Source organism: Pyrus communis, chromosome 9 (assembly GCF_041283825.1).
Source record: "Pyrus communis isolate YQ-2024b chromosome 9, ASM4128382v1, whole genome shotgun sequence".
Classification (NCBI taxonomy): domain Eukaryota; kingdom Viridiplantae; phylum Streptophyta; class Magnoliopsida; order Rosales; family Rosaceae; genus Pyrus; species Pyrus communis.
In genome coordinates, this window is record NC_142573.1 from 9,980,292 (window position 1) to 10,263,478 (window position 283,187).

Genomic DNA, 283,187 nt, shown 5'->3' on the forward strand with positions numbered 1-283,187 from the left:
CATTGGAACTCCGAAGTTAAGCGAGTTTGCGCGAGAGCAATCCCAAGATGGGTGACCTACTGGGAAGTTCTCATGTGAGTTTTCAGAAACAAAACTGTGAGGGCATAGTCGGGGCCCAAAACGGACAATATTGTGCTACGGTGGAGTCGAGCCCAGGATGTGGTGAGGGTCTGGGCTGGGATGTGACACTAAGAGCATCTTTAAAGGAAGAGTCAAAATGTCTATATTAATAATGAGTTAAAAATGACAACATTAGTGGTTTTTCAACCGAAATGTCTATTTCTAAATAGCATGATAAGGATGTCAGTAAAGGTGGTTGCTATCAGTTTTAACAACTTCTAATCTATTTTTAATGGCTAATAAATGATTTTCTGTCACAATAATATGATTGTGTAAATTCTATTATATCTAAGATATTTTTAGTGGCTAATAATGTCTATTTTGAAGTGCTAATAATTGAAAATGTTTTAAAATCTTAGCGACCATACAATGATTAAGAATACAATAGCAAAAGAGAAAACATGACCCGCAAGTCAAACGATGTACTAAAAAAAGGAAAGAGATTCTGTTCTAATCTCTTCCATCAAGGTCACCTAATCAAGTGATGCAGACCTTTAAAATTTGATCAAACGGTTAAAATTATTATAACTTTTAAAGGGCCCCCTGTTTTTAGCCATTGGATCAAATTTCAAGAATCCGGATCACTTGTTTCGGTGGCATTAGTGGAAAAGATTAGGAGAGGATCTCTTTCCCTAAAAATGGCAGCATACCAAAGCAAACCAAAATCTCTTTCCCTAAAACTCCACCTACTTGAACCATCATCAACACATATTGATCACCTCTAGCGACATAAAATGGCAGCATACCAAAGCAAACCAAAATCTCTCGTAAATACTTCAAATAACACAACAAATTAAACTTGTGTTTTTGTGAAAGCTAAACATTTTAAAACTCACTAGTCCTTAAAACAAATAAAATAAATTAAAATCTAAACATTTAAAACTCACAAGTATTTAGATTCACATAGCACTTCAAAGCGTGTTGTTTGTCATCGTAGTGTCACCGTCAACCACATTGAACAAGACACCGTCATAAAATACTTGTCAACCATATTGAGATTTGAGACAATCACGTAGAAAAGCAGAATAATTGTGTTGGACTAAAATCAACAACTACTCAGCAAAATTCTAACAAAAAACAATTATACGTAAATGCAACGGTGACAGAGTGAAAAACAGAAGACATAAATTAATTTTCACACGTCTATATTGTTTTGTTCTAAACATCATAAAAAATTTTAATTCAAAACGAAAGTTCCATTTTTTCTTAATCTGAATGCAATAACAAAAAAGAATATAAAGTCTTTGGGTGTTCCAAATTGACCAACTCATCAATAACAAAAAAAAAAAAAAAAATAGTAAAAAAAAAAAAAAAAAAAATATAAAGAATTCACCAATAAAAAAAAGCTTTTGACGGTACGGTCGGGAATGTACCTATATAACCCTCTCGCTCCTCCCTCCCCCCACCAGTCCACCGTCTCTCTCTCACACCATCCAGCACTCTCTTTCTCGCAAACACACCTAAATTTGCTCTTGATATTTTCCTCTTATCCAAACACCCCCTCAAAATCTCCCCTCTCTCTAGCAATTCTGTCATCAATGGCAAGGTCGATTTCTCAAACCCTTACCCTAACCCGCCACCTCTCCTCCAAATCAACGCCGCCCTCCTCCTCCCGCCTAATAAACCTGCGCGCCCAATCCACCCTCCCTTTTCACCATGACCCACCAACCGACTCCTCCGCCGACTCGCCTTCCGATCCCCTTCTGCGCAAGCTCGAGGACGCCATCCACCGGATCATCGTCCGCCGATCCGCGCCCGATTGGCTCCCCTTTCTGCCCGGCGCCTCCTACTGGGTCCCTCCCCCACGGTCGAGATCGCACGGCCTGGCTCAGCTGGTCGATAAGTTGGCTAACCCTCTGAGTGAGGAGGAGACCATGTCTATGACCACTGTTAGAGGATGGCCTTCTTCTGCTTATTTTATCGAAGGTTTGCTTCCGTTTTTCGATTTTATGAATTGGGTTCTGTTCAAAATTGGGTTTTTATCCTTCAATTAATTGGGATTGGAAATTTATTATTTTGCGTTGTGGTTGATTTAATTGAATCATCTAATTCGTTTCTGCATCTGGGTTTGGTTCTGAATTATGCATTTTTCTCTCTTTAGGTGAGAATATCAAAAATCTAAAAGCGTTTACGGATTGATCATATTTTTAGGCATTGATCTTGATTTGTTAATGATAAAAAGTAGCTAGAATGATTAAGATAAAGGAATTATTCTGGCTTTTATTTTTTATTTTTTATAATGTATGTCTTTTGGGGCATTGGATGGATTAAGAGCTTTTGTGATAAAAAGTATTGAAATCTTTTGTATAATAAATGATTTTCTTACAGTGGTTGCTTATGCTATGCTTTCCTTTTCTTTGTAGGTACATCTCCACAACTGATGGAGCCTGTGATTGTGGTTCAGAGTTCTGATGATGTGCCCAATCCCCAACCGACAGAGACCGGGGATCAAAGTTCTGACAATGTGTCCAAGTCTGAGGATGAGGAGGGATGAACCATATAGTTCTCAAAAGCGGCATCTGAGGTGAGTTTTAAGAACAATTGGCTGAGTTCTGTATTGTTGACAAGAAATATGTTTACTCAATTAGTAAAACTCAATGCCATTACGTTGGGTTTCATCCCGTGGAGTATAATGGTTTTAACAACAAATAATCAAACTAATTTGGGGTTAAACTGGATTAACCTAGGATTTTTGTGGAAGTTTAAGATTACCGAAGTTAAGCTGCTTCATATTCAAAGACTAAAGAGAAATGCTTTCATCTTTCCTAAGGTAGAAAATATATTTCCGAATACTAATTAGGTTGATCAATAGTTCTGTATGGAGCATACTGAATTACAGTCTGTGCTGATAACATCTATTTTGACCTTGTTCATCCTGATTTAAAGCTGGCGTTTAGGGCCGTAGTTAGTTCACCGACCACTGTTAAATTTTTAGGAGAGGTTTGTGTGTGCTCTTATTATGGATCCTAATAATATCATTAATAGTTGAATTCATCTATCTCTATGTCATAAAAGTTGGATTTGGAGAGCTTCAAACTTGATCCTTTAGTATAACGGTGATTTTAACCTGAAATGAGTTGATGCCATGGGGGCTGATCTTAGGACAAAAGACTTAAAATCTGGTTGTGAATGATACTGCTTTTTATGTTGTATTGCTTATGCTTTCCTGATAAGCAGCTTATAGATGGACTGTTCCTTGAATTTTACTATTTGCTAAACTAAGCCATTGCTTGAAAGCTAATAATACCTTGGTTGCTGGGATACGCAGGCTCATTTAGTCTTGTAAAATGTATGTAGGACGACGAAAGATACATTGATGAAAGGCATTTTGTCAAGGTCAAGAGCTGTAGAGATGCAACCTGGTTAGCGAGGTTGAAGGACTTCTATCCGAGTTCAAGATTACAACCGAAAAGGAGTTTACTGTAATTATTCATGAAGTATGTACAGTTGATCATTGTAATGTGTTTTCAGTTGAATTGTATGTCATTTGTACCTACGCCCGCATGGTAAATTTGATGAATCCAAGTTTTACCATCAACATTTCAGTTTTTATCTGGATGTCCATGTAAATATACTAAAGAAGTACGCCAATCCTCTCTCTCTCTCTATACCTATTCCCGCATGGTTACTTGTCCCACAGAGAAGTAAACAGAAGGGTTTTATGAGATGATCGACGAGACTTTCGTCCTATAAAACAGCTGCAAGACATTGCTAGTCCAGAAATTTTTTACTCAAATCCTTTCCTTCCTTTCCCGGCCATGACCAACTACGCTGCATGCTCTCATCTTCTCATTTTATAATTTTTCTCATAAATTGTAGCGCAACTATTACTGGAGGTGGAGGAAATCATTTTATTGAGTTTAGTTTCAAATTCCTTTTTAAAGAAAATCTGATCGGGAACATGTAGACAGGAGAAAATTAATTCCACTAAAATGGAGGCACTTTCTGGTAAACCTGCAACACAAGAAAATCCAAGTTCGCATAAATAGTACTATTTGAATTTATGAGGTGGAAAACAATGTGCTTGAACTTGAAAATCATTTGAGCCTTTTGTTTTGGAACAATCGATAATATCTACACTAAGGGGGTGGGAGAGTTGCCAAGTCTTATTATGGCTTTCCATAATATGTGGTTCAACTTCGCCTTTGGCGAGCCACTTAGTATTACGGTCTAGTGTTATACCTCCCCTTGTAAGTGAGGTCTTAGGTTCGATTCTCGCCAAAATCAAATTTGTCACATCCCGGCCCGGGGTCCACCACATCTCGGGCCCGCTCCACCACGGTAGCATGATATTGTCCGCTTTGGGCCCCGACCACGCCCTCACGGTTTTGTTAATGGGAACTCAGACGAGAACTTCCCAGTGGGTCACCCATCCTGGGAATGCTCTCGCACGCTACTCGCTTAACTTCGGAGTTCCGATAGAACCCAAAGCTAATGAACTCCCAAAAGGCCTTGTGCTGGGTAGGGATGAGAATATACATATAAAGATCACTCCTCTGGGCGATGTAGGATCTTACAATCCACCCCCCCTTAGGGGCCCAACGTCCTCGTCGGCACACCACGACCAGGGTTAGACTCTAATACCAAATTGTCACATCCCAGCCCGGGCCCCCACCACATCCCGAGCTCGACTTCACCGTAGCACGATATTGTCCGCTTTGGGCCCTGATGACGCCCTCACGATTTTGTTTCTGGGAACTCACACAAGAACTTCCTAGTGGGTCACCTATCCTGGGAATGCTCTCGCGCGCTACTCGCTTAACTTCGGAGTTCCCATGGAACCCGAAGCCAGTGAGCTCCCAAAAGGCCTCGTGCTGGGTAGGAATGAGAATATACATATGAAGATCACTCCCCTGGGCGATGTGAGATCTTACAAAATTTAAACCATAATATTGCTAACCCATTGTGTAACTTAGCTCACTCTCTCACCATTTTAGCGTTAGATAATATCATTTGTTAAAAAAAAAAAAAATTGCATTTGGTGAAAATCAAATCTAAGACCTCTCACTTACAAATGAAGAGGAATACTATTAGACCATATTACTAAGTTGCAAAAATCATTCAAGTTATGGATGATGTTTCGTTGTTCATCACTGTTTGCTGTAAGTTGTGTTCCCTCTCTACCGATTTGTTGTGCGGTGATCGAATGAGTATGACAACTTTTAACTGTTTTGCTTAAGACATTGTCGCATAGTGTTACCAGTTCACTCATGTAATAATGTGTATATATCTATGTATTAATACTAAACCATATTGGTACAAATGAGACAAGCTTAAAAGCATTTACTGGTAATTTACTAGGAAAGAATGAATGACAATAAATTTCAGAACCTGTCCAACAGTTATAACGTTTTACTCTAGTACTAACGCTCGTCAAAACATAGAAAACTGCATTAAAACTGTACAAAATTTAATTCCATTTGTAACCTACTCCCCGAGCATCAAAATTTCTATATAAATCCTTACCCTGTATCTTCTCCAACATCAACACGTCCAATCTGCCAAACCCTTTTTCTGGGATAGCACAAAAGAGAAGTTCCAAGCTTCCTAATAGCCATGTCTAGACAAGCTCAAGCACTACTTTCACTACTCCTACTGGCAACATGTGCAGCAACCGGGGCGGATGTGCCACCACCGCCCTTCCCGACCATCCCAAGCCTATTCCCGCCAGGGACCCCAAGTCTGCTGCCAACCGGCATCCCAGGCCTATTCCCTCCTGGGATTCCAGGGCTTTCTCCGCCGGGAACCCCGGGTGAGGTAGCAAAGTGCTGGTCTTCACTTCAGAACATTCCAGGGTGTGCATCGGAAATTTATACCACAATCTTGACCGGTAAATTTGCACTAGGCCCTGCTTGTTGCAAGGCTTTCATCGAAGTTGATCAGAATTGCTTGCCGAAGTTGTTCCCATTGTTTCCTTCCATTCCTACATACCTCAAGAGCAGCTGTGCTACTGCTGCTGCTCCTAAAGCAGCTGGATCAAGGCAGTAGTAACCGAGTAGGCGGTTGAGATGATAATTTTTACAGGAAATAAGTAGATCTTGGTTTCAATTAGGTATAGCCGTGCATGGTTTTTCCTTTGTTTACATTGGGAGCCAGTTAAGTTGGTAGGTTTTGGAGGCTTTAGCCTTCAGGATTGTGATTTGCATGATGGATCTAATTATAATAAGATAATAACCGGCTAATGGTCTCATCAAAAAATATAGTCTCTCTCTAAAGTTTTTGGTTTTGAAAGTGATACACGCGATGGTGGGGTCAGGAGGGGTTAATGGAACTCCAAACCTTGGTTGCAAAGATGAATGCTCTTAACCAATTAAGCGAAAAGTCTCTCCCTTTCAAGTTAAAAAAAAAATTACAATTTCACGGTATAAATTCCGATTTAAAGTTTCTCGAGAAAAAAATTGGATAGTTAATTGATCATTATGTGAGATAATTTGTGGAAATGTCCTCGGCTTGGTCAGTTTTTATGTGAGAACCTTGTTGTCAAGTGGCTACCATGGTGTTATCTCACGGTCATTAGGTAAAACATATCTTCTGAATAGTGGGAACACCTAAAGAATCAGCACTTCTGGGTTCCCCTTTCATATCTCGTACCCGTTACATGTTGTTCACAGGATGAGGTGATACAGGAGAGTATTCGTGTGTTCTATATATCTATGGCATGGTAGGCGCGTCGCTCTCCAAATTACTTGATTTATCTTAAATCCTTTCTTCTTCCTTTTGCCCAAGAACAACCGTGCTGCCATCAACAGGAAAAATTTGCATATATTCCCTAGCTCCTCCTCCAAGGGAAATTAAGATTTTGTGGCTTCACATTACCAAAACTCTATGTGTCCCTCATCTTCTAAAATTTAAATTTCTAATTTTCTCATATTTTGTAGCTCACGTGATGTGGGATGAGATAATTTTATAGAGATTCTTGTATGCATATACTATTTTATGACACAAAATCTGGGGACGTAGGTTATGTGAAAGTTTTGAATACGACGTGTTTTTCACAATAATTGGTAATGCGACTAGTATGTAAGATGTTGGATGTATATGAGAAGGGCTTTATACGCGTTCATGGTATCGAATGAACTTTTCCCTTCTCTTATAACATAGTAGAAGTTGTCATTGACATCTTCCAAAACCAACTTCAAATCATTCGTGTCTTCCAGTTCTAAAATTCCTCTATTTCTCGTACCTTGAAACCCAACTCTTGTTCTGTCCTGGTATCCCTTTTGAAATTCCAAATTTTGGTTACTTGTTCTACATCATGAGCAATCCAAGGCATCAAAATATATATAATGCATACATGAATATCAAACTGATCAAGATTATTTACAAGAGTATTTGCAACTATCTACAAGAGTATTTACAGTAATTTACAATGTATGCAGCATCTCCTTTAGTAATATCAAACTGATCAGGTGAAGTAAAACATTACTTCCAACGAGTTTCAAGTTCATTGCTCTTCACGAGAGAAATGATTTGAGGAAAGTTTTCTCCTTCATTCAAACCCTCCAAAGGGTAGAACTCCACCGGGACTCTCTCAAGTTGGTGAAATAAATTTCCGGGACATGCGCAACCTTCCAATAATCGTTGCCTTGTTCATGTGGAGTCAGTGTCTTGACTAACTTTTCTGGCATATAAAATAATTCAAGCACCTTCAGCTTGTTCAGGTGTTCAATCCCGGATGGCACCTTCTCTAACTACTTACAGTGCTGGATACTAAGCTTTTCAACGGACGGCATTGCTCCCACCTGCACCTCTATACATCTAAGCTCATCAAACTCACCAATGCCTAAATGTTTGAGTTTCTTAAATCCTCCAGCTCCAAAACACAATGTGTCTCCTTCAGACACCTGAGATAATTCGAGATGTACTAGGATGGGCAGATACTGAAGGAATACAAAGGGATTGTCCTTTAACCTACTCCATTTCAGATGTAACTTGACAAGGCTGTCTATAGAAGGTATCCAGTGAGGCAATGTGTCCAATCGTCCTTGCAAGTATAAGCGCTGAAGCAGTGGAGGGGGAGAATAAATATGTTGCAGGTCAATGATCTCATCCTCTTCTACCAAAGTTATGGACAAAGCGCGAAGTGTGGTCAGCTTTTCGACGGATGAACATAGAGCCTTTCCGTCTTGTTTCCTCAAATGTACAATGCCTAACCGTCTCAACTGAATTAGTTTCCCTAGCTCCCTTAATATGGCACCTCCATCTTGGTTTACCTCAATGAAACAAAGCTTTTGAAGGCAAGTTAAAGCCCCTATGTTTGCAAGCAACTTAAAGCCACATTTTGTCTGAAAAATTTCTCTACGTAAAAATTCATAACGATATACTAAAAGATGACATAGAAGTTGAAGCTTCAGAATTTCACCTGGGAGTTCAGTGACCAGAGAATGCTTCAGATCCAAAGTCTCCAGGTTCTGAAGCGTCCCTATAAATTTCAGAATGGTTTTCACCCCGATACCTTTCAAGCTTAGATACTTCAAAAAGAAAAGGTTGACAGCTTCAACTGGAAAAACATTTAGAGGTGTGCTTTGCAAATCCAACACAGTAAGAAGGCTAAAACCTCCAGGAAAAATTGTTTGCAGTAGTGGCTTCTCAGTAACTCTTGAACATAAACAAAGAACGTAGTTGAGAACCGGACCTGCTTTTCTGTATGTATTGCAAAGAGTTATGCAATGACAGGCATCAGACTTTATCAGGCCATGGTATGTTTTGCTCTTTAGCTATTGTAGCAAAGTCCTGATCTCTTATCTTGGAGGTGATAATCTCACGGAGAAGATCATGGACACGAAAACTTTTGACTCTTCCATTGGACGTTTTCTCCGCTACTTGAATCATGCTTCTATTCACCAGTTCATTGAGGTAGTCCTCTGCAACATCTTCCTAGTGTTTTGCCTTGTTTTGCTTCGATAAAACCCTCTGCCATCCATAACCGAACAAGTCTCATATTCTCGATTAGGTGCTCAAGTACAAGAAGCAAGACTTGAGATAGTAAGGTAAGTCATTAAAGCTGAGTAAAAGTACTTTTTTCAAGTCCTTGAGTTTGTCATTGCCCTCCATTTCAGCACCAAGGTTATGGCCAACCATATCCCACTCGTCAATCCTGCGCTCATTTCAGCACCAAGGTTATGGCCAACCATATCCCACTCGTCAATCCTGCGCTTGTCTTTGGTAGCCAAAACACCGCTGACTGCCACAATAGCAAGAGGCAGCCCCTCACACTTTCTTAAGATAGATTTACTGATTTCCTTTAAATAAGGAGGGCACAAGTTCCCCTGGAATGTCTTCTTGCATAGAAGCTCCCATGACTACAACTGCAGCAAGGGCTCCAAATTAAAGACTCTACCTCCAGATTCTTTGCTAGTTGTCGAGGCTACATCAGCTTTTCGAGTAGTTAGTATGACTCGACTACCACAAGTATTGTTAGGTAAGGCATACTTCAGAGAGGCCCATCCGTCCATGTCCCACACATCGTCGAGAACAATTAGGTACCTCATTTTCTGCAGGAAGGCCTTGATTATTGTTTTCAATTGATTGTTGTTCATATTTTTTGTTCCTTGCGGAACTGGCCTTCGGATGACTTTGTGGAGTTGTTGAATCATGTCTTCGAGGAGTTCCCCGAGTTTAAAAGACTGCATAACCGTGATCCAAGCGCTTACTTTGAAATGCTTCTTCACTTCTGCTGCATCATAGACTTGCTTCGCCAAGGTTGTCTTCCTTAGTCCTCCCATTCCAGCCACAGAAATTACTTCTCGTCCGGAACCACCGATGACAAGCCACCCTACCATCTACTTTATAGGCTCATCAATGTAAACTATATCAGTTTTCTCCAATAGTAGAGCATCACCACAATGGTCCTCCCACATTTGACCTGCAGTTGAAGAGCCTGAACCTTGTTCGACCATATTAAACTTGTGACCTGGTCTCCTATAAACCTCCGAGATTTTTCTGATTCTCAAGTTGATGCCTTGTAACTCAGCAGCAATTGGGTATTGAGATTTCATGTTCTTAATGCAACACGAGAACCTATGGATGGAACTGTATAACCCCTTCCCATGATCATGTGCCTGGAGAAGTGTAAATTCGTCCAGAACATCTTCGCTGTCGTGAGCAATGTCTCTTACTTGCTTCACCCATACTTTGACTTCCTCATCACTCTCTTCAAAAGCATCAGCAACCCTCAGAAACGCAGTCATGCGCTCCAGTTCCCCTCTCAGATACACGATTTCTTCCCTAACCCCTCCCAAAAGTTGCAGATCATTTTCGAAAAATAGTGCAACCTTGTCGAGCAGAAACTTCACTGCACTCTCTGCCATTAACTCTCTCTTTACTGTTTCGATTACCCTTTTTTTCTCACCTGATTCTCTGTTCCAAATTGTATAGAGTTATATAAGTGAGGGGCAACATATAAATATTCAAAAGAATGCAGATGCCTTTTAGTGCAAGTAACAGAATTGAACAAGTAACAACGATCGGATTTTAAATTGTTTGTGACAACGCAATCGGATTGTAGTAATTTACTAGAAAGTGCTACCCGCGCGATGCTGCGGGATTATGATATGTTATAGTAAAAACATATGAAAGATCATGTATCTAATGGTCGTGGAGCTAATAATCATGCACCTAACACTGAACACCTAAATGTCATCAAACCAATGTAAACTTTTATTTAACTAAGTTCTTAGCACTTCAGTTCAATCTTAAGTTAAAAAGAGTAGTTCAATTGACTAAAATTACACAAAGGAAGGGAGAAAGACAGAACAAACAGTTGCAGAAAAGTGTATAGTGACATTGATCCTGCAAGTTAAATATGAAAAATGTTCAAAAGACTGTAAAAGCTCAAATTATCCCTAGCATGAGTAGATTAACAATGAAAAAACCAAATTTGTATTAGTTTATATTGCTTAACACTTCAGCAAGAAAAAATGGAAAGAAAAAAATATTTTTAAATATCCGGTGATTAAGTGAATGACAGTGAACATTATACTTGGTATAACATGAATATGCATGTGCATAGTAAATACTAAGCAAGAATATGCATAGGTAAGTAATACCCATCAATTAACCATTTTAATTAACACTTCAAAAAAATTGTTCACGTATAAAAAATCTAAATCCCTTGTAATAACAAATTATTGGTCAAAATACTACACTTTGAAAATATATAATAAAAGAAAAATAGGAAAACGATGCTTACCAATATGGACATATGGATTGCTTCTGAAAGGATGTTATATGCAAGGCTATTATCCGAATGACTTTGTCTGTAATAAGAAGAGTAACTGACTTAAAAAGCATCATCATTGCTACTTGCTACTCTTCCTACATAATCTAAGAATATAATTAATCAAATAGATACGGAATCACATTGACCATAAACTATTACATGTAATTAAAAAAAAATAAAGAGGAGAGAGAATCGTGAAATAACTCAAAAACCCTAGCCCAAAAAACTAATTGTTACGCAATTAGATATTTTTTAATAATTGCACATGTAAAGTTTTTTCTTAATAAGTAAGATGTCATAAACATGATATTCCACACTTATTAATTTGATTGTCTCATTTTGAAAGGAGGAAAATAAAAGCAGATGTCTTACTTTTCTCAACAGCAAATCTATTGTTTTTGAGAATCTCTGCAATTGTGACAACTGTGGTAATAGCTGCAGTGGTACAATGAGATATTAATCCTTGCATCAGCTTTAATACTAAACGAATCAAATCTAGAATGAAGAACGGTAATATGCATGATAAAAAAATTATTCTAAATGTTGGGAAAAGGGAATGAGAAGGTTACATTCGACTGGATTCATAATGCCCTAGTAAGGGGAGTTGGTATCATGAGACATCATCTGATAATTTAATTTTTTTCAAGAAATGGACAGATGTAATCATCAACTTACACTTTTAAAATGTAATAGTTTATAAAATTCAAGGCTTGAAAATAAAAAGGAATTACTCTGTTGAATAGAGAGGAATCAACATTTAGAGATAGGAAAAGGTTGATCTTTTGACCTGCTAGTCTAGTAATATCAAGCAAGACAACGTCTTCTATTCAAAGGTCAATTATTTTTCTAATAGAAAACTGTATGTTACATAAATTTATTGAATTAGAATCAAACTAATGAGATTAAAGTGAAAATTTAAAACTAATGCACAAAATGGATTTGAGAGGCTAAATTTTTTTTAAAGTAAATAGGAAAAAATAAGGTAAAATTGTCGAGACATTTTATTATACTAAAGCCCTTGGATAGTTTGAAAATCTTACCCTTATTCATTCTTCACTCTCACTCTATTTTGCTATACATTAACACAATAAAATATAATCAGATGCATAATTATTAATCTACAAAACAATAAGAAATTAATATAAATAAAAAATGACAAACCTATTACTTTGCATTCTCATTATTGCAGATACCCGATAATTCCTATCACCAGAAACTCTTACTTCATATGAGCCATATACTCAATATCAACACAAAAAACCAAAAACTCATAGGAGCTTCCTTCTGAGAATCTCAAACTCTAACCATTTCAAAAAAAGTTCTTCGCATTTCCTCAAATACGTGCTAAACTCTCTCCTACTGCTCAAAATCCAAATGAGTACTTAAGATATACAGAACCACATTTAAGTTAAAGCTATACTGCACTAAATGACATTCAAAACCACAAACACCAAAACAAAGATGAATTCAACACCTTGAATGTGTAATACTCATATCTAAATCCAATTTGAAACATAATTTTCGCCCTTAAATTTTTTTCAACAAATGAACAATCAATTTAGGAAAGCAACTACAATGCAACTGAAGAGCTGTTCGACTTAGCTCCATTTTGTATGGCCAAAAGCTTGAAAAACAGCTTAGAAGCACAATTCCAAATATTACCAAAAGCAAGCATCTTTGGGGTAAAGAGCCCACTTTCCCAAACAGAGCTTTAAGTTCATGCCACATGATTCGAATTAATTTATCACTAATATAAGTTCTAAAATGGTAAAAAATGAGGAAATACACCTATCACCCTGTTCACTGTGATCTTTGAAATCCAAGTTCCACTACGTAACCCTCTGCATAGCTGCGTAACTTCCAGTGACAAACACGGTTTCAGAATATATAAACTTCAGAACTTAATTCATTCTATAAAATAGAATAAAAAAGTTGATTTACACTTGTAAGGCATGCTCCAATGTTGATATAAAGTTGAGTCAGTTGATTTGTGACCACCAACTGTAAAAGAAAAATGTAAATGCTAAGTTAGTTTACATGTTTAAATCTTTTGGTAAATGCTAAGTTATGTTATTATGTATGATGGCATGCCAAAGACCAAATAAAAAAAATAACAGTAAAGAGTTAAAACTCAAAGTTGAAATACCATCTTCAATGTACCATCATATGCTAGCATTTAAAGTTGAATCGTTAAAATTTAAATCCTATGATCAACTCACCTTTCTTAATCTTTTCTGGAGGAATAAACAGAACGTTTCTTCTACTCTTCTTTAACCACTGCACTAAAAAAAACATTAATGTTTAAATATTAAAATTGAAGATCTTAAATTCATAAGTTAAAAACTTAAAAGCTAGTTAAAATAAACATCCATCACAATAATAGCACGGAAATTAAGTTGTTTTATTTCTGAGCATTTTTTTGGTAATCGAACAGAGGAAATCTGTGTTAAACTAAACAGGCAATGGTTGTTAAATTTAGTTCTTTAAATTTATAATTTTTTTAACATGTGAGTTGATCCGTACTTTTTAATTTGGTTTGGAAATGGGGTAAGATCATGTTGGTTTAAAACAATTGTTAACATGTTATGGTGGAATATATTATACCAAGGATTAAACAAATAGTTGTCATTTATTTCTTGCAATGCATTCACTGTTAATGAATAGTGACATCAAATTGATAAGTTTGTAGCTACATAGGAAAAAAGACTAATAGGTATTATGCACATAAGTAATCAACCAAAAACTCTTTCCACATCAACTAATCAACAGATTTAACTGTAAAAAAAAAACAAAAAAATTGATTCCAAAAACCTCTGTAACTATTGTAATTTTCAGTTTCTAACTCATTCTTTTGATCAATATCATCTGAATCAGTGTAATTTCGTCAAATTCTAATCCATATGATCACTTGTGTGCCTAAAAAGTAATCGACTCTTAACAGCAGCACAAAAAAAAAAAAACTTGGAAAAACGAAGTTGTGTGCCTAAAGGCTTCGTTTTAAAAGACAGAGAAGGGCATAAGAACTTTACCTTAGGAATTTTCCCAACTCCGCTCAACCTTTTTACCCACCCTAAAAAATACTTCAAATCCGATCCACCTACTAAAACACACCCAAAAAAAAAAAAAAAAAATTAGCAAACTAATAAACTTAATTATATATGATCATTTCACCACATATTTCAAATTAATTGGTCAAAATATTAATTAATTAAAATGAGTTTAAAATAAATATAAAAACCAATAATAATAGTGATTGTCCATTTTCTGCTCCCTGGGCTTTCCACTTGGAGTTCAAGATAGCACGAAACCACTAAAAAAAAAAAACTATTCAATTTATGAGACCAGAGAACAAAACCAAGCAAACACCACCAATGCAACAGAAACAACACAGTAAAACAGAGTTTTAGAGAGAGAGAGAGAGAGAGAAAAAAAAAAAAAAAAAAAACAGTGGACTTTAATTTTACATCGATCGAGCAATCGATCTAGACGAAAACCCTAAATCTCGAAGACCAAGATTTCCTAAAACGAAAATTCGAATTAGATGGAACAACCACACACAAATCATCGAAAAAAAAAGAAGAAAAGTTTTGGAGAAAAAACTCAGAGACCTTAATCAGAAGGGGTTTGCAAGGTTGTACACAAAAATCCTAAAATTCGCACACCAATTTTCCTGAAACAAAAAAACCCAATCAGATCAAACCACCACACTGAAAACATCAAACAAAAAAAAAAAAAAAAAAAAAAAAAAAAAAGAAAGGAAACAATCAGTGCAAAACGCAAAGACTTTAATTTTACAGCGATCGATCTGCAAATTTCTTCCCAATCAAAAAAAAGACAAAAAAAATATAAGCAGAGAAACCACCTGAAACAGTGCAATCACCCGGAAAAGAAACTCTTTATACGACACACGATCGACGCAGAGAGAGAAGCAGGGAAACACGAAGGATTGACGCAGGGAGAAAAGCACGGAAACAGAGAGGAAGAGAAAGGGAAAAGCGACGGAAGAAAATGGAAGAGAGTTAAGCAAGGAAACACGAAGATCGAACAGGGAGAAAAGCAGAGAGAAACAGAGAGCAGGCGAAAGGGAAAAGCAACGGAAGAAAATGAGAGAGGGTTCGAGCACCTTCCCGTATGTAGACTCACTCTACCAAGTGGTAAAATCGCCAATTCATGTAGCATCTCTTAAAGGGCTGAAAACCATGCGTTAGATCAGGGGCAAAACCGGATTGGCACTGTTAATGAACAGTGCCAATCCACCGGCTTTTAGTATATATAGAATTTGTCCATGAGAGTCCCTAGAAAATGCCTCAAATTTTGAAAAATCCAATTATTGACTAGCGAGAAATGTAAGGAAACTCTCAGAGTGGGACTCTTCATGGAATTTCTGTTACCTCATAGTTTAACGTCAATTTCTGTGCTAACATTATAAAACGTTGTGCCTAAAACATGAGGCGACAAAGAATACATAGAGAGTCCCACTTTTGATAGAATCTTCTTAGCATTCCTCTCGACTTGTTATCCACACGAACCAAGATCATTTTTCCAACAAAAGGGTTAGGAGGTTACTATTCACATCCATTTTTACCTCCCACACACCCTTATTAATTTTTTTCCTACTATCTTCTTCACTTCATCCAATCCGACAATTGAAAGTTGAAAGAGGTGTATGAGAAGTAAAAATTGAAGTGTGGCTAGCACTATCCAATACTTAACAAGTTGCGTGCAATTGCATTGCAAGTAAACGATAGCATGACTACAGTTTTTCCAGCACCAGATAAAACTGAACCGAATCTTCTAAACAAAGAAAAATAATATGTTTGGTTAATCTAATTTACATAGATGAAAATATGTGTGTGAAAGTGACACACAATAAACAAAGGAGCGAAACGAGCTAGTGGACTGAATATCCATTCGAACAAGTAATTAGCTACTGTTGTGGTTGCTTCTGCAGGCAGCCAATCTCAGTAACTACCGGATAATTTCATTTGATTGTGAATATACTTTGAGATTCGAAAGTCAAAGCAAAAGCTGCTTTCCCGGAAAGCCTCAGAAAGCAAAAGCTGCCTTCATTTGAAATTGCTCGGTAAAAGTGTTAAGTAACTTCCTAACTCTTTTAAGTCTATGACAAAATTTAAAATATTCTCAAGCTTTGGTAACAGAATTGAACACAGCGACTGGATTTTAAATTGTTTGTGACAAAGCAATCAGATTGTAGTAATTTATTTGTCCATGAAATTCCCTAGAAAATGACTCAAATTTCAAAAATTCAATTATTGACTAGCGAGAAATGCTAAGGAAACTCTTAGAGTGGGACTCTCCATCGAGTTTCTGTCACCTCACAGTTTAACGTCAATTTCTGTGCCAACGTTATAAAACATTGTGCCTAAAACATGCGGCGACAAAGAATATATAGAGAGTCCCACTTTTGATAGAATCTTTTCAGCATTCCTCTCGACTTGTTATCCACACGAACCAAGATCATTTTTCCGACAAAATGGTTAGGAAGTTACTATTTACACCCATTTTTACCTCCCACACACCCTTGTTAATTTTTTTTCCCACTATCTTCTTCAATTCATCTAATTCGACAGTTGAAAATTGAGAAAGGTGTATGAGAAGTAAAAATTGATATGTGGCTAGCACTATCCAATACTTAACAAGTTGCGTGCAATTGCATTGCAAGTAAACGATAGCATGATTACAGTTTTTCCGGCACCAAATGAAACTGAACCGAACCTTCTAAACAAAGAAAATAAATATGTTTGGTCAATCTAATTTACATAGATGAAATAATGTGTGAAAGTGACTCACACAATAAACAAAGGAGCGAAACGAGCTAGTGGAGTCAATATCCATCCGAACAAGTAATTGGCTGCTGCTGTGGTTGCTTCTGCAAGCAGCCAATCTCAGCAACTACCGGATAATTTCATTTGATTGTGAATATACTTTGAGATTCGAAAGTCAAAGCAAAAGCTGCTTTCCCAGAAAGCCTCAGAAAGCAAAAGCTGCCTTCATTTGAAATTGCTTAGTAAAAGTGTTAAGTAGCTTTCTAACTCTTTTAAGTCTATGACAAAATTTAAAATATTCTCAAGCTTTGGTAGATTTTTATACAATACATATTGACTGTGTAACTTTTATTCTACCGGCAGTAAGTAATTTTCAACGGCCAGTGCCAAGTTACCAAGATTAAAAGGAAAACGAAGAACAGATTTACGATCTCAATGAAGAACAGATTTTCTGTAACCTAGTTGCTGCTATAATTAAAAGTTATAACGTTTAACTGCTCTAGTAATGCTCTTAAAAATGAAAAACTGTTGTTAGACTAAATAAAAAATTTAATTCCATTGTAACTTACTCACCTGAGGACTGTATAAATCCTTGGATCTCTTCTTCAACATCGACACAGCTAATCTAGTTAACCTTTTTTCTGATACTGATATAGCACATATGTAAGTGCCAAGTTTTTTCCGGCAACGATGTCTAGAGAAGTTCAAACAAAGTATTAATAATAATTTACATTATTATTAATACTTTGTTTGAACATTCCATCTCAAGAATACCCCTTCCCAACAAACATTCCATTTTTCGATATTATTAACTTGTTGGACTCTAGAACGGCCTTTATACCGTTCTTACATAATAAATTTGCAGACACAAGATTCTTTCTAATTTCTAGAACATGTAGCACATCGAGCAATGTCAATTTCTTCCTAGAAGTAAACTGAAGTTCAACGGTTCATTTTCCTAGAACTTTGGCGGAATTATGATTCCCCATTAAAACCTCTTGATTGGTCGTTGATGTTTCATATGTCTTGAATTGTGCCTTATCATTGCACACAAGTATAGTAGCCCTTGAGTCGAGCCACCAATCGGAAGATTTTATTGCCGCTGCCATATTCAGTTAGGTAATCATGCCAATATGTATCATTGATACCATTGCAACTATGTTATCAATTCCAGAATTTTCCACCATATTTGCGCTATTGGTCTTATTGGCATATTCCTCACTTGCTTTTATGTGTCTACAATCATGAATGTAATGGCATTTCTTTCCACAATGGTAGCAAACACCATCTTTTGATTGTTGTTGGAATTGTTCTTCTTAAACTTCCATTTGTCAATTTTGACTTTGAAGTTCTTTTTGTATTTGTTTCCTTCGACAATATGAACTTTGGAGGAATCTTGATTTGCAAAATTCTTATCACGATTTCGAGTTTCCTCTTCAATTTAAATACCTTTTTGCAAATCTTTCAAACTAATATCTTCCACCATGTGTAGAAGTTTCCTTCTATAGTTATTCCATGTTTGGGGTAATTTTGCCATAATAACCCCAACTATCATAGGATCCGGAATAATTATTTTAAGTTCGCAAAGCTTTGAGACCAAGACCCATAATTCATGAACTTGGTCTAGGATGAGTTTGTTATCAGACATAGTGAATTCATAATATTTAAACATTAAAAATTTATAGGTACCTCTTTTCTCGGTTGTGTACTTGTGCTCAAGTGCTTCCCAAATTTCCTTTGGAGATTGAATGTGTGATTGCATATCATATAAGCGATCAGAGGATGCGCCTGGTATGCGATGCCTTCATCAAAGCCATGTTATCAGACTTGTTCTCCATGATGAAAATAACACTTTAAGATTGTTAGAGAAAATATAGAAATATAGAGAATAATCTGAATGATGACTTTGAGGTACGACTTGAATCGTTTCCTTAAAGTGTTATTTGTCCCCACTTGAATAAGTTTGCTAAAGGGTTCTTGGCAAATCACTTTCGAGATATAACAAAGTATAGAATATTTGATTAGTAAAACCGAATTATATTTCCTTAGAAAGAATTAGAAAGAAATTGTATGAATGTGATCGAGAGAGAAGAGAGCAAGGAATGTAGAAACAACTTTATGAAATTGTGTGTGAAACATTATGTCATAATAAGTATTTATAGACATTAAAATACCCATTCATCGAGGCCTTTCATTTTAGTTGAAGATGCATAATTCTTCTTAATAGTGTTGACCCAAAAGACATGTCTTCTATTTAGAATTTTCAAAAAATAAATATTGAGTAATTATATCTTTTAATTCTACTCATACAATTTAAGTAAGCACCATATCTTTTAACCAAAAGTTGCAGTTCAACAAAAAATACAAGGTTGAATTAAATCCAACCTTTTGGTACTATCACTTTCGCGCACACATGCTGCACAATGCAGCCCCAATATATATTCTATATATTATACTCATAAATATACATATATAACATATATATAATATATAGTATGTCATATATTCTTGAAACTAACTAATTGCTGCAATGCTTCACTCGAAGAGAAGCAACAGTTCGGCAACTACCCAACTTTTTAGCCAACAAATATATGAATATATAAGATTTCTGTCACCCCACAATTTAACGTCAATTTCTGTATGATGTTATAAAATATTGTGCCTAAAACATGAAGCAACAGAGAATACATGAAGAGTCTCTTTTTTGAGAGTTTTTTTAGCATTTCTCGACTTTTTATCCACAAGAACTAAGATCATTTTTCCGACAAACACTTGTTACCTCCTACACACACTTGTTGATTTTTTGCCATCAATCTTTTTACCTCCCACACACACTTGTTTATTTTTTGCCATTAATCTTCTTCAATTCATCGAAAATTGAGAGAGGTGTGTGAAAAATAAAAATAGGTGTGTGGATTGTATTATCCCATACTTAACAAGTTGCGTGCAATTGCAAGTAAACGATAGCACAACTTCAGTTTTTCCGGCACCACATAAAACTGCACGGGACCATCTAAACAAAGAAAAATAATTCGTTTGGTCGATCTAATTTACATAGATGAAAATATGTGTGTGAAAGTGACTCACACAATAAACAAAGAAGCGAAACGAGCAAGTGGAGTGAATATTCATTCGAACCAGTAATTAGCTACTGCTGTTGTTGCTTCTGCAGGCTGCCAATCTCAGCAATTGCTGGATGATTTCATTTGATTGTGAATATATTTTGAGATTCGAAAGTAAAGAAAAGCTGCTTTCCCAGAAAGCCTCAGAAAGCAAAAGCCGCTTTCATTTGAAATTGCTTAGTCATAGTGTAAGTAACTTCCTGACTCTTTTAAGTCTATGACAAAAGTTAAAATATTCTCAAGCTTTGATAGATTTTCATACAATACATATCGACTTTGTAACTTGTATTCTACTGGCAGTAAGTAATTTTCAACTGCCAGTGCCAAGTTACCAAGATTAAAAGGAAAAACGAAGAACATATTTATGATCTTGATTAACAGATTTTCTTGTAATTTTGCTATTTTAATTAAGGAAAACTAATGAAAATGACTTGAAAACTTTGAGTTTTAACGATAAAGACAAAATAAAGGGTAAAGTGAATAGTACCATGATTGACTTTTTAGTGTAAAAATGTGGTTTTTCGTTAAAGTGAACATTCTTGAGAGCTTTTTGTTAAAATTCCCTTATAATTAACTTTAGTAATGCTCTTAAAAATAAAAAAACTGTTGTCAGACTAAATAAAATTTAATTCCATTGTAACTTACTTACCTGAGCACTGTATAAATCCTTGGATCTCTTCTCCAACATCGACACAGCTATAGCACATGTCCACATCCATGGTTTCAGGTGCTTTGCCCTTATTCTTGAAGTTTGGGGTCTTGGGAGCGAGGTTTGGGCGCTTCTGGGCTCGGTTTCCTCCCTTAAGTGGGCCTTGGCTCTGTTGGCCTTGACGGGGTGGCTTCTGGCTGCCCCCACCACGCCTATGTTGTCATTTTGGGTGTTGGTTCGTGCTATAGTGTGCTTCAGGCACAATAGTCGCCCCAGTAGGTTGAGCTTGATGATTTTTCATCAACAACTAATTCTACTTTTCAGCAAGAAGTGAAACATAGATCAAATTCGAAAACTTAGTGAACTTCTGAGCCCTATATTGTTGCTACAGGACAATATTAGTAGTAGAGAAGGTCGTATAGGTCTTCTCTAGGAGATCCTCTTCAATCAAGTTCTTGTTACAAAACTTAAGAAGTGATCGGATTCGACAAACTTCAAAATTTTATTCCTTCATAGACTTAAAGTCTTGGAAGCGTAGATGTTGCCAGTCATGTCTTGCTTCAGGTAAGAAGATGTCCTTTTGGTGATTAAAACGATTAGCCAAAATAACCCAAATGCTCGTGGATCTTCCTCAGCAAGGTACTTGGTTTGTAGCACATCATGAATGTGTCTTTGGATGAAGATCATGACAATGGCTTTCTCAACTTCGCTAACTAGGATGTCTGTCTCATCTTCAATGGCGGGATGCAAATTATTTATGGTGAGGTGGAGCTTCACATCTTGGACCCACTTAAGGTAGTTCCTTCCAGAGACCTCTAAAGCAGTGAAGTCGATTTTGTTGAAATTCAACATATTCCTTTCACAAAATAAAGGGATAAGATGTGGTTAGTGTAATGGAGAAAAAATCAATCCATATGTATTGGTTTAAATTTTCATGAAAAAAACTTCGGCTTTTCATGGGTGATGTTTTTAAAGAAAACTTCAGGTTTCGAAATAATTATGAACTTCAGGTTCATATGTTCCTACAAACAAACATAGATATATACAAAAATATGCAAATAGAACTTCAGTTCATTATAATAATTGAATTAATTATTTGGACTTCGGGCCAAAATTAAAGTGCGGATGAAAAATTATAAAACCCAAATTGTCTAAAAAAAACAATTAAAATCGGGGGCCCAAAATAATGGGCCAAAGCCCACTACTGGGCTTATCAAATTTAGTGTCGTGGTCCAAGCCCAAAAATTGGGCAAGGTTGGGCTCGGGCCTAGCATGTAGGCAAGCCCAACATCACAAATAAGTGGATTGCATGCGCAAGCCCAAAATAAGGCCCCATGAAGGGCATTGATCTAGTGTGATGCATACATGGATGCACCAACGTGTAGGCTGGGATCTGGTGGGGCATAGACACATATACAACAACAGAAGTTGTGTTTGTGTGTGACATGGTGCATGGAAGAAACAGTAGGAGCCCAGAAGGGCTTAACTAGTTCTCGGGCTGGGTTATCACCAAAGCCCAAAAGGCTGGTGATGTGGGTCAAGGCTCTAAGCACAAGTAGGCCCAATAAAAAGGGTGTTGTGCAATATGGATCAAAATGAATCCGAGGCCCATTAGGGCTCGGGTTGGATCTTCAAGCCACCCCAATGATGCTGGGTGTGGGAATCTGCTGAAGATGGTCAATGGCACCGCTTCAGGCGATGTTCCATGGTCGGTGCAAGCCTTGGTTCATCGGAGAACCAAGATTGGACGACAAAGGTTGAACCTCAACGTCAAGGGTGTGAGAACTAAAGGGATTCGAGTGAATCCTATGAAAAAATCATGAAATTCTTCTAGACTTTCGAAGATTGTTGGTGAAAGCGATGAGTTTCGTCCAAATCACACGACTGTTGGTCGTGTTTTCGTCGGAAAAGTCCACGGGGAGGACCTTGGCTTCAAGCCGAGGGTTTGGGATGGGGACGATGGTGCCTAAAACACACCGTTTGGTTATGGGCTTGCAACCTTGTAATTTGTGGCTGAGCTGGGTTCACCAAGCCGACGAAAGCTGCTGGCCTGGTGTTGGGGTCGCAGCATAGAGCCGGTGATGTGAAGGTTTTACAAAACCCTTTTTTTTAATTTTTTTTCAGATTAATTCAACATATAATTTAATGCATAAGCAGATATCTGATGCAATTCCTAGAAATATCAATTCACATAATTCAACAATCATGGATATAATGCATACACAATTTATGTAAAATCTAAAATTCGAAAAACGTAAAGTTGGGTCATGCATTATGATGAATGTTCATACTATTAGGACTACAAAAATATCAAGATAAAAACCGTTGTTTTGAAAGAACATGATTACGTGATGATATTGATGAACTAGTTTGATGCAGAAAAACTTCCACGTCAAATTCCTAAACGCAGTGGTATAAGCGTGCTGATAACGTGTTGTGGCCTATACTTAACTGACAGGGAGAAGGGGTCGATGTCATAGAGAAAATATAGAGACAGATGTGTGTTGTAGGATTGTATAGAGGATTTTTTATTCCCCTTACGCAGTTCTGTATTTATAGTAATAAGGGAGGGAAGAAATCCTTCTCCTCCAAGGAATACAAGTCCTAATAGGGAAGAATAACCAGAATCAAATCTAATCGAGGATTTACACAATCACACTTAAATAAGAAGTTTATAACAAATTGATCATTATATGAGATAAATAATTTGTTGAAATGGCCTCTGCTTGATCAGTTTTATTTATGTTAGAACCTTGTTGTCAAGTGGCTACCGAGTGTGATCTCAGAGCCATTAGTTAGAACATATATTATGAATAGTGGTAACACCTAAAGAATCAGAACTTTTGGGTTCTTGATGCAGTAGGAGTCAAGGAAGCCTTGAGGAGATGAGGGATAGTAACTTGGGAATCACTCAACCTGGTGCAACGGAATCGCTTGACGTATTCATCTAAATTGATTTCCTTTTGAGTACATAAGGATCCCTTTAAATAGGGAAGTTACTATAATTGATATGATACACATTTAATACTAAAGATTATAGTTTCTAGACATCTAATTAAAACATGGTTTTGAAAAGATGGAAAGCCCCCAACAACATGTTTAATACATAGACCATATTAATTGGCATGTGCTGCATCATACTCCTCTTCTCAGAAAGAACTCGTCCTCAAGTTCAGATCCTCTTTTTTTTGTCTTTGTTTGATTTAGGTTTTCGACCTGTCAAAAATTTGAACCCTTTGAGCTCTCCTAAGAATTGAGTATCGACAACTTGAATCAATAATATATCTTTGGTAGGAATCATCTGTTGGATTTGGTATAAAATTGGAATTGTTTTCCTAACTAAAGTAGGAATCCTAGTTGCAATGAGTATAGGAAACTTGGACGCAAGTTTCCAGGTGATGTTTGGATTCTAACTTAGTTTAGGATTAGGTTTGTGGCTAGGTTGTCTAGTATAAATATGTGTAAACCTTAACGTTAGGGTATGTGAATTTGAGAGACTTAAGAGGCAAGAGAACTACTATGAAGATTAGGAGTGGGCATAAAAACCGCCAAACCGCAAAACCGCATCGAACCGTAAGAAAAAAAATCGAAAAAAACCGTGTTGACCGGAAAAGTCAACTTTGAGTGAAAAACCGAAGCAAATTGTTCAAACCGGTTCCGGTTTCGAATGACCAAGAACCGGCCGAACCAAACCGAACCGTTTTATTAATAATAAATAAATAAATTATATATACACACACATGTCATGGTATAATAGATTGAAAAATTGGTTTCACTAAATTGCAAAGCAGAGGATCCTATCCCAATTAGGGTTCATTTTCACTCACACACACGGCTTCACCTTCACGAATCACACCGCACACACCTCATTCCTGAATCCTGATTCCCCCATTTCAGATTTCACACAGACATAGTCGACCCCGGCGACCCCCACTCACGACCTCTCATCCTCAACTGCGACGACCCTCATTATCCCTCATCCACGACAGCTCACGACACTTCGTCCTCCGTCCTCCGTCCTTGGTATTTTCTCTATATATATCTAACTGTACATGCTTAAAATACTTGGTGAAATTGCAAAGATCATGTGTGTTTCTGGGTCATATGTGCATACGTTGGTTTATAGTTAATCGAGTTTGCGATTTGCAGCCCAATATAGAGATTTTTTTTCTCTTACATTACATGCCCACATGCGAATGTGTACCTGTCGTATCCTATGAGCTAATGTTTGTTGACGATGTTACATTTGCATTTGGAAGAGAGTGTTGTGATGCCATTCGTGTTACTGCTATTTGAGATGTGGTCCTGTGGATTCTTTGTCTATAGTAATGGTAGTTTCTTTTGCTAGCTTTCTATGTGACTATTTAGGCCAAGATTCTACATTTCTGGTATTCTGGTTGTGAACTGTTGATGCTCTCTGCTTGTAATGTGTAATCTTTTTTTTGTCAAATGAAATGGAATATGATGCTTTTGTAGAGTGGTAATTGCTCCTCGTTAATGCTTATCTCCTTGTATCTTCCCCTCTGTCTCAAACATGTTAGTTATTGTTCCCTTAATTGATGTCTTCTATGTTGAAAATTATTAATATCTTGACAAGCCAGAAAGGAATTTGATGCATTTGACGAACATGAACCAACTAACCAAGTGTAGAAGAAAAACTTAAGGATAATGTTAGACGTACTTCTACTTGAGCTTGCTGACAGATAATTGACTTTGTATGTGCAACTTATCAATGGCATGGGCTCTTATTTACTTTTGAATTGCTTCTTGACATCTTTACTGCTAAATGGAAGGTTTTGTGAAGAACTTTATTCACTGAATTTGTGAACATGCATTGAATTTCAGGGTAACAAATATAGGTATAGTGCACCTGGTGAAGAACTGTAAACACATAGTTGATTTGAACGTAAGTGGCTGTAAGGTACTTGTCACTTGGTCCCATCCTATTTTAGTGCTTTGTGAGTTGCAAACTATACACTTTGAAACATATATGCATAATCTGTATAGTTTCTATTCAAACTTATCTCTGCAAAAGATTGGTTTTTATTGTCCTGAAGTAGGTTGTGGTATGCTTCAGATGTATCCCTTATTTAAGTAAGTACCGTAGGTGACTGACTGATATGTTATATTGGCTACTCAACCTTTAAGTTTTAATAATTATTTATTAAGAATTTCTTTCAATTGTTTATTTTGATGTGGAAATCACAGAACCTTTCAGACAAACAAAAGTTTGCAATTAATTATTAAAGACAAGGTAATAGATTTGAAGGTCTAGCAGTAATAGAGTCTGATTGCATTGCATGAACATTCAAACTGCTTAGACATGTATTTTTTGCTTATACATACATGTATGTTTTTGTTGATGCTTAAGTTTAACAGTAGCATTTTTATTTTTGTCTATTTTAGGGATGACGAACCAATCAACATCACATGGTTTTTGTTCTTCTATTGCATCTATTTCTTCATCATCGCCTTCGTCATTACCGGGTCCAACACCATCACCACCAACTGAAACCCAATCCCAACCACCAACTCCACCACAATCACCAACTCAAGCACAATCACCAACTCAACCAAGTGGTATTCCTCCATTGCCTCCTCTTGGCTACAGTAGGCGTAGGTCAACAGTGTGGGAGCATTTTGTGGAATACGATGACATAGAAAACATTATGAAGCCGGATGGGACCAAAGAAACAATAATTAGAAGGAGAGCTAGGTGTAAGTACTGTTCTACTACCTTTGCAGCTAACCCTTCTGGAAATGGTACTTCAACCATTAGAAAACATATTGAAGGAGGAAGATGTAAGAGTTAACTGGGAAAAAATCTAGATAAAAGGCAAAAGACTTTGTCTTTTGATGATGGTGTTGGTACTCTTATGGCTAGGGGGAATACGAAAGAGGATTGCATAAAGGCGTTGGTACAAATGGTTGTCTTGGATGAGTTGCCGTTTACACATCTTGAAGGGAGAGGGTTTAGGTTTTTCTGTAGTGTTGTTTGCCCTCATTTTTATCCACCATCTCGTAGGACACTTGCGAGACACTTTGTCCTCATGTTTGATGAAATGAATACAAAATTGAAAACAGAGTTAGCCTTACATAGAGTTAGCCTCACAACCGACACCTGGACAAGTCTTCAAAAGGTAAACTACATGGTGATAAAGGCACATTTCATAGATAGTAATTGGAAGTTGCACAAAAGAATACTAAACTTTTGTGTCATAGCTAATCACAAAGGGAACTCCATTGGAAAACTTCTTGAGGTTTGTTTGCTAGAATGGGGTTTGGAGAATGTTCTAACCATCACGGTCGATAACGCTTCTTCAAACAAGGTGGTAGTAGAGTATTTGAAGACAAAGATGTGTCATTGGCAAAATTCACGAATGATACTTAAGGGAAAACACATTCATGTTAGGTGTTGTTCTCATATTGTTAACTTGATAGTTCAAGATGGTTTGAGGACGTTAGATAAATCCATCTTAGCTATTAGGAATGCGTTGGTGTATGTAACGTCTTTTCCACAAAGGGTGGAAGCTTTTAGGAGTTGTGTTAAGAAGGAAAAAATCGAATGCAAGGGTCTTGTTTTTTTAGATGTGCCAACTAGGTGGAATTCCACCTATTTGATGTTAACGAATGCTTTGAAATTTGAAAAAGCTTTTGTGAGAATGGGAGATGATGAGATTGCATACTTGTCATGGTTTGGTGAAGATTTGCCGGAAGAAGAAGAACGGGTGGGTGAACCTTCCAATGGTAAAAAGAGGTATGGGCCACCAAATATGGAAGATTGGAGTAATGCTGCTATTTTTGTCAATTTTTTGAAGGTGTTCTATCAAATGACATTGAAGATGAGTGTTACTTTGCATCCGGCTTGTCATAGTACTTTTTCTGATTTGCTTGCAATTGATGAAGTGATAGTTGATTTGTTCATTGAAGAAGATGTGTTATTGACTCAAACCTACACAAGCTTGATATTGCATGAAATGGCACGAAGCATGAAGGTAAAATTTGATAAGTATTGGGGTGATCTTGTTAAAGTGAATCATTTTCTATTTGTCGGACTTGTGCTTGATCCAAGATATAAACTGGGCTATGTGCCACATATTTTGAAGTGTCGTGGGTGTAGTATTGATGAAGCCATGGCTAAAAAGGATGAGATAAAAAGCCTAATCTTCAAACTATATGATGAATATGTTCCTTCTTCCAACCAACCAAGTGGTTCTAGTGCTAGTAGTTGTTCTAATACTACTAGTACTATAACTACTATTGGTGGGGCTAATCCAACTCAACATGGAAGGGGGAAAAACGAGCTGAAATGGATGAAAGTTGGATAAAAGAAGTTGAAACAAGTAATGCCGTGCTCTCGGACCATGAGTTTGATAGGTACTTGTTAGATCGCAATGAAAAAGTGGAAGTAGGTCAAGATTTTGATATTTTAAATTGGTGGAAATTGAATGGTGTTAAATACCCAGTGTTGGCACTAATTGCAAAGGAAGTTCTTGCAATTCCGGTCTCCACGGTAGCTTCAGAATTTGCCTTTAGCACGGGAGGAAGGATTGTGAACTCATATCGTACTTCATTGACTCCTCTAATGGTAGAGAGGTTAATTTGTACTCAAAATTGGTTGATGTCAGATAACATCTCAATTTTAGACGATGAGACAATCTTGAAAGATATAGAGTTTTATGAAGCACTTGAAACAGGTATGAATATTTATTTTTCATTACTTTGTTTTTGTTTTTTCTCTTGTTTTATTGCATGCTTACTTTCTTATTTGCTAATGAGTTCTTAATTTTTATATGTTCTAGAAAAAAAGAATGGTGGCACATCTAGCATTGCGGATTCATAAACTATTCAATCCTAACTTATCACCTTTTACTAGTGATGGTATGTATGTAACTTTAATTTTTTTAGCACCTTCCTTATCACCTTTTCTCCTTAATCTTTCACTTTTATATGTTCCCTTTTGTTACTATTGATAATTAGTGGAATTTATAATTTACTCTTTCAATCAGTGGCAGTCAAAATGCATACTTTAAACCTGTAGATGGCAGTCAAAATGCATAAGATTCTGTTTAAATTTGTGTGTGGCAGCAAGTTGGAATTTGTCAGCATATTTTGTTTAAATATGTGGCAGCAAGTTGAAATTTGGAGCATAATGGCAGTCAAAATGTGTTTAAATGCTTTAAAATTTGGGATTGAGTAAGTATAACATCTGTGGGTATGACTAGAAAGGAACACTGCAAATGCATAAGATGTGTAGGAAAGGTGGGTTATGACTCTAATTTCTGGATTTATTTGGAGCTTGTAAGAATGTACACCTTTTATATTGAAGTTTCGGCAAGAATGAGATGAGCATGAGATGATTTTTATTTTTCTTGATGCTTCTTCAAACTGGGGAAGCCCATGCTTCCTCTCTGAAATAAGTTGTTTGATTTTGCTTGCTTTCTAAAATAAGTTGTGTGATTCGATTATATGTTGTTTGATTAATTGATTGTGTACAGGAGTTGTTGATTATGTACAGGAGTTGCTGCTTCCTGCTTGCTCTCTGAAGTCTGAAAACCTGCAATTTGCTGCATCATTTTTTTGTTTGTTGACTGATTGACCAATGTATATGTATTTTAGTTGTCTCTTTTTGTTGACTTGGTGCCACTACCAAAGACATTTGCATTAAAAAAGATGTGTTGTATGCAACTTTATGTAATCAGTTTTAGAAGATGTATTTGAATGCATGATGATTTGGTGTTCAAATAATTTATTATTAGGAACCGTAAAATGGCAAGAACCGAATCGGAACCGGTGTAGACCGAACCGTAATGTTCTAGTAATAAATTTAAGTGGAACCGCACCGAACCGAACCGTTAATATATTTCGGTTCCGGTTCCAATTTAGGGGTGGAACCGCACTGAACCGCACCGTGCCCACGCCTAGTGAAGATTAATGTGAGTTCTTTTGTAATCCTTTATTAATTAATAAAGTGTGTTTCCGTTGTTCATATCTTTGTGTGATTGTTTTGGTTTAGTCATCTTGCTTGTATTACAACAAGCGATATCAAGAGCTTGGTTCAGTGATTAAGCCAAAACAATGACAAAACCTGAAGACTCTAGCAAGAGTAGAGATGATAGGGGCACTGAGGTTACCAAAACATCGGTGCAAAGTGCTAGGTTCGAGATCGAGAAGTTTGTCGGGACTAATAACTTCGCTATGTGGCAGTGTGAAGTTAAGGATGTGTTGATACAACAAGGACTACTTGTAGTACTTGAAGATATGCCTATGTCGATGAAAATTGAGGAATGGCAGCGGCTGAATGCGCATGCATGTTCCACAATTCGGTTATGTCTTGGCGAGGCACAAAAGTATGGTGTAATGAATATTTCATCGGCCAAAGAACTATGGGATACACTGGAGTCCAAATATTTGAAAAAGAGTGCAGAAAATAGACTTTATCTTAAAAGTAAGCTTTATCATTTCCAATATAAGGAAGGAACGAAGATGATTGATCATCTCGAAGAGTTTAACAAAATGATTGCTGAATTGTTGAATTTAGAAGAGACGATCAAGGATGAAGACAAAGCGTTGATCTTGATGAATTCTTTGCCTGAATCCTATGAATCATTTGTTACGACATGGATTTATGGTAGAAAAACTATTAAATTTGATGAGATCTCAAGTGCTGTGATGAATCATGAAGTTCGAAATCTTGACAGACAAGAGAGGAACAACTCTGAAGCACTAATGGTGAGAGGAAGATCAAAAGAAAGAAAGTCTGCAAATAGGAAGAAAAGCAAGTCTCGCACAAGAGGTAACTCAAGCAACAGAAAATTCTTAGATAAAGATGAGTGTGTTTTTTGCCATGAGAAGGGACATTGGAAGAGGATTGTCCTAAAATCAAGGCTAAAAACAAGGAAAGGAAATATGAGGATTCAGAGGCAAACATTGTTGAAGCTGATGATGAGGATTTTGTTTGTGCCCTAACAACATCGGAAAGCATAGACTATGTAAATTAATGGGTGCTTGACACCGGATGCACTCATCATATGACTTCCCAACGTCATTGGTTCTCATCTTTCAAAAGTATCACTGGAACTGTGTATATGGGTGACGATAATCCATGTTCAACGCAAGGGATTGGCAGTGTTATGATTAAGCATCATGATGGTGTAGTTCGAGAGTTACAAGGAGTAAGATATGTTCCAGACCTCAAGAAGAATTTAATTTCCTTAGGCACCCTTGAATCCCAAGGTTGCAAATTTTATTCTAAGAATAATATACTTAAGGTAGCTAGAGGGGCGTTAGTGATAATGAAGGCTCCAAGAAGAGGTTTGCTTTACTTGTTGGAGGGCAAAACCATGGAAAAACAGGTGGCTATGGTGGCAGAAGGTGATCAAGATGATACATCTTCTCTATGGCATATGAGGTTGGGGCATGTGGGAAAATAAGCACTGTAAGGGTTGATTAAACAAGGGATTTTAAAGGGAGCCAAAAGTGGAAAAATAGACTTTTGTGAACACTGCATTCTTGGCAAACAAACAAGGGTAAAATTTGGCACTGCAATACATCAAACTGAGGGTATTTTGGAGTATGTACACTCAGATGTCTGGGGACCTGCAAAGAATGAATCTTTAGGAGGGAAGAGATGGTTTGTGTCCTTTATTGATGATTACTCATGGAGATCATGGATTTATACGATGAAGCACAAACATGAGGTGTTGATTATTTTTTTGGAATGGAAAAACATGGTTGAAAAGAAGACTGGCAAGAAGTTGAAAGTCTTAAGAAGTGATAATGGCGGGGAATATACTTCTGATCCCTTCTTCAAGATATGCAAAAAGGAAGGTATTACTCGTCACTTTAGTGTTAGAGAAACTCCCCAACAAAATGGCATTGCAGAGAGGTTGAATCGAACATTGCTGGAAAAGGTGAGATGTATGCTTTCACAAGTAAAATTGCATAAGAGATTTTGGGCAGAAGGATTAAATTATGCATGCCATATTTTGAATTGTCTACCTTCTGCAGCTTTAAATGGTAAGACTTCAATGGAGTTATGGTCAGGAAAAATAGCTCAAGACTATGAAAGACTAAGGGTTTTTGGGTGTGATGCTTACTACCACGTGAAAGAAAACAAACTGGATCCGAGAGCATGGAAAGCTATCTTTTTAGGGTTCAATAGTGGCGTCAAGGGATTCAGGTTGTGGAGCACAGAACTCAAGAAGGTAGTAATGAGTAGAGATGTGACGTTTAATGAATCCCATATGAAACTTAGAGAGGACATGAATGTTGTCCATGAGGTGGAGTTATCAACAGATAATTCTCAAAAATCAAGCATTGAGAATGATGAACAAAATAGGGACGACCAAGAAGAAAGACAAGACGAAGAAGTTGTGGTTGACGATATTCAAGAATAATGCATTGCCAAGAGGAGAGGAAGAAGAGATGTTGTGCTTCCTGCCAGATTCAAAGATTGTGTTGCATGTATGGCATACGCGTTGCCAGTAATCGAAGTTGATATCCCTACAAGTTTTACTGAAGCAGCGAGTAATGGAGAAGCAAAGCATTGGCATGAAGCTATGGATGACGAGATGTTGTCACTCAAGAAGAATAAAACCTAGGAATTGGTGGAGTTGCCTAAAGGAAGGAAGGCCATTAGGTGCAAGTGGGTATATGCAAAGAAAGATGGAATAGATCATGCAAGTCCAGTAAGGTTCAAAGCTAGACTAGTGGCTCAAGGTTATGCTCAGAAGGAAGGAGTAGATTATAACAAAATCTTTTCTCCTGTAGTGAAACACTCATCCATCCGAATTCTACTTGCATTAGTGGCACAATTTGATCTTGAGTTAGTCCAGTTAGATGTAAAAACTACTTTTTTACATGGAAATCTGTCCGAAGAGATTTACATAAGGCAACCTGAAGGTTATGAAGAACAAGGAAAAAAGGGTCTAGTCTGCAAGCTCAACAAGTCACTATATGGTTTAAAGCAATCACCGAGGCAATGGTATTTGAGGTTTGATAAGTTTATGAAGGATCAGGACTACACTAGAAGTCATTACGATCATTGCGTGTATCACAAGAAATTAAGTGAAGGTACATATGTCTACTTATTAATTTATGTGGATGATATGCTTATTGCCTCTAGTGATATAACCGAAATTACAAAGCTCAAAGGTCAGATGCAGAAAGAGTTTGAGATGAAAGATCTTGGTGAAGCAAGGAAGATTTTGGGGATGAAGATCGCTCGAAACAGGAATGAGGGATTGGTGTATTTATCGCAGAAACAGTACTTGGAAAAACTGCTACACAAGTTTGGCATTAGTGAGGAAACCAAATCTGTGAGTACACCTCTTGCTCCTCATTTTAAGTTGAGCACTCAACTATGCCCTAAGCGTGATGAAGAAAAAGCTAGGATGAAAGATGTTCCTTATTCCAGTTTGGTTAGAGGGTTGATGTACGCTATGGTATGTACTCGGCCCGATATTGCTCATGCAGTGGGAATTGTAAGTAGGTTTATGCATAATCCTAGAAAAATGCATTGGGATGCTGCTAAATGGATACTGAGATACCTCATGGAACAAGGAATACAGGAATTTGTTTTGAACATAATGACGGAGAAATTGATAAGTTCTCCATTGGTTATGTGAACTCTGATTTTGCTAGTGATTTAGACAAAAGAAGGTCTACCACAGGGTATGTATTCACTATGGCGAAAGGTCCTATATGTTGGAGATCAATACTACAACCAACCGTTGCTTTATCAACCACAGAAGCTGAATATATGGCGATGGCTGAGGCTATTAAGGAGGCCATTTGGACACTTGGTTTGATAGAAGATTTGGGTGTAAACCAACACAAGTTGGATGTGTATTGTGATAGTCAAAGTGCCATTTACTTGGCAAAGTATCAAGTACATCATGCGAGGACCAAACATATAGATGTGCGATATCATTTTGTTCGAGAGATTATAGCTGAAGGTGAGATTCGTGTTAAGAAGATTGCTACGGCTGATAATCCTGTTGATATGTTAACAAAGGTAGTTGGTGTATCAAAGTTCAAGCATTGCTTGGATTTGGTGCATGTTAGACAAGTTTGAAACTTGACAATGGTGGAGCGATGGAAGCAAATGAAGTCTTTGATGGAATTTCTTACCAAGGTGGAGATTTTTGGATTTGGTATAAAATTGGAATTGTATTCCTAACTAAAGTAGGAATCCTAGTTGCAATGAGTATAGGAAACTTGGACGCAAGTTTCCAGGTGATGTTTGGATTCTAACTTAGTTTAGGATTAGGTTTGTGGCTAGGTTGTCTAGTATAAATATGCGTAAACCTTAACGTTAGGGTGTGTGAATTTGAGAGACTTGAGAGGCAAGAGAACTACTGTGAAGATTAATGTGAGTTATTTTGTAATCCTTTATTAATTAATAAAGTGAGTTTCCGTTGTTCATATCTTTGTGTGATTGTTTTGGTTTAGTCATCTTGCTTGTGTTACAACATCATCAAGCACCCACCATCTGTTGACCCAAAGGCAAACTTTTCCATGCCAACATGGGATACAGCTCTGATCTTTATTCCTGCATCATTGTCATCCAGATTTTCTTTCCCATTTGCTTTTGTAAGTCATGCCTCGACTTTTGGATTTTGCTTTTCAATTTCTGAAGAAGCATTGGTGTTACTCGGCTCCACAAAAACCTTTGTTGGCAGAGCCATCTTTTCCTTGGTCTTGCTTTCCTCCTCGCTACCATCCTCATCAACTTCATCTTTTACTTTCATATGTACCCGTTACGCGTTGTTCAGTGTTCACATGATGAGATGATACGGGAGAGTATTTGTGTGTTCTATAAAACTATGGCAAGGTAGGTATGTTACGCTCCAAATTACTTGATTTAAGTTCAATCCTTTCTTCTTCCTTTTTCCCAAGAACAACTGTGCTATCGTCAATGAGAAAATTTTGCATATATTTCCTAGTTCCTCTTCCAAGGGAAATTTAAGATTTTGTGGCTTCACATTATCAAAACTGTAGAGTTATGTTCTCATCTTCTAAATTTGAAATTTCGAATTTTCCCATATTTTGTAGCTCAAGTGATGTTGGATGAGATATTCTTGTATGCATACACTATTTTATGACACAAAACCTGGGGAGACCTAGGTTAGATAGATTTCGCTTATGTTTTTGTAATCCACAAAGATGTAAAAGCATTGCATACAGCGTCTTTTTCACAATAATTGGTAACGTGACTAGTATGTGAGACATTGGATATATGTGAGAAAGGCTTTATACTTGTTCATGGTGTAGAAATAACTTTTCCAGCCTCTCATAACATAGTAGAAGTTGTCATTGACATCTTCTAAACCAACTGAAACCATTTGTGTCTTTTGGTTCTAAAGGTCCTCTGTTTCTCGTACTTTGAAACCTAACTCTTGTTCTCTCTTGGAATCCCTTTCGAAATTCCAAATTCTAGTTACTTGTTCTACATCTTGAGTAATCCAAGACATAAACATATATAATATATACATGAATATCAAACTGAACAGGATTATTTACAAGAGTCTTTGCAACTATCTACAAGAGTATTTACAATAATTTGCAATGTATGCAGCATCTCCTGAATAATATCAAACTGATCAACTGAAGTGAAAACATTACTTCCAACGGCTTTCAAGTTCGTGGCTCTTGATGAGAGAAGTGATTTGAGGAAAGTTTTCTCCTTCATTAAAACCCTCCAAAGTGTAGACCTCCCACCCAGACTCCCTTAAGTAGGTTAAATAAACTTCTGGGATATGCGCAACCTTCCAATAATCATTGCCTTGTTCATGTGGACTCAGTGTCTTGATTAACTTTTCCGGCATATCAAAGAATTCAAGCACCTTCAGCTTGTTCAGGTGTTCAATCCCAGATGGCACCTTCTCTAACGATTTACAGCGCTGGATACTTAGCTTTTCAATGAACGGCATTGCTCCCTCCTGCACCTCTATACATCTAAGCTCATTAAATTTATCAATGCCTAAATGTTTGAGCTTCTTATATCCACCAGCTCCAAAACACAATATGTCTCCTTCAAACACCTGAGATAATTCGAGATGTACTAGGTTGGGCAAATGCTGAATGAATACAAGCGGATTGTCCTTTAACCTACTCCATTTCAGATATAACCTGACAAGGCTGTGCAGCGAAGGTATCCAGTGAGGCAATGTCTCCAATCGTCCTCGCAAGTATAGGCGCTGAAGCAGTAGAGGAGGAGAAGAAATGTGCTGCAGATCAATGATCTCATCCTCTTCTACCGAAGTTATGGACAACGCGCAAAGTTTGGTCAGCTTTTCAATGGATAAACAGAGAGTTTTTCCATCTTGTTTCCTCAAATGTACAATTCCTAACCGTCTTAGCTGAATTAGTTTCCCTAGCTCCCTCAATATGGCACCTCCATCTTGGTTTGCCTCGATGAAACAAAGCTTTTGAAGGCAAGTTAAAGCCCCTATTTTTGCAAGCACCTTAAAGCCATATTTGGAGTGGCCATATTTTGAGTGAAAATCTCCGTAAGGTACAAATTCATAACCATATACTAAAAGATGACGCAGATGTTGAAGCTTTAGAATTTCAACTGGGAGCTCAGTGACCAGAGAATGCTTCAGATCCAAAGTCTCCAAGTTCTGAAGCTTCCCTATAAATTTTGGAATGATTTTCACCCTGGTACCTTTCAAGCTTAGATACTTCAAGAAGAAAAGGTTGACAGCTTCAACTGGAAAAACATTGAGAGGTGCGCTTTGCAAATCCAACACACTAAGAAGCCTAAAACCTCCAGGAAAAATTGTGTGCAGTAGTGGCTTCTCAGTAACTCCGAACATAAACAGAGAACGTAGTTGAGAAGTGGACCTGTTTTTCTGTATGTATTGCAAAGAGGTATGCATTGACAGGCGTCGGACTTTATCAGGCCATGGTATGTTTTGCTCTTTAGCTATTGTGGCAAAGTTCTGATCTCTTATCTTGGAGGTGATAATCTCACGGAGAAGATCATGGACACGGAAGCTTTTAACCCTTCCATCGGTTGTTGTCTCTGCTACTTGAATCATGCTTCTATTCAACAGTTCATTCAGGTAGTCCTCTGCAACATCTTCTAGCGTTTTGCCTTGTTTTGCTTCGATAAAACCCTCTGCCATCCATAACCGAACAAGTCTCATATGCTCGATTAGATGATCCTCGGGAAAGATGCTCAGGTACAAGAAGCAAGACTTGAGATAGTAAGGTAAGTCATTAAAGCTGAGTGAAAGTACTTTTTTCAAGTCCTTGAGTTTGTCATTGCCCTCCATTTCAGCACCAAGGCTATGGCCAACCATATCCCACTCGTCAATCCTGCGCTTGTCTTTGGTAGCCAAAACACCGCTGACTGCCACAATGGCAAGGGGCAGCCCCTCACACTTTCTTAAGATGGATTTACCGATTTCCTCTAAATAAGGAGGGCATGAATTCCCTTGGAATGTCTTCTTGCATAAAAGCTCCCATGACTCCAACTGCGGCAAGGGCTCCAAATTAAAGACTTTACCTCCAGATTCTTTGCTGGTTGTCGAGGCTACATCAGATTTTCGAGTAGTTAGTATGACTCGACTGCCACAAGTATTGTTAGGCAAGGCATACTTCAGAGAGGCCCATCCGTACATGTCCCACACATCGTCGAGAACAATTAGGTACCTCCTTTTCTGCAGGAAGGCCTTGATTATTGTTTTCAATTGATTGTTGTTCATATTGTTTGTTCCTTGCGGAACTGGCCTTCGGATGGCTTTGTGGAGTTGTTGAATCATGTCTTCGAGGAGTTCCCCGAGTTTGAAAGACTGAGTAACCGTGATCCAAGCGCTTACTTTGAAATGCTTCTTCACATCTGCTGCATCATAGACTTGCTTCGCCAAGGTTGTCTTCCCCAGTCCTCCCATTCCGGCCACAGAAATTACTTCTCGTCCGGAACCACCGATGACAAGCCACCCTACCATCTGCTTTATAGGCTCGTCAATGCCAACTATATCAGTTTTCTCTAATAGTAGAGCATCACCACGAGGGTCCTCCCACATTTGACGTGCAGTTGAAGAGCCTGAACCTTGTTCAGCCATATTAAACTTGCGACGTAGTCTCCTATGAACCTCCGAGATTTTTCTGATTCTCGAGTTGATGCCTTGTAACTCAGCAGCAATTCGGTATTGAGATTTCATGTTCTTAATACAACACGAAAACTTATGGATGGAACTGTATAACCCCTTCCCATGAACATGTGCCTGGAGAAGTGTAAATTCGTCGAGAACATCTTCGCTATCATGAGCAATGTCTCTTACTTGCTTCACCCATACTTTGACTTCCTCATCACTCTCTTCAAAAGCATCAGCAACCCTCAGAAACGCAGTCATGCGCTCCAGTTCCCCTCTCAGATACACGATTTCTTTCCTAACCCCTCCCAAAAGTTGCAGATCATTTTCGAAAAATGGTGCAACCTTGTCGAGCAGAAACTTTACTGCACTCTCTGCCATTAACTCTCTCTTTACTGTTTCAATTACCCTTTTTTCCTCCCCTGATTCTCTATCCCAAATTGTATGGAGTTATATAAGCGAGGGGCAACATATACATATTCAAAAAAATTGCAGATGCCTTTTAGTGCAAGTAACAGCGACTGGATTTTGAATTGTTTGTGACAAAGCATTCGGATTTTAGTAATTTTTCTTTGTAGTAATTTATTTGTCCATGAAATTTCCTAGAAAATGACTCAAATTTAAAAAATTCAATTATTGCCTTGTGAGAAATGCTAAGGAAACTCTAGTGGAACTCTCCATGGAGTTCTTGACTTGTTATCCACAAGAACCAAGATCATTTTTCCGACAAAATGGTTAGGAAGTTGCTATTCACACCTATTTTTACCTCTCACACACCCTTTTTAATTTTTTGCCACTGATCTTCTTCAATTCATCCAATTTGACGGTCGAAAATTGAGAGACGTGTGTGACAAGTAAAAATGGGTATGTGGCTAGCACTATCCAATACTTAGCAAGTTGCGTGCAATTGCATTGCAAGAAAACGATAGCATGACTACATTTTTTCCGACACCAGATAAAACTGAACTGAACATTCTAAGCAAAGAAAAGTAAGGGGTGTGATATTCACACACCCCATTTTACTTCTCACACATCTTTTTAATTTTCGGTCGTCGGATCGGATGAATTGAAGAAGATCAATAGACATAAATTATCAAAAGGTGTGCGAGAAGTAAAATGGGATGTGTAGATAGCACACCCCAAAAATAATATATTTGGTCGATCTAATTTACATAGATGAAAATATATGTGTGAAGGTGACTCACACAATAAACGAAGGAGCGAAACGAGCTAATGGAGTGAATATCCATTCGAACAAGTAATTAGCTGCTGCTGTGGTTGCTTCTGCAGGCAGCCAAGCTCAGTAACTACCGGATAATTTCATTTGATTGTGAATATACTTTGAGATTCGAAAGTCAAACCAAAAGCTGCTTTCCCAGAAAGCCTCAGAAAGCAAAAGCTGCCTTCATTTGAAATTGCTTAGTAAAAGTGTTAAGTAACTTCTAACTCTTTTAAGTCTATGACAAATTTAAAATATTCTCAAGCTTTGGTAACAGAATTGAACACAGCGACTGGATTTTAAATTGTTTGTGACAAAGCAATCAGATTGTAGTAATTTATTTGTCCATGAAATTCCCTAGAAAATGACTCAAATTTCAAAAATCCAATTATTGACTAGCGAGAAATGCCAAGGAAACTCTCAGAGTGAGACTTTCCATGGAGTTTTTGTCACCTCACAGTTTAACGTCAATTTTTGTGCCAACATTATAAAACATTGTGCCTAAACATGAGGCGACAAAGAATACATAGAGAGTCCCACTTTTGATAGAATCTTCTTAGCATTCCTCTCGACTTGTTATCCACACGAACCAACATCATTTTTCCGACAAAATGGTTAGGAAGTTACTATTCACACCCATTTTTACCTCCCACACACCCTTGTTAATTTTTTTTCCCACTATCTTCTTCAATTCATCCAATCCGACAGTTGAAATTTGAAAGAGGTGTGTGAGAAGTAAAAATTAGTGTGTGGCTAGCACTATCCAATACTTAACAAGTTGCGTGCAATTGCATTGCAAGTAAGCGATAGCATAACTAAAGTTTTTCCCGCACTAGATAAAACTGAACCGAACCTTCGAAACAAAGAAAAATAATATGTTTGGTCGATCTAATTTACATAGATGAAAATATACGTGTGAAAGTGACTCACATAATAAACAAGGGAGCGAAACGAGCTAGTGGAGTGAATATCCATCCGAACAAGTAATTAGCTGCTGCTGTGGTTGCTTCTGCAAGCAGCCAATCTCAGCAACTACCGGATAATTTCATTTGATTGTGAATATACTTTGAGATTCGAAAGTCAAAGCAAAAGCTGCTTTCCCAGAAAGCCTCAGAAAGCAAAAGCTGCCTTCATTTGAAATTGCTTAGTAAAAGTGTTAAGTAACTTTCTAACTCTTTTAAGTCTATGACAAAATTTAAAATATTCTCAAGTTTTGGTAGATTTTTATACAATACATATTGACCGTGTAACTTTTACTCTACCGGCAGTACGTAATTTTCAACCGCCAGCGCCAAGTTACCAAATTTAAAAGGAAAAACGAAGAACACATTTACGATCTCAATGAAGAAACTTAGTTGCTGCTACAATTAAAAGTTATAACGTTTAACTGCTCTAGTAATGCTCTTAAAAATGAAAAACTGTTGTTAGACTAAATAAAAAATTTAATTCCATTGTAACTTACTCACCTGAGGACTGTATAAATCCTTGGATCTCTTCTTCAACATCGACACAGCTAATCTAGTTAACCTTTTTTCTGATACTGATATAGCACATACGTGAGTGCCAAGTTTTTTCCGACAACGATGTCTAGAGAAGTTCAGGCAATGTTTTCGCTACTGCTAATTATGGCAACATGCGCTGCAACCGGATTTGCGCATGTGCCACCCCCATCGCTACTCCCGAACTTTCCCAATATCCCAGGCCTACTGCCACCTGGGATCCCAAGCTTATTGCCGCCAGGGATCCCAGGCCTGCTGCCACCTGGAATCCCAGGCCTGTTGCCGCCAGGGATCCCAGGCCTACGACCGCCAGTGGACCCGGCTGAGATAGCAAAGTGTTGGTCTTCACTTCGGGGTATTCCAGGGTGTGCACAGGAAATTATTACCACAATCTTTACCGGTAAATTTGCGCTAGGCCCTGGTTGTTGCAAGGCCATCGTCGAAGTTGATGAGAAATGCTTGCCGAAATTGTTCCCGTTGTTTCCTTCTGTTTCCGCATTGCTTAAGAACAACTGTGTTCGACACAATGTTGCTCCTCCTAATGCAATTGGTTCAAAGCACTAGTAGGCAGTTGATCTTGTTTTCAGTTATTCACAGACATGCAGGGTTTAGGGTTTTTCTTTTTACCTTGGGTGCCATTTTTCTTAGCTTTTGGAGACTTAGATCTCACTAAAATAAGAGAATAACAGCTTATAGTCTCATTGAAACAACTCTCTCCCTCTCTATGATAAATTGTTAGATCTTCTTTTGATCTATTGATCCGACGATCCATGAGTCCGGATCCTAATGCATAAAGATACAAATCGTTCAACGGGAGCAAGAATTTACAAGAACATTTAGAACATTTTCGTTCACATTTCAAATTCCAGCTGATGATTTAACGAATCATGAATCACGATTTGTATCATAGGAAAGCTGGAAAGTGCAAAGAGAAGAATTTTATGTAACACTAGAAATTGAATTACAACACTGTCCATCCAGGATGAACAAGAGGAAGCGAAAATAAGAGACGCACAATGAATGCAGAAAAAAGTATAAACATCAGTTTTCTGCTTGAAAATCGTAAGATTTATTTGTAAATACAAGCTGATGACTAAGAATAATTCACAAGTAAATGAAGATACATGTATATTAATTTTTGGAAAAAACCACTTGTGTAATTGCTGTTCCGTTTGACAGCAAAGACAATGCTCGTTGATCAGTTCATGTACCTGGTGAGGAGAAAATGTTTTTCAGGTCCATTGCTGAGTTAGAAATCCAAATTCCGCATCTGAAAGACACAGCCAGAGCAAAGCAGGACCGTGAAGAAAGCTTGTGGGATACTGTGGGGCTTGGATTTAAGGAAGCGTAAAATGGTGCAGGCAAAACTTGCAGGAGTCGAGAAGGTGGTAATCGGCTAATTAAGAATCTGACAGGAAAATGTGGTTTCACACTCTTCCACTTGGAAAATTACAAGCCATAAGGAAACCTGAAGAGAATAAAAGTGAAAATGAGAGACTAAAAAAACACAAAAACTTGTCAAGATATATTCAGAAAATGCATCCATCAAATACTTGATGTCCCAGATTCTATGTAACAAGAACATGCGAGGGAACAACGAACCTACAAACTCAGAGCTATCAAGACCGAAATGATAAGTATAATAGTGCATAGATAGAGAAACCTGGATTTGTTAGTTTTGCATTATTTTGCGTCATTTTTAAATACTGGTTAATACAAACAAATATGCATGTGCATATAAGCGCAAAGGATCAACCCACGCAAACGGGTAAAAAAACAAAACAATCAGAATCCAAGTGGCAGGTTTCATCGAGACATGGAAAGCAGGAGAAACAAATTTTTAAAAGTTAAAAAAAATAAAAAATAAAAATAAAAACAATATGAAAAGGCAGTTGCAGAATGTAAAATTGCTTACAAGACGAGACCATTTAGAGAATGAAGACTTCCAACTAATAAAGGCCCAACATTCTTAGCTCTGTCACATGGCTCGGGTCTAGCTCAGGGGCGTTCTTATTATCTTCTCGGTCTTCTACAACATATTCCTGGCATCACAAATTGGACAAAGGTACCAGTTGACTTTCAGTTGGAATAATTACTGTAATTCTCTGTCCACATATTATGTCTATGAAACAACACGCTGTGTGTAGAGCATAATCCACGATATAACTTGGTTAGATACAACTGAACCTAAGAACTCATAACTTGGAATATAAATTTTAGTCCTCGCTACCAGTAAGATTCAGTATGTATAGTTTGAGTTCCATAGTAAGTTCAAAGTATCAAGAACTAGACCTTTGTTAATTCTTGTTTGGCAAGTACATGGTAATGCCGTTCATTGATTCTCTGTCCACATATTATGGCTATGAAGAAGCCATAAAGCAAACCCACCAAAACAATAGCTAAAACTGCAACAAAATAATACATGCAATTAGATTGCAGTTAGTGTAATCAGCATGTCTTACACGAAGAACATAGATATAATATAGGGAGTTCAGAGGGCAGTGAGAAGTTAGCATACCAGCCATAGTATAAAACCCAAACGGGTGCTCCTCATAACCAAACATCTCCCTTAGTTCGTCTCCATAAAATTTGTATACCAGCACTCCCAAGAATGCCACAATCTGATGAAAAAGAAAATATTCACAAAATTTCAGGAATGACAAACTGACAGGGAAGTCTTACCTCTTCTTCTTCCATAAGAGTTTGTCACTTGTTTGAAGTAACTGAACAACTAACAGTAATGTTTAGAGTTACCAATAGTACGAACACTTAAATTTCAAATACGATTAGGATCAGTTCTAACAGTACCCTTCTGTACGAAACATAACAGAACCTTGCAAACGTGTGCTACAGCTGACTATTGCTAACCAATCAAACAGTACTTTCTGTTTCTAGTTAATTCTTCTGTGGCCCGTGCAAAGTTGAATAAAATTTAAGGGAAAATGCCTAAGTTCTTTTATTTGGGGAGAAATACCTATTTGGTAAAATAAAATGAATCCCATTAGTTTTTGTAAACCTACCAGTTGCACGATGATGAAAATGAATGCATGATCTCTAGCAACAAGGAACTGAAATTTCAATCTCAACCACCAGCGATCGGGAGGGACATTCGCTCGTAATATGAACACTGCCCTGCATTCTGTACAATGAGCAAAAGCAAAGCCCTCCTGAAGAAATAAATATATGAATAATTAATACCAAGCCTCTACAAAAGGAACATAGTCTTTAAAGAAATAAATAAAAAATGCTTTATTTCACTACTTGTGCCAAATTAGACAAACATCACAAGAATTTCAACACAATTATGTGCATTTGCATTATTCTAAAATGAATATATAAAAAAGCATCTGCAGATCACGAGGAAAGAGCAGGGATGAAGAAAATGTTCACCTTTGTTGACCTCCAGTTATCAAGGCATGATCTATGGACATACTTCTGAGTACCTCTGCAATGGCATGGAGCAATTAAGTCTTCCCCTGAGAGACAAATAAACAATGCTAAGATATTTGAATTTCCTAGCCACCAAATAATGATCGAAAAGGTACATAACTATGATTACTTTCACCAGCAAGTTACTCGTGTATCCTCTACATCATTTGAACCTTTTCATGAAAAACTAATGGTGACAGTAAACTGAAGATACACAAAGAAATGCCAGGAACTATAGAAGAACCTTCTTCAGCATCAAGGCAAATACGGCACTGTGGTTGCTCTGCGCTCACCAACTTAGAATTTTCATTGACATCAAGAATTTGTGACTCTTCATCAGTAGCAGGAAAATCACCTAGCACATCTGTAATTTCACATGAGGATGAAGATTCTGTGGGTCTCTGTGAAATGTCAGACTGACTTAAGATGGGTTCACATTCTGTAATATCTTCCTTATGACTATCATTTGATACTAATTGCATTGCGAAGAATGTCGAGTCAGGAGTCCAAAGAAAAAGTCATTGCCAGTGCTATAGCTCCTACAGATCATTTCAAACGGAACTAAGAAAGAACCTATTAGAACAAATAGACGAAAAGTACACTGGTTAGGAACCTGCATTACATGTCAAGTTGTTGTTACTAGTGCTATGGAAATTAAAATCTTGTTCCAGTACTAAAAATAATAATTTGACATGCCAAACTGCTCTAAGAACTTTCCATAAAACATCCATATGCACAAGTATGAAATATATAGTGCTTAAAGTACCAAGATCTATGCAACAAGATCGGCAGAAATTTCGAGGATTCAAAAAAGCAAAATGCTAATCATGGATATACCATATACCAATTAAGATTCAAGAAACAATAGGAGCATAACAAACGATTATTACTGATTTCGTTGATAGGTACTACAATTCCAAGCTCTTGCAACCAGCCTAACATATAATATGGCCTAATTACTTGACTTATGAAAAAAAAAAAAAAAAAGCCCTTGAATTTTCTTAAATGAATAACCCATCAAGATAATTATATATACTTAGCATAAAATTCCAACTTAATTACTCTGTATAGCATCAACTTCAGCTCCAGCTTTCAATTTCCCTATATATAACTTGGCGTCCATACAAAAGAAGGTTTATTTCTTCCCAGAAAATTCAATAAACAAATAAAAATCAAGCATGCAATTAATAAATTTAATACATGATATATAATCATAACCCTGAAAATGTGATTAAAGAATACAAATTTCTCATCAAAAGGAACGCGGTTCAATCAACAAATTAACAAATTTCGAGCAAAGATTGAATTTTTATGAGATCAAATAAGGGGGCTGACCTGAAATTTAGCAGTACGGGAGATCGCCATCGGACTGAAACAATGCAGGCATCGATTAGATGGGGAATTTGAGAATCGAATTCTAGGGTTCTTATGAATTGAAGTGAAACGGTGGACTTTGAAGGGTGCAAGGATGATTAAAAAAATTTGGGAAATTTTTTTTTTTAATTTAATTTTAAAATTGTTTTCGTTGAAAAGTAAGCAGGCAGGGTGCGTGGTGGGTGTAATTAGAAATTGAGCAATCATGGAAATGATGAACAATCATAATAAATAAATATTTAAGACATTGGAAAAAACAAGATCATAAGCAAACAAAAAATGATTTTAGATGCATAAAATAATCAAGCCAAGAAATGAAATTGCGTTTTGGTCAAACTCTTATCATAAATTAAACTAGAAGAGAGCACACACTTCTTATTCTTACGTGAACAATTTCTCTTAATAAGTGCATATTTTTTTAATATTACATAATTACTGTTTTGGCCTTCTTATGTAAATATTGTATATCAAAAGTGAGGGTAAAATTAGAAAAATAAGTATATGATTGTCATTTTGTCAAAAGGTATAAAATTACTATTTTGCCCTCATTTTGTCAATAGTGTGCATCAAAAGTGAAGGCAAAATAGAAAAAGAAATTGACAATGAAAGTTCTCTTAATAGTATAGATGTATAGATAATTTTAATGTAAATTATCTAACGTAGATCATCCTTCATATGTAGACCGACCATTTCTAATATAGATCATTAATTCTATGTTCTTTTTTTCATGAAGTCACGTTTCGAGTTCAAAATCTTCCCACTTCATATATGGTCCGGCCTTTTGTAACATACTTTTCCCCTTTTCTTTCTTTTTCTGATATGATTTTGCAGCATAGAGTAATCAGTATAAGGTTGAAGTTGACGATCGGTGAAAGGACATATGCCTGGAAAACCAAACAACACGATGCCGGCCAGCCAAACCATATGAATCTACACAAACTATTAGCTCCAAACTAGCCATCTATTGCATTTTGTTAATTCTAAGATCCACAGTCTAGCTCATCTAACATGGATGACGAAGACGATAGATATTTATAACGCCATAGTTTCATTGTAGTATTGTGGGTTGATTGTAAATATTATATCGTTTGTCAAAAAAAAAACATTATGAAGTTTTGTTTAAAAGGTCCTTAGAAAGCATATAAGGCCATCTCCAACCGAGGGTTGGCCAGATGGCTTGTTTTAGTCATCTGGCTCTATAAGAAATTAATATTTTAATGAATAGTATAGGGTCATATTTGATTCCGTCTCCAACCGATGGCCAAAGGACCATAGAGCTTGTTTTAGCCCTGTCACAAAAAACCGTCTCCAACCGATGACCATAGGGCCAAACATAATTTATTATTTAAAAACTACAACTTAAATTCAAATCCAATGGTTAAGTGACGTTAGCTAGCCGTTGGATTTGAATTTTTCTTTTGCTATAAACAGGGTGGATATTGGACTATAATTCACACAACTTTGAATTCAATCTATTTCAATTCAATCTCTTTCAATTCAATCTTTTTCAATTCAAGTTTGCAATGAATTCCAACTTTGGATTCTCTTCAGATTCCAACTAGGGGTCCTCATCCAATTCCAAATTGGAAGCAAAATGGGTGCAAATGTTTTTAAATGTTGTTAAATGTTTTTCTTTATGTTGTATAATTTGTATGTTGGTTAATGTTATTTAATGTTGTTTCATATTGTTTAATGTTGTTTCATGTTACTTAATTTAATTTAATGTTGTATAATGGCCTAGGAAGTTATACAAAAAAAAATATAATTTTAAAAAAATATATATGAAACAAATTTTGTGAAATAGACGTTATAGGAAAAAAAAAATAGAATTTAAAATAAAATGAAACAAATTTTGTGAAATATAAGTTATAAGAAAAATTTTGTAAATAAAAAATAATAATAAAACTGTAAAAATAAATAAATAAATCAAATGCAACAGCTAGCTAACGTCAGCTAGCCGTTGCATTTGAATTTTAGCTTAAGGATTCCTATCGGTTATAACCGACAGGAATAATGATTTTTTTGGCCAGCCCCTGGGTTGGCTGGCTAGCTGTATACAGTCAGCCTCCAGCCCTTCAGCCCTTTCATATTCCTTGGGACCCTCTAAGATTCCACGAGCCCTCTAACCTAGCCCTCGGTTGTAGAGAGTTTTCGGGCTATTTTCAGCCCTCTGGACCTTTCGGTTGGAGGCCATCTCTAACCGATGGCTGGCCAGAAGACTCGTTTTAACCCTTTGGCCCTCCAAGATTCTTCAAGATATTAATATTTTAATGAACAGTACAGGGCCATATTTGCTTCCGTCTCCAACCGAAGGCCAAATGGCCAGAGGGCTCGTTTTAGCCCTATCATAAAAAACCGTCTCCAACCGAGGGTCATAGGGCCAAACATAATTTATTATTTAAAAATTACAACTTAAATGTCGTTAAATGTTTTTTAACAAATATGAAAAACTAGAAATGTTTTTAATAATTTGTTAAATGTTGTTAAAAACTACAAATTTTGTAAAATAAAAGTTATAGGAAAATAATAGAATTTAAAAAAAAATGAAAAATAGAAGTTATAGGAAAATTTTCGTAAATAAAAAATAATAATAAAACTGTAAAAAAAATAATAACCGACAGTAATGCATTTATACTAAATAATATGCATGTATTCTTATCGGTTTTAACCGACATGATTGATTTGAATTCTGGCCAGCCCCGGGCTGACTGGCAGCCAGCCCTCCAGCCCTCTTCGATTTCATGGAGCCCTCTCAGATTCCACGGCCGTCTGGCCTAGCCCTCGGTTGGAGACGATTTTTGGGCTATTTTCGACCCGTCTGGCCCTCTGGACCCTTCGGTTAGAAATGGCCTAAGGGTTTAGCAAAGTTGGCTAACCATTTGCACCTCCCACTATGCATAGTACTGATGAATTTGGTGTAATTATTTTATTATTTGTGAAAACAAAGAGTACTTAAAAAGGCAGATGTTATGAGAAAATTAATTGAATCAAATAATTAACCAAATTAACCAAACCACATGAAGTAATTCAAATTTTTAATGACAAAGCAAACATTTACAGTGACAAGAATCTCTCCGATATTCTATCAGAAAATTGGGAAAATCTGATTGTGCAAAGAATATTAATTGTTACAAAATAACAAAAATACTCATTCACTTTTGCTGCATGCAGGTCTTCAAGTAGTTGAGGGGTAAAAATAAAAACCATCCGATGAGAGATCAATCTTAACGGTCAGTTGGCAGAAAGGATGTTAGAAGTAATCACTTGCAGCTGCAAATCTCTGGTAAATCCAAATCCCTGGAGGTAATAGGAAAACCAGTACTGCAACCAAGCATATCTTTTACAAATTGACTGCTCCTGATTTTCTCTTTGTTTTTTGCATTTCTGTTTTGTATTTGTAATGAGAAAAAATCTACTGAGACTTAGCACCACAGTTGCAGCATCTTTCTATGAACCACTCTAACCTGTATTCAGAAGGAAATAGATAGCATTATTAGTCAAATTAACTGATGAATTGAAAGAAAAAGCTACGTAGTTAACTTTTCGGAATACTTGCAAGAGGCTTGTAACTCAGTGTTTAAAAGCAGTTACCCTTGCACTCACGTGAGGCTCTATGCTCGAATCCCCTTCCCTATATCGCTAGCATTGATAGCAATACAAAACTATGTGAAACAGTTGAAGGTGTTGACTTTCTTAACTACCAGTCAACTCACAGGTAGGTTAATTTCCTTCTGTGGGTCTTCGAACTTTTCTTAATTAACAATCCACAATTTTTCACTATTGACTGTGTGTTGTGGTGGATTTTTACCATGTGTGTTTCTAAGTTTGCTCAGCTTTGATTGGTTGGCTCTTCTTAATAAAATCTAGTAGAGAGGGGACGGGCGGAGGGTTTCTGGGTGCAACGGTCATTTCTCTTTCAGGAGAGGGTTGGTGTCTCGCACACGACTGTTGATGAAGAGCTAATCTCGTCTAATCCATCTCTACAATTTAATAAAAATAAATAAAAAAAAAGCTTTGACTGGTTGGTCTAGGCTTTTGGATGATTTGGATCAAAGAAAGTAAATCAGTGTGGATTTGCCATGATTCTCAAATATAAAAGGCAGGAAAAAGGTAAAAACCTACCAGTCAAAATCCCCTATCAAGATCATCTGCATACAGTTGCCTCAATTTGACATTGCCATGATTCTTAAATAAGGAAATACAAATCATTTCCCATTTAAATGTTGAAAAAATCAATATTTAAAAAATAATAATTCTTTTTTGTTTGCTGTAATTGATCATTGACTGCAAAACTACACGGATTGAAATCTCTTTTCTAATGCATAAATACATGTTTTTATTAACTAATTGATCTGTTATTTCATCCACTATGGTAAGCAAAAATTTGATTAACTAACTAATCTATTATTTCCCCTAAATGCTAATGCTGTCTAAGTTTGTAATGAGATAGAAGGGACTTACAAGTCTTTAAGGCATGAGCTCTTGGAATCCGAATCCTCTGGCGGTCTCCGATAATCCAACGAGAATACCGATGGCCCTGCAGGACTACTAGAGAGCTTCTGATCACGAGGCAGAAGAGGGAGGTTCTCAGCTGACGTGTGGCTCGAGGGAGCCGGAGAGAAAGGCGGCGAGGGGGAAGGAGACGGTGAGAATATGTACTTTTGGTTGCCAGGCCCAACACTGATTGGAAGTGGAGAGGGAGGCGTGGGAGGAGATGATGTCGGAGACGGGTAGGCTTTTTTCTCACCATCGTCCTCCATTGAAATATTTCCCCTACATGCAAATTAATGTTCTCTCTCCCTCTCTCTTCTTGGCCTTGGAAGTATGTAATTAGGACAATGTGTCCCTCCGAGACAAAGTCATGACCTTCCCGGGAGTTTTTTTGTCTGAATCTTAGGTATAACCTAACGGTCATGGGCATGCTTATCAACTGCTCATTCCTTGTTGCATGCGCATATTTACATGCCAATTTGGTAAGCTCGTTTACTTTTCCTTCTAGGTCTGTACTTTTTCTTTTGGGCCTTGACCAATTGTGTATTGCTCATGTTTACATGGTAGAAATGAGAAGCACAAAGACCAAGAAACTTAAGAGGACAAGTAAGGAAAGTGAATCGGACCAACTTGTCTCCAACAACTTATATGATCATGATTTTCAAGTATTAAATTACGAACTCATACTTTTCTTAATAATTTCATATGTGTTTATAGCTAGAAAGTTTGACATAAAAAATAAACACATGCAAATTTAGAAATTGGGGCATGTTTACTCATCATGAGAATGAAGATATAAAGGGATGAACATATTCCCGACACTCAAAATCAATTTTGATCCTTTTTTTTTTTTGGTACACATGAATTGAAAATGATACATATTCCTTGTAAGCTAATTCTTATAAGTAAACATACCTTAAAAAGTTTTTTACACTCATACTTTAGTAAACGTAGAAGCCTGACGATGATGAAAATGAATTTGTTCTTATTCTCTATAAATAAAAGTGTACCATAGTTTAGTTGGACACCAATCCTGTTTTCTATAGGTTTTGTACCAAGGTCCTAGACCCTGTGAGTAAGTACAGGTTGCTTTGCAGTGTGAGTAAGTACAGGTTGCTTTGCAGGTTGAACATAAGCTGTGACCTACCAAGTTAAGTTGACCAGAAATTTCAACTAATAGAGAATTGAGAACGAGATGGATTCAATTTTAATGTTAATGAAATTTCTGATCCCCGAGTCCTGTCACAAAATGTGATTTTATACGAAAGGTACATATATTATTAACTTTGATTTTAACCAAAAGGCAGAGAAAAATTTTTCTTAAAGTGAGACTTTCTACGAAGTTTCTATCATCTTACAGTTTAACGTCAGAATTTCTTTCTTTATCTTATTTTTAGTCATTGAGTGAATAAGTTAAACCAAAACAACCATCAAGATTAAACAAGAAGAAGTGTTGTAATTACGATTATCCTACTACATTAGAAAATAGTTTGTCACAACCTTTTGTGGTGGCCACATTTTTCTTTACACATGCATGGTTGCCAATGTTCACTTTGATTTTATAAGATAGTTGCCAAGATTGTCACACTTTTCCTTATTGATCTGAAAGACCGTTTGGGTTCATGTATAGTCACACTACTTTCATTTCTATAGCTTGATAATTGTTTCATTTCGTTAGCGTGTTTATAAATGTATATATGGTATATATTGTACAACATTGTATTTTTACATGTTCTTACAGTACTTGGATGTCTTTTTTTTTTTTGTAAAAAGGAAAAATACTTGGATGTCTTTCTTTTTCAAAATTTTAAATTGAAATGTTGGAGGAAACTAAAATCTGATTAGGAGAACTTTTGTACTCAAATAAAAGAAACAAACAAAATATTTTTTTTGTAGATTTTCTTTATGATTCATCTTTATTATTTTTTTCTTTTGAATTCTCTCTGTTTTGTTATGCTTATTTTTTCTAATTTTTAAAAAGACTTCCTACAAGTAAAATTATAAAAAGTAACATTTTTCGAGATTTGATCCAAACAAGGGCCAAAACCCCTGACAGCCAAATAAAATTCGATGACAATTGTAAAAAAGATCATAATTTTTACAAATTATATACATACTCAAGCCAAACAAAATTCAAGTAATTAGAAAGCAAAAATTGAAGAGCAATACCTCCGAAGTGGACAAGACAATGGTGAAGGCTTTAGATTTGGTGACTGTCAGCCATGGTGATGGTTTTAGTTATGGGTGGAGGCGGAGCGAACACATTTTTTGGACTGACGACAGTGTTTGGATTTAAGGTTGCAATTGGAGGTAGAGGTGGAGGCAAAGGGACCATGGTTGACTGATTGCCGACTATAGTGGTTGTTGTAGTTGGAAGTAGAAATGGAGGTGAAATGTGGTGGAAGTGGGTGAACTGAGAACCGTTGCATATGCTAGTATGGAGCTACTATAAGTTGGGTGACCATGTTATTTGATCAGTTTTTATCTTGTTCAGTGTATTCGTTTATGTACACAAGATTAAGCAGCAAATGGTTTCTTACTTAACTAACTCACATTGGACCTATTTGGCTAATTATGTTAAATTCAACAAAGTCACACTAGGTGACACATGTGCACTTCCCACCTCTTTCTTGCTTAAGGCCGACCTGGAAAATTTATGTTTGGGATGTTTGGCAATTCCGATATCCTAGCATGTTGCAATTTTGTTCAAAGCTCACTTGGTATACTACAGAGAGCTAGTAGGGATACTGACAGAAATATAGCTCGATGAGGGACAGCTCGGAACGGATCAAATTGGCTTGAGATACAGCTTGAGTTGCTAAACATTGCATTTTCGGACAAAGTAATTGAGTTTTCATTGAGAGATGATGGTTGCTAGCCTTACTTGAGCTGTATTTCTCACGGGACCGCCATAATTACAAGTATGTAAAGCCTCACAGTTGTAAAGACCATGTTGAAATTAAACTTGACAATATCTTAGTAAAATTGTCGTCACCATTACAATTGTTGTTCTCGTTTTCCGTTTACACTGCAACACGCTTTGTCCTATGTTATTATCATATATTGAATTTGTTCATAACTTGACAATTTGGGAAGATTTCACGGCTCTCTTTTATCCACAACCCAATAAACCTGAAAAAAAAAAATTCTGAATAGTTAAAGAAAATGCAACAGCTGTCAGTTGGAATTTCCCATTCTCCCCATAGTTTTGCAACTCCTGCGAAGTTCTATGCCGGCAATCTCACTAACAGTAGATGGGCATCAACCCCAACTCATAGTAGCAAACATAAAAGTTCCATATCTGGTGTTGGAGTGCCATCACAACTTTGAAAGAAAAGGCGTGCACCTGAACCTACTAGGTCCGTGAAATGTGGATGCAAATTTCGTACATGCCTGATTTGATGAAATTCCGCCTAGAAGAGAACAAACAATGTTAGCCTAATTGACGAACACTCAATAAAAAAGGGAATGTGTCCGTCAAAAGACCTCTAATGCTCAGAAAAAAGTAGAGAAAACAAAAAACTTGAGAGAGTTCTAAGTAGTAAGGGACGATTACAATTTTCTTTGAATGACTTGGCTATTTATTGGGAAGAAACCCTAGCAGGTAGTTGGGAAGGAAGCTGTAGAGCATACTAGGCAATCCTTGATGATGCAGGTCAGTCTCCACAGTCTTACCAACTAGCATTCCTAGAGGTCCCTTGGTAAGAGCGCATGTGCGTTTGAACACGCAAAGGGAGACTCTGAAGAGTCATTGCCTTGCCATAATTGAGACTGGGTATAGCCTAATGACATAATGTACTATGGACGGCAAGGAGAGTCCATAATAAGTGTCATGTGAAGTTGGGAGAGTCCATGACTCACACCATGGGCGGCCTGCAAAGGCCATGATGTGTTAGTGGCATAAAAGTCCAATTACCTTATAACATACTACTTATGACGTTAAGAGTAAAACAGTCACATTGAGCATATACTCCATGTGTCCTCCTACTAGATGTGATTAATTTATGTCTTCACATGAACTACTTCGCCCAAATCTCAGGACAACATAATGGAGTCACTAAGGACAAGGTAATAGCACGAACGTTTGCTTCCTTAGGAGAACGTCATCGAAGTAAATTGAGGAAGAAAATCAAAGCTGGGAAAATGAATCTTGTGGATGAAGTAACCAGTACTCTGTGTTGCTTTTGGGAATTTTGGGGAAAGACATCCTCTCCGGATCCCTTCCTCCTAATCCACCAAATCAGTAGATTTGTGCCATTGAAATTTGATCCAATGGCTGAAATTATTATAACTTTTAAAGTGAGCCTCTGTTTGTAGTCGTTGAATCAAATTTCAATGGCACAAATCTACTAATTTTGTGGCTTAGGAGGAAGGGATCCGGAGATGATTCCTTTCCTTTGGCTGCTTAGGCTTCTAACCATATAAAATTTGTAGTTCGATCTCTATTGATTGTTGAAAGCCTAATTGGTTCTCATTAGGATCCATTCGCTGGCCATAGTATGTGTTTATAGTTTATCAGTATATACTTACACCAATAGTCTGCCCATTAATCAGTATTAGACTATCAGTTTGGAGGTGTTGCGAGGTGGTTATAAAGCCTTATGCTATTATCTTTAGCCACAATGGCTTAGAACATTGGTTCAACAATGGTTTGATTCAGTTTGTGGTTTAACATGCACCTATCACTTAATAAAAAATTTGCATCTATATTGAAATAAATATTAGATTTTTTTTTCCAATTTATAGAAAATTCATTGCCAACTTGTTAACCTCGGAATTTTAAATTTACAATCTCATAATGCTAAGATATTCAGTAAATTACTATATTATATAATAATAAAAAAAAAAAATTTATTGTAATATTAACCCACGGTTTGTAAAAGTTAAAATCACATACTAAATCAATTGGTTTTATTTTTTAACAAACGATAATATCTATAAAAAAAAAAATGGGGGTGAGCTTACTCAGACAATTAACTATCAGTAATGTGGTTTAAATTTGCATTTGGCAAGAATCGAACTTAAGACTTCTCACTTATAAGTGAAAATAAATATCACTAGAATAAATATATATATAAAAATATCAACCTGGACCAACACAAATGATGTAGTTTGGTTGGTTTATCGGTTTTTCAGTTTGTTTGGGTTAGTTTTTCGGTTTGTTTGCCCAACCTTAATTCAAATGACATACATTACAATTGAAATTACAAAGCCAGAAACAAAACCAATCCCTCATTAAAATTGAAATTACATAATTCAACAAAGCAACCAACAAGCATGAAAAAATATCCTTCCCATTAATTCAAAGCTTTAAAATTGGCTTCATTAACCCAACTCCCAATTGTGTTAAATTAAGTGTGGCATTCCACAATGATTCAGGTGAATGTGAAACCCGTATATAAGAATCATGTTTGATTTTTGTAAGAATAATATTTGGCTACTCAAAGATGAGCGGGAACTCTTACTCAAAATTTGTCAAAATTTTTCGTTGTCAATTTATAGAACTTTGTGTTTATAATAAGAGTTGTTCATATTATAAATCACCTTATAAAGATCGTATCTACAAAAAATCAATTAAAACTAAGGTCGTTTAGTCATCAAACTGTTTAAAAACAAATGAATATTATTGGTAAAAGTATTACAAACCGTCTATGTATTTGCTACAATAGATTGACCAAACAACCTTAGTTTTAATTTATTTTTTGCAGAGATGATCTTTACATTGTGATTCAGAGTATGAGCGGTTCTGATCATAAGTACAAAGCTCTGTGATTAAAAAACTAAAAGTTCTGAGTAAGAGCTTGTACTCATCTTTGAGTAGCCAAATATTGTTCTTTTTGTAATACTAATTCAATATATTTGTATCACACTCGTAAATTTGATATAACTAATGAGTCTAATATATTGAACTCACAAATTCAATAAATTAGTATCACATTCAACTTTTCCGTCACACCATAGAAGTATGATTTATATATAAATTCAATATATTAGTGTTACATTAACTTTTTTCGGCAGACCTAAGTAACATATTTAACGAAAAAGTGTGTGTGGATATTATTTTTTTAATAAAAGTAAATTGAGGACAGAAAAAACTTTGGTTCACATGATTAGTCTCAAGATTCCATGTGGGCCCATTTCTAACCTTATTCTGTGTTTTGTCTAAGGACCAGTCTGCTAAACTCCTTGATTTTTTTTTTAATATATCAATATTTTTACATTAAAAGCAGGTGAGTTCGGCTAAGTCATACAATGTCAATCTAATTTGATATCAAATTTATCATTTACGAGATTTGAACCTAAAACTTCTCACTTTCAAATGAAAAGAAATATCAAGAGACCGTAGTACTGAATGACTGTTAAACTTCTTGTTAAATGAAGCAAAACTCAGATAACATAGACGCAAAAGGATCCTCTCCAGATCCTTCCTCCTAATCCATCAAATCAGTGGATATGTGCTATTGAAATTTGATCAAACGGCTATAAACAGTAGCCCACTTTAAAAATTATAATAATTTCAATCGTTGAATCAAATTTCAATAGCACATTCACTGATTTGATAGATTATGAGAAAGGGATCCAGGGTCCTTTCCCATATGGACTAATGGGACATTGTAAGTGGGCCCCCGCCCCACCAATGGCGGCATAATTGGAAAAGCAAAGGGTAAATTTTAGTTTATTACCCTTGAGTTTCGTGGTTTTCAATATTTAGTACATGAAATTTTTTTCGTTCTAGAGTCATACCTAAAGTGTTAATTTTGAGACGGTGTCATACATCCGTTAGTCTGAGACAGTCTCATACATCTGTTAGCCTGGCTGTTAAGTCTTCCGTTGACGGATGCCGTGACACCTAGGTGGACAATAACTAGATGCCATATATCATTAAGGAATTCACGTGAAAATTAAAAATTCAAAAAAAAAATTTCGTCCAAATTTAAAATATTAAATAATTAAATAAAAGTATTAAAAAAAAAAACTCAGAACCCCCTTTGTCTTCCCCATCCGACAGCACCCCTCCATCCCCTCACCCACCGACACCCTTCCTCTTCCTGATAACCACCCTACCACCGAGCCTTTTCTGACACCGCAGAGCTTAAAAGTCTCAACTTTCTGCCATTTTCCAGAGCTTCAAAGCTTGTGAGCAATTAACTGGGTAAAAATCGATTCAAGTTTTAAATTTTGGGTGCATTTAGTAGTTATTTTTCTTGTTTTGCAGAGGGATTTTGTTTTTATAGGATTATTCAAGAACCAGAGCAAGCGAGCGAGCTCCAATGGCGGAAAACGGCTCTCTTCTCTCTCTCAGAGAAAAACACACAAAACTCACTTCCTCTTTCTTCGCTAATCCGAGATTGTTCACCAGCTTCACCTCAAAAGCCGTCTCTAAATCCGACGCCGTAATGAGCCCAACATCCATGCTCGAATCAAAACTGTTTCTGGGCCTCTGAAACCCCTTCTGGTCCGAATCGAACACCCCCATAACCCCGGAACCCGAATCCAGACACATCCACTGGGACAAATTGGACTCCAAAGGCATCGGCCTCGCCATCGTCGACGCCCTCAACGAATCCGACCCGAAACCAAAACCCTCAACCTCGGCCCAGAGCTTAATAATCTGCAGCTTTTTGCTGGTCTTCTTCCTCCATTGGTGAGAGAGGAAGGTCGAAGTGGGAAGGGAGAGTGGGGATCTTGCGTTAGTGTGGGAGTGATTTGGTAAGGGTGGGTTGCAAAGGAGAGAAGGGAGGGGGGTCGGAAGGGGTGAGGGAGAAATGCCCAAAATTTTATTTTTAAATTGTTTTAGTTTTTATTAATTTATTTTTTTTATTTTTTAATATCTAAGGTATCGTACAGTCATTATCCACGTGTATGCCATATCGTTATTAGTTAATGGTAAATTTAACAGCAATCTTAACGGAGGTATGAAACGAATGTATAAAAATGTCCCAAAATTATAACTTTATGTACCATTATAAGATAAAAAAAACTTCATGTGCCAAATATTGAAAATCAATAGGCTTTGGTAAACTTGAGATTAACCAAAAAGAAATATTAAAACGACACTCATGATGCTATTTGCTACACAGAAGTCTTCTCATCTCAGATAGTCAATCAATCAACGATACAAACTGAGATCTCAGTCTACACTCTCAGAAACCACAGAGAGAAACAATGGGGGAGACGAAGACCGTACATTCGCCATTGGTGACGTACGCTTCCATGCTATCGCTGCTTTCTCTCTGCCCTCCCTTTGTAATTCTACTGTAAGCGCTTGTAATCTCTCGTTTTTGCGTTTTTTTTTTTTTCGGTATGGAAATTGAAATGAATTTTGTGTTTGATTGCGTTGGGATTGAATTTTTTGGAGGGATGGTGATATGGGGACTAATGGGTTTTTCGTTATTTCTTTGGTGTAGTGTGAAAAATAGGGTGATCGAATCCGAATCTCGCATCGGTTTTTCGTTTTCTTGTTTGTTTCCGTAGAAAATTTTAGTTTTCTGGGAAAATATGATGTTTTGATCTGGAAATAGTAGAGGGACATGTTTAATTTTGCTTCAAAGAAAGAGATGCTGATATTAAATCTTAAGAAGTGTAAGATTATTTGATTTTGTATTGTACAAAGTCCTGAACTTGTATTTTGAAGTTTGTATCTCGCGTAGATCCATTGATAACTGATTTCTTTTTATTCCTTTTTTTTAATAATCCCCTGTTTCGATAATGACACGATGCATGCAAAGAATCGGAAATTGAAACCTTAGAGTGTTAGATATTGGTTAGTTGGGATGATGTAAGTGACTTAACATTAGCACAGCTAAACTGATACACAGTTCAATAAAGCAAAACGAAGTTCATGTGAATAAAAACTAAAAAGTTACAGAATTTGGAGCACTGTATCAATTTATCAATGTATACGCCGTTTACTGCTACATGACATCAATGTAATGGTCATGATGATCACGAGTGATTGAACTCAGAATCTGATACTTAATGCAGATGGTATACAATGGTACATGCTGATGGCTCTATTCTGCAAACTTGGGATCACTTGAGGCAGCATGGACTGCAAGGGTTCATCGAAATCTGGCCCAGACCTACTGCCACTGCATGGAAGATTATTGCCTGTTACGGTGCTTTTGAGGCTGCACTTCAGCTTCTTTTACCTGGAAAAAGGGTTGAGGGACCAATATCTCCAGCAGGGAATCGGCCTGTATACAAGGTGCTGGATGCTCGATTTCTTTATCCAAACTGCTTTGTGAATGTGATCATACAAATATGGTTTCCAATCTGTATGCCAAACTCAAGCTATATGTCTTGAATGTTCTGGAACGTTTGGCCTTCTAGATTTAAATTTTGTATAGCTTAAAGTCTTTTCTTGTCAAATTTTCTGTATCTGGACTTGCAGAAATGTTGGATTGTTACATTGATAGCTATTAGCTATAAGTTGATCTAGTTCTCTGAAATGAAAGTAAACTTCTATTTCTTGTTCTAGATAGTTCTACATGCATAGTCTCCTTTCTCCTTTTCTAATATAGCATGTGCATTTTGCAGGCAAATGGTATGGCAGCCTATTTTGTAACGTTGACTACCTACCTTGGCCTTTGGTGGTACATACTTTCTCCGTCAATTCACAGTGTTTGCTTTTATGAATGCATCCTTTGATTCCACATTCCTAGAGAGGCGGTCATAGTCTTGTTTTAGTTTCTTGGTCGGCATTATTGAGTTATTGACAGGGTGGCCTTGTAGCACCAAAATGTTTAGAGTGCATTTGATGTTTTTCTATGTTAAATTTCAGGTTTGGGATATTCAACCCTACAGTTGTTTATGATCATCTGGGAGAAATATTTTCAGCCCTCATTTTCGGAAGCTTCATTTTTTGTATTTTCCTGTACATAAAAGTGAGGGTTTATCATTACTCCGAAATATAAGTTTATCTGCTACTTACGAATGTTTTTTTTTTTTTGATTTTTTTTGTTTGACACAAATACGTTATGTTTGCAAGGGCCATGTGGCACCATCTTCCACTGATTCTGGATCATCTGGGAATGCAATAATTGATTTCTATTGGGTAAGTTTCGTTTTGAAGTCATTTTTGCCTGTTTTCTATCTCTTGTGTTCCCTGCCACACAAATTTAAGAATTGACATATCTTTTGGTTTTAACTAAATATATACCCTTAGAAGGTTCACATTCAGTGTGTGTCAACCTTTAATTTATTAATTATGCTAATTTGTACATGTGTGACTCTGCCTTGTGACTAATATTTGCAAGATGTGTTATATCCATTCACCCATTCTAAATAAACCATGTGAAAAATGTTTCTTTCAACAAGTTGTGTTACCTATGATCTATCTGAGCAAACGAGCCGTGCTTTTCTTTTGCAATAAGCAGTTCACAATGCACACAGAGCTGTAGACATGGTTTTCAACCTGGTTCATGATGTACCATATCAGAATGAATAAGTTTGTCCCAAGATAATTTTTGCTAATGTCACAGCCTTACTCTAGTAAACATGGTTTTACTTTTTGATATACTGAATTACTGGATTACCTTGGCATTCCTTATAATACAACTAGAAGGGATTATTGTGTTGGTCAATTAATGGGATGGACTTCTTCTCCAGATTTAGTTGTACCCTCTCTTTGTTTTATAACATTCTTGCTTCCTGTATAAAAAAAAGTAAAATAAATAAAAAAATAAAAAAAAACTACTGGACTACTTCAATAGGTTGTAGTTTGTATCTGCCCACATGTAGAGTTATTGTTATGTGATGCTTCTTTTATTAAAAAAAAAAGATAATCTATAATTGTTGGATATGGCCTAAATTAATGTAAAGAAATTATGATTTCCTCTTCATTTTTGTAGGGCATGGAGTTGTATCCTCGAATTGGCAAATACTTTGATATCAAAGTATTCACAAACTGCAGATTTGGGATGATGTCTTGGGCAGTTCTTGCTGTGACTTATTGCATAAAGCAGGTAAATCTTCTACGATATTTCTCCTGTCCTTGTCATTTAGGTCCAACATTTCACTTCAGTCCATATATTTCTAATTTCAAAGTTACCCTTGTAGATTTGTTAAAATTTTCAATGTCATCCACATTTACTTTTCCGTCACTTTTTGGTTGGTGGACAATGTGAATTTTCCCCCATTCAACCAAGGCAGAAAAACCTGTGTGATCGAAGGACCAAGATGAAGAGTGTATTTGTTCACCTTTTGAAATTTTTTTGTCAACATATTTTTTTCTAACATTTAACTTGTTTCTTGTTGCACCAGTACGAAGTCAATGGGAGAGTAGCTGACTCAATGCTTGTGAATACTATATTGATGCTGGTGTATGTCACAAAGTTTTTCTGGTGGGAGGCTGGATACTGGAATACAATGGATATCGCACATGATCGAGGTACACATATGCTCTGCCTTTTACTTTTTCTCCCACTGTTTGGTTGGCACAACTGTTGGATATTGGCATGCCCAAGACTAACCATCAGATGTAATAATATTAATCAATGTTATAAGGTCAACATTTGACTATAATGAATTTGGTGGTCTTTTCGGGGGTTGATTGTATTGATATTTGATTACCACGAGCATGGTATTTACCATGTGTTTATGGTGATCTACGGGCTATTATAATACCGCATCTCTTAGCAAGTCCAAGATTTTCATGCTGACTATTGTCATATTTGTTCTTACCCTTGTAGATTGACACATAGTAATGTAACTTTTTCAATCATGGTTTCCTCATCCTTCACTTGGTTCAGTTCATGCTTCATCTCACTATGATTCATTGTACTTTGGTCTCTGGCAGCGGGATTCTATATTTGCTGGGGTTGCTTGGTCTGGGTCCCATCTATTTACACTTCTCCCGGCATGTACCTGGTCAACCATCCTGTAAATCTTGGTACTCAGGTATAGTAGCATACTGATATGTGGTTTGCCCCATTTTTTTAAGTTATGAATCATAGTAGTAAACGTATTTGGTTATGAAGGCGTGTTCTAAGTTTGTCTACTTGTGATTTCTTTATGTTTTAGGTCATGCACATTTTCTTTTTATTCAGGGGTCGTAGTGAATGATGAATAGTTATTAACTTATTATGTACACTTCTGGTTCTAAAAGTTCAATGAGCATAGGAAGAGAAGGATTAACCTTTAGATTTTGGTTATTGATTAATAGATTAACCATTGGAGTTTGGTTACTGGTTAGGTTGTTTGTATGAATATTATGAAATTTTCTTAACGTCAAAGATTTTCAATGCTTTGCATTTGGTTTCATTGCATCATGCTAGAATAAGAATTCATCCTTATGCAAGATAAGGTATTTTCAGAATTCAGGAGGACTACCTTCTGCTTAAAACGTAAAATCCAGTGAACATCGATGAGTTAAAAAGACAAAAGGGACAAAGAAATTTTGTGCAACAAAGAGAAGCATGGTTTTAAATAAAAACTTTAGGTAGGGAAAGTCTGGCTGCAGTTTTGGCAATTTGAATTCAACTGGATTTATACTGTCCGTGAAATTTCTCAGCTGAGTCATTTATCTTCTTTCTTCCTATCATTAATTGTCACATTTCTAACAATCTCCAACCTCATGTTCCAGCTAGCACTTTTTATTCTGGCGGCTGGAATCCTTTGCATATACATCAACTATGATTGTGACAGGCAAAGGCAAGAATTTCGCAGAACTAATGGAAAATGCTTGGTTTGGGGGAGAGCTCCATCAAAGGTGAAATTTTTTCCTAAAGATTATCGTGTGATTAATTATATGCACAGTTTGAGATTATTTTGGCTGACAGAAAAACATGATTTGCACATGTCAGATAGTCGCTTCATACACTACCACATCTGGGGAAACAAAGACAAGCCTTCTTCTAACCTCAGGATGGTGAATATTTCAACTGAGTATTTTTGTTAGTTCTTTTTGTCGTACATGGGGAGTGAGTTGAGCCGTGCCTTTGTTGATCTCTTCTCGTTTATGTACATTGCGTATTTTGATTCATGCCTATGCTAGAGTTCAAAAGATGAGCTGAAACTTTTTTTTTTAAGTCATTGCTAAGGAGTATTGCTATCCCTGCAGGTGGGGTTTATCTCGTCACTTCCATTATGTGCCAGAAATATCAGCTGCCTTTTTCTGGACTGTTCCAGCCCTCTTCAATCATGTAACCATTTATATTTAGTGTTTTCTTACAAAACAACCACCGATTCTAGCTTACTTCAGTTTTCGTGCAGTTTAGCTGAACTATTTCCTTGTTTTCCTGCAGTTTCTACCTTACTTCTACGTGATTTTCCTGACAATCCTTCTGCTTGACCGAGCAAAGAGGGATGATGACCGATGTCGCACCAAGTAAGCAGATACAGATTCCTCCTATTACATAATATTCATTTCTTGGGGTAATCCAAAAAAATGAATAGACGTCCAGTGGTTTCAAAATGAAGTAATCAAGTTGTAGAAACCATAAAAAATGAAAAACAGTTCCAACCATTGTATGTAATGTTGATGAGATTTTGACGAGTACCGTTTGCAGGTACGGCAAATACTGGAAGTCATATTGTCAGAAGGTTCCGTACAGGGTCATTCCCGGAATCTACTGAAGAGTCCGAATCCTGTGAGCATCGACCAATGCGCCACGTTGAACTCGCTCTTTCTACTCACAGCTCATTTGGTGATTTGTGAATGCTGTGTATGCTTGCTTTGGGGTGTAAGTTTTGGTGTATTGTGGTATTAGTCTTGTCGACTGCACAAGTAAACATTAGTTTTGTATTGCATATGAATCCGTTATGTACAATTTCAGGGTTTTTGGTTTTCATTAATCGCCGTTAATTTATATGGAAAATTACGACTATACCTGGACTTCAACCTACTCCAATTTGATCATTGATGGTGATGGATAAGCAGCTCTTCACTATGACTTCCTGTCCAAAAGTCTCATTAGTGTGGGTGGTGTTTATCATAGTCTCGTTTTCTCCCTCTAAACTTCTCCCCTTGTTGAGAGAGATGGAGAAAAGAGGAGTACGAAAAATGTAAAAAAAAGAGTGCAAAAATCACTCCGTTCTTATAGCCAAGAGTTTGAATTTTCCTTTTTCCCTTTCTTTACAGAAAAAGGAGCACATTTTGAGGGGGATTTGTCCAAAAGATAAAAGGGAACTTTAACGAGAAGTTCTTGGTACTGTTGACTTTAACGAAAAATCATATTTTTACATTAAAAAATCAATACTGGTACTATTCACTTTACCTTTTATTTTGTCCATATCGTTAAAACTCAAAGTTTTCAAGTCATTTTCATTAGTTTTTCTAAAGATAAATACTTTGAGGATGCCATTTTGAGACTATCATTTCCAAAATAAAACTTGCATGAAAAAGAAAAGAATTAACTTGGCTCCTCAATGGTTCAAGAAGACTCTCCTCAATTCATTTTGTGCTCGATTTATGAAATTTGGGACTTATGATTAGAGTCGATAATATTATATTATTTTATAAAGATCATCCTTAAATAAATTAATAAAATATGAAATCATTTAGTATCAAACTATACAAAAATAGATTGACTGATTCAATGAAAGTATCATAAACTGTCTATTTATTTTCTATGACTGATTGACTAAACAACAATAGTTTTGATTTTTTGTAGAGATAAACTTTACAAGGGAATTTATAAAATAAATAGTTACAATCTTAAACACGACGTTCTGTAAATTGAATACAAAATAAATTGAGGAGCTTAAGGATCCAATCTCCTCTAAAAAGTTTCGAAATTTGGATGCCTTAGATCCTCTGATGCATTATTGACACAGTGTTTACGGGAATTTATACCATACAACTGACATAGTTCTCTTTCTATATATTTCAGTCACGTGAACTCTTGATCACAACAATCTTATTCTTTTAATTCATACTAGTGTATGGGCACACACAAAGTGTGGGAGAAATTTTTTTATTTTTGTTTTTGAAATAGAAGGAGAGATGAAGAGAGTGATAAAGAATGTAGGAGTGGGAAGTTTTTTTTTTTTTTTTTTTTTTTTTTTTTCCCCTTTAATTTTTTAATTTTTTTAATTTGAGATATGTTACATGTAGGTAAGGTTTTGAAAAGAAAAGAAAATTTGGTTGTGTGAAATTACATTTCTGTCTCATATTTCTTATTCATGTTTTGTTTTAATTAGAGGGTTAAACTGTTTTATATGATTTTGATTGACAATGAGTGCTTTATTAAGAGAGCTACTAGACCCACCCTATTGTTCTATTTCTCCACCCACATTATAATCTCACCCGCTATAGAAAGTTAAAAAATTAAAATGCACTTTCCTCACCCACTTTTATTCCTAAAATATCCTCATTAGCACTCTCGTTCCGCTCCGAGCTTGTCTTTAAAATTATTGCACCAGTAAGAAATAATTTTAAAGAGCTTAGTGACAGACTTTCTACATTTTTATTTTTATTTTTTTCCTACTGATCAAACTCGATACCTTTTTAATAGAATACCCTTCCTCAGTTCTTCTTCCACACTTATGTAAATATCAGCATCTATACATAAGCAACAAGTTCAAAATACATATCAATTCATGCTGACATCCATTGTCGAAACATCCAACCAAAACAAAAACATTAAATTTGAACTGGAGAGTAGCCGAAGAAAGCAGAGAAGAAGCAAACTCTGGTTGCCTGGTTTTTGGGTTCGTCTTCGTCTTCAAGATTTTTATGAGAATTAATTTGCAGAAAATATAGAAAATAGTGTGGAATCAGAACGATTTCAAGTTGAGTAGCACTGGAATTTTATTAGGTGAGGGTTTAAGGATAGATAAATAGTTTGTGAACAGAGAGCTATCTTTTAAGGTTTTTATCAGTCATTTTACAAATAAGCAAATTTGTAATTAAAAATTTCATTAAAAAGTGGGTGGGAAGATAAGACACTGGGGTGAGAATAACACCACTCTTTATTAATTAGTATAGAATTTTGGTTAACAATGAATGTTTTATTAATTAGTAGAAATTAAACAGATAAAGAGAGTTTAAATCCAAGATCCAATAGATTAAATACAAAACAGTTCAGCTGGACTGTAGTTTGGGCGGAGCCCAACTTACTTTCTTGTAGCTATGCATTTTAAGCCTACAAAGAAAAAGCCCATCCGATTATCTGTTCGTCTCCTTCTCCTTCTTCCCCTTTGTTATTGCTTTTCTTCAATCCTCCCTTTGATTTCTCCAGTCGGCGCCACCTCCTTCCTCAGGTACTTCTCTATGTCCTTGTATTTATATACGCTTTTGATTTTTTGCTTTTGCTTCTGCTGCTGTTAAATGTGATGGGTTTGTTTTATTCAGTTTTTATTGTATGAGTGGTGGGTTGCAGATGTAATTGGAAGCTTGGTTTTTTGGTGGGTTGGCTCTCAAATCCCAAAGGGGAAAAGGGTTTTTCTTCTTCAGCTAATTCATACATACTGCACTAATTCAGGGGTTATGAGTGCCAAGCAGATGAAAGTAAGTACCTTTATATATATATATATATATATATTTGTGTGTGTATGTATGTGCATACGTATATGTACGTGTGTGTATCTGCTAAACCTTCGGAAACTCAAATGCCAATACTCTAGGGCTCGTTTGGTGCCTAAGATTGGATTGGATTGGATTGCATTCTGAGTGGGGATAAATAATAATTTCGTATTTCTCTGAAGCTACACGAATAGGCACATCAAGAAGAAACAGTGACAGAGGCGCAGCTGCTCCACGGCAATACGGAGTCGACCTGCTCCTACTCACTCAGATGGATAGTGTTTTTGAACTGCTGCCAAATCAAGGTCACAGATCCCACTAAGCTTTTGTCTGAATCTTCACGGAAGAAGAAGCGGTTCACCGAGGGATAACGCCTAGATAGGTGGGGGAAATGCAACCACAAAGCATGGATTATGGTCCGACTCATTGATCTCATTCACCGTACATGGGATATAGTTATGCTAAACAGTCCAATCCTAGGCACCAGAAAAAACCCTATATAATGTAGGTAAAGTAGAAAAAACCTATATTGTTGACCTGGCCCTCTCTTGGTCTTTCCTAATTTTCTTATATAGCGTTTGGTTTGCAGGAAAAGTTGAACTTTCATGGAAAAAGTATGGAGATTTAGGTATTGTTTTCTGCACAGAGGGCCAACCCAAATCATCAAAGCACTGCACTTGTTCCCAATCTGCCACTTTTCATCACCAAAGGTGTGTCCAACTAACAAAACCCAGGAAAATTTCCTGAAAATTTTTGACCGAGAAAGAAGTGAACTCATTCTCAATCATCAAGTTGTGCATTCCACTTTATTGAAATGCTCATCTGATTTGATTGCACTGAGATTCTTCTTGTGGTGTGCCGGACAACGCAATTATTTTCACAACAAGATTGTGATTGATCACATGGTTGGTGTCATCAAGCGCATGATGGAACAATACAGAACAGTTCAATTGATAATTAGGGAACTAGAGAGCATGGGGTGTGTTGTAAAATCTCAAACGTTCTTACTCTTGTTGAGGATTTATTGGCGTGGCGAAATGTATACAATGGTCTTTGAGGCTTTTGAGCTAATGGGTACTTATGGTTTTATTCCAAACACATTCGCTCGTAACATAATCATTGATGCATTGTTCAAAATTGGGCATGGGGATTTAGCTATTAAGTTTGTGAAAGAGACCCGAAGGCCAAATTTTTTGACTTATAACATTGCGCTGTGTAATTTATGTAATCTCAAGGATTTATGTCACATTCGAGATGTGTTGAGAATGATGTTGCGGCAGGGATATCACCCAAAAGTTGAGACTTTTGAGATGATTTTGAGCTGTTTTTGCAAAATGGATAATATAGTGGAGGCGCATCAAGTGTTGGGCCTACTGATTACTTTGGGCAACGTTGTGTCTGTAAATGTTTGGAGCATGTTGATGAATGGGTTTTGTCGATTGCAGAGACCTGATGTGGCTGGTCAGTTATTGGAGAAGATGGTTGAGACTGGTTCTTCTCCTAGTATTGTAACGTACACGACTTTAATCAGAGGATTTTTAAAATCTAATATGGTTAGTGAAGCATTCAATATTCTAAATATTATTGAATCTAAAGGATATGCCCCTGACCTCGTTCTTTGTAATGTGTTAATAGACTCCTTTGCCAAGGCTGGGAGGTGTGATGATGCCATCGATGTTTTTGTTAGCATGCGATCACGAAACTTGGCTCCTGATTCTTGTACTGTCTCTTCATTGTTATCCACCATATGTTTGTCTAGGAGGTTTCATCTGTTACCCAAGTTGGTTCGTGGACTTGTCATAGAAGCTGACTTATTGCTATGCAACTCACTTCTCTGTTATTTTTGTAAGGCTGGGTTTCCATCTCTTGCCGTGAAGTATTACAATGATATGCTTGATAGAGGTCTTATACCAGATAAGTATACTTTCGTTGGATTGGTAGATGGGTTGTGTAAGGCAAGAAGAGTTGACGAAGCAGTTGATGTGTACCATGGGATTCTCCGGAGTTTCCCTGGACAGGATGCTTACATTCATACTGTGGTCATGGATGGGCTTATAAAGGTTGGTAAGTTTAATGCGGCCATTAGAGTGTTTAGAAAAGCAGTTGCAGAGGGGTTCACACTTGATGTTGTAGCATACACAGTTGCCATTATTGGGCTCTTTATGGGTGGTAGAGCTGGAGAGGCTTGGTCACTCTATCGCCAGATGAAGGAGGTCAGCTTGGCTCCTACTGCACATACATACAATGTAATGGTTTCTGGTTTCGTTAAAGAAAGAGATCTTAATATGGTTAATTTAATGCTACAAGAGATGATAGAAGCAAAAGTAGAACTGGGCTCCAATACTTTCTTGAGATTATCAAAATTCCTCTGTAGACCATATCATTCTGATTCAGTTATTGAACTATGGATTGAGATGAGAAGTTTGGGTTTGATATCTTCCAAGGTAGTGCAAGAATTACTTTCCGACGAAGTAGCTGAAGGCGTGAAAGTAGATGATGGCCTTGTTGCATTTTTAGGCGTTAGTTCAGAAACTGGCTTGTCTGTGGAGACATCTGGCTCTGAAGACGTTTATGATGTGGCTGCTTCAATGGGTTGAGATTTATAATGGTTTAGATCTGCCTCTTCAATGTCTTCTCTTGGAATTGATGATTTAAATGGTATTTCATCTAGCATGCTAAAGGTAATTCCGTAACTTTAATTTCTATCCTGTGTAATTGGTTGTCTTTGAATTGCCTTTGGCCTTTGGGATTAATTCTTAAAACATTAAATTTGAATTTAAGAATTTCTTTTGGATATTCGGTTCATTGGTAGCTTTGATTATTCCAAACATGAGCTTGTTGCTCACTCCAAAAACACTTGTTTTTTTTCAATTATTACTTATTAGGAACACAAGTTAGAATTGAACAGACATATTAGTCTAACAAATAAAAGGGAAACTTGTTTGATAGTTTTTGTTTTTGTTTTTTTTTCTTTTTCCAAATGGGAAACATGTTTTTTAATAATTTGGGGAAAAGGTACCATATCTTATAATTTTACAAATTTATAACTTTTAAGAATGTTTTTTTTTCAATTATTACTTATTAGGAACACAAGTTAGAATTGAACAGACAGGAACACAAGTTAGAATTGAACAGACATATTAGTCTAACAAATAAAAGGGAAACTTGTTTGATAGTTTTTGTTTTTGTTTTTTTTTCTTTTTCCAAATGGGAAACATGTTTTTTAATAATTTGGGGAAAAGGTGCCATATCTTATAATTTTACAAATTTATAACTTTTAAGAATGATACGTCTCACTGATCTTGCACAATTTATTGGACTAAATAAGGGAAGGGGCAAAACTCAAGACTTTGTTTTCCATTCTTCACTTGTTTCAGTTCATGCTTCATCTCACTAATTGCTTTCCGCCACTGTGGTAAAGCGCCATCTGCATGCTTCATCTCACTACGATTCACTGTATGTTTGTCTCTGGCAGCTAGCTTCTATATTTATCGGAGTTGCCTGGTGTGGGTGCCATCCATTTATACTTCTCCAGATATGTACCTGGTCAACCATCCTACAAACCATCACTGGTTTGCCCAGTTTATTAAATTGTGAATTTAATCATCATATTTCTGCAGAATTTCTGAAGGTGTGTTCTAATCGTCACCTTATTTCCATATTTTGAAGTATGCTCTTCCCTAGGTGAATATTGATATGTATTTGTCAGTCATGTACATGGTAGTTATTGTGGGGTTATGGCTGCTCAATGATAATGCGAGAAAACAGGGTTATCCGTTAGACTTTGGTTACCATTTAGGTTGTTTGGATGAATTATGAAATGTTCATAGGGGAACAAAAGAAAAATAAAAACTTTACGCTGTCAAAGTGAGGTTGCAGCTTTTCGAATCTGGCAAATTTGGATTTTAGCTGAAGTTTACAAGTGTACCTAGCAGTACAAATTAAAATAAATTTATCTGTTCTTTTCTTCTCATTTCTTCCTCTTATCATTTGTCACATTTCTTAGCTAGCACTTTATGTTGTGGGGGATTGTGCATCTGCAACAAGTATGAAATGACAGGCAAAACCAAGAATTTCGCAAAGCAACATGCTTGGTGTGGAGAAAAGCTCTATTAGAGGTGCGTGTTCTTGTCTGAAACCCTTAAAGAGGGTTTTGGTTTTCTGAAACTTATAATGCGATTCTTATCTCGTACTATGTGTAGTTTGGTATATGTTGGCTGACAGAAGAGCCGCAATGCGTCCATATCTTCACAGGCAGTTGCTTCTGCACTACCATATACGGGGAATCAAAGATAAACCTTCGTTTAACCTCAGAATGGTGCAGTCAAAAAAGAAAACCTCAGAATGGTGAGTGTTCCAGTTTTATTTTGTATTTATAACTCTGCATATGAATATAGTTGAATACTATAGTCTCACTGCATATGAATAGAGTAGTGATATGTTGACTTCACGCAACATAGAATTGATTAATCATATGAGACCAAGAGTGTGTCCACAGTTGGTATCGTGTAAATGTACTAAATAATGTAGCAGGCAAATGAAATTATTGGAAGGCTAAGCTGAAAAAGCGGTCTCACTCTGCACGACGCATTCTAATTTCATGCATATATAAGAATCTGAAAAATAAGCTGGTTATTTTGATAAAATCATTGCTGACTCTGCAGATGCGGTTTATATCAAAAGATGTTCAACCTACCCGGAATCCAAGTGCCAAAATCTAAATGACGAAGAGTAGGCTCCCCACATTCATATTAGTCTTGGATGATATGGTACTTAGCGTCCGTGCCAAAGCATTAAGCCAACTCTCGGAAGCTCTGATGCGTTTGTACACTCCGCCTTCCTTAATATGCAGTCCTCACTATACCGTGTGCATGGTACTGACTTCCTTGTCCTGCTCCTACTGAGCCTCTTGACCCGAGCTCATGTAATGTAAAACTTGCAGGCACTTGCTAGAAATTTGTTGATTCTAAATCGAATGAGATTCATTCTCATTTTATCACATAAAAATATTTTCTGGTGTTGCACTTATATCTCGAGCGAGATTGTTTACATGATAGAGCAACCATTGACGTGGTCATCACTGCAGATAGTGTAAGGATCAGTTGCTGCTTTTGAATCTTATGGCATGTAATTCATCGGCGGATGCAGGTTCGCATACACTATCATTGCCATCACTCCTTGCACTTCTACTTAGCACTTGGTTAGTTTCACGTTCGTCGAAGTGTTTGCCTTCGTCCCTATCATTTGTGTGTTAGAATATGAGTATGAGAAGGTGAAGTTTTAGGGACCGGCTATAGGTATTCGATTTGATAGAAAATTCTTGTTAATAAAAGGAATGCCAGTCCTTGATGAAGAAGGATTTCGTATAGCATTGAGAACAGTTCTTATGGGATGAGGAAACGAGTATTTGTTTCCTATAGGGATTTTAATAGGGAATCCTATCTGTTACGGAAAAGACTATATGTATATATATAGTGGGCCTCTCCTCTCACAGAACACATGCTCATCTTGGGACTTACAACTATTGTAAGTCGAGTTCTTGATTTTCTGCGAGAGGGGAGAAGGTCCGCTGAAAGCTTGGTGCCATGGCATCGAGTTCTGGAACCTCTGCAGGCATGCTTCTCTTCTTAATTCTCTCATACATGAATTGGTTAGTTCTTGTTAGATTGGGATTCGTGTTTTAATCTTGGTTAGTGAGTTTACCCTTACATGGCGATCAGAATGCCATTGTTCTCATCCCTGTCTTTCGCTTCTGCTGAGCACTGGTTTAATTTCATGTTCCCCATCACGTTTGCCTTTGTTCCTATCATCTCCGATCAACCCCCTCTGTAACTTTTAATTCTGGTAAGCACTTGGTTATGTTCACGTTTCCTCGTGAGGTTTTCCCTTGTCCCTATTGTTGCCGATCACAATACCATTGTCTCTATAACCATTAACCTTCGCAAATTTTCATCAAACTCCTCCTTTTCGGGCAAAACAAACTGGACAGTTTTCTTGCTTTTGCCTCCACCCAACTTGCTACTCTTACCAGTAGCTGCCGGGTTGTACAACTTGTTATCGAGGAGTTCTTGACCATACACCGAACCCTTCAGAGCTCCCCATCCCTGCCTTCACCGTCTTTAACTTGTTAATCTCCGTCGTGAGTTCTTCTGGACTGTCGTAGTCTGCCGCTAGCACATCCAACTTATCTGTAGCTGCATCTATCTCAAAATTATCGATGCCGTCAATTTGCTCCAGCACGTCGCTTACTTTCGACTTACAAGTACTGCATGGACAGATGAAACTCAGCTTAAGAGCAATGTTATAAAGTTTCATGTTTGTGTTAGAGGGATAGGATTGCTTGAGCTACAAGTTTTGGTGATTGTAACTTAGGAGTTAATAAATACATGCCAACAAGTCGTTATATGGTAAACATGATTGCCTAATTGAGAGAGGAACCCTACTTGAGAAAGGAGAACAAAACACCCTAAAAAGAAAATAATACAAAACTTTGTATCATCGCAAAAACTTGAAAATAACTTGAATTACAAAAGAAAAGAATAAACGAAACTAGGAGGTCTTTAGCCCTTTCTCTTGTTTCCTATCCATCATGGACTTCTGTCCTATGAGACATTAACCATATTTTGTACACCGACATGATTATTGTTGATTGTATTATTATTTAGGGTAAATTTCAATTTACTACCCATAATTTTCATGGTTTTCAATATTTGATACATGAAGTTTTTTTCATCCCAGAGTCATACCGAGTGTTAATTTTGGAACAGTCTCATACATCCGTTAGTCTGGCTGTTAAGTTTCCCGTTAACTGATGACGTGTCGCCCATATGACAATGACTAAGCATCACGTGTCATTAAGGATCCGTGGAAATTCAAAATTCAAAATCTTTTTTATTTGGAACCCTTATCCCTCCATTCTCTCCTCTACACCAACCCACCAAACCCTCCTCTCCTCTCCTCTTCGACTCGTCGTACATCCACCCTTCCCCCTCCATCTTCGACTCCACCCATCCACCCAACCCTCATCTCCGTTGCCTTTGGAGTACTGAAAGACGTCGTCCTCGGCTCCGGTGGTGACGGCTGTGGCGCTTCCGCAGAAGCGGTCGGCATCGACTGCGGCACTCGACGAGGGTTTCTTCAGGATGAATTACTCGGCTGTGGCTGTGGCTGCGGCTGCGGCTGCAGCAGCTGGGGCCGAGAATGAAGACGATGAGGACGATGAGGCCGATGAGGAGGTTACCCATTACCAGTGGCAGCGAGACGAAGGGCGACGGTTACGTACGACTCGTTTCTATTCGGTGCAATTGCATTTCTTCACTAAGAACCCAGACAGACATTCAAATTTGGGTTTTCTTTTCGACCCGTTTCTACGTACGACCCTTCGTAGTCTCAATCTAATCTCGACATCCAATTTAATCCAACGGTAATCAGCAAGTGAATGAAGTGAGACAGAAAGAAACCACTCTGCAATTGCAGTTCTTCAAGACAGAACCCAGATAGACATCCGAAAGGGTTGCTGGGGATACAATTTTTTAATTTGATGGTCAACTCTTTTCTTTTTTTTTTTCTTTTTTTTTTTAATTTTATAATTTTTTAATATCCATTTGACGTCCAGTCATTGTCTACGTGACGCCATGTCATCCATTAACGGTTGCTTTAACTGTAACCTTAATGGATGTATGAAACTGTTCCAAAATTTTGACTTCAGGTATTACTCTGGATAAAAAAAAACTTGATGTACTAAGTGTTGAAAACCAAGAAACTTGAGGTAGTAAACTGATATTAATCCTATTATTTAAGTGTTGATTAACGTGTTTATTGTTTAATAGTAATACATGGTTTATAAATGTGGTAAAAAAATCGGCCTACATAACATTACTTTTATCTAAATTAAGTCAATCTATGAAGGGAGATTCAAACACACTTTTCTAACTAACTAGCCTAACTAGCATCTCCTAAAATTAAAACCATCATAATGCCTTAAGATTAGGAACCATAATTCTGGCTCAAAAAATGGACTTACACGGAACAGATTCACTATGACTTCTTTGGTCTAATAATATAGAGTGTTGAAAAGTCTAGTGGGTATTGAATGCACACATAGAAACTGAAGACATTGGGTGGATTTTCAATGCCCGTGTAGTTAATCTTGACTTGGGAGATAAAGGAAGTTATATTGTCAAAGATGTGTGCTTGGAGTTGCTCTATAAATAGAGCACTCCGTATGCTTTGAATTGAGAGCAGAAAAAGAAAGAGAGGAAGAGGAGAGGAGAGAATACATAGAGTTATCTTTGTACTCCTATTATTCCAAATTATAATAAAAGCATCACTGCTGCCCGATGACGTACTCCAGTCACACTGACTGTAGAGGAACCTCGTAAATTTTGTGTCTTGTTTTATTTATTCCACTGTACACACATCGTCGATTTTACAACACGTTATCAGCACGAAAAGCTCTCATGTCAGTGGAAAGCATAACGCCATAAATCCGGTGAAGCACTATCCACCTCTCACCTCCGTCATCTAAAATCTCACAGAATAAAAGGTATGTCCATTTTTCATCTCTCCCACTGCGCCAAAAGCGCCCCACCGAATTCCGGTGAGAATTAAAATTTACGACCTGAAGTCGTCACGAGATGAGAAAACTCGTACTTGACAACTGGTTTCCAGAGATCCAGAAGAATCTCATCAGACTTGGGAACCCAGATCACGTTGTTTTCGATGGATCTCGAGAACTCCCATGAATACTTGGTTGTTTGAGATGGTGATGGCAAGAATGAATCCACACAGGCCTCCCTCTCATGTGCCTCCATCAACCCCACTGTCATCTATGTCTCTGTAAAGAAGTTCTTGCTTAACGATGACATGTTCCCTGGGTCATGCAAGAACAACGCCAGTCTCTAGTAGCCTTTTGGATTGAATTGAATTTAAGCAACCTCCATAACTACTCAGCTGGCCTTGTGTTTCGAGACTGGCAGAGACAGAGAATGAAGAAAAATAATAGAAAAGAGGGATTGATGGAATGGCAAGGCACATGTGAAGAAGAAAAAAAAAAGGAGATGTTGATGACTGCAACCTAAGAAAAAAAAAAAATATATATATATATATATATATATAAAGGATTTGAATGGTGCATGACACCATATAGTCAAAATGATATAAATAGGTTTCTGTTGGTGCATGGCACCATGTTGCAGAAATAATAAAAGTAACAATAATGAAGTTTGAATAAGTACTGACAAAAGAAAGAAAAATAATAAATAAAAGGAGGTATGATACTTCTTGTTATTTATGTGAATTGGTGTTGGTTTAAAACCTTTTCACAAGTTCTATTTCCTTTAAAGCAATTTATTTATCATGGACGGTTTTACCGCCTACTGCTTTAAGATTTGATTTATGTGAATGGTGCTGAATTAAAGCCCTTATCACAAGCTTTATTTACTTAAATGCAATTTATTCATTATGGCTGGAATTACCGCCTATTGCTTTAATTTATTCATTGTACTTCTTTTTGTTACGATGAGTACATACTGGACCCGAAGTTCCTTGATCAGATCAGAACCTGCAGTTTCTTGATCCTCATCAAATAAAAATTATTGGACTTGAAGTTCCATCAAACAAAAGATCAGGCATGAAGTCCCTTGATCCTCAAGATCAGGACATGAAGTTCCTTGATAAGTACCTTAAGTTTGAAATTCCGCAATGCCTCAACTTAATTGCAATAAAAGCCACAAGAGTCTTAGTCTACAGACTATTAAATAAGGACCAGAAGTTTCTTATGTCCATACTCAAAAATGGTTTAGCAGAAGAATTTATTAAGCGGATGAAATAGATTACCCGCGCTCTGCTCACGAAAATAAAATTGCCAGTTTTTACATGGGTACATGTCATTTTACATGATGCATTATTGATTTAGTTGAGACCTGTTGACAACCATCAATACTTCTCAGTACAACTCGTGTTTGGGAACCAGCCAAACATTATACATTTACGAGTTTTTGGTTGTGTTATCTATGTGTCTATTGCACTGCCACAACATACTGAAATGAAGCATCATTGCAGATTAGGCATTGATGTTGAACATCATCTATCATTCAATATTTAAAACCCTTGACTGGGGATATATTTACCGCGTGGTTTGCAGACTGTCATTTTGATAAGACAATTTTCCCGCCGTTAGGGGGAGAAAATAACTTTGTTTCAGAAGAACGATGAGCAAATATCATTCCAGAAGAATGACGAGAAAAGATCGTTCCAGAAGAACGAAGAGAATTTGTCTTATTTTGATTTACAAAGCAATCAATGTGAAAATGAAGTGAGAATAATTGAATGATGCAACGATATGCAAATCAAATGCTAGATGCATTTAATGATGAAACGAAATTGATGAAATCACATATACTTGCTGCAAATGTGCCTACAAGAATTAATGTCCCTGTTGGACAAAATAATATGGCAGCAAATGATTTATCTGTTCCACGCCTGAAGCGTGGTAGACCCTCAAACTCAAAAGGTTCAGTCCTTCAAAAGAAGAAGAATATAGTACTACTAAAACTATTGCATTCCCGAAGCATAACTGTCGCATGCCAAACGCATGACAGTTGCCGCAAGGATACTTGTCCCGGAAAGGTCAATCCGCGGACATGGGAATGTTGATGTCTCATGCATGAAGCATGATAGACGTATAGGTTCCAATGACTCAACTCCCGAAGTGGAGATTAAAATCCAAACTCTATAACTCTCAAGAGGAGGTTATGATCCGCATTCTCTAAATTACGACTATCCTGGAAGAGATAGTATAATGCCCTTGAAGAGGCAATGGATATCCCAAAAGAAATGAAAAGCTTTTATGCATGCACATGTACATGAGAATATGGGATCACAGATTGATGATAACCAATGGTAATTTTGGTTTTTACAAATAGCTACTAAATTCATCAATGAGCGGTGGTGATATTGAGTCTCGTTCTTTTTCCATCAACAAAATTATGGGCTAAAAAAAAAAAAAAAAAAAAAAAAAAAAAAAAAAGGATAAAGGCAAATCCATTACAATTTTGTAAGAACGTGGAAAAATAGACCCATATACTTGGATACAATACAAATAGCCAAAGGATGTTGAACCTAAAAGGTTACATATAGGCATTTGTAATATCTTGAAATACACTCACATGATATGACACAAGGTTGTAAAGGAGTTCATATGAATGGAGAATTATATACGAAGGGTTATGAGTCGTCCATATCATATCTCCATAAGTAAATCTCTTAAATATACATGGAAGCGAATTGATCTGTATAAATTCTAAAGGAAAATGTGTCATGAAATGTAGAAAATCCCTGAAGGATTCAAATTGCTTGAAGAAAGCCCCGGAAGGGTAAAGCATGAAATATGTACTCAACACCAATGGATGGTATAAATTACCTTAGTAAGTACTTTCATTATGGTATTGTTGCAACATACTAAAATCTCTTGCAAGAGTTGATGATATTAAATTGGGACTCCTGAAGAGTCAAGAAAGATTATAAAGTGTTGAGAGAAATATTGTCTCGAACTGCAGAATCGAACAATATGCCAACACGAATCTTATCCATGATGTTTATGACATTAAAAAATCATATGGATTGAAGATTATGAGTTGAATACTCAAATGATTTAGACACTAAGAATGATCATTTATCTTCGCGAGGGGTAAAGATAAATTGATATTTGGTCTAGAAGTACCACATCTTAGTGAAATATATGCTTTATTGTATTTAACACAATACACTGAATGAAATAAAGCTTATATATCTCCGAGAAATTACAGACACATGAGTTAAAACAAACAAAAGAGAACCTTCACAAAGGTTGCTCATGTGAAGCCTCAGTACTCGGAAGTACCCCAGAAGGGGAAGACACCAGAAGTTGATTATTTGGAGTCTCAATACTTGGTGGAACTCCAGACAGCTAAGACAATGGATGTCTTTGGAATAAAGACTCGAACCTCCGATTGTCATTTTGAAGTTCGACCTTCGGATTCCAGTAGCTGGTCGAGTTTTCTTTTCATGCTCGTAGAGTAATTATTTGCAAGCATGTGTAACACTTTATTCTCATGCTTGAGCCCTCTAATCTCTTGTTTAAGACTTGCCACCTCAGCCATTAATGATTCAACTTGGTGAGTTCGAGCAAGTAAGCGCTGGCCCATATTGGATACAGAGCCCGCACATTGAACACTGAGAGCCAATGAGTCTTGAACGGCAACCTCATCAGACCGGTTTGAAAGGATTTTGTTGTCCTTTGGAGTGAGAAGATTCCTGGCTACCAATGTAGCAGTTATGTTATCTTTCATCACAGAGTCCCCAACCGTAAGAGGACCATTAGAAGATGAGAAGGACGGGCGCCATATGTTATCCTGACGTTGCTCGTCTGTATCAATCCTGAGACTCAAATCTAAGCAAATGTTAGATGGGCAAGCCATTTTCAGAAATGATGAAGGAAGTCAGATAAAATCTCAGAAGTGCAAGAAAGGAAAATTTCTGCAGGCAACAATTTTCTGAGTGTTTCTGAACAAAATTGATATCTTTATAAAAGGAGGGGCAACAAGACCACTTATTCAAAAATCGAAGAGACACCGATTTTCGAATCTCAAAAGCTGGATTTCCCTGCATGACTTCTGTCAACATTTCTCAGACGCAATCTCAGCTCCTGGATATCACGTGCAACTTTGTCAAAGATCTCTGATAAAGTTGAAAACGCGTGAATCTTACTGTTCTAATTACACCACAGTTGCTGACAAGAAGGCACAGCACTACTACCTGCTATTGGGAAATCCATATATACGTCAACCTCTGTCCTTCATAGCAAGGTAAAACTGAAAAATATCTAACTCTTCCTCATCTCTAAGAATGCATATTTCACAAAGTATCTCGAAATACTCAGTTTTCTTCCTCTCCGAGAATACCTCTACAAACAAGTCACACCAGAGTAAGAGTATTTCATATCATCAGGGACGAGAGCAAGAGTATCTCATATCATGCAATCTCCCTGTCCTTTCCTTTGTCCTTGTTCTTACCTGCCAAGATAAGGACAAAGAAAGCAATATGTCGGAACCTCCACTCAAACTTTCGCTGCCACCAAGAAGTGATGGTCCATTCAAATACAAGGTTTGCATTCCACTCCTGTATCAGAGGAAAAATACTACAAGAGAAGATGTCAAACATGCATAAGGAAAACATCACTTCTGCAAGGGGGTCAAGTAAGGCAAGTGAAAATGATACATTGAAGCATGTGGAGACAACCACAACAAACACATGTCAGTTCATCGCCGACAAAGCCTAAGATCACTTGTCACATGAAGCTCCTCATAATCCAATTTCATTCAAGATCAAGCCTAGACGGCCTTTGAAGAAATCAACAAGTCCGATTCAAGATCAAGTGTCCACCACCCTTGAATCAAATTCAGCTCCAGATAAAATAGGTAAATTCATACCTTTGGAGGAAGTCTAGCAGAAGGCCCTCCAACCCAGTTCAAGAACAAGTCTGTGGAAAGTTAACAACAAGTGAAACACCTCATTCGGCAACTATCACCGCTAAAAGACTAAAGCAGCAGGATCAATGATCTGCGTAAATAATTTGAAATCAGGGGGAGATACTCATCAAGGGGGAGCATCCAAAAATAGATCAAGATCTTAACGAGGCAACTCATGTTGATATGTGGGCATCCAAGGGGGAGTGTTGAAAAGTCTAGTGGGTATTGAATGCCCACATAGAAACTGAAGACATTGGGTGGATTTTCAATGCCCGTGCAGTTAATCTTGACTTGGGAGATAAGGGAAGTTATATTGTCAAAGATGTGTGCTTGGAGTTGCTTTATAAATAGAGCACTCCGTATGCTTTGAATTGAGAGCAGAAAAAGAAAGAGAGGAAGAGGAGAGGAGAGAATACATAGAGTTATCTTTGTACTCCTATTATTCCAAATTATAATAAAAGCATCACTGCTGCCCGAGGACGTACTCCAGTCACACTGACTGTAGAGGAACCTCGTAAATTTTGTGTCTTATTTTATTTATTCCACTGTACACACATGGTCGATTTTACAACATAAAGTCATTTATAAATTTTTCACTACAGAATATTCTATTATTAAACCGAGACAACACGTTACAGTGAATTCATTTTGTTTCATTTAAAAATAAAATAAAAAGTGCTCCCTAAAAGAGTCCGAAATTTAAAAATTGGGTCGGGCCATCTGAAAGCGGGTTTAAAATATAACAGCAAAGACCTAGGACTCTTCGGGGTCCATATCGAACACAAAATCTTTAATCTTGAGGTGTATCGTAAAACTTATGATAAAACATTCTTCTGTGAAATTCCAAAGCGATCGAGATCAAGCACTCTTTCTCTTTTGTTTCAGGTACAATCTTTAATCTGAGGGTTCTTTGCTTTCTGCTTTCTCAATTGATTCATCTGAGAATTTTTGTGGTAATTTTTCTTAATTTTTAGTCCGTTTTAGTGTGGTTATTCGTTTGATTTGATGGGTTCTTAGATGAAGGGAGGGGCAAATTTGATTCTTGCCGCTGCAACTCAGTTACTAAGAATTAGGGTTTCTGGGTTTATTGGAGCTTGGCTGAAATTGGTATCTAAATCTAATTGAGGAATAACAAATTGGGGTTTGATTGTTTCCTGGATAACCTAATATCCTGGAACAAAGGGTTCTTTTCCTCTGTATATGTTTTACTTTCCAGAGGTTTTTCTGAGTTCAATTGACTTTGATTCTGTAGGAAATTATTTGTTTTAGGTCAATAAATAGTTTCATATTTCGCCCTTGTTGTAGATGAGTTTGTTTGTTTCTTGGGAGACTGGGACAGTTTAATACTTACCTGTGATTTGATTGCCCTTTTGTTGAGAGAGCTCGTTCTTTTTCCACTTATGTTTGCTCTCTGCCATTTCGTTCATCGCTCTCGTGTTTGTGTAGCATAACTTTTGTGTATTTTGATCTTATAGACACAAACATGTCGTCGTATGAGAATGTCGTTGGTGGGAAGCTGAAGCTCAAGGGAAAGGCTCTGGATGTGAAGGCTGCTGGAATGAAGAAGAAAAAGAAGCATAAGAAACATCAAGAACAAACTTCTATTGTAACGGAAACTGAGCTCTCACCTGGTAAGTTATCCCCTTGATATCAAATTAAAACTGTTTTCTCTTTTAGGTTTGAATATTATGTCTTGTATTTTTCTCATTTTTCATGGTCGCAAATTGAAAAAGGTTTGACCGCACACGAATCTGTAAAAATAAAAAACTGTTTTTTGTAACATCAGATTAATTTTTAGTTTAGTAGTATATATTTATCAACTCTGTGTGTGAACAATGGTTCTTTCATCACCAGGACCATCCATTGCTAGACTTGATGGAATTTGAACGACAATGATTTTGTTTTGGAAAAAAAAAGAACAAGAAGACATTGGTTTCGTTGAATTAGTCATTTTTTAGTACTTTATATGCAAGGCAGTAACAATGTCCAATGCTCTTTTCTAAAAAAAAAAAATATTGTATTGACGTTTACTTTGGTTCCTCTTTACCATGCCATATCTGTTTTGAATTTCCCTTTTGTCTGAGTTTAGTCATTCAATATGGTATTAGGTGTAGATGAAAGTACAGAAGTAACCAATCCCGATGAGGAAGAAATAAACGATTCGCACAAATCAAGTGAGGAGGGGAAGGCTCCTCACTACGGTGATCTTCTCACACCTGCCGAGAGACGATATATAGAACAGAGAGAGAGAATTGATAATCACAGGCTGGCCAAGACAGCAAACAAGTCCCACCGTGACAGAATTCAAGACTTCAACCAATATCTGGCAAACATGAGCGAGCATTATGACATTCCTAAAGTCGGGCCAGGCTAACTCGGCGAAGTCTTTGAAAGTGAAAGCCAAAGGATCGAGTCTCGTTTTCCATTTCAAGTCAGTACTATATATATATATGGTCTAATTCATGCGGTCGTCAATTTATGCTTTGTATTCAATGTGGCAGTGTTTGCTTGGATATGAATCGATTCCTAATGACATTTTATTTGAACCTTGCTTTTGTAATTTGTAGTACTCATTTACGTCTTAGGGTTTTCTGAATTCCGTTTGTTCCGCTAAACCTTCGTATGGCTATGTCAATGTCATTGCTTGGCTGAAAAGTGGTAAACTTGCTTTTCTGTTAGCCTGTTTCTAAAGAGTGACTAGGCCTTTTACTTTCTTAGACCATCTTCAAAGGAAATGTCAAATTATAAGAATCATATTACAATTAATGGTTGATGTGGCAATTGGAAGTTTTATGTTAAATTTTGTACCTCTCCAACCAAATTGTCAAATGTTATTGTCTTATTTAAATATTGCTTTAAATGGTTGTAATTATTAAAAAATGTTGAAAAGTGGTTGAAATGTAGTGGAATAAGGGGCTCGTCATTTAAATTATTTAAAAATAAATTTGACATTGATATCAAATTTCACTCATAATCACAAAGTCTTCAAATCCAATTAGCAAATAATACTTCGGTTGAATAGACCTTTGATGTTAAATACGCACAGTGACATTCTGCCTAGAATTTTGACATCTCGTAAGGAGATAAAGCTTAGCAGTTACCATGGTCACTGTCTACGCTCTTTGGATTGGGATACAGGCAGTTCGTTTTACTTTCTTCTCTTCGCTTGCTTCGTCAACTCGGAGTCTTAAAAATGGGCGATCCAATGGAGAGAAACGAGAACTGTCGAGCGAACCAAAAACTCGAAATGATGCATATCTTATTGTTTAAATTATTCTGGGGGAAAAATCCCCAAGGGAATGACAGGAATACAATAATTGAAACTATAACTACACATTCCGACTAGAACAAGTGCCACATGAGCAAAGCAAGAGTGGCATCACAAGACCTAACACTGTCGTTCTTCATGCACAACAAAAATAAATCCACGGTAACTCAAACTCTGTTGCCACGCGACTTTATAACAGCCGCTCGAACAATCTAAAGCTCATTGTTTTGAGATGTTCAATCATCGGGTTTCATCCTCAAGAGCACGGAAACCACTTGTGAGGTCCTCGTGTAGCTTCTTAAACTTCACCACAAGAGCTTCTTCCCCTTCTGCCGGATCCTCAAACTTTTGGGACCTGCATGTCACCGGTAAGAGGGTTAGGACCAACAAGATTTGAAACGTTTCCTGTTGTAAAAGCATTGTGATGTTACTTACACTAGGCGGTAAAAGAGATCTCCCAAGCGGTGCTTGATTAAGCTGTAACTAATCTTTTGACCATCCATACCAGCTGCTCTCTCTACAGCCTGCATATTGAACGCCACATAACATCAGATGACCATTTCTCATTCAATTAAAGCCATTTCAAGGTGAACTCGGTTGTTCTTTATGTACGATATAAAGCTTAATTGTGGTGAAAAAAATTGTGTATGTGAAGACAATGAATGATAACAACTCTTCTTTTCCTTACACTATGAACACGAGAACAAAAAAAATTCAATCAACCTAGAGATGGATTCTTCAGACATCCAAAGATATTGCTAATGCAAACATCGTAGGTCATAATAATAAAGGAAAGAAATGGACAAACAGTTCACCTGATTGGCCAGATTAAAGTAATGGATGATATTCCGCATCATCCAGACGGACTTGTAGAATGGGCAGAACTTGTCATATCTGTCCACCCATGAAAAACATGTAAAAGATGAGTGACTGTACCGGGCCCAACCAAAATGAAAACAGAAGGAACATATGAATAATTAAAACATATATAGGTCAAAAGAGAGGACTATGGAGCTGGAACTCACGGAGTAAATGCATTCTGAGCAAGATAATCCTCCCTCAAGAGCTTTGCAGTCTCTAAGGTGATCTTATCTCCTTCAGCCAAAGCATCCTTTCCTACAAGCTGCAGTAACCCAAGACATCAGTTTATGACAGACAATGTATGTATAAGCTAAAACTTGAATATCTATCACACCAGATATCAATCTGATACGATAGAAAATCTAAAGGTCCCTGTCTTGAATTTTACAGTACCTTATAGTTCAGCTCTATACAAATAACGTACAAAAATGAAACAGTTTCTGTTTTTGGGATTGGAAAACCCTCTAATCCATACTACAAGTAAAGAAAGACGTACTTGGACAATTTCGTTGAGATCATCTTCTCGTTGCAAAACCTCACGTGCCTTTGTCCTGATGTTGATAAAATCAGGATCGAATTGATCATAGAAAGACTCTAATGCCTGCAAACAACATACAGAAACAAGTCCAACAATCAGCAAAAAGGAATGAACAATTAATCCCGCTCAGTCAATGATACCAACAAAGGGGAGCCTTTATTAAATGATGAGGGGTAACAGTCTATGAACATACCGTTGAGTACTTCGAGTAAGAAATAAGCCAGTTCACAGAGGGGAAATGCTTCCTCTGGGCAAGTTTTTTGTCCAGACCCCAGAAAACCTGGAAAAGAAAAGGTATACTTCCATTGATGAGAATCACAGAAGGTATCAAGAACAACCTCTTATTTGTAATTTCATACATAATAATGAGATTGCAAATATACCTGAACAATGCTAAGGGTTGCAGATGTCACAGGGTCTGAGAAATCTCCTCCTGGAGGAGAAACAGCACCAACAATTGTCACACTGCCATTACGCTCTGGCCCACCAAGACATTTTACTTTACCAGCCCGTTCGTAAAATGATGCTAAACGTGCTGCCAAATAAGCAGGGTATCCACTATCTGCAGGCATTTCAGCCTATATATAAAAGCAAGAGAAATGCCATTAAAGGGATGAATATTATATTTCATGTATAAAAAAGAAAAAAGAGAAAAACTTCCAAAGTAGTTTGTGAAAGAAGAATATGCCGCATGACATATTTTGTGTGTGTAAGAAGGTGAGAGAACAAATCAATAAAAATGCATCTTGCACAAAAATAAATTATAAGAGATAGAATTACCAGCCGCCCAGAAATCTCACGCAATGCCTCAGCCCATCGAGATGTTGAATCTGCCATCATGCTGACATTGTAGCCCATATCTCTGAAGTATTCAGCAATAGTGATTCCTGAAAATTTCAGAGAGAAAAGGCGAAGAATATGAAAACAACTCCTAAAATAATAGTTTGACTCAGTTCACCACCCAAAAAGAGTAGCACCAGCAAGGAAGTTGACCTATCTAAGTAAATTTTCCCCGAAAAATTCAATAGAAGAGTTCAATTCTATTTGAGCCATGGCTATGTCTATGCTTTTCCAAGCATATGTAATGGACCATCAAAGGTGGTGAAGTAGAATGAAATCGTGCAGATTTATAAAACAGCATATCATCCTCTTGCACCCAAAAGTTTTTAATAGATCAGTGGAACCTTAGTGAGACATAGCTTAAAAGGTTTACCAGTATAGATTGAAGCTTCACGAGCGGCCACAGGCATGTTAGAAGTGTTGGCCACAAGGGTTGTGCGCTTCATGACAGATTCTTCACGACCATCAGGCAAAGTCATTGTCAATTGAGGGAAATCCATAAGCACCTGGATCATTGATTAGTTTGAATTGATCACATCCAAGAGGGTCAAAATGTGTAACAAATGATCCGATTATAGAATACATACCTCTGCCATTTCATTTCCACGTTCTCCACAACCAACATAAACCACAGTGTCTGAGTTTGAGTACTGCACTCAAGAAAAACATCTACTATGAGGTCCAGTGCACAAATAACTGTAGGAAATCTCTAATAAATAATGACATATTTTTACCTTTGAAAGAGCTTGACTAATAACTGTTTTTCCACAACCAAAAGCCCCAGGAATGGCACAAGTCCCACCAAGAACAGAGGGGAAAAGGGCATCAAGAACACGCTGAGAAAAAAAATCGTCAGGAACCACTAATCCCAAAAGATAGAAGAATCTATAAAGCAAAAATATAATCACCTGCCCAGTAAGTAGAGGGGTATCAGCAGCAAGCTTTGATGCAACAGGCCTAGGTGTACGTACAGGCCAAGTCTGCAATTATGTAAACCAATTTAAATACAGTTTACAATAATGACCATATCGGTAAGCACAAATACTCTGAAACCAAAAGCCAAAGAGCAAACTATACAGACCTGAAGCATTGTAAATTTCTTTTTTTGTCCTTGAAACTCAAGCTCTAACACAGTATCCTGCAAATGGATATAGGAAGAGTCAACTCTCAAAGTTCAAGAAAATTCATTCATGACTCAAGTAGTGCTTGCTCTATAAAGACAAACGTCTGTATCATGTATATACACGCAAATGTTTACATACTCCTGACATAGTAAAGAAACCATGTTCACAGAATTGTAGTAAATATTTAGTTAAAATGATGATCAGAGAAATGGATACCAAATATTAACAAAGTCATAATCAAACCTTCAATGAATATTGACCAGGTGGTGCGACGTAAGTAACTTTTCCCATAGCATCGGGAGGAAGTGCAACTCGGTGCTCCATCAGACTATTTTCGAAGACCGTCTGCAATGCAAAAGATACACATGCCCAAACTTAAATGCAACTCGAACGAAAATGATCATACTTGAGTAGTACAATATCTTTCAAAAAGTCTTTCACAAACCAAGAGTTCAATGCTACGGAACTTACAGCATACAAGTCTCCACCAGTAAGATGATCACCTTCACCTGCCATCCGTGGTTTAAAATTTTCAAAATCAAACGAGCCATATTAAAATCAATTTTTTTTTCTGCTAAACAGCTATACATAAATTTGATTTAAATTACCAATTTTTTTAGGTTGAAACTCCCAAAGTATATCTTTGTCAAGAGCAGGGACAGATACACCACGTGGGATATAGACATCACCAGAGATCTTTGCAATAGTTTTCAAGGGCCTCTGTCATGATAAAGAAAAAGACAATAAGAAAAGAAGCGAGTAAGCATAAAAAACTGCCCTAATCAATAATTTTTTCTCAAAATTCTCGAGGTTTTGTTTTGACTAAAGATAATACGAAGTATAAACAGAATAGATAAGTTCGTAACACAGTATAGAAAAAAGGATAGCTGCGAAGTAATGTAAACAAACCTGGATTCCGTCAAAAATATTTCCCAATATTCCAGGTCCCAACTCCACTGATAAAGGCTGAAACACCAATATACGAAATATTAGCTGATGTGGTTGAAGCAACAGAAAACAAAGAGGGTAAAACAAGACGTCAAACCCACCTTGCGAGTACGTAGAACCGGATCGTTCACCATCAACCCAGCTGTTTCCTCATAAACTGAAATGGACAGAAAAACTTATGGTTATACCAAAGCCAAACATAAATTAGCTGATTATTTACTTTTCTGAAACGATGGATGCCAAACATGAATTGATATGACTGCAAACAAGATAGGATGAACAAGAAATAACAAGTAACCTTGAATTGTAGCAGAATCTCCTTCTAACCGAATAATTTCACCAATCAAATTATCATGTCCAACACGAACCAACTCGTACATAGCAGCTCCAGCCATGCCATCAGCAACCACGACTGGTCCAGAGACCTGTCAATTATGTATTTGACAAATCCAATTAGCCAGCCGCAATACACACAAAAATATAAACGTAAAACCAAACCTTTTCGTACATAAATCAAATCAACAAACCCAATAAAGAGAAGATCGATGTGATTTGCGGTTAAAGTAGTGGAAAATTACTAAACTTTTGCTGCTCGAGCAACAAAAAGTACTGAACAAATTAAACTTTTGCATTTCTTTTCTACTCCGGTTAACCAACCACTCAATTTTGGAAGCAATGCAAATCATATCAGCAAAATTCATCGATCAATTAAACTTATTGATCACAATGAACACGTCAATTCAAGTTCTTGGATCAATTACACACAACTATATCTTTTCAATCAACCTTTATATCTCAATAATTACAAAATTCACAGCAACAGAGCACTGATCCAATCACTTCAATAGCAACAGAAACTCAACAGATCGAATTGATATCGAATTCAATAAATCTGATCCGTTCAAATCGAGGGTGGAAGTGGAACGAACCTTGCGGACGTAGCCGTACTCACTCTCCTTCTCGGAGTCCTCAAAAGTGGTCAATCGGGCACCGTACACCGCCGGCATTTTGGGCGCAGATCGGGCAGAGATTTTGATATCTGAGGCTCGAAGCTCGACCAAAACTCTAGGATTCCGACCGAATTGCAGAGACAATTGAGAGAGAGAGTTAAAATTTACAGAGAGAGTGGAGAGCAGGAAGATAAAGAGGGAAAGCTTTCAAAGGACACGGACTGTTATCATGAGATCGGTATAATTGGCAGATAGAGCACCCAGTGTGATCCCATGCGGATGATTGTATTTACTTAACTGCGCGCGATCTGGTGAATGATGTTTCCGCGAAAGTGCTTTCGATTGTTTTTTTTTTTTTTTTTTTTGAATTATAATAATAGTTTATTAACTTTAATCCAATTAAAATAATGAACATTCAACTAAAAATTTATGACAATTAGCTCTTAACTTATCAAAACAAGTATTTATGACATTTCGTCAACTCCGTCAGATTTTCGGTCAAAATGAGTAATGTTGGAAAAATCATTGCTACTATTAGGTTAAATTGATAGATCATTGCTCAAATTGGGTTAAAATTGAGGAATTATTTCTTCAATTGGGTTAAGTTGAGGCATCATTCTAACAATTTTCTCACTTAATTTCTCACATTTACCCCTTGATTCAGCCTCACATGCATAACATATGATTTATTTTGATGGAAGTTCTAATGGAATTGACAAAAATGATCATAGCTGCACATCTTGATAAATTAAATGACTAATGGTAACAGATTTTTAGTTGAAAGATCATTACTTCAATTGGGTTAAAATTAAGAAACCATTGCTATAATTTCCTCTCTTGTTTTTGATTTTTTTTAGCAAATGCCATGGATACTATCTACTTAGACCACATTTATAGGTCATATGATGTGTTGTTAATAAAACATATATGTTCGTTAATTAAGCACTTAAATGATAATTCAATTCATGTGTTATGAAATATACTCCAAATAAGTAGTATATGTAGCATTATTTTTATTATCAATGTTGTCATTGAACTCTCTCCACATCTTTTGCCTTACCAGTGATTAACTTCCAAGTTCCATGAGTGTGTTTCAACTTGGGTTTACATTTACAAAATGAACACGGTCAACTTGTAATTTTAAATCGGTGTATAAGATGCATATATGCTTAAACAGTGAAATTGAAATTATATAAATTCAAACGTTTAATATACCGATGCATTTTAGAATTTTCGAGTATCAGTTTATTTATAAGGAAAACGAATAAAAATGGCTTGAAAACTTTGAGTTTTAATAATAAGGACAAAATAAAGGGTAAAATGAATAGTACCAAAATTGACTTTTTAGTATAAAAATATGGTTTTTCGTTAAAATGAACAGTACTGTGAGTTTTTCGTTAAAACTCCCTTATTTATATCCAAGTTCTACTCTTTTCAACACATTACTTGAGAAAGTGAGATTGATATTTATTTCAACATTTTTAAAATATGATTTCTAGTCCATTTCACAAATCCTTCTTGATTTTTTCAGTTAGATTTGTGACGAAGGTGAAGGTATTTTTTGGAGATCTAGGAGATTTATAGTTTTAAATTTCAAATGATCATTCCATGTACGATGAACGATCATAATCACGAAAGCCTCCAAATTACTAGAATCCGGTGTGGTAGTGTTTTAGAGTGGAAAAGGACAAAATAATGATCAAGACAAGTAGGAGGTGGTGTAACTCACATGCTACTTCCTGTCTTTATTTGTCCTTGCCATCTTTATTATCATTTATTTATCTATTATTTACATACTGCTAAAGTCAATAAAATAAAGCATTTTTCAGATTTCTGTAAAATGAGTGAGTGTGTGAGGACAATCTGTGTTTTTTTTTTCTTTTCCTTTTCGAAATCTGAAGTATCTCTCGCTTGAAGAGCAGGACTAATCCACAATGGGTTTCGAAAAGACTAATTCCCAGTGAGGATAATCTTGTTAATTGGTGCATTGGGTGAGCAAATTAAATTTAGGCCATCTCCAACTGAGGGCTGGTCAGAATGTTCGTTTTAACTCTCTGGTCTTCCAAGATCTTTGAAGATATTAATATATTAATATTTTAATAAACAATACATGGCCATATTTGCCTCCGTCTCCGGGCCAGATGGCTCGTTTTAGCCCTGTCATAAAAAACCGTCTCCAACCAAGGGTCATAGGGCCAAACATAATTTATTATTTAAATTTAAAAACTATAACAACGTAAATTTAAAAACAACAACTTAAATTTAAAAACTACAACTTATATTTAAAAATTACAACTAAAATTAAAAAATGACAAATTAAATTTAAAAATTACAAATTAAATTCAAAAATAACATTAACTTAAATTTAAAAACTAAAACAACTTAAATTTAATATCCATAATCAACATCATCTTCATCATCCGTCATCGTAGGAGTATAGTCAGAGATAAACAACTGCTGTCGGCTCATAATTTCTTTTTTTTTCCTATCAAAATAGGCCTTACTCATTGGAGTGTAATTCGAAGTGTTCATTTCCATATTCTTATCATTCATCTCTTCTTGTATTTGTTTTGCCCGTTCTTCATGCCTACGCTTCATTTCTTCGGCCTCAAGGGCATTTTGCTCCGCCAATAATCGCAATGAGGCCACCACTTCATGTTGAGCAGCATAATTATCATTTGTCTTGCCCTTTTCCTTCAACCTTCGCGCCTTGTTTCGTCCCATAGCCCTAGGTATGGAACCTTCACCCGAAGACGGATTTTCTACCCTTTTTTGTTGAATGGTTGGAGATCCATCTTCATCCATATCTGCAGTTGAGGATGCAATTTCGAACACCGGCTAGGAGCTCTTTGTGGTGGATCTTCAAATAACACCCACCCTTTACAAATTTCCCAACAACTGTAAAACTGAAAGGGTTTCGAGCTGCTCTCCATATATAATTCCTCCGCTTGGCATACCTAGAAAAAAAATTAAAAGAAATTAATTTATGAAATTAAATGTAATATAATTAAATATTTAAAATAAATTGTGAAAACACTTATTTCGTCGTAGTAATTAGCGTCGCTTTCATGTCTACTTGCGGCTGCTAACAATGCTTGATGCCTTTTGTTCAAACTTGGCTGAAGATGTTTCTTCCATCTTGAAGAACAACTCTCGTGGTTTCGAATATTCACTGGAGTGGTGCCTTCATAGAACTCTAAGTATTTTTTGGACACACAAGTCCAAACACCGTCATTTGTTTGACAATTCCCCCTCACACTATCTTTCGATGCCCATCTATAAGCCTTGCAAAAAGCTTCATCTTCTTTTCGGGTCCAAGCCCTACCTTTCATTGCAAAAGAGGCCATTTCAAAATTATTAAAAAAATTGAAGGACATATTTTTGAAAGAGGAAGGAAAATATGAGAATTGAAATGGTAGGAATGGTGAATTTTGTGAGGAATGGTTTAGGTATTTATAGGAAAAAAAATAGAATTTTTAAAATAAAAAAAAAGCCCCAAAAAAAAAAAAAAAAAAAAAAAAAAAGCATTTGAATCCAACGGTAATTGAAGCCAACTAGCCGTTGGATTCAAAATTCTTTTTAAGAATTCTTATCGGTTATAACCGACATGAATACATTTATATTAAATAATACAAACGTATTCCTGTCGGTTCAACCGCATCAGCTAATATGAGTTCCCACTGGGAAGTTCTCATGTGAGTTCCCAAAAACAAAACCGTGAGGTTGTGGTCGAGGCCCAAAGTGGACAATATCGTGCTACGGCGGAGTCGAGCCCGAGAAGTGGTCCCACCCGGGCCGTGATGTGACAGATAGCCACAACTATTATGTCATATTTTAGAAGGATTACTTGTTGCCTTTAGCAACAATTTTATTTTGTTGAAAAGAAGGAAGAAATATGTTATTTGTGACATTTGCTATGCTATTTGTTTCATAGGAAATCTAGAAAGAAAACAAATCTACCATAAATCTCTTCAATTTTTTTCGTCAGCAAAATCAATTCCAAATGAAAGATTAATGAGGCTTTCAAAAAAAAGAAAAACATGCTCAAAATCAAAGTATTCCCACCAATTTATTTTAGTCATTAAAAATTAGGTTTTCAAAATTCTAGGCACATTAAAAGTAATACAAGGGCAAAATCGGAAATCACATTAAAAGAATTAAAATAGATAAATAAAAAATACATAAGGAGCGTGGATTGAGATTTTGAGAGTGCTAATAATAGCTTCCTAAAAAATGCCAAATTTGTTTACCAAGACCCAAAAATGGAATATGCCGATGATATGCTCCACCTCTCGCAGCAGTCCTTAATTATGCCCGTTGGAGCTCAAGGCCCATTTTCCCAAAGAATAAAAAAACACCACAGGTCCAATAGGACCAGTACACATCACCAGTTAAAAGTGGACCCCACCTTATCAAGTAGTGTGCACTACGAGAAATTTTTTCATGAACAAACACCTTAGCATGACAAGTGATGCTCCTCACCAATAACCTATAGACTTAAGATTTTAACCATTAAATAAACTTTAAATTTTTTCATGAACAAACACCTTAGCATGAACAATAAGATGGGTTTCCTCTTCCCAGGATTGGATTGAAGTACAGAAAAGATAAATACAACCAGAAATCATACGCAAGTATATTTGTGATCTTCTCAACTAAAGATACTTTAGACAAAATCAGGTTACTTGATTTTGCAAGTTTAGATAATCCGATTTCTTATTGTTTATGCAATTTGTTCAGTGTACTTGTTAGAGAGCTTATTATAAGCCTCTTTGAGAACTTATAGATGGGGTTCTAAACTCTTTTTTTCGTTTTTACAAATTATCCACTAAGAGGAATTGCTGTAGCAAGATTCGAACTTAGGTCTTGGTCTGAAACGAACCTCACCAACCTCATGTATCTACAACAAGGAATATTCATAACAATATCCAACCCATCTTCCAAAAATAACCCCAACTTAAAAAGTATACTAAGTTACTAGCTTCAAATATGATGAGAGTTTTCACCATGTATTTTCCCGATTACGCTCAAGATTTATCTAATGTGAGAGCTCTAAGATAAGAGAGAATGAAAATTTAGGCGTTCATTCTCATACATTCACCAACTTTTGTAGTATTTAAGATTACCAATTTTAGGTTTACCTACTTCAACATGGTGTAATTTGAGTGTCACATAGTGTACAAGTACGACACTAGTTCCAGCGAAAAAATTCGACCGCTAACTACTAAACAACTATCATAAGCAAACAACGTTCACCAAGCATTTTGAGATTAATTCTCTCTTTTTTCGTGTTTTGATGCCTCACAGGTGAACAGGACATGATAACATATATTTTATGTGTTAGTAAATTGCTTATGTGCGGTGGGCTCTCTCTTATTTTTAAAATGATTGAAAGTTTTTAGTGAAATTGATTTTGGGTTTTAAAAATATTTTTAAATGCTTTATGAAAGAAACATCGATTATGTACTTCTTACTTTCAGGATCTACTTTGATTTTTAACAAGTATTGGTTTCAAAAAGTGTTTTCAACCATTTTAAAAACACTTCCAAACGATATTGTTTGGTTGGAGACAAACAATTTTTATCAACGCATTTGAATCTATTAAGAACACATTTCAACCAATTCCGTGAATATAAATAGTAACTAACCCCAATACTAGAGAATAGAAAATACTCAAATTAGCAAATCTCAAATATATATCTTTGATCATGAGATAAAATTTTCACCTCCCATCCGCAGTTTGAGTATCTATTTGTCAATAAATAATTTCTTTTTGACCAATGCGCGATAAGGGGTGAAATTGGAACTTTGTTACCCATTGTTCATTAGAATATTTGGGTTTAGTTATGAAAAAGTTGGGTACAAAAAGGCGCACTCAGTCACTCGCACACCTCCTTTCACTGTTTCACATACTCTGTTTTCTCTGCCTTATCTCCTCCTCCTCCTCCATCCATGACTACTCTAAGCACTCTCTTCCGGCTCCACACTCCGCCGTCAAACCCACCACTCTTCCACGCCTCTCCGCACCCCCTCCGCCTCTCCTGCTCCTTCAAACCCACAAAATCCCCCAAACCACCTTCTCTTTCCGCCTCAACACCGCCGCCGCCGCCCGCCAGAGACAGAGTCATAGACTTCGGAAAACACAAGGGCAAGATGCTGGGCACCCTCCCTTCCGCCTACCTCAAGTGGGTCTCCAAAAATCTCCGCGCTCGCGACTTCGAGGACTGGGCCAAGCTCGCCGACCAGGTCCTCGATGACGCCGTTTACCGGGACCGGATCGAGTGGGAGGTGGCGGAGAACATCCTGAACGGGAATCGGAGGAATTCTATCGCCGCCGGTGGAGTTTCGGAGCTGTTGGAGATCAGCGAGAGGTTCGGTTGGGATAATGAGGACAAAATTGGGTGGAGCAGGGTGAACTTTGAGCTTTTGGGGACGTCGAAAGGGGGGAGAATTCCGAGGAGGACTGAGAAGGAGGGAGGAGAGAGAGGGGAGGAGAGGGAAGAGGAGAAGGAGGTAGTGGAGGATTCGGGGGAGGTCGGAGAGAGGCGGAGGGAGAGGAGAGTGAGGGTGAGGCAGAGAATGAGGAGGGAGGACAAGTTGGGGATTTTTGAAAGGAGTCGGGGTAGTGTTAGAAATGGAGTTGGATTAGGGAGGGAGAAAGAGAGTGACGGTGAGGATTGGATGGTGGAGAATTCGAAACGGTTTCCTGGACGTGAAGGTCTATTGAAAATGGCATACAGCAGAAGAATTGGGAGATTTTTGTAAGAATTGTTATTAGCACATTAAAATTTTCGTGCTTAAACATTTTAAGGAGTGCCAATAATAATCTTACACTATGTTTGGATGGAGAATTTCTAAATTATCACAGAATTTTAAATGATGGGAATTACAATTGACAGTAATTAAATTCCCGTTAATTGAAATTTCATCGTTTGGATGTTGGATACATAGAAATTACAAAATGAAGGGAATTCCAAATTTCATTGTTTGGATATTCTCTAGAATTTGTATTAAATAGAGGAATACAAATTTGAATAAAAATGTTAAACTGGTTATAAATCATCAAGGTTAATGTCATCAAACAAAAATCATTGAGCTATGAGAAAATATGTTTCTTTCCCTCACTCCCTGAAAAAATCATCAAGGTTAATGTCTCGAACCCAATTAACATACTTAGCCGCACCTAATTGTGCAGAAGCCGAAATGAGACCAACCAACGTAATCCCATCAAGGCTTTTATTCTAACTAAAATCTTACTGGAAAACTAAAATGGGAAATATAATGAAAATAATCCTATGCGCCTCGTGAAGTAAACAATAATACCATATTCTTTTTCTTCTCGACTGGGAGTGTCTTCAACATGAGAAATTGCTTGTCATTTTCGATCAACCAAGCACATGCTTTGATTTGTTCTTCTTCACTGAGATCTGGTATTGCATTTACTTCATCATATACCTCTGTTGGATCAAGCTTCTTTGTGTCTGCACAAATATATTCTTGAAAGGATGAAGCCATCTTGGCAAGTGAATCTGCAATCATATCTTTAGGGGTGGTTGGTTTTTTCTTTGTATGAGGCACATCAACAAAATTTGTTGGTTTTCTCTTACTTTGAGTCTTCTGAACATTGGCTGAAGTAGGTGATATATCATTAATAATTTCAATATCTTCTAAACCTTGCGTATCACCATCCAAATCAATATGATTAGTTTCATTATGCGGAGGAGTCATAATCTCAACAGCTTCCACACCTGTTTCAGCACCCTCACCCGTGGCTCTATCTTTGCCACACAAATCCACTATATCATCCCAATTTGGAATGACCTTCCAACGAAAACTTTTAGCGCCACTATGTGACTACCAATCAAAACATAAAAATCAAAAAAGCAAACCGTAAGTATAAGAAGAGTTAAAATAATATCACACACACAAAAGAAAAATAAGAAGAGTTAAAATAATAAGTCTATCCTTACTTATTCATTTTCAAGACAAGTAAAAGAAAATAACCAGCTGTTATGCTGTGGGTAGACCTTTGGAATCAAATTGCATCGCTTCAGATTGCACCCTTTTGCGGACCAAAACAAAATAAAAAAGAATCAAACCCAAATTTTTAGAAACTAGACAGCTATGAACTGGTTATTAATCTTTTGGCTTGAAATGTGATATTCTAAATCTAAACTAGTCTAATTTACGAGGGACTGATTTGGGTGTAAGCAGGCGGACACACCTGCCTTTCGCCAAACTGACCTAACTCACATGAGTTTCCTGCGCTATGACAACGAGAAACAAAGGATTCTAAGCATCAACTTGCAATATAGCTCAGCATGACCAAAATATGCTTCGCGGGACTAAATAAGACATCTTAGGGGAAGTTTTGACAGGAATTGAATGTGTCACCTGTTAGCTTTGGCACCGGTATTGGATTTGTAAAATAGCATTCAAATGCAAAGTAGAAAACTAACAAAAATGAACGGATATTACTGCAGATTTATAAATCTCTCTCTTGCCCCCCTCTCTTTCGAAAACTACCTCTGAGAACAGAGAAAAAAACTTAAAGAGTACAGAGAAGTCTCAATCAAAAGTATATATACAAATAAGAGAAACAATATTTTTCCCTCAAAAGTATCTGGAAGAGAATGAAAGATTCTGAGGGGCTAGAACTGAAATTCCAGGTGAAATTGCACCCTCTGAAGCTAACCTATGATCAATCAATCCCAATACAACTATATGGGTCAGTCCATGTCAAAATTTCTTCATGATTTGATCACAATCCCCTGATTCTGTGTGTACCCAGATGCTAAAAATCGAGATCACATTCAAATTTATGATTTTGCAAAACAACAATAACTAAATTCCAAGTCTTTCAATTTGGGTTTTAACATATTTTCCAAGGAAACAAACAAAATCCAAAGCAAATAAGCATCGTAGATCCAAATTAGAGTGAAACAACAATCAAAGGAGAACAGAAGTGCAATATAAAGATGAGAAATCGGACCTGGTGTTACCGGCTTCAGCTAATGGCGGGAAGAGGTATCGCCGGACCGAAAAATGGCCGCCGGTGAGTGGAAGAAAGAGAGGTCAGGTGTGTGTACCCAGATGCTAAAAATCGAGATCACATTCAAATTTATGATGTTGTCAATCGGATAAAAAAAATTCATAAGCACACCAAGCATATGACTATCACCAAAATTCACAATTGCTATAAAGAGTATACCCAAAAAGCTTAAAATAATTCAAGACAGAAGAGAGAAGAGGGAAGAGGCTGACCTAGAACGAAGGAAGAAGATGAAGCACGAGCGCACGAGCGAGAATCCCTTCGAAGATTGGTGAGAGCCCTTTTTACTGTGAACTTTGGCGGTTACTCCCAGTTTGGCGCCCTAATCTGCAAACTTTGGCGCCTGTAAGATTTCCCCCCGATGGATTTGGGATTCTCTTTGTCGTTGGAATTGTGAAATTCCACCTATTTAGATGGAAATTAAACCCGGTAATCTTCATCCCCAATTTCCCCTTTTTTTTCCCGTAGAAATTGCCGTTTCTCTCGCAGGAAGGTTCCCAAACGTGGGAAAACTGCTTTCCCATCCTAATTCCCTAGTTTAAGTGAAATTCTGTTTTATTTTACTGTATCCAAACGGAGCATTACTTTTTCTTCGTTTTCTTAAGTTGATTAAAAGTGTATTTAGGATTTTGAGAATTTTGAGAGATTTGACTGGATTTATATTTTCATGCATTTTGATGAAATTAATTGAATTCTAGAGATTGGGTGTAAAATTTGACTAATATTATTCTTACGATCTAAATATATCATAAGTTTATACCATCTGATGTGGCAATTGAGATGGACATCCACGTTAGTTTAAAAAATCCCATGTCAGCCAAGGTGAATATTTATGATTTTACTCAATGATTTTTATTAATAAAATAATTAAAAAATAATAATGAAACCTACTTGCTTCCGTTTTCAAGCCTCACCGCTTGGGGCTCCTCCTTCTTCGCTCTCCAATTTCACCTTCCAATTTCTATTCTATGCTAAGGATTTTCCGAATGGAAGAAGATTTGGAAGACAACCTCTTTTCTTCTTTCTTCATGGACTTTTGGTTAGCACCAAAATCTTTTCCTAATCCTCTATAGGAATGAAAATTTCATTCCATGTTATATCCCGATGTAGTCGAAGGTTTTGGCTTGAATTTTCATTGGAATTATCATCTGTTGGACTCAAATCAGGTGGAGAGATGAAACGTATCTGACAGGGAAGTTGAACGGGTAGGGTTTAAGCAAAAATAAAATAAAAATAAAATAAACAGAAATTCCAACTAGGTTGACACCTAAGCTTCCACATCATGTGGTATACTAAATGCGGTATAATAAGATGGTAAGAGTAGCATTATTGGTAAAATTTTGAGTCAAGATTTGTGGTTGCTTAAAATACACTACAAAATTTCTTGAATTCTTTGAGCATTTTAGATTCCTCAATTTTTTAAAATTCTTTAAAATCAATTCTGAATTAGATATGTACGTAAAATATTTTTAAAATTCTAATTGAATGCATTGAGATTTTCTTTTCTTTTTAATTTTGATAGTCTTTCAAAATCATATTAAAATAATTAAAATTCTCAAAATCTTAATTGAATAGATCCAAATATTATAGATTGGATTGTGTTTCTCATCATCCATAGGTTTTTCAATTTAGATTTTGATTTCATATTTAAAATTTATGTTGAAAAATAGTGAAATACAATTTGTAAATTTTGGTCACATGATGATCATGGTACCAATGAAATATATAAATGGAAAAATAAGTGCCGCCTCACAATCTTGAGATTGATCTTCGTCATCCATGTTCGTTCTAAGACCAACATAATTGTTTACAACTGATTCTTGCATTTTCCAAATAGGAATTCAAAGATTTAACATGGTCGTTTAAGTGCATGTTCAAAGGAGATGTCAAATTTAAAACGTCAAAATGAAATTTGATAACCTATGCAACAATTTGAATAATTTTTTGTCCCAATTGATATGTTAAATAATAATGTAATTCTAAATTTTTTTTTTATCTTTTTGTGGGGTCCAATTATTGAGATAACCAATCAAATACTTGTAATACACAATAACATTTATTATATATTGCATCACATTGATTAAAAAAAATTATTAAATGAATTTGAAACCTGCTGTCATGTGACCACGTAATAAATTGAAAGCTTGGTTGGAAAGATTTTGCTACCATTTTTTATTATTTTATGTCTATGTGGCAATTTTGACATCTTCTTTGGAGATAGTCTAAGACCATCAAATACTATACATATCAATGATGTCATAGAACAATATAGTTCAATTTTTACCTAACCAAACCATCTCAGTTATAGTTAATAGTTTAAAACCACATTCTTCTCCTTTGGAGATGCTCTAAGACCATCAATTACTATACATATCAATGATGTCATAGAACAATATAGTTCAATTTTTACCTAACCAAACCATCTTAGTTATAGTTAATAGTTTAAAACCACATTCTTCTCTTTTTAGTAATCATCTTCACTTGTAAGTTAGGTCAATTCTTGTTAAAAAACGAATTTGAACCACATTATTGCCAATCCATTGTGAGGCTTAGCCCATTTCTCCACCCCTGAATGTAGATAATATAGTATGTTAAAAACAAAAAAACCACATTCTTTTCTACAATCCCAAATTTACAAATAAAAGATGATATGTAAAGATAACTAAACTAAGAAGGGGATGATTTAGTTTGTGTGAAGTGATTTAAAGGCGACCAACACCTGGACGAACCGAACCAATACACCTTGGTTCGGTTTGATTTTGAAAGCACTCGAAATTTTCGATAATCAAAACCAACCAAACTAACAATTTCGATTTGAATTTGGGCAGTTCAACCAGTTTGTTGTATGGTAGGTGAGTTCACTTGTATAACAATTATAGATGGTAGGTCACATCGTTTTCTTGTCCGAGAATCTAACGTATGGTTGGTAGAAGCCAACAAAAGGACTACATATGCCAATTGTGCAAAGCATTGTCGTCCACAAAGTCATCTTTCACAATTTTTTTATTTTTTTAGCAAATTTATCAATAGTATTTACATGTACTCGGCATATAACGTTATATTATTATTTCACTCAATGTATAAAGTATATTTATTTTAAGTTAATATATTTTTAAAAAAAGACACCTAAGTTTTGTCTTCCACTCATATTTATGTGAAAAAATAACATCATCTATAAGTGAGGCTTCAGTTCTTTTGGTTGACAAAGAAGGTTCCATTAATTAATAGAGATTATATTATTTTTTATGGAAATTCAAGTGAAAATTACAAGAGAAATCTGACGTCACTCACCTAAAACAGCCATCCAAGCAGAGGAAAGCAGGAGCCTTTGTCTTTCTTCTTCCACTGTAACATTCAGCCGAAAATTCGAGCAAATTTATAAAATAAAAAAGAAACCCTTTGAGCTGAAAAACTCACTCCTTCCTCTCAGTCTCTCAGGTAATACAATTCCTTATCACTCCTTTCCTTTTCTTCTCGAATTATTTTGGACATATTTAATCTTTGTTTTACAGTCAGTTCATAATATTTTGCACCATGAAATCTCCATTCAGTTGTATAAAATTCTCAATCATTTGACTCTCTACGTGTTATTATTATGTTGATCAAACACTAATCTTTCATTTGTTTGTTGGATTAAGTAGCCAAATTAATTTGGGTTTTCATCTTTCAGCTGAAATTTTTATAAAATATTATGTGAAATCAACAGATTATGGTATTCTGAATTATTTCAGTTCTGCTTAATTGTGTAATTTGAAGGAGTAACAAGTATTTGGTGGCTTGGTTCTGTGATTTTCCATTTTCTAGTGGCTCAAGTGTTTCCTTTTTGTGTCTTATGTTTTGGCTTATTATCTGGTATTCAGGTGAGTTTTAGCAGAATTGGATTGATTTTGATGAAGACAAATATAGGTTGCTTTGTATTTTTGTTTTAGTTTCTACAGGAGTTTCTGGGACAACGTTGTATATCGCGAGAACTAACAAAGTTAATCGTTCTGTTTATATCGTCTCATTAGAGTGTCTTGTTTCTTTAAGCTAGAACAAGTTGGGAAGAATTTGTTTTGGTATGTTGCAATTTGCAATGTTGAAGTTAGTCTGTGTCCTGGTACCTTGCAAAGACTTAGACCCGAGGACCATTTTCTATCCATTATAATCTAGTCTTTTACTATAAACATTTTATGGTTGTTTCTTTGTTCAATGTAAAAGAGTAAAGTAATTGTTATCCTTGTTTTCTTTTCAAGCAAGGTAAACTATAAATGCTCGGTTTTAAAAAACCGTAAGTTAACCTTCAAATAATGTGAATCCTTCGCCTTGTCTAATGTTCTATTCTGCCTGTCTTTGTTCCTTCCTTTCTGCTTGATTCAAGTGACTCCTTTTGTCATTACATTGTTCATTCATCTTCCTTCCATGAGTTTCTTTTTCCAATTCGCCCGTTTTGGATGATGGATTGGTTCTTTCAATAGCTTCGGGACATTCGTTGAGTCTTTGAATTTTTATGACATAACTACGTATCTGCCTCTTGTATAGACTTCAAGCTGATTTAAGGGTTTATTCTTCTTTTGGAATGTGCCTTTGAAAAACGTTGTATTTTTTCGTAAACTTAAATATGGCCTTGTTCTGAATGAAAATTAGTTCATTTTGTTGGTTTGCTTATTGAAGTAATGTGTTATGTTTTTGGTCCTTGCAGTGCAGAACCCTAATGACAGATAACAATCAAAATGACAGTTTAATGTCAGTTGGTAGTTCGTTCGGAAAGCTTCCTGATCATTTGCTAATAGAAATTTTCATCCGAGTTCCTATCTCAGAGTGGGCACAAATCTCCTGTGTTAAAAAACAGTGGGCCAATTTGTTTCACGGAGAATTCTTGTGGCAAGCTGCTATTGCTATGACATTTCCTTTGGCTAGCCAAGCTAAAAGGTGGCCGGGACCTATCCCTCGAGGATTGAACAAGAGGTATAATAGCATTTCTACTTCCAGTTTTTGTCCAATCTTGGTTCTTTCTTTCTATCCTTAACTTTTCAATCCCACTTTTTTTTCTCTCCTTTTGTAATTCCTTTCGTCGGAGTTTTTTTATTTTGTTGTTTGAAAAAAAAAAAAGCACTATAATCACTGAAGATATAATCATTGCCTTAAGGACAAATTCCTTTTCTTGTTTTAACTTCCCGCTTGAAAATAAACCAAACGACAACTTTTGGCCTAGCTTGATTTGTTGGCATCTTATTTAAAGATCATGTTATGACTTGTGTCTGGATGTTTGTGGATTCATATCTTAAACCGGTGGCTCTTACTGTCCCCTAGGTGCTGATTTGATGCGTGTGCTTTTCGTCAAATATCCATGCATTATATTCTGCTAAGGCACTGGCAATTTTCGCAGGAGATTTGAAGCTTTATATGTCAGTAAACATATCTTTCCTCTAGATGGTGAGATTGATGAGATTGTGGGCCATAGTTATTTGTTTCTAAAAGAGCAGCTTGAGCGTTCAACCATGCCACCCTCTTCCAGTATACTGCACGGAACCCTCATAGGTGCGTTTCAAATTTCACTTCTCTTTCGTGCTGTCTCTAGTCTGCCTTTATAAACTAGGAACTGAAAATTATTCTGTGAAATGAATATTTATGATTTGAGTACCGATCCTCGATCTCGAGTTTGATGAACAAAAGTTAATATAAGCTAGTTAATCTTTCTTTTGCGGCTAACTTGTTGACATGTTCAAAACATTTACTTTACATAACACGTAAGTGTAGAAGTTTACAGCCTCAAATTGTATGCCATTTAATGGAACGCATCTTGAACCTTTTATCGTTTACTGTCACGTGACATGGATAGTACATATTGCATACCAAATCCAATGGGGAATTTCATTGCTGACGCTTAGTTAAATTAATACCTGGCTGTAAATCTCATATGACCTCCTCACCTGGGATTACTGTGTGTTTTAGCAGATCAGTTTATTGCTTGTGGGAAATCGAGAGACATGGCTCATGATCTTGCTTCCCAGATCTGGCTGGCTGTTCTTGACAATTTAGAGGAAAACGAGCAAACTTTTCAATTACTGAAACGTCTTGCACAAGAAGCCGATGTAAGCTTATAAAGTTATACTAATTGCTATACTTGCTATAAGTAATGTCAAAATGCAGAGCATACAAACATGAATAAGCATATATTGTTGCTGCAACATGTTTATTTACTTTGACGCCGTGGTGCTAATAGATTCCGAATGAGCAGGTTTTTCTTCTGTACCCGTACTCAAGATCAATCACAGTCCAATGGAGGGTGTTTGAAAAACTCTTCACAGATTTTCGCGACTGCTTCAATCATGTAGATTACTATGATGTGTTGGCTTGTGCGAAGAACAAGTTTCAGCCAATACCATCGACTTGGTTAGGTTACTGATCAACCTCAAATGTACCTATTTTAGCTTAATCACGAGTACATTTGTATATATGGAAGTCACTATTGCCTGTGCCTTGCGGGCTATCTCATCTTGAAGAAAACCGCCGTGGCTATACCATGCTTGATAGGACTAGAAAGAAACTGATTATATTTGTACTGTTAATAGGTGCATGATTCAATGTGAAAAAGAATGCCCATGCAACTTTTTTCTTTTCATTGTGAAAATGCCCATATTACTAAGGATAATACTTGCATATCCCACTAGTGCATGTCCTGAATAATGATGGTTTACTTTGCCCACCTTAATTTTGTGCTCGGGATGCAAGGGGGGACACTTTGAGCTTGGCTTCAAGTGTCGGGTTTTCTACCCCCTTGTACTTCCTGTATGTTTTTTTGGTTGTTTGCCTGTTGTTTGGCTTTTGTTGTACTCTTTGGCATCTCTTGCCCTGGTTAATACATTTCCAGTATCCAAAAAAATAAAAAAATACTTGCATATCTCAGCTCTTGCGAACAACGTGTTTTTACCGTAAAGATTTTATAATTAGAATTATTCAGTTTGTTAATCTTCATTTAAAGATCAATCCTACAAAACAATTATTCAAATCAAAGATCCAAATTTTTGAGTGTATTACTATTCTTTTCCCATTTTCCAATTAAATGTATAAGATATCATCTCTATCAAATTTCAACAATTACTACTAATAATTATCTTTTGGGTTTTTATCACAAATGGTTCATGAGGTTGATCAAACTCATTATTCTGATTCCTCACTTTTAGAATCAATTAATGTCTTCCCTGACATTTACTACCCCACATCAATTTGGTCATTCCGTTAAGATTTTGTTAACTATTGTGTTAGTTTGTATGTGGGAACCACAAATCCAATAAAATGGTGACACGTGGATTTACACAAAATAAAGGTTTTTTTTTTATCACAAATGGTCCCTAACATGGATCAAACTCCTCATTTTGATCCCTGAGTTTCAAAAATCGACAAATTTGGTCCCTCACTTTCACTACACACATCAATTTAGTCCTTCTGTTAAAATTTCATCAATATTTTTTGTTTGTGTGCTGATGTGGTCCTAGTAATCCAATCATATGGCTCTACGTGGATTAACTATAATATATATATATATATATATATATATATATATATATTTTTTTAAGAGTGAATCAATGAACGAGTATTCCGTGCTGACATTTTTCTCGCATCCCACAACCCCAATTGGAAAAAAAAAAGAAAATCAATCTAAATTCGATAAAATCGAATCCAAATTCAATTCAAATTTGATAGGATTATAACCAACTAGTGGTGTGTCATGGTGTCTTCCTTTTCTTTTTTAGCATACCCTGATTAAAACGACGACTTTTGTTTTATCTTTTAGTTTTGGTTTTTAGTTTCTTATTTTACTTTTAGTTTTAAATCATAAGAAAATAGTTTATTGTAGTTAATCCACGTGGCGCCATATGATTGGAAAGATTAAATTGATGTGTGGTATTGAAAGTCATGGACCAAATTTATTGATTTTTGAAACTCAATGACCAAAATGAGGAGTTGGATCAATATCAGGGACCATGTGTGATAAAAACCCTTATTTTGTGTAATCCACGTGTCACCATTTCATTAGATTTGTAGGTCCCACATACAAAATAACATAATAGTTGACAGAATTTTAACGGAATGACCAAATTGATGTGTGGTAATGAATGTTAGAGATGACATTGATTGATTTTGAAAGTGAGGGATCAAAACGATGAGTTTGATCAATCATAGACACCATTTGTGATAAAAACCCTTATTTTTTTAGGTTCCATTTTTTGCTGAGAGGAAAGTAAAGTCACCGTGTGGTCCCTTTCTTTTACGCTTATATAATTGTTGTGCTCAGTGCTAGACAATCCGTTGTAGTCTAGTTGGTCAGGATACTCGGCTCTCACCCGAGAGACCCGGGTTCAAGTCCCGGCAACGGAACCTTTTTTTATGTTCTTATATTTTTAAAGATATTATGGGTTGGTCCATGTCGATATCATGGGTTGGGCCCATGTATTTTAGACCCACAGAATGATGAAATAGTAATACCCTTGCCTTTTTTTTTTACTTCAAAATAGTAACTCTCCGATATTTATCTACTTGTCATGTTCTAATTTATTTTGTAGTTGTAATTTTTCTTGGTTCTCAAAAGTTTTGAGTTTTCTGAAGTGTCATGTTTATCAAGGTCTTACAAGTAAACAGTTCTCAAAATTTAAGTAGTTATTATTAACACTCTAAATTACATTGCTACCATGTATAATGGTTTGGGTTAAAGCTTAAAAACTTACCCTAGAGGATTTTAAGTCATAATTCAGAAATTTTTTTTTCCATAGTGATGGCATAAAATTTAAGTCATTGATTATGAAAGAATGATTTTAACATAATTTTTTTAGTCTTTTAAAAATAAAATTTATGTAGATTATTCTAACTTATTTTATGAACATTTTAACTTAAAAATATTTAAATTTCGATACATAATGAAAAATCACACCCTAGATAGATATTTTATCCTTTTTTAGGTTAAATTTGAGTTAAATGAAAATTTTAATCGTTTTAGCCTTTAGATTTAAATTTGTGTCGTTGGATTTTTTTTACGATTAGATTTAATTTTATTTAATAGCAACTGTTGGATTATAAGTAAAAATAAATATAAACAAAATTTGAGTATTACCGTTGGATCAACCAACGATCATTTTTTTTGGACCGTTGATCAGCCAATGGCTCTATTTTAGAGTGGCCAACAGACCTGTCCACATGAGCGCTGCCATTCTTTCGTTTGGCGTGTGGAACGCATCTCACCTATTAGTTCGAGTGAATTAAAGTCTGGCTTTATTCTTGGGTGTAATCTAACCCATAAATTTTCCCTCAAGGGTTATTAAACCCAATGATTTCAAATGGCTTGGGTAGGCCAAAGCTTAAATTTTAGGGAACTTTAACGAAAAGTTTATGGTAGTGTTCACTTTAACGAAAAACCATATTTTTACACTAAAAAGTCAATCTTGGTACTATTCACTTTACCCTTTATTTTGTCCTTATCGTTAAAACTAAAAAATTTCAAGCCATTTTCATTAGTTTTCCTTAAATTTTAAGATTTAATCCAACCATTGGACAAGGTTTAAGTGCATTTTCTCATCACATTTCTACATATGTAGAACGTAGAATAATTGTTTTAAAGTGTTAATAGCAACTCTCTAAGTCTAATGTTTGCTTGATTTTTAATTGAATAAAATTTCTATTAACCTGTATAGAATGTCACCTGAATTTGCAACCATAGCATATACATGAATTTATAATAAGAAAACCCTAAATAATAACATAAATATAATCACCTGATTTTGAAATATGAGTGATTTGAGACGGTGCATAGACCTCGAACGTTTTAATTGATCGATGTAGAAATCACACAGATAATTATCTCTCATATTGTCCTTGTATTGTCAAGCTTGAATTACCAACCGAATACTCATCTTAGCATATGATCGGTTATATTTTATATATAAATATAAATATGAGAACGTTGTAGAAAAGATTTCTAATTCAAACAAAAACTTTATTTCGTCGCCTCAATTGGAGGAGTCCATTTTCTCTTTACCTTTTGTTTATTGGGAGCTACGAAAAGCTGATGCTTCTCCAAACTATGGTTATGGAAGTGGAATCTAGTTCCTCGTTGGATTCTTTTTGTAAGAATTTCGAAGATTCAAGAATTATATCCGTTCATTGTATATCTTGCGGTCTGAAACAATTTTAAGTATTTTTATTTAAAAATAAATGCAAACAATACCTGACAAAAACTAACAGCATGATATACGATGAACAAACATGATTTATGGATTCCCAGGATCCTCACCAAAAGGATACGGAGAGGATCCTGTTGGGTGGAAGTGGAGAGAGAATCCTTGCTGGATCCTCTTTGTGAGGATCCTTGCTGGATTCTCTTTGTAAGAATCCCGGAGATCCTCCAATCACATTTATTTATCGTACATCGTGCATTCAATTTTCGTCAGGTACTGTTTATATTCAATTTTAAATAAAAAAAATTTACAATGATTTATAACCGCACGATGTACGATGAACATATGTGATTTGAAGATTTTTGGGATCTTCACAAAGGGAATCTGGCGAGGACCTTCACTAAAGCGGAGAGTGGGTCTCTAACTGCATATGTTGGAAAATACAGCTTGAGAAAAGGTGATCACTTCAAAAGCTTCTACCACTGAACAAATGAGGCATAATATTAATGACGGGTTGGACGCTGCAATTCGCTACTCATAGCACATGTTTAGGCTTTCAAACTGAGTGTGGTAATGATAATTATTATCGAAGAACAATTGTTGAATTTGTCTTTAGGGCCGGCACTCAGGGTCATTGTAATAGGCGGCTGCCTAAACTCCCGATCAAGGGGGCCCTGAAAAAAGAATTTATTTATGATAAATAGAAGACAAGCCGATGCAATTGTGTTCTTTTCTTTAGTAACCAAATTTCTTTAGGTTCAAATATGTATAAAACATGTCCAAAAATATGTTTTCTTTGTTCCGAATCCATCATATTATTTTAGACGATATTAATAAAATAGAGTAACATAGGTAAGAAATAAATTCATCATCAGTGACATTTACCTATTCCACGCTTCACCCAAATAATCATGAGAATAAAAAAATAAACCAATAAAAGCATAGAAAGCAAGTATATTTCTTTCTGGGTTGATTTCCAACCTAACCTATAAACCCTAGGTGCCAGACTTTGATTCTTAAGACTTCGTCGTAATGTTGCTCTAACTCAACGGCCACTTTTAATAACTCGCCTGGGTTCACAAAAATCTTAGGGCCAACATTGTAAGTCATGGATCAATGACAATATTGAATATCAAACTCAAAAAGAAATCATGATTGTTCTTTACTATTGCTAGTTAGAACATGTTAAGGATGCAATGTAGTTATCTAGTTAGAACATCTTAAGGATGCAATGTGGTTTTTCAGTTCTTCCTCCAATATCTTAATGAAAGTTTTGTGCATATGATATGTCTTGCCATATCTTTGTTGATCCATTGTCAATTAAATTGTCAATTTGAAATATTTGTTCCTAAACAACCACATATTTCATAAGACGAGTGAATCATATGGATGTAGCCCATTACTCATAAAATTCTAATTCACCATGCTCTTAGTATGGAACTGTGATGAACGTAACCTTCTTTTCCGCAAAACTAATCAATGTTAATGGCACGAAAATCACTCTTCTTAGCATGGAACTGGAATGAACGTAACCTTCTCTTATGCAAAACCAATCAATGTCAATAGCACGAAAATCACTCTCTTGTTACTAATCCATTACGTGTGAAGCTTGTGTTGGATGGGTAATTTATATTCTGATTGCAAAAGAAAATCTCTCTAATAAATAGAAAAACACATGTTTCAATTTTTTTAATTTCATTGCCTTTTCCTTTTCATTAATGCCACATGTTTAGGCTTTCAAATAGAATTTGTTGCCATGGTGATTATTATAGAAGAATAATTGTTGAAGAAGTCATGGATCAATGACAATATTGAATATCAAACTCGAAAAGAAAACATTATTATTCTTTAACTATTGCTAGTTAGAACATGTTAATGATGCAATGTGGTTTTTAGTTCTTCCTCCAATATCTTAGTGAATTTTAGTACGCATGCTATCTGCGGTCATATCTTTGCTGATCCATTTTCAATTAAATTGTCAACTGGAGTTATTTCTTTCTTAAACAAGCACATATTTCATGAGATGAGTTGATCGCATGTATGTAGCCCATTACTCATAAAATTCTAATTCACCATGCTATTGGCATGAAATTAGAATGAACATGACCTTTTCTTCCACAAACCCAATCAATCTCAATGGAATGAAAAACACTGATACAAATTCATCACATGTGAAGCTTGTGTTATATATGTAACTCACATTTTTAACACGTAACAAACATTAGTTTAGTAAATAACACTATTGAAGCTGATTGCAAAAGCTTCAAAAGAAAATCTCTCCAGTAAATACATAAGAACACATGTTTCAAATTTTTAGCTTGCCTTTTCCTTTTATTGACTGGGAATTGACTAATTCACCGACAATCAAATTACCATATGCTTTCATTTCATGTCAAATTCACCACAATTTTTTTTTTCTCATGCCAAATGGGGCATGAAATGATGCACATTTTTGTAAAGCTAACGAGGGTAAATATGTAATTTCAAAACCACCACGCACAAATTAAACCCACTTTTGCGCGGCTTTTTTAGCAGAGAGCTTGCGTGTTTTATGACAAAATTATTATTCTCTGTACGGGAGGCTGACAGAAGTGTCTAGCAATACTGGTGTCCACCGTCCTGCGTACCCTCTTGTATTTCGAGCTCTTCCCACTTCCCGCAAAAATCCAAAACCCAACACTTCGATAAACACGGAAGCTCTCCCATTAAATTAAAAATTAAATCATCCCAAATCATTTTATCAAACAAAATCAAAGCAAAAGGCAGTTCATTTAATGAAACTTTTTTAAAAGGGAAAACATGGTAATGCATCAATTTATTGCTCACGGTTAAAGCACTTGGCATTGTTCCCAAACAGTGCTCTCACTCGCTCCTCTCTCTGCACATTTTTTGCTTTTCTGGGTTGCAGGGTTTTTAGCTGGATGCCCTTTCTCTTTCTCCACATTTGGAGATTTGGGGTTTTTGAGGGGCTTCGGTTGGAAAGAGATGCACCTGGATCTTCTGGGATTTTGATGGGTGATGATCTAGCTTTTGGGTACTAAAGGTTTAAACTTTTCAGTATTTTGGGCTTTATAGGAGTTGGAATTTTGTGGTACTTTTTATGCACTTTGTTCTTCTGGGATTTGCTTTTTACTGTAGTGCAGCTCAAACATATGGGGTTTGAGTAGTACAGTGGAGAAAATGGACAAATCTTGTTGAACTTTTTTTGGATGATTTGGGGTCCCTTTTTTGGTGGGTTTTGCGTAATGTGCTTCCAGGAACTGCAAAATGTTGGAGAAATCTGCTGATCTTTGAGCAAGTTTTGTGGGTTCTGATCTCTCTGGCTTTTTGGGGAGTCTATTTAGCAAAGGTGATTACTTGATCTGTATTTTCTTGCAAATGAAACTTGGATTGTTAGATCTTCTGCTTAGATCTAGGGTTTCTTGCTCATTGTATTCTGGCTCAGAAGGGTTTTGAGAAGTAAGAGTTAAAAAATATCTGCACTTTTTCTGCTGGTAGATCTCATTGTGCCTTCAGTGTATGAAGACCTTGGAACAAAAAGAGTTATTAGTTGGCAAAGTTTCTTCCTTTGTTGGTGTTATTTTCGAGTTTCGAATTGCTGATTACGAAAGAGAGATTTATAAGTTGGTGGGGTAGAAGAAAACCCAATTTGTTAAGGAAGTTGTGATTTATGGATTTCTTCAAAGTTAAGAAGTTTAGGAAAGCACACAAACCAGACCCGGAAAATGTGTCAGAGGACAATCCTGTGCCACAGCCGGAGGAACCCAGCAAGGAGAGTAGTGGTGATGATTTTGGTAAGTCGGCCAATGCTGATTCTGTGGCAGAAGCTGAGGACGATGATGATGATTTCATAACGGAGGAGGTCAAGCGGAGGTTAAAAGAATTGAGAAGGAATAGCTTCATGGTGTTGATTCCAGAAGAAGAGTCATTTCCCGAAGATGAAGAAGAAGAAGAAGAGCAGGCCGGTGAAACAAGCTCTAACGAGTGGAGGGATGTAGAAGCAGAAGGCCGGCAATGGTGGTGTGGCTTTGGTGCTGTATATGACAAGTACTGGGAGAGGATGTTGTTCTTCGAACGGATGAGTGCGCAGCATCTTAATGGAACTGGTAAGCGCTGAAATTTGTTCAAATTTGTTACCCCTTCAAATTAAAGCATACTTTTAGCTTTAGGGCTTTACTTCTTTTTGACTGGCTGTTTGAACTTGAAATGTTTCATCTTTATACGGATCTACCTACATGAAATACATATGAAGTTTTCCACTTCATTGGTAAAATAGAAAAAGAAAGAAACATTCTATGTGCCCAACAAGCCATGTGGGAGGTTAGAATAAGTAAAGATACGAGGAGATTTATGCAGTGTTGAAATAGATGTGAATCTGATTTGAGCTTGGTCTCTTTCAAATAATTGGCAGAGAGTTGAATTTTCAGACAAACGTGGATAGCTCAAATTTATAGAAACTTGATTCAGTTAAGCTCTAGGTATACGAGCAGTTTGAAAGTACATAAGCTGATGTTTCTGAAGCTGGTTGGTCTGCAAATGAAACAATACATTTGTCTATATGTTGTTTCTTGAGCTCCAGGGGTTAGGTTACTGCAGAGCGATAGTCTCTGTAGATTTTTTTTGGTTTTTCTTTTCAGTACAAACAGATTATTTAAATCGTCAATGCAAATAAATGTTGTCTTACAGGCATCCAAACCCCTACGACCCCATCACCGCGATCAGCATCTAAGAAGCTTACGTCCCCTTTTCGCTGTCTTTCTTTGAAGAAGATTGAAGAGCCTGATGATGAAACTGAGCACCTTCAACAGCCAGAAAATGATCCGTTCCAGGATATTGAGACATCATATGTAGGTCAACTTTGCTTGTCTTGGGAGGCACTGCACTGTCAGTACACTCAACTAAACCAGCTAATCGCTTGCCAACCTGAAAATCCCAACAGTTACAACCACAGTGCTCAACAGTTTCAACAGTTCCAGGTTTTACTACAAAGGTATATCGAAAATGAACCTTTTGAGGAGGGCCACAGGGCTGAAATTTATGCTCGCACACAAAGGCTTCTTCCTAATTTACTGCGGGTGCCTAATATACAAGGTAAGCTTCTTGTCAGTCCAAAAAGTTTAGGATCAAGAATTTGATGTCTACTATAGTTGTAAGTTCAGTTACGAGCAATGAAATTAGAAGCCTTGTTTCATGTATTACCATATTCATATGTACTAATTCCCCAGCTTTCTAATATTAATAAGACCTGTTGGTAAATTTCGTTGTTTATGATGTTAATAGCTTTGGTGTCATGAATTTGTTCAGGTCCAATTCAAAAAGGAAAGGAGGAAGAATTAGATTCGGTGGTGCATGCTCCTGACCTCATCAAGATTATTGAAACCTCAATCCTCACTTTCCAGCTTTTCCTGAAGATGGATAAGAAAAAACCAAGCTCTGTTCTTAACTTGTTTGGGAATCAAAACCAGGCTGCCACCCCACTTCAGCAGATTCAATCTTCTCTCGAGAAGGTAGTTTTTCTAGCATATCTTTTCTTTCGTCTTTCCACCGTAGCATCTTTATGCAAGTTATAACAAAGTCTTATAATAAAAGTGGTCTTGTTGATTACATTCGTGTTAATTTCAAATTTTATTACTTTTTACCTGCTGAAGAGTGGAGCCTTATTCTTACTTGTGTGAGTTTCTTCATAATTTCTTTTTCTGGGGATTTTGTGTGCATGTGTGCTTATAACATGCATAAAACATTTGATGGAGTACTAGACTCAAATAATAGAATTCTTTCTCTAATTTTCTGTATCCCATAACTGTTGTGGTTTGGGTACTGATAGATCTTCTAAACAAATGACTTCCAGTGTGTTTCGGATTCAAAATTTCTGTAGATATTTTCTAGTTTGTTCGGAACGCCTAGATAGACTAGCTAACTTGTTTAAGTTATGCTTCATTTGATAAATTTGAATAATCTGTCTTAATAATGATGTCAAGCTGGTGTTCTGAAACTCAATGTTATGCTGTTGTCGAGAATGCAATGTGAACTATTAGAAGGTGCAAGCATTTTCCGTTAGGGTCGAAGCGTAAAGGTCATGTTTTATATGTGTGCTACCCTTGGATTACTATAACTATTATTTCTTTTCAAATGATCATATTATGTCGTGAAACTTGTCTGTTTGTGCTTCAGAAATGGATGAAGTTAAAGGAACTGCAAAAAAAGAGGAAAGGTTGGAAGAAGAAATCGTGGCCGCAGTTGCAAGAAGATGTTCAGCTTTTGTTTAGCCTCATTGACGCCAAGGTTTTGTCGAGAACCCTCCGAATGGTGAGAATAAGCAAAGAGCAGCTGTTTTGGTGCGAGGAGAAGATGAAAAAACTCGACTTGGTAGATGGAAAGTTGTGGAGAGACCCGTCTCCTACCCTTTTCCCTTGTCCATAGCCCGTCGGAATGAACTAATTAAGCATGTGTATTCCTTGGATGGTTAGCAGCAGACTAAGCCCTCTGTGTCTGGCTTCTCATTCAGTTTCTCTTTTGTATGGTGCAAGGAGTTTTATCCTCTGGAGACTAAGAACACCGACTTCATGTACAATCTACTATCGATGTATGAAAGTTAAGAGGAACTTTCCTTTTGCCATTGAGACTGTCGAGGAGCCTCGGTCGGTTTTACCATATGAAGAAAAAAGTTGTTCAAACTATTTTCAGCAACTGTAGTATGTTATCATTTGGTCACTAAATTAGTGTCTTACCTTGCATTTCTTTCATTAGGCCTGTGAGTGTGAGCATTCATGGTTTGTACTAACAAAAACCAGATTTCTATAAACTACATAGTTATTGGGGCTAAAAGCACATTTCACACCGTCAAAGTGTTTCGAGCGAGTTTCAAAGTGGGCCACGAGGTTTCAATTTTCTGATATTTCATCTATACGTTTTGACTCATAAGAAGGGTATCCGCCGTTAAGAGTCTTAAGACTTTTGGGTGCATTGCCAAAGCCATTGGTCCACAAGATGTCCTCGCAACTCTACTGAAAAATCTCAAAGTGCAAGAGCGTGTCCGCACCACGGTGTCAACTGTTATAGTAGCTGAAATCTGATCTCCTTTTACAGTTCTTCCAGCACTGATGAACGAGGATGGCGTTCCAGAGCTTAATGCTGTGGCTGCTTGGGCTTATGAATGGATCTGCTGTTTATGTAAGAAGCACGTTTAGTATTTTTCGCCTTTTGGTTGCTGAAGTTTATCTGCATCAGTATAAAGACTATCATTTGGTTGCAGGATTCTGCATTGTTTTCAATTTTTTTCTGGGATTCTAGCATGTCATTTGTTTGTTACTAAACTAGTGTTGCTTGAAAATTGTGTGCTACTTGAATTTAGGCCAGTGAGCATCTGCCGATCGTCGTTTGTACTAATAAGAACCAAATGTCCCTTACGGAAAAATAATTATTCATGAAGTGCACCGAAATCTTTTGAGATAAAATCATAAGCCTTGATTGGTCCTACTCTTTTATCTTGAGCGAAGTTAAAGGACATGAGCCCTAAAAATTAGATCATCTATAACTTGAACTTGAAGCTTTGTTGTTAAAGCCAATACACATGTTGTCAGAGGGCTCATCGTTAGAAATTTGGAAAATGAAAGCTGTCACACTAGCCACTCTAATATCCGATGGGAAATGCTAAGGAGACTCTATCAAAGTAGACTCTTCATGAACTCTCCGTCACTTCATGTTTTTTTATTTTTTATATTTTTTTTGTTATACAATTCTCTTATTAACATTATAAAACATTATGCCAAAAATGTGAGGCAGCAAAAAGTCTACTCCTTAGCATTTCTCATATCCTAGTACTGGGGTCAGGGGCTTACAATTTTGTTTATGTATCCAAGGTCTCGAGTTTGATTTTTTCTCTTACAATGTGTTGGTAGAGAAAAAAAATATATTTTTTAAATATTTTTTATTTTATTTTTTGTAACAAACGATATTATATACACTAAGGGAAGGAGGTGAGTTTAGCCTCATAATGTGGTTCAAATTCGCCTTTGATGAGAATCGAACCTAAGGCATCTCACTTACAAGAGAAGAGGAATACTACTAGAGAAAAAAAAAAATCTTGTTATTGAAAAAAAAAACCACTTAAAATTAATAAACTAAACTCTACATTGCTTTAGCAGAAGCCAATATTCTCATGTGACCAATTCACTGCGTGTCAATGATCGGATACAGGAGACTTTCCAATTTCCGGATGACCTAAAAATTCGCTACTAATTGAACCGTAACATAACTAGAACTGAATCTCACTATTTGCAAATTCTCATAAGTTGCTGCCTTCCATAGTTCCATGTATTTGCTAAGGGGTATGGGTGTAATTTCGTAAAGAGCATTAGCTGTTGACTAAGATCCACGAATGGTACCATAATTACCATTAGACCATCTCAAACTTATGAGATAAAACTTAAAATATAAATTTTAAAATCTCTCAAACCATCTCCAACCATTGGTTTGACAAAACTAAAAAATAAAAAAATAAAAAAATAAAAAATCTCCAACCATTGGGCTAAAATAAACCTTGGGGAGAAAATATATGTTTGTGCTAGATTCCTAGAAATTAAGCCTAGATTAAATTATTTTAGACCTATCAAACTGTCATATTTCAGACATTTGTTTTGTTTTCTTACTTTAATTTAACGACTGTGATCAAATGAGATCAAATCTAACAGAATACCTATATATTTGTATGATTTTTAATTACTTATCAAAATTTAAATATTTTTAGATTAAAATGTTCATAAAAATATATTAGGATAATCTACATAAATTTTATTTTAAAAAGAATTACAGAAAAAAAGAGAGGCTAAAATCATTATTTAATAACCTTGGGTTAAAGTTTTAAGCCATAACCATTGGATAAGAAAAACAGTTTCTAGGTTATGACTTAAAATTTTAAACTTTATCCCCAAGGGTTGGAGATGTCTTATATGATTAATGTTTAGAGTTACAAAACTACCCACGCAAATGGCTTAGCTTAGCAAGTGCTTCATGTGGATGCAAATTTCCGCCTTCTTCTTCTTGGACAAAATTGCACCTACAAAACAATTACTATCTTAGGTCAAGGCCAAGAGCCTCATGTGCCCACGATGAATTGGAATTTGGGACCTCCAATTCCCAAGTTTAAATTCCATGTACATAGGTGTCATTTCCCAATTTCTATGATTGAGAGCTTAAAAATAAAAAATTCCGTATTCAATTCCATCGTTTTTTTAGGCTAACCAAACAAAAAAATTCACAAATTCTAGAAAATAAAATCCTGTCAATTCAATTTCCGTCATTTTAAAATTCCTTGGTAATCTTAAATTTCTTCATCCAAACATAGTGCTAGAGAATTTTGCAAGAGGATTCAACTTAGGTTTTTGGAGAAAATGAGGTGATATTTATAGGGGTGTGGCAGGCCCTTTTGGGAGAGATGAGAATCGGCCACTTTAGTGGTTTTTTGGGTGTAATTTACAATTACTTAGCTAATTAATAAATTAATTGAGTGATAAATAAATTAATTAGCTAATTAATATCATTTTGGAGAAATAATTTGGGAGTTACCTTGTGAGGGAGATTTGATGAGGATGGATGAAATGGATTTTGAATAAATACCTATTTTGATCACTTTTGACCTTGATTGTCCGCTGCTTACGCATAGCAGCTTCGGTGTGCATCGAGGGTAATTTTGTCTTTTTATACCCTAGAATCCATGTGTTGCCTCCATATTTTTCTTGATTATTTTTTGCTCCACAAATGCTCCTACACCCGTTAGGCTGATTGCAGAAAAGGGCAGCAAGTGTAGAGATCTATAACTTTGATGCAGATTTCCACTTGGACTTAGAATTACATTCTTCTAGGAAAGGGAAATAAATCGCCTCTAAAGCCTACTTAGGCCTACCTTAAGTAGGGGATTAAATCAACTTCGGAGGGCAATTATTTATCCCTACAAGAAAGAGAGAAAACTAGAGGATATTTGTTCATTTCCCCTAGCACTCTTATTTGCTTGCCTGTGCAAAGAACTGTATTCTGTTGATGTCTTCGTTTTCTCGACGCTGCACCGATGTAAGAAAAACTTAATTTTCCTTGTTTCTTCTTGGGTGGTGCTGCCACGGGGCAACCGTTGGGATGGTGCGGCACGTCGGTTGGCAAGGGCTAGGAGTCGGCTTGGCATGGGCCAAGGAAGAGGTATAGCAAGGGCCATTTACTTATGCTGCTCGGCTTGACTGAAGCCAAGGTCTAGCTCGGCATGGGCTGAGGAAGTGGCGTGGCATGGGCCACGATTTGGGCTACCACGTCTGGGCTGCTTGCCAAAAATGAGGAAACTGCTTAAGTTTGATTTCTCACCTGCCGTAGATGAAGCAGTCAATGATGGAGCTGCTGAAGATGAAGTGTCGGATGAGCGAACTGTTGGGTGCAAAGTAGCTGCTGCCCTCTAACCATTTGTTGCTGAGGTGGTCTTCAAGCATTCGATTTTCTAAGCTATGTGGCATTTTTGTACTGGAGAGCTTACCCAGATCGGTGTCAAGGAATTAATTTACCCTCTCGCACTGGAGAGCTTACCCATATGGGTGTCGGGGAATTGGTTTACCCTCTCGCACTGGAGAGCTTACCCATATGGGTGTCGGGGAATTGGTTTACCCTCTCGCACTAGAGAGCAATTAGTTTATCCTCTCACACTAGAGAGCAGACCCTTTTGGGTGTTAGGAAATTGGTTTACCCTATCGCACTAGAAAACAATTAGTTTATGCTCTCGTACTGGAGAGCAGACCCTTTTGGGTGTCGAGGAATTGGTTTACCCTCTCGCACTGGAGAGCAATTAGTTTATCCTCTCGCACTGGAGAGCAAACCCAGATAGGGGTTTGAGCAGTTGTTGTAGACAGCAGTTGAGCCAGGCTTATGAATAACTTCTTGAATCTTCATTAAGAATAAAGAAATGAATCAACTTTGCTGGAAGGTTGAAATTGCATATCAAACTGAATAACCATCGGCTTGCGAAGCCTTGTTCATCGAGTTGCTTGAGACTTCGAACTTATTTGGAAAAGCCCTAACAGGGTTCAGGGGGTGATAGAGACTTCCCTTACTTGTGCAGGCCGTATCGTTGACTTGTCAAGATACTCGTTGCACTGACCTCATTTTTCAGCTTCTCAAGGTACTACTTCTACTTTAGGCAGCCGTTGGTAGTGTGGCTCAGTCTTTGATGGAATACGCAATACTCTGTATAATCCAGCTTGGTAAGATTGCCTTTTATGGATGGCGGCAGTTCAAACCAAGTTTCAATCTTGAGCTTGCGAAGAATTTGGCTGATGGGAACTGTGAACTTGGTGAATGTTTCGGACGATGAGTCTTCTTTGGTCGGGGAACGTTCCATGCGCTTCTTTTCCGACTCGTTTTTATTAAACTGCTTGGCCTCGTCCCATAATGCATGCTTTCTCGCCAAATTGAGTGACTGAGTCGAATTGAGTGACTGATTCTCTCCATCCATCGTGCTGCTTACTCCAATGTGAGGTAAAGAATGCTTCTTGTGAGCCTAGTTGTGAATGAACACTTCGCCTGAAAGGTTGTCCATGTTGATAATCAGAGTGTGGCCTCAACTGTGAATGTATGCTCGTCTGCGGGCTTGATCGATAGTGCACGCTCATACGCTCGTTAAGACGAGAGTATACACTATCCCGATGACCCAGGCGGGAGCGTAAACTGCTAGAACGCTCAGATCGTGGCTGGTTGAGGGGTTGTTTGCAGGGACGCTGCTAGAGAAGTTCATCATCTGCCCTTGTCAAGCTTTGGGACACCTCGTTTAGGGCACGTTGCACCTCGGTGCGTTGCAAAAGTTGATTCACCAAGGTTGTCTGCTATGCGAGGGCATTTGTCAACTCTATGACTTGTCGAGACAAATGTGGTTCACCATTCGGGTTAGAAGAGCTTGGACGGTATGTGTCTCCTTGAGTAGTGGAAGTGTAATGAACTCTGGGCGCGAGATTTGAGTTGGGAAACTTCAAATTTGTGGAGAAATGGTGTGAAAATGCCCTCGGTCCAATCGTTGGTCTAGAAATATGAATCTAGGACGGTTGAACCAGTCTTGGACCAGTCGGGATTGCCTAGTGAGCCACGGGAATGGATTGGGCTGTGGAAGTGAGTCGTGCCACGTGCTGGGTGCGTAGGCGTAGTGCGGTGCTGGGAGCGCATTGGATCTGGGCCAAGGGAATGGTTAACGCAACTTGGGCTTGCGATGCATCTTGGACAGCGGTTTGGGCCTGCTCGTGCTGGGCTTGGCTCGGCTGCCTTGCGACGTGGGCTGCAGATTGGGCTACTTGTGCAGTTGCTACCAGCGCCTAGGCCTTGGCTTGGTCCTGGGTTTGGGTTACTGTAGTGGTAGCTCATAAGGCCATGGTCTGCTGCCATGGAGCTGGCCCACTCCCCACTACCATAGTGGTACCTGTGGCTGCCATGGTGGTGGTGCTCCGTGATGGCAAAATTGCTCATCTTGTCATTGCATTGAGCCTTGTGGATCGTTGTGGTGGGGCTACATCGCAATCTCCATCACTTGATCCGGATCTTTGAATGTAGGAAGTTTCATTCGTTGTGGTTTCCAAATTTCTTATCATTTTATTTTTCTTTTACGTTTATTCAAAGAATTTTATAAAAAATTCTAGGAAGTAGAACGTACGAAAAATCTACAAATGAACGAGAAATTAGAAACGTTGAATGCGAGAGTCTTCTTCGAGCGTGTGAACCAAACTCTAAATGAAAGCACCAATTTGTGGATGCAAATTTCCGCATTCTTCTTCTTGGACAAAATTGCACCTACAAAACAATTAACACTTTAGGTCAAGGCCAAGAGCCTCACTTGCCCATGATGAATGGGGGAGACTTTGGCTGAAGAACATTCGATGCCAAAGTTAGAATTTTGAGGGAAAAGTGTATAGAGAATTTAGAGAATTTTGCAAGAGGATTTAACTTAGGTTTTTGGAGAAAATGAGATGGTATTTATAGGGGTGTGGCTAGCCCCTTTGGGAGAGATGGGAACCGGCCACTTTAGTGGTTTTTTGGTGTAATTTACAATTAATTAGCTAATTAATAAATTAATTGAGTGATAAATAAATAAATTAGCTAATTAATATAATTTAGGAGAAATAATTTGAGAGTTACCTTGTGAGGGAGATTTGATGAGGATGAATGAAATATGTTTTGAATAAATACCTATTTTGATCACTTTTGACCTTGATTGTCCGCTGCTTGTACGTAGAAGCTTCGGTGTGCTTCGAGGGTAATTTTGTCTTTTTCTACCTTAGAATCCACGTGTCGCCTCCATATTTTTCGCGATTATTTTTTGCTCCACAATTTCCAATGATATAAGGGTAAAACTATCATTAAACTACATTTATTAATTATCATTTTGGTTGAGAGCAAAAATTGTTATTTAACTACAAGGATGATTGCGTAAGATTATAATAGTAGGTGAAAAAAATTAATATAATAATAACCAGTAGAAAGTGAGGATGCTAACTAAACATGAAGGTGACAGTTTTCCTCCCGAAGTAGCCAAGTGGATTGTCCTACAAATAGCCAAGTGTGGAGAGGTGAGAGCATCTTCAATCGTACCTTTTTAAATTTGACAAGGAATGTATGCCCTAGCCTTCTGCTTTGTATAGTTATAATTAAACCACGTCAACATTTTATATATTTTTTTTAATAAAAACAATAAAACAAAAATGAATAGTAATATAAAATATTGACGTGATTTAACCATGATCACACAAATAGGAAGACACCGAAAGTGGAAGGGCAGACAATCTTTGTCTTTTTTAATTCTCTAGATTTATGAGCTCTTAGAGGTTTATTTTATTTTATTTTTTTTTATCTTAGATAGAGTACGGTGATTGAAGATGAATTATTCCAAATTTTATATATTTTAGCTAGAATCTCATTAAGAGAACCCAATAGAGGTGCTTTGATGAGAAGAGTTGTGTGGAGTTTTCAAATAAAAACTTCATACAATGGGCAACCTAATTTGGTATCGAATTCACTATCTACAAAATTCAAATCTAAAACCTCTCATTTCCAAATGAAAATGAATATCATCAAATTGTTGTATTGAGTAACTACAATTAACTTTATTTATAAACAACATAAACAAAACCATTGATGCTTCAAGTCTCATAGCTAGTAACTTCTCAAGAAATATGAATCAAAATCCAAGTAAATGCCCAACAAATGCCCAACAAATTTTGGGCATATTCCTCTGACACATTCAAATGCATCCAAACACTCCCTCAATTCTTTGAAAACCCAACAAAAGTCAACAACAACTAGGTTGCCACGTGGTTGAAAACTTTTGCTTGGACAAACCTCGACTCACCACGTGTCCTCTGGACGAAATTACCCCTATGCAAAGCATCATATTAGGACATTAATCTATTTCCGGCCCAAAAACATGGGCATTTATGTCATTTTATCACATGCATAACCAGAATAAACTTTAATTTTCTTTGAACGACACTGAAAAAACAAAAACATTTAAATATTAAAAACTCCAAACCCTTGGAAATGAGAATGGTATGCAAGCAACAATTTTGTATTTTCCAAACAAAGAAAAACTCTCTCTGCTTCTTCTCAAGTCTCCAGCAATTTCTCTGCGAAGACTTTCTCTCTCCTAAGCTTTCTCTCTCTTTAAAGCAAACCCTTCTCAGTAATTCCACAGCTCTGCAAAAAGACTTGGGCTTTTGGGTTTTGTTCTTTCAAAGTTTCAGACTTTGAAGAATTGCTGCTGCCATTACCTGGTGAGACATTCCAATCCTTTTTCTGCTTAAATTTTTAGTATTAATTCTCAAATTTTTGCTTCCCCTGCTTCTTTCTCATGATCTTTATACTCAAATATGTGCAAGTTTGTATTTTTCAGATGGATTATACTATTGGGAACTGAGTTACTTTTACTTTTAATATATTTTTGTTGGGTTTGTTGGTTTTTGGAAATTTGTTCAAATTCTATGTATATAGGGTGTTAAATAAGTGTGATTAATGGGTTGAATTTCGCTTTCGAAGAGACCGTTACAAGTTTTGTGTCAATTGGCTGTGATTGTGAGGTTACTTCATGGAACAGTGTAATTGTTGTCGCATGTGAATGTCGAAATTTTTTCTTAATTTGATTTCGGAAAGAAATGCGTTTAACTGTAGAGCTGTATGATGAAGTTAGCATCCTTATAGGTTGGGAAGCTGAAACAAGAGTGGTATACTTTATTAGAGTCGAAAACATATACATAGGAGACAGAGTAAACCATATGAACGATTACTTCGGCCCTACTTAGTCGAATGTAATTGGTTATTGACCATAGTTCAGAAAAGGCAGTTGGGTGAGTCAAACAAAATTCATGAATTGTATGCAGCAGAGAGCATTTAAATGCGAAGCAGTATAATAAATCTGAATATGATGGTTTCCCTATGTTAAGTTGGTTCTTTTGATAGAAGAAATGGTTCTCTGGATGACATTATTCTTGCACGAATAGAGTGTATATTTATCCCCGTAAGACTGTGTGAGTAGAACATTAATGCTACTTGAGAACATAAATGGTTTCCATGTGTTTAGTACTGTTACTCATACACTGGTCGAGAAGTTGGTAGTGTAATATAGGTTCGAAACACAAATTGATCGTTAGATGGTTAAATTTTAGAAGGAACCGAAAATAACAAGTTTCTACAACCAGTCTTTTAGACCCAGACTAATTTTCTGGTCAAAATGTAGGCAATTAAGTGTTGTAGTGGGAGGAAGTTCATTTATTGAAATGCAATGCGAGTCTTATAATTTCTGAAGAAGAATGTGGAAGGATTTACTTATGTTTCAGTACTCTTATGCTTGTTTTCCATTTTGATAGATTGGTTACTGTTTACGTATTAGATATGTGATAGTTTTCAACTTTTCATGATGGATTTGGACACATGTTTCTGCATTTGTTTGTGGTCTTCTCAATGGGGTCTGTGCTGAAGTTAACAATGCTGAACTAATTTATGCTTTATGGAAAAGATTTCGCAACACATTTTGTATTTACAATCTCTGTGAACATGTGTACAAAAGTGACATGATGTGGATAATTCATAAACTATGTTCTGTATGCAGGGGCTTCTTGTTGCGACTGCATTATTTAGATTCTGTGTGTGCGCTGCCTTCTTGGATTGAATTATGATTTGCAATTGTGGACTGTTGGAAGAAGCATAACATGAATTTGATATGCTGAACAGTTTTTGAAGGTAATTGCTGATAAATAAAAATCATCATTATTCTGGTAGGATGGCAACTGAGGGTCTCATGAGAATGGTAGAAAGCAGCAGGGGAAAGAAGTGGCCCCCATCTAAGGATGCTGCAACATTTGGATCTCCAGTGAGAAGTATGACAGCAGAGGAGTCGGGCTTCATTTCAAAGGGGCATGGCTTTAAGAGAGAGAGAGCTGAAGTTATACCCAGTCGAAGTGGTAGTGCTCCACCAAGTATGGAAGGTTCCTTTTCCTCTATTGAAAACCTATTAAGTCAACAGAACTCCAGCATGAAAACAAGCTTGACTAATTTAAACAACACTGTGGATAATGTTGAGAATGAAGAAAAACTGCGTTCAGACCCAGCTTATATGGCATACTACTTATCAAATATGAACTTGAATGCAAAGCTGCCTCCACCACTTATTGTACGGGAGAATCATCATGTTGTCCGCCGTAGTGGTGGTCTAGGAACCAAAGGGAGACTGACTTCTTTAGATGACAGCACCAGGTCCTTGCATCTTTCTCAAGGTTCTCTCTCAACTCTTCAGGAGGACCCTAATGATGCTAGTTCATCCAGAAAGTCTAATGATAACTTGGCAGAAGATAGTGTTGCAGTAATGCCTGTCAAGGACACGGTTTCTTTGGCAAGTTATAATAAGAGTATAGTGGATCTCATACAGGTAGGAGTTAAAGTAAGTGGTTTAGTAGGTATAACTTTTATAAAAAAAATAATGTCTTACTTATGCTTAACCATGTTTAACTCCTCTTTTGTTTATTTTAATATTTGCTTTTTGCATTTAGCTTGAACATATGACTACTACATTTGGATTCCTGTATTCATGATTAACCATATAGTTCAGAATTTCATAGCTCCTTTGGCCAATTACAAAATTTTCATTTAATGTATCAGCTATAATTTTCCAGTATGTGTTGCCCTGTATTTATATGTTTTATCTTCTTGGTGGTTTGTTTCAGCAAGACTTCCCCCGGACTCCATCTCCTGTATATAATCACTCCCTCACATCAAGTCTTGGAACAACAGATGAACCAATTGATAGTGATGTACACTCACTTTCACCAAATGCTTCTTCTGTCAACAAGTCAAAATTACCTGAACCAAATTCAGACTCTATCAATGATTGTCCAGATACAAGTGCCTCGGACGCGCTTGCTCGTGGGTTCATACCAAATGATGTTCCTTTGCCTACCACCTCCCCAAGTGCTCAACATCATGATGTTACAGGGAACCTACAAAAAGATGAATCTAATATTGAGCATGATGGGTCGGGGAATAATGCATCGATTACTGGTGACCTTGGGTTGGATCTTTCCAGAGCGAGAGCAGCTAAAGTTGATACCAACAATAACAAGCAACAAGAACAATCTTATGGGAGGTATCTACCACAACGCAATTTGTCTACACAACAAGGGGTTCCATATCAACTTCAGGGGTTCCAGGCACAATTAGTTTCACAAGGAATGAATCATTTGCAAAGCAGAATGCAAAATCTTCCCCACGGCTACCCAAAATTCTCTTCTATTGAGACACAACCATCATTGCTCTCACCTGGTGTCACACCTCCCTTATATGGTACAACCACAACATATATGACTTCAGGAAGTCCATTCTACTCAAATTATCAGTCGTCTGGTGTGTTTCCTACACAATATGGAATGGGTGGATATGCTTTAGGTTCTACTTATCTTCCTTCATATATGCCTGGGTATGCTTCTCATGGGTCTTTTCAAATGCTCTTTGATGCTACTTTGGGGCCAAGTTTCAATGGTCGAACTGCTGATGTTTCAAGAGGGGAGAGGATTCCCCATGAAGGTGATATGCAACACCCTAGCAGATCTTATGGGCAACATGGGCCAGTGCTCCAGCCACCTTTTGTGGATCCCCTTTATACGCAATACTATCCTCGTCTGTTGGAGGATTCATATGGTGCTTCAATTCCTCATGGTCACTTGGCGTCAAGGGGTGTTGTCAGAGGCCAACTTGCGCAACAAGAATTAAATGTTAATGCTTATAGGGCTGACCCAAAATTCCACACTTCAACTAATGGTAATCTGGGTATTCTAAGTCCAAGGAATGTGGGAAACAATGGTAGTGGTTATTATGGACATCCTTCTGGCATGGGTGTAGTGACACAGTTTCCAGCCTCACATCTCGGTAGTCCAATATTGCCATCATCTCCAATGGGCAGAATGAATCATCTTGGTCGGAAATATGAATTGAGGTCTCCTGAAGGTTCTGTTAGTGGAGTATATTCTGGGTGGCAAGGGCAGAGAAGCTCCATCTTGGATGATCCTAGAAGACACTCTGTACTTGAAGAACTGAAATCTAGTAATACCCGTAAATTTGAACTTTCTGATATAGCTGGGCGCATTGTTGATTTCAGGTATTGCTTGCTCCACGTTTGCTTTTCCTTTGCTTGTACATAACGTTTGTGTTTGTTCTATTATTTTTTAATATTCATGTATAACTTCAGTGTCGATCAACATGGGAGTCGATTTATTCAACAGAAGCTAGAGTACTGCAGTTCTGAAGACAAGGCATCTGTTTTCAAAGAGATTCTTCCACGTGCTTCAAAATTAATGACGGATGTATTTGGGAATTATGTTATTCAAAAGGTAGGAATTCATAATTTGTCTGTTTAATTACATTTTTTTTTGCATCACATGTCATCTTTATGGACTTGTGAATTCCGTGGATGGCCTATTAAAATTGTATGATTCTTTTTTTTTTTTTTGTGTTACAGTTTTTTGAATATGGGAGTCCTGAGCAGAAAAAGGAGCTTGCAGATCAACTTGCTGGGCAAGTTTTGCCTTTAAGTTTGCAGATGTATGGTTGTCGTGTAATCCAGAAGGTATGCTAAAACTTGATGTTTTCACAGTAAATATGTTGTTTTAAGTCCGATGAACATGCTATTTTCTGCTTATGAGATTTTTACCGGGGGATGTGTTATTTATATAAAGGTTTATACTGCAAGAGTTGATGGGGTTGAAGAGGGGTTCTAAAATAGGTTTTTTGAAGTACGGAAGATAAACTTTCAGGAGTTCTTTCAAAACCCTTTGCTGGGTAAACAATGAACAATACTATATATTTGGAGGGAACATCTCTTTATTAGTCTGGGAAAAATTTTCCTTATGCTTTATATTGTCCGAATGTTTTCTTCTTAAGTCTGTGCTGGATGTTTCTTTTAGGCTCTCGAAGTTATTGAGCTTGACCAGAAAATACAACTTGTGCATGAGCTTGATGGACATGTCATGACATGTGTACGAGATCAAAATGGAAATCATGTAATACAGAAGTGTATAGAATGCATTCCCACAGAGAAAATTGGATTTATCATTTCTGCTTTTCAAGGACAAGTTGCCTCACTTTCTACTCATCCCTATGGCTGTCGTGTCATACAGGTAATAGCAACAGTATTCTGTTATGTAGTCTCCAGTTAGATTTTGTAGATCAGGTTTTGAAACATTACACTTTAACTTGCTAGAGAGTTTTGGAGCATTGTTCAGATGACCTTCAAAGTCAGTGTATAGTTGATGAGATCTTGGAATCTACTTATGATCTTGCTCAAGATCAGTATGGCAATTATGTTACCCAGGTTGGTTTCTACTTTCTACTTTTACTGTCTGTTGCTTCTTTTATTGAGAACAAAGTAACTATTTGATTCCTCGATTCTTTCTTTGCTAAGAGAGAGGTTCCACGAACACCCTAAACCCTAATTTGATTGCTTTCCAGTTACGTATCATTCTTAATTTCCTGTATGTAATCTTAGCACTTGGAAAGTGACTACACTGATCTAGAATTCTGAAAATGCTGCCAGGTGGTAAAATTCTTGAACAATATCACACAGCCGAAATGGCAATTCTTGAACAAAATCACACAGCCGAAATGGCTTTTCTGGATTGAAATAGCTCCTGAAAAATATCACAAAAATACTTTTCTTCAATTGTCGGCAATGGTTTAAGGGTGAGGGCTAATCGGTTCTTTGTTATGTCAATGGTTATTATAGTTATATTAAAATCAAACCTAATATGTCATATGTGGTGTCTATCCAATCAAGAGAGAAGAAAAGGGTGGTGCTGGAATCTTCATCGGTATAATTCAAAGTTAAAAGACTAGTTTTTGAAGAATGGACTTCCTGAAGACTAGCTTATGATGATAGAGTTTACTTATAAGTTGTGAAAAAATGAGGTTACGACAGAATAGTAACAGCGATGCATTGGAGCATAAAAATAGTTATAGGAGATGGTTCCTTTTGGTTTCTAATTTATGTTTTCTTCTTCATGTGTCCTTGCATTGCCTAAGTTTCTATCATTTCTAATTGAATGGAATATAAAGATGGATCATACTGCTTACAGCATGTTCTGGAAAGGGGAAAGCCCAACGAAAGAAGCCAAATTATCAGCAAGTTGGTTGGGAAGATTGTACGATTGAGTCAGCATAAATATGCATCAAATGTTGTTGAGAAGTGTCTGGAGTATGGTGATACTACTGAGCGCGAGCTCTTGATTGAGGAAATCATTGGACAAATGGAAGAAAATGATAGCCTGTTGGTAAGTGAAGCAAAAATGCATATGATAGGTTATCCCATGTATTCAGGTTTTTTATTCTCGATAAAGCCTATTTGCCCATCAACATTAGATATCAGTTGGATAGGACGATTTGGCTCAAAGGCAGCATAATAATTATGGTTTGAAACCTGAGCCAATTAGGAAACATCAAGTTGTGCATTTCCATACAAGTAGATTTCATTTGTTTTCAAAAAATTCATAAACACACTCTGGTATTTTAATAGCATGAGTATTGAAGATTCTGCTTAACTTTTGGGAACCGTGCGGAGTTTGAAAGTGTAGATATTGAATGCCGCATAATGCTGGTTGAAATATGATTTCTGCATACTGAGTTCCGTTGTTTTTTTATGTTCCAGCCAATGATGAAGGACCAATTTGCCAATTATGTGGTTCAGAAGGTTCTTGAAACAAGCAATGATAGACAGCGGGAAATACTGCTCAAACTTATAAGAGTTCATATTGATGCTCTGAAGAAATATACTTATGGGAAACACATAGTTGTTCGGTTTCAACAGCTATCCGGTGAAGGTGTGTCAATTTCCCATTTTACCTGCATCTTGTAGAAGACTCTCTCTCATATGGCTTCTTAATCTAGCATCGTCTGTTGGAAACATCGTATCAGGCTGTGCAATTGTTACACAAGCTTAATGGATTTATATGTTTCTTATTTTATACTGATTATCCTAGTTGGATGTTAATCTTTTACCCTTTAACACGCAGATGTCCAAACCCCAGAAGCTGAGGGGGTATAGAAAGGGGTAGACATTGCTCAATCCATTTGGCTTGAAGGTTTTGCTTGTGGAGTGCGGGCAGTTGACAGAAGGAAGAAGCATTACCTTAGAACAAGCAAAAGTTTTACCTTTTCTTTTCAAGAATGGCACCTTTTACAAGAAATTTCAAGCATAAGAAACAACAGCGGCGTTGATTGATGAAAACTCAATGCCTGCACCAAACCGATGGTAATTAAGTTGTCCTAGTTTTCGTTGAAAAGTTTATAAAATGTGCGATTCTTGAAACAGGGGTAGACATTTGCTAGTTCTGTGGAAAACTGTCTGCAAGATATATAAGACAGCTACCGCGTCTTCTTTGCAAGAAGAAGAGCCAGATGATTGAAGCTACTGTGATGTATTTTCTGATTTTACATTTACGTATATTTGGGTACACATATTTATGTAAAGCAATGTAAGGATCCAGTCGCGATTGAAGCCGGCGTAGATACTACTGTCTAGTTATAGCTTACTCGTAGTGTGTGAATTTGGGACAACAACAAAATTGTGTTGATATGTAATATGATGTAAAAAGTTATATATCAGGGTATGTTTCATTATGCAAATTATGTTTGTGTTTTTGTGTGATACTCAAAACAATGGTGCCTCCTAACCCAACTTTCTCGGCAGCTCCGCCGCCTCCCTCGCCGGCAGTGGCGGAGCATAGAAGGGACCAGAATTTAAAAAACGTTGCCCCTCCAAAAGTCAAAAGTGCTTTTAAAATGTTAGTTTTCTTTCCAAGTGTTTGGTCGTATGGAATGACAAAACTAACACCCAAATGCACAACTTTAAAAGAGCAAATATGCATTTTGTCTATGAATATATATTCTTAACTTAGATTTTTTTATTTTTTATTTTTTATTTTATTTTTTATAGATGGGACTTATGCAGTTTTCAAAAATTACTGCATGTAGTCAAATATCCTAATGGATACCGTGTTGAGATTCTAATCATGTGTTCCAGGTTTGAAATTTCTCTCTTTCTTAAATTATTGTAATAGTTTTAAACCCTCATTCCCTTAATAATATATTAAAAAAAATAATTTTTCAAAATTTACATTTCTCCTTCAACAAAATTACAGTCGTGCTCACTCTTAAATTATGTGGGTTCAGACTTTGCATTACAGCTTTTGTTTATGTAGATTAGTGGATTTGAGCTATGCATTGCTGTTTTCGCTTTATTATTGTGTAACACTGTTTTTATTTAATAAATTGAAATGGAATTTTTTGTTTGTGCTTATTGGTTTGATCTCTTGGATGCTTTTTGTTTTGATTTCTCTTTCATGTCTAATTAAGTATTATATTTTCTTTTTGCAAGAATTATGTAAGTTTGATTTGGTTCTTTTGGAGTGGTGGTGGTGGTCCCTCCCAAATCGCTTCGATCTCACAAGTGAATAGAGAGTTAGATCTACATTGGATCCAACCTGAATCGCCCCATCCATCCTCCTGAGTAGAAATTTGGTTCCAAACCCCGTTTCAGACAGGAGAAATATGCCTTGTAGTGGTTTATGGGTGGTTTGAGTTTAGGGTTTTAAAATGTTTGTTGGGGTTAGTGGTAGAGCTTATGAGTTAGAGTTCATATCTCAGCCTAAACACATGATTAAAACATTGAGTCATAAGCGATTAACCTGATGCAAACACATGTTATGATCGAAAATGAGAAAATAAAATGGGATCTACTGTCAATAATCATACTAAAGTTCTTAAAAATATTAAATGTGACTAATTGAACGACAATAAAATGAAATATGCAATGTAGAGTTTGAAGCTTTAAAATCGCTTTACGTAAATTACAATGCAAATATGAAAATCCATACTTAATGTTCATTAACCTCTTGTTAATTAGGGAATATCTAATTAGTATAGTCCTAATATTGTAAACTTATATTGAGTAAAGTTAGAAGTCCCACTCCACAGAGAGAGAGAGAGAGAGAGAGAGAGAGAGAGAGACTCTTTACATAATAAACGGTCAAGATGGGCCTGGCGGTGTAAGATGTACGGGCGAAGATATTTCAAATTTGCGAAAATCTTTTCTTTTAATTAGAGCGTGAGAACAGCGCGAAAGAAAATATGACCGTTGGAGCGATCATTCCCTCCACGCGTTTTCTTATATAAATCCAAAACCCTGAATTCCAACTCCCACTAGGAAATCTAAACGAAACTATAATTCCTCAAATCCTCCGCACACATTAGCAATAGCAACCGACCTTCAATCCACCGAAACCCCAGAATATTTGATTTCAATCGCGATTCCTTCGTCTTCGTCTTCTGGGTCGATCACTGACACCGCCGACTTCAGTCCTCCGTCGTCAACCAGTTCAGTCTCTCTGTTGCTTCTCTGATTATTTTCCTTGCCATTTGGTCGGTGCCTCTTTTGATCCTTTTTTTCCGAAACCAGAATCGCAAAACAATTGAAAAGCTTTAAGTTTTTGAATTTACAAAAAGGGGGAAACAATCAATGGGTTCGGTGAAGAGGAAGCGACCGGATGAACGAGAGAAGAGTTTTTTCCGTTCGGACTTCGAGTGGGTTCGAGGGCCGATGCTCGGGAGTGGCGGATTTGGGTCTGTTTATTTGGCGACCGTGAAAAAACCGAAGTTGGGTTGCGAGGGTTTCCCGATGGTGATGGCGGTGAAAACCTTCTCTGAATGGAGTGAGCAGACGACGGAAAGTTCGTATCTTTACCTATTTCGGGACTGCCCTTATGTTATCGGAAGCTATGGGAAAAATCTGACCATTGGGGACGAGGGTTACGTGAAGTATAATGTATTTTTGGAGTATGCTGATGGAGGAACAATTGGGGATTTGATCAAGAAATCGGGCGGTTCAGGTTTGTGTGAATCGGATGTGAGGAATTATACCAAAGCGATTTTGAGTGGGCTTGAGTACATTCATGAAAGGGGTTATGTGCATTGTGATTTGAAGCCCGAAAACATATTGCTTGTCACCTCCGGTTCTGGTTTTGTGCCAAAAATTGGGGACTTTGGGCTGGCAAAGACGGCTATGCAGAAGCTAACATGTCAAGGAACATCGATGTATTGTCTCCGGAAGCTGTTTGTTGCAGAGTCCAGGAGCAGCCTTCCGATATTTGGGCATTAGGTTGCGTTGTGCTCAGGATGTTAACAGGGAGGCAGCCATGGGCAGCGAAACATGGTGCTAAATTGGATGAACCAGAGCCCCTTGTTGCTTCAAAAGTTCCCAATATTCCGGGCTGGTTATCCGATGATGCTAAAGATTTTCTGGTAAAGTGCCTAGTGAGGGACCCTTTCGAGAGATCGACAGCTGCTGAGCTCTTGGATCACCGGTTTGTGACAAAACTGGATGTGGTTGGAAAGGTTGAACCAGTGGAGGAGGTTGCTTCAGAGTCATCTTCAGAGCAATATGGAAGCTTTATACCCCTTGGAAGCTGGAATTCCGAAGAGGCAGAAGATTTTGGGCCAATTCTTCCTGTGGCACTCTTGAACCCTAGACCTATTATTCCAAGCACGGCTTGCCCAAAGGCATCAACTTTGCGATAGAGGGCGCAGCTTAGCTCAAATTGTTTTGTTACCTGTTCATGGATTGGTGTAATACTTCATTATTCCGCATCTGCAATTGTAAGTTTTGACATGAATTATCTTCTTGGCGGCTGTATTGATTTCACTGTACATATAGAAATAACAGTTCTCAAGCTCATTCAACAGTTAGAGCTTTATGCCTTTTCTGAAAGTTGTTCAAAAATTCTCAAGCTCATCGGACTTCCCCAATCCTTGCCCTTTTTCAATTTTTCCGATTCGATGATTCAATACTGTGTTAAGTAAAAGCACAAGGTTGTAGCAAAAACCAGCATTTATTGAGCAATAGTGTCATTTAATCAACAATTTGTACAGTAGACTGCATCTACTGGAAAAAAATAATGTGCCAACCAAAATGGTCAGACACGAAGTAGCATGTACAAATGAGCAACTCGAAATACAAGCGCACGAACAGGGAAATATACAGAGATTCGTTGCACACAAAGTTAATCAGAAAACATAACTACATAGTATCACTCTCGGCAGCATCTTCCTCGGTTAGATCAGTTGTTCTCCTCAGGAATCGAGACAAACATGCACTGATTGACTCACTGTTCTCCGCAACCATATAAAGGCAAAACAAGCATAGGCCTGTTTCAGGTGCAAACAGATTCTTGTTAGTTTTACATGTGTGATGTTCAAAACAAAGATACAGACCAGGCCAAGAAAAACATAATATACTAAATCATCAATACATGTCACCATAAGCCCAAAAGACCAAACTACTTTAAATCATCTTGGCCACGGAGAGGTAGGTAACAGATTTAAGAAACCAACGTACCAACATAGGCAACTGTAAGACCTGAAATCAACCGTCCCAAAGCCGATAGCATGTAGAGACAAATCACCACCTGGAGAAAGATTTACATTATATGGTTAGCTGTGCAACCATCCCAATAAAAAGGAAAAAAATAAATAAAATCAGTTTGATGGACTAGCAGAGGCCAAAATTGTTCTTCAAGAAGACTGCTTTTATTACACAGGATGATCTGTCAGTCAAAGGACTGCCACCGCAAGCTGCCTTACTTAGGCTTAAAGTCCCACAAACAGATTGATATCCTCAAAAATATAGTGAGGGCTGTACGTACGTGGTGAAAAACATAAACTTTGTTCTCATTTACATCTACTAAAATTACATATTAGCTTCCACTTTGTTCTTGTTGTATACTTTGTAGTAAAACAAAGGTACATTATGAATTGTGCTCCAAGTGGTGTGTGATTCGTCATCAACATAAACATCAAAGTCTTCCCAATGAGAAACACACGGGCAGATAAACAACACACATCTGTAGTTATATGCCAAATGGAATCAAAATTACGACAACTTCCAAGTTCTTAATACAGGTGTTTAACACCTCTCCCTTGATACTTAAAGCAAGCGGCAGTATATGTCTCAATAAAAGCTGTTGAAATTTATCATCCATACAGCTCTGCAACACCTCATATCAAAACAAAAAATCCTCTTTAGGCATCGAGATTCTTACCTTGACAAACAACCTCTTGTCATGCCCTGTGGCCGCAACCCTCAATACAGACTCAGCTGCTCCAACAGTATTGGCTAACCACGCAACAATGCTATTAGCAGTGTCCTGCGAAATCTGCCACTCAAGTGGATCCACTGGTACCCTAATCAACAGAAAAATTAGATACTTTAATTACCATTCACCACTACAATATTAACAAGTTTGTAAACTCATCAGTTGACATAGAATCCTCTTATAAAATGGTACTATTGACACGTTTTGGATTTGAAACTGAGCAGTTCATTTCTAAGAAATCACAAATTTTCATTTCATCTATCATGGTACTAACTCTGGCACTTCTTCAATGCCCTATAACCTATGTAAATTTCCACATGCATCCACTCAATACAACCTGAGAGAGTAGAAGAGCATCAAAATCCAAACGAAACCCAAATTTCTAAAAGCATTTGTACTCAAACTGAATTGAGTAGAACAAAATCTGCATTTACATTCAACCATTACCAAATAAAACCTGGTCCCCAAATCAGCCAACAAACCAATAACAAGAACTTAGAATCCCTAATCGACCACTAGTATAGTATCAAGTTTGTAAAATTCATCATTTGACATCGAAACCCCTAATTAATTTTATCTATCATATTAATCTACTTACATTCTAATGCATTCATTCAATGCAACCCTATCAAAATCTAAACCAAACCCAAATTTCTCAAAAGCATTTGTAATCACACTAAATCAAATTAAAACAAATTTGCATTGAGTTTCAAACAAAATCAGATTAAACCCTAAATCACCAATTCAGCCAACAACCCAATAACAAGAGCATAGAATCCCTAATTCCTCAAAAAGTCAAAACCCTGAAAAACAAACCACTAAAAAAAAAAAAAAAGGCGACCACTTTCCGGTATTTTCTGAGGGAGGGAAAGGGGAAAGGGCAAAATGGGGAATTTGGGAGGACTTACGAGACGTTCATTTGGCGAAAGAGGAGGCCGAGAATGGCGAGAGAGCAGAGGAGGACGATGAGGACGTCGGAGAGGAGAGAGAGGAGGCTGGAGTTGCGGTGGGCACAGTGGTAATACACCAAGCTTCCGCATATTAGCACCACCACCGGCTTCCCTACTTCCGATCGGAAATCCACGTTCTTCATCTGGTTGTGTTTTTTGACTGGGTTCAGCTATTTCGCAATTTCTTTTATTTTATTTTATAAAAAAATAAATTACAACAATTCTTTCTGACTGACTTTTTGTATTTGTTTCCACAAACTAATGAAAAAGCATTTGACTGAGCAAAAACAATTACTCCTACTGAATGTTAGCGTTCCTCTTCAATTCAAGTAAGATGTTTTTGGTTCGAATATTATTGACCATAAGTTTAAAATTAATTTATTTCTCCATAAATTTAGTGTAAATATATCGTTGTAAGAACTTTTTACTTGATCCTTTTCATTCATATACAATCCTCCAATGTAAAATAAATTGTAATTGTCATCATTAATTGTTAGCACGTGAGGCTACTCTTGTATTTGAGCAACACGTGCTAACAATTAACGAAGAGTTGATAAAAATTTTAATTTTAAATCAAAATCCTAACAAAATTTACCACAAGGATTTAAATTCGAATTTTGTTACCACATGGATTATCTTCGACCTACCGTATCATCACAAACACTATTATTCCAATTAAGCCGGTAAATTAACAATGAGGTACAAAATCGGGGAGGAATTGGGTGAAATTTGAACTAACAAGGCAAAAATATATATTGATAAAAAGACACTATTTTGTCATGGTACAACACATTCATCGGTACATATTCCTTGTAAGGCACATAAATGCAGCTCAAGTGACAGTTTGGTCAAGCCCACCGGAAACCGAAAACAGAAGAAAAAGAAAGTAAAACTCTCAACGGATGCAAGATCAACCAAACTAGGCCTGTGTAAAACACCTCCGGCCTGGTAATTTACACCAGTATAGATCCCAATGTGAGTTTAAACTATGATCCTATGTGAAATCTTGCTTGAGCTTGTTCCAGCTTATAAGGTATGTCTCTGAACAAGCAATATGTCCTTCCAAGCTTCGTAAAACATCCAGGTGATGCCGGAAGATGGCATGACCTTCAAGCAGCTTGCACCCCACCCTCTGTATAGTCCCCGCAAACCTTCTTCCCGGATGACTTCTGAAAGTGCTGCTGCCATGTGTGGTGGGCACTTGCCTTGCAAAGCTCCAACCATCAGCCGTTTCCTGGCCACCTCCAATGGAAAGCTGATTGTGCTAGCCGTAAAACCTAGACATGTTTGAGTAAGTATTAGATAATCAAGTGGTCAGGATATGATACTATAATGTATAATCAGTGAAGAAATTTATCCATCCAATCATTCAGGCTCCAAAAACCATAAAGAGAAGAAAAAAATCACTTTGCAAAAGAGACCCGAAGTTTCAAAGTTCTGCATACAAGTTACAAAATCGACATGTGTATTACACAGTCTCCGTCTACTTCCCTAATTATGCAGTTCATTCACATTTCGTGTCCAAGAGGTGGAAGATCTGAGACTTTATCAGAATAAAGTTGGTGAAATACAACTTCATTGTCCTCCAATAGTAGATAAGTAATCCAAGCAAATCAGGATAACTATTCTATACTTCTAATTAGTAATTACACAAAAGTTACATGAATTGTTGTATCACACTGACATTAAGAAAAGTTTTTCCACAGGATGCATGTTTACTAAACTGATGAATAAAAGGTTATACGCCGTCGCTAGGCAACATACTAAAATAGAAAGCAAAAAGAAAATGCTTCAATAATCTTCATGACTTGAGACATATTATTCCTAGAAAAATGGACTATGACGTAGGAGTTAGGATCCAAAAATGTCCAAAAACTAATCAAACCCGAAACAAGATTTAAACTGGGAAAGAAAAAGACAGGTAAAGGGTGTGCACTATCTTTTCAATTTGGTTTACGTAACCAAGGCCAAGTTTCTAACCTGCAAGTGCTCCAACCAGTAGCATCTCAGGACGGTTCAGAGACTCTTTATTCTTTGCTTGGCAGTAGGATTTCTTCACTTTCTCATACATGAAATAGTAACATGTACTGTAAGGAAGCATCCCAATAAGTGTAGGTGAAAGACCAGAATAGCATGCAGCAATCCCACCCTCCTTATAAATCTTGCTGATTGCAATGCTTAAACTGGGATACGCCTCAGGAGACACAGTCAGCCGATCCTGTTGTAAGAAATTAGAAGAAAGAAACAATATATAGTTAAATACCAAGAAAGTGTCAAACATAAATAGTTCCTAACTGAAATCATTATACAGTGAAATCATAAGGAGATATAATCCAAGAGGATATAAAAATGCAGAATATATTTCCACGTGAACACACAAGAAAACCACACATATAAATGAAACACGGAAGATTAGATAGATAACATAGTCATCAGACATGATATAAAGTAGAGCAGGCTAGACTAAATATATATCCTCATAAAGTGTACCCATACCTTTAGAACTTCAAGGGGATGACATACAAGTGTGCTAACAACTCCGGCAGCAGCACCGGCCACAGCGACAGGGGAAATCCAGGAGATAGAGAAGTTCAAGGTTACAGGACCAATTTGCACCTTTGGGGATTCACCCTGCTTCCACTTTTCTTGTGTTGATGTCATTGCTCGTTTAACGCACTCAAATGTTCCAAACTCAATAGCTTGTGTGGGGATTATGCGAAGCATGTTGACCGCATTTCCAGCCCACAGTCCTTGCCATCCCTGCTTCTCAATGACCTCTAAGAAACTGCCAGAAATGTGTCTAGATCCGACACCAACTACCATTCTGGTCCTGCACATATCAAATCCAACATACTATGATCATGTATCAACACTTGCAAAATAATCCTCTAGCTTCCCTAGACTTTTTCCAAAACTGTCACATCTTGATGGAAGAAAATAAAAAAATTTGTCCAAATTTTTTTTATTACAGTTAATACTTGGTAGCTCAGCCATTCTCACATAAACTTGATTTAACACTACAACATTGAAATTCATACATGGGGAGTGGAATTAAACGTATCACGTTAGCATCACTTCATAACAAAATCTTTTCCATTTTTTGAACTAAAACAAGACTATTTCCATCCATCTCAGTAACTTGTTAGTGAAGATAGTATTTATACATTCAGAAGTATTTGTATATCCAATGCAATTAAGTAGGCTGACCAACAAATGATGGTGCAAAATCATTGCTGTGAATCAATTACCAATGTCATTTGGGCTGACATTGCTGATTATAATTAATCGACTAGAAATGGAAAACGCAGGATAAGCGCTGTATGTACGGATTCTACATACACCAAATATAAACCCACATTGTTGTCTTCAGGACTTTCATTGTTAAATGAGCTAATTTCGAGTAGCTAAACACTTCTTCGCTGACCAATTTAGTCCTTCGTGTAATCATATATGCTTATATAAACACAAAGCATCAAATACAATGACTAGTGATAACATTTTCAAGAGGGTGAAACAGCTACCACTAACCTGATGGTCTCAAGAGGAGCAAGAACAGCTTTGGTCATTGCCCCTGCTAAAGCCCCGCTTAGGAACTCTCTAACTTCCCTTGTCCTCGAGAAATCCTGAAGCACATCAAGGCACACTTTTTGTGATACCAATGGCAAAATAGTATGTTATTTTTCTTTAGGCCCCTAAAATAAAAATACCCACAGAAAAGAATGCACCCAAATAATACAAATTCTATTTAACAGCCAATCCCAAAAGTTCAATTTTTTTTCCAATATTCGAGCTTTTCAGAAATAGGTGTTTCTCATGTCGGAGACACAACAATTAAACATCAAAAAAGGTAAATGGGCCAAATTCCTCAAAAGGGTTCTTTGTTTCTGAACAAAAATTATCCATATAGCTCCATTTCCCTTGCTTTTATGCCATTTTCTCAGCAACCAAACAGACAAATAAGAATTAAAGCATACCAATTTCCCCTTAAAGTTATAATTAAGAGAAGTTAAAAAAAGAAGTTGGGGGGCTTACTCTGAGGGGTTGGGAGAGGTCAGGGAGCTGAAATCGGAGCTCGAATTTCGGGTGGGCAGCCTCCTTCTCGAGCTCAAGCTCTTTGGGAAGTATGGCCATACTGTACACATCCCCAAAAACCCCACCACCACTGTACTTCTTCTCCTTCTTCAGAGACTGTGATTGAAATGCCATGCTTTTCCTTATCAGTATCAATATAAATATATAAATATATTCAAACAAATGCAGATATCTGTATTCAAAAAGGAAAAAATTCCCAAAAGAATATGCGAAGTCTTTTTTTTTTCTTAGATTCTTATTGCATAACGCCTGTATGTATAGATTTGATATAAAAGAGAGAGAGAGAGGGAGGTGGGTTTGGAATTGACATGCCTGAGAGAGGGAGAGGGAGTGGGGTTTCGGGGACATTGATATTTTTGGAAGGGTTTTGTTCTTTTGCTGCCTTTTGAGACTACTGAGTCTCTCTCGGCTGTTTGAACTTTCTCCGAAACGTTTTTGTTGCGTTTCTTCGGAGTTTCTTAGGGTTTGGTTTTTGGTCTTCTGATTGGTCGCATGGTCGACGCATTCCCATTTTGCTCACTGCAACCGTACGCGCCCACAAACAATTGAGAAAAGATAAGGATGAAAACCATGATTTAGGGAAAAGGATCCTCAATGGATTCCTAAAATCTCTTTTCACCTAATCCATCTAGTTCAAGATTTGGACTATTGAAATTTGATCAAACGGTTACGGTTATTATCACTTTTAAAGGAATCTCTTGTTTGTAGCCGTTAAATCAAATTTGAACAGCCCAGATCCCGGACTAAGTGGATTAGGTGGAAAGAGATCTGCAGAGGATCCGTTTCCATGATTTAGTGCCCAACATTGAATAGAATTGTTGTGTTATTCTTGGTGATGTGCTTGCTCTGCGTGTATTCAATTCGGATTTTAAAACAAAAATAATAAATTAATTTTTGTTAATGTATTATACATGGTATAATTTGGGTTAGAGGTATATATTAACACATTATCAGCTCTATCATATTATTATTATTATTTTTATTATCAAAAAGATCAACGGTTGAAAATTAGTTATTTATCTATTGTTATAATTAATTATAGGGTAAATTACATTTTACCCTCTCAGGTTTGGGGTCGATTGCAACTTCATACAACATCTTTAAAATATTTCAATTTCATACATTTACTTTCATTTTATTTCAATTTCATAAATCCGTTAGAAAATCCATTAAATAAGCCGTTAAGTGATGATGTGACAAATATGCGATTCACATTTGTGCTGACGTGGCTGCCATATTTGTGACACGTGACATAAACAATTAATAAAAAAAATTAAAATCTAATTTAAACAACATATTAAAATAATTAATTAAAAAATAAAAAAAATTCAAATTCTTCATCTTCCCCACCCCTTCTCCCACCATCGCCCCTTAGCACACCTGAGCCACCCCTTCTCCCGTCACCAACCCCGTCCCACGTCCCCCATCACCACCCCCTTCCCCCATCACTTCTACACGAAGCTTCTCCCTCCAGCACCAGCACCATCCCCCATCCCACTTTTGCTCTTCTCTCTCATTTCTCCCGTATTCCTTCTCCCTTGCTCCATTTCATGTTGTGATAGCAGCAAAATGCAGCACCGCCAGTGGCACTGCTCACCATTTCCCAGAAAATCGACGGATAATAAGAAAAGGGAAATCGAAGGGCGCCCCATGTTTGAATCCGGATGATATCCTGCAACAGAACTCGTCTGAGAATCTCAACGGGAATGTGGGGCTAATCGGGATTTTAGGGTTTCAATTTTCAATTTTCAATTGATTTGATGATTTTAGGGTTTCGATTTTCAATTGATTTGGGGCCAACACTCATCTCCTGGTTGTAAACATGTATAGCACTGACGGGGGAAGACGATGTTGCAGATGAAAAGGTCGTCCATGGTGGTCTCTTCGAACAGGGCTTGGGTGTCTGCGAATCAACCTAGTGCAGATAGCAATGCGAAAGCGACGAGCTTTCCGACAATGCGTTAGTGAGAGAAGGAAATGCCTGCCTTCGTGAAGAAAGCTTCGGCGGATTTGACTTGCCCTATGGAAAAGAAATGCAGAAGTTGCAGAAGCTTGGAGATGGGTCAGATCGTTGAATCTCAGTTCGCTGAGCGAGCAGCCGTGGGATAGAGAGAGGTTGCTGAAAAGCATCGAGAACAGAGGGAGGGGGAAGATTAGGCCCTTCTGATTGTAGTGCTGAGCATGGGAAAGTCGGATAAGAGAAGGTCAGCAAGGGTGGATGTGAGGGATGACGAAGAATTGAAGGGGGTGGGGCTCACTCTTTTTTGTTTTTATTTAAATAATTAAAACTTGATTTGTTTATTATTATTTTTATTTATGTGAACAAATTTGACTGACACTTCATCAATTAACAGTATACTTAACATAATTTTTAACGGGATGTATGAAATTGAAATAAAATGAAAGTAAACGTATGAAATTGAAATGTTTTAAAGATGTTGTATGAAATTGCAATCGACCCCAAACCTGAGGGGGTAAACTGTAATTTACCCTTAATTATAAGTCAGCAATGACAATGAACTAAATGCTTGGGGTAGAGATGAGTTCGGTTTTACTTGGTTCGAGTTTTTTAACCATCAAAATTGAAACCAAACCAATAGTTTTCAATTTGATTTTTTTTTTTTTAAATTTCGATTTGATTTTCAATCGGTTTGGGTTTTTTATTTTTATTTTTATTTTTATTGGTTAGGTGTTTGGTCCCATTTTTTATGGTTTTTTGTTTTCCTAGTCCACCCCTAACTTGGGGCATGGACCTCGGCCTTAAAACTTGAACCTGAATTTGGAATTGGTTAATATTTTTAAATTTAGGCCTCAAAACCCATAGTTCAAGTTCGAAATAGGAATCCAAAGGTTTGGGTCCGAAGAACTATGTCTGGACTTGTGATCTTGGTAGTAATCTAACTTTCTGTGTGAGTTTGGTTGTGTCATATTTGTTCTCGTTACACACATGATATGAACATTGGTTTTCTTTCAATATACTAACAAAATTACAAAGAAAAACTTCGAGGGCAACTGCCGTCAAAGGTATCAAACTACCAAAAACAACTAATGTACGAGACGGACATCAAAATATAAATAGGAAGCTTTGATAAAAACATATACCTCAAAATTAGTTTTGAAAACATATTGGACAAATAACCGTTGGTTTATTTGGTACGAAATTAAAAACCAATATATTCTTTGAAACTGAATAACTAATAACATAAAAACTTGAAAAACTCCATTTCAAAGTAAAAATTGAATGTCCAAGCCAATCGAAATGTCAAAAACTTTGCCATCTTCAACAAGGGTCAAAACATAGTGCTTCACACTCTTTAGCCCTCTACTGCTAGAGATGGCACGTGTTTTTAGGAAAATATCTAAAAATTACTTTGCTCATGTAAATAGTCGTTCCTTTTGGCACACATCTTATTCCATGTGTGGAAAATTTATTCGTTTTGTGATTTTAACGAATGTGATTTGTAATTAAGAGAGACTGACTTCTCAAACAATATACTCTATGGAAAGCAAAAGAGAACAAAAATCTAGACTTTCGGGTGAGATTCAGATGTCCAAAATCTAGACTTCTCAAAGAAACCCATGTTAATTTTTTCCTTCTTTTTGCTTTGTGAGATACTTCCATGGATGATTTGGGACCATCTAAAAAGATACCAGTGGACAAAATTATGAGAGTTGAAAGCCAACGGAGCCTCCAAAGCAACAAATGTATTGCTATCATAAAAAAGTTTAATTCCCACTTGTTTGATGTGATTATTTGACTCTCTTTCCATGCCTACCATTGATTGCTTCATTTGGTTTGAAAAGGAAGCAATGTTGGTATTCTCCATCTCCATACTCGCATTACTTTACTTTAGTTTAAAGTAGGAGGGAAATTGGAACTGTTCATGTGAACAGTGATTTGGATGATATTTCAGTTTATTTACAAGATTGCCACTAGGATGAAGGCGGCTGGGTTAGTTCGTTTTGGGCTGTGTTTGTTGGACTTACTTCAATTGTTGATGAGGTCAGCCTTTTGGGTGTTCAAATGATGGGAACGCCCATCTAGGGTTAAGATCAGACGGCCCGGATTAAAAGTTTGGAGGATGCTTCTGTCATCTTAATTGTCGAAATATTTCCCTCTTTTTCTCTCCCGACTCTCTTTGTAACCATCCATCCACCATGCGTTTGAGCGCTTCGTAGGTTGGGGAGGAAGACGACGACAAATCCACTATGAGTGAACTCGGCCTCCACTGCAACCCACTCATCGTCTTCGTTTCGTTTCAAAGATTTAAGCTTTTCTACATGTTGGTAAAGTACAAATTTCTTCCATAACTCTCGATTCAATAGTCATTTGATGCATTAATTTCAATCGTCTTTTTTTCCCCTTATTTCTTCTTCCTCTGCTTCGTTTTTGCTACTGCTGCTGCTACTTCTTCTTCTTCTTCTTCCCCCTTTTGGTTCCCCTATCTCTTGCTTTATTTATTCTGTGATAGAACCCAAAGGAAATAGAACAGTGCAGAAAGGAAAGGAAAGGAAATGAAAGGAAAGAATAAACTAAAGCTTCATAATTTCATTTCATGCCTTTCCCAAAAGGTGAAAGAGAGCTTATAAACAACCCTAGATGAGTGAATGCTCATGATTGGAACAATTAGTTTATCTTCTCGCATTGGAGAGCAATTAGTTTATCTTCTCGAACTGGAAAGCAGACCCTTTGGGTGACGGGGAATTGATTTACCCTATCGCACTGGAAAGCAATTAGTTTATCTTTTCGCGCTGGAGAGCAAACCCTTTTGGGTGTCGGGGAATTGGTTTACCCTATCGCACTGAAGAGTAATTAGTTTATCCTCTCGCACTGGAGAGCTGACCCTTTTGGGCATCAGGGAATTAGTTTACCCTCTCGTACTGGAAAACAATTAGTTTATCCTCTCGCACTGGAGAGCATGAAAGTCGTTCTAGTGAGTGCAGCTGAGGAAAACTGGACTGCTGGGACAATCGAAATAATCTTTAGCTTGCGAGGTCATGTTTGGCAATTTGTTTGAGACTTCAAACTGCTTGTAGACCTCGCGTAAGGGTGTAAGCGCAATGAGCTACTCCTAGAATTATTATTCCATCGTTAGGTGTTTCGTTGTATGCCCTTTTAAGGCTTGGTTAACACGAGCCACAGGGCAAGATTGGCATTGTTGGGAGCCGTGGTGCAGGATTGACACATTTATGAGCCATGATGATAGATCAATGGCTGTCGAAAGCAGGCTGAGCCACGGGAGTAGGGCTGGGGCACGAAAGTAGGTTGGGCCACGGGAGTGGGCTGCTCGACGGGAGCAGGCTGGGCCACGAGAGTGAGCTATGCCGCGGGAGCAGGCTTGGCCATGAGAGTGGGCTGCTCGGAGGGAGCAGGCTGGCCACGGGAATGAGCTGCTCATCGTATGATGCACGAGGGTGCGAGGCTTAGCAACGCGTTGGGCGTGGAGTGACATGACTTGGGTCGTGACCTTAGTGCCGTGAGCTGCCTTGGATGACATGGCTCGGGCCGTGGTGGTGACACCATGGACCTCGCCAAGGGTGGTTACCGTGGTAGCCACTGCGGTGGTTCTCGTGGTGGAAACTCGTGGTGGTGGTGCCGCTCCACCTATTGTCACATTTAGCCTCGTGGATCGCCGTGGTCCCATCTCTTGAATGTTGAAATTTTCATTTGTTGAAATTTCTAAATTTCTAGCCATTGTATTTCTCTTTTATGTTTTATCAAAGAATTTTTCCAAATAAAAAATTCTAATAATAAGAACGTACGAAAAATTTATAAATGGACAAGAAAATAGAAAACCTTGGATGCGAGAGTCTTCTATGAGTGTGGGACTCAACTCCCAATGAAAACACCAATTTGTGGATGCAAATTTCCGTCTTCTCCTTCTTGGACAAAATTGCACCTACTAAACAAATCACACCTTGGTCAAGGCCAAAAAGCCTCACCCGCCCATGATGAATTGGGGGGAGGGCCTTTGGCCGAAGAACCTCCGATGCCTAAGTTAGAATTTTAAGGGAAGAGTGTTTGGAGAATTTTGTAGAGTTTTGCAAGAGACTTGGAAGTAGTTTTTTGAGAGAATGAAGAGCTATTTATAGGGATATGGTCGGCCCTATTAGGAGAATAGGGACCGGCCATTTATGGTATTTTTTGGGTGTAATTTGTAGTTAATTAGTCATAAGGGGGGTGGTTTTGGCCGAAGAATCTCCAATGCCTAATTTAGAATTTTGAGGGAAGAGTGTTTGGAGAATTTTGTAGAGTTTTGCAAGAGACTTGGAAGTAGTTTTTTGAGAGAATGAAGAGCTATTTATAGGGATATGGTCGGCCCTATTAGGAGAATAGAGACCGGCCATTTATGGTATTTTTTTGGGTGTAATTTGTAGTTAATTAGCCATTAATAGATTAATTAGGTAATAAATCCATTAATTGACTAATTAACATAATTTAAAAGAAATGTTTTGGGGGTTATGGAATAATTACTTGTGGATAATATAGGATGAGGGTGGATGAAATAGTTTTGAATTTGTTACCTATTTTGGGCACTTTTGACTTGGTTGAGGGATGATTGCTCACTGCTCGCGTAGGAATCCCGGTATGCCTCAAGGAATTTGTCTTCTTTTATCCAAAAATTCACTTGTCGCCTTATAATTATTTTTGGCTGCACAATTAAAGTAAATGATTTTCATTTTTTGCTTTGTGCCTTTTGTGATTAAGAAAGTTTAGTCATTTGTTATTCACTTATTAATTAATTGGTGAGAGGATGAAACATTTCACTGCTGGTTACTAAGAAACTAATAGAATCTGACAGAAGAGTTTTCGTTTGTTTTTCTTTGCTTGCATTAATTTTGTATTTTTTTTTTTTTTTGAGAATTCTTTGTGCATATTTTTGGGAATTTTTATTTGGTTAGAGAAAGGGGAAGAATATAGGGAGAGGAGAATTATATCCTTCAATAGAAATGCTGCATTCGTATTTTGGGATGAGAATTGTTATTGGTACTCCGAAAATCTCATTTTACACTCCACGCTTTTTATATTTGGAAAGAAAAATACACTTGTGAGGGGCGTAAAATGAAATTTTTGGAATGCCAATAACACTTCCTTTGGGATAACTAATTGTAATAGAGAAATAATCTGATCTTACAGTCATTGCCATAGTATTTTATGTAACAACTATGCAATAATACATGGGTAATGTTAGGGAGACAAAATTTGTAAACTAAATAATGTTATCAATAGAATTGAACACATTTATCAATTATTAAGTAATAAACTAATCATCATCTTCAGTTCCAAAATATAGTTTACAAATTTAATTTTCCTAACATTACATGTAATATATACATGCAACTAAAATATTGGGAGTTGTTGAGTTAACGAGATCTTCATTTGTAGGTGGAATTTGGAAAGTTAACAAATTCAAGAACTTCGAAGATAACTAGTCGAGTCTCAAGCGCCCTCAAACCTTTTCGCAACACTAGTAGTTCCTCTGAGACTCCTCGACTGGTTAAAATTCTGAAAGTAAAACTTGAGCTAGAAATCTTTAACGTGTCCAAAATTTAGCTTAGTTTTTTTAAAATGTTTTCTGGGTAAGGTGTCCAAGTTTAGTTACTTATCAAAACTTCCACATTTGGAGGGAGGGGATGCATATTTTACCGAAAGAAACCAATGAATTTGTGAACCTTAAGCTATGAAGAAACTGAAATGTCACTGCACCCTAAGCCAAATATAGAAAAGGAATTGAGTTCTAGAATCAAATGATTCGAATCATTGAAATTTAATCCAATGATTACAATTATTATAACTTTTAGAGGATCCCTCTGTTTGTAGTCATTTAATCAAATTTCAATGGTCCAAATTATTTGATTAGTGGACTCAATTCCTTTAGATCCAGAAGAGATCCGATTCCAATATATGGATATGTGTAACAGTAGAGTCGTACACCGCGCTTAGATTGATCTAGCTAAATTGATGATGCATGTTGAAAGAGTAATACGGTAAAGACTAAATTTGTAAATCAAATGATGTATTATTAATATAAAATGAATGCATTTATCAACGTTTAAGTGATAATCTATCGTCAATTTTCATATCATTTAATTTATAAAATTTATCTACAAATTTAATCTCTTTAATATTACTCAGGTCGAAAATATAATGCAAACGGTTAGAATAAACTCGCGTACATGGATATGATGACGCGTCATATCATCTTTAAAAGATAGATTGTTAGAAGTGGGTTTTTTTTGTGTGTGTGTGTGATGGTTTCAGAAATCGATGCATTTCATTTGCTAAATTTTTTTTTAGCTTTGTATAATCTTGTTGCTGAAGGCTGAAGCAATCTTACCCACCAGAGGGAAATCACGTGACATGCTGCATGCTCATGATTTGGAGCATGCAGTTGGGTAATTAATCAGAGTTGTCAACTATTTGGACATGTGATGTGATAAATTTCCTCTAACGGTGATGCTTGATTGTGATTAAGCAAATGGTCTCTCTCTCTCTCTCAATTATTGGCCAACATGAAATGGTTTCCACAAATTCCACATGGTGAATCGTAAGCACTCTTCATTTAGCAGAGATATTTTGTTTTTATAATTATTTTGAAGAAAGATTTCAACTGTTATGTTTTCAGACCATTTAATTATTACAAGAGATTTAATAATTACAAAAGAACATCTATATACTCTAATACATCCAATGATGATGATTTTAAATTAAAAAACTATAACGAAAAGTTACCGGTCATTTTAATGAAAAATCATATTTTTATACTAAAAAGCCAATCATAGTACTATTCACTTTATCTTTTATTTTGTCATTATCGTTAAAACTTAAAATTTTTAAGTTATTTTCATTAATTTTTCTTTTAAATTATTTATATAGACCTATATGTTCAGGGATAAATTTGACTTTTTATTTTAATAAAAGACAATTGATGATATGGTTTTACGCCCGCGAACTTGCCAAACTATTTGGGGGTAAATAAGCGATCATTGTAAAATTACGCAACGTTGTACATATACAATTTCTTGTTGGAACTCGATGCATAATAAGGCTAAGAGTTCATATTACCACATACATGTGAGAGAAATGTTATGGAAAAAATATGGATAATAATTTTTGTCAGAAACCATACCAATTACGGTGTGGCCGTAGTATTTTTATTGTGAGTTATTTGGTTCACATTAATTTTGTGAGAGTGACCCCGTTCAGCTCACTTGGTTTCTTTATTCCATGCAAACCTGCAACTGATGATGATGATATATATTATCCGCTCCCTCGATCAATTTGTAGGCAATATGATATTTCTCCTTCTGCATGCGGTATCAGTACTTGGAGAGAGATGCACCTCTTTTAGCCCATATCTCTCTGTGCTGCATTAATGCTTTGCATGCATGCATGCATTTGCATTCTCACTCATCGCAGCCCAAAGAGAAGCTAATTAGATGTATGTATATATATAGTAGCTTAGATCATTCTTCGCATGGAATAACACCAAAAGATCGTCATCATTTTTATTGATTGCTAGCAAATATTGAAGTTAATTGGTTATAAAATGTTGAGCAATGCTAGGAAGACAACTGTATCACCGTTTAAAATCATATGATGTATCAAATAATATGTAGAGAGAAAACTTTCATGTACCGGAGATATATTGTTAAGAATGACTCAGACATTGAAGAGAGGATGGATTTGTATGAGCTTATAAATAAGTTGAGGTACTTCCTATAATGCCAATTGGTTTATGATGGAAGCTCAACTTTCTGGTATCAGAGGTTGTTCCACACGTGAGGTTCAACTGCCACACGTGCTCCATGTCACCTCGTTTGTGTTGTCCACGTGTTAAGCTTAAAAATTCGCCACACATGAGGGGGTGTGTTGAGAATGAATCCCACATTGATGGGATGAGGGACCTTGCATGAGTTTATAAATAAGTTTGACTACTTCCTATATTATCAATTGGTTTTACGGTAAAACTTCAACTTTCTTCTTGTATCTCACTATCACTCTCTTTCTCATCGATCACTTGACTTATCAAGTGATCATCGAGAAAGATAGGAAAAGCGAGATATACTCCGATAGAGAGAGGTATTTTTTTTCCTACAATCTACAACCAAAAACATAAATATTCATCCATTGATATGACATGTACGCACCAGCTTTCACCTCATATGGTATTTAAAATGTTGTGCAAAAATATCATACTCCCAAAAATATTCATCAATCTTGAAGCTTATAATCTTGGAAAACTTATTACATTTTTAAAACATTGCTGCAAGCCTGCAACTGCCAATTGTAGATGAATACACTTCCCATAACCTCTTATCTTTAAGAGGCCTACTTTTTTTTTTCCCCCTTTTTGAGGATAAGAGTTCCGTAAAAAACTGTCATATTTAATATTAGAATTTTTTTTTTTTTTTTTGAAAAAAAAGCCAAAAAAATATGCATAAGAGAAATCTTTGTATCTTTTCAATATAAAAGGGTAAACATTTTCATTCGAATTTAATAACATTATTACCTTTGAAAAAAAAAAAAGGGGTAAATTGCAAAAAACTACCTCAATTATTGGTCTCATGACGCTATTATACTTCATCTTTTAAAATTGACAATGTCATACCTCATCTTTAGAATTTGGTCCAATGTTATACCTTCCGTTAGATTGGCCGTGAATTTCTCAGTTAAGTGCTGACATGGCTTGATTCGGAGCCCATTTTCTATTAAAAAAAAAATCAATAAAATATTAAAAATAATAATTTACCCTTAAAAAAAAAAAGAAAAAAAAAAGAAAAACCCAAACACCCATCTTCCCATCCCTTCTCCTTCCCCTTCCCTGCAACCCATATCCATTCCCTTTCCCCTTCCCTACAACCCCCGACCCCTACCCCACCCACGCCAACATCTCCCCCCCAAACCCACCTCTCCCCGCCCTTTGGAATCCCACCACTAAAATTGTTCCTAGATAAATCAACATATGTGATATCAGTGAGACTGCTGAATTTCAATGGAATCTCACCTGAAAACATGTTATCTTCGAGTCGAAGACGAACCAAAGATGAACAGTTTGACAGAGAAGTGGAGAGGCCGCCGATGAAGTTGTTCGAAAACATCATCAGCTTAAAGAGCTGGCCATTTGCACAGATATCCGGTGGAACGCCGTCGCTGAGATTGTTTGTGGAGACATCCACCCACCCGAGCATCGAGTTTCTCCCCAAGCTCCGGGGAAGGTTGCCGAAGAAGTAATTGTTCCACAAAAGCAGCATCTCCAGCGATGGAAGCTCTGCAATTTCGTCAGGAACTTTGCCGGCCATCTCGTTGTAAAAAAGGCTGAGGAGTTTAAGGTTTTTCAGCTCCGAAAATTTTCTGGGGTCGACCCAGAAATCAGATTGTCAGAAAAATCCAAGCTTTGGAGAGCTCTGATGTTGCTGAGCTCCACTGGAATCGACCAAGAAAGCTGGTTTCTGAAAAGGAAGAGGGATTCGAGATTGTTGAGATCCTCGAGGGATTTTGGGATGGCGTCGGAGAGATTTGCATAGGCAATGTCGAGATACTGGAGTTCCGTCATGTTCCCCAATTGCCATAGAATGTTTCCGTGGTAATAATTGTAGTCGATTTCCATGTGCGTCACTATTTTGAGCTTCCCCAGTTACGGCGAAATGCTTCCAATGATCAAATTCCCAATGAGATGAATAAACTCGAGGAGGCAGAAAACACCGTATTCTGATGGGATCGATCCCCGGAAGTAGCTTCCGGCTAAATTGAGGATTTTGAGGTTCTGAAGCTCTGAAATTTCGGTGGGGAGCAACCCAGAAAAGTTGTTGCCAAATGCGTCGAGAACAATGAGGTTTTGAAGGGCTGAGACTCCGACGGGGAAGTGACCGGAGAAGTTGTTTCTGCTGATGTCTAATGTTGTAAGGATGGTGAGGTTGAAAATTTCAGCGGGGAGGTGACCGGAGAACGAGTTATAACTGAGGTTGAGTGAGACAAGGTCAGTGAAGACGGTGATGGGAAGATGGATGTTTGGGTTTGTTTGTTTTTTTTTTTTTTTTTCTTAGTGTAAATTATTATTTTCAATATTTTATTAACTTTTTAATAAAAAGTAGGTTCCGAATCAAGCCACGTTAGCATTTAACTGCGAAATTCATGGCCAAGCTAACGAAAGGTATAACATTGGATCAAATTCTAAAGATGGGGTATGTTATTGTCAATTTGAAAAGATGAGGTATGATAGTGTCATGAGACAAATAATTGAGGTAGTTTTTTGTCATTTACCCAAAAAAAATATATATGAAAGGGCACATTTGTAGGCTTTGCCCAGGGCTTCCAAAACTTCCGGTCCAGCCCTAATTCTTACCTATTAGCTAGACTTTGTTTTCATGTCCCTCCTCTTTTACTTATATCTTAATTATTTCAAGAGTGGTTAGGTTTATACCCTCCACTCTTTGCTTCTTTTTTTTTTCTTTTCTTTTATGAGGGTAAGGTTTGCGTCTTCTCTGACTTGATGTAATTTTTTTTTTTTTATTTCACTAAAATATCAATCAGTCGAGGTTTCTTTATTAAAAAAAAATAAAAATACTTCTTTAGTTGGTATAGCACTGGAAAACAGCAAAGCTGACAAAAACATTGTTTGACATTCTAATTGGAATTTCAATCTATACAGATATAGCCTTTTCGTTTTCCTTTCTATCTTCCAAATGTACCTATTGCATCGTCTCTCAATAGACTTTCCAACAAATTTTATAGATTATTGATATAAGGATTATGATTGTGTGTGCCACTGCCAATGAAGTGTATATGGTAGCCGATTGATCATAATCTGTGGAAGCACTATATAACCAGGTACGTGTAGCCTGTTTTTACACATGCATAAAGAGCTTTTATATTTCTTTATTTGATCTCTTAATCATTTGTTTAATTAACGCCCATAACCAAGGGAGCTCATGTCATGTGATCAAGAACACAAAGAAAAGTTACATTAGATTCCAAACCTTTCGCAGAAGCCAGAATTAATAGTTAAAGAATCGATGTACGGAGACTTTGTGCTCTTAAAGCACCTCCATGCATCATGTGCTTTGCATCCATCCAATGCTTAAGGTAATGAAAGACACCTATCCCAATATCTAGATAATAACCAAAGCCATGCCCTATTAAAGAACCCGTTTACATCTAATTGTACGATTTGTTCATCTCCTTAATTTGACCTTTGACCAAAAAATTATTGTGCATTATTACTTCCTATTTTAATACATGTTGGTTGCTTAACCCATAGTTTATTTCCCAATTTGTTAATTGTTAAACTTAGTTGGGATCTATTTCATAATGCATTATATATAGTTGAAGGTGGTGGATTGTGGTAGTGATTAATGACTTTTTCTTCAGTGTATCGTGTCTAAAGTTCAAAATCTTTTTCTTATTTTTGGTGTAAATTAGTGTACAATATCGTTTGTAATAAAATACTCAGTATATTTAGTCGAGAGCAATCATCTCCAATAGACTCCTTAATTAAGAGCATCGGTCTCCAATGAAGATGTTAAAATATCTTTAATATGTATTTTTTTTAATTAATTGGAGAATTCTCCTTTAAAGAAATATAAAATATCCATCTTGACCGAAAAATATAAATAAAACTTAAATTACATATTTTTTTTTTTCTTCCCATCTTAAAATATAACAAAGTTTTCTTGTAAGAACATCAACATCAACATCAACATACCGCAACTAATCATTTGATTAATCCAGCGTTAGTCAAACCCACTATAAAAGGCCATATAATTAATGATCACAAGGTAGAATGGAAAGGACTTCCATGTTCACTCTATGTACATACGGGATTTGGATTCTCGCCGGATCTCCTCTCCAGGAATTTTAGGGATCAATGCATATGGACCATTGATAAGAAATCATGCGGTCACAATTTTTATTTTTTTTATATTTTTCATGCAAAACGAGGCTGCTTTACTTTTAAAAATATAAAAAACATTTAATTAGAATCGTACGATTTTTGATCAATGGTCTACTCGCGTTGATTCCAAGGATCCTCATGATCCAAAGGGAGGGGATCCGAGGATCCAAATAAGGTAAGCATTATTTTATTTGGTCATTTCTCTTTAATTTTCGATTAAAATAAAGGTCATATCACATGGAATAGCATTGGGTGCCATCTTCCACGATCTTCTAAGCATCTCAAAACCTAATAATCTAAAATGAAATTCAATTGGAAACATTATTATACATCCAGTGTGGATATCAAGACAGAAAAGCTTGGAGAGAATAATTTTGGCAAAGCAATCTGGATGCCTTTTGGGTTTTGACTGTTAATGGTAATGCAATATAAAATATTTCAGGTACGAAAAATACTCCAATTGCAATAAGAAAAATACTACATTCTTATTATAAATATGCAAAAGTTAGAGAGATAACATTTGCTAGGGACATGAGCAAAGCGGGTGCAAAATATCACACTGTTTAGTTTCGTAACTATAACACATAATGATTGCAGGTAAAAAGAGGAAGTGAGGGATACTAATATTATTGCTTTCAATTCTTTTCTTTTGCAGTGTGTATTGTGATCACACACGGAGTACTCTTTATATAGAGCAACATCTGTGACAAACCAAACAAATGAAATGATTGCCACTTTTGAAAACATTACACAACAACAAATACATCACTATTTTCAAGTCTTCCTCACTGTGGTCATTCATTCTCACAATTTTATAACACTCCCCATTGGATGCCCACAAATTAACATCAATTGCCTTGTTAAAACTTTGCTCGAAAAAATCTAGTAGGAAAAAACCATAGCGAAGGAAAAAGAGTACAACTTTACTTGTATTGTTGATATAGTGTTAAACATGCTTATGTTGCCTCGTTAAAACCTTGATAGGAAAATCCCAGTGGGAAAAATCTTAGTTGAAGGAAAAAAATTACAACAAGCATGCATCATAGATGCTCCCTCTGATATGTATCTCCTATTGATTCCGCATTCTTCAAATTTAATTGATTGGTAAGTCGACGTAATCCAATACCTTGCACTAACTTCTGAAACGTGCACTTTGGTAAAGATTTAGTGAACAGGTCTACCAGATTTTCATTGAAACGGATTTGTTTGACTTCAATAATTTTAGCATTTTGAAGCTTATGTGCACTGAATTTTTTTGTAGATATGTGTTTAGTCTTATCGCCCTTGATGAATCATTCCTTCATTTGGGCAACAAATGCTGCAATATCTTCATGAATGACAGTTAGAGTGTCTGTCCTTGAAGGTAGACCACATGAATTCCGGATACGATGGATCATTGATCTTAACTAAGAACATTCACGACTTGCTTCATGTAAAGCAAGTATTTCTGAGTGATTGGAAGATGTAGCAACTAATGTTTGTTTTATTGAGCGCTATGAGATTGTTGTATCTCCATTAGTGAACACATATCCAGTTTGTGAGCAGGCTTTATGCGGATCAGAGAAAAAACTAGAATCTGCATATTTAACAAGGATCTGGTCCTTTGTGGATTTCTTTGATCTGTTGTCCCACGAAGGTATTGTAAAACATCTTTGACTTTCTTCCAATGACGAATTGTTGGAGTAGAGCTATACATTGCTAACAAGTTGACTACAAAAACTATATCTGGTCTAGTCCATTGTGCTAAATACAATAAAACATCTATTACACTCAGATATGGTACTTCTGGACCAAAGACCATTTCATTATCTTCTTTTGGATGGAATGAATCTTTCTTAATGTCCAAAGAACTAACGATCATTGGCATGCTGAGTGGATAAGCATTGTCTATGCCAAATCGCTTCAGGATTTTTTCAATGTAAGCTGATTGATGGACCAAAATTCCATTAGCACAATATTCTGCAGGCCAAGACAATATTTTGTTTTTCCAAGGTCTTTCATTTCAAATTTGCTTTTCAGATACTCAACAGTTTTATTGAGTTCTTCAGGGGTTTCAACTAGGTTTATATCATCGACATATAGTCGCTATAGCAAATCCAGAATTTGATTTCTTAATGAACACACAAGGGCAAATGACATTGTTGGTATATCGTTCTTTGATCAAATACTCATTGAGACGATTATACCAAATTTGTCCAGATTGCTTCAGCCTATATAATGATCGTCTTAATTTGATTGAGAGCATACCTTGTGGTTTGTTAGTCGTTTCAGGCAACTTAAGTCCTTCTGAGACATTCATATATATATGTCAGTATCTAATTCTCTATATAGATACGCAGTGATGACATCCATAACGCATTTCAATTTTTTTTTGAAACCACTAAACTTATTAAGTAACAGAACGTAATTGCGTTCATTACAGGAGATTATATCTCCTTATAATCAATTATAGGTATTTATGAAAAACCTTGTGCAACGAATCATGTTTTGTGAATACCCATTTGTTACCTATGGGGTTTACACCAGGCGGGGTTTGGACTACCGGTCCAAAAACACTTCACCTTTCCAAGGAATTTAATTCTACCTGGATTGCATCTTTCCACTTAGGCCAATCTTATCTCTATTTGCATTCATCAATAGAGCGGGCCTCACTATCATCACTTAATATGATTTTAGTGGTTACTGCGAATGCGAACAGGTCGTCGATGATTATTTCATTTCGATCCCACAATTCGTTAGTACATGCATAATTTATGGAGATTTCTTTGCTTTCATGTACTTTTGGACATGTGTCTCATCAAGGACATTTTCCTTTCCTGAAAGTACAAAATCATGAATTGTGGATTTGTCATTCATTTTATTTTCTTGAATGATTTCATTTGGATTCAGTTGTGCCCTCATCTTTCTCTTTCAAGGGGCTGAATCTTTTGAACTTGGGGGTCTACTAAGCTTTAGGCATGCACGAGATGAATAATTTGCTGCCATTTTATTTTTTCCAACAGGGACATCAATTCTTGCAGACGTATTTGCAACTGATATATGTGATTTTGTCGCTTTTGTAGCATCATTAAATGCATCTGGCATTTGATTAGCAATACTTTGAAGGTGAACGATCATTTTCACTTCATTTTCACATTAAGTGTTTTGTAGATCAAAATGGGATAAGTTGGGTACAACCCATGTCAGCTCTTGCCATTTTTCTGGAATGGTATTTTCTCCCCTTAACTACGGGAAGACTATCTCATCAAAGTGACAATCCGTAAAACGAGCTGTAAACATATCACCTGTCAAGGGTTCCAAATATCTAATGATAGATGATGAATCAAAACCTATATAAATTCTCAGTCTGTACTAAAGTCTTATTTTAATGCGTTGTGGTGGTGCAATAGGCACATAAACAGCACAACCAAAAACTCGTAAATGTGAAATGTTTGGCTGATGCTCAAACACGAGTTATATTGAGGAGTATTGGTGGTTGACTATATGTCTCAATCAAACCAATGATGCATTATGTAAGATGGCATGTTCCCATGCAAAGACTGGCAATTTATTTTCATGAGTAGAGTGCGAGCTATTAATTGAAGCTGCTTGATAAATGCTTTTGCTAGACCATTTTAAGTATGGACATGAGGAATAAGGTGTTCAACGTCAATAACTAGTGTCATGCAGTAATCATCAAATGTTTGAGACGTAAATTCACTAGCGTTATCAAGTCGGATTGACTTAATGGGGTAATCTGGGAATTATGCTCTTAACTTAATTACCTGAGCAAGAAATCTCGCAAAAACTACATTTTGAGTAGACAAGAGGCAAACATGTGATCATCGGGTAGATGCATCAACCAAAATCATAAAATATCGAAATGGTCCACAAGATGGTTGAATAGGCCAACAAATATTCCCTTGAATTCTTTGCAAAAATGATGGGGATTTAGCATCAATCTTTAGTTCTGATGGTCTAATTACCAACTTCCCTTGAGAATAAGTCTCGCAAGGGTTTTCATTTGAGATAGCAATGTGTCTGCTCAATAATGGATGTCTATTAGAGTTAGTAATGATTCTACGCATGATAGTAGATCCTGGATGACCCAAACGGTCATGTCAAAACATGTAAATTTTTAGATCAATGAACTTCTGGTTCATGATAGTATGTGCTTCAATTGTCTTTATGTATGTATAATACAATCCACTCGATAAACCACACAACTTATCCAATGTACGCTTCCGGGTATCATTGGAGGTAATGCATAGATATTCCATATTTTCTGCACTTTTCGTTTCAATGTGGTATCCATTTAAATGTATGTCTTTAAAACCCAACAAATTTTGAGTACATCGAGTAGCGTACAATGCATTTTGTATGGACAATATTGTTCCATTTGGTAACATGATATGGGCTTTTCTTGAGCCTTCAATTACATCTGATTGGCCTGATATTTTTGTTACCTTTACTTTTGTAAGCATCAAGCTTGAGAAATATTTTTGATCTTGAAGTATTGTCTGCATGGTTGCACTGTCTGCAAGACAAATATCTCCGCCATTGCTCTTGTTTTGAGAATAACCATAGTTTTTTATACATGCTCTCTAAGTAAGGGAATCACAGCTAAAAACAATTTATTCATAATAAAAGGAAATTGAAATGCCATTTTTATTGAATTGAAATATGAGTTTTAAACTACAAGTTCAGATAATAAGAGTACATCAAACAGAAATGATTCAATCGGACCGATACACTTCATTCCCTCTTTCCACAATGAAGTTTGAGACATCTAGGTGGGCTGTGTTCAATTGCCATGTTAAATCAAACACTAGATCATGTATATCCATTGGTTTAGCCTGATCAAGGAAATTGGTTTCGACACCCTTCTCTTTGAGGAAAGCTTGATACAGGTCCACCAGATGTTTTGGGGTACGACAGGTATGCGCACAGTGCCCTTTGCCACCACATCTATGGCAGGATCCTTCAGGGTTTCTAGGAGTATTGTTCATATGAGCTTTACCTTTTTGGCGATTTACATTGTTGAAACTCGGGCCTGAATTATGCATTGGAACCCGGTTGTAAAACTGGACACCATGATTCTTGCCTTTTTCGTTCCACCGACCTTATTTGTGGCCACGTCCTTGTTTGTAATTATTTCCACGAGAGGATGTGGTGTTCACTTTGAGGGAAGCAACATTCATTTCTAGGAATAGTGCCGATCTAGTAGGTCGAGACTGATGATTTTTCATCAGAAGCTCATTGTTTTGTTCAACCACAAGGAGCACCGATATCAGCTGGTTGTACTTAGTAAAGCCTCACTCTCTATACTGTTGCTGCAGGAGCACGTTGGAGGCATGAAAGGTTCTGAAAGTCTTTTCCAGCATATCTTCCTTAGTGATGGTCTCCCCACAAAGCTTCATCTGGGAGCTAATTCTGAACATTGCAGAGTTGTACTCTGCAACCGACTTGAAATCTTGGATCCTTAAGTGTGTCCGCTCATAACGAGCCCTTGGAAGAATCATCGTTTTCTGGTGATTGTATCGATTTTTCAATATCTTCCAGATGACTAATGAATCTTCAACCGTTAGATACTCGTTTTTCAGTCCTTCATCAATATGACGACGAATAAAGATTATGGCATTTGCTCGATCTTGAGAGGATACACTGTTTTCCTTATTGATGGTTTCTCCAAGATTCCCTGCCTCTAGATGGATCTTGGTATCCACTACCCAGGTAAGATAGTTATTCCCAGTAATATCCAGGGCAACAAAATCAAGCTTTGCCAAGTTCACCATTTTCTTTTCTGAAAGAAAAATGAGATGTGTAAGAATTTGCAATAATATGTATTCTAAAGGAATGTAGTGTTAGAACTTTTGGTTCTTACAAATATTTCATTTTGATCTTCAGGCGAAAATGATAAGCACTCGAAACTTCAAGCTCGAGATTTACATGATTAATGAAGATGGTGATTATACCACCACTCTCATTGAAACAATATAGCATAGTATGAGCGATTATACCGCACCACTCAAGCAGCAAAAAAATTTAAATATACAGAGCAGGGTGGACGATTATACCACACCACTTAAAATTTCAGTAAAATTAAATCTGCAGTTCAAGATGGGAGATGATACTACACCATCTTCAATTGCAGTAAAATTAACATAAATAACTACTGGGTTAGTAATCAGGAGCTAGACCAAACAAGAAATCAAAGATATAAGTAATTGTTATATTGATAACTAGAAGCAGACATGGTGCTAGCAGTTCTTCGCGAGGGTACATCAAGTAGGTGAGGCAGAGAAGGAAGAAGAACAGGACAATCCTTGGAGGAAGAATTTTTCGGTGAAGAGAGATGAGAACTGATTAAGGTTAGAGAGTTGTGCTAATAATGTGTTATAAATAGGCAAAAGTTAGAGAGATAACCTTTGCTAGGGACATGAGCGAAGCGGGTGCCAAATATCACACTGTTTAGTTTCGTAACTATAACACAAAATGATTGCAGGTAAAAAGAAGAAGTGAAGGATACTGATATTATTGCTTTCAATTCTTTTCTTTTGCATTGTGTATTATGATCCCATACATGGTGTTCTTTATATAGAGCAACATCTGTGACAAACCAAACAAATAAAATGATTGCCACTTTTGAAAACATTACACAACAACAAATACATCACTATTTTCAAGTCTTCTTTACCATGTGCATTCATTCGCACAATCTTACAACACTTCCAAAAGTTTTCTGACATCCAAACATGCATGAGCATAGTTAGAGGTAAAAGTAACTCAACTTTAATTCAAAAATAATAACTTTTTAACTACATGTCTTTAAAAGATACTCTGATTGCTAATTGCATGCAAGAATTTCTCTAAAAGATTGAGCGAGTGTGAATCACTAGAATATTAATTAATGAACTTAGAGGAAATGATTATATATGTATCGATCGAATGGAGTGGATTGGCTAAACATATTAGTGAAAATAAAAGGTGTACGGCTAAACATATATATGTATATTGAACACATTAATATGAGTTCGTAGGGGCAATGAAAATTCCCTATGTTACTAGATTCTATATATTTGGGATATGATTATTTACAAGCTTAAATTGTGGAATATTGTAGCAAATCTTTGTAATGCTATTTAATCATTATTGTCATGATCAATATAACTAGTTTAAACTGGTAAAACATGAATTAATTTAATTTGAAATGTAGCCAAATTTTGGACATGCACGCTGAAGACTTTGTCAATTTTATCTTTGGGCTAAAAAAATTTTAACCAGTAATTCAAACACTGCTTTATGGGGCCTCAACTGGCTATGTATGTAAAATATTGAAGAAGAATAAGGGTTTAGTCTTTTAATTTCCCCTAATTCCTATTGTTTGAGTTAATATTTGAACATTGGGTGGCAAGTGTGTGGAAGCCCATAAATGCCAATTAGAAGGAAAACTTGTCTGAACCCCAAGCATCAAGCCCATAGACAAATTGGCGCCTTCCCATTAATGCATAGCCCATACACCTATGATTTAAATGTAAAGTGATGGGGACATAATGGTCTTTAGTTGCCTGAGTTTGACCCTAGCTAAACATCTCAAGCCTATTTATGTGACTGCTCATCTGGAAGGAGTACCCTTGAAGAGGGTTGTGATTGATGGAGGAGCTGCGGTCAATGTGTTGTTGTACAAGCAAATGAAAAAAATGTGTAGAAGTGAGAAGGATCTCATCCTCACAAATCTAACAGTTTCCAGCTTTTCCGAGGCCATCTGTAACATCCCACATCGCCCAGGGGAGTGATCCTTAAATGTATATTCCCATCCCTACCTAGCACGAGGCCTTTCGGGAGCTCACTGGCTTCGGGTTCCGTAGGAACTCCGAAGTTAAGCGAGAAGGGGGCTAGAGCACTCCCAGGATGGGTGACCCACTGGGAAGTTGCTCGTGAGTTCCCAAAAACAAAACCGTGAGGGAATGGTAAGCCCAAAGCGGACAATATCGTGCTACGGTGGTGGAGCGGGCCTGGGAAGTGGTCCAGCCCGGGCCGGGATGTGACAAATTTGTATCAGAGCCAATCCCTGGCCGGAAATGTGCCGACGAGGACGTCGGGCCCCTAAGGGGGGTGGATTGTAACATCCCACATCGCCCAGGGGAGTGATCCTTAAATGTATATTCCCATCCCTACCTAGCACGAGGCCTTTCGGGAGCTCACTGGCTTCGGGTTCCGTAGGAACTCCGAAGTTAAGCGAGAAGGGGGCTAGAGCACTCCCAGGATGGGTGACCCACTGGGAAGTTGCTCGTGAGTTCCCAAAAACAAAACCGTGAGGGAATGGTAAGCCCAAAGCGGACAATATCGTGCTACGGTGGTGGAGCGGGCCCGGGAAGTGGTCCAGCCCGGGCCGGGATGTGACACCATCACTAGAACTTATGAGATATTGCCCCTAGAGGTTGACCTGGGTTCCAAGCAAATCAGGTTAGCCTTCTTTGTGGTGGACAATACTTCCCACTTATGGAGCTTTGCTTGTTGAGATTAGATTCATCAGAGTCTGTTTGTGCCTTCCACCCTACACTAAAAGATAGCAGTTTACCATGAGGAATGAGCTATGAGACTAGGATTTTGGGAAATGGTAGAGGCCGAGTCACGACCATTCCTCCCTACTGCCAACGTGGCAAAAGCCAACTTTTACAATCCTAGTATTGGGATTCTCCAATGCTTAGGAGCTGATGAAAATGGTTGCCCGACTAAGGTGACGGCCTAAAAGCTTTTGGAGCAAGGATTGTTTCTCACCAAGGAAGAATGAGACAGGCCCCATATTGTCCCAACTCCCTAACACTAGTAATGCTAGAACAAAGAAGAAAAGACCAAATGGTTGCAATCAGGTCCTTAATCAAAAGATTGTTGGTGTATGGAAGAGAGAAGAAGCATGAAAGGGAGAGCTTGACCGACGAACAAGAGGAAGAAGCATCAAACAGCCAAAATAGAGGTGAATAAAAGATTTTTAGGAAGGAATTGGAAGCGGCCATACAAATGGCCGAATCTATATATGACATGGATGGGCCAGAAGACTTACCCGAGAATCCAGAGTTAGTTGAGTTTTTGTGTGTAAAACTTGACAAGCCACCACCAGAGGTGCAAGACCCCTTGGAGACTATTAATTTAAGAACACATGATGCCTATTAAGGAGGGATATAAACCTGTAAAGCAAGCACCATGGAGGATGTCAAAGGAGATCGAGGAAAAAGTCAAAGAAGAAATGACTAGTGAAGGCTGGATTTATTAGGCCTGTCAAATATGTCGAGTAGTTGGCCAACATTGTACCTGTATACAAAGTTATCACTAAAGCAGTTCGATGTTGTGTTGACTATAGAAACATTAATGGAGCCACACCTAAATATGAGTATCTCATGCCCATGGCTGACTTATCCATAGATGTAGTTGCTAAACACAAAGTCCTATCTTTCATGAATGGGAATACCGGTTATAATCAGATAAAAATGGCTAAAAAAGATGTACACAAAACAGCTTTTTAGGTGCCTAGGCCATGTGTGAGCATATGAATACTTAGTCATGTCGTTCCAGCTTAAAAATGCTGGTGTAACCTATCAAAGAGTGATGAATGCCATTTTTCATGACTTGATCGGCCATAGCATGGAAGTATACATTGATGACATCGTGATAAAGTCCAAAACTGAATAACAGCACTTGGTAGACATTAAACAAGCTTTAACAAGAATGAGAATCCATAAACTGAAAATAATTCCAAAGAAATGTGCTTTCGGGGTAAGGTCGGGCAACTTTTTAGGATTCCTTGTTCATCAAAGAGATGTAGAGGTTGACAAGAACAAAGCTCGGGCAATAGTGGAATCACCTCATCCCACCAATAAAGTACAACTGCAAAGGTTACTAGGAAATATCAACTTCTTGAGGAGATTCATTGCTAACTTGGCGGGCAAGATTTAGCCGCTAAGTCCTCTGCTGAGATTGAAAGACAAGGAAGAATTTGAGTGGGGCCCACCACACCAAGAGGCTTTCGACAAAATAAAGGCTGACTTGTCCTCCCCACTAGTGCTGATCCATCTCAGAGGAGGAAGCCTTTAAAACTTTATGTTTCTGCCTCTGAAAAGTCAATAGGAAGCTTGTTGGCCCAAAACAAAGAAGGTGGGAAGGAATGAGCAATATATTACCTCAGTAGAATCCTTACTGAGGTAGAGATGAGATATACACCAATGGAGAGGTTGTGTTTGGCTCTATACTTCACTGCCTGCAAACTAAGGCATTACATGTTGCCTTGCCATATCCACATCATCGCCAAGACAAATGTGATCAAGTACATGCTGTCAAAACCAATGTTAACTTGGAGAATTGGAAAGTGGATTCTAGCATTATCTGAGTTCAACTTTCAATATGTGCCTTAAAGAACGATAAAGGGACACGCAATTGCAGACTTCTTAGCTGAACACCAGGAGTTTCAAGAAGAGATTATCAACATCCCAGGAACTCTGGAGGTAGCTAGTGTGTGGATCTTGCCAAGCAAAGTCGTCTCGGGCAGAGAACAATGGATCCAACAAGAGATAAGAAGAATAACTAGGCTCTGGATCACTCATTGGAGACTATATTTTGATGGTTCTTGCACTCAAAATGCTGCGGGAGCTGGGATTGTCATCATTGATCCCAGGGATCAGGGGTACTCACAATTGCTATTCATTCCTTCTGGATTATCAAGAGACTACTAATAATCGGGCAGAGTATGATGCATTGATAATTGGCGTGGAAATTTTAATAGAGTTAGGGGCAGCTGAAGTTGAGGTGTTTGGTGATTCAGAATTGGTGATCAATCAGTTAAATGGAGAATACAACTGCAGACACATCATCATGGCATGTTACCATTTGGCATCCACACAACTATTGAGTTATTGGGGCACTGAAATATCAGTCAGCCATATTCCTAGAGAATCAAACACGATTGCCAATGAGATGGCATAATTAGCTTCTGGAGTGCAGATCCAAGAAAGGAGGTTTAAATGAGATATAGAAGTTCAGAAGATACATCTCCTTTCTATCTTTGAAAAGGGATTCAACCTAGATGTGATGACTGAAGAAATAGAGAGAGAGGATTGGAAGACACCTATTGTTCAGTATTTGAAAGATCCATCATTCCTCACAAGTAAGAAAAACAGACAACAAGCAACTAAGTATGTTTTGTGGGAGGAAAATCTATTAAGAAAGACTCCAGATGGACTTTTGCTGAAATGTTTAGGCCAGGAAGAATCAATGAGGGTAATGGCCGAAGTACATGAGGGAATCTGCGGGGCACATTAGGCTGGAACTAAGATGAGATGGTTTTTGAGAAGATATGGCTATTTTTGGCCCGAGATAGAGAAAGACTACAAAACTTATGCCCGAGGGTGTGAAGAATGCCAAAGAAATGAACCTCTCCAACATATACCCTTGATACCTTTGAACCATGTGGTCAAGCCTTGGCCCTTCAGAGGATGGGCAATGGACTTCATCAGGCAAATTCACCCAACCTTTAGAGGATTACTTTCACCAAGTGGGTAGAAGCTTCAGCTGTAAAGACTATCACTTCAACTGTAGTCAAGAAGTTCATTGAAACTAAGATCTTACACAGATTTGGGGTGCCCAAAACAATTGTCACAGACCGCGAGTCATCCTTTATTTCAAGGGAAGTAGAAGAATTTGCAAGTAAGTTCAAGATAAAGTTGATTCAGTCTAGTCCTTACTACCCCCAATCAAATGGTTAAGCAGAAGCCAGTAACAAGATCTTGGTGAACATTATTAAAAGAACAGTGACCGAGAGTCCAAAAAAGTGGCATGAGAAATTAGGAGAAACTTTGTGGGGTTATAGAACTTCCAAGAGGGTAGCAACTGGAACTACTACTTATGCTTTAACCTTTGGGTAAGACGCTGTACTCCCCATGGAAATTAATGTGAGTTCTGTTAATATTCAGAACCAATTCGGGCTACACAGTGAAGAATACATTCAGGCTATGTGTCAAGGAGTTGAAGATCTAGATGCAGCCCGAAATGAAGCTCTAAATAAAATTCATGAGGGGAAGAGAGATGTTGCCCGAGCATACAACAAGAAGGTAAAATTAAAGACCTTCAAGGAATGAGAGTTAGTTTGGAAAACAATTATGCCTTTGGGAGCTCAAGTTAGAGGATTTAGGAAATGAAGCCCAGCTTGGGAGGGTCATTTCATTATCAACCAAGTATTGGACAAATGAGGATATTACTTGGCAGATGTGGAATGAAGCTTACAAAAGCATCCAATCAACCCTAAGTTTTTGAAGAAATATCACTCAATCTTGAGATGTTAGGGATTGCTACATTGAAGAAGTATAAGCATTGCAAGAAATCTAAAGTCAGTTTATGTGCTCATCATATTTGTGTTTCAAGAAGGAAATACAATCCAAAGTGAATTAAAAGAAGTCATTTTCATTTCATTGAATGATGAAGTTACATAAAAATCAGTTCAAAAGTTTTACATCCTTGAATAGAGTAACTATCTTAGAATCCTGGTTGTCTAAGGTCGCTTGATAGTTGCTCTTCCAACCTCTCATTTTCAGAAGACACCGCTGTGATCCTTGCCTCCATAGTAGAGTTTTTTTCCATAAGTCTTACCAAAGTCTTTGACATTGATCCTAAAAACAACAAGGTCGTGGTAGTGGATCTCGAAACACACACCTATGATGATGAAGTGGTTAAGAAAGCAGAAGCTATGGGGAAGTCTGGGCTTGTGGATATTAGTGCAAAAGAAGATAGCTTTATATCCACAAGTAGAATCTACCGGTGCGATTAAAGCTGCTCGGTTACTCCTCAATGACATAGAAATCCTGAAATAGAAGCTGGAAGAAGTGCACCTTTCCGAGGATATTATAAAAATTGATTTCTCCTTGGGCATGTTGTTTTCAACGGCACTTGGGATCTGAGAAGTCCATGCAAGTCCTAAAGAGTGCACTCCTTCCTCATCGAAGAAGAGTTCAATATGCAGGCCTACCCGAGGGCGATGAAGGCCGTTAAGTAAGCGGCGCATGGTGGAAATCCCTTCACGGGTCTCGTATGAGGATTGGATTTAAGCAACTTTGGGTGCCATTGAGGACTTTCAGAAGAATATAGAAGGACAAGTTGGAATTAGGGGGCAAGAATTGAAGAAATGAGAAGGCAATAACGTACTGGAATTTCTGGGAATTTGAAGGCTCGAGATGGTTATGGTGCTTTGCCAAAGGGTTTAAGTGAGGATTATATAGTGAGCAGTTAAATAACGGTGGAATTCGTGGGTTAGTGCAAAGGTTTTGTTAACAAACCGTTGCATTAAATGTGCGACGACTATTTAATCATTATTAGCGCATGGGATTGCAGCCTCAACAATAATTAAAGGGGGCACTGTTTGGGTTAATATTTGAACATGGGGCTGCAAGTGTGTGGAAGCCCAGAAATGCCAATTAGAATGAAGACTTGCCCAAAGCCCAAGCATCAAGCCCAGAGACAAATTGGCGCCTTCCCATTAATGCATAGGCCATATGCCTATGATTTAAATGTCAAGTGATGGGGACTAACTCACAATCAGCCAAAAGGTACTTTTCAGTGGCAATACAAGTAAAAAGCTGATGACTCACTACCCTCCAAGTGTTTTCAGGCAAGAGCAAAGTCACTGCAGTCGGGTTAATTTGCTTATAAAAAGAGGAAGAGGCCCTAGAGATAAGGAGACTCAACCAATCAAACAAACAAACATACAAACTCTGCTCTCAAGCTAGATTTGCATCTAAAAGCTGTAATCAGCCCAGATCTCAGTCATTTTCAAGATATCTCCGTCACAAAAGCTATCTTTTGTCTTGTTTAGAAGCTCTTCTATCACCCATTATTGGCGTAGTATCGATTCCCTTGTGTAAACTGGTTTATCATCCATCATTTTTTAGCATAGAAACCTCTGTAAACTTAAAGAGAAGTGATTGCAAGAGGTTCAACCTTGCTAGACAATGTGAAATCTTGCCCAAAACTCTTTGTTTGCTTTATGAATTTGTAGATCTATTACTTAATGCATTCTCCAGTATGTATTCAAGTCATATCTGCCTGTTTTCCTACTTTAAAAGTCTTATTTGTATCTGGATCTGATTAGTTTAATGGATATGCTTTCATTTAAAACCAATTTAGAACCAAACAAATGACTTAAGGGATATGGACTCCCCTCATTTGAATATACAACACTATGAACTGAAAGTCCTTGGTCACAAGGCAAGAAAAAGAACTTAATGTGGACTTAACCCATCCACGACAATCCTTTGATAACAAGAAGTCCGAGTAACTTGGGGTGCAAGTAATCGACTAAACACAATCTTGTTCTACATCTGCTATACTGAGATAGCAGTCGCACACCTAGCACTTAGTTGGTTTTGATTGCGAGTCTCAAGGCCTACACCTAAGGCCTCACAAAGGCACAATTTAAAACTAACTTTGTCCTCCTCTTGCAGCACATTAGCAGGCAAGAGCTCGACTACACATCTAAAATGCCAATCCCTTGAGGAGCTATGCTGAATGCCGAGGAGCCCTCTTCGAAGAAATCTTCGTCCGAACACCTATATACTTGAGGGTGGAGCTATGAATCATGCTAGTGCTCGTGAAAGAGTGGTGAGTGAGGGAGAGTAAATAAAGCAGTAAAATAAAATGCAAAAATCAAGGTAGTCAGGCTTCAGAAGTCTGGAAGGTAGCAGCTGCCACCGGGCACCTCCTCGGGATTAAACAACAACTGACCTTGATGGGGTTATGATTGTTGAGGCATTTGCCCCAGCAACCGACGTACCCGAAATTTAATGATTATGCAATATAAAATATTTAGCCCTTAGAATTAAAATATTCCAATCAATTCATCACTCGAAGCCTCCCCAACTCCTTTAAATCCTGCCACCTGCTTCAGACTTCACACCAAAGACCACAAAACCCAGCTTTTTTCTGCATCTACTAGCCCCGTTTCTGCTTCATGGATTCAAAGAAGTCTAACAAGATTAGGGAGATTGTTAGGCTCCAACAGATCTTAAAGAAGTGGAAAAAGCTAGCAAACGCTCCTAAAAACACCACCACAATCAATTCCTCATCAGCTTATAGCATAATTAATAATGCCAATAGCACCACCACTAGTACTAGCAGCAGCAGAAGCATGAAGTTCTTCAAGAGAACACTCTCTTTCTCAGATGTTTCCATGGCTCAAAATGTCATCGTGCCAAAAGGGTTTCTTGCAATGTGTGTTGGGAAGGAGCTGAAGAGATTCGTCGTCCCAACTGAGTACTTGGGTCACCAAGCTTTTAGGATTCTGCTCCAGGAAGCCGAAGAGGAATTCGGGTTTCAGCAAGAAGGTGTGCTCAAGATTCCATGTGAAGTGTCAGTGTTTGAGAAGATCTTGAAGATGGTTGAAGAGAAAAGGGAGGTCTTTTCCTTGCACAATGAGTTTGGATTCATTAATGCAGAGAAAGACATGATTGGTTTTTGCTCGTCTCCATCAGATTGTGAGATTACACCTCATCACACTCAAATGTGCAGATGACGAATACTTTTGATATATTTTGATATTGTATGTTCTTCACCATCTGTTTCTTCTTCTTTCTTTTGCTTTATTTTGTGAAGATAAATGTAATGGAAGAAGGCAGAGTGTGATTAGAGGAGGATCTAGGGTTGGATACTAAGGTAGAGTTCTTGTTCTACATGGAAATTATTCGTTAATAGTTGGATTGGAGATCTTTAATTAAGATCCAAGTTATGTTGTAGCTACCACCATAATAGTGCAAATGATATGAAACTTCCATCTTAATTTGAAGAGCCAAAATTTTATTCAGTTTAAATTTAAATGTCATTGTAATTTTTGTAATTTTCATCCTATACATGAATGAGTGACAAGAGGAAAAAAATTATGTCCAAAAATTTGACTCCAAGCCAAATAGGAGAGAGTAAAATCAGTGGTAAAAGTGAGGAATCAAATAATCTTCACATGATAAGTTAATTGATGACTTTCTTTGTCTTGGAAGAAAACAATATCAAGACAGGAATGCTGAGAACTGGAATAGATGACCATTTTCCAGTAGCTAGCCAATACATTTGAAGAAATGGCTAGTTGTTATTAGCAAATAACAAATCGAATGGTTGCCCAAGCAAGAACATTGATGAGCTAAATGAAGAGGAGTGGGAAACTGAAACACCAGTTCAAGCACTTATTTATTTCCTACCCAAGAAAACCCAACAAAAGAGTGCTATTTTCATGCGACAATTTTTTTAGAGTAAGAATCTAACATTGCCTAATACTCTCTGTGTTTTATTTTCATGTTCATATTCCAATTAATATGGTAACAGAGTATGCTACTCTTGTGTCCAACCGCCCAGCAATATATTTGTTCAAGTTCTAGAGTTGAAATGTTGTCATACGTGAGGGAGCTTGTGAGAATTTTTCTACACCATTACAGGAAGCTTTGCATAGTAGTTTAAATAATCTTTAGCCCGTCACTCTTATTGGTTTGAGGGTGAATCTTAAATTTCCCTTAACAATCTCACATATCTATTTTTCAGGAACCAACTCAGATGAGTAATCAAGATAGGCTAGCTCCAAAATTTTAAGTTATGAGATGTGCTACATTTATGTCTATTTGTATCATTTTTCTAATAGAGATAGGATCCACAATATATGGTAAGAATAACATTTTTGTTAAGTTATTAATTACAGTCAGGCAGCACTGCAGTCCACTGCAAAGCAGATGGTGCCTCTTCAGATTAGGTTTATCAAATGCTAAACCAAAAAACAAATATAAATTAAGTCATTTGATCAAGGCAACATGTCAGCCGCCTAGGCATGCATATCTTGATTTCCATTTCCATAAATTATAGCTGTTTTGACTAGCTATCACCTTATTGCTTAGCCAAGTTGGGAACTGATGAGAAACTACTGGACACGCAGGTTTTGCAGAGAGACTTAAAAAATTTCCAAATAGCAGCATCTTCCAATAACCAATGTCGTGCTTTGTTTGTACTGGTAATTGGACTTGTGGAAAATGCAAGTCGCATTTGTTTTTGTTAATCAAAATGCAAGTAGCATTTGTTTTTGTTAATCAAACTGCAACTACATTTAACATAAATAGTTATAATAAGGCAGTTTAAGGATTGTAAGTTATCCTTTTGCTGCCAGCACTGATCATGACACTGAAACCTCAAGCTTCAGCTATTAAAACTCACATGCATCTCCATTACTTGTCCAGTATCAATCTTTTATAATTCAAACTAACATTTACAATAAGGGAAAAAAATGAAAATTTAATCATATAGGTGTAAAGTTCGCATATCTGCGCATCTTTCATAAAAAACAAATGGGACTCTGCTAATTTTTGTTCATTTGTTATATAGTGGGATATAGATAAGAGAGTTGTTATTCGCATTGTAAAAAATCTTGAAATGATCGTGTTTTGGGTCATAAATAAAAATAAGGTTTGTCCTAGGGCTCAAACAACCAACGCACATCACTCTACAGCCATCTAAGGACTTGAGCCAATCCATAGCAATCATAGCAATCGTGTGAAATGCCACAGGGCACAACGGAATGCCACCAACCAAGAATTGCAATAATTGTTAGTACCAAATGACCAACCTACCCCTACTCCAACTCAACGATAAGATATATCGAGGTTGATCCTTCTCTAATGCTTATAAATAAAGCCACCTTCGTAAAAATCAATCTTATACAAACCTCAAGTGATTCTTCAATCAACCCAACAACTTTTCAGCACAACCCAAATTGATTTTCAACTAAGTCTCTAGCCCTTGAGCTACAATCTCAAAGCCTTCTTTTGAAGCAAACACTGCCCATGATCCCTGAGATCTAAAACTCTTGCAGCTATAACACCTACGGTATGATTCGATTGACATGCAATTCCAACCGTCTTGATCACCTGATTGAGGCAATGTTGCCCTTTTAGTCCAGTCCGATAACAGCTTTCTTGGTGGAATCCTTTAGCATTACCTTGTCCTAACATGGTTTGAATCTTACTAGAGTTTATTACCTTCTTTATATTTTCAAGTTTATTTACTTTTCAAGTCATGCAGACTGGCTTATCAACCTGTAATCACTTTTGTAAACGTTTATAATCTTACTTCCATCATGAAATGATTACATCCAATTTCCCTTTATTTTCATTTCTACTTTCTTATTAAGTTACTACTTAAGCATACACTTACTTTGCATTGGATTTCAAGTCCTCGGTCACTCAAGGAATAAAAAAAATCTTAACTGAACCAGTGCCTCACTCGGTGCACAATCATTTGGGTTAAGTAGTCAGGTTTACGCACAAACATAGCACAATCTTACACACATTACTGTCTGTTGGCATCCTCCAACAGTGGCATGCGTATTCTCTCTTTCTCTCGAGCCATCCGGCGACATTGAGGCCGAAAGCAACACTTGGGGCAAATATATGTTGAACTGAGTTAGGCTCCGTCCGAGTTTTGACACCAACAGGTTGAACATTTTTAGTATTAAAAAATTAGGGTTGTTTAATGACTATTTTTTGTTAGTGTTTAGTTTGTATTTTTGTATTAGAGAGAGAGTGGGAAGGAAAGTACATGAGAAAAATGAGGGATCTAGAAGAGTTAAGGATGCTCGTGGGAGAGATATAGAAGAACGTATAATGTAAGGTACACAAAATGAAGACTAAAAACTAATTACTAAAATCAAAATAAGTTGTTTTAACTTTCAAAATTTTGTTTTAATTCTTCCCCTCGCACCCCACATTGTCTTGATCACTCATTTCCAGCCATATACTTTTCCCCCATATCTCAAACTCAAAAAGTAAAACCTAAAAACTTAAAAAATAAAAAAGAGGTTATCAAACAAACTCATAAACTAATGTTTTTGGGTTCCAAAAGTATTTGAAGAGCTTTTTCAGGATTAACTTGTTTTACTAAGAATATTGATTAAAAAAACATTTTATCTAAAAGCACTTCTCAAACGATCCAATTGCTAATGTTTCCTAGAAGCAAGATAAGCACTTCTACAAAAACCACTAATAAGAAGTGTTTTGTTTAATTGCGGGTCTATTTCAAAATGCTTTTAGCATCATTAATTAAACACCACATTTTTACCAACTAATGCGTAGCTAATTCCTAAGACCATCTTTAAAGGAGATGTTAAAAATATCACATAGACATATAACAGTAACATATGACATACCATTTATTCCAATCGACTGACATGAACAAGGAGATATCAAATTTGAAACTGTTTTCAAATATGGTTTTTGCTATTTTCAAAGGCATTCTACTTGTCTTACCTTAAATGCTAGCATATTTAAGTATTATTTTATTATTTTTAAATCAACAACAACCCAACTTTTATTATTTTTGTTTAAAAAAGCATAAAAAAATTTAGCATACCAAGTGAAAGGAAAATATTGACAGTATGCCAAATTGCCAAGTCATCCATTAAATTAAAAGTTGATGTTTTGAATTTGACATTTTCTTTGGAGATGCTCTAAATCAATTCAAGTAAATTAAATGAGAACAAAATGACAAAGAAGAAGAGGAAAGTAAACCAAGATAAGCCTTATGACATATGAAATGAAAATGATTTGTGTGATATGTAAATCAATCCAAGTCAATTAAATGTGAACAAAATTTTTTCTGTCATGTCTTTATTCTGAGTCAAATTTATACACATTAATTCTTGGTTATACACATTCTGCTTCTGCCTAAAATAGGAGAAGGTTAAATAAAAAAATTACTTTACAGCAATTTGTTAGATCTTTTTCTTCTTATCATTCTTCTTATAGTTTGCCAAAGACCTCATCAAAATATTCTCAAAATCCTCTTCATCACAAGGGATTTTAAGCGCACCTTCCTGCTCAAACCCATACTCCTCTTCCACTCTATCCATCAAAACCCTAAAATCCGGTGATGACAGACAGCTCATGGGGATGACAAACCTCCGAAGCTCGGGCCCCACGTAAACTGCCAAGAACCCTTTGGGAACTTGCATCATTGAAGCTCCCCCACGCCGGCCGTCGGACAATTCTCCGGCCAGCAATGACCCATCGGAGTTCTCACCGGATTCCAAGAGGCTTATCGCCATATTCTTCCTGGTAACAGCTCCTGGTTTGTGGTTTAGTGGGGGCAACCACACCCACAGGCGCTGAATGTTCATGTTCTTGGGCCATGCAATGTGCCTTGCTATTTGTTGCTTCATATTGCACTGCTGATGATGAACGATGACGATGATGAATTAGTTATGGATTCGGATATTGGGTTAGAAAGTTGGAGAGCTATGCATGCAGCAGAAAAGGATTTTATGATTTATAAGAAGAATTCATATTTATTTACAAACGAAACATTCTTTTCTTTCTTTTGAGTGTTTTCGCAGAGAAAAAGTTTCTTACAATGCAAGAAAGAACTCTTTCTCTGCGAAACACAAGTTTTGAATTGGAGACGGACTGGTCATGATTGGTTTGTGAGTGTTCGTTAAGTTGGCTGTAATGTGGTGACATATAAAGAGGAATTCAAACAAACCATTCGAGACCAAATTTGGTGAGTGCTCCGCCATGCAATTCTCACAACGACCTCTATATTTGGCTTGTTTACGTGCTTATACCTGGCGGCCATTATGTATTTGGTCAATTAATAGTTAATAGTTAGGGGGTTTGGCTTTTTTTTAGCATCGTTATGGTGTAATGATAAATTAATGAGCTCATGAAATAATTTCACAAATTTTCTTTATACAATTATGTGTACCACACATTTACGAATCACATATATTATCCACATTTTTTTTATAGCATGACGAGATTATTGAGTTTTATCACACATGACATGTGTGGTTAGGAATGTAATCAATAATTGTGGTACAATTTCTCCATTATGCTAATGTTTTATGTGCGGATACTAAATTTTTTTTATCCAGAATTACAACATTTTACTAATCTTTTACGTATTTAGTAAACACATACAAATATAGAAGATTGCCCTAATGATTGGTGGTGTTCCTCGTAAAGCATCTCGGGCTTAAACCCTCTTCCTCTTTCTAGTGTAAATTATTTAAAGTGGTAATATTATTACTTGTATTAATAAACTATTTATTTAGTAAGCTTTTTCAATTAAATACTTAAATAATAAACGTTAAACTCAAAGGCTCAATACCATATCATTTTAGATGTAAATATAATATATATTACCACAGAAAATATAAGCACGTATTATTTGTAAAGTGGCACTGATACATATGTTAGCATTACTCTTTCTCTTTGGCTCTTTCTTGAAAGAACTGAAAGTCACAGCTCGCCTGTTGTCCATGAATAAGTGTTTTGGACTAGAACACACAACTGGAATACCAAGCACTATCGTTAGACGAGATAGACTCATCGTTGGATCATTTTTGTGAGGATTATGGAAATTCTTTAATTATGTTCGTTCATTGTACATCGTGTGATCATTTTTCATCAAGTATTATGTTCAATTTAAAATAATATAATTTAAAATAATTTTTGATCGCACGATATAAGATGAAATGATAAAATTAAAGAATTTTCGGAATTCTTACAAAAAGAATCAGAAGAAGAGGAGCCTATCTCTTTTTAGACCCCATGATTTCAGAAAACTGTGATTATTTAACTTTTTTTTTGGTAGAACTGTGATTATTTAGCTTTTGTTTTGTACTTTCTTCTTTATCGTTGAATTCAAATCAGAAAGTCCATCCCCATTTTTTTCTTTTGGACCATGAGTTTAGGATAACAGCACTCGAATAATCAGATCCCATTCACATTGACATTTTTAATACAGCCGTACGGACGTCAAAGTACTCAAAACAGAGGCATTTACTTGTCACCTTGTACATTTTTTTGGGCTGGACCAATTAAAACATGCTTTGAACTTTTGTTTTGCTTGAAGATAATTAAAAATACAACTTGGTGCACGCATGTGCATTAGCCAGGGTGTAAAATATGGGAGAGATCGATCATAACAATACGTGGGCAATTGGATGATAGGGATTAAGCCTTACCTAGCTAATTAAAAATTGAGGTTTTGACTTTGTGAGTTACGACAATATGAAATGCTAGCTTAACTCTAATGATTTCCAGATGTATATCCTTTGCTGTACTCCTAATGTTGTTAACTAGACGTCGGATACAACGATGGGCACGACAACTAGTCGAAGATGCACAAGCACATGGGAAATTATTGTGTATTGTGGTTCAAGAGCCATTTTAGTGCATTGGTTTTCTTGAACCTGAGTTTGAATATCTCTTTTCGTAAATTAGAATATCTTAAAATATCGTTTTTTTTTAAAAAAAAAATTACAGTATAACATATATGGATGGATTATTAATATGGATGTGGATCTATCCATATTAGAAATGTAATACAAATGTAGCATGAAAAATGTGGTAGAATAACATTTTTTTTTATCATATTATCATAAGTCGGTTCAGTAACTTTGCTCTTTAACCATATCATACAATAATTTTTCCTAGCTCATGAAGATTAATTTACATGGTCGGATATTTTGTGTGTTCAATCACATTTTGGTCGTAGAATAATCCAACTTTAATGGAAATAAATCCATATAGATAAGTCCTAAAATTTAGTGGTAGAATCCATGGAAATAAATCCGATCTGCATGCATGTACAATTAATGCACGGTTAGCCCATTTGATTCCAGAATTTATTAGGATACGACTTATATATTTTGGTACTCAATCATTGTGTTTGTAAATGCTGTAATAAGCTGGTGATCACCCTATACGTACTCGATTCAAAACTTTAATGTATATATAATACGTGCGTGAAGATTCCATCAAGCCGCATTTGGAAGCCTTATAAATACACCTCCTCACATTCCTGAGGTTCACAACATATATATCATGACATATGTTAATAATATTACAATCCCACCATTTTCATCATCGATCTCCATCTATCATTTCCTAATGGCAACTACAAGCAAAAGGGTCAAAACAATCATGCCGGCAATCCAACTCAAACAAGTAATGAAGCTTTGGAAGGCCATAAGTTTCAATGGAAAATCTTCTCCTGCTCCCTCAGGTTTCCTTCCTGTTTACATTGGGTGGAATCGAACCCGGTTCCTGATCCCCACCCGCTACCTCAACTTTCCGATCTTCGCGGCTCTTCTTCGCAAGTCTGGGGAGGAATTCGGGTTCAAGGCCAGCGGAGGCATAGTTTTGCCGTGTGACGTTGAGTTCTTCAAAGAGGTCTTGAACTTGCTTCGAAAAGATGAGAAAAGGTATGGGAGCCTAGAGGTACCTGAGTTCTTGAAGATGATTTCTGAGGTTCGTAATTTTGATTATTCCTCTACGATGTGCAGCAAGGAAGGTAGCCATAGTTGCGATCATCATCAGGGATACTTAGACCTTTGCTGCAAAAAGCTAGGGCCTGATTGTTACATGGATATATTTTTTCTTTATTCGTGGTGGGTGGAAAATTGTGAATATCATTCACTGTTCTAAAAATCCCCGTCTAGACATTGTCCTGATTAATGCCTAGACGTTTGAAAATTAGGAAATGACACCTAGACCTGTTGAGATGCCGCCTAGACCGCCTAGGCACCCGTCCAGACCCATATAGGTTGCGACTCACTTAAACATAAAATAGATAACTTTCTTTTTGCATTTAATTTTTTTTTAATAAATTGTAAGAGATTTGTTGAATATTTAAATGAACACACATTATATGCTTGTTCCCTATATTTTCATTATGTTCCAATACTTCATAATGTATATTTCATTCTATTTTGTAGTTCATGATAAAATTATATATATTTTAAGTATAAACAAACACTTATTTATACAAAATATAATAGATTTACTTAAATCTACTTAGTCCACCTAGGTGCCGCCTAGCCTCATAGGCGTTAGACCTCAGCTTACCGCTCGACTAGCGCTTAACGTCTTTCAGAACCTTGATATCATTCAATCTTTCTTTCTTAATAGTTTTGGCAATCTAATTTTTATAGCTTTGAGATTCTAATTTCATTGTTGTCCGTGTATATGGACGAGAATTATTGTCTTATGTTGTACTTTGAATTCAAAGTTATATTAATTGGCATTCTTCAATATTAATGTTAATTATATGATGTTTCCCTTAGGGGTGGAATGTTGGATACGAGGGTAGGAAAGATGAGATCAAATTTTGTGCACTATGAGTGTGACTTCTCTGTAGCTTAAATTATATATTTTAAATGAATTTAAATTGTTAAGAATCAATAACAAAAGGAGAAGGACATCCGCTGTAACACTACGTCAACTTCTACATATTGTAATATATTGGCATAGCAAAAATCCTACTAACTACTAACGACCAATTGGTAAACATGATTCAAAAAATAATTCTCAAGTGGGAAGTGTGTACGAAGTCTAGGAGCCGAAATGTTTGCTGAAGAAAAATACACCACGGCAATGTATCACTTGTTTGTAAGCAGTTAATTCATGGAGATGAGCTTTTAATTTCATCCAGAAAGAACGAAAAAGAAAAGTTTTCAAAATAAAAAAATAAGAAAGGATAATGAGTGTTTTTCCTCGTGGAAAACTTATTTGTTTTTTAACTTATGATTAACGTATCTTCATTGTATAAACATTATAATTGGGACCGTTTAGTTTCTTTATCATTATTTAAAGATGACATAAGCAAAAAATTCATTCAATACGTACAACTTTTAGTCATCCATGTATGTCAAACCAATCGACGATTTAGGTAACAAATAGCATCTTGACCGTCCATTTGTTTGATACACATGAATGACTAATGTTTTGTAACTGAATGACTTTTTACGATGAAAAACACAAAACATTATCTAATTAATAAAAGTATGTTGCAAGTGACCTTTTACCACAGTGGTAAAAAGATATTGAGGCCTTGCATGACGACGTGGGTTTGAATTTCATCGATGACTAATCTAACATTTAATCAAACAAAATTTATCCTTAGATAAAAAATAAAAAAAATAAAAAAAACTAATAAAAGCATGTTTCACTTTCATTTATCTAGCTGACATGTCAAGAATCTTATCTTGGGGGCCCACTTTGAAGGCTTAGCTCATTCAACATTTTCGACTCAGAAGAGTGTTCCTTGGTCGCACCACAACAAAAGAACAACAAAACCGTTAATCTGAGAAATTCCGAGGGAAAAAGCAGCAACCCCAGTCATGTCGTTCGCAGCAACAGCAGCGACAACGATGACGACATGCCGCTTCGTTACGCTTCGAATTCAGTGCACTGATTCCAAGCCCAGAACTGGTTTCGGAAGCAAAACCAACAGCAAGAACAAGAACAGGAACAAGAACAACCTCAGCCAGGTCCCATGTTGTCTGCAATTGTTCACCAAGATTGATCCTTTTCATTTTGTTTTCATTAAATTAGAAATCTTTACTTGATTTGACTCAGAAATCTGTGCTAAAACTTCATATTTGCCAAGCAGGAATCAACTACCAAACGGTCTGGTGGCGTTCCTACTCGTAAGTGAATCAACCATTTACTTATATATATATATATATATATATATATATATATATATATATATATATATATATATATATATATATATGCGTATTGATTTTTGGCTACTACCCAATTGAATTTTTCTAGAAATTTTACAAAATTAATGACCAATTTGGAGGCTTGTTTAATTATTTTGTAATTTGTAGTCCCACATTTGATTAGTGGGTTCTCCTCGATGCTTTTTATTGCATATAGTTCAAGCTGACATTTCCGTTTGTAGAGGCACCCGGGTTAAGTTCTCGATTCGATGGAAAGGTTAAGAGAAACCCTGCTGAGCTTGAGTTTGAGGAACGTCTAGCAGCAGTCAGAAGGTAAAAGTTTATGTGTGTATTGCTGCATTAACATATCATAAGAGCCTATCGGATGGTTCCATATTTGTAATGTTTAGTTTAGTATTGTTTCGATTAAGTATCATCAGTTGTGTACGAAATTCAGTTCAGCACTTGAGCAGAAGAAGGTAGTGGAGAAAAAGGAATTTGGGCCAATTGACTATGATGCACCTGTTGAGTTGGAGAAAACGGATGAGAAAAAAATTGGACTCGGTGCACAGGTAATATTTTCTGCATTATGCTTTCTGACTTGTAAATAAATACGAAGAATCATTTTCATGGTATACATATCACTAATTCAAAGTTTGTCATGGTATAGATTGGAGTAGGTGTAGCTGTAGTGGTCTTTGGTTTGGTTTTTGCTCTTGGAGACTTTCTTCCGTCTGGAAGGTATGGCATAGTAGATTAAAGGTCTTTTACGTATAGAATAACCTTTATTTTGCCATCTTTCTAGAGTCTTCCCATGACCTCTTGATTTATCATACTTTTCTTAGTTTTGGCACATGATTTTGGAAAAAAAATGTGAAACATTAGGGATTTATGGTATCTCATATTCTTAATATTTTATTATTCTAGTAGTTGTTTGTTGAATATATTCAGAGGAATGATTTCATTTTGATATGGTCTCCAAGTTTTCAGTTTGAGTCCTACTGAGGATACTGCAGCAACCGCCAATAAACTGTCCGAAGAAGAGAAATCGTCACTTCAGGTAAGTTTTTGCATCTCAAAACTTGTGTAATGTCGTGACCCAACTTTTCTGTCACTGGTGTGATTGCATCTCTTGTGCACTTCTCCATCAACACTAATTCTATAATTTCCACTCGCCCAATTCTAATAAATTAAATCCTATTGTGCGTTATGAAAGAATCATGAAAAGATCATTGACACTTTTACCTTTGGTTTGTGTCAGACTAGACTGAAAGAATATGAAGCAACGCTTAGTAACTCCCCAAAAGATCCAACTGCTCTTGAGGTGAGCTGTAGTGTGAAACACAAGACACTATTGTGCTTCCTTTGTTACTGAATCCTGCTACTGCTTGAACTATAATTTTACTTATTGAAGTTGGACTTCGATTTTCTATTTAGTCAACAATTGCTTGAAACTCGTGGTTTTGTTGCTTATTATACTTAATATGCTCAATCATTAACATCAAAACTATTCCTGGTCAAGAAAAATAATCGGGTTACCAATGTATGATAACAATTGCTTATGCCAATTCTGGTTGAACTGTTTGACAATAAAGTTTAAACATGAATCTGTTTGACTTGTTAGCTTTCATCCCGAACCAAAGTCCAAGGACAATGATATCTTAGTTATTTAATGAGAAGTCTTGATAAAAGATTCTGGAACAAAAAAGTTTAGGCGGAGGGGAGGCTACCCCAACCTAGGCAAGGGGATACCACAAGCCTCTTTGAGGACTTATAGAGGGGATATGAGCCCTTTTCTGGCTTTTATAGATCGCCCACCAAGAGGGATTTCCAGTAGAGGGACTTGAATCTATGCCTTGGTTTAGTGAAGAGAGCGATCCTTACCAACTCAAATAACCCCTGTTGGCAAAGATTTTATATTATATTTTTTTTCTGGTCTGGAATCTGGTTAAAGATATGATCCGGTAGAACCCAACCTAATCCTAGTCATCTGTTCTGGATTAAAAAGTTGGAAAAAATTGAAAATAATAAATGGCTTGATAAGCCTGTCTTCATGTTGTTGCCCTTGAAAAAAGAAAATAACCACGCACAATCAAGATTCAAGAAGAAAGAAGATATGCTTTTTTTTTTTTTTTTTGGTGAAAGAATATTACTACAATTGTGAAGATTAAGGCAAAATCAGGTCTTAATTTGATTGCCGATGGTTCTGGTCTACCATCGAATCTCAAGTGGCGGCCATCTTTTGCAGGGAGCTGCGGTAACCTTAGCAGAATTAGGAGAATATACACGGGCTTCAACTCTGCTTCAAGACTTGATTAAGGTTTGGTCATGTTTTTGCTTTTGGATTTATCGCATGTTGTTTGTGGCAGCACATGCTGTTTAAAATGTTCTGTTAGGAGAATCTCACGCCAATGGATTGGTTACGCAGGAGAAACCAAGTGATCCTGAAGTTTTTCGTTTGCTTGGAGAAGTTAAATACGAACTCAAGGATTTTGAAGGAAGTGCTGCTGCATTTAAGGTTTCTTCATCGGTCAGTCTCTGAAACTGTGAACACTGAGCCCAACTGATTCAAATAAATTTCTATCACTGAAGATGTGTTGATATTTATTAGTTTGCTGATAATGATCATTAATCCCTACTAACGTAAGTTCATTAAAATTCTGAATATGAATGTTGTGTTGCTGTGTGACAGATGTCTAAAGATCTCAAATTTGAAGTTCTGCGTGGCCTTACGAATGCATTACTTGCTGCTAAGAAACCAGATGAGGTTTCCCGTTATTCTTTGTGAATTGAAATAAAATGCATTAACCTTGATTTCAGAATATTCCTGAGATAGCATTCTTATTGAGGTCATGAGGCAGGGTCCAAACCATTTACCACGGTTCTTAAAAATCTTTTTCTGGTATCAACTTTGTCATCTAAAATAATTTTACCTGTTCTAGACTATGACATTTCATTTCCATATGGCTTGACTTTGCCTTGCCAATGGAATCTGGTTGGCTCACTTGCACCAATTATTATTTATTGGTCTGATCGCATGTTTGAGTAATGTTCTGAGATTTTGCTTCACAATTGTCCCCTATTTATTCTACACACTCTACTGAGTGTCTTACAACTAGTACAATTATACTTATTGCAGGCTGTTCAATTCCTTCTTGCCTCTCGTGAACGTATGAATGTGGACAAGCCAGATGCAAAGGCTGGAAGTAGTGCGACTGAAACAAATTCGCAGGTGGACCCTATTCAAGTGAGTCACAGATTCTATTGTATTACGTAATTTGGCATCATGAAAATGGCTCATGAACAACTATTGCACTTTTGTGCGTTACTGAGAAGAAAATGCTTTGACCCTTTTTATTTTAATTTGCTCTCTCTCTCTCTCTCTCTCTGTCCCCATGTTTTAAATTTTCTGTTCGGTTCTTTATTATTGTGCATTCAAATGCGTATTGTTATCCAATATTTGATCCTTTGCGGTTGTTCCTCTCTTCATTTTGTTATGCCACAAATAATCAGGTCGAATTACTTCTTGGAAAAGCCTATTCAGATTGGGGCCATATCAGTGATGCTGTTTCTGTCTATGACCGGCTCATCTCTAGTCATCCAAATGACTTCCGTGGTTACCTGGCCAAGGTTTTCTTCTTTTTTGCTGTCCTTTTTCTAAAGAAGATTGTCAAAGGCTTTCCGTTTCACCTTTGTACAGTGCTCTGCATATGTATTCACATACAGCTAAACTCAAAAAAGCCTTAATCAAGTTCCTAATTACCAAAAAAAAATAAGGTTCCGCCTAATGACACGGGGTTGGTTGGATATCTTAGAAAGGAAAAAAAAAAAAAAAAAACTACAAACAACTCAGGGTTGGCAACGTAAATGTCATTTAGCTTTAACCTAGAAACCTATCGTCTGTTACATGACTGTTGATAATGTTTGGCCTTGTCCTTTAAGGTTCTTCAGACTCGCTCGGTAGCACTTCTTTATTGTGAAGAATTGTTCTTTAAGTGTTTCCTAGGGTTATAGAAGCACTTTACTGTGTTTTGGAGAAAAACATGCTTCTTTAAGAAGTGCTTCAAGTGAATATCATGGAAGCGCTACAGTTTATTGAAATTTTTAGGGCTAACAAAAAAAGCACCCCTACTGAATATAAACAGCAACGATGGTCCTTGAACTATTTTTATGGTATTCTGCATAACTCTTTTTCGCATCGGTATTTTGGCCAGTCTGCATGTGCTAGATGATCCTAGGTATTTCTGATGAAGAAGAACTTGCATTAAAGTTGGCTCTCTAATGGTTCTGCAGGGAATTATTTTGAGAGAAAATGGTAAAGCTGGAGAAGCGGAGAGGATGTTTATACAGGTAAATATATGCATGTCTGTTTGCAGATGAACTATATTTCAGTAGATACACACGCATGCAAGTGCACACACATTTCATGTAAAGACAATGTTTATACTGGTAAATATAGGTATGTCTATTGGCAGACGAAGTATATTTCTGGAGGCACATGCTTACCTGCACATGTACACACATTACATGTAAAGGGTATTCAATTTAGGACAATAACGCTACTGGAAAGCCGTATGCCGTTCCAATTTTCGAATCCCATGGAGTATAATTTAGAGGATGACATCCTTTTTGTGTTTGTGTCAACTATATGTCAAATTCAGATGTCTAATTGGCCTAGCGTGCAGGCATGTTTGTTTAAGTGGCAAGGGATGCAGCTAACCTATATACCATGGAGTTGCATCAAATTTAGCTATGAACTATGGTGTTTCATGTGCAGGCACGGTTCTTTGCACCGGATAAAGCCAAAGCATTTGTAGACAGATATTCAAGATAATGACCACATTGTTATTCCTCAAGTAGGGTGTGCCATATAGGTCTTGGACGAAATATCTAGTCACGGGGGCTTCTTTCTAGTTCGCCTGACCATTGAAATTCAGATATGCTTCCCTCCAACGGACTGCTCATTTTCTCTCGAAAAACACCTCCCCGACCTCTACCACTTTGAATCACTTCACTCACGGTTGCAGAGACCTGAAGAATTTTCACAATCAATTTTACTCAACTCGTGATCAAATGAGCTGTGAAAGAAGTAGATGATAGTATTTTCGAGGATGAGTTTGTATAATTTTGTTATTGATTCTGAATTTCCATGGCGGGTAGCTTTCAACATTATTCAATCATTGACGAAATATAGCCTTCGGACAGTCTTTATCACAAAAGTTACCCATAACTGTATGATTGTGAGCTTTTGTTGGTCAGAACTATATATTTCTTTTCCAAAATTTATTGTTTTCATTGCACTTTTTAACGAGTCTTACAGATTATTTGAGTTGGTTTTTCACTTGTGAGCTAAGCATGGTTAAGGAAAACAAGTTTTTTCTATCGTTATCGTTTTGATACAACTTTATTGTTATCAAGACGAATATATCAAGTGAACGGTACAATGAGTCAATGAGTAAACTATAATTTGACATCCAACTCACTTTTTAATATTTTTGAGAAAGAAATTTAAAACCTCTCACAAGTGACGAATAATACCGTTTAAGATCACACGACGATTAAGAAAAACAAATTAAATAAAATACAATTTATATGTTGAAATCGATTTCCAACCCTTTGTTCATAACCCTTGGCTAATGTAAAAGGCAAATTAACTTTCTCAATAGGAATTATATTTAATATTACACCAATGAAATGCATTTCCCTTCCAACTTTTACCACTACAAATTTGATCAACAACCCAAAAAAACCCTTGAACTAAATCCGACCCAAAAGGGCAGAAAAATAAAAAAAAAATGAACATCACGCGTTATCCTTAGTGGCACTCCTAACAGTGTTCCAAATCTCCCCAAAACCCCTAATCACATGAGGAAGAACAGTCTCAATGCCCTTCAAAGTGACCCCAGAAGCAACCCCAATTCCAAAAGCTTCACCAAATCCAGGCTTGGAATCAACCTTCATGTTCAGAATTGCAAGGCTATTGTTGGTGCTGTCAATTTTCCTTGAAGTCTCGGCCAAAATCTTGTCCTTTCTGCCCCTGCCGGAAGATATGACCCTATAGAGGGCGGTCTGAAGGTCACCTATGACCTTCAGAGAGGCCTCCTGGGAGTCCAGGCCCTGGGACTCGTAGTGGGATATGAGTTCTTGTGCGGTTGGCAGCTTTGTCTTTTGGGGTTTTTGTGGGGTTGGGGCTGCGGATGTTGTGGGGATTTTGGGGTTTTGAGGGACGGATTTGTTGAAGGTTGGCTTTTCCATTGGTGCGCTGGAAAGATTTGTGGGAAATACAGAGAAAGATCGAAGCTTTTTAGGGGTTTTCGTGTGGGTTTTTTGGGAAGTCGAGGGGAGGAGCTTCCAATGGGGGATTTTGAAGGGTTTATGGAAAGATAAGATGGAACTCCTGTGGGGACTGCGAGGGTAAAATGGTCTAAAAATAATTGCTTGCTACGAAGCGTTTCGCCATATATTGGACCGGGTCTTTTGGGTTGTGTGTTGAATTATGTTGAGCCAATGCTAATATTTTTGGACTCGGCCTATCGGCCTAAGCTAATCCATATGAGCCTTGACACAAGTAACATATTTACTTGGGAATTTGAAGGGCGATAGCTAACCGTGCGAAGTTATTCTTCCTGTACGTGACATTATTTTATTACACAAAATTTATAATTGAAATCGCTTCATTCTATTGATCATGTAGATGTAGTTCAAAAGATTAGAACAATCATTTGAAGGTTTTACTGACGATAAACACTATTTGGAGTCACTTTTGTTAAGACGTGCAGAAGAAAAATCTATACTACTTATCACAATATAGATTTTATTCCTCTGTACAACTAGTCGAAATTGAGATGAAAATTTTTATGACTTCGTAAAATAATACATAAAATTAACTTCAAACCACATGAAATATTAATACGAGAAAATAGTTTTAACAGGAATAAAAAGGGTTTAGGGTCTGTACCCTAATAAAAAACGACGATAACAATGATAAAGACAACAAAAATAATCTTTACGGATCCGTACCCATGCTGAAACTGCAGAACATCTAGAATAAAAAACCTAATGAAACAGAAAAATCCTAACTAACGACATCATGGGTTTAGCCTAACACGGAACACTCCTTTAACTAGGATCTACAAGAGCGACTAATAAACATAAAACAACTGCGAAAACGAAGAGTGGTACTTGAAAATAAAAAGTATCTACCCAATCCCAGCGGCGGGGGCCTTGAAGTAGTAGTAAAGCCTGCAATTCTTCTCGAGTCACACCATCACCTCGAGCCCAGATAATGGTAGCAAGGTCATCATAATTAGATGGAAGTCCGTCAAGAACGTGATCAACAAAATCGCAGTCATCGAGTGGAGATCCCGCGGCGGCGAGGTCGTCAGCTATGTCTTCTGCCTCCTCTAGGTATTCCTCCATTGACATCCTTCCTTTCGTTAGGGTTTGAATACGAGCCTTGAGCTGTAGGACGTGAGCTTTCGCTACCGGAGCGAGTCGCTTCTCCAAGTTTAGCCATACATCTCTAGCACTTGCGCATCCTACTGTGTAACAGAGTAGTGTGGAGTCTACTAGATTTGCACTGATGAGGGTCATACATGTTCGGTCCTTCTTGATCCAACTCGAATAGGCTGGGTTTTCAACCGTGGAGATCTTGCCTCTTCGATCCATCAGAAATTGTGGTGGAGGCTGCTCTAGTCCTTCCACCATGTTGAACATGTCGTAGTACTTTAGAATGGGGATGAAGGAAGACCTCCAAAGAAAATAGTTGGTTCTGGTGAGGTAGACTGGCACAAGTTCGGCAACAGCTCGGGTCTCAGTGAGAGGTAGGAAGTTTGGAGCTGATGATGGGATGGTGACTAGAGACTCTGAACCAGTATTATGGGATTCTTCTGCCATGGTCAATCAATCGGATTGGTCTACACACGAAAACATAAAATTTATTATTCATGCATGTAAATTCACAAGTTCATAACCAAGAAGATAAGAACCAACCAACACACAGGAATTTCATAAATAATCAATCAACTGGAAATTATTTCATAACTAGAGTTTACTCCTCGGCTAACCTGGAGAAGATTATAAACACATTGGGTTCATTATTAGAGAGAAATCAACAGAAATAAAGGCATTATGCATGGAAGAATAGAGAAGAGAAAAACCTGAGGTACGAATCTATCTATGTTCTCCACCGTCTGTCGAATTCTGTTGTGGTTCCTTGAATCTTAAGTCGTACGTCCTTTTTATAGTGCAAGTTTCTTGCGGAGTACACCTTGTACGCATTGAGCTATAATTCTTGTACTTCTCGTATTCTATCTATCTATCTCTTATATTTCTTGGATTCCTATGCAACTATGTGATTCTTATGTTTAGGACTTTTATATGTACGGATCAGGATCATCTCTCTGAGCTAATGGTGAGAATCCTCCTGAGCAAGCCCATTAGGCTATTCAAATTTTATCCAACGGTTATAAATAGGGGTCGCTCTAAAATTTATAATAATTATAACCGTTGGATAAAATTTGAACGGTTTGATGGACTTGGTCATGATGATCCTTACCATTAGCTTAGGAGAGGATCCTAATCCTATTTGTACGTACCAAATTTAAACTGTTCACTCTTTTTTTAATCAAACTATTTTACCCACATGCATATACCTAATTTAAATATCAGAAGCACATTAGTAGGGAAAAACCAATCTTTTCAAGTCGTCTTTCAATGTTACAAAGTCCTTTTTCTAGTACTGTTTTGCTTATCGTCCAAGCGAATATAGACGAATCCTTACCCAACTCCCCTGTATCTTATTTCAATAATACTATTCTTATCATATTTTTGTACCACAATTGTATACCACATTAGATGATATCTGATGTAATTTAATTTCAAAATGTTAATCAATAATTAATAAAAAGATTGTTAATTAAATGATGATTGTGGTATACGAGAAGTCTTCTTCTTTCACCTAAGATTATTTAAGTGTTTTAATTAATAAAAAGATTAAAATTAAATGATATAACTTGTTCAACTCATCTGCCATCTAAGATGGAAAAGCCAATTCAGATTGGGGCCATATCAGTGATGCTGTTTCTGTCTATGACCGGCTCATCTCTAGTCATCCATATGACTTCCGTGGTTACTTGGCCAAGTTTTCTTCTTTTTAGCTATCCTTTTTCTCAAGAAGATTGTCAAAGGCTTTCCGTTTCACCTTTGTACAGTGCTCTGGATATGTATTCACATACAGCTAAACTCAAAAAAGCCTTAATCAAGTTCCTAATTACCAAAAAAAATAAGGTTCCTCCTAATGACACGGGGTTGGTTGGATGTCTTAGAAAGGAAAAAAAAAACTACAAACAACTCAGGGTTGGCAACATAAATTTCATTTAGCTCTAACCTAGAAACCTATCGTCTGTTACATTACTGTTGATAATGTTTGGCCTTGTCCTTTAAGGTTCTTCAGACTCGCTCGGTAGCACTTCTTTATTATGAAGAATTGTTCTTTTAGTGTTTCCTAGGGTTATAGAAGCACTTTACTGTGTTTTGGGGAAACACATGCTTCCTTAAGAAGTGCTTCAAGTGAATATCTTGGAAGCGCTCCAGTTTATTGAAATTTTTAGTGCTAACAAAAAAAGCACCCCTACTGAATATAAACAGCAACGATGGTCCTTGAACTATTTTCATGGTATTCTGCATAACTCTTTTTCGCATCGGTATTTTGGCCAGTCTGCATGTGCTAGATGATCCTAGGTATTTCTGATGAAGAAGAACTTGCATTAAAGTTGGCTCTCTAATGGTTCTGCAGGGAATTATTTTGAGAGAAAATGGTAAAGCTGGAGAAGCGGAGAGGATGTTTATACAGGTAAATATATGCAAGTCTGTTTGCAGATGAACTATATTTCAGTAGATACACACGCATGCAAGTGCACACACATTTCAGGTAAAGACGATGTTTATACTGGTAAATATAGGTATATCTATTGGCAGACGAAGTATATTTCTGTAGACACATGCTTACCTGCACATGTACACACGTTACATGCAAAGGGTATTCAATTTAGGACAATAACGCTACTGGAAAACCGTATGCCGTTCCAATTTTCGAATCCCATGGAGTATAATTTAGAGGATGACATCCTTTTTGTGTTTGTGTCAACTATATGTCAAATTCAGATGTCTAATTGGCCTAGCGTGCAGGCATGTTTGTTTAAGTGGCAAGGGATGCAGCTAACCTATATACCATGGAGTTGCATCAAATTTAGCTATGAACTATGGTGTTTCATGTGCAGGCACGGTTCTTTGCACCGGATAAAGCCAAAGCATTTGTAGACCGATATTCAAGATAATGACCACATTGTTATTCCTCAAGTAGGGTGTGCCATATAGGTCTTGGACGAAATATCTAGTCACGGGGGCTTCTTTCTAGTTCCCTTGACCAGTGAAATTCAGATATGCTTCCCTCCAACGGACTGCTCCTTTTCTCACAAAAACCACCTCCCCGACCTCTACCACTTCGAATCACTTCACTCACGGTTGCAGAGACCTGAAGAGTTTTCACAAATAATTTTACTCAACTCGTGATCAAATGAGCTGTGAAAGAAGTAGATGACAGTATTTTCAAGGATGAGTTTGTATAATTTTGTTACTGATTCTGATTTTCCATGGCCGGTAGCTTTCCACATTATTCAATCATCGACGAAATATAGCCTTCGGACAGTCTTTATCACAAAAGTTACCCATAACTGTATGATTGTGAGCTTTCGTTGATCAGAACTAAATATTTCGTTCCTAAAATTTACTGTTTTAATTGCACTTTTTAACGAGTCTTACAGATTATTCAAGTTGGTTTTTCACTTGTGAGCTAAGCATGGTTAAGGAAAACAAGTTTTTTCTATCGTTATCGTTTTGATACAACTTTATTGATATCAAGGCGAATATATCAAGTGAACGGTACAATAAGTCAATGAGTAAACTATAATTTGGCATCCAATTCACTTTTTAATATTTATGAGAAATAAATTTAAAACCTCTCACAAGTGACGAATAATACTGTTTAAGATCACACGACAATTAAGAAAAACAAATTAAATCAAACACAATTTATATGTTGACATCGATTTCCAACCCTTTGTTCATAACCCTTGGCTAATGTAAAAGGCAAATTAACTTTCTCAATAGGAATTATATTTAATATTACACCAATGAAATGCATTTCCCTTCCAACTTTTACCACTACAAATTTGATCAACAACCCCAAAAAACCCTTGAACTAAATCCGACCCAAAAGGGAAGAAAAAAATAAAAAATGAACATGAAGCGTTATCCTTAGTGGCACTCCTAACAGTGTTCCAAATCTCCCCAAAACCCCTAATCACATGAGGAAGAACAGTCTCAATGCCCTTCAAAGTGACCCCAGAAGCAACCCCAATTCCAAAAGCTTCACCAAATCCAGGCTTGGAGTCAACCTTCATGTTCAGAATTGCAAGGCTATTGTTGGTGCTGTCAATTTTCCTTGAAGTCTCGGCCAAAATCTTGTCCTTTCTGCCCCTGCCGGAAGATATGACCCTATAGAGGGCGGTCTGAAGGTCACCTATGACCTTCAGAGAGGCCTCCTGGGAGTCCAGGCCCTGGGACTCGTAGTGGGATATGAGTTCTTGTGCGGTTGGCAGCTTTGTCTTTTGGGGTTTTTGTGGGGTTGGGGCTGTGGATGTTGTGGGGATTTTGGGGTTTTAAGGGACGGATTTGTTGAAGGTTGGCTTTCCCATTGGTGGGTTGGCAAGATTTGTGGGAAATACAGAGAAAGATCGAAGCTTTTTAGGGGTTTTCGTGTGGGTTTTTTGGGAAGTCGAGGGGAGGAGCTTCCAATGGGGGATTTTGAAGGGTTTATGGAAAGACAAGATGGAACTCCTGTGGGGACTGCGAGGGTAAAATGGTCTAAATAATTGCTTGCTGCGAAGCGCTTCGCCATATATTGGACCGGGTCTTTTAGGTTGTGTGTTGAATTATGTTGGGCCAATGCTAATATTTTGGACTAGGCCTGTCGGCCTAAGCTCATCCATATGAGCCATGACACAAGTAATATATTTACTTGGGAATTGGAAGGACGAACCTAACCGTACGGAGTTATTCTTCCTTTTATTACAAAAATTTTATAATTGAAATCGCTTCATTCTATTGATCATGCAGATGTAGTTCAAAAGATTAGAACAATCATTTGAAGGTTTTACTGACGATAATCACTATTTGGAGTCACTCTTGTTAAAACGTGCCGAAGAAAAATCTTTACTTCTTATCACAATATAGATTTTATTCCTCTGTACAACTAGTCGAAATTGAGATGAAAATTTTTATGACTTCGTAAAATAATACATAAAATTAACTTCCAACCACATGAAATATTAATACGAGAAAATAGTTTTTAACTGGAATAAAAAGGATTTAGGGTCCGTACCCTAATAAAAAACGACGATAACAATGATAACGACAACAAAAATACTCTTTACGGATCCGTACCCATGCTGAAACTGCAGAACATCTAGAATAAAAAACCTAATGAAACAGAAAAATCCTAACTAACGACATCATGGGTTTAGCCTAACACGGAACACTCCTTTAACTAGGATCTACAAGAGCGACTAATAAACATAAAACAACTGCGAAAACGAAGAGTGGTACTTGAAAATAAAAAGTATCTACCCAATCCCAGCGGCGGGGGCCTTGAAGTAGTAGTAAAGCCTGCAATTCTTCTCGAGTCACACCATCACCTCGAGCCCAGATAATGGTAGCAAGGTCATCATAATTAGATGGAAGTCCGCCAAGGACGTGATCAACAAAATCGCAGTCATCGAGTGGAGATCCCGCGGCGGCGAGGTCGTCAGCTATGTCTTCTGCCTCCTCTAGGTATTCCTCCATTGACATCCTTCCTTTCGTTAGGGTTTGAATACGAGCCTTGAGCTGTAGGACGTGAGCTTTCGCTACCGGAGCGAGTCGCTTCTCCAAGTTTAGCCATACATCTCTAGCACTCGCGCATCCTACTGTGTAACAGAGTAGCGTGGAGTCTACTAGATTTGCACTGATGAGGGTCATACATGTTCGGTCCTTCTTGATCCAACTCGAATAGGCTGGGTTTTCAACCGTGGAGATCTTGCCCCTTCGATCCATCAGAAATTGTGGTGGAGGCTGCTCTAGTCCTTCCACCATGTTGAACATGTCGTAGTACTTTAGAATGGGGATGAAGGAAGACCTCCAAAGAAAATAGTTGGTTCTGGTGAGGTAGACTGGCACAAGTTCGGCAACAGCTCGGGTCTCAGTGAGAGGTAGGAAGTTTGGAGCTGATGATGGGATGGTGACTAGAGACTCTGAACCAGTATTATGGGATTCTTCTGCCATGGTCAATCAATCGGATTGGTCTACACTCGAAAACATAAAATTTATTATTCATGCATGTAAATTCACAAGTTCATAACCAAGAAGATAAGAACCAACCAACACACAGGAATTTCATAAATAATCAATCAACTGGAAATTATTTCATAAACTAGAGTTTACTCCTCGGCTAACCTGGAGAAGATTATAAACACATTGGGTTAATTATTAGAGAGAAATCAAGAAATAAAGGCATTATGCATGGAAGAATAGACAAGAGAAAAACCTGAGGTACGGATCTATCTATGTTCTTCACGGTCTGTCGAATTCTGTTGTGGTTCCTTGAATCTCAAGTCGTACGTCCTTTTTATAGTGCAAGTTTCTTGCGGAGTACTCCTTGTATGCACGGAGGTATAATTCTTGTACTTCTCGTATTCTATCTCTTATAGTTCTTGGATTCCTATGCAACTATGATTCTTATGTTGAGGAGAACTTTTATTTGTACGTACCACATTTAAACTTTTCACTTTTTTTTTTTTAATAAAACTATTTTACCCACATGCATATACCTAATTTAAATATCAGAAACACATTTCCACAAAAACAAGAAAATTAGTAGTTGCAGATATGAAGTAGAGAAAAACCATTGTTTTTAAGTCGTCTTTCCATATTAAAGAGTCCTTTTTCTTCCAAGCGAAAATAGATGAATCCTTACCCAACTCCCCCCTGTAGCTTATTTTCTTTCTCTGTTAAAACTTAGCCTCCTCTTAGTGGTTGGATAGGGATCGTTCTATTCAATGGTGGCGATGATGATACCTTGAAGGCCAAGGAAAAGGACAAGGAAAACTCGGGTCTGACGATTTGGCGGTAGATTCACGGTGGTGGATAAAGAAATAGGGTTTGTGATATTAGAGGAAAGAATCAGCAAATAAACATACACAAAGAATGAAGCCGCCAGCTTCGATGCAAAATGGAAAGAATTATATATCTAACAAACAGATGGCATGGGAAAATGGGATACAGATTTTTTATTTCTAAAGCCTTATAAACCTTATTTATACACAATCAGAACTTGAACTTTCAGCTAGCACATGCACTGACAGCTTGCACACACATTCATAAGCTTAACGGCTAGCACATGGAGGAAGCAAGCATGGAGTCAGCCACAAGGTTATTGGGGTCAAGAAATCCCATTGCCCCCACCTTGGCTCCGCTACCGCCGGTAGGTCCGTTGGTGTGAATTTGACGTTGTTTAAAAAAAAAAAAAAAAAAAAAAAAAAAATGTAACAAAAGGATTAAGAATGCATGTGTGAAATTAGTGTAGAAAATCGAGTCGTTTAAATTTTACCCACATAATAATACAACTAAATTCAAACGACATGAAATCCCATGTTAATAATATGAGAACATAGTTTAACAAGATTAAGGGATTGAGTTTTGCCATGATCGATCAATCGGATTGGTCTACACATGAAAACACTAAATATGTTTGGTCGTGAATCATAAGTTTATAACTAAGAAAATAAAATGCAACCAATTCACAGGACTGTCATAAATAATCAAAAAACGAAATTATTTTACAAGTTAGTAGGGTTTACTCCTCAACTAACGCTGGAGAAGAGTAAGCACACATGGAAATTAGAAACACATAGGCCTAAAGTAATACCTCTTACAAAAGTTTAATTCGTGGCTTGTTCAGAATCTTTAACCATCCCTTTCTTTCGGAAACACAAATTCAAAGTCATTGATGGTACTTCCTTTTTTGTCATACAACAAATACAAGAATTGGTAGAAGATATCCACGCACAGAGCAAGAAGGAAAGGATGCCGGTTGCTATTCAATTCAGTGTTACAGACTTGCCAATGTTTCAAAAGACGGTGATCATTGCATTGGATTCGGTGACTTGCCCTGCAGTACCCTAGTGCATTCTCACTTTCGGGGAAATCCTTGGCTTGGACATTGCAAGGAAAGGAAATGGCATTTATCCAAAAGATTTATTCATTACTACTACATAAAGCCCTACATTACATAAACAACCACATATGCCTTTACTAGAGCTTTAAAAGCATTATGCTAAAATATATGATGAAATTCGTCCATACAAGCATCAAATTGTTCGCACATCAACACAGCACCTACGTATGCGTCAAGTTTTCATCATACGCTTTGCAATGAATGGAATCCTTTTATCATCAATGTTTAGACCAAGACCAAAACCAATTCCAAAAAAAATGCCAAAAGAGATCCCAAAGAGGAGTGCTTTAAAAATTCCATGTGTGTTAGATTTCTGAGCAGTTGAAACTACTGGCAGAGGACTCTGAGGGCAAGAGAGCTTCCCTGTTGGAAAGCCGCATAGTCCTGGATTCCCTTCAAAGCTAGAGTTGGTAAAAGTATCAAACTGACCTCCAGATGGTACAAGTCCCTGAAGATCATTGTATGCCACACTGAAGAAAGACAAAAAATGTAGACTTCCAAGAGAAGCAGGGATTCCACCGGATAAATGGTTATAGGAGAGGTCCAATTTCTCTAAGTTGGTGAGGTTAGAAATCTGTTCCGGGATGTTGCCAGTGAAGTTGTTATAACTAAGGTCCAACACATGAATATACTTCAATCGACCAATTTCAGAAGGGATACTGCCAGTAAGGCTGTTGTTACCCAAATATATAGCTGGGGGGAGATTGGACAGCTGATTGTACTGCTGATAAGTAGCGCTGTTGGGCATCACAAAGACTGGCAACTCTAGATAACTTCTGTCCACCATATCACCGGCCTCTTTGGTTGTCAAAACTGGCATCCCACAGAACGCAATAGGAAATCCCCCTCCAAGAAGGTTATTAGACAAATCTACGTAGAAAAGGTTGGGCAAACTACCCATCCAACCGGGGATAGAACCAGTTATAAGATTAAACGACAAGTCCAAGACTTCAAGAGTCATAACCTTGGCTAGCATGGTGGGCACTTGGCCTGTTAATTGGCAACCCGCAATAGCAAAAACCTGAAGACTTTGGAATCCAACAGGGTCTCCAAGGCTTTTATCATCTGGCAAAGGCTCATTCAAAAAATTCTTGGACAAGACCAGAGTAGTCAGATTCTTGCAAACCTTCAGAATCCTAAAAGCCCCCGCGACATTTGTCAGGTAGTTAGTAGAGATAGACAGGAAAGACAACGATTCTAATGCGACTATTTCAGGTGATATCTCGCCTGTGAGCTGATTGCTGGCAAGTCTAATAGCTGTTAAGGACTTGCATAAGTAGAGGCTTTGAGGTAACTCACCACTGAAGTTGTTGTTGCTAAGGTCCAGAGTGGTGAGACGCTGGAGAGTCGAAAAATTGAAGGCAGAGAGCTCTCCAGTCAAGTTGTTGAGCCGCAAATTCAAGGTTGATAGATTTGTGCAGTTGGCAAGAGACGGAGGCAAGGCACCTGTGAAGTTGTTGATGTGGAGGAGCAGCTTTTCCAACATTGAAAGGTTACCAATATGGCTGGGGATTTTCCCGGAGAATAGGTTTGAGTAGAGCTCTATGATCTTGAGATTGGTGAGCTTCACAATGCCATCGCCGATGTGTCCAGAGAGGCTATTGACAGGAAGTGAAAGCTGTTGGAGATCAGCAAGATTGAGAATCTCATTAGGGAGAGAACCAGAGAGGCCGTTGAAGCCTGCACGGAAAACTTGGAGCTTGGAGCATGATCCGATTCCAGTGGGGATCGTGTCAGTGAATTCATTGAAGGACAAGTCGAAGAATGTAAGGGAAGCGTGATTGCTGCCGTTGCTTATCGGTATTGACCCGGAAAAGCTGTTGTTGCTGACATTGAAAATTGATATTGATGGGACAAGGACCGAAGACGGGATTGTTCCATTGAAGAAGTTGCTGGACAAGTTTATAATCTGAAGGTGGCTGCTTCCATTCGAAGATGGTGGAAAGCGGCCGTTGAGACGATTGAAGCTCAAGTCAATGACCTGAAGACTTGGGAGGGAAGAAAGCAAGGCATCTGGGAGAGAACCCAATAGGGAATTGTGGGAAAGATTGAGGTGGGTGAGACGGGTGAGGTTGGTAATGGCCGAAGAGACGACGCCGGATAAGCCTCTTTTCGGCAACCACAGCCGGATGACGCGGCGGTGGTCAAGTGGGTCGCAGGTGATTCCATCCCAAAGGCAGCAGTCAGTCGAAGCAGACCAATTCAACGGTGCCCTGAAAGACAAGGACAAGAGAGTGTCGCGGTCGAGTTCGTCACAGGCAGCATAAGCAGAGCAAGGCAGCAAAAAAAGTATACCGGAAAGGAGAAGAAGCTGCGTTGCCGATATGTCCTCCATGAATCTGTTCGTATCAATCTTCATGACCATAACCATCCCACGGTACTATAGTATATGCAAGTAACACCGAATGACATTTTACAAGAAAGAGCTTGAGTCAAATCCACCCATTGACATTAACCAAGAAAGAACACTAATCGAAAATCTGTCACATAAGAGCAATTCCCCAAAATGATAAGAAACTGTAGGGAATAATTTTTAGGGAATTATTATTGGCACTCCAAAAATCTCATTCTATACTTCAAACTTTCTATATTTTGGAAGAAAAAAAATGCACTTACATGAGATTTTTGAAGTGCCAATAACACTTCCTTATTTTTATATACAGATCTATATCTATATTTATATATACATAGACACAGTGTTATTTTTATATACAGATATAGATATAGATATAGATATATATATACACTTCCTTATTTTTATATACAGATATATATATATATCTCAGTTAACATGTACAAAGAAGCAGATGCATATGATCATAAGCGTTTACTTTTGAGAGCTGTTAGACTTGGTCTAGATCCCACTAAATAATTAGAAACTAATTAAGTTGGTTAATGCATCCTATCAATAACCTTAAATATATACCACCTTATTATTTGGGAGAAATAATATAATGCCGTATGAAATCGGCGTTCATTAACATATAAAGAAAAAGGTTCAAGTGGTTTTCTGCTATCACATCTTTTAACGTAGTTTAATTTGACTATAATGAATTGCATTATGTGAGGAATCACATTTTCTTCATAGTAATTTCTTACCTCTATGCTAAACCTTATACAGAAATAACCAACAACGATGATTACGTAAGATGAACGCGGTGCCACGTCAGCTATGTTTGTTATAGCCTTCACGCAGGACGGTTGTTACTCGTAGCTTAGTATGTATAATAAGTTATTTGGTATCCTTCTTTCACTATTCTAAAAATCTCTGCCTAGCGCCGCCTAGATCCCGTCTAGGTGCTAAGCGGCTAGCCACTATCCTGATAAATGTCTATGCATTTGAAAATTAAGAAATGACGTCTAAACCCGCTGAGGCACCCGCCTAAGTTGCGACTCACTTAGACAAAAGATATATAACTTTTATTTTGCATTTTATTTTCTTCAATAAATTGTAAGAGACTTGTTGAATACTTAAATGAACACACATTATATGCTTGTTCCCCTTGTTTTCTTATGTTCTAATACTTCATAATATATATGTGTTTGGACCAGATTTTACTTCATCAACTCAAGTAATCAAGGTTGTTGAATAAGTTGAGTTCTAGACCGTTGGATGACAAATCGGTTGAGATAATTTTCAATATTATTAAGGGATGATATTATGGTTTTAATCATAATGATTATCTCTTAATAGTATCGAATTATCTAAACTTACCATTACTTAGAACACGGCTGGGTGATATAGCCGTAGCATATGATAATGCCGAATAAAATAAATATTGCAATTGATGAGCAATTAGCGTGGCATTGCATGGTTCCACCTATACAAATGAGTGGAAGAGGGGGTCTTTTGTTCAGATTAGGCTACCAAGGAAAGGAAAAGCACAACATGGGCTAAAGTGCTCAGACTTCGGTAATGCATTTGGAAGTGAATATGGTTCTAAACATTGCATGGTTATTTAGGATGCTATGGGAAGAGTTCTATGTGCTTGTAAATTGATGTGATTGCATGGTTATCATAAGTGGATGACAATTATCAAAGTGTGGCTTTGCTCCTTTGGAATATTATTCATAGGAATATTATTTATTTCGATTGGATACTCCAAGTCACGGCAACAACTTCACAGCGTGTTCATCAAGGCACGTCCCTATAAATACAAAGCGGTAGACGACATTCAAGGTACTCTAATTCAACACACAAATTACCCTGTGCAAACTCCCGCTCTACGCGAAACCTCTCAACAATCTTGAGATTTTTATTTTCTTTTTCCACTAACACATCTTCAGTTTGGATAAACAGCACTGTGAAGGCAACCGACAACATCTTCAGTTTGGATAAACAGCACTGGAGCTGTAGAATCAGCCGACCGAGGAGCACCTTCAATTTGGATAAACAACACTGCTTCGAGACCGATTGGTAATTTATCCAACTCTCGGTCAACAAGGATTTTCGAGTCCTTGTTGGTAGAGGTCATCTCATCGCCTTCCTCGGCCGCAGTTACAAGATCAAGAAGTCAGCAGCGTGCCCAACGCCACATCAACACATTTTACTCCCGGCCGAGCTCGGCAGACGAGTTGGCACACCCCGCACACAACCAAAGGACGTAGTTAGCTTATTAATTACTCGGCATGTGCGCCACGTAGGTTTAGCAGTTTTTAGGGTCAACAATATGTCATTCGATTTTGTAGTTTATAATGAAACTATATATATTTCAAGTATAAACAATCACTTACTTACCCGAAATATAATAGATTTACTTAAATCCACCTAGTCCGCTTAAACCCCACCTAGACGTCTAGGCGCCAGGCACCAGCCCGCCGTCTTTAAACCCTTGCCTTCTTGTATCTAATTTTTTTATTTTTGAAACTAATGAGTTTTATGGAATTTAGCATATATTATTCCTCATTTTTCTAAACATAAGATTGTATCCAAGGAGGATACCCAACATGCCCTAGGCTTCCTCCTTTTGTCAAAACATCAATACAAAGATTAGAGAGATTTCCTTTCGTTTCTTCGTTCTTAGGTTATGTCCTTCATTAATTTTAGTACAATAGTTATCTCCTTATACATTATTAAACCAGCAGTCAGCTGACTTGTACATTAACCGAACAACCAATATTGTAGACAAAATTTGCAAACTAAATGATGTGTCACCAATAAGGATGAGCATGCTTATTAACCTTAAGCAATAAATCAATTATCAACTTCTATGGCCTTTAGTTTCCAAAATTTTGTCTAAAAATTTAGTCTCCTTAGCATTATCCATAGTCAATTAGATCAGATGAGGGTTTACTTTGAAAGGATTAGTGGCTGCTGGACTGGCTAAATATTCACATTCACATAATAAAATAATGACTTAGTTTAAACATGAAGCCAAAACTCGGGAGTTGCCAACCTACCTCTTAATCTAGTCAAATTTATGTTTATGAGGAAGTCATTTGCAGGGAGCAACTGGAATAATTAAGGACTCGGTTTAGAATTTTTTTCTATCTTTGTATGTTGTATAATATCCTAGTAAATAAAGTGTTGAGTTTCTGCACATGCATCCAGTGGCGGAGCCAGAGTTTTATGGCAATGGGGGCGTGACAAAGAAGTTCTCAAATATTGGTTTTTCACATATACTTTAGGCCATACGTATCTCTAACATAGATATAATTTTGATCTCAAATTTAGTTTTCTATATATCTTAGATCTTCCGATACTTCTTTATCCAATGTTTAGTGTTGAAAAAAAGTTTTTGGATTTGAATCCCATCCTCATTGATTGAAAACAAAGTTCTTGGTGCTCCATAGTTTTCTTTCTAAGCTAAATATGAACCAAACATGTATGTTTATTTTATTGTAGTTACATATCAAATACTCCAATCAATACACATTTATATTGGATTCCTTTTGGCAACACAAGTTCCAAGTCATTGATTGTCATACAATATATGTGATGAATTCCATACACGGATCGGAATGTTGGCACAGCAAAAGCTAGTATCGATTTTACATTACAAAATACGCTAATGAAATGATTACTTCCTGCGGCCACCGATGAATGGAATTCTTTTATCATCAACGTTACGACCAATGGCAAAGCCAATGCCAAAGAAAATCCCAAAGATGTCTTTGGCTTGGATCTCAGAGTATCCGTAAATGCTGGTTGAAGGCTTTGACAAGAATCCTGGATTGCATTCAAAGCTAGAGTTGGTTAAAGTATCAAACTGGCGTCCAGATGGTACATGTCCCTGAAGGTATGCCACACTAAAGGAAGACAAGAAATGTAGACGTTCGAGAGAAGCAGGGATTTCGCCGGACAGATGGTTATAAGAGAGGTCCAAAATCTCTTAAGTTGGTAAGGTTGGAAATCTGTTCCGGGATGATGCCAGTAAAGATAAATGGCTGGACGGAGGTTGGACAGCTGATTGTACCGCTGTTTATTAGCACTGTTGGGCTTCAAAAAGACGGGCAACTCAAGAGAACTTCTGTCCACCTTATCACCGACCTCTTTAACTCAACGAAATTCTCATCTAACGAGGTTATTAGACAAATCTATGTAGAAAAGGTTTGGCTGACTACCCAACGAAGCCGGAATAGAACCATTTAGTAGGTCCAAGACTTTAAGATTTTTAAGCATGGCTAGCCAGGTTGGTATTTGTCTTGTGAATTGACAAGCGCCCAGGGCAAAAACCTGAAGACTTTGGAATCCAACTGGGTCTCCAAGGCTTTTATCATCTGGGAAAGGCTCGTTCAAAAAATTCATGAACAAGACCAGAGTGGTCAGATTCTTGCAACCCTTCAGAATCCTAAAAGCCCCCGCGGCATTTCTCAGGTTGTAGGCAAAGATGGGAAAGGAAAGACAGCGATTCTAACGCGACTAATCCAGGTTATATCTCGCCGGTGAGCTGGTTGCTGCCAAATCTAATAGCTGTTAAGGACTTGCAAGAGTAGAGGCTTTGAGGTCACTCACCAATGAAGTTGTTGTTGCCAAGGGCCAGAGTGGCGAGGCGTTGGACAGTTGAAAAATTGAAGGCAGAGAGCTCTCCAGTCAAGTTGTTGACCTGCAAATTCAGGGTCGATTGAATTGTGCAGTTGGTGAGAGATGAAGGCAAAGGACCTGTGAAGTTGTTGGTGTGGAGCAGCAGCTTTTCCAACATTGAAAGGTTACCAATATGGCGGGGATTTTCCCGGAGAATTGGTTTGAGTGGAGCTCTATGATCTTGAGATTGGTGAGCTTCACAATGCCATCGCCGATGTGTCCAGAGAGGCTATTGACAGGAAGTGCAAGCTGTTATAGATCAGCAAGATTGAGAATCTCATTAGGGAGAGAACCAGAGAGGCCATTGAAGCCTGCACGGAAAACTTGGAGCTTGGAGCATGATCCGATTCCAGGGGGGATTGTGTCAATAAATTCATTGAAGGACAAGTCGAAGAATGTAAGGGAAGCATGATTGCTGCCGTTGCTCAAGGGTATTGACCTGGAAAAGCTGTTGTTGCTGACATTGTAAATTGATATTGATGGGACAAGGACCGAAGACGGGATTGTTACATTGAAGAAGTTGCTGGACAAGTTTATAATTTGAAGGTGGCTGCTTCCATTCGAAGACGGTGGAAAGCGGCCGATGAGACAATTGAAGCTCAAGTCAATGACCAGAAGACTTGGAAGGGAAGAAAGCAAGTCATCTGGGAGAGAACCCAATAGGGAATTGTGGGAAAGATTGAGGTTGGTGATGGCCGAAGAGACGACACCGGATGACGCGCCGACGATCAAGTGGGTCGCAGGTGATTCCATCCCAAAGGCAGCAGTCAGTCGAAGCAGACCAATTCAACGGTGCCTTGAAAGGCAAGGACAAGAGAGCATCACGGTCGAGTTCGTCGCAGGCAGCAGAAAAAGTGGACCGGAAAGGAGAAGAAGCTGCGTTGCCGAGACGTCCTCCATTAATCTGTTCGTATCAATCTTCATTACCATCACCATCGCATGGACCTATAGTATATGCAAAGACCCAATGACATTTTCCAAGAGCGAGCTTAAGTCAAGTCCACCAATTGACATTGACCAAGAAAGAACCCTAATTGAAAATCTGTCACAAAACAGAGCAGGGGCAGCGGCAGCTGCCAGTTGCTGTTAGGAATTTTTCTAAATTTCATCCAACTCCAATGACATTTTCCCGAAAGGCTTCAAGATCGAATAAAAACGTCAATGGATGCTTCAAACATATGGTAAATTGTGTATTTTGATCAACGGTGTCGAGGATAATACGCCATAAGACGCTACATTGCACTAGAACGAGCAGCCAATAACACTAATTATTGGAGATCCAAGTCACAGGAAAAACAAAGAGAATTTGGTATGACTACGAATCAAGCACCCTCAGTACACATCAAAAAACCTATCTGTATATTTGCCTCTAAGTAATCAACATCTCAAGATAAGGGGTTCCAATAAACTGGCACGACCGCAATCGTTATAAACAACTCTCAGAGAAAGACAGGAGCCATAACCAGCGTGATCGTAGCAAGCATTTTAATGAGAACGTGCAGTGAGGGTCCGGCTGTGTCTTTGAATGGGTCGCCCACACTGCAACACAAAATAAACCGGATCATATAGTAATTTTCTGTTTCTTAGATTCAGAATCGAGCACCGACAAAAAATGCAAGGAACAATAGGTTAACTGGAAATTTCATGGCACATGAAAGAACTGGGCACAAGAATTGATAATGACGGAGAGAGAAATGATATCGAAAGAACTTACGTATCTCCTGTAATGGCAGCCTTATGGCAATCACTTCCTTTGCCACCAAGAACCCCCGTCTCAATGTACTTCTTTGCATTATCCCAGGCACCACCTGCTGTGTTGAGGAAAAGTGCCATAAGAATACCGGAAACAGTTGCAAACATCAGCATGGACGCCACAACTTTAGCACCGAGTAAAGGTTGCCCAGTATAGAATCCAAAGATCCGGAACACAATACCTGCAAGGAGTACGAGCAAGAATTAATCCTTCATCATGCAGCATTACAAAGTCTCTGTAAAGGAGAATGGTCAAACATGGAAGAAAATGAAAGGAAAATAACGAAAAAATGTCAGCTAAGTTAAAGACAAATGCAAAAGGTCAACATGAACCGCATGCTAAAGCAGCATGTTGGTATGTTTTCACCAAATGCTAAACATTTGAAAATAAAGCTAAGAGTTGCAACTTGTTCATCAAAAGGTAAAATATACTAGCTCCTTCCGTAAAGACTACGACCATTTGAATCAGAGAATCAAATAGCAAAAATCCTTAGTAAACCCACATTTATAAAAGTTCAAAATAGGAAGCACCAAAATTCAATGAACAAACAATTATATAAAGAAGCCTGATCCTAGAAAGAAGGAAAAAACATCTATCATCTCTAAACCATAAAGAAAAATACGCCATTTGTAGCAGACTCTCAAGTTTGTTCAAACGTAATTATGCGGGAACACTAAACTCTTATTGTGCAATTTGTTAATTCAATGCCCCATAATTAATTTCAACACAACCAAAGGAAAAGAGACTCAATAAATGAAGATAAGTGTGGTAAAAGTACATTTATACTGTGCACAAAATAAGATATTTATAACTTTATGCAGTCATTTATAGAAATAACGCAAATCCAATGCACACATTTTAATTCTCTCAAAAGGCAGCCATGATAAGAGATCGAGTCCACTGGATTAAGGAGTACAAGTGAAACAAGATAATTAACCCACCAACAGCTATAGGTGAAATAATAGCCAAGGCACCAGGTTTTATCATCTCCCTTAAAGATGCAGACGCTACAATAGCGACACAACGAGCATAATCTGGCTTCTCCTTGTACTCCTACAGAAAGCAAGTTAGGAAAAGCATAATTAGACGGGTAGTTTGATTATTTATCCAACAGTTGTGCACACACACTGTTTGCGTACCATCATGTACACTAATTTTTCATCATCTTTTCTACATTCTCTCCGTTCACTTTTTAATTCTTATTTCATTTATTTAAAATTATACCAGTATGTTTAACTAGTAATTGAATGGCATTTAGGACAATATTTATTGTGGTGAGACTGTGATTCCAAACAAATGCTTAGCGTTCATTATAAAGATTAAGAATATGGGAATTTCTACAAAAGCAATACTCACCATTATCCCAGGCCTCTCAATAAATTGTCGCCTTACTTCCTTAACCACCTCTTGAGCAGTTCGGCCAACTGCTGAACAGGCCCAAGCGCTAAATAAAAATATCAGCATAGAACCCAACAATCCACCAACAAAAACTTCGGGAATGGCAATATCAACCTGGAAAACAGTTAAAAGTGCAAATTAAGACACACCTGAATGGTATTTGTCAGGGGAAAAGATCAACGGTGGGATGCTGTTCCGTTTACCTGTTTGAAAGGCTCATGTGCAAATGCAGCAACCTCGTCCATATAAGCACTAAACAGAAGAAAAGATGCAAGTGCAGCAGATCCTATGGCAAATCCTTTAGTAGTAGCTTTAGTAGTGTTTCCTACAGCATCTAGAACATCGGTGATCTCCCGAACACTTTCAGGCTGTAAGGATATATCAAATCCAAATTTGCATAAAATAAGAACAAATAGAAAAAGTAGTCTTCACAACTGAAACAGAAATCTTAAATTCGTCATTATAAGATACCTGCTGACTCATCTCTACAATTCCACCAGCATTATCAGCTATTGGACCAAACATATCCATAGTGAGAACATACGCAGCAGTACTGAGCATTCCCATTGTTGCTACAGCTGTGCCAAACAGCCCACCAGTTGGAATTCCATTTTCGTCTATAAGGCCAGAGGTCTGGCCCAGCCAGTAAGCTGAGATAATAGATACACTAATAACAAGAACCGGAAGAGCAGTTGATTCAAGACCCAAACTGACTCCAGCAATTATATTAGTCCCATGACCTGTGGAGCTTGCAAGAGCTAATGTGCGTACAGGCTCATGTTTGTAGTCGGTATAGTACTGGGTGATAAAGACGAAAACATATGCTGTGATGATCCCAACTAGCCCACACAAGGCAAAGTTAAACCAGGCTGATGGTGCTTGCTCAGTGTAAAGCAGCCATCGGGTAGACTGTACAAAAGAAACAATCGCAATGACAACAATGTTTTAAAACTCAAATAAAAGGAAATTATGCAAGCCTCTGAAGTGTAAACTTAAAAAAAAATATATATTTCAAATGAAAACCCAAGGAAAAAAGATAAACATGACTCGATGGTCAGCGAAGTATTACCGCACCAAATGTCAGAACAGCCAAGACTATTGTAACAGAATATCCTCTCTGTAGAATTTTCATTGGATCCTCAGAAGAAGCCTTTCCGCTGGAATCACGTGTACCTCTAATTGAGAATATTCCAACCGATGAAATCACCAGATCAAAAGAGTGAACAACCAGAGGAAACAAGATGAAACCAGATGCATCTGCACAAGCAGTGAAAGAAAAGGTGAGTGTTTAAGAGAAATGGATGACCCGGTTTGAATTAAAACCAGTAACAACACTAATGAAATGGCCAACAAACATATTTGTCGCCAAGGTTGAGTGACTGAGTGTGAATATAACACCACAAATTGTGCTTGCCTTCAATTTTACAACGTTGAGCCATCGTTCCCCCAAGTATCATAGCACTAATAATCTCAGCAGCAATACTTTCAAAAAGATCAGCACCACGGGCTGCGCAATCTCCCACATTGTCTCCAACCTCAATTTCAATTATCAAAGTAAAGCCAATAAATTTACACATTTAAAGGTAGCAGGCATAATACAAATATATCGGTGTTGTCCTCCACTATGGATAAGAGGACTAATACAACAGATGATATGAAACACATAAGAAGGGAAAGTAGGTCTTCAATATACATAAGTACTGCCTAGGATTTCAGGGTTGGAAGAAGAAAAATACCAGATCTGCAATCACAGCAGGATTCCTAGGGTCATCTTCGGGAATTCCCTGCTCTACTTTTCCAACAAGATCTGCTCCAACATCAGCTGCTTTGGTGTAAATTCCACCTCCCAACTGAGCAAATAAGGCAACAAAAGAAGCACCGAATCCATATCCAACAAGCAGAAGAGGCACTGAAAATTACATAAACCAAAGTCAAGCACCATGTCAAAAAAAAAGAACAATGGAAATAGCAATTGAAGTAGAATAGTGAGAATGGAAAGCACACAGATGAATATGCACTTAAACAGCTAAGATCATCATATAGATACCAAGTTGAGACCATCATATTTAAGCATTAAAGCCAAATTTACCGCTAACTGTCTAGAACAACAGGTGATACCACGGCAGACGGGTAGTAATAAGTTTGTAAATACATTTTCAAACAGATTGGAAAAATTTTCCCTAGGACAGAAAAAAAATAATAATAACTATTATCTAAATAAATCAACACAGGAAACCCATGACAACCCAAAAGATTAAGAGGATACAGCAGTACAGTTTAATGTTTCAACATAGGACCATTGAAGTAGAAATTCTTTAAATTGATGCAATAAATATCAATCATAAGCCAAGGAGCAAGGAGAGTCAACACATACAGTCAGTAACCTTCATTGAACCTGGTGAATCCACTCCCAACCAAACATAAAATGTGGCATACAGGATGGCTATACCAAGTACAGCCATACCAACAACCACCAAAGCAGAAAAACCACCAGCACGAACAGCTATCTGCACATGGTATTTCCCCTTTAAGATGTGAATACAATGAGTTCTCAAACAGTTAACTACATAGGACACATACCTGTAATGCCTCTCTTGCAGACCGCCTTGCAGCACTAGAGACTCGAACATTTGCACGAACTGAAACCCACATCCCAACATACCCAGCAGCACCAGAACACAAAGCTCCCAAAAGAAATGCAGCTACCGTAATATAAGCTGAAGTGAACCTGCATCAGACAATCATCATCAATATATATTGACATAGCTTTTCTTTTGGATTGGGGTGAAGAGGACAGGTATGAATATAAAAATCAAATTATTACCTCCCGAGACCAGATGCTTCTTGCTGAGGTGTCGGTCTGCGAAATAAATATATGCAGAAAATAACCGAAGCTAGTAAAAATGCCATCTTAGAGATTGTCCCATACTGGGTCCTGAAGAAACCTTCAGCTCCATCACGTATTGCATCTGATATCTGAAAAGGGAAATGAGAAGCTCTAAATAACTACATGCAGAGCTAAAGAATGCCACCTTTCAACTGCATGTCAGTACCATCTTTAGAAATTAAATTAAGACTCGTCAGACTATCCCGGCTATGTTTACTACCCAAAATGCAGTCAGGCCATTGAGTATTACTATGCCTTATATCACATAAATATTAACTTATGATTCTTTGGACTCTTCAAATATGAAAAATGAAAAGACTTCAGTGACAACAATGAGGAACTACATGTAAAACCAATACTTTAGCGAAACCTATCGTGAATCTGTGTTGTGCTTGATATATTATCCCCTCCGTACTGAATTTTAATCAAAAGAGGGGCTTGGTGTTTGGAACATGCACCGCATTGGCTATTATTTGGGTAGTTTGGATAGAAAGGAATAGACAGATACTTGAGAATATAAGACTGAATTTTAATAAAAAGAGGGGCTTGGTGTTTGGAACATGGGCCGCATTGGCTATTATTTGGGTAGTTTGGATTGAAAGGAATAGCCAGATATTTGAGCATATAAGATTGATTATTTGTCGGAAAGAATTCTCTCCTGGGCTTCCCTTTAGACATTGTCATCAGAGTTCAGGTAGAGACCCTTTGTTATAAGGTTGGAATTATGTTATTAAAAATGCATTTTGTTGTTTTCTTGGATGTCTTCTGTCGCTAGTTTATGAAGGCAGATGATGATTTTGGTCTTTGATTTTTTTCCGTTAGAGGACATCTTGTTCAAGTGTTATACCATTTGCTTTTTATTAATAAAGTCTTGTTCCCTATGAAGATACATAAACAAAAGAAGGAAATAGACCCTCATTGGGTACATCCAATAGATTGTGAATGAACAGAGTAAAGATATGTTAACTTTAATGGCAGTTTACAGATATAGAAATTGTAATATGTACCTGACCCATCTCCAGAGGTCCCTCATCCTTTGCAAGAACCCATTTCGCCAGGTGCATAGACACCAGAAAGCTGATAATACAAATTGAGAAGACGAACACAATGATAGGAGAAGTCCTTGCTCCAATGTAAAAGACCACTCCAAGCGCAATAAGTAAAATAACAAAAAGAACACGGACATTTATCCGCATCAGAATCCGAAAAAGCTGCACAAACATACAATAGAATAAGAATTCACTTATATAAGTGTCAAATATAATTTCATATATGTTCAAACTATCATTTAGGTTGGCATAATCATGCACTAATTTGCTTTCTATAACCAAGGTGGCGAGCCAAAACAAAAAAAAAAAAAAAAAAAAAAAAAAAACAGTATGTAAAGATGAGTTTCAAATGTCTAGCCTACATAAATGGTTGTTATTATGAACAAATTCAATGTACAGCTGCTGCCCAGATGAATTATAAAGCGACTTTCTTCTTGCATCAAATTCTTGTCACCACCAAAGTGGATGTTGTTTTTCTCAAATTATTTCTCTCAATTCAAGGCAAAACAAACAAAATAAAGACAAATGTGCTTAGATGATAAAATAGCAGTTTAATTCCTACACTAAAATGACACCAAGTAGAAAAACAGGTACTAAAAAAGGGGTATAACATTCTTACCAATGGGTTGTAAGATTTACCACGCATGTTAGGGAATGTCCTCGGTCTGTCTTGGTAAGGCCCCAAATTACCACCCTCCACATCGACATCCATGACCATAGAATGGAAGGAATTCACCTTCCGAGCTACAGGAAAAGGAGTGTACTAGCCACCTTGGGGCAAGTCGCCCCCTGAACCTGAACGCTGAATTTCGAAAGTTATAATTCAGCCAGGAAAAAAGACTTCTTGCACTTCACCACATACAAGTAAGAAGAAGTAACTTTGGTTAACAGTCCAGCAGTCGTCTAAACTCAAAAACTACTCTCCGTATTCCCTCCCGGAATTCAAAAAACTCAAAATTTCAGCTTTAACGCCAAGCAACTTCGCTGTTAAACAAAAGCCATTAGTTTGTTGACTATAATTTGGTTTTTTTTTTTTTTTTTTCATATTACATTCGTTGTAAAAAACAGCATAAAAAATTAAAATCACAAACGGAAAGGAATTAGATTAATGTGTCAGAAATCACGCAAATGAGCTACCTTTTTCATTACAATAAACTAACAAATCTATTATCCATTGTATAACATTTGACTCCGAAAATCGACATTTCTTACACAGAACACATTAAACCAAATGTAAAATTCAGTCCTATTCACTAGACTGAACTGATCAGTCCCGAATCCTGTTTGGGTCACGAAAGCTGTTCGAATGCCGAATTCAGTTTCCGAAACAATGCAATCAGAGAGTAAACACAGTAAACGAAATAATGCCCCAAACAAACGCTGAATCTCTCACCTTCACCACTCATTTTCTCGGCCAACAAACCAGAATTGATGATGTAAAATTCAAACAAAATTCACATAAAACCGAATGAGATCCAAATGCAAAAACCCTAAATTTGAAAATTGAGGGTCCCGAATCAAAGCGCTACTTAAGATCAATACAGAAACCGAAAAACAATAATTGCAGAGAGAGAGAGAGAGAGATCGAAGAATAGTATAACCTTACCAGTGAACGAGTCAAATGATGAATGTGATTGCAGAGAGAAATGTTAAATTAGGGTTTTAACAGCTCCTTGGAGAGAGGAACTCGTAGACTTTTCACAGACTGATCAGAGTTAGAGAGAGAGAAAGAGAAAAAGAGAGAGGCAAAATGACATGTCACCGCACCCAATTGGATATTCGGTCGTTATTGCATACGTGGCCAATTGACATGTCACCATACCCAATTGGATGATGCCAAGTCAGTCAATGTCATCCTGTCACATGGCACCACATTGGGTAGTGCTATTCATAACATCATTATCTACACTAAGGAGGGAGAGATGGGCTTAACTTCACAGTGGACTGACAATAATATGGTTCAAATTTATTTTTAATGAGAATCGAACCTAAGATAAAAACGTTTAGAAAGTAAAACTGGATGTGTGAACAGTCTAATAATCAATTAATTTCCTTCTAGCACAGAAATATAAAAATGGGGGGATGAAATATTATAAAAATGGGGAGATGGAGCATATTCCATACAAATAATTTGGTGGAAATCAGATCCCTCAATGAAAGGGATCCTCATCTGTTTTTATGAGAAATGGGATTCGCATTGTGGCCACTCCACATTCTTTTACGATTAACCAAATCCTTATTTTTTTTAATTTTATTTCATATATTAGCTTTGCAAAAGATTAATTTATTTGTAATTATTTACTTATTTAATTTTCGGGATGAAATTTCAATTTTTGTTAACCCAAAGCGCACCAACTTTCAGCAATCTCAAGCAATTGAGCGTTGATGTCTATCCCTATGAATATGATACAGTATGGACCTCGAGTTCCTTCTGAATCTCCTCAAGGTTACACCAGTTTTTTAAATTAAAGTACGATATTCATTGAAATAAGGGGAATACGTATAAACAGAGGAATGGTAGTCTTTTGAGGAGGATATGATGCAGACAGAGAAGCAGTCTAGATTCACAAATGAGCATCTGAGAAAAAAGTTAAGATGTAGGGATTCAAAGATGTTGCGTAGAATTATAATTTTATAATCATAATAATTATTCATGAATGATTTGATGTAAGTTAACCATATAATAATAAAAGTAAATTAAGATTTTCATGTCGGTTTTTGAATGTCATGCAAGTTAATCATGTTGGTTTAGCTCATTCTTTCGTTATGTGCTAACACATAAAGGGTTAACTGATTATTGCATGGTAACTTCATACGTTTTGATACACTCCTTGCTGAATTATGATGTGGGACACGTAAAGATGAACTTCATAGTTGATATTGTTGGTCGAGAGTTTTGAAGTGAGACTTACATCCTCTTTGCATGGACGGAGCCACTATAGGTCAGAGGGGGTGGATGCCCCCACTAAGTTTTTCTTTTTTTTTTTTTTTTTTTTTTTATTTCCACAAAAATTGTACAATTTTGCATCCCAATGACTAACCATAATTCAAATACAATTAAACTCTTAATTGGTATTAAGGGAAATGCTAACAAGACTACTAAGAGTCAAACTCTCTATGGACTCTCCGTCACCTATTGTTTTTGGCACCATTCTCGTACCAACATTATAAAACATTGTGCCCAAAATATGAGGTGACGGAGAGTCTCACTTTAAAAGAGTCTCCTTAGCATTTCTCTTGGTATTAGTATGACTTGACTTCTAGTGGCGAAGCCAAAAATCTAGACTATGAGGGACCTTCAAGCCATACAAAAGAAATTAGACAAAATAATTGCAATTTTATTGCATGGGAGGAAAAACAAAAGTTTTGCTTATAGTATTGGCAAGGAAAATTTTAATCAAACAAGAGTGGTAGAGCTTAAATTTTTAATATTGAAATGATTATATCATAAGAACAAAACTTGTTTATGAGCTTTAATAAATAAAAGATTAATACATTAGATTCGAACAAATATTTTAAGTCAAGACTTAAAATTAGATCTGGTTCTAAACTGTAAGATCTTATTTTATATCAACTGGGTGGAAAAAAAAAAAAAGAGTTATGATGTTTATATGGTAAACATAAGGATAATTACTACCGAAAAAAAGTGGACTTAGTTATTATGTGGTAAAACATAAGGGAAATTAGAACAAGAAAAGGGAGCTTGGATATATGGTTAAAAAGAAGACAAATTACAAGGGTTTTTGTACTTTCAATTTAAAAAAATCTGAAAGATGTGGCATACTCCAACAAGTCTCTCGACCCCCAGGAACACTTGGAATTGCAAAAACCGACTAACCAATGAGCCACAGACTCATCATTGTAATAATTTGCAGATAATACATATAAGAGGGTAAAATTCCAGGAGAGGCCTCTATGTGGCTCCACCATTGCTGACTTCGCCAATAATGATTCTAAGTTTTTTGCATGAAAAACTTTATGGATTAATATATAAGTGCTTTGTTCAGTAAATTTTTTTAGCTTTTTAATTGTGACTTCACTGTTTGAGGATGCCCCCCCATTCATACAAATCTCTAGCTTTGTCCCTGCCTCTTTGTAGTCGAGGTTTTCCCACTACAGTGTTTGGATTGTGGTGAGAAAAAACATATATAAATATGCCCTAACATCGTATCAATTGTTTGAAAGCAACCAATAGAACCATATTTGGCAATCGACACCCAAGCTAAGCATAAGGCGACATCTTCACTAGGAAGCCAATCAACATTTCTAGCGCTTTCTTTGTCTGCCATATGAGCTAATTTTGAAAGAAAAATGGAATGATTGAAGAAATTTGGTAGTGAAATATGAGAAAATTGAATTTGTTATGGATTAGTTAAAAATGGATGGGATAACATTATTTTGGCCGCTAAAATTTTTTTTTGTTAAAATTAATTAAATTAGATTTGAGCTGTTGGATTTAAAATAATAAACGTTGAATTTTTATTTTTAAACTAATTATTGGATTGCAACAATAAAAAATCAATGTTGCACTTTAAATAGCTGTTGGAATCTAATGTAGTTAGGCGCGCAACACTGGATCAAAACCCAAGAGCTCGCATCAACCATTGAAAGGCAACAACGCTATAATCTGAGCTGTAGAAGAGATGCTTATCGTGCACTCACCCGCAGACAATATGTTGGTTCCCTTATCCCACCCCCCTGCCTCCAGCTGGGGCACCCCCAAAATACAGTTTTGGGCCCAAATTTTGGGTTTTTTTTTTTCCCACCTCCTCCCCTTGAGACAGCCTTAACTTCTCCACACCCATCTACATCTTCTCCACACCCTTCTGCATCTTCTCCACATTCAATTCTAATCACCACCCAACTTAACCATGATCTTCTACACCCACCTCCAACATCATCTTCTCCACGATATACTAGCCAGAAAAACTCCACTCTATGTCCTCTTCACCGGCCCAACCGTTTTGCTTACCCATTTTTATTAAGGAAAACTAATGAAAATGGCTTGAAAACTTTGAGTTTTAATAATAAGGAAAAAAATAAAGAGTAAAGTGAATAGTAACAAAATTGACTTTTTAATGTAAAAATGTGGTTTTTCGTTAAAGTGAACAGTACCGCGGGCTTTTCGTTAAAACTCCATTTTTATTATTCAACCTTCATTTCCCTAGCTATTATCGTGAAATATGGTAAAATTGGAGTCTAAGTGGTTAAGTATCAACAATGCCAAATAGTGCCTGCAAAACTTCTGTATAATTATAACGTGTTACAAAGTTTTGGCGCTAAGAAAATAATTGCGAACACTGCAAATAAATCAACTGTAGGACAATTTATTACTACATTAACAAAGCTAATCATTTAATCAATATATCATACATGTTACACTTCCAGAAATTCTTTGTCTCGAACCAAGTAAATATTCTTTAAAATTCAGAAATGGAATAACCACCAGCCTAGCCGACGTTCCATATATATAGTGGTTGTTACACATAAAATAAAATTGTAATTTAAAATAGCAATTTCAAGGTGTCACTCAATAATTCAGTGCGAAATATGCCAAGAGAATTGCCAAGGCAATACAAAATCACCAATGTGTTTAATTAAATGGTAAGATTTTATCCATATATATATACATCATTTAAATAATCAGTCAGAGCTAGTAATACATAAACTCATAATAATGCATGATCCATGCATGTCTACACAAGTAATCCCTCTTTTGGCGACCCAGGATTATTACGAATAATCCATGTCATGCCATATCAAACTATCCAACCTAACAATTAGTTTTTTAGGTCATTAGCTCAAAATATAGGTGCATTTCTACTTATTTTTAGACATTTTTTCTTATCAAAGGATATTAGAAAAGGTGAAAATTTTGCGTCAAAGCTTCGGATACAAAAGAGTGCATGGTCTTAATTAAATAAAGTTATCCAGCTAGCTAAAAACCCTTGCATTTTTATCGAATACGTAAACCAAATCAATGTAGTACTATTAGTGCTCAAATATTTGGTCCTATATTTATTTTTATTTTTATTTTTATTTTTATCATTAATTCAATGTTTTTACACTATGATCATTTATTATGACTTTGGTAAATGACAAGTTGGTATATTAGTCTCAAGTATATGTACGGTACTATTTATTTGAATTTGTAAGAATTATACCCCTTATGTAACATATGTGTTATTTTCTATTACTAATATATCATAGAAGTGCATGGGACATATTAATTTTGACATCCAACAATGTTATATTCAGGACGTCTCAGATTTGAGGCTCCAAGCTGATGAGTTTACTTGACTGTGGTTAAGGGAAAGTTGAAATGCCTCTATGAGTAATCCTGGTTCCTAGTCCCAGTCACCCTCTTTAATAAGGGAAAAAAAAAATGTTATAACACGTAAATAGTAATATTCTCTGACGATGGTATTCCCAACAACACACAAAATTCCACGTCAAGGATCACAAAGTTGATAGACGAAAAATTTTAATTGGAGTGGAGTTATGAAACTAGTGATCATCAAGTTAAATACCCACTTCCTTCTCCTTCATCATGAGATTTGATCTGAACCCTTCATTTGAACCACAAGACATCTATAAATAGACTCCTTTTATTCATTAGAAGAGCATGTAAATTTAACTAGAGAGAGCTTGAGTGAAGTATTTTGAATCAATTTCTTTTGCAATTTCGCTGAGATATTGTTGGGGTAAGAGGAATTAGTCTCCCATTAAACACATTAATCTTCTAGCTTCATTTCCTTAATTTCTCATTGAAGTCCGAGCTTTAGAGGGTTTGTGATTCAATTTAAATATAGTGGTCATATTTCATGTATCACAACAAAAGTGATCTACGTTAGACTACGTATACTGCGTTATACGTACTTTAATTTTTTCGACTTCTAAGTTTTAAATCTAGCTCTACTATGTGTCTACAGGTGACCTTAATCTGCAGAATGGCTTGTGGAGCATTACTATTTGTTGCTTTGTTAAGTTTGATTGTTGGGAGCTGGTGCCTCCCAGAAAATGCAGAACTTAAAGATTTCGGTGGCCCTCCAAGTAACACTGAGAAAAAGGGAAATAGATGGGCTGTTCTAGTTGCTGGGTCAAATGAATACTACAACTATAGACACCAGGTTTAAGTTTGTCCAAATTTCATTATATATAGTATCGAGTAATATTATTTTGGTCTGATAAATTAAATCATATAAACATATGGTTAAGTTATGTTATTAATTATACAATTTATTAATTGTTTTATGCAGGCTGATATATGCCATGCATACCAGATACTGAAGAAAGGCGGACTGAAAGATGAGAACATCATCGTTTTTATGTACGATGATATTGCATACAACCCGGAAAATCCTAGAAAAGGTGTCATCATCAACAAACCAAATGGCCGTGATGTTTATAAAGGAGTTCCCAAGGTTTAACTTTTAGCATATATTGATTTAGTTTCTAGCTAGTACTTTGGTAGTTTAACATTGTCGAAATGGTGTATTTTTTTTAATGCAGGATTATACAGGAACTGATGTTAATTCAAACAATTTCTATAATGTTATTCTTGGAAACAAAAGTGCTCTCACTGGAGGGAGTGGCAAGGTTCTGCGTAGCGGTCCAAATGACCACGTTTTCATATATTATGCAGACCATGGTTCTGCAGGATTACTTGGTACAATGAAGGAAGAAATTTTTTAAAATTTTATTTTTCTATGAAATTAAATAAATACTGCATAGTTAACTGACATATGAATCTGTATTGTATTCAGCTATGCCTACTGATGGCGATTATGTTTACGCTAAAGATCTCATACGTGTCCTGAAGAAGAAGCATGCTTCTAGAGGTTTCAAAAGCATGGTATGAATTCCTACTTATATGAAGAAAAAGAAAATAGAATCAAGCGTCATTAAATTTTGAATTAATTTTTGGTGGATTTCATCAGTACCTTCTAAGGCTTTGATGCATTTATGTGGAAAAAAAATAGGTACTGTACGTTGAAGCTTGCGAGTCTGGGAGCATGTTTGATGGTATCCTTCCGAGAAATCTAAATATTTATGCTACTACCGCGGCAAATCCAGAAGAGAGCAGTTATGGAACGTATTGTCCTGGTGAAGATCCTTGTGTTGCTGAAGAGTATGGTACTTGTTTGGGAGACTTGTACAGTATTTCCTGGATGGAGGATTGGTAATGCAATGCTTTCCATTTTGAAGATTATTCTGTTCTAAAGAGTACATTACTTTCCAAGTTTCCAATATACTTTCAATCAAAGGCTCGTACTAATATTCTTTTGTTTTGGTGGCTATTGCAACATATTTTCACATTTGAGAGCAGTGACATAAGTGATTCGCGCAAAGAAACTTTGCAGCAGCAGTATGAAAGGGTAACATGCATATTGAATCTTATATCGTTATGTGTAATAATATTAGCAAAAATAAGAATTGTATATATGACCACGTCGGCTAAATTACAGGTTCGAAGAAGAACAAATAAATCTCATGTTATGCAGTACGGAGATATGAGTCGCAGACAGCAGTTCCTTGTCACTTACATGGGTGGATATCTTTCTAAACGTAGTACTTCCACCAGCAATATCTCTTCACCCTTAATCTCAAGGGCTGTTAACCAACGCGACACTACGCTTCACTATTTTCAGCACAAGGTTTCTGCTCTAAACTTGGATGTTTCTAACGACATATATACACTAATTTTAGTTTTTGCAGCAAAACAATGCCAAACTTTTCGGCTAGAGAAAGTTTTCATATAATTTGATAATGCAGCTCTGAATTCAAAATGTTTTTCTTATGATTATAAGTTCTTCAGTTGGGTAGAGCTCCGACTGGCTCTCGGGAGGAATTGGAAGCTCAAAAGCAGCTACTCGATGAAATTGCTCATCGGAAACATGTGGACGATAGCATACATAAACTAGGGGAGCTTTTGTTTGGACGCTGGGAGAGCTCAAACATGTTGATGAAGGTTAGGCCGCGAGGGCAACCTCTAGTAGATAACTGGGACTGCTTCAAGAAGCTTGTAAGTCCTCGATCTTTTAACTGTTTAAAGTACACCCAGTATACCTTTTTCTCTGAGATTTGGATATCGATCGGGTTCTTTCCGTGCAGTTGAAGATTTACGAGAAGTATTGTGGACATTTTTCTGCATACGGAATGAAATACACGCGAGCTATAGCCAACATGTGCAACGCTGGGATCACGGCAGAGAAAATGGTGGTGGCGTCTGATCAGACTTGTTCCAAGAAACCCCATGTTTAGAACTTCCTTTCTGATAATCAGATGAATTAATAAAAGGAAACTGGAAAAGAGTGGAGGATCACTACTAATTACTAAAAAAAAAGATTAATGAAACGGGAGTTTACTATACATTGAACATTACAACAAAATGTTACAAAACTGTGACAATTTATGGTTTATTGTTTACAAACTAAGAACATATCATCCTCGCTAATTAGAGTTGAGGCCAGTTGGTCAAGACTGCGTACCGACCTGCTTGCGCTCAAGTTTGAGTCATTGTTCCCGTAGATTAGAGTATAGCTTTGTCAAAACAGAAGATAGGCTCCTCTCACTGCATTATTGTCAAGCCAACATATCTCGTAAGCTAAACTCGATATTTCTCCCCTTTAGCACCCAGTATCTAGGTTTTATCCTTTTTTCCAATGAATAACTGAAGTACCTTGGATACTCCACCAAATCCGTCACCGGTTTCTCCATTGTGTTCACGAGGAATTCAAGCTTCGGACTCAAAACATCTTCAATGCTATACCCGAGTAAAGGAGAAAATTTGCGGACCATGAATGCAATACCCCTCCACGACAGCCCTTTCTTCATTAAATATTTCATCCTGCCCACCAAATTCTCCACATCAGTCCATGATACAACAGATTAATTCACATTTCACCAAGAGCCGGAGAATTTAAATTCTTTGAGCCGCAAATTTTAAATGAAATTAAAGAGCATTATCGAGGAAGTAAAGTTCTATCAGTGTCAGAGATGAGAAGCTCTGGATACTTTTTGATAACCCGAGGAAGGTGGGGTTCGGAAACACCGTTGCTAACAAGAAATTCCAGCTTCCTCTTGAGAGTTTTGCCAATGCTGGCGGCAAATATTTTGGGACAACACCCCAGTATGCTCCCAACTGTTTCTTTATCAAATCCTAGACCTTCCACGAATGAGACTACCAGTATAAAGCAGGAATACCAGTTAAAACTTAACTCCAAAGAATGTGGCACCTATGTACATTGCAGTCTCGTTCTCACAGACCCCAGGATCCAAGGAGATTGTGGTCACCCATCTTTTAATCTTAATCTAACAGTTGGTGGTTATCAACATTTGTTCTTGTACTTTCTCCTCCACTGTTGGATTAAGAAAAAACAGTAGGTAACCACAATTTCCTTGGACCATGGGGTCTAGGATAATAGGACTCATATACATGGTTCCCAAATCCTTCACAGAGACTGATAAAATGTATCCAAATGCTGCGTGTTGGATGAGATTTTCACTCCCTAAGGTGGGACCAACTTGAAAAGATGGGTGATTGGACTAGGTTTCATGACGACACGTAAAAGGTACACTACAAGCCGAACCTCCACAGTTTCCTTTCTTGGCCGTGTTCCCCATTCATCACCATAGTTGGAGCAACTTTACAATGACAGTAAGCGACAAGTCATATGATATGAGATTTGGTCACGGGGGATTTCAGGGTATTTAAAGTATGTATCGGTTTTAAGTTCTCTGAAGTATCTTGTTCAAAAATAAAATTAAACAAAGTTGAAGAATGTGTCACAGGGATTGCATATTGTGGACACTACTGCAGTCTACCATAAAATTCGCAAACTCAGCACGCACAAAAGGCATCTTAACGGTTTCAAATACAATAAATTCATTTTAAAATTTTGCATCACTTCAACTTATTCTTTTTATGGCCATTTCAAATACAATAATATTAGCTATAAAGCATGAAACCGAAAGACTAGAGTGTATGGCACTGAATTACCAAACAAATTCTTTGGTATCTCATCTTCAATATAAAACGGAAATTCATGAAACAGCCACACAAGTATTTTCTACACGAAAGATTTAAACAGGAAGATGTCATGAGGTAATATTCATGAATATAAGTAACAAACATATTTGTGAAAATATCAATAACCTACCTGAAGAAATTCTTGAGGTTTCCATATCAATAGCTGAGGACTTCTAGAGATAACCTGATCCAACTTCTTGTTTCTAATACCCAATTCACCAATTTCTTCGACCATCAATTTTAGCATGCTGGTTGAGCAACCCAAAATATGAGGCCAGCTTCTGATTGCACGGCCAACACTCAATTTTGGTACCTGTTATGAAACATAATTTCACATTTAGCATTTAGCTCAAAATAATCAACCAACATTTGTGTTGGAAAATTTGGCCAGAATCAAAATAGGACCCAAGGGGATACTGTACCTTCTCCAACTCAAAGAAAGAAGAAACCTCCTTGAAGTTCTCTTGAATGCTCATTGATAGAATCCATGGATATTTAATCAACATTCTGCCGACATCTTTCTCCTCCACACCAACCTGCACAAGAATACATGAAAAAGTGCTCAATCATAGGTATACAAAGGTGTCCAAATAATGTAGTGAAGTCCATTCTTGGTCTAAATGGTATACACCAAGAGAACAATGTATAAATCCAACTTCATAATCCTATTTTATCACAATTTACATATAATCTCTGTACATTTTGTTATGCTACTGATCGTAACATTTCATAATTCTAAAAGTACACATGTCCGAAGAAAAAATAAATCTCCAATGTGAGAACAAGGACACTAGAACCCACATAATTGCACAGTGAGATGGAGATCACGTATTTTATCATTAATAATGCTGCAGAAATAACCAATTCTTCAGTAACAGCATATTTGGAGTCCTATAAGTTACATAATGTTTCTGTGCATAAACTAAAATGAAGAGAAAGCAGAGCTGAAATTGGCAGTATCTCTTTAAAAGCAAGCACTCTTGTTTTGATGACTTTAATGTTACAAAAAATAACAGGTGGAAATAACAGAAATATGTTTCTCATTATTTCTCTAGGGACTCCAATATTTTCAAGATATTCCACAAAAGGCCTCACTTGAGGATCCAAGGACAACAAAAGAAGACGTGGAAAGGATTCAATTAAGCAACGGAAAGCAGAATCTCCAGAGCCCAACATATCCAGACCTCCACGCCTTGCTGTCTATAGCATGAAATGAAAAAACAACTAAAAACAAGATAAAGTGATCCGGACACACATGATGCACGTGAAAATGAATCTCTAAATAGCAAAGAAAAGAAATAAGAATAACTTGCATATAGACATTCATGCACTATAAAGATTTGAAAGAGACATACCAGACCTTTTCAAAAAAGGATAGGGTTTGTTGCAAGTCATCATCAATAGGAATTGATAAGTGCATCATCATACGACGTGCATTTTTCCCAGTAAGCCCCCCATCACTACTGTCAGAAAAGAATATTTTCTTCACATAGTTAACCTATAAGCAAATGTAAAATAAGAAACCATTCTGCCACAGATCTAAAAAATAATTTCACTTGTGGATTCATATGTTGATAATCAATACCAAATTCCTGCTCTTTATCCATTTCATAAAGGTTTCCAATTTTATAAGGTATATTGGTCCTAATTCAACTTGATTCCCGAATTTACAAACTCAAATGTAATTTGAATGATTTTCGTGTGCTTTGCCTGAAACTAATCAGGCTGCATATTCCCAAAGCTTGTAACATCATCTAATGTACCATTTCTCTCATGCTTCCCAGTGAGCACTGTTTACTACCTTAGAACAATATCAAGAAAGCACAATTATGTTAATAATGCAGAACCTCATACAACCTTGAACGAGTTTGCTTCACATTGTATGCCATATCGAAACCCCTTCTCAGGGAGCACATAGATTATTGTCTAGCATAGAATACGTAATAGCATAGTACATGATTAGAAATATTGATTTTTGATAAATAAAGATGTCATAGATAAGCCATAAAAAAATGATGAACATGTCATCACTTCTTAGTTCCTACAATAAGAATGTCATCACTTCCTACCCTATACAGTTTCACAATAACCAAAATCTCGATTACTATAAAAAAGACCAATAGATTGTCAACGAAACAAATAATAACGAACCAGAATGCCCTTACCTTCTCAATGAGCCCCGGAAGCGTCTCTGCAGATAAATGCCTGGCAACATTCATAGCCGAAGACAGACTCAACCCAACCGCACCCTCCAAAAACTCAACCTTTCCATTGCCACCTTTCTCCATAGCCAAATACCTCACCTTCGCTTTGAATCCCCCCTAATTCTCTCCCTCCTTCTCCCACTCTCCCCACATCCCCAGCTCATCCAACTCCACAACCCCATCAACCAACATCCACAAATACCTCGGCGAATTCGACGAAACAAAGGCGGCTTCCGCCTCAGAAGCCCCAAATAACATCCACAAATACCTCGGCGAATTCGACGAAACAAAGGCGGCTTCCGCCTCAGAAGCTCCAAATTCTTGAAGAAGCTCCAAAAGGGCTTCTTGGGCAGTTTTTATTTGCTCCGGTTGGTGGTCCGGTGGCAGCGCAGAGCTGTTGGGCGGCGCGGAAAACAGGGGGGCAGTGGAAATTTTGGTGGGTTTTGGAGGGTTTCCGGAAAAATTGGATCTTGGGTTTGTGGGTGAGGTGGAGTCTGAGAGTGAGAGTGGGGTTTGAGGGGTTGGGGGAGAAGGGGTGATGGGTTTGTGGGAGTGTTCGGTGACGAGGAAGTTATGGTGAAGGTTGTGGGGATTGAGGGGAATTTGGAGGAGGACATGGTTGGAGGAATTAAGCATCCATACATGGAAAGAAAGTCTTTTTCTTTCTTAAACCCTAAAAGCCTGAGGGTGTGTTTGTTTGACTTCCTTAGACTTCACTAGATTGGATTACACTAAAAATTAGGATAATCCTGTGATTGTTCCCTACCCGGACTAGTTTTAATGGTATTAAGAGGGACTTGCCCCAACAAAACAGCTCGCTAGTTGGTCTTAGCGAATCCCCTCGCAAAGCATAAGATTGCTAAGACCGTCTCAACTGGGTTCGCGTTCATCTCTTTCGCTTCATCAAGCGACTTCTCGATCTGACTACACAGCTCAGATTTGCGTTTCACAATCTGGGTATCTTCCATAGGCACTGCCTTGGGCTCATCGACCTCGATTCCAGACGGCATGGCCTTCGGGTGCGACTTTACCTCTGCTTAACGATTAATTGGGGTTTTAAATCCTTTTAAACTGTTTTGATTAGTTTTAGTTTGTGGGTTTCCTGTTCTTTGATCGACGGTGTTTTTACTTTTCTGGGTTTTCAATTTTGTGCAGTGGCTATTCATCTGAGAGCTACTGGTGATGCTCTTGTACTCAAGCAAGCCAAATTCGAGTTTTGCCTTTTGTGGTTACATACTTACAGTATGTATATGAATCTTGCAATTATCTTGCAACTTAGAATTCGAACAAGTTTAGAATTTTGATTGTGATTGATGGAGTTGTGTGAAAATATTAGCCCCTCAATTAGGAGGGCTAGGAATTGAACTAGAACTAGAAGTTAGTCCAACTTTTTAGTCCGACATCATATCAAACGTTTCACTAAGTTAATTCAACTTAGTTTAGTCTAAACCAATCCAACTTAATCGTTGAAACTAGACCAGTCTGAAATAATTTGGTACAACAAATACAATGGGTAACTCAAGAGAAAGCTCTCATCTTTTTCTTTTGGATTGAGCTAAAAGCAACTTTGACGGGACACGATGGTGGAATGAGACAAAGTTTGGGAAATCCAAATATAAGCGGTAAATCATTTACCTATGTAATTGTAACCTCATAATATGTTTTAAAAATATTTCAATATCATACAGAAATTTACATTTTAATTGCAATTTCGTATATTTGTTAGTTAAATTGTCACTTTTACGTTAAGTGATGTGTGACAATTACGAGTTCCACTCTTTTGTTGAAGTGGCATAAATAATAGAGAAATACCAAAAAATACGACATTATTTTAATCCTAATAGGATTTTTTGAATATGCACACGATATGCACATGTCATGCATGCACAACAATCAGACAAAAATATGATTTTTTGAATATGCATATGACATGCACAACAGTCGAACATAAATATGATTTTTCCTACGTCTTAAAATGTCCAAATTGCCCTCATATATAAATAGGTTATTTTCTTTTATTTTCTGATTTATCTCTTTCTACTCTCTCTTCCTCTCTCTCTCTTTCTCTATAATTGATATTTATTGGATGTTCTTAGATTAGCGAAAGATAATGGAAAACCTAGTTGGAAGATTTGATTTATTTGGAGATTGTTTGTGTTTGCTGATTGACCATTTTGAGAAATGAACACATTTATGTTCTTGCAGTTGCAAATTGGGGATTTCTTCCTCAAATAATGATCTTCTTCCCCAAATTCAAAAACCCAGTTGGAAGATTTGATTTATTTGGAGATTGTTTGTATTTGCTGATTGGCCTTTTTGGAAAATGAACACATTTATGTGCTTGTAGTTGCAGATTGGGGATTTCTTTCTCAAATCATCATCTTCTTCCCCAAATTCGAAAACCCAGTTATAAGATTTGATTTATTTAGAGATTGAAAACCCAGTTGGAAGATTTGATTTATTTGGAGATTGTTTGTGTTTGTTGATTGGCCTTTTTGGAAAATGAACACATTTATGTGCTTCTAGTTGCAGATTGGGGATTTCTTCCTCAAATCATCATCTTCTTCCCCAAATTTGAAATCTCATTCAAAACCCATCTGGGTCAAAACCAATCTGTAATCCAAAAAAAATTCAGATGTTGAAGAAAATCCATTATGAAAAACTGAAGACACCATTTTTTCTTCTGCGATCTCTTTTTCTCCTCCGCCGATGAACTTCTTCTCCCTCTAAGTTCAAAGAAAATCCCAAATTTATTATCTGTATCAATACGTGCAACAACGTCAGTTTGGTTGTGGACGTGCATCGAGCAATTAACAGCATTAAGGATATGTGGGGGTCTAGATTTCAAAAATCCTTTAGAGATCTGTAGTTTACAAATCTTTGACCTGAACCTATATTCTAGAAATCCCATTAAAAATCATCTATTTCCTGTAACATGCACATAATATGCTCACAGATATGAGCCAACCGAAAAACCCAGAGCTCACAACTCTCTCTTCGAAATTAGAAAAATGGCGTCATCACCTGTGATGTCACCACCATATACATTATATGCACATCACATGTATAATACCTACACATAACTGGAGATCAGGCAACTAGCTGTTTTTCGCATTAATAAGAAACTTTAATGGCAATCTATTGGTATAATGGATACAATTAAAACATAATTGTCATGTATATAAGTTACAATGGTAGTTTGAAAAGTCTTGTTATGTATATCAACCACCGGTTAACCGTGCATGTGGAAAACATGATACTCATTGTCGTTGGACGCGCATGACCCTTAATGTCCTCTAAGCTTTTTCTTAATTTTGTATTTCGCCAAGCCCAACTAGGTTATGGTCATACTCGCTAAATTCTGGGACCCAACACACATCCATTATAACTAGTGAACATTCCTGTTTCTTATATTAAGTTGTAGCCATGCAAACTATATGCACACCATATGCACATTACGGAAAAGTTTTTACAAATTTCTGCAATTAGACACTTGAACTAGAAATTGTTTCATCTCAGTTTTGTAGCACATAAAGTTTATTCAGGAACCCATAGGCCCTAACATGAAACACAAACACTAATTGAACTTCAAAGTATTAATTCATCCCATAAACAATCCATTTATTCCCTAAATCATTGATGTAGAAACTTGGAACTACCTTACTATGCATGATGAAACTTCAGTTGCTGGAAAAAATGAAACTTTTCAGCCAAAACAGAAAATATGGTACAAAACGCAACTCACTCCTCTCACCTTTCTCTCACATCCTTTTGTTCGAAATCAAAGGTATGAGGTCAACCCAAAACCTAACTCACTATTCTCACCTCTCTTTGGACTTCCCTCTCCTCAAAATCCGAGCTCAACCCATAAATCCAGAGCTTACAAAGCTTTCTCCACATCCTTGTCTTCCAAATGAGAAAAGTGATGCAACAGGATGATGATTTTTAGTATTTATATATGGGTATATTAGTAATATCGGTTTTGTGCATGGTAAGCATGGCTTGTGCATGGCTAGTTTTTCCCATTTCTGTCCCATGATTAAGAAAATGTCATATTTATGGGTATTTCCCTAAATAATATGCCACATAGGACAAAATATAATATATATATATATATATATATATTTTTTTGAAATGTTAATTTTAGAAGGAAAAGTTTTTAAAAATATAACTTCTAACATTAGCTGACAAGTCACTTAATGTTACGGTCAATGATATTTCTCTTCATTTGTAAGTAAGAGATCTTAGATTCGATTATCGTCAAAGGCAAATTTGAACCACATTAAGCTTAGATCACTCCACCATTCCCTTAGTGTAGATAATATCATTTGTTAAAAAAAAAAAAAAATTAGCTGACGAGAGTGAGATGGTTGGCTGAGCAAACGAGAGAGTAATAGTTGTTTGATGAAATATTAAATGATTTGAAATAATTTATAACAATTAAATATTTTATTAGTTGTTTGGCCATGCGACACAAATTGGCAGTCACGTCAGTAGAAATGTGGAACCCATTGTCACCGCGTCATCATTTAACAGCTAACTTAACAGATAGTTTAACGGTTGTATAAAATTAAAATAAAATAATAACTAAATGTATGAGACAGTGGCAGATTCGAGATTTTAACATCGTGTTGTCTCAATATAAGCTCAAAAAAAATTGGATGAAAATAACATTGAAAAAGTAAACAATAACCTACAACTTTTCATTCATAATCTTTATACAAACAACATGACAAGGTACAGAGACAAAACTTATCCATTATGAGTTTTCATACTCTAAAAACGTGTCATGATAGTTTCATTGTCAATACAAAAAAAACATATTTCTCAATGTAAATAACTAAGCTATCATTTAACCATTGATCTCTATTTTGTTACAGAGTGGAAAGCTATCATTTAACCATTGATCCCCATTTTGTTATAGAGTGGACTCTTAAGGATATTCATGGCAGAAAATGCTCCCTCCACTGATGCAGTTGCAACCAGTAAAACCAAAACCAATTCAATAAGTAAATACACATATTGGTTGAGCTTGAGAATAGGGATAGGCTGATAACCAATTAGAAATTAGTTTTGGTAGGAAATGAATCCTCTCCAGATCCCTTGCTCCTAATCCACCAAGTCTGAGGATCCAAACAATTGAAATTTGATCCAATAGTTACAAACAAGGGCCTACTTTAAAAGTTATAATAAATTTAGCCGTTGTATCAAATTTCAATGACCCGAATCTCTAAACTTGGTGGATTAGGTGGAAGGGATCCGGAGAGAATCATTTTCCGTTTTGGTAAAGTGAAGTAAAGTAAAATGAGGATATGTTTGGACAAAGGGAAATTGAAATTTGTGTCTAACCTTACCAAACGAGGCTATATGTTTTATTTTTTAAATGGTTCGAACTTCAAATTGAAATTGGTGAACTGCTAGTTACTGCTCTCTCACGTGGATCAAAGCCTCACAAATGGCTATGCTTTAATGTTTTTTAAATGACTTGACTTAAAATGACGTTGTTTTGTACAAGTAATCTTTAAAAAAGTCTTTTTCTTTCTCCTTCTGTTTGCAGAACCTGCACTGCAATCTGCACCCATTCCTGCACTTATCCTCCACCACAGCGTAGACTTGGGTGGCCCTCGGAGGTCTTCATAGCCACTTATCCGAACTTTCGGGTGGTCTCAGAACCACCCCGGTCCTTTAATAATCCACTTCTGGTATGAGAATGAAATGTTTTAAAAATATTTCAAAAAAATTGTACAATTGCACCCAAACTTGATGGAGGAAAATATAATTTACCCAAAAAAAAAAAAAATTTGGGTAAATTACATTTTACCACCTCAAGTTTCGGGTCGATTTCAATTCCTTACAACATTTTAAAAACATTTTACTTTCCTACCTCAAGTGTTATTTTATTTCAATAATAGACATTCATTACATTTTCTATCCATTGATCCATAAAAAATTGACGTGGCTGTTACATTTGTGCCACGTGGTTGCCAAATTTATGCCACGTGACAAAATTTTATTTTATTTTTTATTACCGTATTGGGAGAAAAAAAAAATTGAAAACCAAGAAACCCATAAGCTTCATCCCCTGCCTCCTTCCCTCCCTACACCTTTCATCCTTCCCTTCCACGCCCCTTCCTTCCTCCCTGCACCCTTCATCCCTTCCTTGCCATGGACCAAACATTACAAATCCCTACAATTCCACGTGCCATGGCTTGAAACAAAACCTAGCAAATCCAAATCCAAAAACCCATTTAAAAAAAAAAAAAAAAAAAAAGACAGTTGAAACCCAGAAACCCATTCCCCTCGACCCTCCTCCACTCTCCTCACTCTCTTTCTCGAACACCAAACCCCCCAGATCCAAAAACCATTTCACCCGCCATAGTCTCATAGCTCCCACCACACCAACAATGGCAGTGACGGACTTCTTCGTCGGTGAGATCATGAGAGAGCACCTGAAAAGTTTATTCACCATCTCCTGCAAGTCATGCCACAGCAGAGGATCCGCCAAGGAACTCAAAACCTCAATTGAGCAGCTCCTCCCTATAATCCAAGAAATCAAGTACTCTAGCGTCAAGCTATCGGCCGAACGGCAGTTCCAGCTCTACTGCATGTCGGAAGTTCTCCAGAATGGCCTCGACAACATGATTTTTGGGAGGGAGGATTTGAGGGTCGGTGGGAGTAGTGGGATTGGGTTGTAGGGAAATGGGGAGGCTCGAGAGGGAGAAGAGAAGTGGGGTTATGGGTTTTTAGGTGTTTTTTTTTTATTTTTATTTTTATTTTTCCCAATAGGGTAATAAAAAATTATTTTTTTGTCATGTGGCATAAATTTGGCAATCACGTGGCACAAATATGGCAGCCATGTCAGCTTTTGACAGATCAATGGATGAAAAATGTAACGGATGTATGATATTGAAATAAAATAGTACTTGAGGTATGAAAGTGAAATGTTTTAAAAATGTTGTAAGGAGTAAAGTGTAATTTACCCAAAAAAAATTATTGCATTGTAAGGCCCTCAAAATGTAAATGGGGCCAGGTATGTGCAGCCCATTAAGGGAAACAGAACATGGGCCGGGTTTTGCAAAAACAAGGATGAAGCTTTTCTCCCATGTCGAATTCTGGTTGCAATTTCAAAACTTTTTCCTTTTTCTTCAGAAATGTTTATTCACCATTTGATGTCTGTACAGAAAATTGGAGCAAAAATTGAGGACCTGTAAGTAATTTTCGATTTCTTGGTCTTTTTATTTTACAAGCATATTTTGAATTTGCACATTTCATTACTCATCAATCATCATTGTTCATAAATTGTAAATATTTACATGTAATGCCAATCATATTTACATGACAACTGGAACAAAGTTTCAGGCTGGAAGAGAATTTGAATTTAAAAAAAAAAAAAAATCCAAACATTCTGGGATCCAAAATTTCAATCGAAAAAAGAAAAATTGAGTAAAAAAAAGCGTGACAATTATTCTAATGAGGTCACTGGAGCAATGTTACATCTGGAACTCACAGAAACTTGCAATCAATATTTATGCAGTTGTCCCTATGAAGGAAAAGTAAATCGAAAAATAATTAAAATTCAGTTCTTCATAATTTGTTGCCAAAGATTATTTGTCAGTCTAGAGTTTATGGTGTCTATACCTGCTTCTTCTGCTTGCATTTCTGATTGTGAAGATGTGCTCGACTGGCTCTTTGAGGTTTCCGAATTCTTGAGCTGTGGATCGCTTACTTCCTGCAGAAGATGTGCTTTTGTCAGTATTTTAGTTAAATTTGATGATCATTTTAAGAAGTTACAGTTGCTATTGGTTTTTATGGCATTGGAATACTAACTTAGGCCTCGTTTGGTGTCTAAGATTGAATCTGATTGGATGATTCGCTTGATTATGTGTATGTTGAACGAAGAAATGGCTGTTAACTTCATTGCTTCCAATCCATAAATAAAATGGTAAGATTTGGAGGATACGTTTTGATCATGCCTAATCCATCGTCTACCTTCAACTTGGACAAAATTGGAAGTTTCATCCATTTCTTCCTTCAACATGCATTGATTCCAAAGAGCTGCCCTATCCAATCTAATCCTCTACACTTAATTTGCAATACCAGGAAACTTTAGGGAAGGCTGGGAGTTTATATTTAAATTTTCATGGGTAGACTTAGGGCTGGTTTGGTATTGTTGTGCTTTGAAAAAAAGTTGCTTCTGCTGTGCTGTGAGAATAAGCAGCTGTGAAATAAAGCAGCAAAGTGTTTGGTAAACTTTTTTGTAAAAGTGCTTTTGAAAAAAAAAAAAAACAGTATTATAGTGTTTGGTAAACTTTTATGTAAAACAGATGTGAAAAAAAGCTAGTTTTTCAAAGTTGGGTTTTGCAGCTTCTTGTTTTTGGCTTTTTTTCACCCAAAACTGTGAAAAAAAGCTGAAGCTGAATGTTTACCAAACACAAAAACAGCTCCTGGCTTTTTTTGATACCAGCTTTTTTCAGAATCACCTACCAAACCAGGCCTTATGCAACTAAATGCTTCTGAACTTTTCGGTTTTCTTGACTTACTTGTTGATCGGCAACACGACTATGATTAGGAGAAGGGCCATCATTGCTTCCTAATAACTTGTGGTTCATCTTTTCGTCAGCAAGTTCTCTCAGTTTATTCAGTTCTGGCAGTATCACAGTGCCAAGATCCGGCCTGTCCTTCCTTCTAAGTTCTGCACATTGGACTGCTAGCTTTGCCAAGCTCAAGGCTTCTTCATATGGCCAATCAGGCACAGATGGGTCCAGCATCTCCGCGAATGTGCCCTTTTCAATTGCACTTTCGACATGGTGAGCCAACCCCATAGGTGGTCTGTTTGTTACCAATTGAAGAAGCATAATGCCTAAGGAGTATACATCAGATTTTACACCAAGCATACCTGTCTGCTGATACTCAGGATCAATATAGCAGAATGTTCCGGCTGTTGCTGTCATGAGGCACTGCGTCACGTTTTCAGCAACAGCTGGGACAAGTCTGGCCAGTCCGACATCACTAATCTTGCTCACATAGTTGTGATCTAGCAAAATGTTGCCCGGCTTGAGGTCACGGTGCACCAAGGGCTCCGGCTTCGTCTGGTGAAGAAAGAGTAGGCCTGTGGCAATCTCAGCTGCAATGCGGAACCTAAGTTGCCAAGACAAAGCTGGAGTGTTCCTTTTTCTTGAGAGACAGTCGTCTAAGCTTCCATTCGCCATGTATTCATAGGCTAGAATGCCGTACTCTGGGCAGGCTCCAAGAAGCAGCACCATGTTGGGATGTCGAATGGAGCTAAGTATGTCGATCTGCATCAAATCATGAAAGAAGAGGTTAGACATAAATTTTTCGATATCATATATTTTTACCATATAGCTTTGTAGGATGTAATTTAGAACCAAATGTAAGATAATAAAGCATGTTGTAATAGAAAAAACATGTACAAACATGTTCAACTCGTCACAAAAATATTACATTGTCGGATAAGCTAATTTCATTCGGAAATCTTTGTCCTTTGCATGGAGTTCACTCCTTATACTTACCTTTTCCAATGGAATTCTTTTCAGCACAAAACCAAGGTAAAGAAAATTAACGAATCATGATAGCTAATCAAGATTCTCAGTCCCTTACCTCTTTCTGAAACTGTGACCTTCCTTGAGCAGCATCCGGGCGCAATACCTTGACTGCAACTGGCGTGTGATTAAGATAGCACTTATAGACAGGACCATAACCTCCTTCCCCAACTTTTCGAGATGGTAAAAAGTGTTCTGTTGCTTCTTCAATCTCCTCAATGGAATACCTCCTATACTTGTCATCAGTGTGGGCTAGATTTGACAATAGCTTCCTCATGTCCTCTGCTTCTCTAAGAGCCTTACTTTCTGCGTTTACCCGTTTATTTGACTCAAATTCTGCAATTCTTTTAGCTGCATCAGCTGCTTCCATGGCTGCCTTGCACCTAGCTTTTTCTTTCTCTGCAACTGCCAGTGCTGCTTCTTGACCCAGTCGTGCCTCCTCAAGTTTTTGTTCCTCTTCAGCCCTCCAGCTGTGCAACTTCATTTCCTGTCGTGGACGTAAATTTAAATGGAATCTTGAAAAAAATTGCAGAAAGCAAATCTGACTGGCACTCACTTTCTGTTTAGCTGTAATTGCTTCTCTGCATGCTGTACTGTACATGTCCATTGTTTGCTTCAGCTCTAGCTTTAGCCTCCTCATCTCCGATTCTACTTCATCCTACGTCAGTTTAATAAATGCAGTGCAAAAATCATCTAGATAATGTGAAAGGAAGGATATTTGAACAAAAATGTTGAGAAAGTGATGATGGTGAAAACAATCATCATATAAGATGTAAAAGGTTTGAGATTTTCGGTTGCTTACCAGGTTCTGTGATGACCATGATGATGATGTTCGGCTGCTTTCATGTGAAACTGATGAGAAATCTTGCGGAAAATTGAGTTCCGCAAACTTAGGTCCTAGGCGCATTGATCCAAAGCTTTGGTCTGAGCTGGTAGATAGCCGCCCTCGGTCCATATAGTCATACATCACAGAAGAAGCTCGGTCAGTGCTCGCCCTGTCAGAGCTTATAAATGATATGTCACTTTCCGATTCTGAGAACCCTCCACCAATCATTCCATTACTAAAACCTCCTCCTCTTGCATATGCGTATCTGTTTCCAATCAAGATGGTGATCAGTTTTCTCAGTATATTGGCATCAATACTCACTACGCATAACAACATAGTACAAAGAGATTGTCTGCTCATCACATCATATTGTATCTCAAAAAAAGGTTTAGCATGCTACGGCTTACCTGGTTGCTTCATCTTGCAAGTTACGAGGCTTGAACGATGGTCTGGCTGCTGGATGTAAAGGATCAAAATAATAATTTTAGTACTCAACCAAACTTGGTTTTCAAGAAAGCTTAATAACCAAGAGAAACAAACCTTTCAAGTACATATTTTGTTTAGGTGTTTCAGCTGCTTTAGCACTTTGCTGATTTAATGCCTCTATTTGGGCAAGTAGCGGAGAACTGTGAGGTGCTGGACGAGAAGCATGTCGTTCTGAATTGATTTTCCCTTTGGAGATGACATATATGGTGCAGAAATCAGGTGCCCCTTTTGATACACTGCTTGGAATACTTGATGACTTGAATCTGAATGAGTAAATCATCGATTTTTAAGCCCACTGATTGAGTCTACACAAGCTATAGCATGGATAAACGTGTCTGTATATATTGGGTTTACACGTACTATAGCATCATTAAAATGTGTAATATTGCCTTGTGAATTCCATCATGAAATTGCCAATTCTGTGCTTATATGAGAGTGAAATACATTAACCATGACAGTTTGAAAACAATCAACGTGTTCCTGCTCGAATCAGCATCATGCTAATATTTTACGGAATATTGAGTGACAATATTTCATTGATAAATAGTGTGATTCTTCCCTCCTGGATAATGCTTTTTCTTGTTGTAACATTTTGTTTCATTGTCATTCTTTGCATTATCTTGGTGGAAATGTTAAGAAAATGTTAATAAAAGTAAAACATTAGACAATGCAATTACCTTATAAATCCATGCTTTGATGGAGCTCCCAGAACCAAAGTCTCAATTGCAGCATAGGAAACATACTCTGTTAGTGCTTTTGGTATATCTGAGTCTTCAAGTATGATATCGAGGCAGTTCATCTGAAAAAAAAAAATTTGCACGACATGAGCATTCAGTCGAAAAGTAAGAAAGATACAGTTATATGAAACTATGAATCGTAAGAAATGCGATGATAATTCCTTCTGCCCAAAAGGGTACATTTATTTGATTTTTAAATGATGGTATGTACTTTTTAAGACATGCTTTGATATGCATTCACTACAATATATGATAATGCATAAGAAATTTTAGGGTTGTAATCCAAAAAATTTAATAAAGCATTTAATGCAGGTTGGTCATAGAAAAAGCTTTCGAAGGAAGAGCTCCGAAACCTACATCCTTACGAGTACAATAGCAATGGAAGGTAACGAACAGATCCTTGGCCATCTTTTCGAGTTGCTGTTTGCGCGGGGATTGAGACGGATTGTTCATATTGCATACAACAGCATTGTTTCCAGCCACTGCACCCATAAAAAAAAAAAGAAAAAAAAAAGCTGTATCATTGCCTTCCATTGAAAAGTAATTTTTTAGCTAGCTTTAGAGAGAGAGAGAGAGAGAGAGAGAGATTACAGGGGCAAACTGATGATGCCTTCTGAACATGTAGTAGAATGACAGTTTGGCCCCTGGTGAGAACATGTTCAGCAGCCCATCTGAGTGCATTTTGGCTCCCTTTCTGATTGTCTATGGCAACTGCCACCAATCCATTTCCTCCTGCTTCCTTCTTTGCTCCATTTCCTTTTTTTGCATTCCACATTTTCTCCAAATCCTCTTAACTATGAAAAATAGAATGTTTCTAGGTCCGAGAATACTAGAATGATACAGAAAAAAATTAGCATGACCTCTACACAAAGATGACATGCATAAATCAAGAAGGTTTATAGGATACAAACAAATCAGGTAGAAACTCTACCATGATGCGTAAAAACTAACCTAGAGATCTTTGAGGCCTAAAACCTGTTGTTCCTAATTAAACAAATATAAACATAAAAATAAATGGAAAAACTACTATAGAATTTAGGGTTTACAAGAACTTATGAGGCACAATAGGCACAGGAGTTTTCACATTTCTTTGGTCTTCTTTTTCTGTTCAGAAGCTGGCCGTTTTTCTATTTCGGGTTTTCAAATAGAAGCCTCACAATTCAGATAATAATGAAAAAAAAAACAGCAAAGTATGTGGAAGCCTCACGATTGAGAGAGTTGCTGCCAAAACTAGAAGATCAAAGCATAGGCCATGGATAAATCCCCCTCTCACAAAGTGCTATTTTTATGTTATGATATATCTAGGGTACGGACTTGAATTTTGGATTTTTTTTAAGCTAACCACTATAAAGATCTCGATTATTTCTCTCCTTATGTATCCTATTTGGTTAAACTTGGAGTAGTAACTATCTTTTTTCCGAAGAGTAGTTTCTATCTTTCACGTATAAGTTATCTTCACAAAGAGTTTTTTTGGTCAACAGTAAAGGGTAATTCATGCAGCAAGATAGCTCTTTACCATGAGTAATTTTACCGATTTGAATATTATTGAAACAAACCAATATTTATTGAAATATTAATCAATATAATTGTTGAATCACAAAACAAATCACAATTTATATCAAATAGTTCTACTTCTAATTGAATCTAAACCTTGCATAAAACTCCACATCTATTGGTTGCACTAAGGACAATATTGATGCGATTAGTGTAGTATAATATCAGCATGTAGTATGTACTACTAATATAGACATTTCCTATTTTGACACTTTGGTTTCAACCTTCTTGCCCACGCGTGCGAAAGATATGTTTTTTTCAATCATGACGTCCATGATGGAGTCAGAAATTTACAACGATGGGTCATAAAATTGAAGCTTCCAAAAAATGATTATACTTTGCATATAATTCCCAATTTATAATATTTTTTTTCCTGCAAAAAATTCATTCCCAATCAATTAATCAATACAAAATCCTAAAACTTCACAATAAGCCCAAGATGAGAAAATATTGATACGATTAAGATTCCGTGATACAATCAAGTGCAATGAAGGTAGGCTAATCGAACTTGAATACCGGAAAAACTTTGAATTGAGATATATGAAGCCTGGGTGGAGAAGGCATTTGCATATTTGATATGACTTTAGCTTGTTTGAGAATTAGCATGCTTAACATTTAAAAAATTTTTTTTTTTAAGTGAAACAAAACATAATTGATGCAACTTTGGTTTGTATTAATTTAAAGAATATTGATTAAATTTCTCCTTATTTCATTTGTCTTAGCTAGTATAGGGGTTAAACGAAATTTCAAAGAGGGTATTTTATATGTTAGTGGGGTCAACAGTAGCCAATGCCCCAGATTGGCTCTGCCATATACCTCCTCTTTCGGATAGTAGAATATGAAGTTCTATGAATTCCTCCTTATGATCTCGTATTCCCTAAGTAAGAGTCACAAACCATTATGTAATGCTTTGAAAATTTTAAAATGCGCCAATTAAGTTTCTAGAATGGATAATCACCAAACTTTATACAAAGTGAAACTAAACTAATCGAAAAAAAATAATAATAAAGGTTGAAAACCGAATAAGTTGCTGTAAATTATCAAACAATACTGAAATTTTATGTTTTGATTTCGGTAAGGGTCTGTGCCCTGGTGCGAATTTCCCATATAAGACAGTAGACACATGAAGTGGCCGTGTGAAATGTGAGGCTCGATGAGTTCAATTACAAAGAGTCCCTCCTTTTGTGAAGAGGGTCGCACGACTAATGTGCAGGTATCTAGACCCAAGAATTACTCCTTAATAGAAGCTCAACTTACTTATAGAATTAATGCACTTTTTGCACTAAAACGATACATTGTGGAAGTTTTATAAATACATTTAGGGGTATAAGTTGGATTGAAAGTTTTTGTTTTGACTGACTTCGATAAAATAATTTCCAACTTTTGGCTGATCCTAATTCGCCCTCTATATTTTGAAAATTTCAAATTTTTTGGCATACTGGAATGTATCTTCCGAAAGTTATATAAATTTCTAGAACGCATTTGATTTTTAAGTTTGAACTACCTGAGATGATTGATTTCATGTTGAAATTATTTTTTCAAAAGTGAAACTCTACTGCAAGTGTTCCTTTATCACAAGGTGGAAAAGTGTTGAGCCATTACATGATGACGTGGGTTCGAACCCCGTCTGTGGCTCATCTAATATCTAATCTAACAAAATCTATCGTTTGACTTAAAAAAGATGAAGTGAAACTCTACTAATTGTTCTTCTTGTAAACAAATAAAGTATCGGACTTTGTGGCCTATATGATAGTTTTTTTAGGTTTCTAATTGTGACCCTTAAAATTGTATGTCATATTAAAGATTCCAAGTTATTTTTGAAAGAAATTTGAGATATGTAGTTTAGAAATATTTCAAAATTTTGAAAATGGATGTTGAAATTCCAATTTTGTGCAGAATGAAAATTGAAAGATATTTCTCATACAAACATTTTTTCTAAATGAAATTGGTACTCATTAATTCCGATCACATCCGTCCGAAATTAGGCCTAAATACACCAATTGAAAATTTTTATTTTTGTTCCGGTCGAGTGTACTCTATCAAATTTATAATTCCATTTAGAAGCCTTCGTTTCAACTTGGAAACACACCAAAACACATGCTTGAATTTAGAGAGAGCATTTCTAACTAGTTTTGTCAACTAAGTAATTCGCATTACACCAAGATGATACAAGAGTGTCATCCCCCAACACCTACAGTACAACCCCATTTCCTGATCCAAAAGAAATGGTAGCAAAATAATAACGACAAAAAAAAAAAGTTCTTCATTTCTTTAAGTTCAAATCTTTCCCTGCACATGCATGCTTCAACTTGTGGGAATGGTTCATTCCGAATGAAGTTAGCTGAAACCTGTACCCCTGTGCATTATATCCTCTAATTTACACATCGGTTTCCCTAAGTCTCAACCAGCCAGTAGTACTTGGAATGAAGAAGCACTCATCATTTCTCAAATCACACCACTTGTGAAGGGTAATCATCTCCTTCACTAGAAACACTTGATCGGTAATCTCCATCGCTTTCTCCCTCGTTCAACTCTTCAATCTTCTCAACGACTTCATTCAAATCCAGCCTTCTCTCCATATCCTCCTCACAACAACTCACTCCAATCTTCAAGAGCTTTAACAGTTCTCCTCTACTGTTCCCCACTCTCCCCATTTCTACATCAAACACCTCACTCGTCCTCTTTTCCTTGATCATTCCATTGACCCAATTTGCTAAATCCGCCTTACTATCGTAACTTTCCTTGAGGTAGTTCTCTGGGAATTTTCCGGTTAACACCTCCAAGATTATTATTCCGAAGCACCATAAGTCGGTCTTCTTTGTTATACGTCGGTGCTGGGCGTATTCGGGTGACTTGTATGCCATCATCAGGTGTTGAGCTTGCTCCAAGTTGATCACGGGGAGTAGAGCATAGTCGTTCAGTAGGGGCTCAAAGTTTTCGTCTAAAAGCACATTAGAGGATTTCAGATGACCATGGGGTACAACCAAGCTAGGGAGTGTGCTATAGAGGTATGTCAATCCCCTTGCTATGCCCTTGATTATTCTCAAACGTGTTGGCCAATCAAGCACAGGCATATCTGAATTATGATTGCCTGTAAAAACAAAAATTTACCACCGTGATGTTATTTCACTATGAATTAGTAAATCAATTCGTACTATATTTTAACGCTCACACTCTCACTCAGTTACGTGGATTCCACTGAATCTTAAGAGAAACGTCACGTAAAATGTAGTCAGTAAATATGGTAGGTGGAACATAATAGTACTCATTCAAGCATGCACATAATTAAGGAGACCTAATGTTAAGCTAACTTGTGACACAAGAAAAAAGATACTCACCGTGAAGATGAGAAGCCAAGCTACCATTCTCCACAAAGTCAGAAACCAAGAGCTTCTCTTCCCTTCTATAATAATAGGCCACCAGAGGCAACAAGTTTTGGTGTGTCAATCTTCCAAGCCTTCTCATGTGCTCATGGAACTCCTCTCTTCCCACATTGTTCATCTGCTTATACCTCTTGACCACCACAACATCAGTCATGATCAAAGCCTTGTAGGAAGCCCCAAAATTCCCGCTCCCCAAGATTTCAGCCGAGGCTCTGAGAAGGTCATGCAAATCAAACCTCTGTCTGTCATCCTTCACAAACGACAACTTTCCCTGGTCAGCTCTCTTTGGATGTGGGTTAGTTTCTACCGACTTAACATCCATTTGGCTGCTCGCAGCAGCTGCCGTATAATTGGACGATTTGTCCAATGATTCAGTCCCGTCTAATTCTGATCGTTGCTTTCTCTTGTTGAGGAACATTAAAATCGCAGCAATGAGGGCCAGTAGAAGTAATAGACTCACCACAAGTAGGGCTACTTTTAGACCTGATGGCTTCTTAGACGCGCCGCATGAATCCCCCGTGCATTCAGGCGGTGGGGCAGGAGTTGTAGGAGGAGGAGCAGGTGGAGAAGGAGGAGGAGGAGGGGGGCTGCATGGTCCCTGAAGAGGCGAACCACATAGCTTTCCATTGCCTAAATTTTGGTTAAAATCAGATCCAAATTCATAAATGGTTAATGGTGATGATTTAAATGAAAGACGATGACCCTAATGGGAAAATTTTGACGATCACATCCGTTGCGATTTCACTTTGAATTCAAAATGAATCAGTCATCTACATTTCAGGTTCAATTCAAAACTAATCAGTCAAACATATATAGCAACAAATCTAACGCATGAACGATGTTAATTAATTACCTGCAAAGTTACTTGGATCCATCTTTTTTAGGCTTTCTGGAACTGGACCCTCCAATTCATTTTGAGATACATTCAACCTCTTCAAAGCCCTCTGCTTAAAATCAGGTATTTGGCCACTAAACTTGTTCCCCTCAAGACCCACATCGAAAACCCTAAGCAAAGTAGTAAGGGAAGAAGGGATTTTGCCTGAAAACTTATTGTTTGCAAGATACAATTTCCTCAACAAATGCATACCTTCAAATTCATTGTCCGGAATCTCACCAGAGAAATGATTGTAAGACAAATACAAAGACCTTAACTTTTTAAATTTCTTAAGGTCCGGCAATGGACCATCCAACACGTTATTCATGAAGCTTAGGGTTTTCAAATAAGGCAACTGAGCGAGAGGCTCCAAATCCAGCTTTCCCTGTAAACCCAAGTTTTCGAGCTGCAATCCCCGGACATTCCCATTAAAGCAAAGCACGCCAACCCAATTCGCCTTGTTACCATTACACGGGTTTTTGTTAGGATCCCAATTTCTAAGAGCCTCGGTGTTGTTTCCCAATTGCAACGTTTTCTTGAACTTCAAAAGGGCATCGGTGGTTGTATCCATTGGTGAAACAAACGGTAAAACCGCCATGCATGATACATAACCAACAAAGAGGGTAAGAAAAAATGTTGGGGTAGGGTTTGGTGCGCGCATAAGCCTAGTCATAGCCATATGCGCGCCCATTACCATGCAATGTTGTTGTAGTACAAACCAAAAGGGGTTCCCAGCTTAATTAACCAGAAATTGAACTGGTTTCTAATTAAATGAACAAACTAAATCCCTTCCCTCCCTCCCTCTCTCTGGGTTTTTAGTTTTGTTATTGGTGCTTATTGACAATGGGAATTAGAGGATGTGCAAAAAGGTGGGCGTGAAAGGGCCAAAAACCAAAGAAGAGGAAGAGGTGGAGAGAATGATATTGGAAGAAATCAAGGAAACCATGGTCTGTGAAAATTGACAAGGTCTAATTAGTGTGGCATGACAGCTCAATTGGGTTGTTTTTGTGTGTTGGATAGAGGTTGAGTTTATGGGAGGAGATATCTAAGGCCGGCCTTTCAATTGGAAATGTTGCTTTGCTATATTTTGTGAGCAAAAGTTTTGTTGTCTTGCCAATTATAGGGTTGTGATGACTGATCGTGCTAATTTTCTTAAGTTCCACAATGATGAATTTCCTTAGATATTTCATAACTAATTAAAAGAGGAAATTAACCACCAAATTAATCAACTTATTCGAATGTTTTTTAGACTTTTAGTTTTATGGTTAAAGATGTGATTTAGATTCTTAGGACCATATTATATATGTACTATATCAAGCAAGGGCTAATTTCTAGTTAGAAACCAGAACGCAGAAGAAGTTATGCATATGGTTTGTACCTGCTAACAAGAATAATAGTGTTCACGCAAGATTTGTTTTGATATTGGCACCTTCCTAAATGGATTAAATTGGTTCTCTCAAACTTCGGAAAACACTAGTGCTAACGTGTAAGTTTGTTTTTACCCTTATTGGACCTAAGTTATATTTATTCTGGGTGAGGCTAGGCCGACAAATTTTCAAACCATCTTTTGTGAACTACATAATGTGGTGGTTGATGGTTGATTTTCTTTTTAATATTTAAAAAAAGAAGTCCAACCATCAAACGACACATCATATGATTTACAAAAAGTAGTCTATAAATTTGATATTCTTAGTCTCCAATACCATAAAGTCAATTGAAGATAGTTAAATTTTCACCATAAAACTAATTTGGAATATGGAAGTACCCCAACTACTTATACATGCAAGGTCTCTACTCCTATCAATGTGAGATAATTAATTTTCAACACACCTCCTCATGTGTGGTAAATTTCAAGCCTAACATGTGGACAACACAAATGAGGTGACGTGAAGCATGTGTGGCAGTTGAGTTTCACACGTGAGACAACATAACTCTGGTACCACGAAGGAAGTTGAGGTTCTACCATAAAACTAATTTGCAATATAGGGAATAGTCCAATCTCTTATAAACTCTTACAAGGTTTCTCCTTTTACCAGCGTGAGACTATTTTATTTTCATATCCTAACACATTATCCCAAGTGCAACCTAAACCCAATAATATTTCCAAGGGAACCGATGCGACGATCAGTTAGAGGCCTATTCGGAAGTGATTTGAAAGCAGGGACAGAGGTAGAGACTTTTTTGAATGGCAGCATCCTAAAACAACAAAATAAAATTAAAAAATGCAACGCATTTTATATACCAAATGAAACACTTATTTGTTAATTCATAATGTTTTACGTGTAATACATTACAATTTTCCTCCATTTGCTTAATGTTTGAGAACAACCCGATTTTATTAAATCTCTCTTTCCCCTTGTATATTTCATTTTTTTACAAAGAATTCATCACAATACATATACCTGAATTTTTTTTTTTTTTTGGAGTTACATTTTGATAGTTACCATTTAACGTATAGCTTAACACAGAGATACATTAAACAAATAATTTATCAAAAGAAATTAAATGATATCCACACATCTCTTTAATCTTTTTGTACACACTTGTTTATTTTTGTTGAGTGCATTTTTGCTCACCCACACTAACTATAGGGTATGCTTACCACCCATTTCAATATTTGCCATGTGTAATCCACACTAACTCTAGTTAAGCCTTATTTTTTTTATTTTTTTATTTTACTTTAAATTAATAGGAGAGAGAATATACTTCTACTCATTTACTTCCATATATATCCTTTCTTTTTAAATATTATATTAAAACTTAAAACTTAAAACTCCGGTTTTTGAATACAAACAGACTCAACTAATTCCAATTTAAAAAACGTAAACACAAACTAAAAACCCCAATGTCGATTACACCTTCATAGTCGTCGTTTTTTGTAACTAGTTGGAGATTATGGTAATCAAAATATGTGTAATCAAACTTTTATGGTAATTAAAATATGCGAGCTTGATCATCTATCTGCATACGATTCTAACTTTATACGGATATATGAATCATATCAAATCAGCTAGTCAATATCCAACAAAAACTAATTTCAGTGACAAAACTAATAGGACAAATGATGTCATTCAAAATACAATTGTTTTAGTTGAAACTTGTCAAAATAAAATTGTAGCCAGTCCAAAAAATACAATTGTTTGAGATGAAACTCATCAAAATAAAATTGTACAAAGTAGTAGGATGAATATTCTCCACTTCAAAGGATGCCATTCCAAAAAAATATTTCTAAATTCTATTACAACTTGATCTAAGATGTTGATGGATTTGAAAATTTCAGTTCATGAGTGGTTCCCAGAGGTATTGGTTGAATGTTTGATGTTGATGGATTTGAAAATTTTAGTTGAGGAGTGGTTCCTAGAGGTATTGGTTGAATGTTTTCCTGCAAATTAATAAAAAGAAAAAAATTACTTATGAAACTAGAGAACAAAAATATAGTACACCATATATATAGTACATTTAGTGAAGATACAAACCTGAGGATTCATAAATGAGTAATTAGACATAATGGGACTTATAGCTTGAAATCCAAGTTGGTGATTTTGAATCCCTTGAATAAAAAGAAAAAAATTACTTATGAAACTAGAGAACAAAAATATAGTACACTTGATAGGATTAAAAGCACACCACAAAGTCGCACACAAATGTCCTATTGATTTTCCTTATTAACACTAAGATTTGTCAATTGTAGCATATGAAAATAAGGGTCTTTCCCGCAGAAGATCGTTTTATCTAACTACTTAAAATGTCACAAAAACTGGGCTGCTGTCCCCACTGACCAGCCACCGAAAAATAATTATTAGACTGACTTACACTTATCTAAAATCTACGAAATTTTATATGCAGATACTAGAGACACAGAGCCACACTCATACAAATTTTTGGGATTTTTGGAGTTGATTTGCTATTTAAATTAAATCGAACAAAAACAGAACAGAGACAGATTTTTGAGTAGTTCGCAAATTAAGAAAAACGAGTTAGGGGAATTGCTATCCACCACCAAATAATCATGCAAACATGTTATGTTTCATTCAAATTCCTTTCATTTCCGGATGAAGATGCTCAAGTTGGCTCAATGTTAGAACCCAACCTATTACTCTTTCTTATGTAATATGTTAAGAGAATGGCGTTTTCAACTTAACTTAGTCCCTAACATGCAATCTAGAATGGTGTGTTCATAGATTTAACAAGTAGAAATCATTAAGAACGAAAAGAGTTTGAGTCATCACAAGGCATCATAAGTACTAGCGTTGTCTTACTTATCCTAGAAATTGATTCACATGTTAATTGCAATTAACAAGTACTACTCTAGAACATATGTAGGTCCTCATTTGACAAGGGCAGGCACACACATATTCATAGCATTAGAATCCTAGATATGCTTACTAAGTATGCATCCGTAGAAAACACAAAAAGAATTCATCAATGAGACAAGTAGTGAACCAATTTTCATCCATTCGTAAAAGTAATTCAAACGAAATGTCATAACAAACTTGCAATCATATTCGGGGCTTCAAAACAGCCCCTAACTACTAAAAATTAGTTACACATAATTCTCAAATTAAACCAAAAGAAAGACATGAGTTTGAGAAGATAAAACCGAGAGAAGAAAATGCTAAGATTTCCTCCTTCCTTTCCTTCCTTCCCCAACGCAGCAGCCTTTCCTTTTTTCCTTGCTTCCTTCCTGGTTTTTTTCTATCTTTTTTTTCACCCTTTTTCTCCCTCTTTGTTGCTGCAACCTGTAGGTCTTTTCTTCTTTTCTGCTGCCCAGTTTTTTCTCCATAACTTCCCCCACTAACAGCCATTTAGTGATGACAATAAGTGGGAGGAAATGCTAAAACAATTGTAACTCTTTGGGCAGCCTTTATGCCCATTACTCTCACTTAATATTTCATTTCCTCTGATATTTGAATAGGTGTTAGCTGGCTTGTTCTTGGCTGCATCAGTTTTGGCTGTTAGTTTTATGGGATTTATTGCTTTCAATGCTTTCTTGTCAGTTACAAACTGCTCAGCCTCCTGGGAACCTTTCAGTGTTAAAACGGCCATAACTTCTTCTAGAAAAATGATATTAACAATCCGCGAAATGCTCCAGAAAATAGACATCCGTAGCTTTCCAAAAATATAAGGCTCATTCTCTAATTCATTCTGAGCTGTCCGCAACTTGTTTCCAAAGTCAGCTGACCTGCACAGGCAGTTTTGACGAATTTATTACTTAAAATTCCACTTGTGTTATTTTTCTTTTCTTTACTTGAGAAATCCTACAAAACACAAAAACAAAGTAAATAACTCAAAAATATAAGGAACTAACTAAGAAAAGACAAGTGAATTTGATATAAAATATATATAAATATGAGCTTATCAAATACCCCCACACTTAGCTTTTGCTAGTCCTCGAGCAAAACAAAGAAAACATGAAAAAGTAGCAACATGAAAAACATTAGCTCCCCACTATGTGACCCTCATAGAATTTCATTCAAGAAAACAAATCATCAAGAACCTTAGCTAGCATCAAACAAACTAATCCAAGCTCATCTTCCTTATGCAAATGTTAACAACTACCTTTTAATCATCCTTGAAGTGTAGTGTGTGTAATAGCTATGCTAATGCAATTTCAAGTTTTGTTTTAAAACACCACATGCAAACTAGTGACCTTCTCACGGGACATACACTCAATCATGCATATGTTTAGTTTAACGTGTTTCGCTCAAAGAATCAAATGTGAAAGATCTACCATAAGCTTGCATAAAGATCTCATCTCCACAATCATAATTGCAAAACTAAAATCAAGAGGACTTTTATTGGTTGTAATGAGGCTTAGGGAGAGGGTTATAGAAATGAAAGGATAGGTAAACACAAGTTCCAAGCTACATTGCAAGCAATTCTCTTGTTGAGATTTATAAGAACTCAAGTTCTCCAACCACTCTACTAATACCTCCAATCACACCCCTAAACTTTTTATTTGGTTTGTATACAATTTTTCTTTTTTTTTTCTTCTATTTTTTTTTCTTTTTCCTTTTTTTTTTTTTTGTTTTTTTTTTTAACCAATTTTCGCACATAACTAAATACAAACATGAAATACCCCCACACTTATTCTTTTGCCAAACTCCTTCAAAGTACTTCACAAACATTTCTCATAAGACAATCTCACATTGCTCACTAGCTAGCTTGGAAAGGGTAAGGAAAAATACTTAAGGTATAAGGGTAGACGTATCTGGTGATAAGAAATAAAAGACTTAACTTATACGGCTCAAATTGGCAATCTAATGATATCATTTTTCTTTAGGAAACATGCTTATTTGGGCCATGGTGATAAACCTAATGCCTCTATCCTTTTCAAGTTCATGCAATCAATGACAAACATTTCGAAAGATCGTTACGCAAGTTCTAGAGATGTAAGTCACATAAGTTCATCACACATGAAAGAATAGGAGTGTATGAAAAATGCACACACTTTCAATAGGCTCAAAAACTCACATAGGTTGTATATGGTCACTATGTTCACATATGAAGCTTTAAATCATGCTTTAGTTTCACATCAACAAGGCTATGTGCTTTTGGTTTTTCAAAGATGATTAAACATATACAAAGCTAACAAGAGAATAAGGAATTTCACACAATACATGCTTACTAAGTTCTTGATCACCATGGTTCAAATTCAATCCAGTTATATCATTGGGTCGGGAAACTAACAAAAATCTAATTCAAAACAATAAATAAAACAAGGCTATTTTTTTGGATTTTCAATTTTTTTTTTTTTTTTGAATGTTTTTCTCTTCTTTTGGGTTGTTTTTATTTTTATTTTTTATTTTTAGGGTAAACAAAACTAATTAAGAAAACAAAAAGCAACAACAAGGAAACAAATTAAACCAGTTCTTAGTCAAAGGGACGAAAATTTTCAATTTGGTCATTTTTTCAATCCTTACCCCCAAACTTAAACTGGACATTGTCCCCAATGTCAGAAAACACAATAATGCATACAATAAAAATAAAATAAAATAATAAGAAACAAAATAAAGCATTTGGACTGAAAACTTCCCCAATTTGCAGTAAAATCAAGTGATGACCCCCAAACTTCAATTCTGCAATCAACTCCAAGGGTGGACATAACCAAAGATTCCTACAAAGAAAAGAAATAATTCAGCTTAGCATGCAAGAAAACTCAGAAAACAAAACAAACGAAAAATTGAAAATGACATAAAAAGACAATGAATAGAAATATTGGGTTGCCTCCCAATAAGCGCTTGCTTTTACGTCCGCAGCCGGACAGTACCAAGAGTAATCATTCAAGGGAAGCTAGTTCTTGGAGGGGTACAACCTCCACATCATGCTCCGCAAAAGACTAGTAATATGGTTTGAGTCTATGTCCATTCACTTTGAACACGTTTCTGGTCTTTGCACTTTGGATTTCCACTGCACCATGAGGAAAAATATTAGTTATAACAAACGGACCAACCCATCGAGAACGAAGCTTACCTGGAAATAACCGAAGGCGAGTATTAAATAGAAGAACTTTTTGTCCAATGGCAAAGTTCTTCCTTGGTATCATCTTGTCATGAAATGCCTTTGATTTCTCCTTGTATATTCGACTAGACTCGTATGCATCATTTCGGATTTCATCTAACTCATTCAATTGAAGCTTCCTCTGCTGTCCAGCAACACTCATGTCCATGTTGTAGGCTTTGATCGCCCAATAAGCTTTGTGTTCTAATTCTACTGGAAGACGGCATGGTTTCCCATAAACTAATCGAAATGGGGACATTCCAATAGGAGTCTTATAAGCAGTCCTATATGCCCACAATGCATCGTTCAAGCGCATGCTCCAATCCTTCCTACTAGGACTCACAGTTTTCTCCAAAATTTGTTTCACCTCAGGGTTTGATACTTCTGCTTGACCACTAGTTTGCGGATGATAAGGTGTAGACACCTTATGTGTGACATTGTACTTCCTAAGCAACGCTTCAAATGTTCTATTGCAAAAGTGACTCCCTCCATTGCTAATGATTGCTCTAGGTGTCCCAAATCTTGCAAAGATGTTAGTCTTAATAAAATCTGAAACAATTTTTGAATTATTAGTTTTGGTGGCTTTCGCTTCCACCCATTTAGAAACATAATCCACAGCCAATAAAATGTAAAGAAAACCATTTGAAGATGGAAAATGTCCCATGAAATCAATGCCCCATACATCAAAGATCTCAACAATCAAAATAGAGGTTTGTGGCATTTGATTTCTTGGGCCTAAGTTACCTGTTCGTTGACAACGATCACATGTTGCACAAAACTCGTACGCATCCTTAAACAAACTAGGCCAATAAAAACCACTCTCTAACACCTTAAGGGCTGTCCTCTTTGCTCCAAAATGGCCGCCACATGCATAAAAATGACAAAAAGTTAGAATAGATTTAAACTCAGATTCGGGGACACACCTTCTAATCAATTGATCAGGGCAATATTTCCACAAATAAGGATCATCCCACTCGTAGTATTTGGCGGTTTTGACAAGCTTATCTTTCTGAGCACGTGTAAAATCGTCCGGAATCTTTTTGGTGACCTTGTAATTGATAATATCTGCATACCAAGGGTTAGTAACCTTTAATGAAAACAATTGCTCATCCGGAAAACTCTCACGTAAAGGGATGAAATCTTCCTCTGTGTTTGAGTGCACAAGTCTGCTAAGATGATCTGCTACAACATTCTCACTCCCTTTCTTATCCTTGATCTCCAAGTCAAACTCTTGAAGCAGAAGTATCCATCGAATGAGTCGCGGTTTTGCATATTTTTTTGTGAGTAAATACTTTAAAGCTGCATGGTCAGAAAACACAATAACTTTAGTTCCAATCAGATAAGATCTAAATTTTTCTAAAGCAAATACAACAGCTAGAAGCTCATTCTCTGTTGTTGAATAATTCAACTGTGCATCATTGAGTGTTCGTGATGCATAATAGATGACATGTGGCACTTTGTTGACACGCTGTCCTAGAACTGCACCGACAGCATAATCTGAAGCATCGCACATTAACTCAAAAGGTAAACTCCAATCTGGTGGCATGATCACATGAGTCGTGGATAACAACTCCTTAAGTTTGTTGAATGCTACCACACACTCTTCATTCATATCAAATGTTGCATCCTTTTGAAGCAAACGGCACAAGGGTCTAGAAATCATTGAGAAGTCTTTCATAAACCTACGGTAGAAACCTGCATGTCCAAGAAAAGAACGAACCTCCCTGACAGTAGTAGGGTGAGGTAAAGAACTAACAAGTTCTACTTTAGATTTATCAACTTCAATTCCATTTTCAGATATGATATGCCCTAGAACTAATCCATGTGAAACCATGAAATGACATTTTTCCCAATTTAAGACCAAATTAGTTTCTTGACAACGTTTTAAAACTAGGGACAGATTATGTAGACATGTATCAAAAGAATCACCATAAACTGAAAAATCATCCATGAACACTTCAATTATTTTCTCAATCATATCAGAAAAGATACTTACCATACACCTTTGAAATGTGGCAGGGGCATTGCAAAGTCCAAACGGCATCCTCCGGTATGCAAATGTGCCAAATGGACATGTGAAAGTCGTCTTTTCTTGATCCTCCGGAGCAACTGCAATTTGATTATATCTAGAATAACCATCAAGAAAGCAATAATGAGAATGACCAGCTAACCTTTCTAACATTTGATCAATGAATGGAACTGGAAAGTGATCCTTGCGTGTGGTGCTGTTTATCTTCCGATAATCTGTACAGACTCTCCAACTATTTTGCACACGTGTATGCACTAGCTCACTAGCTTCATTCTTAACAACTGTGACTCCGGATCGCTTCGGAACTACTTGAACAGGGCTCACCCACTTGCTGTCCGAGATAGGATATATGATGCCAACATCAAGAAGCTTGATAACCTCTTTCTTGACGACCTCCATCATGAGTGGGTTCAAACGACGTTGAGCTTCCCTTGTAGGTTTTGCACCTTCCTCCAGCAGAATTCTATGCATACATGTAGCTGGATTTATACCTTTGATATCTGCAATGCTCCAAGCTATGGCAGTTTTATGATCCTTCAGTACTCGGATCAGTTTCTCCCCTTCTTCTGCTGTGAGTTGTGATGATATGATGACCGGTAATGTTTCATCCTCCCCCAAAAATGCATACTTCAAATGTTCAGGAATCGGTTTAAGCTCCAATTTGGGTGCCTGAATCACAGAAGGAAGAATTTTTTCGTTAGAAGTAGGAAGAGAAATAAAATAGGAAGAAAACTTACCACGAATTGGTGAAAGAGACTCAAGGGCTGCCACTGTCTGAATTAATTCTTCTTCAATGTGCTCAGAATAATTAAGTTTTCCATGTGTAATGCTATGCACTAATGCCTTCTCTAAATTGTCTTGTCCCATACCTTCATTAAAACAATCCTGCACAAAATAGTCAAACGCATCAATAGACAAACAAGATTCAAAATCACTAGGGTACCTCATAGCATTGAAGATTTTGAACTTGACGCTTTCTCCATCAATTTCCATGGTTAAAGTACCATCGTAGACATCAATCTTCGTACGTGCCGTTCTAAGGAATGGTCTTCCCAATATAAGAGGAAGTGCAGTAGGCATAGGGTCATGTTCCATCTCAAGAACAAAAAAATCAGCAGGAAAAATAAGTTCATTCACTTGCACAAGTACATCCTCCAATAGGCCTTTGGGATATCTATTTGAACGATCTGCCAACTGGATTACGACCTTTGTTTCCTTCAAGTCTCCAAGGTTTAGTGATTCATACACTGAATATGGCATCAGATTGATGGATGCCCCCAGATCACACAATGCTCTCCCAAACTCTTTCCCTCCAATTACACATGGAATGGTAAAGCTTCCGGCATCCTTCAACTTCGGTGGTAGCTTTCTCTGCAAAACAGCTGATACTTCCTCGCTTAATGTCACAGTTTCTTGATCATTGAATCTTCTCTTGTTCGTACAAAGCTCTTTAAGGAACTTTGCATACTTGGGCACTTGTTTTATGGCATCTAAAAGAGGTAAGTTCACTTGGACTTTTCGGAAAGTATCCAAGATTTCTTTGTCAGTTTGCTCTTTCTTAGACTTCATAAACCTACGAGGAAAAGGAATAGGGACACATGAGTTAAATGAATTTTGAACTTCTTTACTTACCTTATCAGAATCTTTTTTGTTCAATTCTGTATCTTTAGGAGACTTTTCAATTTCTGTTGAAGCCTCATCTTGCTCAAGATTTTTGGTTTGTTGCTCCCCTTGCTCATTTGTATCTTTTGTAGTCCTCTTTTGCATCCTTGGCTGCTCAAAAACTTCATTTCCACTCCTTAAAGTCACAACATTCATCTGCTCTGCATTTGGATTCACCACGGTTTGGCTAGGCAACCTTCCTGGTTGGTGTTGTTGCCCCATCAAACTCGCTAACTGACTCATTTGGCGCTCAAGGTTTTCAATTGCTTTGTCTGTTTTCTGTTGATGAGATTGAGTAGAGTTAGCTAAAGAAGCAATTAAATCCTCAAGAGACTTACTTGGAGCTTGTTGTTGTTGAGGCTGAAATGGTGCATGCGGTCTTGCTTGAAAGAAGCCAGGTGGACGGTTATAGTTGTTGGGAACAGATTGTTGTCCGTTGTCTTGATTGTTCCACTTTAAGTGTGGATGATCGCGCCACCCTGCGTTATAGTTGTTGGAGTATGGATCATACTTTTATCTTTGTTGCCCCTGAAACCCTCCTAACGCATTAGCTTGCTCAAGACCACCTTGATCCATTAACGAAGGGCACATATCTGTGGCATGTCCCATTATTGAACATACACCGCACACCTGTTTTGGAGCCACCATAACCTGTTGCACAAGATTAGTCAAGTTAGCTAATTGTAATTCAATACTAGAGTTAGCACTTACCTCGTTAACTTTCTTAAGAGGTAGCTCATCTCTCCCTCCAAATTGTCGTGTGTTGCCAGCAATGTTCTTTAATAATGCCTTAGCATTTGTTGGTGTCTTGTCCATGAATGCTCCTCCACTTGCTGCATCAAGCATTACACGATCAGTACCACACAATCCTTCATAAAAATATTGTATTAAAAGATGCTCTGAAATTTGATGATTAGGACAAGATGCAACCAAATGTGTGAATCGCTCATAGTAATCTCCAAAGGGCTCTCCATGTTGTTGTCGGATTGCACATATGTCTTTCCTTATGCTTGCAGCTTTTGTGGCCGGAAAATATTGCTCCAAGAATGCTTGCTTCACCTGGTTCCATGTGTTCATCGATCCTGGAGGTAAATTATAAAGCCACTCCTTTGCCTTAGCTTCTAATGTAAATGGGAATGCCCTCAACTTGACTTGCTCCTCATCCACATTGGTTGGTCTCATTCCCGAGCATACCACATGAAACTCCATAAGATGCTTGTTGGCATCCTCTGTTGAGAAGCCATGGAACTTAGGCAAGTAGTGAATCATGCCGGACTTAAGCTCAAATCCTTCTTCTGCATTTGGATATGTGATGCACAATGGTTGTTGATCTGTATTAGGCGTTGCCAACTCCCTCAAAGTACGGTTATCAGCCATGCCTTCTTGTGGTTCTTCCTCCTCTTCCGAACTCAAATGTGGTGGAGAAGATGGTGGTAAAGACACCGATGCACGCTTCTGCTTGATTGTTCCTCGAAGCTTTCGAAATGTTCGTTCAACCTCAGGATCGTAGGAAGCTAGATCAATGCTCTTGGACCTTCGAGTACGCATATACTACGAAGAGTACCTGAAATGAAAACAAAAAAAAAAACACTAATTAGACAAGAAAAGAAAAAAAATAAAAAATAAGTAATTAGAAATAACAATCCCCGGCGACACGGCGCCAAAAATTTGATAGGATTAAAAGCACACCACAAAGTCGCACACAAATGTCCTATTGATTTTCCTTATTAACACTAAGATTTGTCAATTGTAGCATATGAAAATAAGGGTCTTTCCCGCAGAAGATCGTTTTATCTAACTACTTAAAATGTCACAAAAACTGGGCTGCTGTCCCCACTGACCAGCCACCGAAAAATAATTATTAGACTGACTTACACTTATCTAAAATCTACGAAATTTTATATGCAGATACTAGAGACACAGAGCCACACTCATACAAATTTTTGGGATTTTTGGAGTTGATTTGCTATTTAAATTAAATCGAACAAAAACAGAACAGAGACAGATTTTTGAGTAGTTCGCAAATTAAGAAAAACGAGTTAGGGGAATTGCTATCCACCACCAAATAATCATGCAAACATGTTATGTTTCATTCAAATTCCTTTCATTTCCGGATGAAGATGCTCAAGTTGGCTCAATGTTAGAACCCAACCTATTACTCTTTCTTATGTAATATGTTAAGAGAATGGCGTTTTCAACTTAACTTAGTCCCTAACATGCAATCTAGAATGGTGTGTTCATAGATTTAACAAGTAGAAATCATTAAGAACGAAAAGAGTTTGAGTCATCACAAGGCATCATAAGTACTAGCGTTGTCTTACTTATCCTAGAAATTGATTCACATGTTAATTGCAATTAACAAGTACTACTCTAGAACATATGTAGGTCCTCATTTGACAAGGGCAGGCACACACATATTCATAGCATTAGAATCCTAGATATGCTTACTAAGTATGCATCCGTAGAAAACACAAAAAGAATTCATCAATGAGACAAGTAGTGAACCAATTTTCATCCATTCGTAAAAGTAATTCAAACGAAATGTCATAACAAACTTGCAATCATATTCGGGGCTTCAAAACAGCCCCTAACTACTAAAAATTAGTTACACATAATTCTCAAATTAAACCAAAAGAAAGACATGAGTTTGAGAAGATAAAACCGAGAGAAGAAAATGCCAAGATTTCCTCCTTCCTTTCCTTCCTTCCCCAACGCAGCAGCCTTTCCTTTTTTCCTTGCTTCCTTCCTTGTTTTTTTCTATCTTTTTTTTCACCCTTTTTCTCCCTCTTTGTTGCTGCAACCTGTAGGTCTTTGCTTCTTTTCTGCTGCCCAGTTTTTTCTCCATAACTCCCCCCACTAACAGCCATTTAGTGATGACAATAAGTGGGAGGAAATGCTAAAACAATTGTAACTCTTTGGGCAGCCTTTATGCCCATTACTCTCACTTAATATTTCATTTCCTCTGATATTTGAATAGGTGTTAGCTGGCTTGTTCTTGGCTGCATCAGTTTTGGCTGTTAGTTTTATGGGATTTATTGCTTTCAATGCTTTCTTGTCAGTTACAAACTGCTCAGCCTCCTGGGAACCTTTCGGTGTTAAAACAGCCATAACTTCTTCTAGAAAAATGATATTAACAATCCGCGAAATGTTCCAGAAAATAGACATCCGTAGCTTTCCAAGAATATAAGGCTCATTCTCTACATCATTCTGAGCTGTCCGCAACTTGTTTCCAAAGTCAGCTGACCTGCACAGGCAGTTTTGACGAATTTATTACTTAAAATTCCACTTGTGTTATTTTTCTTTTCTTTACTTGAGAAATCCTACAAAACACAAAAACAAAATAAATAACTCAAAAATATAAGGAACTAACTAAGAAAAGACAAGTGAATTTGATATAAAATATATATAAATATGAGCTTATCAACACTATGTATATAGTACATTTAGTGAAGATACAAACCTGAGGATTCATAAATGAGTAATTAGACATAATGGGACTTATAGCTTGAAATCCAAGTTGGTGATTTTGAATCCCTTGAACACAAGGAACAATTGGAAATCCATAAGGAAAATGTGTGACTTGACTTACGGGTGCCATATTGAATTGGTTTTGACCTGGCATTCCAATATGTCCCTAGATACCAATTCCAATTGATCCATCAGAAATATATTAAAACAATGCTAATGAATAAAAGTATAAATAAATAAATAAAACATTCATGACAAAAAATTGCTAAACTTTAAACCTAAGTTTGTGCGTATCTTGTTGATGGTCCGTTGATCTCATATGCACTTGAATTGGATTCTTTAAAAGCTATTAAACAATTAAAATAATAATTACATTGAAAAATGCAAATTGTGAATCAAATAGTAAATAAAAACAAGCCAAATATGTGCTAACCTTTTCTCTTATATGGACCTTTCTTTTTAGGTTGATTAGATTCCAAAGCACTCTTCATTTTACCTTTGGCCCGACCTTTGGACTTTTGAACTTTTGGATCTTGGTTCTGAAGATTTTTCTCAACTTCAGTCACATGCTTAACATAATTTACATCATTTGTTCCATCATCTTGTTCTCCAAAATTGGCATGCTTTTCCATTTTTTTCTCCAACTCTAACAACTCAGATTTCAAAAAACTACATTTTTTGCTATTTTTTTTTTTGCACCTTTTGCTATGATTCTTTGTGCTATATTAGATAGCTCGCTATAATGAACCAATGAAGCTGTGTCTAAATTACTCTAGCTGGTTCACCATAAGAATCAAATCCAATACCACATTTAGCATCCTTGCTCCATCTTTTCAAATAATAATTGGATGGTATACTTGACAAGTCTAAATCATAGTATAACTTTAGGGCATGTGCACAAAGAATCCCCTCAAACTCAAACTTTTTGCAACTGCACAAAACTGTTTGATTTGCAAGGTCATACATAAGTGTTCTATTAATTCCTTGTTTTCTTGAGTTCATTACTGTGTATTTATGTGTTAGCCCATCATCACTTTCTAATTTTAGTGGCCTCAAATTTAAAACTTTCTTAACCTCCTCTTGGAAACAATAAAAAATCTTACTTGTATACTGCTTTGTTGCTTCAATCTCCACATTCCAATCAGAATACAAACTACGCCATTTCTATTTAGTTGCATTTTCTGCTTGCCTTTCCTTTTCCTTTTTGATCTGCTACTGCTTTATCATATTGGATGACGAACTTTTGCAGAAGGAGGTTTCGAGCAAAATACTTTTTCAAAAACTTGTTCATGCTTTCAATTCTTTGTGTTGTTGTCATACCTAAGGAAAAAAAAAAATAGAAATTGATCACAATATAGTGGAAAAAGAAACTTGTGAATAATATGTAAAAATAATATAATAGGAATTGGTCAAGAGTAATACCCGTACAAAAGTGGTATTGACCATAAATTTGTGCCCATTTCTCACGTAATAGATATATCCCTTCTAGCCAATCATTTCCTCCCAATTCATAATCATCAAGTAACTTATTCCAACTTGATTCAAATTCTTCAATAGTCTCTGGATCATATATGCATCTTTTGAAATCCTATGTAAATGATTTAAACTCACTGAAAACATGGTTCAAGTTCCTCGCAGCATTCTGATATATGTGCCACAAACAAAGGTGGCAATTAGGAAATACTTCACTAATCGCAGGAGTGATTGATTGGGCTTGATCTGTAAATATGGTTCCCGGTGCTTTTCCATCCATGGCTTGTAAAAAGGCCTTAAACAGCCACTCACATGCATCTGTTGTCTCTCCATCTAGCAAACCACATCTGAAAAGTATGGTTTGACCATGATTATTGATACCAACTATTCGGGCACACACCATATTATATCTATTCATTTTGAAAGTCGTATCAAAACACACAACATCACCAAATATAGTATAATCGTGCCTCGAATTTCCATCACAGAAAAAAAAACCACTTATTTCATTCTCCTTGTTTGTTCGAAGAGAATAGAAAAATGACTTGTCTTCAATTTGCTTTTCTTAAAATATTCAAGCAAACATTCTGAGTCGCCCTTTTAAGGAATCCCAATGCACTTTCTCATTATCAAATTGTTACAATTAAACAAAATTTAGTTTTTGAGACCTTCATGCTTCTGTGGTAAAGTATGAGAAGATTTGAGATGGCTATAGTCCTGCGGAATGCATTTGATTTATCAATTTTGCTTCAGAAAGCTCTATTAATCGTCGTGACCTCAATAAATGGGAACTTGATGTCGAAACAAGAACATGACTATGTTCAGCAACAAAATTTGTCACAACAAGCTTCCTTTCTAAGTTAAGTTTGATTTCAAGCATTGCCTTACATCCACATCTTGTTTATTCTCTTTTCTTCTTTGGAGTTCTTTTTTATTTATTTATTTATTTTATTATATATATAAACCTTCACAAGAACAACAAAATTGTTGTTTCTTTAGCACACCTAACCTGTCCTTATTCTCTCTATTCTTTCTCATGCTAAATCCAAGCCTTCTACCATATGCATTGTAGTAATTATATGCATCATCCTCATTATCAAAAGTCATCCCAAGAGAAATATCACCAACTTTGCTTGTAAATTCTCCTTTTTCTTCATTTTGATCCAAGACTTCAAAGGTTTTGGAATCTGAATCTAAGTGTATACAATCAATTGATTCTTTGGCATCATTGGAAGATGGAGTATGAAACTCATCATCTTGGTGTTCCATCTGTATAAGTATCAAATTACTTAATATTGAATTAAATTAACACCCTATAATAATCCTAAAAAGCATATATATGGACACCATATAATAATCATAAAAAGCATATATTTTGACACCCTATAATAATCCTAAGAAAAGCATATATATTGACATCCTATAATCCATGATGGAACATAATTTAAAGTATTTATGATGAAGATGAAGATATAGACTCTGGGCAGTACTATCCCGTTAGGTTACCCCACCACCGCCTCATCCTTAACACGAAATGGGTGTTCGATGCCCATCCTTACTTATAATAATCCTAAAAAGCAAATAAATGGGAATTGCGTACCTTTTTGTAGTCGGAGAAAAATAGCAGATGGAAAACCCCCCAATCTTTTAGTGTGGGTGAGCAAAAATGCACCCATTTTTATTCATTGATTTTTGGATTAAGTACTTAAAACCCCCCAATCTTTTAGTGTCATTCCAAATTTTTCTCAACCTTTTTAAACATTCCAAATAAGTACTCACCCTATTGAAAATGTAATATCCTTTAAGCCGTAGTTAATTTATTCTGTTAAATATACATGTGGCAACAATCGATCCCAATCTTTAGCTTACTTGGACACCATAACAATAACAATAACAATAATAATAATAATAATAATAATAATAATAATAATAATTGTGACATCCCGTTCCAAAGATATCAAAACGTACGTGTGAAAAGACACTTTTACCCCTAGTTCGTTCTTTTTACGTTATTGGTTGTTTTGTGCGGTGTTGGCATGTGTTGGGCCACACACACACACTGTCACTCTCCCAGCTTCTCTGTCCCTTTCCCTGTCTCTCTTCCGAGTCCCCTCTTCTCCCATTTCTCTTGAAAACGTACGAACACATACCCAAAACCCAGCAAACACCCACAGATCGAGGGAACCAAGACCATAGTCGAGCTCGTGAGGCTGAGAGGAGTACAGCAGTGCCATTTTCAGGTAAGGTTATCACTGTTTTCACGTCGATTTCACGAAGTCAGTTTTGAGGTACTATTCATGCAAACGTAAATCCTCACGTTTTAGGGAAAATGAAGCTTGTAGGTAGCTTGGTGAGGTCCCAAGGAGTCTCGGAGTAGTTCGTTTGAAGGAATTGGACGTTGGAATCGCCGTATTCGAAGTTGGCCGGAATTGGAGTGTGGTGACAGGTGAGATCTCGTGATTTTTATCCCTTAAAAGTGGTATATTTATGTTCTCCTAGGTCTAAGCTTCATTTTGGTGCAAAAATCGTGGAATTTGGACGAAAATCGAACGAGTTATCGAAGTTTTAAAATTTCCCAGTTTTTCGACGCCGGCGACGGCGCCGGAGGTTCGCCGGGGAAGGAGATGGAATATTCCGTCAAGTCTAACGGAATATTCCTGACGCCGTTAACGGAATCTGTCAAAACTGACGGAATATTCCTTACGGCGTCAGTTGACGTCGTCAGCGTGCCAGGCACGTGCCTGCGCGTGGCCGGCGCGTGGGGGCGCGTGCGGCAGTGGAAAATTTTTCTAAAAATTTGGGTGTGATCCTGAGGTTGTGTAGAGCACGTTGGTATATTCATTTGTCCAATTTGAGCAATGTATGAGAAGTTATTACGAGAAGTTGGTTATGTGCTTTAAAATTAACGTTTTTATAGTTGTTTCGCATATAGGTGATACGTATCTCGAGGACGAGCGTGGTCACTCGAGGCAGGGGGCTACGACCCTTCCACATACCAGTGAGTGGGCTTTTGGTTTTCCGTATATACCTATATACTATATTTTTCCCAGAAATTGATTAAATGGTTATTAGTTATATGCCATGCATTACATTATCGTTGTTTATGCATCGTTAGTTGCATTATTAGTTGTACACATATTTATATGCATAATTGGTGTTGTGGACGCACAGGTAAGTGCCAGGTAAGTGTTATTCATGTTTATATTTAGTGGTGATTCGAGATGTTTAGAGAGCTCATAACCTGCACCCCCGATGTTAGTGCTCCCGCCCAGTGTAGGGCACAATCCTTCACGTGATGTTCACCTCCCGCACCACACGCTCAGCTTGGATCCAAGTTAGGTGCACAGTCCTGTCGTACAGACCACATTAGGTGGTTCCGACTCGTAGGTGACCCGTGATTATTCGCACAGCCTTCACGTGATCGTAGCACTAGAGCGTATATATATTACACCCAGGCCTGTCGTACAGACCACTTTAGGTGGTTCCGACTCGTGGGCAGGTTCAGTTATTGAGTTTGAGATTTTAGCTCTATATGCAGCCGTACAGGTCACGTTAGGTGACTCCGGCTGCCAGATTATATGTTACTGATATGATTTATACCTGAGCACTTGCATTTCATTATGAGATCTTGACATGGCATATTCTTGAGCATGATTGGCATATCTATATACATACGTATATATGTTTATTTTCTGGGAAGTATACAGGTTTTACGGCGAGGGGTTAGAATGTATTTTCTAAATGGTTTTCGAAAAGCTTTGTTTTTGCCCACTCACGCTTTTGTTTTGCGTCCCTCCAGGTTCTAGTTGTCTAGCAGGTTCGGTGGTTTCCCAGAGGGCTTTCCCGGCATTTCTGACAGACACTCACCAGCGTAGGGTCACCTTCGGGTGTACTGTTGTCGTATCATTTTCTTTTGGACTGCTGTAGGCTTATGCTCTGAATTTGTGTCTCACTTTCGCTAGCACTTGTTTTTAGTACTTTGTATGCTAGTTTTTAATTATTCGTACTTTTTATATTACTATTTTATTAGCTTCCGCACATGCACATGGTTACGTCATCTCCGCATGGCGGCCAGCACGTCCTGATCTCGGTCGGGGTGTGTCAATAATAATAATAATAATAATAATAATAATAATTGACACACCCCGACCGAGATCGGAGCGTGTTGGCCGTCACACGAAGGTGACGAAGCCATGTGCACGTGCGGAAGCTAATAAAGTAGTAATATAAAAGTACGAATAATTTAAAAACTAGCATACAAAGTACTAAACAAGTGCTAGCGTAAGTGAAAGACAATTTTCAGAGCAGGTCTACAGCAGTCCAAAAGAAAGTTGCGACAAAAGTACACCCGAAGGTGACCCTACAATGGTGAGTGTCTGTCAGAAAAGCCGGAAGAAACCTCTGGGAGACCACCGAAACCGCTAAGCAACTAGAACCTGGAGGGGCGCAAAACAAAAGCGTGAGTGGGCAAAAACAAAGCTCTTTGAAAACCATTTATCAAAAATACATTCTAACCCCTCGCCGTAAAACCTGTATACTTCCCAAAAAATAATCATATATACGTATGTATAAATATGCCAATCATGCTCAAGGGTATGCCAATCATGCTCAACAATGTGCCATGTCAAAGCCTCATAATGATATGCAAGTGCTCAGGTATAAATCACATCAATAGCATAACATCTGGCAGCCGGAGTCACCTAACGTGACCTGTACGGCTGCATATAGAGCTCAAATCTCAAACTCAATAACTGAACCTGCCCACGAGTCGGAACCACCTAAAGTGGTCTGTACGACAGGCCTGGGTGTAACATATATATACGCTCTAGTGCTACGATCACGTGAAGGCTGTGCGAATAATCGCAGGTCACCCACGAGTCGGAACCACCTAATGTGGTCTGTACGACAAGACTGTGCACCTAACTTGGATCCAAGCTGAGCGTGTGGTGCGGGAGGTGAACATCACGTGAAGGACTGTGCCCTACACTGGGCAGGAGCACTAACACCGAGGGTGCAGGTTATGAGCTCTCTAAGCATCTCAAACTACTGCTGTATGTAAATATGAATACCACTTACCTAACACTTACCTGTGCGTCCACAGCACCCAATATGCATATGTGTATGCATGCCACTACTAATGCATGCAATGATGCATAAACGATAATAATAAAGTGCATGGCATAACATAAATAACCCTTTTTTAATCAATTTCTGGGAATATAAATGTATATAGGTATATACGGAAAACAAAACCCCACTCACTGGTAAGTGGAAGGGTCGTAGCCCCCCTACCTCGAGTGCGAACGCTCGTCCTCGGGGTACGTGTCACCTATATGCGAAATAACTATAAAAACGTTAACTTTAAAGCACATAACCAACTTCTCGTAATAACTTCTCATACATTGCTCAAAATGGACAAATGAATATACCAACGTGCTCTACACAACCTCAGGATCACAACCATATTTTTAGAAAAATTTTCCTCCGCCGCACGCGCTGGCCAAGGCACGGCCACACGCGCCGGCCACGCGCAGGCACGTGTGGCGCACACTGACGCCGTTAGGAATATTCCGTCAAAACTGACAGATTCCGTTAACGGCGTCAGGAATATTCCGTCAGAATTGACGGAATATTCCTTCACCTTCTTCGTTCAATCTCCGGCGACGTCGCCGGCGCCGGAAACTGGGAAAACCTGCAACTTGGGTTTTCTCGCTCATTTTTCCACCATTTTTCACGTTTCTTGCACCAAATTAAACCTTAGAACTAGAAGAACACGTCCAAACAAGTTTTAAGGTCTAAAACTACAAGATTATACCTGTCCAAAAACTCCATAACCGGCCAAGCTCGAACCAGGCTATTCTGACGTCCACTTCCGTCCAACGATACACTCCGAGGTTCCTTGGGACCTCACAAACACAACTACAAGCTTCAAAAGTCCAAAAACATGCTAGAATAAGTTTGCATGAATAGTAACTAAAACGGACCTCGTCGAATCGACGTGAAAACGGCTACAACCTTACCTGAAAATGGTACCACTGGACTCCTCTCAGCCCCACGAGCACGAGGGTGGTCTTGGTTCCCTCGATCTGTAAGTGGTTGAGTGTGTTCGTGTGTGTCCGTACAATTCCAATAGGAAGAGGAAGGAAATGGGAACACGGGAGAGAGAGAGTGACAGGGAGAAGACAAAGGGAGAGAGATAGGGACAGTGTGTGTGTGTGTGTGTGGCCCAACACATGCCAACACCACACCACCCACCAAACAGAATAACGAAGCGAACTAGGGCAGATATGTAATTTCACACGTGCGTTTTAATAATCCCGGGACGGGATGTCACAATAATAATAATAATAATAATAATAATAATCATAATCCACCAACTGGGTATATTATTATTATTATTATTATTATGACCACCAACTGGGTATATTATTATTATTATGATCAACATTAATATTAGTTGCCCCAACCTTTATATTCAAAATCCACCAACTGGGTATATATTGATCAACATTAATATTAGTTGCCTCAAAATTTAAATTATATATAATAATAATCCACCAACTGGGTATATTATTATTATTATTATGATCAACATTAATATTAGTTGCCCCAACCTTTATATTCAAAATCCACCAACTGGGTATATAATGATCAACATTAATATTAGTTGCCTCAAAATTTAAATTATATATAATAATAATCCACCAACTGGGTATATTATTATTATTATTATTATTATTATTATTATGATCAACATTAATATTAGTTGCCCCAACCTTTATATTCAAAATCCACCAACTGGGTATATAATGATCAACATTAATATTAGTTGCCTCAAAATTTAAATTATATATAATAATAATCCACCAACTGGGTATATTATTATTATTATTATTATTATGATCAACATTAATATTAGTTGCCCCAACCTTTATATTCAAAATCCACCAACTGGGTATATAATGATCAACATTAATATTAGTTGCCTCAAAATTTAAATTATATATATATAAAAAAAATATATATATATATATATATATATTATATAATATGGAACCCAATGATCAAACGAGTATTGAATTGAATAAAATATGAACTAAAATTGAAATTACATTAAGATGGCAATCTCCTAACAAAGAAGAGGATTAAGAATTCATATAAGATTTCAAAGAGCTTGTTTCTGCTCTTGTGATTTTTTCATCGCCAATGCTCAGCTTGTAAAACTTCCAGTTCTTCTTTATGGGTAGTAAAGATGGTGTTGAGAGCATTATGTTAGTCCATATCATTTCAGCAACCTCATGACCTTCTTCTTGATGTTGGCGACTTAAGCTTTAGGGTGGAGTTAAGAGTTGTGCGTTGGGTATGGAGGTGATGGCCTAATAGGGGTGATGAGAATCAATAGTTGGTGGAGGTCAAGCTTCCATGACATTCTATTGATTTTGGAAACTAAATAAAACCTAGTTAATTTAACATAAATTTAATTGGGGCTTAACGAATGTGACATTTTCAATAAGTTAGGTACTTATTTGGAATATTTAAAAGGGTTGAGACAAATTTGAAATGACAATAAAAGGTTGGGGGGGTTTTAGGTACTTAATCTTGATTTCTTTTTATTTATTCATGAAATGGCTAGAAATACACAGGGATACAGAGGGACAGAAGATGACTGCGTGAAAATCATGTTCCTTTATACACACACACACACACACACACACACACACACACACACACATATGCATATACATATATATATTAAAAAAAAAAAACCAACTGTGATAAATCAAAGGCATGTTAAAATCCAATAAATAGTATGTACATGCAAGAAGAAGAAATAATAACCAATAAAGCAAGTAAACAAAAATGATAGCATAAATCAATTAGAATGAAAGACTCCAAATTAGAATAAAATTAGGTCGATAATGCTTAATATCTATTGCATATGGCATAAGATAATGGTGGGGTGGTGTTAGCAAAATGCAAGTGACAAATGTATTTCATTGGAGTGAGTTATTATATATGTGAGGTTTTTATTTGGAAATTGATATTACATGTACCCCTTTTTGGCAAACCATGCGAATGAGGGCATCTGCCATGACAAACTAGTCATGTTTGTCGTGTTCGAATCGTGTTTGTTGTGTTCGTGTAATACCTGTTATCTTAATGGGTCATGTTGTGTCACACCCATTATTTTAAATGATAAAATGACCTGGCCCGTTAAGAGAAATATTTGTTTTCTTTCTAAATTTGCAAATGTTAGATTGCCACGTAAATATTAATTCAAAACATAAAAACACAATTGTCATTAAGTGTTATATATCTACATACTCCATAATAAGAACCTAATAAAAAGGTATCTATACACTACTAGTCTACTACAAAATATCAAATATGCAAGGATATGCAAAATGAAGGAGTATTTCTTTTCAAGGTTGTGAAACCTTTCTAAGAAGTTAAAACCTTCACAATGAAACTCAAAGATTGCATGTTATTCTTTTTACAAAATCCTTCTAGTTTCATTGATCATCATGGAGAAATTGTATTGGAACTTTGGCTTGATCTATTGTCTTCAAGAGTTATATTGATGATGTTTTCAGTAAGGCTTTCCACATCAGAACTCTCTTCCACATAAACCAAGTATAGAAAAAGCAAACATTATAAACCATTCAAATTATGAGAAGTTTACCAAATATAATTATAAAAGGAATAAAACAATAATACTATACCATATAAAAATATCTTACCTCATTTTCCAAATAGCTAATCTCGTGTGCACAACAAAGCTTGAAATGTTTCTGACAACAATAAACTACGTTACTAGTCTAGTCTACCCCCAATACTAAATGCAAAATTTGACGCAATAGTTGAATGGAAATTGTTAACACATCTCCTGCTAACTGAGAAAATATTAGATAATGAAAACGCTCGATTTGTCACTAAGAAAGAACATCTATGTCTAATTTTCTAACTATTTTTTATCCTCCCAATACTTCTGCAATTCATTTTTTTTTTTTCAATCGAACTTGAACCATTGTAATTATTATCAAAATTCTACATTATAAAAAATAAAAAGAAAACATAATAAGAATCATGCATCATGCCAATTTCAAATGTAATATCAACACTTTTTACAATACTAGCTATATGTATAAAGTAAAACAAAAACAAACTTAGGTTACCTGAAAGGGGCATTTTGATATAGATGCCTCAAATTTGAATTTTTTTAATCAAACATCTGTGACTTTTAAACTTTTGATCAAATATTCTTCTACTAATTTTTAATTAAAAATTATGATTTTTATTGTATTTAATTAACCAACTAGTTCAGAAAATAATATCACAAATATTCTAAAATCACCACAAACATACTATCTTATCTTATCATAATTCGTTCAAAGTGAATTTTTCTTATTCAAATAATTTGTTGTTTTAAATTCTAAAAACACATAAACATCCTATTAACATACAATTACGAAATATAACATGCACATATATTAAATATAACGTACCAAACATATATATTAAATATAACGTACCAATCATTTGGTATGTTATTGGTACGTTATATAAATTAAATCTGCGTACGTATTAGTATTTTGGTACGTTATAAAATATTGCTTTTAGTACGTTATGCAATTCTTTATTTAGTACGTACCAAGTTATTAGTATGTTGGATTATCCTTATTTTGGTACGTACAAAACTTATGATACGTTATGTGTAAGTTGTGTAACCCAAAAAAAAAAAAAAGATAACTTTTCACATTAAAACATTGCACTAAAAAATATTTTGTCAACTCTTAATAATTAATTATTGGAATAAGGACTCATTTTAAATAAAAATGTGAAAAGTAGTTGTTAAAAAATTCAAATTTATTTTCAGTTGCATGAAATTAGGCAGTCTAGTCTACATCTCAATTTTAATTATAAACGAACTCTTGTTTTTTTCTAATCTATATAAAATGTTGAGTTGGAAATTGGAAAAACTATATTTCATCCAATTAATCTTGAACCCCAGTAGATATAATTGAATCCTTAAATTGAGTGTGACATCCCGTCCCGGGATTATTAAAACGCACGTGTGAAATTACATTATTGCCCCTAGTTCGTTTTTGTCACGTTTTTGGTTGTTTTGTGTGGTGTGGCTTGTGTTGGACCACACACACACACACACTGTCACATTCTCCCTCTCCCTCTGTCTCTGTCCCGTGTCTCTCTCTCTCTCTCCCTTCCCGTTCACCTTAATATGTACGGACAAACCCACAACCCACCAAATCCTCACAGATCGAAGAAACTAAGGACATCTTCGAACTCGTGAAGCTCGTGCGAGTGCAACCATACCATTTTCAGGTAGGAACTCTAACGTTTTCACGTCGATTCGACAATGGCAGTTTTGAGCACTATTCATGCAAACTTAATCTAGCATGTTTTTGGATTTTTGAAGCTCACAGGTGTCTTAGTGAGGTCCCAAGGAGCCTCGGAGTGCTTCGTTGGACGAATTTGGACGTCGGGATCGTCCTGCTCGAAGTTGGCCGGTTTTGGTTGTTTGCACAGGTAAGATCGCGTAAGTTTTAGCCCTTGAAACTTGTTGGGACGTGTTCTACTAGTTTAGGGCTTCGTTTTGGCGTTAAAATCATGAAAAACGGTTGAGAAATGTGTGAGAAAACCCAAGTTACAGGTTTTCCCAGTTTCCGGCGCCGGCGACGTCGCCGGAGTTTGAACGAAGAAGGTGACGGAATATTCCGTCAATTCTGACGGAATATTCCTGACGCCGTTAACGGAATCTGTCAGTTTTGACGGAATATTTCTAACGGCGTCAGTTGACGCCGTCAGTGTGCGCCGCACGTGCCTGCGCGTGGCCGGCGCGTGGGGGCGCGTGCGGCGGAGGAAAATTTTTCTAAAAATATGGTTGTGATCCTGAGGTTGTGTAGAGCACGTTGGTATATTCATTTGTCCATTTTGAGCAATGTATGAGAAGTTATTACGAGAAATTGGTTATGTGCTTTAAAGTTAACGTTTTTATAGCTATTTCGCATATAGGTGACACGTACCCCGAGGACGAGCGTGCACACGCGAGGCAGGGGGGCTACGACCCTTCCACATACCAGTGAGTGGGCTTTTGTTTTCCGTATATACCTATATACATTTATATTCCCAGAAATTGTTTGAAAATGGGTTATTTACGTTATGCCATGCACTTTATTATTATCGTTTATGCATAACGGCATGCATTAGTAGAGGCTTGCATATACATATGCATATTGGGTGCAGTGGACGCACAGGTAAGTGCCAGGTAAGCGTTATTCACGTTTATGTTTCAGTAGTGGTTTGAGATAGTTAGAGAGCTCATAACCTGCACCCCCGGTGTTAGTGCTCCCGCCCGTGGCCAGGGCACAGTCCTTCACGTGATGTTCACCTCCCGCACCTTATGCTCACCTTGGACTCAAGGTAGGTGCACAGGCCTGTTGTACAGACCACTTTAGGTGGTTCCGACTCGTAGGTGACCCGCGATTATTCGCCCAGTCTTCACGTGATCGTAGCACTTATTTACACCCAGGCCTGTCGTACAGACCACTTTAGGTGGTTCCGACTCGTGGGCAGGTTTAGATATTGAGATTGAGATTTGAGCTCTAGATGCAGCCGTACAGGTCACGTTAGGTGACTCCGGCTGCCAGATTACATGATATTGATTTGATTTATACCTGGGCACTTGCATATCATTATGAGATTTCGGCATGGCATATTATTTGAGCATGTTTGGCATATGTATTATGTGTTTATATTTTCTGGGAAGTATACAGGTTTTACGGCGAGGGGTTAGAAAGTATTTTATAAATGGTTTTCGAAAGCTTTGTTTTTGCCCACTCACACTTTTGTTTTGCGCCCCTCCAGGTTCTAGTTTGAGTAGCAGTTCCGGTGGTTTCCCAAAGGGCTTGTTCGGCACTTCTGACAGACACCTATCATTGTAGGGTCACCTTCGGGTGAACTATTGTCGCAATTTCTTTTAGACTGCTGTAGACCTGCTCTGAATTGTGTTTCACTTACGCTAGCACTTGTTTAGTACTTTATATGCTAGTTTTTAATTTATTCGTACTTTTATATTACTACTTTATTGGCTTCCGCACGTGCACATGGCTACGTCACCTTCGTGTGACGGCCAGCACGCTCCGATCACGGTCGGGGTGTGTCATTGAGGACGGGATGAGATTCCATAAAAATAGCAATAAATTAATGAATATTATTGAGTGCATTTTTTTTTTTACATAGAAATGGATTTAAAAAAATTTATAAAATACTTAAATTAAGAATATACCTGGAATATAAGTTTAATCAAAAGTTGAAAAGTAACAGATGTTTAATTTAGAAAAATCTAAAATGAGGTATCTAATTCTAATTTATCCTACCTGAAATAGAACATCTTCACCTTTTGTTTGATGATTAGGCACCGAGTGCACTGGAGTATTTGAATTATCAAGACGAGAAATACTAAATTAATACTTTTAGAGGTATAAAATCCTACTAGTGTTAAGTATAGTATTATGCTTCGTGGTATTAAATTATTAATTTAATATTTTTTAATTGTGTGATGGGTTACTCACGTATATACATGAACTGATCTATTATTTTAACAAGTGCTTATCGGATTATCCGATAATAACCCGATTTGTTATTATATCAACCTGAAAAACTTGTTAATTTCGTATCATGTTAACAAGTTGTATAAAAAATTGTTATCCCGTATGGTGGCTCCGTCCCTGTTTGAGAGAACTAAAATCACACATGAAAGGTGTTTTTCAATAAAATCACTTTCTTTCTTTTTATTATCTTTTATTTTTTTGTCGAAACAATAAAATCACTTTCAAACCTTAGATATTTTCTAGGGAAAAGTCAAGACCCCGAGTCTTAGAAGTGACTATCAAATTGATAACTTGACAAAAAAAGCTCCCACGAAAAAGGGGTTGGCAGAAAACCCGGGGGCAATTGCGGTCAAGTTTGAAGTTGAAAAGCCAAATGGCCTAAAAACACGAAAGCAATAATATTGGAAAAAATGCAACAAGTGCCTAACTTTCCAGCTGAGCCATTCGTCAGGGAAGTAGCAGCATCCTTATAGAAGGCTCACACTACATTGGAAATTTAGAATCGACGACTTGCAAACCAACATTTGTTTAATCACATTCAAGTCTCTCCTTTGAAAGACTGGCATGAAATAATAAACGTGCTTCTTCAAGTCATCACCCTCTTCATTCTCAATTACTCAAACTGATCTTCATAAGTTTGATTAATTTTTGCTCAAGTATCACCTGAACTTGTAAGCATATACAATAATACCGCAACTTTCCTTTTTTATTTTTTTACCATCTGGACACTCTCTACTATGTTTTTTTTTTTTTTTTTTTTTTTGGAATCTATCACTTACGTTATTTTCCATTCATTTTGCAGTTAAAACAAAATTGGTGGTTTGTACAACCCTAGTCCATCAATTCCCTCTATAAGAGTTTGAAAAATTAATATATAAATAAATTAAGGTGAACCACGCATCCACTTGCTGACCTAGAAAACAAATCTTGAAAGCTTACTGTAAATGAAAGACAAAATTTTTGCATAATTTTCACTTCTATTCTTCAACAACCCTTGCAAAATCAAACTCGAAACCAACTTCTCCTTTTCTCTTCATGATCTGACTCCAACAACACTATTAAAAAGTGCCTTTTGCCTTCATACAAATTGATTCCAGCAAGCCCTAGGAAGTGAATTGACAAAAATATCCCTCCACATGAGAGGCACATGACATGTTTTAACGGAAAGTTGAATGGAAAATAACGTAGGTGATAAATTTTAACAGTTAAGAGAGTCCATGTGGTAAAAATTAAAAATTAAAAGTTTAGTTCGAATTGACACACATGCTTGCAAGTTTAGGTGATACTTGTGCAAAATCCCCTTAATTTTTTCTTTAACTAATTACTTAATTTTTGGCACCTAAAAGTCCAATTTTTGCTTCAAGCCGCCTTTGTAACGCACAATTGGACTTAGTCTATAACCTAACTAATTAATGATGATTCATGTTTGTACGCTACGATCAGATTTCCTTAATACTCTAGTTTACCGTTCTTATTTATTAGTTACAAAAAAAAACTGTAATATTCATTAAAGGAAGAATTTTTTTTTTTAAACATTAAGCCCAAAATTTAAAATAAATTTGCAGCAATCTTTATAGGAAATAAAGTTGATAACTTTTTTAGTTAAAATCTTCTAGATGGACTACATGTGTGTTATCTTAAGCAGACTGAGATTGGAAGTAAATTTAAAAAAATTAAGATGAACATGAATTAATAATAAAATATAACTATTTGGACACACAAAATTAACACGGTTGTTGGCATGTACACTCTTTAATAGAGCCGGGCTTCACTTGTATTAGAGCATGTGTTAGCAAGTGTTAATTCTGTGTTTGAATAAAATTGTCACAACATTTATAATATGATAATAAAATCATAATCATAATTAATTCAAAAGGCCGGTTTAGGTGCTACAAATTCAGTGGTCAACTTTATATTTAATTCTTCCTACTATCCTTTTCCGGCCAAGAAGAAAAGCAAACAAATTCAACAGTATTAGAACTTTCAAACTTTATTATGTATATTAGTCAATATATATGATGCTGTTGGCTGTGATGTAGAGTTTAGAATACTTCATTTTTCTCTCTGAAAACAGTTATCAAGCCATGCTGCCCAGAAATGCTATGTCTTTGAAGCTGTTAATGGCGTTTATGTATGTAAGCGCAATCGTTAATCATGTAGAAGGCTCGTACTCAGGTACAAACACTGGTACTTACCATGACCAGATGAGGCGCATGGCTTTGATGAAGGCATCGCATACCATCCGCAATAAGGCCTCAACAACCCAAAGCTATTCAACACCAACTCTATATGTATGTTTACATATATATTTTATTCTTTTATTTTTGGTTTTAATTAGTTTCAGTTTTTTTCCAAATGATCGTTATGTGATTTGTTCATATATATGGATTCAGGCATCCGCAGAATCACGTGTACATCACGTGACTGAGTATGGTGCTGACCCAACCGGAAGATCAGACAGCACAGAGGCACTACAGCAAGCTATTTTACATGCCTTTGGATCTCCTCTTGATGGTCACTTGATCAAGGGTGTTGCTGACCTTGGAGGCACTCAAGTTCACCTTGATGGAGGGACATACAAGATCAGCCGTCCGCTGCTCTTACCAGATACCGGTGGTGGAAACTTTATGGTACACCTCCTAACATTTTTCTTAACTAGAACAACCTGATGGTCGGAATGCATTATGCTTAGATGGGTTAGAGCCGTTGGTCGAGGCACACTATTCGTTACCTTGCAACCAAATTTGAATATCATTCTCTGTAGATTTAGTAGTTATAGAATATCTTATTACAATTATTCTAAAGTTTAGTAGTACAATTACTAAGAATAATAAGAATAGAGTATATAGAACAGTTTATATTTTGTTTGTAAGTTTTTTTTCATAGGCTCAGGGTTTGCTACGGTGTAACAGATTCATGGTGGATCTCTTCATGCATCCGATGATTTCCCAACCGATCGCCATCTGATCGAGCTACGGTCACCGTCGACTTCTCTTGTGTACGAAGATATCACGCTCAAGGATCTCATGATAAATTCAAATTTCAGAGGTGGTGGAATTTCGATTATCAATTCACTAAGGACTACCATTGACAATTGTTACATTTCACATTTCACAAGTGATGGTATATTAATTCACGGTGGCCATGAAACCTATGTTAGAAACTCCTTTATTGGTCAGCACATCAATATCGGAGGCGATCACCGTGAAAAGGATTTTTCCGGCATCGGAATTAACATCATAGGAAACGATAACGCAATCACCGATGTGGTTATTTTCTCAGCATCAATTGGTATAATGGTACAAGGGCAAGCCAACGTGTTCACCGGAGTACATTGTTACAACAAGGCCACTGGATGGGGTGGGACTGGAATTTACATTCGGGCACCTGGGTTGACCCAAACCCGAATCCTGAATTCCTATTTTGATTTCACGGGAATCGTGGCAGAGGACCCGGTCGAACTCCATATATCCGGGTCATTCTTTCTTGGCAATGCCTTTATTTCGATCAAATCATTGAAGGGTGTGGCATGTGGCATCACCATCGTTGATAATATGTTTTCAGGTGATTATACCGGTGTCCCAATAGTCCATCTAGATCAATCCAACGATCGATATTTTACTACTATTGATCAAATTATGGTTGATCGAAATGTCGTGCGGGGTATGGTTCATAAATCAACGGTTGCCAAGGGGTCAGTTTGGAGTAATGGGACTAGATGGACCATTGATTTCTCACACGTTCTCCTTTTCCCTAATCTCATACAAAATGTGCAGTACACATTGCAGGCAAGTGAGTCATTTCCAAAACATGTCCTACGAAATGTGTCGAGGAATTGTGTCACAGTAGAATCAGACGTACCCGTTTCTGCCACGTTGCATGTGTTAGTGGATCAGAGCATGATGGGTTACGTATAATTTTAAGTGTGATTAAAATACATGTACATCAAAACACATACATGATACAATGAAGTTAGTTTCTTCTGTTTTCTTTTATCTGTTCATTGGAAAATTAGATGGTGTAAGGTTAATAAATCGTGGACTGGTTTTGCCAGAAGTCTAATTGGACTTGGACTCTAACAATTAAGCAGAGCTTCAAATATCTTGGTTAATTTCAAATTTGTAACGTGTTTCAAAGTTGTTAGTCCCAAAGGGAAGATACCAGTGCTGCGTGTTCAGCAAAATCGATTGAACTTCTAGCACTTTTGACTGATGTTGTTCAATGACGTATAAGTTTGCACTACTAAACTTGCTTGACCATAATTACCCATTTATTCAGCATATAGGGTTCAAGGGAGGTTTTGGGACTCATGATTACCCATTACCCATATAATCAAGAAATCCCACCTTTGATTTGCTCCTATATAAATCATGAAGAAAATCATATAAAGGATCCATCCCTTAAATGCGGATACCAGCCTCTTGCTACATATTCACATGTGTGAATATGCTTTTTAGTTAAAAATGATATTAAAAAAAAATGACATAGGTTTTGTTTTCCAAATACTGAAACGGTTTTAAGATGTGTTTGGTGTAATTTTGTGTGAAATAAACTGAAAAAATGAAAAAACGTTGCAAACAATATTTTACATAAATTTTGTATCAAATTGACGTTCCAGTATTTTTCAAGAATAAAATTTAAAATAATATCATACACACTACCACAATCATCACTTTCTCCACCGCCATATCACTCGTGCCACCATGACCACCACCATTTCCATTGTCTCACCATCACCACCACAATTGCCACTTTCACCATCTTTAACACCATCTCCTCCCATTACCATCATAGCAGCCACCACATCATTCACTAGGGGTGGGCACGGTTCGGTTCGGTTCGGTTTTGAGTGAAACCGCAACCGAAACCAAAACTTTTGGTAGTGCGGTTTTGAAGCCAAAATCGAAATGAAACCAAACCGTTTTCAGTTTGATTTTTGAGAACAAAATGTACAATTTAAAATTTACACCTATCTACGCATAAGACGGTCTCATTTTCCAAACAATACATGTTTACACCTATCTAATGCAAGTGTTAATTTATGCTGAAAATTAATAAAATAGGATCATCTGCATGTTTTCACTTGGTCACAAAGGAGATTTGTATTTTGCAGCAGAGGCTGATTAGCATAATAAAGCCTACACTGAACATGTAAATGAGGAGGATGGGAGAATTGTTTATATGTCAACACACTATATTTGCTTGTAACAGTTGACATATATTCCAACTCCACACACACACACACCTGTTTTTGCACCTTTAAATGTTAATTACTAACATGGTAAAATACCAAAAACGTTGTATGTAAATTTGTACCAATAAAATTACATGTTAATCATAATGCAAGTGTTAATTTGCACCATCTAGCAATAAGCTTATGGTTATCAAATCTAAGAACATGGTTTGTTATGGAGAAGCTGGGGATGATTTTGTTAATCTACTATTTAGTTTCCTAAAAAAATGCAAGATAGCTCTTCATCTTCGAAGGGGTGCATTGATAAGTGATAATTGTCAAATAGAATAGGGGTGAAAATGAATGAAATTCTAGTGTGGTTAAGTCCAATACTAAATGTATGGACTCTAACAAACAACCATATAAAAGATGACATTTAATTTGAGGTGTGGTTTTGGTTTTGGTCCGGTTTTCAAAAGCCAAAATCGAAACCAAACCGTTTCCTACTTTGCGATTCAGTTTCAAAACCGCAACCGTTTCAAAACTGCAAAACCGAACCGTTCGGTGCAGTTCAATTTGATTCTATGTTTTGGTTTTGGTTTTCGGTTTCAAGTGCCCACCCCTATCCTTCACGCCATCACCTCTGTTACAATGGCCACCGCCACCACCTCGTCTCACCATTGATGCTGCCATCGTCACCTCCTCACCATCAACGCCACCATCAACATCACCACCTCCACTGCCTCATCATTGCAGCCGCCACCTCACCACCACCATCGCCACTATTATCACCGTCACCTCCCATCACCCTCACCATGCATGGTTGCCAACATCTCCACCATCTCTGCCACTATCATCCCAGCCACCTTTAAGCCACCATTTCCAAAATCATCCTTCAAAATTCAACCACCATTTGCCACCATCGTCATCGTCGCTGCCATCACCTCCACCACACTCCTTCCATCATTGCCCCTCTACCCCATTATTATTAGCAATTAATGTTAGGATGATATTTTATGTATATCTTGAAGAGAGTAGAATGCGTTTAGGAGCGTGGAATATAGGAACCTTAACGGAAAAATCTATGGAAGCAGTGGAAGTTATGGTGAGGAGAAAGATAAGTATTATGTGCCTACAAAAAACTAAGTGGGTTGGTCTTAAAGCAAAGGATCTAGAAAACTCAGGTTTTAAACTTTGGTATTCGGGCACAAATAGAACGAGAAACGATGTTGGCATCATCGTGGACAAGACCTTGACACAAGATGTTGTAGATGTCAAGAGGGTAGGAGATAGAATTATGGCAATCAAGATTGTAATAGGACAAGAACTCATCAATGTGATTAGTGCATACACACCTCAAGTAGGGTTGGATACAAATTTGAAGGAGAAATTTTAGGAAGATCTTGGAGACTTGGTGCAAGGAATTGCTCAGACGGAGAAGGTATTTATAGGAGGAGATTTAAATGGACACGTGGGCAAGGAGACAGGCAACTATGAAGGTTTTCATGGTGGCCATGGTTTTGGGGAAAGAAATGAGGATGAGGAAGCCATCTTGGATTTTGCAATGGCATATGATCTCTTCTTAACCAACATCTTCTTTAAGAAGAGAGAAGAACATGTGATCACCTACAAGAGTGAGTCGTCAAAAACACAAATAGAGTTTCTTCTAATGAGGAAGGGGGGTCGTATAACTTGTAAGGATTGCAAAGTTATACCAGGGGAGAGCTTGGCTAATCAACATCGCTTGTTGGTGATGGATGTTCATATCAAAAGACAGAGAAAAAAGAACAAGACCTTGAAGTGCCCAAGGACTAGATGGTGGAATCTAAAAGGAGAAAAACAAGCCATTTTCAAAGAGAAAGTAATCACCCAATGCGTGGGGGATAGAGAGGGGGAAGTTAGCCAAAAGTGGGATTCCATGGCTAGTTGTATCCGAAAAGTAGCAAAAGAGGTATTAGGAGAGTTCAAGGGTTTTGCTCCACACCAAAAGGAATCTTGGTGGTGGAATGAGGAGGTACAAAGGTTAATGCTAAGAAGGAATGTTGTAAAGCCTTATACAAGGATATGACCGATGAAAATGGTGAAAGGTATAGAATAGCGAAGCATGAGGCGAAGAAAGCTATGAGAGAAGCTAAGCTAGTGGCTTATGACGATATGTATAAGCAACTAGATACCAAGGAAGGAGAGTTGGATATCTATAAACTAGCTAGAGTAAGGGAAAAGAAAACAAGGGACCTAAACCAAGTGAGGTGCATCAAGGATGAGAATGGAAAGGTTCTTGCTACAAAAAACGCTGTCAAAGACAGATGGAGAGGTTATTTTCATTATCTTTTCAATGAAGGACGTGAAATGAGTACTTCTTTGGGGAGTTGAGTAACTCAGAAGAGTGTAGAAACTAATTATTTTACCGCCGAATTAGGAAGGAAGAAGTGGTTGTAGCTTTGAAAAAGATGAAGCATAGAAAAGCAATGGGCCCAGATAATATACTGATCAAAGTGTGGAAAGTCTTGGGAGAAACGGGTATAGCATAGCTTACATAACTTTTCAATAGGATTTTGAAAATGAAGAAGATGTCAAATGAGTGGCAAAAGAGCACATTGGTGCCTATCTACAAGAATAAGGGCAATGTACAAAATTGCATGAATTATAGGGGTATTAAGTTAATGAGTCACACAATGAAGCTCTGTGAGAGAGTCATTGAGCATAGACTGAGGCAAGAGACACGAGTCTCGGACAACCAATTCGAGTTCATGCCAGGGCACTCAACCATGGAGGCAATCTATCTCTTACGAAGATTGATGGAAAGATATAGAGATATGAAAAATGATTTACACATGGTCTTTATAAATTTGGAAAAAGTGTATGATAGAGTCCCAAGAGACATTCTTTGGAGGATTTTAGAGAAGAAAGGAGTACGAATAACATATATCTAAGCTATAAAGGATATGTACGATGGAGCAAAGATTGCCGTAAGAACTCATGAAGGACAAACTGAAAGCTTCCCCATAACTGTAAGGATACATCAAGGCTCTTGGTAATGGATGAGTTAACGGGACATATTCAAGATGATAATCCTTGGTGTATGCTTTTCGTAGATGATATAGTGTCGATAGATGAAACTCAGGAAGGGGTAAATGCGAAGCTTAACCTTTGGAGAGAAGTGTTGGAATTTAAAGGTCTTCGCCTTAGTCGATCAAAGACAGAATATATGGAGTGCAAGTTCAGTGCAAATGGAGGCCCAAATGAGTTAGGGGTGAGGATCGAAGACCAAGAAATACCAAAGAGTGATCGTTTTTGCTACCTAGGATCTATTTTGCAGAAGAACGGAGAATTAGATGGAGACCTCAACCATAGAATACAAGCTGAATGGATGAAGTGGAAGAGTGCAGTCGGCATGTTGTGTGACCGTTGTATGCCACTGAAGCTCAAGGGAAAATTTTAGAGGACAACAATAAGGCCAGCAATGTTGTATGACATGGAATGTTGGGCGGTGAAACATCAACACGTACATAAAATGGGTGTAGCAGAGATGAGGATGCTTCGTTGGATGTGTGGGCACACGAGGAAGGATAAGATTAGGAATGAGGATATCCGAGGTAAAGTAGGAGTAGCCAAAATTGAAGGAAAGATGAGAGAAAATCAGTTACAGTGGTTTGGACATGTGCAATGAAGGCATACTGACGCTTCGATTAGAAGATGCGACTACGGGACAGAGGTCCAAGGTTGAAGGGGTAGAGAAAGACCTATGAAGACTTTGGAAAAGACTTTAAGAAAAGACGAGTATTTGGATTTAACGGAAGACATGACACAGAACTGAGCGCAATGGCATTCTAGGGTTCATATAGCCGACCCCACTTAGCGAGAAAAGACTTTGTTGTTGTTATTGTTGTTGAACCTCTTTTATCTATTATATAGTCATGGTTTTGTATTAAATTGTTGGATTTAATGTGTTTTTTTGCAAGTTTGATAGAAAATATGATTTGGAAACAAACGATGAACCTAACAATTAAAATACGAGGAAACCCGAAGAGTTGAAGACATGGGTTGCTGGGCATCCTATATTTATGCCAGTATTAGAAAATGGACCGGTACACTACTTAACAAATTGGTCCATTGAAGCCAGCCCAATTAATGGGCATTGCCTAATCCAATTGATGTGGTGATGCTTAATATTTTCAAAAGGATTTGGGTTTTAAATTATCCTATTTTCGTGTGCATTAAGGAAGTAAAAGATGTATAAATAGGATAATGAGACACCAGTTGAAGACCCACACAGCACCTACACGCACGCATACAGAAAGGGAGAGAGAAGCCGAAAGCAAAAAGGAATATAACAAACACTGAAACAAGTGATAGGAAGTGGTAGGAGTTTTCATGAGGGATATCACATTGCACTACGCGGTATTCAGGAACACTTACCTAATTTGGGCTCTTGCAGAATACCTCAACATGTTACAAAAATGGAACTGAAGGTTGACGAATGGCAAAGCACACCGTTAAATAGAAGGTTATGCTCTTCTATGTTCTTTGGTTTAGATACCAGATACCGAATTAGCTGTTGCATAATAAAGAACGCTTATTGTATCTAACATGGACTTTTTTCCTTAACATTGAATTACAGAAGTAGAATAAACACTTCAGGTTTTGTAAAACAGAGTACAAAGCCGGTATCAAATAAAGATTCATATGGTGTCAACTGCAATGCAATTTGGTTATATATTTAATCACTGCCCATTTGCTACGGCATTTCAATGGGAGCAAAGCAAGTTAGAGAGCAGAAAGTACTAAAATGTAGCAAATTTGCAAGGGAGACTCATACACATTTAATTTGATGAGATGTGATATCTCGCAATGCATGCATGATACACGTTGTGTATAAGTACCATATACAATATAAATATATATATGCATTTTCCTAGATTATTCGTTCTTTAGCGATTACAAATCACAAAAGCATACAGTTGCATAGATTATTCGTTCTTTAGCAGTTACAAGTTCATCAACTCTACAGACACAAAAGAAGAAATGAACAAAAAATATGGCACAACTAGAACTAGGTTTTATTGGTTCTGGTTGGATTGGCAAGTTCCTTGGATTTCTTGTTGCTTGTGATCCAAGGCTCAAGTGATTTTTTTGATAGGCAACGAAACCAGTGTGCGGTATTCTCCAAGAGCCCATAATGGGAAGATATTTCTGTATGCTGCATAGTGCAACATAGCATTCCTCATAAAAACTCCCATCAGTTCCTGTTGGGGGAAATCGCCGTCATCCAATTGACCGTTCATTAACACCGCAGCAGCCCGGTGAATAGGAGTTGGATCTCTCTCAGCCTATAGCAAAGAAAAAAAAAATCATTTAGAAATTATTTTTTGGAGGGAATTGTGAAGAACTAAAACAGTACACCTCTGAAATGTTTGTCATGTACTGACCTGTCGACCGTGAATCAGACCCATTAATCCGAGTGCAGTTTGGACTAAATTTGTACTGTCTTGAGCTGTATATTTCTGAAGAGATGGAACAAGTGAAATATTAGAATTATGCTTTCCTTGAGGTCAAAAAGGTTACCTTTTCGTTACTATTAAATTTCATTGGTACCTTGTTTGTGCATGAGGTGTAGTGCTCCCCCCAGCCACCATCTTCCCTTTGTGTTTTGAGCAAAAAGTCAACACCCTTGCGCACTGCCTCACAGTTGTTGTATGTCCTGCCGGCAGCCTCCAACCCTTTGATTGCGAACCATGTACCATACACGAAGCAGATTCCCCAGTTTCCATACCATGAGCCATCAGGGTACTGTATGTCTTCAATGTAGTCTGCAGCCCTTGTGATGAAATTGTTGATCTCCTTCCTTCTATGGCCAGGGTACAACTTCCTAAACAATGTTAAGGCCTGGATCGAAGATGAAGTGCACTCGATGTACTCGTACTCAATGACAAGGTCCTCAAGAAACTCCACAGGGTTGAGCCACTGAAGAGGGAAAAAAAATTAGTATATCCAATTTATGAGACATAGTGAAATGACGAAAGCTTTCAAATTTATTCGGAAAAAAATTATTAAGATTTTCAGTTTTTGTTACCTCCAACCATTTTGGAGCTCCTGTTGGCTCCCAGGCTGATACACCACCATTTGGACTTTGAAGAGACATGATGACATTGACAGCATCATACATACACTCAGCTTCCATTGGCTCACCGACAACTTCTGGGGACATATTTGCGAAAATGCAACAACACTGAAACAAAACATGTTACAAGTTAGCACCATTTTCAATTTTTCATCATAAATGAGAGGCAAAATCTTCAACTTAAGTTAAGCACTAAAATCACTCACCCTCAGTGCTTCTGCAGTACAATCGGACACTTGCCATCCATGATCACGGTCAGAGAATGTCCATGCGCCCTTCGAAATGTGACGGAAATGAGATAGGTAGTCACCGGATGTATTAATCCTCACCTACAATGGTACGCATAGGATGTGTATTTTTAGGTCAACTGAAAATCTCAACACATTTTCATATGTCAAAAATAGTTTTAATGACTTGAATATGTACCTGAGATATCTTGAGGAATTCGTGTGCTTTCTTAAGGGTAGGTCCCATTTCAGCATTAAGATTTCCAGCAAGCAAAGCTTGAATCACAAGAGCACAATCCCATGACTGGCTTCCAAAACTTTGCATCTTGATTCCATCCTCTCCGAGCCAAATATAATCGGTAACTCTAGGAAGATGCTTCTTGAAAGCTTCTCCACTAGGATCCTCGGCCCAGCAAGCAAGCATCATCAATGGCTTTTCCACGCATCCAATTGTAATGTAGCGACTGTTTTCATCTTCATAATGAATTTGGTCAATTGTGAATTGAATTGCATTGTCTCTGATCTTCTTGAAAGGCCAGCGTTTTAGGAGAGGCTCGGCGATATTGTAAAAACTGTCCCACATAAAACGTTGTACACGACCATGGGGATAGTAGTTATCTTCCTGCATTAGTCAACATTGCATAGCACAGTAAGTTTATGTATGTGAACAAATTTCTTTAGCATAATAAAATTGAACAACGGCATGAACTATATAAGGAACAAAAAAGGTAAACTCACTGTTGCACACCAATGGCGCACTTTAGGCCAGTTAATTTCGCTGTAAGGTTCACAGTAAATTTCTTGTCTTAATTCCTCAACAAGTGGAGTGATTGGGCCAACAAATCTTGTGGCATAAAAGTAAGACATAGGTAGGTAAGTCAACCTACAGTAGCAGAACATTTTTGCTGCAGAGATGAAGTTGTACTAATTAGAAGACTTGTACTATTTAACTTAACAAGAAAATAGGGTGTAGAAGAAATTGTGCTTACATGGATGAAAAGGAAGCAGAGTGGACCCAGTCCAGAATTCTGGGGGCATTGGGTTGCTGCCTTCCCAGTCATACACACCAAGAATCTGCAAGTCAAATTAAGTTAGACCATTTGAACAATAAAATGATCTTTTCCTCAAATGTGCATCCTTTTACAATATAAAATACTACTTTTAGTTAAAACAAATTAGTAAGTTATACGCACCGCCATCCAAGTTTTTCCCCATGATGCAGAATAGTATGCACCACCACGGTCAAGAATCCACTTTCTTGCCCTTGCGCAGGCATTGTCACGACCACCATCGGGGCCATCTCCGAGAATACGCATCATACAGTAGTTTAGGCATGTAGTAAACATCATACTAGGCCCCGCTATGTGCAGTCCCCAGCCACCATCTTCATTTTGATGGTTGTAAGTGTAACGCAAGATTTCCTTCTTGTGCTCAGCGGAGAAAATAACATTGAGATATCCTGGAATGTATGCAGCCATGACCTGTAATTTTTTGGCAATAGAGATGCAACAATTAGTCCGCTGTCACATACAAGTGCACTGAAAACCCAATTTGTTTTACTATTACAGCATCTCAATTTTTTTACTATATGGTAAATAAGGAGCAAAATTTCTCACCAAGGGAGGGAAGTAAAAGTTTGGGCCAGCATTTTCAGCAGGCCAATGTCCATGGGGTGATTGCAAGGCATTCCAGAAGGTGGCAGCCCTCCTGAATGCAGCTGTTGCCTGATCATATGTAATGTCCTCACCCTCCCCAACTCTTACTGGAGGAATTTCTTGTTTGAAGTTTTTCTCTCTTAGTATCTGCAATTGGTCAAAGTAAAATATTATATTGTACTGAATAATAATAATAATAATAATAATAATAATAATAATAATAATAATAAAAAAAAAAAACTGATACAACACAAATACATGGAAAAGTCAAGGGGTAAGAAGTGTCTTTCTGGGGTGCTTCCCCTTGGATTTGGATCCTCGCCGGATCCCCTTATTGGGGATCCTAGGGATCAATGCACGTGGACCGTTGATAAAAAATTGTGTGGCCACAATATTTTCCTTTTTTATATTTGTCACGCAAAACGAGACTACTTTACTTGTAAAAATATAAAAAACATTTAATTGTAGCCGCACGATTTTTGATCAATTGTCCACGTGCGTTGATCCCTAAGATCCCCAAGGAGGGGATCCGGCGAGGATCCAAATTCCTTCCCCTTTCCCCTTCACTCACCTAATACAAGTACATATAACTGGCTCATCACCATTAAATTTAACGTTAATAAAGTTATTAGAAAATATAATATGTTAACCCACCCACCAAATCAAATGTTGTCCTCTTCTTTATTTAAAACAGAAAACAAAAGAATATGAACTTGTAAGCAAAGAGGACAGGCATTCGTTTACCTAGATATAAGTTCAATTTGTTCAAAGAAGAGTTCCAATTAGGGGCCAATTTTGTTTGACAAAAAAAAAAAAAAACAAAAAAAAACAAAAAAGAGGATTTGGAAGAACTAAATAAATAAACAGAATATAAACACTGTTGTACAAACTAACAAGGCATGCATCTCGCACGGAGTTCACTTTTCTTTGGCCGGCTACCACTCACTCACACATAAAGAGTAGGGACTTTACAAGTTCACAAAAGTTGACCGAGTCTCACACATAAAGAGTGTACAAGTTCACAAAAGTTGACCAATGTATTTTTGGTGGAGTAACTTTGAAAACGAAAAACCTTGTTTTATGTACCGCAAATATGTCACGTGCTTCAACTATTACATAATAATTAACGCTATTTAACGAAATAAAAAGTGATTAGATTATAAATCAGTTCTTAAATAGTGGTGAATTTCATTTTATGTATTAGAAATGTGGTTAATAATGTGATCAGTTTTATGTGTTACTCATTAGATACAAAATAGAACTAAATCACAATATTAACATGAAATAATATACGCCAGAAGGGTTAGGGTTAGGGTTGGGGTTGGATTTTAGTACTTAATACATGTTATGACTTGGCAATTCCAGGTTATCTTTTTCGTATTTGGTCCAACTCACCATGTTAGTCTTAGGTGAACATAATCTGTTCTCGTTATCTGGAAGAGCATAATCTTCTCGAGATTCATTCTAATTATTATTTTTATAGCATAATTAAAGCAGACTCCAACCCTATATCATGAAATATACTAATAAACTATATTCAATGTAAATACTTGTATCTATATTCAAACGAATAACTATATCATGAAATATATTAAGCAATTAAAGTCCACTCAGAAGTTTATAGTTTATATATATATATATATATATTAATAAACAAATATTTGCATTAAAGAGCACAAGACTTTGAACTTAAACCTGTCATTTAGATAAAAAGAGAGATAACAATAGTATTACCTGAAAACGCCATAGGAGGTCACTGCTAGGCTGGACCTTGAAGCGATTTTGGTAGAAATGCTCACGAGCAGCTTCAACTTCTGCTCGCTCCTCCTCGGTACCTGCATCTGGGTCGAACTCCCATGTCTGCCTTCCATGGAAGTTGTTTGTGCTGAACAACATAGGGTCATTTGCACCCTCTCCAAACTTGATCTTCCACATCTTCTTTGATCACTGGATTAGTAGTACAAAAATAATCTTTTTTCTAGTACCTGCATGAATGATACAAATACATAACGAAATTAATTAGTAAGGGCTTGATAGATACACGTTCTAGTTCTATGTAACTGTAAGAAAATATTAAACTAGGTTTCTTTTTTTTTTTTTTAATTAAAGGAAAAAGACGCTAGTTGAATATGATTGAAAAAATATTTATCTAGAGGCTAAGGAAATATTTTTCCATCTATGATAGAGCTCTTACCCGCAAATCAGGGATTGAATTAAGGAAAACTAATGAAATGGCTTGAAAACTTTGAGTTTTAACGATAAGGACAAAATAAAGGTTAAAATGAATAGTACCAGAATTGA

General features: G+C 37.0%; 28 protein-coding genes, 3 long non-coding RNA genes, 2 other non-coding genes and 6 pseudogenes across 115 annotated transcripts in view; 19 read left to right on the plus strand and 20 right to left on the minus strand.

The window, feature by feature from the left end:
* Nucleotides 1–1,496: 1,496 nt before the first annotated feature.
* LOC137740218 (uncharacterized) lies at nt 1,497–3,672 on the plus strand. Of its 2 annotated transcripts, none has more exons than XM_068480056.2 (3): nt 1,497–2,046; nt 2,484–2,644; nt 3,418–3,672. In XM_068480056.2, exons 1-2 carry the CDS (start codon nt 1,659–1,661, stop codon nt 2,612–2,614), a joined length of 519 nt encoding a protein of 172 aa, XP_068336157.2. In that variant the 5' UTR covers nt 1,497–1,658; the 3' UTR covers nt 2,615–2,644; nt 3,418–3,672. The 2 variants fall into 2 exon arrangements, with proteins under 2 accessions (XP_068336157.2, XP_068336156.2); XM_068480055.2 differs by having other exon boundaries at nt 1,517–2,046; nt 3,389–3,672.
* Nucleotides 3,673–5,624: 1,952 nt separating this feature from the next.
* On the plus strand, nt 5,625–6,178 carry LOC137740525 (uncharacterized). The gene has a single exon (XM_068480374.2). It carries the CDS (start codon nt 5,677–5,679, stop codon nt 6,106–6,108), a length of 432 nt encoding a protein of 143 aa, XP_068336475.2. The 5' UTR covers nt 5,625–5,676; the 3' UTR covers nt 6,109–6,178.
* Nucleotides 6,179–7,527: 1,349 nt separating this feature from the next.
* Nucleotides 7,528–10,457, minus strand: LOC148694211 (disease resistance protein RPM1-like; annotated as a pseudogene).
* Nucleotides 10,458–10,756: 299 nt separating this feature from the next.
* LOC148694212 (uncharacterized) lies at nt 10,757–15,539 on the minus strand. 50 transcript variants are annotated; one of them, XR_015966629.1, is made up of 11 exons: nt 15,204–15,517; nt 14,950–15,011; nt 14,371–14,441; nt 13,561–13,618; nt 13,283–13,342; nt 13,130–13,198; nt 12,382–12,413; nt 11,911–11,965; nt 11,714–11,776; nt 11,312–11,378; nt 10,757–10,911 (listed from the first exon to the last, which is right to left on the minus strand). It is a non-coding gene; the product is annotated as an uncharacterized LOC148694212 (long non-coding RNA). The 50 variants fall into 50 exon arrangements; XR_015966632.1 differs by having other exon boundaries at nt 11,312–11,436; nt 12,503–13,342; nt 15,204–15,539; XR_015966631.1 differs by having other exon boundaries at nt 11,312–11,445; nt 12,503–13,342; nt 15,204–15,539.
* Nucleotides 15,540–35,125: 19,586 nt separating this feature from the next.
* On the minus strand, nt 35,126–38,415 carry LOC137741028 (disease resistance protein RPM1-like). The gene has a single exon (XM_068480835.2). The coding sequence runs from the start codon at nt 38,385–38,387 to the stop codon at nt 35,523–35,525; it is 2,865 nt and encodes a 954-aa protein (XP_068336936.2). The 5' UTR covers nt 38,388–38,415; the 3' UTR covers nt 35,126–35,522.
* A 2,380-nt stretch (nt 38,416–40,795) lies between these two features.
* Nucleotides 40,796–41,394, plus strand: LOC148694213 (uncharacterized). The gene has a single exon (XM_088700074.1). It carries the CDS (start codon nt 40,809–40,811, stop codon nt 41,286–41,288), a length of 480 nt encoding a protein of 159 aa, XP_088556200.1. The 5' UTR covers nt 40,796–40,808; the 3' UTR covers nt 41,289–41,394.
* A 253-nt stretch (nt 41,395–41,647) lies between these two features.
* LOC137739922 (uncharacterized) lies at nt 41,648–45,897 on the minus strand. 4 transcript variants are annotated; one of them, XM_068479672.2, is made up of 8 exons: nt 45,489–45,897; nt 44,398–44,726; nt 44,115–44,200; nt 43,745–43,891; nt 43,243–43,345; nt 43,017–43,129; nt 42,650–42,766; nt 41,648–42,192 (listed from the first exon to the last, which is right to left on the minus strand). In XM_068479672.2, exons 2-7 carry the CDS (start codon nt 44,633–44,635, stop codon nt 42,674–42,676), a joined length of 780 nt encoding a protein of 259 aa, XP_068335773.2. In that variant the 5' UTR covers nt 44,636–44,726; nt 45,489–45,897; the 3' UTR covers nt 41,648–42,192; nt 42,650–42,673. The 4 variants fall into 4 exon arrangements, with proteins under 4 accessions (XP_068335773.2, XP_068335770.2, XP_068335772.2 ...); XM_068479669.2 differs by having other exon boundaries at nt 42,640–42,766; XM_068479671.2 differs by having other exon boundaries at nt 42,640–42,766; nt 44,398–44,692; nt 45,489–45,836.
* Nucleotides 45,898–48,545: 2,648 nt separating this feature from the next.
* On the minus strand, nt 48,546–50,358 carry LOC148694214 (uncharacterized). Its single transcript, XM_088699613.1, has 2 exons — nt 49,989–50,358; nt 48,546–48,991 (listed from the first exon to the last, which is right to left on the minus strand). Exons 1-2 carry the CDS (start codon nt 50,285–50,287, stop codon nt 48,940–48,942), a joined length of 351 nt encoding a protein of 116 aa, XP_088555739.1. The 5' UTR covers nt 50,288–50,358; the 3' UTR covers nt 48,546–48,939.
* Nucleotides 50,359–56,997: 6,639 nt separating this feature from the next.
* Nucleotides 56,998–63,847, plus strand: LOC137739096 (7-dehydrocholesterol reductase). 5 transcript variants are annotated; one of them, XM_088699350.1, is made up of 15 exons: nt 57,009–57,155; nt 57,235–57,855; nt 57,900–58,276; nt 59,004–59,226; nt 59,559–59,614; nt 59,803–59,905; nt 60,010–60,075; nt 60,872–60,985; nt 61,284–61,410; nt 61,819–61,919; nt 62,605–62,730; nt 62,825–62,889; nt 63,082–63,163; nt 63,266–63,348; nt 63,530–63,847. In XM_088699350.1, the coding sequence occupies exons 3-15, from the start codon at nt 58,185–58,187 to the stop codon at nt 63,594–63,596; spliced, it is 1,305 nt and encodes a 434-aa protein (XP_088555476.1). In that variant the 5' UTR covers nt 57,009–57,155; nt 57,235–57,855; nt 57,900–58,184; the 3' UTR covers nt 63,597–63,847. The 5 variants fall into 5 exon arrangements, with proteins under 5 accessions (XP_088555477.1, XP_088555476.1, XP_088555478.1 ...); XM_088699352.1 differs by having other exon boundaries at nt 57,010–57,155; nt 57,235–57,773; nt 58,100–58,276; XM_088699353.1 differs by having other exon boundaries at nt 57,010–57,155; nt 57,235–57,728; nt 58,100–58,276.
* Nucleotides 63,848–66,113: 2,266 nt separating this feature from the next.
* On the plus strand, nt 66,114–71,493 carry LOC137739888 (putative pentatricopeptide repeat-containing protein At1g16830). 8 transcript variants are annotated; one of them, XM_088700507.1, is made up of 8 exons: nt 66,114–66,224; nt 66,344–66,471; nt 66,669–66,994; nt 67,076–69,167; nt 69,962–70,117; nt 70,493–70,604; nt 70,689–70,833; nt 71,151–71,493. In XM_088700507.1, the coding sequence occupies exon 4, from the start codon at nt 67,092–67,094 to the stop codon at nt 69,081–69,083; it is 1,992 nt and encodes a 663-aa protein (XP_088556633.1). In that variant the 5' UTR covers nt 66,114–66,224; nt 66,344–66,471; nt 66,669–66,994; nt 67,076–67,091; the 3' UTR covers nt 69,084–69,167; nt 69,962–70,117; nt 70,493–70,604; nt 70,689–70,833; nt 71,151–71,493. The 8 variants fall into 8 exon arrangements, with proteins under 8 accessions (XP_088556633.1, XP_088556635.1, XP_068335723.2 ...); XM_088700509.1 differs by having other exon boundaries at nt 70,741–70,833; XM_068479622.2 differs by having other exon boundaries at nt 66,669–66,990.
* Nucleotides 71,494–80,739: 9,246 nt separating this feature from the next.
* On the plus strand, nt 80,740–82,554 carry LOC137739097 (7-dehydrocholesterol reductase-like protein). Its single transcript, XM_068478586.2, has 3 exons — nt 80,740–80,879; nt 81,470–81,625; nt 82,103–82,554. Exons 2-3 carry the CDS (start codon nt 81,478–81,480, stop codon nt 82,366–82,368), a joined length of 414 nt encoding a protein of 137 aa, XP_068334687.2. The 5' UTR covers nt 80,740–80,879; nt 81,470–81,477; the 3' UTR covers nt 82,369–82,554.
* A 663-nt stretch (nt 82,555–83,217) lies between these two features.
* VHA-A (vacuolar ATP synthase subunit A) lies at nt 83,218–88,837 on the minus strand. Its single transcript, XM_068478584.2, has 20 exons — nt 88,503–88,837; nt 87,872–87,998; nt 87,675–87,730; nt 87,535–87,591; nt 87,234–87,345; nt 87,097–87,134; nt 86,869–86,970; nt 86,583–86,639; nt 86,410–86,481; nt 86,236–86,337; nt 86,089–86,151; nt 85,875–86,007; nt 85,442–85,548; nt 85,045–85,239; nt 84,855–84,941; nt 84,620–84,724; nt 84,288–84,385; nt 84,078–84,156; nt 83,698–83,786; nt 83,218–83,617 (listed from the first exon to the last, which is right to left on the minus strand). Exons 1-20 carry the CDS (start codon nt 88,578–88,580, stop codon nt 83,503–83,505), a joined length of 1,872 nt encoding a protein of 623 aa, XP_068334685.2. The 5' UTR covers nt 88,581–88,837; the 3' UTR covers nt 83,218–83,502.
* Nucleotides 88,838–94,338: 5,501 nt separating this feature from the next.
* On the plus strand, nt 94,339–95,325 carry LOC137741009 (golgin family A protein). The gene has a single exon (XM_068480818.2). It carries the CDS (start codon nt 94,476–94,478, stop codon nt 95,286–95,288), a length of 813 nt encoding a protein of 270 aa, XP_068336919.2. The 5' UTR covers nt 94,339–94,475; the 3' UTR covers nt 95,289–95,325.
* A 491-nt stretch (nt 95,326–95,816) lies between these two features.
* Nucleotides 95,817–101,706, minus strand: LOC148694215 (uncharacterized). Its single transcript, XM_088700650.1, has 3 exons — nt 101,679–101,706; nt 96,748–96,785; nt 95,817–96,377 (listed from the first exon to the last, which is right to left on the minus strand). The coding sequence occupies exons 1-3, from the start codon at nt 101,704–101,706 to the stop codon at nt 95,817–95,819; spliced, it is 627 nt and encodes a 208-aa protein (XP_088556776.1).
* On the plus strand, nt 100,864–104,269 carry LOC137740293 (uncharacterized). Of its 2 annotated transcripts, none has more exons than XM_068480153.2 (5): nt 100,864–101,013; nt 102,257–102,522; nt 102,944–103,095; nt 103,510–103,649; nt 103,796–104,269. In XM_068480153.2, the coding sequence occupies exons 2-5, from the start codon at nt 102,269–102,271 to the stop codon at nt 103,961–103,963; spliced, it is 714 nt and encodes a 237-aa protein (XP_068336254.2). In that variant the 5' UTR covers nt 100,864–101,013; nt 102,257–102,268; the 3' UTR covers nt 103,964–104,269. The 2 variants fall into 2 exon arrangements, with proteins under 2 accessions (XP_068336254.2, XP_068336255.2); XM_068480154.2 differs by having other exon boundaries at nt 103,513–103,649.
* Nucleotides 104,270–105,863: 1,594 nt separating this feature from the next.
* On the plus strand, nt 105,864–105,936 carry TRNAE-CUC (transfer RNA glutamic acid (anticodon CUC)). Its single transcript has one exon. It is a non-coding gene; the product is annotated as a tRNA-Glu (tRNA).
* Nucleotides 105,937–109,944: 4,008 nt separating this feature from the next.
* LOC137740325 (DUF1666 family protein (DUF1666)) lies at nt 109,945–114,551 on the plus strand. Its single transcript, XM_088700320.1, has 4 exons — nt 109,945–111,832; nt 112,413–112,817; nt 113,031–113,233; nt 113,898–114,551. Exons 1-4 carry the CDS (start codon nt 111,397–111,399, stop codon nt 114,144–114,146), a joined length of 1,293 nt encoding a protein of 430 aa, XP_088556446.1. The 5' UTR covers nt 109,945–111,396; the 3' UTR covers nt 114,147–114,551.
* Nucleotides 114,552–122,227: 7,676 nt separating this feature from the next.
* Nucleotides 122,228–129,893, plus strand: PUM5 (pumilio 5). Of its 8 annotated transcripts, none has more exons than XM_068479933.2 (10): nt 122,228–122,506; nt 123,838–124,653; nt 124,949–126,375; nt 126,466–126,607; nt 126,736–126,843; nt 127,181–127,393; nt 127,477–127,587; nt 128,348–128,542; nt 128,917–129,088; nt 129,281–129,893. In XM_068479933.2, exons 2-10 carry the CDS (start codon nt 124,009–124,011, stop codon nt 129,310–129,312), a joined length of 3,045 nt encoding a protein of 1,014 aa, XP_068336034.2. In that variant the 5' UTR covers nt 122,228–122,506; nt 123,838–124,008; the 3' UTR covers nt 129,313–129,893. The 8 variants fall into 8 exon arrangements, with proteins under 8 accessions (XP_068336034.2, XP_088556063.1, XP_088556060.1 ...); XM_088699934.1 differs by having other exon boundaries at nt 122,270–122,506; nt 123,960–124,653; XM_088699935.1 differs by having other exon boundaries at nt 122,270–122,506; nt 124,008–124,653.
* A 1,760-nt stretch (nt 129,894–131,653) lies between these two features.
* On the plus strand, nt 131,654–132,950 carry LOC137740249 (mitogen-activated protein kinase kinase kinase 20-like; annotated as a pseudogene).
* Nucleotides 132,951–133,134: 184 nt separating this feature from the next.
* Nucleotides 133,135–135,665, minus strand: LOC137740250 (Reticulon family protein). The gene is made up of 4 exons (XM_068480097.2): nt 135,325–135,665; nt 134,363–134,504; nt 133,660–133,729; nt 133,135–133,469 (listed from the first exon to the last, which is right to left on the minus strand). Exons 1-4 carry the CDS (start codon nt 135,507–135,509, stop codon nt 133,342–133,344), a joined length of 525 nt encoding a protein of 174 aa, XP_068336198.2. The 5' UTR covers nt 135,510–135,665; the 3' UTR covers nt 133,135–133,341.
* A 429-nt stretch (nt 135,666–136,094) lies between these two features.
* Nucleotides 136,095–140,015, minus strand: LOC137740173 (putative mitochondrial adenine nucleotide transporter BTL1). The gene is made up of 6 exons (XM_068479991.2): nt 139,771–140,015; nt 139,399–139,554; nt 138,895–138,989; nt 137,863–138,196; nt 137,347–137,584; nt 136,095–136,643 (listed from the first exon to the last, which is right to left on the minus strand). The coding sequence occupies exons 1-6, from the start codon at nt 139,804–139,806 to the stop codon at nt 136,393–136,395; spliced, it is 1,110 nt and encodes a 369-aa protein (XP_068336092.1). The 5' UTR covers nt 139,807–140,015; the 3' UTR covers nt 136,095–136,392.
* Nucleotides 140,016–150,128: 10,113 nt separating this feature from the next.
* LOC137744364 (uncharacterized) lies at nt 150,129–161,113 on the minus strand (annotated as a pseudogene).
* A 7,180-nt stretch (nt 161,114–168,293) lies between these two features.
* On the plus strand, nt 168,294–169,146 carry LOC137738849 (uncharacterized). Its single transcript, XM_068478323.2, has one exon. It carries the CDS (start codon nt 168,322–168,324, stop codon nt 168,880–168,882), a length of 561 nt encoding a protein of 186 aa, XP_068334424.2. The 5' UTR covers nt 168,294–168,321; the 3' UTR covers nt 168,883–169,146.
* Nucleotides 169,147–178,385: 9,239 nt separating this feature from the next.
* On the plus strand, nt 178,386–184,130 carry LOC137740394 (Tetratricopeptide repeat (TPR)-like superfamily protein). 2 transcript variants are annotated; one of them, XM_068480271.2, is made up of 14 exons: nt 178,386–178,668; nt 178,791–178,827; nt 179,091–179,181; nt 179,306–179,420; nt 179,519–179,589; nt 179,839–179,908; nt 180,110–180,172; nt 181,097–181,168; nt 181,277–181,378; nt 181,541–181,615; nt 181,988–182,095; nt 182,362–182,478; nt 183,142–183,198; nt 183,626–184,130. In XM_068480271.2, the coding sequence occupies exons 1-14, from the start codon at nt 178,519–178,521 to the stop codon at nt 183,680–183,682; spliced, it is 1,185 nt and encodes a 394-aa protein (XP_068336372.2). In that variant the 5' UTR covers nt 178,386–178,518; the 3' UTR covers nt 183,683–184,130. The 2 variants fall into 2 exon arrangements, with proteins under 2 accessions (XP_068336372.2, XP_088556444.1); XM_088700318.1 differs by having other exon boundaries at nt 183,510–183,812.
* Nucleotides 184,131–184,487: 357 nt separating this feature from the next.
* On the minus strand, nt 184,488–185,247 carry LOC137740395 (uncharacterized). Its single transcript, XM_068480272.2, has one exon. It carries the CDS (start codon nt 185,101–185,103, stop codon nt 184,651–184,653), a length of 453 nt encoding a protein of 150 aa, XP_068336373.1. The 5' UTR covers nt 185,104–185,247; the 3' UTR covers nt 184,488–184,650.
* Nucleotides 185,248–188,636: 3,389 nt separating this feature from the next.
* On the plus strand, nt 188,637–189,586 carry LOC148694216 (uncharacterized). Its single transcript, XR_015966901.1, has 2 exons — nt 188,637–188,701; nt 189,129–189,586. It is a non-coding gene; the product is annotated as an uncharacterized LOC148694216 (long non-coding RNA).
* Nucleotides 189,587–190,006: 420 nt separating this feature from the next.
* Nucleotides 190,007–190,742, minus strand: LOC148694217 (uncharacterized; annotated as a pseudogene).
* A 3,443-nt stretch (nt 190,743–194,185) lies between these two features.
* LOC137740527 (receptor-like protein 3) lies at nt 194,186–196,684 on the minus strand. The gene has a single exon (XM_068480376.2). It carries the CDS (start codon nt 196,548–196,550, stop codon nt 194,352–194,354), a length of 2,199 nt encoding a protein of 732 aa, XP_068336477.2. The 5' UTR covers nt 196,551–196,684; the 3' UTR covers nt 194,186–194,351.
* A 3,390-nt stretch (nt 196,685–200,074) lies between these two features.
* On the minus strand, nt 200,075–202,277 carry LOC137740529 (tyrosine-sulfated glycopeptide receptor 1-like; annotated as a pseudogene).
* Nucleotides 202,278–202,380: 103 nt separating this feature from the next.
* Nucleotides 202,381–210,191, minus strand: VP2 (vacuolar H+-pyrophosphatase 2). Of its 5 annotated transcripts, none has more exons than XM_068478446.2 (15): nt 209,892–210,191; nt 208,910–209,092; nt 208,249–208,452; nt 207,179–207,330; nt 206,935–207,082; nt 206,729–206,861; nt 206,091–206,263; nt 205,769–205,889; nt 205,424–205,611; nt 204,826–205,263; nt 204,558–204,722; nt 204,313–204,468; nt 203,898–204,009; nt 202,918–203,137; nt 202,381–202,742 (listed from the first exon to the last, which is right to left on the minus strand). In XM_068478446.2, the coding sequence occupies exons 2-15, from the start codon at nt 209,006–209,008 to the stop codon at nt 202,643–202,645; spliced, it is 2,409 nt and encodes an 802-aa protein (XP_068334547.2). In that variant the 5' UTR covers nt 209,009–209,092; nt 209,892–210,191; the 3' UTR covers nt 202,381–202,642. The 5 variants fall into 5 exon arrangements, with proteins under 5 accessions (XP_068334547.2, XP_068334548.2, XP_068334543.2 ...); XM_068478447.2 differs by having other exon boundaries at nt 208,910–209,085; nt 209,897–210,050; XM_068478442.2 differs by having other exon boundaries at nt 209,897–210,050.
* Nucleotides 210,192–214,863: 4,672 nt separating this feature from the next.
* LOC137738976 (vacuolar-processing enzyme-like) lies at nt 214,864–217,660 on the plus strand. The gene is made up of 10 exons (XM_068478448.2): nt 214,864–214,994; nt 215,223–215,420; nt 215,550–215,714; nt 215,803–215,959; nt 216,057–216,145; nt 216,273–216,472; nt 216,620–216,668; nt 216,759–216,947; nt 217,109–217,315; nt 217,405–217,660. The coding sequence occupies exons 2-10, from the start codon at nt 215,241–215,243 to the stop codon at nt 217,552–217,554; spliced, it is 1,386 nt and encodes a 461-aa protein (XP_068334549.2). The 5' UTR covers nt 214,864–214,994; nt 215,223–215,240; the 3' UTR covers nt 217,555–217,660.
* Nucleotides 217,661–218,147: 487 nt separating this feature from the next.
* On the minus strand, nt 218,148–222,549 carry LOC137740064 (uncharacterized). Its single transcript, XM_088700042.1, is given in 7 exon segments — nt 218,148–218,473; nt 219,293–219,362; nt 219,453–219,635; nt 219,745–219,858; nt 220,683–220,820; nt 221,488–221,728; nt 221,795–222,549. Coding segments are annotated over 7 exon segments (1,332 nt in total). The 5' UTR covers nt 222,163–222,549; the 3' UTR covers nt 218,148–218,255.
* A 6,038-nt stretch (nt 222,550–228,587) lies between these two features.
* LOC148694218 (uncharacterized) lies at nt 228,588–233,885 on the plus strand. Of its 3 annotated transcripts, none has more exons than XR_015967061.1 (4): nt 228,588–228,733; nt 230,147–230,846; nt 232,529–232,617; nt 233,448–233,885. It is a non-coding gene; the product is annotated as an uncharacterized LOC148694218 (long non-coding RNA). The 3 variants fall into 3 exon arrangements; XR_015967060.1 differs by having other exon boundaries at nt 232,532–232,617; XR_015967059.1 differs by having other exon boundaries at nt 230,147–232,617.
* On the minus strand, nt 228,778–234,277 carry LOC137740530 (kinase with adenine nucleotide alpha hydrolases-like domain-containing protein). 3 transcript variants are annotated; one of them, XM_088700766.1, is made up of 12 exons: nt 234,087–234,160; nt 233,727–233,964; nt 233,493–233,617; nt 233,076–233,197; nt 232,453–232,661; nt 232,320–232,368; nt 231,889–232,177; nt 231,643–231,744; nt 231,145–231,573; nt 230,067–230,822; nt 229,165–229,255; nt 228,778–229,066 (listed from the first exon to the last, which is right to left on the minus strand). In XM_088700766.1, the coding sequence occupies exons 2-12, from the start codon at nt 233,908–233,910 to the stop codon at nt 229,053–229,055; spliced, it is 2,370 nt and encodes a 789-aa protein (XP_088556892.1). In that variant the 5' UTR covers nt 233,911–233,964; nt 234,087–234,160; the 3' UTR covers nt 228,778–229,052. The 3 variants fall into 3 exon arrangements, with proteins under 3 accessions (XP_088556892.1, XP_088556893.1, XP_088556891.1); XM_088700767.1 differs by having other exon boundaries at nt 232,320–232,365; nt 233,727–234,277; XM_088700765.1 differs by having other exon boundaries at nt 233,727–234,167.
* Nucleotides 233,939–234,043, plus strand: LOC148694219 (U6 spliceosomal RNA). Its single transcript, XR_015967101.1, has one exon. It is a non-coding gene; the product is annotated as a U6 spliceosomal RNA (small nuclear RNA).
* A 2,442-nt stretch (nt 234,278–236,719) lies between the features above and the next one.
* LOC137741145 (pollen receptor-like kinase 4) lies at nt 236,720–239,960 on the minus strand. Its single transcript, XM_068480948.2, has 3 exons — nt 238,926–239,960; nt 238,028–238,702; nt 236,720–237,780 (listed from the first exon to the last, which is right to left on the minus strand). Exons 1-3 carry the CDS (start codon nt 239,641–239,643, stop codon nt 237,140–237,142), a joined length of 2,034 nt encoding a protein of 677 aa, XP_068337049.2. The 5' UTR covers nt 239,644–239,960; the 3' UTR covers nt 236,720–237,139.
* Nucleotides 239,961–254,033: 14,073 nt separating this feature from the next.
* LOC148694220 (protein FAR1-RELATED SEQUENCE 5-like) lies at nt 254,034–256,347 on the minus strand (annotated as a pseudogene).
* A 13,352-nt stretch (nt 256,348–269,699) lies between these two features.
* LOC137741187 (polygalacturonase QRT3) lies at nt 269,700–271,792 on the plus strand. Its single transcript, XM_068480995.2, has 3 exons — nt 269,700–270,001; nt 270,104–270,340; nt 270,623–271,792. The coding sequence occupies exons 1-3, from the start codon at nt 269,795–269,797 to the stop codon at nt 271,625–271,627; spliced, it is 1,449 nt and encodes a 482-aa protein (XP_068337096.2). The 5' UTR covers nt 269,700–269,794; the 3' UTR covers nt 271,628–271,792.
* Nucleotides 271,793–277,682: 5,890 nt separating this feature from the next.
* Nucleotides 277,683–283,187, minus strand: part of LOC137739112 (beta-amyrin synthase) — a 6,243-nt gene continuing 738 nt past the window's right edge. For both annotated transcript variants that reach the window (XM_068478604.2, XM_088700132.1), the window contains exons 2-12: nt 282,621–282,871; nt 280,848–281,033; nt 280,425–280,712; nt 280,221–280,305; nt 279,970–280,136; nt 279,431–279,853; nt 279,211–279,333; nt 278,957–279,112; nt 278,479–278,847; nt 278,313–278,387; nt 277,683–278,213 (exon numbers count right to left, since the gene is read on the minus strand). In XM_068478604.2, the coding sequence (XP_068334705.1) occupies nt 278,004–278,213; nt 278,313–278,387; nt 278,479–278,847; nt 278,957–279,112; nt 279,211–279,333; nt 279,431–279,853; nt 279,970–280,136; nt 280,221–280,305; nt 280,425–280,712; nt 280,848–281,033; nt 282,621–282,821 (2,283 nt within the window). In that variant the 5' untranslated portion in view covers nt 282,822–282,871 and the 3' untranslated portion in view covers nt 277,683–278,003. The remainder of the gene's footprint in view (nt 278,214–278,312; nt 278,388–278,478; nt 278,848–278,956; nt 279,113–279,210; nt 279,334–279,430; nt 279,854–279,969; nt 280,137–280,220; nt 280,306–280,424; nt 280,713–280,847; nt 281,034–282,620; nt 282,872–283,187) is intronic.

Coding starts and splice junctions, on each gene's coding strand:
- LOC148694215 (XM_088700650.1), bottom strand. CDS start 101,706: ATGGTCCTCGGGTCTAAGTCTTTGCAAG. Junction 96,786..101,678: donor CGGGTCTAAGTCTTTGCAAG/GTACCAGGACAC, acceptor GTCATAGCGCAG/GAAACTCATGTGAGTTAGGT. Junction 96,378..96,747: donor GTCAGTTTGGCGAAAGGCAG/GTGTGTCCGCCT, acceptor TTTGATTGGTAG/TCACATAGTGGCGCTAAAAG.
- VP2 (XM_068478446.2), bottom strand. CDS start 209,008: ATGGTCATGGATGTCGATGTGGAGGGTGGTAATTTGGGGCCTTACCAA. Junction 208,453..208,909: donor GTAAATCTTACAACCCATTG/GTAAGAATGTTA, acceptor ATGTTTGTGCAG/CTTTTTCGGATTCTGATGCG. Junction 205,264..205,423: donor CTGTTCTGACATTTGGTGCG/GTAATACTTCGC, acceptor TCTTTTGTACAG/TCTACCCGATGGCTGCTTTA.
- LOC137741187 (XM_068480995.2), top strand. CDS start 269,795: ATGCTGCCCAGAAATGCTATGTCTTTGAAGCTGTTAATGGCGTTTATG. Junction 270,002..270,103: donor ATTCAACACCAACTCTATAT/GTATGTTTACAT, acceptor ATATGGATTCAG/GCATCCGCAGAATCACGTGT. Junction 270,341..270,622: donor CCGGTGGTGGAAACTTTATG/GTACACCTCCTA, acceptor ACGGTGTAACAG/ATTCATGGTGGATCTCTTCA.
- VHA-A (XM_068478584.2), bottom strand. CDS start 88,580: ATGCCGGCGGTGTACGGTGCCCGATTGACCACTTTTGAGGACTCCGAG. Junction 86,482..86,582: donor AGAAATTTACAATGCTTCAG/GTCTGTATAGTT, acceptor ACATAATTGCAG/ACTTGGCCTGTACGTACACC. Junction 84,942..85,044: donor CAACCCTTAGCATTGTTCAG/GTATATTTGCAA, acceptor TTTCTTTTCCAG/GTTTTCTGGGGTCTGGACAA.
- LOC148694214 (XM_088699613.1), bottom strand. CDS start 50,287: ATGGAGGACGATGGTGAGAAAAAAGCCTACCCGTCTCCGACATCATCT. Junction 48,992..49,988: donor AGCTCATGCCTTAAAGACTT/GTAAGTCCCTTC, acceptor TTCTGAATACAG/GTTAGAGTGGTTCATAGAAA.
- LOC137739922 (XM_068479672.2), bottom strand. CDS start 44,635: ATGCAATTAGTATCAAATGATAGTCATAAGGAAGATATTACAGAATGT. Junction 43,892..44,114: donor ATAACTGGAGGTCAACAAAG/GTGAACATTTTC, acceptor TTATTTCTTCAG/GAGGGCTTTGCTTTTGCTCA. Junction 43,346..43,744: donor TTTTCATCATCGTGCAACTG/GTAGGTTTACAA, acceptor CTTTTTCATCAG/ATTGTGGCATTCTTGGGAGT.
- LOC137741028 (XM_068480835.2), bottom strand. CDS start 38,387: ATGGCAGAGAGTGCAGTAAAGTTTCTGCTCGACAAGGTTGCACCATTT.
- LOC137741145 (XM_068480948.2), bottom strand. CDS start 239,643: ATGGTAATGGGCGCGCATATGGCTATGACTAGGCTTATGCGCGCACCA. Junction 238,703..238,925: donor GGATCCAAGTAACTTTGCAG/GTAATTAATTAA, acceptor ACCAAAATTTAG/GCAATGGAAAGCTATGTGGT. Junction 237,781..238,027: donor CTTGGCTTCTCATCTTCACG/GTGAGTATCTTT, acceptor TTGTTTTTACAG/GCAATCATAATTCAGATATG.
- LOC137739096 (XM_088699351.1), top strand. CDS start 58,185: ATGGGGGAGACGAAGACCGTACATTCGCCATTGGTGACGTACGCTTCC. Junction 58,277..59,003: donor CCTCCCTTTGTAATTCTACT/GTAAGCGCTTGT, acceptor TACTTAATGCAG/ATGGTATACAATGGTACATG. Junction 63,164..63,265: donor TTCCAGCCCTCTTCAATCAT/GTAACCATTTAT, acceptor GTTTTCCTGCAG/TTTCTACCTTACTTCTACGT.
- LOC137740527 (XM_068480376.2), bottom strand. CDS start 196,550: ATGGTTATGGTCATGAAGATTGATACGAACAGATTCATGGAGGACATA.
- LOC137739888 (XM_088700507.1), top strand. CDS start 67,092: ATGGAAAAAGTATGGAGATTTAGGTATTGTTTTCTGCACAGAGGGCCA.
- LOC137740250 (XM_068480097.2), bottom strand. CDS start 135,509: ATGAAGAACGTGGATTTCCGATCGGAAGTAGGGAAGCCGGTGGTGGTG. Junction 134,505..135,324: donor TTTCGCCAAATGAACGTCTC/GTAAGTCCTCCC, acceptor TCTGTTGATTAG/GGTACCAGTGGATCCACTTG. Junction 133,730..134,362: donor ACAAGAGGTTGTTTGTCAAG/GTAAGAATCTCG, acceptor ATCTTTCTCCAG/GTGGTGATTTGTCTCTACAT.
- LOC137741009 (XM_068480818.2), top strand. CDS start 94,476: ATGACTACTCTAAGCACTCTCTTCCGGCTCCACACTCCGCCGTCAAAC.
- LOC137740525 (XM_068480374.2), top strand. CDS start 5,677: ATGTCTAGACAAGCTCAAGCACTACTTTCACTACTCCTACTGGCAACA.
- LOC137740218 (XM_068480056.2), top strand. CDS start 1,659: ATGGCAAGGTCGATTTCTCAAACCCTTACCCTAACCCGCCACCTCTCC. Junction 2,047..2,483: donor TTCTGCTTATTTTATCGAAG/GTTTGCTTCCGT, acceptor TTTTCTTTGTAG/GTACATCTCCACAACTGATG.
- LOC137740395 (XM_068480272.2), bottom strand. CDS start 185,103: ATGGAAAAGCCAACCTTCAACAAATCCGTCCCTCAAAACCCCAAAATC.
- LOC137740394 (XM_088700318.1), top strand. CDS start 178,519: ATGTCGTTCGCAGCAACAGCAGCGACAACGATGACGACATGCCGCTTC. Junction 181,169..181,276: donor TGCTTCAAGACTTGATTAAG/GTTTGGTCATGT, acceptor TTGGTTACGCAG/GAGAAACCAAGTGATCCTGA. Junction 181,379..181,540: donor CATTTAAGGTTTCTTCATCG/GTCAGTCTCTGA, acceptor GCTGTGTGACAG/ATGTCTAAAGATCTCAAATT.
- PUM5 (XM_068479932.2), top strand. CDS start 124,009: ATGGCAACTGAGGGTCTCATGAGAATGGTAGAAAGCAGCAGGGGAAAG. Junction 126,844..127,180: donor GTTGTCGTGTAATCCAGAAG/GTATGCTAAAAC, acceptor TGTTTCTTTTAG/GCTCTCGAAGTTATTGAGCT. Junction 129,089..129,280: donor TCAACAGCTATCCGGTGAAG/GTGTGTCAATTT, acceptor TTTAACACGCAG/ATGTCCAAACCCCAGAAGCT.
- LOC137738849 (XM_068478323.2), top strand. CDS start 168,322: ATGGATTCAAAGAAGTCTAACAAGATTAGGGAGATTGTTAGGCTCCAA.
- LOC137740293 (XM_068480153.2), top strand. CDS start 102,269: ATGACAGATAACAATCAAAATGACAGTTTAATGTCAGTTGGTAGTTCG. Junction 103,096..103,509: donor ACTGCACGGAACCCTCATAG/GTGCGTTTCAAA, acceptor TGTGTGTTTTAG/CAGATCAGTTTATTGCTTGT. Junction 103,650..103,795: donor GTCTTGCACAAGAAGCCGAT/GTAAGCTTATAA, acceptor CCGAATGAGCAG/GTTTTTCTTCTGTACCCGTA.
- LOC137738976 (XM_068478448.2), top strand. CDS start 215,241: ATGGCTTGTGGAGCATTACTATTTGTTGCTTTGTTAAGTTTGATTGTT. Junction 215,421..215,549: donor ACTACAACTATAGACACCAG/GTTTAAGTTTGT, acceptor TGTTTTATGCAG/GCTGATATATGCCATGCATA. Junction 215,715..215,802: donor TTTATAAAGGAGTTCCCAAG/GTTTAACTTTTA, acceptor TTTTTAATGCAG/GATTATACAGGAACTGATGT.
- LOC137740325 (XM_088700320.1), top strand. CDS start 111,397: ATGGATTTCTTCAAAGTTAAGAAGTTTAGGAAAGCACACAAACCAGAC. Junction 111,833..112,412: donor GCAGCATCTTAATGGAACTG/GTAAGCGCTGAA, acceptor GTTGTCTTACAG/GCATCCAAACCCCTACGACC. Junction 113,234..113,897: donor TTCAATCTTCTCTCGAGAAG/GTAGTTTTTCTA, acceptor TTTGTGCTTCAG/AAATGGATGAAGTTAAAGGA.
- LOC148694213 (XM_088700074.1), top strand. CDS start 40,809: ATGTCTAGAGAAGTTCAGGCAATGTTTTCGCTACTGCTAATTATGGCA.
- LOC137740173 (XM_068479991.2), bottom strand. CDS start 139,806: ATGTCCCCGAAACCCCACTCCCTCTCCCTCTCTCAG. Junction 138,990..139,398: donor ACCTCTCCCAACCCCTCAGA/GTAAGCCCCCCA, acceptor GATGTGCTTCAG/GATTTCTCGAGGACAAGGGA. Junction 138,197..138,894: donor GCTCCTCTTGAGACCATCAG/GTTAGTGGTAGC, acceptor TGATATGTGCAG/GACCAGAATGGTAGTTGGTG.
- LOC137740530 (XM_088700765.1), bottom strand. CDS start 233,910: ATGTGGAATGCAAAAAAAGGAAATGGAGCAAAGAAGGAAGCAGGAGGA. Junction 232,369..232,452: donor ACAAAATATGTACTTGAAAG/GTTTGTTTCTCT, acceptor CTTTACATCCAG/CAGCCAGACCATCGTTCAAG. Junction 229,256..230,066: donor GTCGTGTTGCCGATCAACAA/GTAAGTCAAGAA, acceptor CATCTTCTGCAG/GAAGTAAGCGATCCACAGCT.
- LOC137739097 (XM_068478586.2), top strand. CDS start 81,478: ATGTCGTCGTATGAGAATGTCGTTGGTGGGAAGCTGAAGCTCAAGGGA. Junction 81,626..82,102: donor GGAAACTGAGCTCTCACCTG/GTAAGTTATCCC, acceptor ATATGGTATTAG/GTGTAGATGAAAGTACAGAA.